The 287,567-nt window shown below is 44.3% G+C and overlaps 9 protein-coding genes and 3 long non-coding RNA genes across 22 annotated transcripts in view; 7 read left to right on the top strand and 5 right to left on the bottom strand.

The window, feature by feature from the left end:
- PRAG1 (PEAK1 related, kinase-activating pseudokinase 1) overlaps positions 1-40,281 on the top strand; it is a 139,137-nt gene extending 98,856 nt beyond the window's left edge. For all 8 annotated transcript variants that reach the window (XM_083419456.1, XM_083419458.1, XM_083419453.1 and 5 more), the window contains exons 3-6: positions 670-2,492; positions 19,081-19,238; positions 29,505-30,244; positions 38,842-40,281. In XM_083419456.1, the coding sequence (XP_083275582.1) occupies positions 670-2,492; positions 19,081-19,238; positions 29,505-30,244; positions 38,842-39,849 (3,729 nt within the window). In that variant the 3' untranslated portion in view covers positions 39,850-40,281. The remainder of the gene's footprint in view (positions 1-669; positions 2,493-19,080; positions 19,239-29,504; positions 30,245-38,841) is intronic.
- A 7,576-nt stretch (positions 40,282-47,857) lies between these two features.
- MBOAT4 (membrane bound ghrelin O-acyltransferase MBOAT4) lies at positions 47,858-53,076 on the bottom strand (the record flags this gene model as incomplete). The annotated part of the gene is made up of 3 exons (XM_083419109.1): positions 47,858-48,821; positions 50,339-50,563; positions 52,946-53,076. The coding sequence occupies 3 exons, from the start codon at positions 53,074-53,076 to the stop codon at positions 47,867-47,869; spliced, it is 1,311 nt and encodes a 436-aa protein (XP_083275235.1). The 3' UTR covers positions 47,858-47,866.
- A 3,152-nt stretch (positions 53,077-56,228) lies between these two features.
- DCTN6 (dynactin subunit 6) lies at positions 56,229-64,367 on the top strand. Its single transcript, XM_083420767.1, has 7 exons — positions 56,229-56,507; positions 57,559-57,623; positions 58,876-58,981; positions 60,369-60,457; positions 61,777-61,824; positions 62,941-63,083; positions 64,125-64,367. The coding sequence occupies exons 1-7, from the start codon at positions 56,464-56,466 to the stop codon at positions 64,221-64,223; spliced, it is 594 nt and encodes a 197-aa protein (XP_083276893.1). The 5' UTR covers positions 56,229-56,463; the 3' UTR covers positions 64,224-64,367.
- A 5,637-nt stretch (positions 64,368-70,004) lies between these two features.
- Positions 70,005-71,328, bottom strand: LOC310668227 (STING ER exit protein-like). The gene has a single exon (XM_083421250.1). It carries the CDS (start codon positions 71,185-71,187, stop codon positions 70,513-70,515), a length of 675 nt encoding a protein of 224 aa, XP_083277376.1. The 5' UTR covers positions 71,188-71,328; the 3' UTR covers positions 70,005-70,512.
- A 10,020-nt stretch (positions 71,329-81,348) lies between these two features.
- LOC310668066 lies at positions 81,349-81,798 on the bottom strand. Its single transcript, XR_014506596.1, has 2 exons — positions 81,646-81,798; positions 81,349-81,415 (listed from the first exon to the last, which is right to left on the bottom strand). It is a non-coding gene; the product is annotated as an uncharacterized lncRNA (long non-coding RNA).
- Positions 81,799-86,794: 4,996 nt separating this feature from the next.
- RBPMS (RNA binding protein, mRNA processing factor) lies at positions 86,795-161,643 on the top strand. The gene is made up of 9 exons (XM_083420674.1): positions 86,795-87,337; positions 122,072-122,149; positions 122,929-122,967; positions 123,515-123,577; positions 132,099-132,252; positions 137,784-137,914; positions 152,556-152,625; positions 157,883-157,990; positions 159,195-161,643. The coding sequence occupies exons 1-7, from the start codon at positions 87,083-87,085 to the stop codon at positions 152,616-152,618; spliced, it is 783 nt and encodes a 260-aa protein (XP_083276800.1). The 5' UTR covers positions 86,795-87,082; the 3' UTR covers positions 152,619-152,625; positions 157,883-157,990; positions 159,195-161,643.
- A 4,704-nt stretch (positions 161,644-166,347) lies between these two features.
- Positions 166,348-192,568, bottom strand: GTF2E2 (general transcription factor IIE subunit 2). Of its 3 annotated transcripts, none has more exons than XM_083420622.1 (8): positions 192,359-192,568; positions 189,934-190,100; positions 178,843-178,934; positions 177,374-177,481; positions 175,236-175,418; positions 173,354-173,447; positions 167,950-168,065; positions 166,348-166,874 (listed from the first exon to the last, which is right to left on the bottom strand). In XM_083420622.1, the coding sequence occupies exons 2-8, from the start codon at positions 190,094-190,096 to the stop codon at positions 166,758-166,760; spliced, it is 873 nt and encodes a 290-aa protein (XP_083276748.1). In that variant the 5' UTR covers positions 190,097-190,100; positions 192,359-192,568; the 3' UTR covers positions 166,348-166,757. The 3 variants fall into 3 exon arrangements, with proteins under 3 accessions (XP_083276748.1, XP_083276750.1, XP_083276749.1); XM_083420624.1 differs by lacking the exon at positions 192,359-192,568 and adding an exon at positions 191,733-191,855; XM_083420623.1 differs by lacking the exon at positions 192,359-192,568 and adding an exon at positions 191,525-191,691.
- On the top strand, positions 179,555-187,549 carry SMIM18 (small integral membrane protein 18). The gene is made up of 2 exons (XM_083420818.1): positions 179,555-180,321; positions 186,599-187,549. Exons 1-2 carry the CDS (start codon positions 180,162-180,164, stop codon positions 186,928-186,930), a joined length of 492 nt encoding a protein of 163 aa, XP_083276944.1. The 5' UTR covers positions 179,555-180,161; the 3' UTR covers positions 186,931-187,549.
- A 969-nt stretch (positions 192,569-193,537) lies between the features above and the next one.
- Positions 193,538-255,680, bottom strand: WRN (WRN RecQ like helicase). Its single transcript, XM_083419441.1, has 35 exons — positions 255,556-255,680; positions 254,622-254,718; positions 253,920-254,035; positions 253,307-253,452; positions 250,387-250,535; positions 247,869-248,018; positions 246,242-246,314; positions 245,107-245,221; positions 244,011-244,404; positions 242,487-242,567; positions 239,846-239,978; positions 239,413-239,488; positions 238,304-238,371; positions 236,270-236,378; positions 234,716-234,784; positions 234,454-234,536; positions 231,486-231,592; positions 229,639-229,826; positions 229,136-229,310; positions 227,510-227,691; positions 225,676-225,777; positions 225,284-225,376; positions 222,276-222,417; positions 217,024-217,194; positions 216,843-216,937; positions 214,962-215,034; positions 212,884-212,960; positions 209,940-210,012; positions 209,034-209,146; positions 208,308-208,422; positions 207,481-207,612; positions 202,415-202,577; positions 201,114-201,334; positions 196,430-196,570; positions 193,538-194,327 (listed from the first exon to the last, which is right to left on the bottom strand). Exons 2-35 carry the CDS (start codon positions 254,682-254,684, stop codon positions 194,208-194,210), a joined length of 4,308 nt encoding a protein of 1,435 aa, XP_083275567.1. The 5' UTR covers positions 254,685-254,718; positions 255,556-255,680; the 3' UTR covers positions 193,538-194,207.
- A 143-nt stretch (positions 255,681-255,823) lies between these two features.
- On the top strand, positions 255,824-264,170 carry PURG (purine rich element binding protein G). Of its 2 annotated transcripts, none has more exons than XM_083421219.1 (2): positions 255,824-256,170; positions 258,257-264,170. In XM_083421219.1, the coding sequence occupies exon 2, from the start codon at positions 258,270-258,272 to the stop codon at positions 259,281-259,283; it is 1,014 nt and encodes a 337-aa protein (XP_083277345.1). In that variant the 5' UTR covers positions 255,824-256,170; positions 258,257-258,269; the 3' UTR covers positions 259,284-264,170. The 2 variants fall into 2 exon arrangements, with proteins under 2 accessions (XP_083277345.1, XP_083277346.1); XM_083421220.1 differs by having other exon boundaries at positions 256,053-256,170; positions 258,384-264,170.
- Positions 264,171-266,918: 2,748 nt separating this feature from the next.
- On the top strand, positions 266,919-272,944 carry LOC310668205. Its single transcript, XR_014506659.1, has 2 exons — positions 266,919-270,728; positions 270,766-272,944. It is a non-coding gene; the product is annotated as an uncharacterized lncRNA (long non-coding RNA).
- A 3,114-nt stretch (positions 272,945-276,058) lies between these two features.
- On the top strand, positions 276,059-277,855 carry LOC310668204. The gene is made up of 2 exons (XR_014506658.1): positions 276,059-276,664; positions 276,709-277,855. It is a non-coding gene; the product is annotated as an uncharacterized lncRNA (long non-coding RNA).
- Positions 277,856-287,567: the final 9,712 nt, after the last annotated feature.

Raw genomic sequence — 287,567 nt, 5'->3', positions numbered from 1 at the left:
AGGCCTCGTTTGGTTTCATTTCTCCAAATGAATATTTTAGGCCAGGGGTGGGGGAAAGTTTTGAGTCCACCTTCTATCTTGCTCATCCTTTTGGGGGCTGCATGCAGGTGGGGAGTAGGAGCCAGAGGCAAAAGGTGGATAACACCAGAGGCAAAATGCTCTATTCCAGCCACACAAAAGTCAGAGGTTTACAACGCACACAGACACACATATATTTCCACCCAGCCAAACAATATATCCTAGTTCAAGGATACGTTCCAGCTGGGCAAGAGCCGTTGAGAAGTGTGCAGAGCAGGACTAGTGAGAGGTGCAACTTAGGGAGCAGAGCATGGACTTCCAAGAGTCCCATGGGCTAGAGAGGGGACACAATAAGCCCCTGAGCCTGAGGTTTTCCGCCCCTGAATTAGGCCTGCGTCAATTTACTTGTACCTGCTTGCACAGTAAAGTATGGAAAACCTGTGTATGGCTTGTTTGCTTCAAGATGAGGATAATTTTTAGATTTTAGAATACCTGGACAGAGGGCTTTGGCTTTCTGCTCTTCAGTGTTTAGTACTACAGCAGGACCACCCTAGTCAGTAGATCTAATTTGTTCTGTTAATAGATCTAATTTTATAAATCTCAAGTTAGAAATTACAGATATATGAAAAATATTTTTGTTTATCAATGCAGGTCAACAAGAGAATGCCACCCAGAAATGTTGCCTTGATGAAATCTGGAGAAGAACAAAGAGTGTGTATTGACAAATTCAGCAACAACATCATAAGGAAGCCTGTCATTCAGAATACTCCAAGTGATCGTACTTTGCACAGTCCTCCAGGGCCTCCTTTGGCCGGACCCTCGAATCTTGAAAGCAGTGCAGAGAGGAACGTCGCCTTCAGTAATGCGGCATTTCTGAATGATATGGGTGCACGGGAGAATGGAAATGAAGTGGCCAGCAAGGAGAAGTTATCCTTGCCATATCTGGGCCTCTGCCACAATTCGTCCTTTTTGAGTGACAGATGCGTTGGCTCTGCCGTGGACTCCGTGGGATACTCTCCCATCCACCAAAGAGAGGAAATATCACTTTCAGAAAGAGCTGGTATGTTCAATTCTTCTGATTTAGAAAGTGAAGGCGGGGAGTACTGCTCCATCACAGACTATTGCAAAGAGGCTCCTGTCCACCAGGGGTTTGACAATACCAAAACCAAAGAGGTGTGGCATGAAAAACCTATTTCAAAACTTCAGGCGCCAGAGGCTGTGACAAATGCAAGAACTGAGTCCGTAGAGGTCAGTTTCAGTGAAGGCGAAAGCAGAACCTTGAATTCAGACTTTCAAAGGGGGGAGAAGCATCCGCCACACAGTTACGTATACAACCACTTATGTTCCGAAACGGACACATTAGTATTTCCCTCAGATACTGGCCGTGGCCCCTGTGGTTCGCCCAAGGGAAATTATTGCTGTCCTTCGGTCAGAGAATCAGATCAGACCGTAGGCAGGCGTATAGAAAATGCAAGCGATTCCGCAGAGCAACAGCTTTCTTGTGAAGCGGCCTCTCAAAATGAGCCCATCTATGCTGAGAGCACGAAGAGGAAAAAGACGCAGCTAAATAATGCCAACACACATGCAAGGAGTGATGCCTTGGCTTATAGCCCCTGTAAAGATAAACAAGATGGCCTGTGGAGAGGCAAGGCTCTCCACTTGGACTGCGAAACAGAGTTCCAAGAATCTGTCACACAGGTACCAGCGACTATTACCATTGTGGCGGCCCACACAGAAGATGACAACCGGACTATTTTCCTTAGCAGTCCAGACTCAGCTGTGGGGGTCCAGTGGCCAAGTCCTAGCCCCACTTCTAATTCAGATGCTAGGAAAACGTCCCCTTTCTTCGAATACAGAGAAATGCCACAAGCAAGCAGCGAGATGAGCCCGGTGGAAAATGATCCAGGTCTTCCGTCCCAAACAACTAGCAGAAATGGGATAGGCGAGACTCCTGCTATTCCCCCAAAATTGTCCAAAGGGAGCCCGCCTAGAGGAGAGGGGCCTTTCACACAGTCTGTAAGTTCTTTTGTGGCAGAAACGTGTGATAGCGACGGCCATCGGGGTCTTGACATTCCGAAGAACGGCGCAGATAGCACAATCTTTGAGCCCGCACCGTCCATATGCCCTCATACGAACAAAATCTCTCCAGAGGAGTCGAACAAAGGTCCGGCGACCTTGAGCTCTGAGAGGAGGCAGAAATACTACAATCTATCCTGGAGCAGGCAGTGTAGGATAGAGGAAGAAGAGGAAGAAGAGCAGGGATTATTGAAAAGCACACCAGAGACAGAAACGGAGAACGGGGCAAGCAGTCCCTCAAGTATTTCTAATTGCCATCAGGGGGAGAAACGCTCTGTCCAGGAGAACAAGGTTGCCGGAATGAGCAAATCAGCATCTTTTGCCTTCGAGTTCCCTAAAGACAAGAATGGAATGGAGGAATTTGCACCACCACCTCCACCTCCAAAGAAACAATCCAGGTACAGAAAAAAAATGTTTTGTGTGCATGCTTGTTGGTAGCTGTCAGATGGCAAGGGTGGTTGCTCACGAGTAACCAGGCAGGACTCCGACCTGTCTTTTACAGGTTTTATTTAGGTGCAAAACTACCGTATTTTTCGCTCTGTAAGACGCACCAGACCATAAGACGCACCTAGTTTTTGGAGGAGGAAAACAAGGAAAAAATATTCTGAATCTCAGAAGCCAGAACAGCAAGCGGGATCGCTGCGCAGCGAAAGCAGCGATCCCTCTTGCTGTTCTGGCTTCTGGGATAGCGGCGCAGCCTGCATTCGCTCCATAAGACGCACACACATTTCCTCTTACTTTTTAGGAGGGAAAAAGTGAGTCTTATAGAGCAAAAAATACGGTATTTATAGTGCAGAACCCCAGAGTTCATGTCTGCTTTGATCGCTAGCAGAATCTGGGAGTGCTTGTTTCCTGGACCTCCCCCAACATAAAAGTCTCCTTACGCCCATCCTTTTCCTTCCCTCTTTGCGCTTTAGACTTCTGCACAGGGTGGGCAACGGAAGGGGCGTGCTTCCCTCCTGGCCGGATTGGCCAGAAGCGGTGCTGAGGCTCCCAGCAGCATCCTCTGGTCCTTTCACCTCTTCCCCATTGGAGGTGGGGCTTTCCTCATCACCAGAAAAAGAACTGCTTTGCAAGATTTTCGGAAGGTCCCTGTAACACAACTGCCCCTCTGTTTCCCGCCCCTGTTCTGATGACAGTTCCCTGACAGTAGCCAAAGATCAATAAGGTTGAGATAAGGGACTAAATGCAGGAGATAATTCTCTGTCCTTCCTCCTCCCCCCCCATAAATCCTGTCCTCTGGTGGAACTAATATAGATGTGTCCTTTAGCAGAAATTCCATATATACAAATGTTTAATATATATGCGATTTTGTATATATGGATTTGTCTAGCTGATGAAATATTCTTTAAATGGAAAAATTACATAAGTGAGCTTTGGTATCTCTACAGTTGTATCTTGGTTTTCGAACAGCTTAATTCTCGAATGTTTTAGCTCCTGAACGTCGCAAACCCGGAAGTGACTGTTCCGGTTTGCAAACTATTTTTGGAAGCCGAACATCCGATGGGGCTTCCGCGGCTTCTGATTGGCTGCAGGAGCTTCCTGCAGCCAATCAGAAGCCGCGCTTTGGTTTCTGAATGTTTTGGAAGATGAACAGACTTCCGGAACAGATTCCATTCAACTTCTAAGGTACGACTGTATGTGCTAAATTATCACTTGGGGGGGGGGGGTGTAGCAAAGTACTACCACCACAATTACTGATTAACACAGGGCTTATCTATATAACAGGCTTAAATCTGTTCCATTGTCACAGCCTAAGTACCCTGACAATCCTAGTTATGTAAGGGGCTGCCAAAAGAGAATTTCTGCCTGCTCAGTCTCCTGCCTTTTGTGGTGTAGCATGTACAATAGTTCCTTGTGGAAAGTTCAAACGAACTTCTTACTTCACATGTGCAGAACTCTTGATAAGAAGGCTATACGCTGTCTCCTAAAGAGTCTTTAACACAGCAAGAAAACCCAGGAGGTCAGTTTCTGTATTTTAATTTTTATGCCGTTGTAGGGAACAGTCTGAGTGCCCTTTCATGTTTCTGTGAATTCATGTTTGTGTGAAGTGAATTCCCACATGGTGTCGTCTAGCAGTTCCCAAACTACCCCCTGCCCAACTGATCAGTTGAAAATTGTTGAGGGTTTGGGAGACCACTTAATGATTTTTGCCTTTAAAGAAAAGTTCTTATTGAATACTTTGTTGTGTTACGAAATAAACAAATAAACAAGGGAAAGTACATACCGTATAGCGTCTCCACTTTCGATTCATAGGGTCTTTTTCACAGTTCATTAATATTCAGTATGGGCCACTAATGCCATAGACATCTTACAGCTAAGGGGAGAGAAGGGGAAAAGAAATGAGGGGGGGATATGGGGGTGTTGTTCTGTCGTTCTATTGCTTAGTGCTAGTGTGAGGATTTGTGTCAGCATCACATGAGTAGGTCCTTTATTTATATTATTTATATTTATATATTTATATTTATATTTATATTTATATTTATATTTATATTTATATTTATATTTATATTTATTGGCATTGCGGGGGGTTGGAGGATCCAGAGTTTGGTTGGTTGTATTCAGTTGGTTGCAGTGTGGCTTATTTGTATGGCATGGGGATGGGGGGGAACATTGTTGGGTTAGGTTAGCCATATTGCTTATTTTTTTTGACCTGTTGTAGTTCTCAAAAAGCACTGTGCTGGTGGGTGCTGGATAAGTTTAATCATATTTTTATTGCTGCTTTTATTTCTTCTATATTGTATTTCATAGAACTCAAATTGTAATGTAAGAAATAAAAGCAATAAAAATACAATTAAATATCAGTATGAATATTTAATGCCACGAATGTGCAGCACCACAGTTTGGGAGTCCTGGCGTTGTCCATTTTATCTGAGAGGGGGAAACGGAGGGTAACACCAATAAGCAGAAGAACAAGGACTTCACATGAGCTAGGAAATAGGAGGAAATAAGGAGATGCGAGTGGCGCTGTGGGTTAAACCACAGAGCCTAGGGCTTGCCGATCAGAAGGTCGGCGGTTCGAATCCCCGCAACGGAGTGAGCTCCCGTTGCTCAGTCCCTGCTCCTGCCAACCTAGCAGTTCGAAAGCACACAGTGCAAGTAGATAAATAGGTACCGCTCCGGCGGGAAGGTAAACGGCGTTTCTGTGCACTGCTCTGGTTCGCCAGAAGCGGCTTAGTCATGCTAGCCACATGACCCGGAAGCCGTACGCCGGCTCCCTCGGCCAATAAAGCGAGATGAGCGCCGCAACCCCAGAGTCGGCCACGACTGGACCTAATGGACCCTTTACCTCTAAGGAGATGCAGTAGCCCAACATAAAATAAAACGGAATCATAGAATAAAACTGGATTGCCCATGAGGAAGGGTTTCCCATACATACTAGGCCATAACCTTTCTTTATAGTAACCTGTCTCCTAGCACCTTTCCAATTTCCTCTACCAATTTTACCCAGACCATTGCAGCCCTTCTCTTAGGCACCATATGGAAAACTATTAAGAGCATTTTTCTGTCTTCGGTGGCTGATTCTCTGCAAATGTAGCATTTGAGTTAGGCCTCAGTTTTGTCTGGGCTCTGAAACTTTTTTTTTTTTTTTTTTTACTGTATTGCTGATAGACAAAACGGATGCTTCTAATGATTCAGCAATGAATCAGTAACTTCTCTGGAATTCTTTCCCTCCAACGAAAGCAAAAACACAGGGTGGGGGTAGGGTAGGGAAAGTAGATGTGTGTCAAAAAAAAAGCTTCACTTGCTCTGGAAAGATCTTCATTATATTTCTCTATGTGAATCTGTTTTAAACACTTGCCCTGCTGAGTTATTTTATCTCCAGCGGCAAAGAGGAAGTCATAACAAAAGGACTTTGACCAGTTGGAAGGTCAAAGATTGACTGTGGTTAAGGGGTTATGTTCTTAGGAGAGAGAAATGAGAACCACTGGAAACAATTCATTGGAGAAATATGGCTCTCTTGCACAGAGATTGTATGGGGCTTGTCCTTTGTTTTCCGTGGGGAATTCCTTTGGTCAGAGGCTCCATTCTCATGAGAGAGAATAATAGTAGAGTTCACATAGTGGAGTTCCCCTGTCCATCGGTACATACACCCAAGACAGACACTTTAATGTGTACAGATTTCTATCTGTATTTCAACTTCCCCTTGTGGGTTTGTAGGGATCAAGTATGTGGCCACCGTGACACATGCTGTGGTAAGATCTGGGCTGGGTTACTGCCATGCACTCTGCATGAGTTTGCTTTTGAATAGCGTCCAGAAAGTTCATCCAGTCCAGAATTAGGCTTCTAGCAAGGACTAGGCCTTTGCTCTTACGCCAAGAGAACTGCACCGGCTTCCCAGTTCGTTTACATGTTGAATGCTAGTGTTAAACTTTCATACTCTACGCTAGTGGAAGTCAAGAAAGTACCGTATTTTTCGCTCTATAATACGCACTTTTCCCCCTCCAAAAATTAAGGGGGAATGTGTGTGCGTCTTAATGGAGCGAATGCAGGCTCCATGACTTCAGCGATAGCAACGCGAAGCCTCCAAAGCGCAGTGGGAGCGCTCCCGCCGCGCTCCGGAGGCTTCGCGTTGCTTTCGTGACCCCTCTTGCTCTTCTGGCTTTGCTTCGCTGGAGAGGTGCTGCACAGGTTTCCCTCTGCGCAGCGCTGCTTCAGCGAAGCGGGGGGAGAAATGGAAGGGGCTCCGTTTCTCCGGCCACTTCGCTGAAGGTGCGCTGTTCAGAGAGGGAGAGAATTTTTTTCCCTTGTTCTCCCCCTCTAAAACAAGTTGCGTCCTATGGTCGGGTGCATCCTATAGAGGAAAAAATACAGTATATTGGGATCTGCTGGTAGATCTCTTGAGTGATTTACAGTAGGTTTTGCAGAGTTTCCGACTCCCAACTATTTAACAGTAACAGCAACAGAAAGGCTCTCTTTCCTCCTCTCCACCTGGATTGCTGGTATGAGGAAAGTTTAGAAGGAAACCAGGAGTGGGTTTTGTGTGATCTCGGCGCAGCCAGCCTTTCGGTAAAGTGGGGTGGCGCAAACTGCTTTGGTGTTAGATCTGCACTCCCCTGGGAGAGGTGGCGGATCCGTCTGCTGCTGTCTCCTCATCCACTGGCCTCCTCCTCCTCCACTTATGAGGAATGGCTAAGGGAGCTGGGCATGTTTAGCCTGGAGAATAGGAGGTTAAGGGGTGATATGATATCCATGTTCAAATATATAAAAGGATGTCACCTAGAGGAGGGAGAAAGGTTGTTTTCTGCTGCTCCAGAGAAGCGGACACAGAGCAATGGATCCAAACTACAAGAAAGAAGATTCCACCTAAACATTAGGAAGAACTTCCTGACAGTAAGAGCTGTTCGACAGTGGAATTTGCTGCCAAGGAGTGTGGTGGAGTCTCCTTCTTTGGAGGTCTTTAAGCAGAGGCTTGACAACCATATGTCAGGAGTGCTCTGATGGTGTTTCCTGCTTGGCAGGGGGGTGGACTCAATGGCCCTTGTGGTCTCTTCCAACTCTATGATTCTGTGATTCACTGCTGCAGATCTCCTTTTGGAGCATTGTGCTGTTACAACTATAGCTGCCAACCGTCCCTTATTTGGCGGGAAACTCCCTTATCCCAGCGCCGTATCCCACTGCTGTCCCTTATTGATGATGTCCCTTAAATTTCCCGGGTTTCATGCTCGTCCGGCTCGGGAGGGAAGCAGCGGCTCAGGGTCCTCCGCCGCGAGAGAGAGCTTGCGCTGGCGCCATCGTCCTGGCGCGAGGAGTTCCATCGGCCCTTCCCTGCCCAAGAGAGGGGGGGAGGGAGAGAGACTCTCGCCCGCGAGCCCGGAGGCAGCAACGGTGGTGGCAGCTGAGGAGGTGGCCTGAAGGAGGAGGAAATAGCAAAATCCCTTATTTTGGCTGCTGATCCCTTATTTTTGAGGCTGCTGGTCCCTTATTTTCAAATCTGTAAGTTGACAGCTATGGTTACAACTTCAGTGTGATTTTAAAAATGGAGACCTACAAGGAAGGAAGGGCTATAACAGGTGCGTGGCACAGTGCGGTGCTGGTGTCATGAGCAGGGAAGCACAAATACTGAAACAAGGGCCTCCCTGATCCATTATTCACAATGGTCTCTTGCCTCTCACATAATCCATTCCTTTTTTACCTTCTGAATTGGTTCGGAACAAGCCTTGATGCTAGGAGAGTTAGGAGCGTTGGTTTTTATCTGTAAATTCCCTTCGGATCCACCTGGACAAGACTAGTTTCTGTGAGAGGCTTGCTCCAAAACCGTCAAAATGAAAGATGTAGCCATTTTACCAGCCATCTACTCGTCCGCAACCGTTTGAGTCTAACTTGCATCTCAAATTGGGCTGTGATCTTCACACCCCTTAAAAACCTGGCTGTTTTTGGCTTTTTATTGAACCAGCTCAGTTCTCAGTGCTTCTGAGGAGACCAACAGCCCTAAGCCATGTATACTCAGGAGTAAGACCATCGATTTCAGTGGAATTTGCGCCTTGAAGTTCTAGTATAAAAGGAACTAAAAAAGAGGAGATCTCACAACCTTCAAGTCCTGTCCTACAAGGTCTGGACCTAGGACATTTCCCCCTCATTTTGGTCTTAGGGTAGAGCCTTGCTCCACATGATGATGATAATGGTGTTGTGTCACGTAAGGACTTAGGTTTCCAAATAATTCCCATTTCTGCTTTTCTATAGATTGTGGGGGGATGGACAGAAGAGGTTTTCTTGGTGGGGCAGAGCCACAGTGCCCAATTGCACTGTGGCAGCCCCATCACTTGTGCACTGACTCACTTCCACAGAAAGAAGAAACTACGGAAGGGTAGCCAATGTGGTACCTTGCAGGTATTGTTGGACTACAACTCCCATGATCCCTGACCCCATGATGCTAAGTGGGGCTGCTGGGAGTTACAGTCCAACAACATTTGGGGAGCTGCTTCTGTATCCAGTCACAAACCAAAACCCCTGCATGAGAGCTCCATTTTTATTTTTTAAGCTCCTAGGTTGCATCTTCTGTCTCCAAACTGAAATCCATGTACACTTGAATGAATAAATTAAATCTAAATTATACCCTGTATTTCTAGATATGACCGTTCTGAATTTCTAAACTGTTAGGTTGCGATAGAGGGGGAGAAGGGATGTTGTGAGAGAACCTTTGTCTCGATGAATGGTCCACGAGCAAGTAATCTCCGCAAAAGATAATCACCCATTTTGTGTTAAGCGGTGGAAAGGGAGGGTCCGCCTTTGTGCACTACCCTGAAATATGCCGCAGGCAACACTTAAAGAAGGAAAAGATTCACTGTGAGAGATGGAAAGTAATTGACCACCATTTAGTTATTTTTAGCACTTAAAGCCACGACCCCTTTGGAAAGGGAACTGTAGAACAACAATAAAAAATAATGATTGGCAATATGTACATCTTCAGCCTTTCCACCTTCCAGATCCAAATTCATACTCAGATTAGGTTTATAACTTAAATTAAGGAATATGGTTATAGATAAGTGTGCACTTAATTTGGGAGTAAGTCAGTAGGACCTCTAAATATATGTGTGCAGGTATAGGTTTGTTTGGGCTGCATACATTTATTTCCTTGTGTGTTGTAAGTCCTTTGCTTCTTTCAACTTCAAATGGCTTTTCAGATTATCTCTTCCCCACCAGTTTCCCTAAACTATGGGTCAGCCTTGAACTTGTGCTCTTCCCTCTTTAAAGAGGTTTCAGTCTTGCAGATTCAAGGTGATCCCAGCCTTTGTCCAGGTAAACATGGCATTTTATGGTGAGGGTGAGGCAGGGGAAACATCATATAAGCCCAAGTTCTCTTCCAGTCGGTCTCCTGCTCACAATTCTGAAGAGTGATCAGTAACTCCAGGGTAGCTCCCAAGATTCAATTCTCCCAAATTCATGGATGGGGAACCTCAGGCCCAGAGGCCAAATATAGCTGTCCAGGCCTTCCTGTGAGTCATCTGGAACTTAGCAGCCCTGCTTTGCACCCTCCTTAGATGACCATGGCTGTAATGTGACCTTGAACTCTGATAATGCCTCCTGCTTGCCTGAATTGAGGATGAAGAGGTGTGTGAGAGAGTGTGTGTATAGAAGCTAGCTGTCAAGGGTGTTTCCCACCCAAAGAAATGCACACGGCACATAGTTAACTCTATTGTCAAAGATAACACAGTAGCTTCTACAGCCCTGGATTCCTGTGCACACTAATCTAGCATCAAGGCATCTATTCCCGGATCCATGCTCTCTGGAGCAGTTGCAGCAACCAGGGACCTCTCCCCTCCACCAATTTATGTACCTTCCCCCGACGGGCTGCACACATGCAGCCAGAGACTACGCCTGCATAGAAACTTCCTCTGCTCTTCCCTTTTCAGTCCCCTCCTGGTTCTGGGAGACACTGGTGCAGGAGAGGGTGGGGAAGCACCTGGCCCTTCACTTGCCTGACCTACCTTTTCCTCTGACCCATCCTGTGCTCCATTCTCCAGCTCTGAAGCTTCTCTTGCCCCTGGCTGGTACAGTTCCCTGAAAATCACTGACCCCCTCTCCCGAATCAGACTCCAGCCTGCTTTCCCATCAGTGTCCTGTCAGTCCATCACACTAAGCCTACTGTACAAAGGTAAAATTCAGAGTTCTTTCAATAGAGGTCGTAGAATAGTGCACGTACATAACAGCTCCCTGTGTTGGGGATGTCTTGTCACATGTATATGTCTTTCATTTTTGCTTTGCTATCTGGTTTGCTTTGTTAATACCTAGCAAATTATGTGTAGAAGTGAAATTTATAAATTATTCAGTTCTCTTGGGGAAATCCCACAAGATAAAACCTTAGAAGGAAGGGGGGGGATCCCCACCCCAATGGAAAATGCCCTGTCATTAGCAACAGAAGTTGAGATTAAAGTAAAGGTAAAGGGACCCCTGACCATTAGGTCCAGTTGTGACCGACTCTGGGGTTGCGGCGCTCAACTCGCTTTATTGGCCGAGGGAGCCGGCATACAGCTTCCAGGTCATGTGGCTGGCATGACTAAGCCACTTCTGGCGAACCAGAGCAGCGCACGGAAATGCCGTTTACCTTCCCGCCGGATGGTACCTATTTATCTACTTGTACTTTGACGTGCTTTCGAACTGTTAGGTTGGCAGGAGCAGGGACCGAGCAACGGGAGCTCACCCCGTCGCGGGGATTCAAACTGCCAACCTTCTGATTGGCAAGTCCTAGGCTCTGTGGTTTAACCCACAGCGCCACCCACGTCCCCTAAGTTTAGATTAGGCCCCCTCAAAAAAAATACGGCTCTATAGTTTTGAAAAGGATCTTTGCTTTATTCGCATGTAGAAATCCCTTGGTCTAGAAATGTCCACATTTGTGTTAATTCATTGGCCTTGGTTAGCAGAGAAGCAGTGCCATATATACTTTGGAAAGCACAGGGATATAAGTGTGCCAGTTCCCCCACCTAGGTTCTGCAAAAGTGTCAAACCTGGCACCCCATCTCCTCCAAATTTTCCTGCACACCCTCAGGCGCTGTGTATTTGGCATTGCTTGTGACTGTAAACTATAACAGAAGAAGGAGAATTTTAGCACACTTTCCATATTTTCTGGGGAAATGTACTTCCTTCATTTGTTGATACTGAAATGTGGGGAGTGGAGGAGGTTTATGAATCCAAATGAGGGCTGCTGACCTACTTGAGAGTAAGCCTAATTGAATTCATTGGGACTTAGGAGTAGGCTGGTATAGAATTGCACCTTTGGAGCGTTTGGTAATGTACACTTGGCTCACCTCAGAGGTGCCAAGAACTCCACTTGTTTCAAGAACCACACTTGACTGGAACTTTTGTCTCAAGCTGTGCAAACAAAATGCATGTTGTTCCAGTCTTTTTATGAGCAAATGGTTTTTGGGATAGTGAAATACAGGAAGGGAAGGGAAGAAATCAGTTTCTACCTATCTTTTATTTAGGTTTCTGTACTTTAAATATGTTATACACTTGAACTGAATGTGACATCAGAGAACAGGATTTGATCATTTTTGAGGTGAAAGAGATTTTATAGTCAAGTCTATGACCGAGGCTGGAGTGTGCTGCTAGTTTCATTGCATTCTTCTGACTTTACAAGCTTGGTAATACAATATTTATTGGACTGGTTGTTACAAAAGTACAAGCTTTTTCATTTCACAAACCTCTTTTCCAGGTATAGAAAGGGAAATTTTGTCTATAAATGAAAAGGGATGCCAACTTCTTCATATGAATTGGTGTTAAGAGTAGGTTAGAGGTGTGCAGCCAAATTTTGGCTGGTAAATTTCAACACATATTAATCCTGCACAGTTGGAGGAGGACCATGGAAAACTATTTCTTCTCCCTCTTCACCTTGTCCTTGATGCCTGCTCTCTTGTGCACACACTGGCTTGGTTCACACATAACAATAAATCATGGTTTGTTAAACCATGACTTACTAGTGATACCCTGCCCAGCACCTTACCGCCAACAAACCTCAATCTGAAGACATGGCTTGCTGCCAGCTTACAAGCCTTTGTCAGTTTTAAGTATGGCTTGGTGTTACATGTGAACCCAGGACCCTTAATCATGGTTTGTTTCACCACCCTACCTCAAAAGCTCACCAAACCTCAAAGGCAAGAGGCATGAACAGTTGGAGAACGAACAGCACATAGAGCAACAACAAAAAACCAAGCTATGGCTTGTGTCATCATCTGTGCAACAACTCATAGTTAACTCATCGTTTGTTAAGCAAACCATGGCTTAAGGAAACCACGGTTAGGATGATGACTGAACCAGGCCACTGCGTCCATGTTGTAGAGCTTGGACAACCATTCAACCCCTGTCCAATCAACAAGGTTGTGTCAGTTATCTCCCTCATGAGCACACTCACATCTTTAAAAGGTAACTTGATAAATGGCTCAGTTAGTGATTGTATTAAGGTGTCAGAAGCACTCTTGATTTGCTGTTTTCTAGAGAGTAGTCCTGCTATTGGAATCACAGTAAGCATTTTGCCGCACTGCTAACTCCCTTGTGTTTCTGTAATGCTAACATGCAGAATATAATCTTGCACAAAATTTGAAATTTCTTATGCTGGTTGGCCTTCCCATGCTTGCTGCCACTTTGCTCTAAGCTAAAGCCTAGGAGCACAGAGTAGGCAGTGGAAATGCCACCTTGATGGCAAACACTAAAGAAGCTTTCACGGCTTTGCAAGACTCCTGGAAAGAAGTTCAGGTTGTTTAATTGTATCACAAATGGAAAAGAAGAGGTCAGTTTGAGAACTGTACATTAAAGCAAAACAATACCAGTAAAATTACACCGCTTGGTTTCCAGTACAAAAAATGGTGAGTCTTTCAGCAGCTCATTTCTTAGACAAGAAAAGGGAAGGGTAACACCCTGGGAAACTGGATAAGAATTCCTGTGATTCTTATTTGGGCAAGACACAGTTGGGAGTTTTGGACTTGGCTGGCAAATCCGCTCTGTTTATTAGCAAAAATCCCCATGAAGTATCATTATGTTTTGCTCGTTTTCAGTTCCAGTATGAAAAAAAAGAATAGATGATCCCTGTGTTTTCACCCCTTCTCTGCCCACCTGGTGAACACACTGATCCATCGTCTTGTTACCTCCAGTCTCACCCTTGAACTCCTGTAACCTTCTTTTCTCTGGCTGTCCTTTATCATCTCTCAGTCTTCTCACCTCTGTCCAAAACTCCCCCCTCCAAAAAAACCCATTGCTTATCATTGCACTGATCGGGTGGTGCACCTCCTTCAGTCCCTGCTTTAGCTTCCCGTCACCTTCTGTATCTGTCATGAATTCTGTTCTCACCTTTTGAGGACACTTTGGGCGGTATTTCCCTGTCCTACCCACTGAGACTCTCGTATTCGAGCAAAAAATGGTACAGGCTCAGCAGGAGTTCAAGAACAGGGCAGGAAGCTCAGATTCGGACAGAAGCAATGAAGATGTCCCAACAAGGTTTACATACCCTGCTCGCCAAGCTTTTAAAGACGAGGCATGGTGTGCTCACTTGCAAGCCTTGCTTGCCTTGCAGGATTGTGTGCTCCCCTGGGGTAGGTGGGCCTGCTCCTATGACGGTGGCTTCTGGTTTTAGGTGACAAGACTGCACCCTCCTGTTCAGTCGTTTCTGCCTTCCTCCTTCATCTGCTCAAAGCCCCCCTCAGGTCAGGGATGACAACCACCATCCCTGCTCCCCTCTCCAAAGCAACTGAAGTTGGGGCATAATCCCTCTCCCTCTGGCCCAGTTCCTCATCATTTAGTCTCATTCCCCAACCACCTATTCCTTTCTCCTCCTGCTGCATCAGAGACTGCCAGCCCAAACACAGATCCCAACAGCTCTGTGGGGCTCATGGCATGAATCTCAATTGCCACATTTTCTTAAAGTTATCCTCATTTGTAATTTAGCATTACAGATACTGTACCTCTCCTTCCTCCCTCCCCCCCCCCCTTCCCTACTTCCCCGACTTTCATCTCTGCTGTTGGAATTTCAGATGGAAAGCTCTCCTGAGCAGGGATTGCCTGTGTGTGTGTGTGTGTGTGTCCCTGAAAAGTGCCATGTATATTTATATGTTAGATCAGAAATAAACAATACTTTACGGAGAGTGCTGGAGGTTATTATCTGGTGTGGCAGTAATAGGCAAGGCCAAGAGCGGCTGTTCCCCAAGCAGCGATGATTTCTGTTTCTGTTTTATCCCCTATTCAGAAAGTGCATTTTGTATAAGGCACCAGGGCAGTGGGAATAAAGAGAGCTCTCCTCGCATATATGACTTCACAACAATCAGGGCTGTACTTCGCAAATGCAGCTAGCTAGCTTCTGAAAAGATCTCCAGTCCCGAAATTGCGCCACTGAATGCTTATGTTTCTCTGCCAGTGTTGATGTTAGGATGTCAAACCCTCCTGAACAAAAGTTCGATCTGGTTTTGCACCATTTACTGGGATGGTAAGTTAGTCTGATCTGGTTTTAAACCATTTGCTGGGGTGGTGTGATACCTATGCTTAGCGTGCTCCAACTATTTTTGTGTTGTTGTTTTTTTGCTTGAGTATTTTTTAAAAAATCGGTATCATGATTTTTAATAATTTTGCTAGTTGCTTTGTAGATCGTTAGATTGCAAAGTCACAATGCACATATTTTAATAAATAGATATTAGCATGGATAGATAACATGGATTTTGAAAGAGACAAGTTAGACGTACTTACCTGGAAGTAAGCCCTGTTGAGCTGGTTGGGAATGGCATCCAGGAAAAAGTTGCATTGGATTGATCCATTAATATATTCGTTTCTGAAAAACCAGGAACTAATAATTTCTTACAGAATTGATAATATGTTGTGTGTAGATTGTGTGTCAGAGACAGGGAGAAAGAAAAGCCCTAAATGACTCTTGGATATGGAAAAGGTTATTGGATAGGGAAAATGTGTGCCTTGTCATTTATGATTTATTTGGCATTCCTGCATTGCAGAGGGTTGGACTAGATATCCTTGGGGTACCTTCCAACTCTGAAATTCCCTGTTTCTATGATTCTAATCCTAACCCTTAAATGAAGCTTAAGATGTGCTTGATAATGAGGCCAATTTAGAGGAAAATAGGAAATTGTATTAAGGCACATTGCTTATAATATGAGGTGCAACTATAAAAGGAGGCTTCTGTAATGTTAATTCCTGCGGGGTCTTTTTGTATATTTTTCTTAAGCTCTGACTATGTTGGAGATAAGAATTAAAAATATGAAAGTTTAAATTATCTGTCTCTTGCCTGTTATATCAACATGAAGGGGCTGTTTCATTATAGAATTAAAAAAAGTGGCAAAATTTCTCTGTGTTTGTCTATTAGACATTTTTTGTTTTCTGTTGTCTGCTTTAAAGAAAAAACTATTTGCTTAAATATGGTTCCCTGCCTAACCAACAGCCAAGATAGCTAACAAAATCCAATATAAACAAATATAAAACCACAACAAGCTTGCTAAAAATATAAAAAAGCAAACAGCCAAGCAGAAAGAAAGCATCAGCAAAACACAACAGTATACGTAGTACTGAAGTCACTTGCGTTATCCTTCGAATGCCATCCAAAATAGCCAATTTGCTCAAAGACCAGTAATGATAGGTCAGTGGAGGGTGTTCCACAATTGTGGTGCCAAGACCCAGAAGGCTCTGTGTGTGTGTGTGTGTGTGTGTGTGTGTATGTGTGTGTGTATATATATATATATATATATATATATAATATTTATTAAAAGTTTCAGAATTACAGAAAAGAAGAAAAAATAGGAAACAGCACTACAGTGCATTAAAAAAAGAAACAAAAATGAAAAGAAAATACATAAAAACCAATACAGCAATACAACAACAAAAAAAGAAAAAAAGAAAGAAAACACAAATCCCATATTGCATATCTTTAACTTCCATTTGCTTGTTTCATTGACCTCCTCACACCTCCCTTTTTGTATTCTAGTTTAGTTAGTTATTTCAGCAATTTCTTTCCATCTTTCTCAATTTTTGTTGACTAATTTATCTTAACAATTAAACCAGAAGGCTCTGTATAATCCGCTCATCAGACATTGTAAGATGGAAGGCTGTGGAGCAGGGTCTCTGAAGCATCCTGAGTAGTCTGGCTCACCTTAATACCATTAGAACTGGGGTGACCCTCCGGATGTTTCTAGCCTGCACCCCCCATCATGCCTGATCATTGACCACACTGGCGGGGGGCCGATGGAAGTTGGATTCCTAACACCTGGAGGGACAAAGGTTCTCCATCTCTGCATTAGAATGAAACCTTCAGGTTTCTGCCATTCCAAAAAAAAAACCACACAAAAAACCCAGCAATCCACAAAACATGATTGGACATATGTATATACATATGCATGTGTATATATTGCATGAGGGGTTTTTTCCCAAGGAAACACATTGGGTCAGATAGAAATGAAATGTAAAAATTATACAGTCAGTTTAGTAATATATATTATTATAGGGATACCAGACAAGTTTAAGGCTGCATATCGGCTTGAAAGTTAAGTTTGACTGAAATGACAGGGAATCACAAAATTGTGCTTGGGGATTGGGGGGCTAAGCTGTTTTATAAAGAACATTAAATAACCGAAAAGAGATAATGCAGAAAAATAGCATTGTATTGTTGGCGTAATGGGGAAATGAAATTGTAAGTCGTGGTAAGAAAATAAGCCTTGTGAGCTTCTGTTGTGATCTTTAGCTACAGATAAAGACGTGTTGGGTCGGTAAGCATTTGTTTGTTCCTTTTTAATCAAAAAGACATTGTACCTTGGAAAGGAGCTTTCAGCGCAGTGCTTCGCTTGCTTTCTGCAGATATACTGTGTGTAGAAAACAAAAGCAAATCTATTGTTTTGCCTTCTGCATGCATGTAGAAACCCTCTGAGCTAGAAATGGAGGAATCCTTTGCAGATGGAAGATTAGCTCTGTAGATCAATTTGAGTCCTTTGGGGGAAAGGGCAGGATATAAAAATGGAATAAAATTAATAAAGGTTGCCTGTATAGAAACGTGCTACTGCGGCAATACAGTGCCGATAGTCAGGGATAAGGTAAATGCCTGGGAATGCTGGACAGACGTCACTAAGAACAGTGTCCCCAGCCATTGAGGCAGCCTGTTGAGCTTGCATTTGCGTCCTGTAGTTGCCTTTGAAGTGACAGCTTTTATTGACTTGTGGAAAGACTTATTTAGAAGGAAGAGCACCAGCGTGTCACCAGAAATTGTATCTTGGTATGCCTGCTCAGAAATGAACTGTTTTACTTCTCCCAAGCCACCAACAAGTTGACCAAGCAGGGTGCTGAGACCATTCTCTGATTTGCTTGGCCTTCTCTCTTTCTCTTACCTTGTGTTGTTCATGCATGCAGGTGCGGCTGAAGTGAGGTGGGTGGGTAGGGTGGCATGCTCCTGGCCTCCCAACAGCAACATCTCCACCAATAACTGGTAGCAGCAAGCAGTGTTAGAAATTAACCAGGTGTGTTTTGCTGCTGGCCTGGGTCCAGTGATGAGTATATGGAGATTTCTGGGCTCAAGTTTGCAACCACAGTTTAACAACCTCTGCCTTAAAGGTAAAGGTAACGGGACCCCTGACCATTAGGTCCAGTCGTGGCCGACTCTGGGGTTACGGCGCTCATCTCGCTTTATTGGCTTAGGTACAGATTCCGGGTCATGTGGCCAGCATGACCAAGCCGCTTCTGGCGAACCAGAGCAGCGCTCGGAAACGCTGTTTACCTTCCCGCTGGAGCGGTACCTATTTATCTACTTGCACTTTGACGTGCTTTTGAACTGCTAGGTGGGCAGGACCAGGGACTGAGCAACGGGAGCTCACCCCGTCATGGGGATTCGAACCGCCGACCTTCTGATCTGCAAGTCCTAGGTTCTGTGGTTTAGACCACAGCACCACCCGCGTCCCCACAGTTTAACACAGTTTGGCAACCACAGTTTAACAGGCTCTGCCTTAGTTCATAGTAAATACCATTTCCAGTTCCACTGTGTGTGTTTCTCCTTCTTGCATATTGGGACAAGTGAATTGCTGCAAGAGCAAGCCACAGTCAAGCAATGTAGTTGAGATCAAATAATTGTAGATTTGTAGGGTCATCTGACCCAACCCCCTGGTGAGTATACATTCCGTTTCAGCGATCGTAACCTAGGTTTAAGGTGACGTTTGGCGCCTAGCTTCTATATCTGAGTTCCTAACACTGGTGGTGAGGTGGCTGGAGGGTCTGCACTGTGTGAGCAAACCGGGGAGCCGATCCAGTGCTCCTGCCTGTGTCCACACAGCACTGATCTCTCTACCACCTCTCCCAGTAAGAGGTAGCAATGCCACTGCATGTATGCAAAAAACAAACAAAAGCAAACAAAAAAACCCTCAAAACAATATATACAACAAAAGAAATAAGAGAGGAACAAATCAAAACAGGATCACAGTCGTTATTGTGTAGACATAGCCACATTCTTCAAAATCTGATGCAACGTGACTCTTGTATAAATTGCTGTTTTCTCATTACGTATTTCCCACGTTTAATCTCTAGGCATTTTCTAAAAATGAACAGAAGCAATTCTGAGCTGGAGAAGCTGAGCAGTGATTCTACAGAAAACCTCAGTCCTGCTTTCCAGGGAATCCACGTCACTTTCACCGCTGGCTCCACGGACAGTTTGAATTTGGACACAAATGCATTCGGCAATGAAGGTAGCTAAAAGTTGTGTGGGGGTGTGGGGTTAATGTACGAAACACGTTCTGTAAATTGTGACATAGTGACCCAGTTTGCACATCACAGGAAACCATAGTTAATGGTCTACTGTAAATATGGAGGTGGCTCCTGCCTTGCTGCCCTAACTGGAGCAACAAGCTATAATCCCTGTCTTTGTGTTATATCTGACTGAGAGACTATGCTTTATTTCACTCAAACAAACCATGATTAATAATATAAGTGAGTTTGCAGCAAGCCACTAACTATGGTTTACTGTGCTGTGTGAATGTGGGCAATAAACAGGCCCTGTAAAGCTGCATTTAGAGTTTCACTTCCCCAGGGAAGCTTTACATGGTCTCTTCCTTTCACCCTTCAGGTGGGTGTAAGCAGTCCTTAGTATCCATGATACTTTGCTGTTTTGAATGCCCATTTATTCAGCTTTGTTGCTAATGTGCCAAACTATCCCAAAACCAAATGGAACCTTTGAATGAATGACAGGACAGCACAAGTCATTACTACAAAAGCAGTCGTAGAACTTGAAAATATGTGGGCTGAATGTAGCTTAAATTCAAGGTGTCTGGCATTTCTTATGATGAAGTATCAGAGCAGTTGGAGGACCATGCTTCCTGTGATGTCACCGAAATTAGGGGCAGGACTTGTGCCCTCTACAGGCAATGAGCTGCGCTGCAAGGGCTAGCCATGGTGGCCAGCTATCAATCATAGGATCAACAGGAAAGCCAGTAGCCATCCCTTGTGCTGTCTAAGTGCTGCATAGTAGTGAAGAAGACTACGTCCGTGTTGGGAAAGGGATAATAATAATAATAATAATAATAATAATAATAATAATGCACTGCATGTGAATTGTCTTAACTTTTCAAATATCTTGGGCTTGTCCTACAATAAGGTACTACAAAATAAAGAAAAAAATAGCAAGTAAAAAAATTCTCTGAGTCCTCACATAGCTTGCCATGTTGCTTAAATATTTACCCTGTTCCAGCTTCGCTGCTCTTTGGCAGCCAGTGCCCAGTTCTGTGACAGAGAGCCAGGTTGTCTTCAGAAACGCTATGCAATGTTAACTCCACCTTCCAATAACATTCCTTTACTCAGTTGGATAGCCTCATTCACAGCGGGGATATACAGGTTACATTGTGCTTAGCTTGCAGAGCTTAGGTAATTGTAATAAAAGTCACTTTGGCTTCCCACTTCGGTGCTAAGGTTGCCAGTACCAGAACTTGATGGGTTTTAAAATGAGGAATTAGGGACGCACAAGCATCCCACTCTTCGACCCAAACATGAATTGCCTCCCCCTTTCCATTCAAACCGCAAGACCCCTCAAGCGATTCGGGGTGGGTGGGTTGGATGATCGTAAAAACACCCAGGGAAGCCTGGTTCCCAACATGCTAGCAGAGAAAGGACTTCTCTTCCACAGCATTTATTTGCTGGCTGAAGAAGAGGGGGCTTCCCTTTCTCCATGGTGTCGGGAGTAGGCTAGAAATAAAACACCCAGTGTCAGCGAAGTTAACTCTTTATTCCAAGAAAGCAAAACAGCGCAGGCCTAGTGATCATAGCAACTCTTCTCAGTAGGTCTTGCCCCAGTGAGGATTGAAGGTTCTCACGATCTCTCCGCTCCCTAAGACTCCTCCTCTGCCAGGTCCTTCCCAAGCAAACTCGGGCTCCATCTAGTCTCTCCTTGCTCCACCCTCTTCATTCCTCTACATGTTCTGGGAGACCATGTAAACCCTTGTTACGGCTATCGGTGTGGTTGCTCGAGAGCGATCAGGCAAGATCCCTCACTGGTCTTTTCAAAAGCTTTATTATTGGTGCAAAAACCTTTACAATGCAGAGCGCCTCTATTCCATGTCTTGCTCACTCACTAGCAGAATCTGAGAGTGGGCAGCCCTTAAACTTTCCCCAGCAGAGTAGTATCTTGACCCCCAGCCGACGCCTCCCCTCTCTGCGCGAAAGCCAACTGCGCAAGGAAGGCTTGGGTAAAGGGGGACCTCCCTCCTCCCCGCTTTGCTCAGGCAAGGTGTCCTGGCACTGCCTCGCCTCCTCCGAGCCCTGCAACTCTTCCCCACTAGAGGCGTGGCTTCCTTCCTCCGCTGAGGAAGTCCTGCTCCCCAAGATTTTTGGAGGCTCTCAGTAATCCATCTGCCCTTCCCACTCTCGCCTCTGAGCCAATGGCAGTTCCCTGACAACCCTGTTACCTCTTCAGCTTCCGACACCTCCTCCTCCCAGTCTGCTCTCTCTCCTCCCTCTGACCACTCCTTGACATCCCACCACCAATCCCCTGGCTCTGAGCCTTCTTCCCTGGGGGGTTTCCTTGGTGGTGCCTCCCACCATTCCTCTGCACCCAGCCAGCCCCTGGCATTGGTTAGCATTGAGACACAGTGTGTTCTGTGGGTGGGGAAGAAATTGGATTCAGTTCACATTTCATGGCAAATCTCCCAAACTTGCACTGCAGCCAAGCCGCCGTCCTTCAAAACCCACACTTCTCTGAATTTCCTGATGAAATTCTCCAACTAGATAATGTATAGGGAAAACGTATTACGTTAGGAGAAATTGAGGTGTATTAGGCAAAATTGCACACTGAAATGCTGACATAAAAAGACTTAAAAAGAAAATTGGCAAAGAGGTGCCAAAACGTGGAGAGCTAAACTTAAGATTGGAAAAGTAAGAAATGGACAAATTTGCCCATCCCTACCCTGCAGAAGGGGGTTGGAAACAAGATAGCTTTGCCAGGAACCAACATGGCTAGCAACAGTGCTTCTTGGGCAAAGTGCCTTGCTTTCCGCTGCACGGCCTGGAAGACTCTGCTCCATGCAAAGCAGGAGAAATAAAGGCTCTCTGCCCAGAAAAGGAAGAAAGCTCTCGTTAGGCAGGGCATCTTGTTCCACCCTGTTCTACAAAGAAGGGGAGGCTTGAGAGGAACTGCGCTTCCTGCCCCGATTTTGCTTGTAGAAATCAGATAGGGTTGTTTGCCTGTTCATCCCTAGTATATTGGGAATATGTCTGGCAGGATTTGTGGGCAAGATGATAAGAGCTTGAGAACAAACCTTGTCATGCCTGGCATAAGCAAAGGCTTGTCAGGAACTGCTCTCCTGGTCACTTCTGCTTTTCAAAAGTCACTTATTTTAGTTTACAGATGGCTAATGTAGGCATAAGGGACGCGGGTGGCGCTGTGGGTGAGCCTAGGGCTTGCCAATCAGAAGGTCGGCAGTTTGAATCCCTGCAATGGGGTGAGCTCCCGTTGCTCGGTCTCTGCTCCTGCCAACCCAGCAGTTCGAAAGCACGTCAAAGTGCAAGTAGATAAGTAGGTACCACTCTGCCGGGAAGGTAAACGGCATTTCCGTGCGCTGCTCTGGTTCGCCAGAAGCAGTTTAGTCATGCTGGCCATATGACCCAGAAGCTGTCTGCGGACAAATGCCGACCCCGCTTACAGATATGAGAGATGAGCATGCAACCCCAGAGTCGTCCACAACTGGACCTAATGGTCAGGGGTACCTGTAAGGTAAAGGTAAAGGGACGCCTGACCATTAGGTCCAGTCGTGGCCGACTCTGGGGTTGCGGCGCTCATCTCGCTTTATTGGCCGAGGGAGCTGGCGTACAGCTTCCAGGTCATGTGGCCAGCATGACTAAGCTGCTTCTGGCGAACCAGAGCAGCGCACGAAAACGCTGTTTGCTTTCCCACCAGAGCGGTACCTATTTATCTACTTGTACTTTGATGTGCTTTCAAACTGCTAGGTTGGCAGGAGCAGGGACCACGCAATGGGAGCACACCCCATCACGGAGATTCAAACCGCCAACCTTCTGATCGACAAGTCCTAGGTTCTGTGGTTTAACCCACAGCGCCACCCGCATCCCAGGGGTACCTTTACCTTTACCTTTAATGTAGGCATATGCAACCAGATCACCTATTTTAAACATGTTGTGGCTTAATACCAGAGCCATGTGTGGTGCAGTGGGTGGAGTCTTGAAATGGGGAGACCTGGGACTCAGCTCTGAAACTTGCTGAATGACCTCCAGTGTCAGTCACTTTCCCTGAAGATAAACTAGACATGGTGATGATGGCAGGACTTAATCCAGCTCCAGCCTATTCCCTATAAAGGCAAGGAGGAGCAGAACCCCAACCCATCTTTTCCCACCCAAAATCTCTTTGTCTCCTGGCAGGAGTCACATCCAGACATGGACTTCCACAGAGGAGAAAAACAGCTTTTAAAAAGTGGTTTGGGGGTGAGGAGCAGGGAGGCAGGTGGGAGGGAGGGAGCCATTCAGTAAATTAGGCTTATAAGAAAGGATCTAATATTACTTGAGTATCAAAACCAGATAGTATAGCCCTGCTTGACAATGGCAGGGAGGAGGGAAACCCATAACTAAATGTGAATTTACATGGCACTGATAGATAAAATGCAGAAAATACAGAAAATGATGAAATGAAGTTTCAGGGAAGTTTTTAATATTTAACGCTGTATTGTTTTTAACACTTGATTGGGAGCCGCCCAGAGTGGCTGGGGAAACTCAGCCAGATGGGCAAGGTATAAATAATAAATTATTATTATTATTGGTGTTGTGTATTGAGTCAAAGGATTTTATATCTGTATTATTATTGTCTATATTTGCATTAGGGTAAAGTAACTGCCTTTTGGTTTCAGGGGGTACAGCTACTATTGGTTCATTTAAACTGCTGTATTTGGATCCTCTGTCTTATTGGTTTCCTCCAAAAGGCAGGACTGTGATTGCCTGATATTGTTCCCTCCAAAATGTATCCTTTCTAGCTAGTCCCCTGTCCCTATAAATGTAGCTTTCCCCTCCTCAGTCTTCAGTCTTGTTTGCTGTAATAAAGAAGTGTTACTAGAGAACTGTCTCCAGCAGATTATGTCAAGAGAGCTGAAATCACAAACCCCACGTCACAACAACTGGCGACGAGGATGGGATCCGGAATGCTGAGGAGCGGTTAAACGCAGCCCTGCCTCAGAGTCCGGATTGCAGCTAAGAACAAGACTCACTGGCCAGCTGAGAAGACGACCCTGCCACAGGACAATGGAGAGTCCAAGGGTATTGGAGCCCTTCCAGCCATCAGAGCCCCACACGTGGGAAGACTACGTCGAACGCTTCGAGTTCTTCGCAGTGGCTCAAGGGATCACCGATGCCAGCAAAAGAAGGGCCACATTCCTGAGCTACTGTGGGCCTGAGACCTTCAAGCTGGCCAAGGCATTGCTTGCTCCAGCGAAGCTAAGTGAGACATCTCTCAAAGATATTCTTGCCTGCCTAACAAGCCATTTGGCGCCTACTGAGACCAAGATGGCCCGGCGGATGGAGTTTCATGAGAGGCAGCAGCGTGCTGGGGAGTCTGTATCTGCATTTCTAGCTGAACTGCGGAAGCTCGCTCAGCACTGCGACTTCCAAAATCTGGAAGAGACTCTCCTGGATCGGTTTATCGGTGGTCTGAGCAGCAAGAAAGCCAGAAGACGCATCGTGGCTAAAGAAGAGGTTACCCTTGCTTCAGCCTTGAAGGAGGCCACCGCCACGGAGAATTATGAAAGAGAGGAGCTTGATGCCAGTCGCAAGGCCCCTAAGCCACAGATAGAAGTTGCGCATGCCATGGACGAGCTAGAGGCTACTCCGAGCCAGAGCCCAGTCCGTGGGGTCGAGTCAGTGCGTCAGGCCTGCACAGTGCACAAAGATCACCGAGGCAGGTGTCCAGGTTGTGGCGGAAACCATGAGCGGAAGAGTTGTCGTTTCCGGGAAGCTATGTGCCGGACGTGCGGAAAGACAGGTCACATCGCCAGGGTCTGTAGATCGGCGGCGTTGGGAGCGACAGGAACACCTAGACTGGAGCATAGCAGACCGCCCACAGCAACCCATTTTCTAAAGGACTGCCACTATGTAACGGAGATCAACGGGAGGGTCGTGCAGTTCCCAGCGCAAGGCAAGGCACACGTCAAGGTGAAGATTGAGGGTCAGCAGTGCGACATGGAGGTGGACTCCGGATCTGGATTCACTATCGTGTCGGACCAGACCGCGAGGACATTCTTCCCCAGGGGTAAGTTGCCCCCTCTGGAGCCCTTCCCGGCAACCTTGCAGTCATACTCAGCGGGCCGCATCCATGTTATGGGAATGTGTGCCGTGAGAGTTCAGTTCCGGGACAAACAGGCTGTACTCAAACTGGTGATTGCGAAGGGCAGTCGCCCCAGTCTCCTGGGCACTGACTGGTTCCCCGCCCTGGGACTGAGTATATCAGGGCTTAATTCAATCCAAACCTGCCCTGAGATGAGCGAGGCATTATGCAAAGAGTTTGCTGGTCTCTTTAATGGAAAACTGGGTTGTTATAAAGGGCCCCCAGTTGACTTCGAGTTGGACCCTGGGGTGGCCCCAATCCGACTCAAACCAAGGCGAGTGCCATTTGCACTGCAACCCAAGATCGAAGCAGAGCTGGATAAATTGGTCAAGCAGGGAGTTCTCTCACCCGTGGACTCTGCTAAGTGGGAGACTCCAATCGTCACGCCCCTTAAAGCAAATGGGGAAGTCAGGATCTGTGCAGATTACAAATGTACTATCAATAAGGCACTCAGGGGAAACTCATACCCCATTCCAGTCGTATCACATCTGTTGGCTAAACTGGCTGGGGGCAAGGTGTTTGCCAAAATTGACCTGGCACAAGCCTACCAACAGCTGCCAGTAACCCCACAATCAGCGGAAGCACAGACTATTGTCACACATAAAGGGGCGTTCAGAGTTAACAGATTACAATTTGGAGTTTGTGTGGCCCCAGGGATTTTTCAAGGGCTCATGGAACGCCTGTTAAGAGGTCTGCCGGGGGTCTTGCCATTTTTTGATGACGTTTTGATTGCTGGAAAAGACCCACAGGAACTGGTTGCGCGTGTCCGTGCAGTGTTGCTCAAGTTCAAGGAGGTGGGGTTGCAACTGAAAAAGGAAAAATGCAGTTTTGGGGTGCCAGCTGTGGATTTCTTGGGGTTTAAAATTGATGCATCAGGCATCCACCCCACAGATGCTAAGATTAAGGCCATCATCGAGGCACCACGACCACAGAACAAGACGGAGTTGCAGTCATTCCTGGGACTTATTAACTTTTATCATTCGTTCTTACCCCATAAAGCTTCGGTAGCTGAACCATTACATAGACTGTTGCAGAAAAAGAATGTGTGGCGATGGGGGCAGGGGCAGCAGAAGGCTTTTGACTCCTTGCGAAGAATGCTGAGTAGCGGGAGCGTCCTTGCTCATTATGATGAGTCAAAGCCGCTGGTCCTGGCATGTGATGCCTCTCAATACGGCCTGGGGGCGGTGCTGAGTCATAGGGAACTGGATGGGTCGGAAAAGCCCATCTCTTTCTATTCCCGTACGTTGTCGCCCACGGAGCGCAACTATGCTCAAATTGACAAAGAGGCGCTTGCAATTGTGGCAGGAATCAAAAAGTTCCATGATTATGTGTACGGTCGCCATTTCTCCATTGAAACGGACCACAAACCACTGTTAGGGTTGTTCAACCCGAACAAACAAACGCCACAAATTCTCTCCCCCAGAATGTTGCGTTGGTCTATATTCCTGAACGGGTTCCAGTACACCTTGACCCATGTGCCGGGGAAACGGTTGTGCCACGCTGATGCGCTGAGTCGATTGCCCCTTCCTGGCGGGAGCAATGAGGATCCCGCTCCAGCGGAGCACATAATGATGCTGGAAACACTTCCGGGGGCTCCTGTAACGGCTACTGATATAGCTGAGAAAACGAGGAAAGATGCTGTTCTCTCCCGTGTGCTCACTTGGGTGGGGAGGGGGTGGCCAGGTGGTCCGCATGAAGACAAATTCAGGCCTTATGCGACAAGGCAGCACGAGTTGTCCATGCATAAGGGTTGTCTCCTGTGGGGAGATAGGGTGATCATCCCAGCACCACTGAGAAACAGGGTGCTTGAGACGCTTCACATGGGACACCCGGGAATGGTCAGGATGAAGTCGCTAGCCCGATGTTATGTGTGGTGGCCTGGAATGGACCAGAACATAGAACAATGGGTACGAACATGTAAGGCATGCCAAGAGGTGCGGCCAGAAGTGGCCAGAGCACCAGTTCACTGGTGGGAGCAGTCCAGATCTCCCTGGAGCCGGCTGCACTTAGATTTTGCTGGGCCATTCCAGGGGAAGGTCTTTTTGGTTGTCGTCGATGCATATTCCAAATGGTTAGAAGTGGCGATGGTCCCTAGCATGGCATCAGCTGCCGTAATCAAGGTGTTGAGGCAGCTGTTTGCAACCCACGGGTTACCTGAGACCATTGTATCAGATAATGGGGCAGCTTTTGTATCCCAAGAATTCAGGGCATTCTTGGCTGATAACTTCATAAGAGGGGTCACATCCGCGCCCTTTCACCCATCCTCCAATGGGCAGGCTGAGCGCATGGTAAGAACAGCCAAAGAATCCATTGCGCGCTTAATGGAGGGTAACTGGTCAGCTCGCATCGCGCGAATGTTATTTTTGCAGCATGCGACGCCGTGTACTGCGACGGGCAAGTCGCCAGCTGAGCTGCTCTTGGGTAGAAGACTGGTAACGGTGCTGGATTATGTCCACCCGGATAAAATGCCAAACCATAATTCAAGAGCAACCCCCCAGGCTGAGACTGACACAACAAGGTATCTCGCCCCTGAAGATCTGGTCTGGGTGAGGAACTATTCACGAGGTTCGCGGTGGGTGGCTGGTGTGGTCACCCGGGCTAGTGGACCTGTGTCCTATTATGTAACCTTGGAAAATGGGCAAGTTTGGAAGAGACATATAGATCAGCTGAGGCGCCGGGCGCTCAGCAGGGAGGAGTCAGATAATTCATCCCTGGCTAACGACGCAGAGCTGCAAGGCCAGAGTGAAAATGGCCCAGAGGTGCAGTCACCAGGGGCTTCAGCAAATGAACCAGGGTCTGCTAGTCCTCATGATGACGAGGTACAGGTAGGGAACCCTGAGATGTCTGGGACTCCATCTGTTCCTGAGGAAACCCCTATAGCAGCCCCTCTACCACAGGTAACACCCAATCCAGAACCGGCAACGCCTGTTGTCAGGAGATCAAGTAGAAGTTGTAGGACCCCACAGTACCTGAGAGATTACGTCTGCTGTGCTCACTAGGGGGGGAGGGGTGTTGTGTATTGAGTCAAAGGATTTTATATCTGTATTATTATTGTCTATATTTGCATTAGGGTAAAGTAACTGCCTTTTGGTTTCAGGGGGTACAGCTACTATTGGTTCATTTAAACTGCTGTATTTGGATCCTCTGTCTTATTGGTTTCCTCCAAAAGGCAGGACTGTGATTGCCTGATATTGTTCCCTCCAAAATGTATCCTTTCTAGCTAGTCCCCTGTCCCTATAAATGTAGCTTTCCCCTCCTCAGTCTTCAGTCTTGTTTGCTGTAATAAAGAAGTGTTACTAGAGAACTGTCTCCAGCAGATTATGTCAAGAGAGCTGAAATCACAAACCCCACGTCACAACAATTATTATTATTATTATTATTATTAAGCAAGAGAAGTTTAGACATGCTAGGAGTAAACCCACTGAAATCAATGTGACTTAATTTAATCAACTAATTTAGTCCTCTTGATTTCCACAAGTCTACACTCGGCCTGCGTACACCCATATATTATAAACACTTAACTCCCTATGGCTTTTTTCTTAACACTTAAGATTAAAGCCTGTGCTTTTAAATTGGCTTTTAATTTTTCTTGCACGCACCTAACACCTTTCCTGGCAATAAATGCCACCTTTCTCAGAATTCTCTCTACGAACCATCATTTTTATTCATTGTGCCCTTTTTGGAACCTAGTCGCTTTGTGTTGCTAATGAAGGCAGAAGCTCGAACACTCAGCCGGATAATTTCATGCTGATTTCTGTATCGCCAGTCATACACACTACGGCAGCCCCCCATCCGCCTTGGGTCCTGTGCTGCCATGGGGAGGGAGATTCATCTACACAGTCTCCCCTCCTCATCACAGCACAGGACCCAGGAGGCTGGGATGCCGCCATACAGACACACATATCATGTCTCATAATTTTATCATGCTCTAGCGTGACTTTGACCCCATGTACAAAGGCCATTATTGTTTTGGCTGCTACAAATGATCCTAGGCTAATCTGGGTGCAAAGTTTCATTACCCTTTGCTGGCATGCTTACCTTTTTAGATGGAACTTGATCTAGGCCTCACATTGTAAAACATCTTTTTTTATCCGTGCTGGTAGGAGTCCCCGGCTTATGATTGCTTTATTGTCTGCATGTGTTTCAGGACAGTCGTGCAAAACGAGCCTTCGTTCACCCACCTGTACCGGGAAGCCAACCTTTACTTCAACTCATTTCCCCGCATGTCCCAGCAAAGACAGGCCGCACTGCAAACCCTTACAGCCGCCTCCTCTGCCGCAGAAGAAAACCGTCAGCAGAGCTGTTTCTTCGCCAGATGGTTTTTACTGGGGCCCGGCTTCCCCAGCTAGAGCTTCAGGTCCCGCAAGCCCCAAACTGAACTTCAGTCAGTCGGAAAGTAACGTCTGCATCCGCGAGGAGCCTCCGTTTGGCTCCACCTTGGGAATCAACCGCCAGACATTTTCTTCTTCTGAGTCACTGGAGAAAGCCTTCAGAGGGTCCCAGTCCCCATATCACTGTTCTGCTAAGAATGGCGGCGCCTGTTGTAGCCAGAGCAAAAACTTGCCACCTCGTTCCTCCTCCCAGAACAGCATGTCCACCACGGTTTCCTCAGGTTCTAGCTTTCAGCTCCACAACCTCCTCAGCAATATTGACAACAAAGAGGGGGTGTACGCCAAGCTAGGCGGGCTGTATGCGGAATCCTTGCGCCGCCTCGTTTCTAAGTGCGAGGACTGTTTCATGCGCGACCAGAAGAGCGAGTTGCATTTCAGCGAGAACAACTGGTCCCTCTTCAAATTGACGTGCAACAAGCCTTGCTGTGATTCAGGGGACGCCATATATTATTGTGCCACCTGCTCCAAGGATCCGTCAAGCACCTATGCGGTGAAGGTATGTCGTTGCAAAATGCTTATTTTGTCATGACTTGCTTTGTGCTTTTGTGCTTTTCTGGCAGTTCCCTTGCTACGAGAAGCCACGTTACAGGGAACCAGGCAGAAGGCCTTCTCGGTAGTAGCAACCGCCCTGTGGAACGCCCTCCCACCAGATGTCAAAGAGAAAAATAACTACCAAACGTGTAGAAGACATCTCAAGACAGCCCTGTTTAGGGAAGCTTTTAATGTTTAATAGGTTATTGTATTTTAGTGTTTTGTTGGAAACTGCCCAGAGTGGCTGGGGAAACCCAGCCAGATGAGCGGGGTATAAATAAATTATTATTATTATTATTATTATTATTATTATTATTATTATTATTATTTTCACTGGTCTCTGGCTGCCATGAACTCGAATGATCTGATGACCTTCACAAGGATGGGGGGACACACACACCTATATATACAGTGGTACCTCAGGTTGCCGATCAGAAAGTTGGCAGTTCGAATCCCCGCGACTGGGTGAGCTGCCGTTGCTTGTTCCCTGCTCCTGCCAACCTAGCAGTTCGAAAGCACATCAAAGTGCAAGTAGATAAATAGGTACCGCTCCAGCAGGAAGATAAACGGCGTTTCTGTGCGCTGCTCTGGTTCGCCAGAAGCGGCTTAGTCATGCTGGCCACATGACCCGGAAGCTTTACGCTGGCTCCCTTGGCCAATAAAGCAAGATGAGCGTTGCAACCCCAGAGTCGTCCGCGACTGGACCTAATGGTCAGGGGTCCCTTTACACTTATCTCGGGTTACAAATTCTTTGGGTTACAAACACTTCGGGTTACAAACTCCGCTAACCCAGAAGTAGTACCTCGGATTGAGAACTTTGCCCCAGGATGAGAACGGAAATCGTGCGGCGGCGGGAGGCCCCATTAGTGAAAGCGCGCCTCAGATTAACTACGGTTTCAGGTTAAGAATGGACCTCCAGAACGAATTAAGTTTGTAACCCAAGGTACCACTGGGTTCTTTCAGAATTTATCAGGTGTGTTGCCTGATAAGGAACCTTGAAATATGCTTGAATTTTGCTTTAGAGGGGAATCTGCTGTCAAACTGGTTCTATTGAGGAACACACGTACCAAGGATTTTGCTGGTCTGCTTAAAAATGTATATATTGCAGGGATTCGGACTAGATGATCCAATGGGGTCCTTCCAACTCTATAGTTCTGTGATCCTGTGATATTATTATTGTATTCTGCTGGAATTCATAGGATATTTTGTCTAAGACGGAACTGCCAGGAAATTTCTTTCACGCAAAAATTCAGTGGCAAATAGCACCTAGCAAAACCCCAGGGCAGGTGAATTGCCTAAAAATACCAGAGATCAAAGAACAGAGTCCAAAGCTTCTGGTCAGAAGAAGCAAACACTCGAGAGTCGAGCTCTGAGAGTTGCCCAATAAGAACCAGAGGGAGCACAGAGTTTACACACAATCCGTTGATTAGCCTGCCAGCAGCAATTCTCCTTTTTTCGCAAGCAGGACTGATGAGAGGCTGCAATAAAGCCAGTAGGGCACAGCTGGGCCTGGTTGCCGTGGCAACCCTCACAGCACAGGTATAACAGAGCAGGGCTGGGAGCAAGCCTTCATACCTAAATTTCCAGTTGATGTACTGCCAAGAGCGGGCAAGTCATATATCCCTGTAATCCAAAGGGTTCTAAATTGCTTAATGTTGCTTGCGGAAAAAAAGAGGCACAGGTCATGATTCCCAGGATTGTTTTTTCTCTCTCTTGCATGAAACCCCGGCAGAATGAACAGGCACTGCCACCTTTTCCCTGGCCTTCTTTTCTGTGCGTGGGGACAGAAGGATCTGCCAATTTCAGTTCCCTCGGTTTCTCATTTCCCCCAGTCTTAAATTAAGTTCTCCATGTTTCTACAGCAATCTGTAGTTTTGTTTGTTTGTTTTTAAATCCTCATGAAAATACGTCAGCTGGCATTTTAGTGGAAATTCCTCCTAATTTTTAATTTGCTCTTCTGGCTAGTATACAGTTTTGCAAGTCATTTTTTTTTCATAATGCAGTGGATTCTTCTTCTTTTTTAATAAAATCTTTAAATTAGTTTCCCAATATACCCCAATGAAAGCCAAATTATAACAATAACAATTACTTCCCAAATTATACAATTATCAAAATGCCAATCAACTTCCAATTAATACATTTTAGTTAAAGTGACTCCCTGCATGATGGTTTGGGTGCACTTCCGATCTTTCATCACTGCGTTCTGTGATCTTAATTAATGTCAGTTGCATTTCAGTTATAATAATAATCCCTTAGTCAACAGCTACATAATTAATAATTTCCGTTTGTGATGCTACAATATATAAATTCATAAAGCTTCAAGTGAGGAACTCAAACTATTATTCTGCCCTGCGTGTGAAAAGGAAAGCAGGGGGGAAAAATACATTTGGCACTAACTTGGCTGCAGGTTTTGTCAGGATGAGACATACAAGGCGCCATCCAACTGTCTTAGGGACTGCATTCTGGATTTGTGTAGGTTTTACTTCTTAACACACAAAAAGCACTTTCTAAAAGCAATAAAATATTTCTACAAAGCTCTAAAATGATAAAACTATATATTATAAAGTCTAGAAAACCACAGAACCCCATTTACAAATTGTTGTTGTTTAGTCATTTAGTTGTGTCCGACTCTTCCTGACCCCATGGACCAGAGCACACCAGGCACTCCTGTCTTCCACTGCCTCCCGCAGTTTGGTCAGACTCATGTTTGTAGCTTCGAGAACACTGTCCAACCATCTCGTCCTCTGTCGTCCCCTTCTCCTTGTGCCCTCCATCTTTCCCAACATCAGGGTCTTTTCCAGGGAGTCTTCTCTTCTCATGAGGTGGCCAAAGTATTGGAGCCTCAGCTTCACGATCTGTCCTTCCAGTGAGCACTCAGGGCTGATTTCCTTAAGAATGGATGCGTTTGATCTTCTTGCAGTCCATGGGACTCTCAAGAGTCTCCTCCAGCACCATAATTCAAAAGCATCAATTCTTCGGCGATCAGCCTTCTTTATGGTCCAGCTCTCACTTCCATACATCACTACTGAGAAAACCATAGCTTTAACTATACGGACCTTTGTTGGCAAGGTGCTGTCTCTGCTTTTTAAGGTTTGTCATCGCCTTTCTCCCAAGAAGCAGGTGTCTTTTAATTTCGTGGCTGCTGTCACCATCTGCAGTGATCATGGAGCCCAAGAAAGTAAAATCTCTCACTGCCTCCATTTCTTCCCCTTCTATTTGCCAGGAGGTGATGGGCCCAGTGGCCATGATCTTCGTTAAATTCCATTAGCAACACACACACACACACACACACACACACACTGTGTGGTAAAGCCTTCTTGAATAAAATTGTCTTGAGTGTGTGCCTAAGCATCATGACGTTATGCGCCTGTCTAATTTTGCCTTAGAGGCTCAGACCTTAAGAGGGCCTGAAACTGCATAATTTCTAGTCCCAACATCTTTTCCTCCACCCTGTGTGAATTGCGGGGCTCATTTTCAATGCATCACACGCAGGGGCGTCTGCGTTGATGCCCATTTCACAAAGGGGAAAAAAAGACCTTCCTTTCTGCCAATCGGCTTACTTCCCTCGGTTTGGGCTCCCAGTAGATGCGCGCTACAGAGGGAGCGTGATGGCGAGGGAAGAAGACAAACCTTGTTTTGTGTTCGTCGCAGACCACACGTGTGTGTCCCCGCATTACAAAATGAGCCTTTATTGTCTGACTCTGGCAGACAGTAGCATGCTAAAGCCGAGCCAAAGAACTGAGATACAAGCTCCGCCGCTGTGTGCGCAAGTTCTAAGTGGGGAAATGTAGCTAGGCAACTTTTTGGAATGCTTTCATTTTCGTCGCTGGAATATTTCTGACAGACAGTGGTTTCAGGGCTTTCGTGCCTTTCCCTTTTCTTTCCCTGTGAATGTGATATTGTTGCACTGACTGCAGACATGAAAGAAGCTACAGATCTGATTGTTGCCTCAAGTCAGGCTTCAACAGGCCTGTTTCAAAGTTTGAGCTAAGATGAGCTTCCTGTCATGCCTTAGAACCCTGGACCCTGCTAGTGCTTCGGCTCATATGCATGAAAAGTGGGGAAATGGAGCCAAAATATTCTCTTTTTAAAAAAAAAAATCTTCCTTTTATCTTCGACAGAAGACCAGGGACTTGAGAATATGGCTCTCTACCAAAGATGTAAAAAGAGGTGGGGGGAGCTCTATTTCAAGGTGCACAGTAGCAAGGGGAGGGATGTTTAACCCTTCTCCCACCCACTTGTTGTTTAGTTGTTTAGTCGTGTCTGACTCTTCGTGACCCCATGGACCAGAGCACGCCAGGCACTCCTGTCTTCCACTGCCTCCCACAGTGTGGTCAAACTCATGTTCGTAGCTTCGAGAACACTTTCCCACCATCTCGTCCTCTGTCTTCCCCTTCTCCTTGTGCCCTCCATCTTTCCCAACATCAGGGTCTTTTCCAGGGAGTCTTCTCTTCTCATGAGGTGGCCCAAAGTATTGGAGTCTCAGCTTCAGGGTCTGTCCTTCCAGTGAGCGCTCAGGGCTGATTTCCTTCAGAACCGATAGGTTTGATCTTCTTGCAGTCCGTGGGAGTCTCAAGAGTCTCCTCCAGCACCCTAGTTCAAAAGCATCACTCCAAATTTCACCCTCCTTTCCCTCTGGTCACCCCACCCAAAGCTTTTATAGATGCTCCGCAGAGACTCAGGTTTCCAAATCCCATTCTTCTGCCAAATGTCTAGTTTGGCACTCAAAATATATTCCTCTGTGGTGGCCCTATGAACACGCTTGTAATTCAGTCACGTGATCAGACTCTTCAGTCAGTTTGTTTGTTTGTTTGTTGCTTGATTATTACTTCTGCACAGTGCATTGGCAAAGGTAGGAAAGCGAGGCTGCCGTCCCTGCGCTCCTTTGGGCTGCTTCCATCCTATTACCGCCAACCGGATTCTACACAGTCTGATTGTACACAGCGGCGCAGCTCTGGAGAACAATAGCAGCAGGAAAATGTGCTCCATAGCCTAAAGGAGCCCATCAATGTCTCAGAGCAGGCAAGAGCATCTCACAACCAATAATGAATAATATTACCATGTGGAATACACTTAAAATGAATTTGCTGTCCAGAGATTTCATTAGACTCATTCCCAGCCACTGATGCTATTAGGATGCAAGAGAAACAACTTGGTCCCCAAACAAACAGAAAGCACTTTAAATCAATTGCTTTTATTATTTGGCGATCCTTCTGTACCTCTTCTGGACTCGATACCTTGTTTTATTTAAACAAATATTATTTTCTAAACATACTTAACCGAACAAATCTAAACAAATATTATTCTTTATCTAAACAAATAATATTTTCATGGAGGGTTCAACATGAATCATAGAATTGAAGGGACCAGGAATCTTTTTGCCCAGTGTGGGGCTTGAACCCACAACTTTGAGAGATTAAGAGTCTCATGCTTTACTGACGGAGCTATCCTGGCCCATCTGTGCTTCCAGCAGTGGCTCCTCCTTTAAATTCCTGGGAGTCCCTCTTAGTGAAGATCTTACTTGGAAGGTCAATACATCCCAGGTGGTTAGGAAGGCCCAACAGACTTCATTTCCTTAGGGTCTTGTGAAAGAACAATGTTAGACAGCAACTGATGATTTCCTTCTATCGGTCCACAATAGGAAGTGTTCTCTCATACTGTATTACGGTGTGGTACGCTGGTTTGACAGCCATGGACAGAAAGTCCCTACAGAGGATAAGACAGTACAGGATATCATGGGCTGTCCCCTGAGTCCGCTAGATGTTATCGCAGGAGACCGTTGCCTCAGAAGAGCGAGGAACATTCTTAGGGAAGACTCACACCCTAGCCAGCACCTTTTTAATCTCCTGTCCAGGAGATATAGAAGCATGATAAGCTGCACTGACAGGTTAAAGACCAGTTTCTACCCATGGGCCGTGAGGCCGCTGAATGGAAGACAGCAACATTGCAGCTGACGTTCAGGGTTGGTGGTCATATGACAGCACACAGAGTATAACAAGGACTGAGAGATTGTGGGAGGGGAGGGGGGCCCCGTTTAATCTCACTGTAAAGTGGTACAGTGACAATAAAGTACCGTATTTTTTGCTTTAGAAGACTCACTTTTTCCCTCCTAAAAAGTAAGGGGAAATGTGTGTGCGTCTTATGGAGCGAATGCAGGCTGCGCAGCTATCCCAGAAGCCAGAACAGCAAGAGGGATCGCTGGTTTCGCTACGCAGCAATCCCGCTTGCTGTTCTGGCTTTTGAGATTCGGAATATTTTTTTTCTTGTTTTCCTCCTCCAAAAACTAGGTGCGTCTTATGGAGCGAAAAATACGGTATTTCTCTTTCTATTTGGGCTGCCTCTGCTGGATACTTCCAAGTGAGAAGTAGGAAGGCCCCTCAATAATGTCTGGACTTGCTGCAGTGTGCCAGGCATGTTGCTGTGTGCCCATCACAACACAGATCCAGCTCAGGAGTATGCCAGCTGTATGCTGAATTGGCTCCACCTGGAGATCCTCCAACTCTGTGCTTTGAGGCTTTCGTTTTATTATTGTGTTGCAAACCGTACCAGTTTCGCTGGCGACGTTTTTGCAACCTGCCCTTGACCCATTTGGAGTGAAGGGCACAAAATAATTAAATTGAATAAATAAAGTTTTGGGAGGTTTTGGACCATGCTGCTTCGTTTTATTTAAACTTAAGAAAACAGGAGCAACGAAAAGTGGACCTGGGTTCTGCTTCTTATATGGCATAATAAATTGGTTGGTTTTAAAGGTGGCCCAGGATTTGATGCAAGACATTTGACTTTACCCCTTGGGAAGTGGAGGGGAGAGTAATTTTAGAAGAATTAAGGAAGCTGTATCAGCCAGCTTTTATTTTGGGTTTGGCTGTTTTCCATTGAGTTACAATGGTCCTCGTCCCCATCTTTGGTGTGCCTTAGCCATCCCCCATTACTAAGCTTTTAGCAACAGCCCCATGAAGGCAAAATTGAAATGACAACAGTGCAACGGTCTACAGGTGTAGATGCTCCCTCAGGTCTGATTACTCAATTGTAGACACCAAGATAAAGACTTCCTTTGGGGAGTTTCCCTAGTTGTTAAAGTTGTTTTTACCTTTATTATAGATCTGGGTGTTTTTGAACTTTTAAACTCACACGTTTCCAGAACCTCCATTGCTTCTTACTCTATCGCTACTAATCATCTTCATATGTTTTTTGTGCGCGTGTATGTTCTGCTTTACACGCAGAAGGTCCTGGGTTCGAGCCCCAGTGGAACCACTAAGTTGCTTAGGAGATGTGGGTGGCGCTGTGGGTTAAACCACAGAGCCTAGGGCTTGATGATCACAAGGTCGGCGGTTCGAATCCCTGCGATGGGGTGAGCTCACGTTGCTCAGTCCCTGCTCCTGCCAACCTAGCAGTTTGAAAGCACATCAAAGTGCAAGTAGATAAATAGGTACCGCTCCAGCGGGAAGGTAAACGGCATTTCTGTGTGCTGCTCTGGTTCGCCAGAAGCGGCTTAGTCATGCTGGCCACATGACCTGGAAGCTGTACGCTGGCTCCCTCGGCCAGCAAAACGAGATGAGTGCCGCAACCCCAGAGTCGGTCACGACTGGACCTAATGGTCAGGGGTCCCTTTACCTTTACCTTTTATGTTTTATTTTTAATTTTTATCCAAGTGTTGGCAGTGATAATTTTTTAAGAAAATTATATCAGTGGTGGTGAAGCAAGACTTTAGGATGGGGTAGCCAACATGGTGCTTTCTAGATGTTGTGGTTTATTTTTAAATGTTTGTATTTTGTTGTTGCAGTTGTTTGCTACCCTGGTCTCCTTTAGGGAGGAACGAAAGGATAATATTCATATTATTAGGTTGTATCCAATAGTCATCAAACTCAGAGTGGACAAATGGAAATTTCTGTCCGTGGCCCACAGTGAACTTCCTGCTTCCATTACCTGAAGTCAGTGCAAGGACTTGTACCTAGTGCAACACAACTTTTCCCCATCTCCTCTCCAGATTTGCCTGTTGTGCCTCTTCCAGGTCCATTTTGGAGGGTTAGGAGAACCCCACAATCTCCTTAACGCCACTTTGAATTCCACCCATGCACTGAGGAAACCTTAGTTGGATGCAAACCAATAATAATTGGCAATGGGCTCCTTTGGGAGGAAGAACAGAATTATTATTACAGTGGTACCTCAGGTTAAGTACTTAATTCATTCCAGAGGTCCATTCTTAACCTGAAACTGTTCTTAACCTGAAGCACCACTTTAGCTAATGGGGCCTCCCACTGCCGCTGCGCCGCCGGAGCCCGATTTCTGTTCTTAACCTGAAGCACTATTTCTGGGTTAGTGGAGTCTGTAACCTGAAGCATATGTAACCCAAGGTACCACTGTATTATTATTATTATCATCATCATCCTCACCAGCAGAATAACAGTAGTGGCCTGATCAGTACCTACTTACATGCAGACCCTGATGCTTTTGTGGGTTCACATTTCCCTGAATCAAGTTTTCCATTCCCTTACCTCCTTCCCTATCCCAAACGGAACTGACCTTCGACTTCGCTTCTGTCCCTTTCCCGCTTTCCATTCACAGATATGTAAAACTCAAGACACGAAAGCCGCAACGTCCTGCTGCAGCCCTTCCGTCCCGGTCCACTTCAACATCCAGCAGGACTGTGGGCATTTTGTTGCCACGGTGCCCTCCAGCATGCTGAAAAACGCTTCCGCGGACGGCCAGGGCCCCTCCCGCGCCGCCACCGAGCAAGACTGCGTGGTCGTCATCACCCGCGAGGTCCCGCACCAGACTGCCGCCGACTTCGTGAGGGGTTCCGGCCCTTTCCACAAAGCGAAGCCGGAGCTGTACGAGCGGCGGGTCTGTTTCCTTCTCCTGCAACTCTGCAACGGGCTGGAACACCTCAAGGAGTACAGCGTCATCCACAGAGACCTTTGCCTCGAGAACTTGCTGCTGGTCCACTGCAGACCTCCCCCCAGCTGCAGCAAAAGCAGAGAGGACAAACATCTGCCGCGGCTCATCATCAGCAACTTTTTGAAAGCCAAGCAGAAGCCAGGCGCCGCCGAGTCCAAAGCGAAAAAGAACCAGGCTCGCTTGGCCCCGGAGATCGTCTCCGCCTCCCAGTACAAAAAATTCGACGAGTTCCAAACCGGCATCCTCATCTACGAGCTTCTGCACCAGCCCAACCCCTTCGAAGTGAAAGCCCACCTCCGGGAGCAGGAGTACAGCCAGAACGACCTTCCCCCGTTGCCGCACCTCTCCATTTATTCTCGGGGGCTCCAGCAACTGGCTCACTTGCTGCTGGAAGCAGACCCCATCAAACGCATCCGCATCGTGGAGGCCAAGCAGATCTTGCAGTGCCTGCTGTGGGGTCCCCGGAAAGACTTGACGGATCAGGCCCTTAACCACGAGGAAGCGCTTCACAACTGGATCGACATGAAGCGGGCATTGCTCATGATGAAGTTTGCCGAGAGGGCGGTGGACGCTGAGCGGAGCGTCGAGCTGGAGGACTGGCTGTGCTGCCAGTATTTAGCCGGCGCAGATCCACCTTCTCTCTGCAGGTCGCTGAAACACCTTCAGCTCCTTTGATTCTCCGTAGTGTGTAAAAAGGGCGTCGTTCGTTCTAAGGGCAGTGGACTAAGCGCTTCCTTAAACAGAAAATGGCACACACCTCCCGTCCCCTCTGTGGAATGATAATTGCGTGAAACAGACCGTATTTCATACACAAACACAATGCAAAGATCAAAACCTATGTACATTTCAGGATAAATACCATTATGAGTGTTGTAAACAGACTGCTGGATTCCACCAGTGTATTGCTTCCTGGGTTACTCTTGGAGGTAAATTAAAAAAAATAAAAAGAAGAAGGTATGTGTATTTCCTAAATGGGAGGAGGGTTTCGTTCTTGTGAGATTTTGTTGTTGTTTTGCTTTCCTAGTGAATGTGCTCAATCTTGGGGCAGAGGCTTATTCGCTGTGAAATATCCTAATATATTTTCTATTAAAAAAAACCCCAGCAACATTCTGCGTGATTCCGGATGGCGGCCTAATTTTATACACAGGTTGTTCAGATACTGCAAAGAAGCCATTGGCGACAGAGAAAAGGAGTATGGCGTTTCGATGGCAGCAGTGCGGTGTGGATGCACACATGAGGAGCACCTATCCCATAATATTTGACTGCCTGGAAGTATTGTATGTCTCACCAAACCCATCCAGCTTTGCCTATTCAAGTCTTCCTGGCAGCCCTTCTCCAACAGAGGGATCACCAACCTCATAGATGTAGAAACAGGGAAGGAAGGTAACTTGAAGAAGAGAAATAAATTGAGCAAAAAGGAAGAGATTCTGGAGTCTGAAGTGTCCTCTCTCATTTTCAGGGAAGTGAGCATTTCCTGCATCTCTTCCTGCACCAATTAAAAACAAAAACAAAACCTTTCCTCTTCAACCCTCTCTGTGAGCTCATCCATACTGCCATGTAATGTGGAGAGGGGTGAGTTTACTTGTACCTTGGTTAGTTCTTAGTTGTCCATACGACTTTCCTCTTCAAATCACTGCCTTCCCACGCTTTCCCCTCCCTCAATCGGGATTTTCTCATAAAATATATACAGTGGTACCTCGGGTTAATTCGTTCCGGAGGTCTATTCTTAACCTGAAACTGTTCTTAACCTGAAGCACCACTTTAGCTAATGGGGCCTCCTGCTGCTGCCATGCCGCCGGAGCACGATTTCTGTTCTCATCCTGAAGCAAAGTTCTTAACCTGAGGTACTATTTCTGGGTTAGCGGAGCCTGTAACCTGAAGCGTATGTAACCCGAGGTACCACTGTACTTCAAAAGAGAAAATCCAGATTGAGGGAGGGGAAAGTGTGGGAAAGCATTGATTTGGAAGTGAGAGTCATTTGGGCAGCAAAGCATTAATGGAGATAAAGGAAGCTTAAAAGGTAAAGGGACCCCTGACCATTAGGTCCAGTCGTGGATGACTCTGGGGTTGCAGCGCTCATCTCGCTCTATAGGCCTAGGGAGCCGGCATGCAGCTTCCGGGTCATGTGGCCAGCATGACTAAGCCGCTTCTGGCGAACCAGAGCAGCGCACGGAAACGCCATTTATCTCCCCGCCGGAGTGGTACCTATTTATCTACTTGCACTTTGATGTGCTTTTGAACTGCTAGGTTGGCAGGAGCTGGGACCGAGCAACGGGAGCTCACCCCGTCGCGGGGATTCGAACCGCTGACCTTCTGATCGGCAAGTCCTAGGCTTAACCCACAGCGCTACCCACATCCAATCACTGAGTAGTCCAGATCAAAATCCTTGAGCGTAAAAGAATTTTGATACCTTTGCAATGAGCAGCAGCATACTCACACACTGAAATGGCTATCAGGAAAAGTGGGGGAGAAGCTGATAAGCTTTGGTGGTGTATAGGGTCCCCAGCAAGGTTTAGTGGCTCCAGCAGCTGTCTTGCTCCAGATGCACTACTCTCGTGTAATATTTACAGGAAACTCATAAGCAGGCATAGGCAAACTCTGGCCCTCCAGAAGTTTGGGACTACAATTCCCATCATCCCTGACCACTGGTCCTGTTAGCTAAGGGTGATGGGAATTGTAGTCCCAAACATCTGGAGGGCCGAGTTTGCCTATGCCTGCTCATAAGTGCTGCTTCATAAGGCAACTTGTCCTCTCATGGGGATTATTTTCCATTTTGGAAACTGCATGTATCTGATCATGGGCAAAAGGTCAGGCGAGTGTGTGTTTTCCCCACTGTGAGGATTGTGAACAGTGTGGCAGGTTTTACTTTCTAGGGTAAAGGCCTGCGATCTGGTAAACATCCGTCCCTTCAAGAAACCTGCATTGAGGCAATCAAGGAAGCATTAAAACCCTACCAGCCAAATGGTCTACAGAGGAAGGAGAGGAACAATTGAGAGTTTACATTGCAGGCTTTGTGCCATGCATAAGAACAGCAGCATCTGGTTTATTAGTCCTATCAGGACTGGTTTGGACACCTTCCCAATTTCCCATAGAATATGCATCCGGCAGCCAAAACAAGGTGGTTTTTTGATGGACTTAGCACTGGATCAGGCAAGATAAGTGGACTGGAGATTCGGATTTGCAGAGGAGACTTTTCACCCCGGCTGATCACTAGCCTTCCTGTTGGACTACATCCTGATATTCCCTTCCCCAGCAGGCTTGCTATGAGGTCCCATCACCATAATACTACTTCTCTGTAACTCTTCTGCCTAGAGGGTTGAAGTTGAGAAGCCCAGATAGTACTTCAGAGGCTAGATTTGGGTCATGGGTAACCATAACTGACCCCAGGTTATATTATAAATTATAATATAACCATCTTTCTATTTAATTAAATTAACGCAGAGGAATCGAGAGGTGCAATGAGCTGGGAGAACTGAGAACCTGAAATAAATAATACCTCTCAATAGAAATTCCTTACTGTTTTTCTAGTCTTCCTTCTGGGTGCTTAACAGCAGCTTGGCACTCAGAAATTAAACAGGTGCAGCTTTTATTGATGTAGAAATTGGGGGGGGGGGGAGTTTCAGCTCCAGAATTTCTTCATGTACCTGGGGTTACAGACGCTTCAGGTTACAGACTCTGCTAACCTAGAAATAGTACCTTGGGTTAAGAACTTTGCTTCAGGATGAGAACAGAAATTGTGTGGCGGCAGCAGGAAGCCCCATTAGCTAAAGTGGTACCTCAGGTTAAGAACAGTTTCAGGTTAAGAACGGACCTCCAGAATGAATTACGTTCTTAACCCAAGGTACTACCTTATCTACAGTGCGTTCAACAATGATTCGTGTTGGAGGAGGCAGAATGAAATTCATACTCAAGGTACGGTTTTTTTACCAACCAGTTTGGAGTGGGTGGAGGGGTGATCAATGGCTCTATGCAAGTCAGTTTGACAGTTACTTATTGACCCAGATCCTGTGCTTTTATGCTAGTGGCTCTGTGGGTTAAACCACAGAGCCTAGGACTTCTCGATCAGAAGATCGGCGGTTCGAATCCCAGCGAGGGGGTGAGCTGCCGGTCCCAGCTCCTGCCAACCTAGCAGTTCAAAAGCACGTCAAAGTGCAAGTAGATAAATAGGTACCGCACCGGTGGGAAAGTAAACAGTGTTTTCGTGCGCTGCTCTAGTTCGCCAGAAGCGGCTTAGTCATGCTGGCCACATGACCCGGAAGCTGTACGCCGGCTCCCTCAGCCAATAAAGCGAGATGAGCGCCGCAACCCCAGAGTCGGCCACGACCTAATGTACTAAGCAGGCAACGGTTTGTTCTGACATAGCACCAGAAATAGTGATGGGAAAAACTTCATCACACATTTATCAATGTTGGTCTGCTGTTAAACGCCCTAAGAACAAGTTTGTTTTACCCTCCCGAGCCAGGATCCTGCCCACAAAGGACCTGCAGAGCAATCAGGCCACATGCAACCAAGAGAGAACTGAAAGGCTTCCTTTTTGGCCACCAGCAACATATGGTGAGAACGGGTGAGCATTAATATGTAATAGACCCCTGCTAAGAAATCAATGGGCTTACAGTTTACTGAGCCTGGTGACAGCTGGGAGCCTGGCAGCCAATCAGTGTTTGCTGTTCTAACTTTGGACAAGAGGGAATTAGCAACAGGTGGGTCATATTGTTCTCAAAGGAAAATAGTTGGATCCAACACAAAAAGACGGAAATTGCGCTCACTCAGACCAGTTGGGCAAAGTTCGTGTAGTTGCACAACATCCTCCCTCAAGACCTTTGCCCTGTAGGCTAAAAGGCAAACTGAAATGGGCCAAATTGCCTGACTGCAGAAATGAGATTTGTGCGGTGACAGCACTTGACAGAGGCAAACCATACCAAGTATGAACTTCAAGGAACAGGTCCCACAACAGCTGATAGTTCGGATGTGCCCTGCCCACAGCTCACCTGCTTTTCCCCACTCCTCCTTCATCTACCCGTGAAGGGATGGGCGGATGGATGGTAGGAAACAACCCTTTCTGAGAGTTCATCATCCATCCATTGTAGAGACCCTGGCTAGCAGGTACATTTTCTGGCGGGCGACTTTGGGGCTGTTCCACAAATTGCACAGCCACGAATGCAGATTGGCCAACAAGTGTACACTGCTCCCTGACATGTGCTTGCTTGTATGATACATGTCTATACAGCAATCACCTTTTGTTGCATCTGTGCTTTGCATTTTTAGTTAAGACACCTAAAATGTGAAATGTGTGAAGAGGGCCTAGTAGGGAGGGAGGGAGGGTAGTGTTCTGAGGCCCTCCCTCCCTCACCCACCACTGGCTGCCTCCAAATCCTCTTGCCTCCTCCTCAATACACCTTCACTGGAGGCTTTTGAGCAGAGGTTGAATGTTCATCTGTTGTGGATGCTTTATTTGGGATTGCTGCCTAGCAGTGGGTTGGACTAGATAACTCTTGGGGTCCCTTCCAACTCTACGATTCTGTGACCTCTCTGCACAGAATGACAATTCCATAGAGAGCCAGATTTGGCCCTCTGACCTGTAGTTGCTAAGTCCAAATTTGGGCACCCTGGTGCTCCTGAACATCTCCCACTCATAGAATCATAGAGTTGGAAGAGACCACAAGGGCCATCGAGTCCAACCCCCTGCCAAGCAGGAAACACCACCAGAGCACTCCTGACATATGGTTGTCAAGCCTCTGCTTAAAGACCTCCAAAGAAGGAGACTCCACCACACTCCTTGGCAGCAAATTCCACTGTCAAACAGCTCTTACTGTCAGAAAGTTCTTCCTAATGTTTAGGTGGAATCTTCTTTCTTGTAGTTTGGATCCATTGCTCCGTGTCCGCTTCTCTGGAGCAGCAGAAAACAACCTTTCTCCCTCCTCTATGTGACATCCTTTTATATATTTGAACATGGCTATCATATCACCCCTTAACCCCTTAACCACTCAACTCAGCTGGCCATCATCTGGTTTACCTGTTGACTTAAGTCTGCAGAGCAGCCTTCCACAACTTGGTGTCCTTGATGTTCTTGGGACTATAACTCCCATCAATCCCAGGCAGTATGGCTAAGAGTGATGGGAGTCGTGATTCAAAACTATGCAGAGTTGGGGAAGGCTGCTATAGAACCTCTGTGAGGATGCTCTGCTATCCAGTCCCAACCAATCCACACATGGACCAGAGCTAAGCCAGCATTCTGATTGGCTTCAGAGAACCAGGACACTACCTGTGCCTTGGGACAAACCAGGTACAGTGGACGCTCGGGTTGTGAACATGATCCGTGCAGGATGCACGTTCACAACCCGCAGCGTTCGAAACCCGCGTCTGCACACGCATGGGTTGCGATTCGGCACTTCTGCGCATGCACAAAGCGTGATTTAGAGCTTCTGCACATGCGCAACCGCCGAAACCCAGAAGTAACCCGTTCTGGTACTTTCGGGTTTCGGCAGTCCGTAACCCGAAAAGACGTAACCTGAAGCAGCTGTAACCCAAGGTGTGATTGTAATCTGTAGTCTTAGATTTGACAATGTACCCATTGGTGAAAGATAGCCCTAGCATAACCAATAATAGGGCCTTCTCTGAATGTGCCCCTCTGGCCAGTTGCTTGTTGAGATTAAGGGTCCATCTAGGCTGGAATTCTTTTTCAGCAGTGGCTAGTCAGATGCCTCTGGAAGCTCACAAACAAGCCATGAAGAAACATACAGATAAACAAACCCACCATCCCATTGTTTGCTCCCCAGCAACTGGTACTCAAAGTTAAACTTCTCTGAATGTGAAATCTCTATTTTGCTATCATGGCTAATCAGAGCTGCCCTGCTTCATCAGATCAAGAGTCCCATCTAGGCTATAAGCACATTAGTGGCTTAAACTTTCCCTCTGCCGCATTTCACCCAATGCACGTGATGTGATTTGTTCTCCCACCCCTCACAAACTCCTATTCAATGAGCATGTGGCTGCCTGAACTGTACACATCTCAGCTTAACTGCGGCTTATGTTTTCAAATCGTATGGAAGCTGCTCTGACGGGAAATGCATCAAACAGGAGTATTCCTCAAGAAACTGCAGGATGCATAAAAAAATTTGTGGCTAATTGGCTTCAAACACCAGTGCGGGGAGAGCATTGGAGCTGGAATAAACTGCAATGTACCCACAGCCATAGATTGAGTTGGTAAAGTATTCTTTAACAAAGTGATCTGCTGTCATGTATAGACAGTGGGGGAGGTAGGAGGAACCCTACATAAATTGTAGATTTCTTGCTGCCTCCCATGCATCGTACTTGGCGCATTGCCACTTGCTCGGAGAGAAGGAACTCAAGCATGTAGCAGTAACATTGGGTTCTGCTGCCACCTGGTGACATTCTTAGAAGGTACAGCCAGCCTGGTTTCAAAGGAAGAATTCTTTGGCAGCTAGCCTGTGCCACAGCCCGGAGAGTTTGGGGCATATCTAGGGAGCAGCAAGAGGACTGGTGGGCTTTAACAAAGGCATAGAGGCATGCCTGTTCTTCTGCTCAATGTCACTGTCTGCTCAAAAGACCAGAGGCAAAACTGCACAAGGTACTGGGGACTGCCAGAAAGATGGGCTAGTACTGGAATAGGATGCCAAGCACAGTTACAGCACAAGGCAGTGTCTTTGTAGACTGCATTCATTTTGTAAGATCCAAAGCATGTGCTTCGTTGCAGAAGCGCCACGCTGAGTCCAATTATGTGGCAACCACAGGACTTGGGAGAGGAAGTAACAGCTGCTTTATCTCCAGCGATATTGGGGGATTTAAAGGCATGTTCCCTGCGGCAGATGCAATTCCTAAAACAGGCAAAAACACATACCCAAAAAAAGGCAATTGAAGACAAGGCTCGGTTGGTAGGGCATGAGACTCTTAATCTCAGGGTTGTGGGTTCAAGCCCCACGATGGGCAAAATATTCCTGCATTGCAGGGGGTTGGACTAGATGACTCTTGTGGTCCCTTCCAGCTCTGCAAATTCTCTGTCCTTAGGTGGGCCTGCTCAGGGAGAAGACAGATACAAGATTTTAAACCTGGTCAAGAGTGCTTGACTGCACTGTTGCTGCTTTGTAAACATAAATACTTTATTGTCAGGGAACCAGGCAGAGGGCCTTCTTGGTAGTGGCGCCCGCCCTGTGGAACGTCCTCCCACCAGATGTCAAAGAGGAAAACAACTACCAGACTTTTAGAAGACATCTGAAGGCAGCCCTGTTTAGGGAAGCTTTTAATGTTTAATAGACTATTGTATTTTAATATTCTGTTGGAAGCTGCCCAGAGTGGCTGGGGAAACCCAGCCAGATGGGCGAGGTATAAATAATAAATCATCATCATCATCTATGTTTTCTGAGTGGTTTTAACTGTTTTTGAAAAGGCATTGTGTGTTGTTGCTCTTTTTTGCAGGTAAGGGAAAAAGATTGACTGGGGGGGCGGGAATAAAAACAAGTGCAGGCTTTATTAAAAGGGGAGGGGAAAGACAACCATGATGGAAAGACTTCACCTAGTTTGTACGTACTGTATGTTAAGAATGCAAGTCACCTTACAAGGTGGACTTGAACCTTGGATGAAAAAGCTGCTGCATCTGTTTTTAAAATCCTGCTTGTCTACACACCTCCATCTAAGGATGCGAAATGAGCTAGTGAGGACTAGTGGGACTGCTCACTCATTTCTTTACTAACAGGAGGAGCACAGTGACAGAGACTAATGGAAAGAAGCTATTGTACGAAGACAACAGCCGCCAAAGCATAGAGACACTTCTCATCTCAACAGCAATCATAATGTACGCCACCACCAGTTGTGTATGACACCAGGTCACAGCTTGGTACAGCAGCCTCTGAAGCCGGGATCTTGCCGCTGAACCAAAAAAGCGATGGAAGCGGTAGTCTGCTTCCACCATAAGGGCCCAGCACAGAAACCCAAAGACCTGGCCAGGGCGGAGGCCATGCCACCAGGCTGAGAAGGCAAAGGTGGCCAGGAGAGGATGTGAACTGCTCTGCTGGAATATGAGCCGCCTCAGCCACTGGGCTGTGCTCTTGTTCCATGTTCGGGTGAAGCCAGCAATGGTGTTGGTTGTTTCTAGGGTCCAAATATCTGTGTCCATGACGACTCTGTCGGCAGCTGCTGAATATTGGTGGTGGCCAAGATCCAGCCCCAAACCGGCAGCAAGGAAGAGGGACTCGTCAAGCAGCCAGTGAGAGTAATAAGTGAACCTGAAGGACAGGGCTGAGGTCCACACGACGTAAACACAGTCAAAGTGGGTGCAGTCGATTAGGTCGTCCAGAGAGGAAATATATCCCCTCACGATATTGTTCAACAGGCCCAGAGTCAGAGCCCCCAGGCCTTTTTGAGTGGCAGCCCAGAGGAGACCTGCAGAAAAGGGAGCCTTGGAATACCTTACCCATGCCTGAAATCTGCGGAAAGAGCACAGAGGGCCTCCCAGCAGGGTTGGGAAACACAGCAGATAAGTACACAATGGCAGTGCCTGGAGCAGGTGCCAGCAAAAGGATCTCCTCTCTTCAGATGGCAAGCCCACCCTCACTTTGTTTTCATGGATATCCAAAGCCAGTGAGGTGACTTTCTGGGTCATCAGCATGAGGGCAGAAAGGGCAATGGGCAATCTGAAACAGAGCAAAAGGTTAGCTCAGTGACAGGTAAAAGGTAAAGAGACGCCTGACCATTAGGTCCAGTCGTGGCCGACGCTGGGTTGCAGCACTCATCTCGCTTTATTGGCCGAGGGAGCCAGTGTACAGCTTCCGGGTCATGTGGCCAGCATGACTAAGCTGCTTCTGGCGAACCAAAGCAGCGCATGGAAACACCGTTTACCTTCCCACCGGAGTGGTACCTATTTATCTACTTGCACTTTGATGTGCTTTCGAACTGCTAGTTTGGCAGGAGCAGGGACTGAGCAATGGGAGCTCACCCCGTTGCAGGGATTCGAACCGCCGACCTTCTGATCGGCAAGCCCTAGGCTCTGTGGTTTAACCTACAGCGCCAGCCACATAGCCCAGCTCAGTGACAGAAGAGCACACAATTTGCATTTAAGAGCCACCAAGTTTTAGGTCTCGGCAATTCTGTTAGAGAGCCTATGTCACATCCCATTTTAAGCATCCGGAAGAATGCCAGGAATTGTAGTTTTGGTGAGGGTGCTGAACATTTTTTGTTAGATATCTCAAACCGCCTCACAGAACTAAAATTCCCTGGATCCCATGGGCAACAGGAAATGGCTAATAAACCAGTCTGTCAGGTTTATATTTCCCCGCTTCAAAAGTAAATAGAGCTGCTTGTCTTTTAAGTCTTATGTACTTTTCATGGCTCATGATCTGACTTTTGCGCAGATCCTTTTAAGAGCAAAATTTGTATGTGTATTCTTGCTCACCTTGGGTCTCTTTTTGCAGGGAAGTCTGATCCGGGAAGTGAACAGAAGGGCTGGTGGCAACACATCACTTACTCAAAAGTCCAAATGTGCTCATGGAAATAAAAAGGTTGACTATCCCTCCTCAAAAAGAAGCTCACTGATTAGTGATAGTTTAGTTTGTCCTAATAAAGGTATTTTATTAGGGTGGCGCTGTGGGTTAAACCACAGAGCCTAGAACTTGCCGATCAGAAGGTTGGCAGTTCGAATCCCCACGATGGTGTGAGCTCCTGTTGTTCGATCCCAGCTCCTGCCAACCTAGCAGTTCAAAAGCACTTCAAAGTGCGAGTAGATAAATAGGTACCGCTCCGGCGGGAAGGTAAACGGCGTTTCCGTGTGCTGCTCTGGTTTGCCAGAAGCGGCTTAGTCATGCTGGCCACATGACCCGGAAGCTGTACGCCGGCTCCCTCGGCCAATAAAGCGAGATGAGTGCCGCAACCCAGAGTTGGCCACGACTGGACCTAATGGTCAGTTGTCCCTTTACCTTTACCTTTAATAAAGGTATTACACTACTGCTCCTGTTTATACTGGGTATAATTCCCATAAAGTTCAATGGCAATAAAATTAGTAAGAAAAACAGTTATACCACCCAGGAAAGGACACTTTGAATCCAATTTGTCTGTCTACTGTTTCTATGTGTACTGAAATAATGCAAAGTAAACTGCTCCGAGACTAACTCTGCCAACCAACCGATACACTAGACTAGAGTGAGCACATCTTTACCTGATACATGCAGCTTCTTGCAGGTAATATTCTTTGTAATGCAGCCCAAGATGGCACAGTGTTTGCCAGGTCATCTGAACGAAGAATGCCCATGTGTGGACCTGCTGTGGGCCAGCGGAATGGATTACGGCAAGAGAGGAGACGGCAGATATGAGCAGCAGCAGGGCATAGCACCCCATGGCAGCCCAGGCCAGGAGGAAGCCACCCACCAGGAGGAAAGTGTACCTAAAAATAAACAGACGTGTTTTCAAAGTCATGGTGGCAATTTTCAGGGTAAGAAGTTTCCCGCCTGGCAGGAAAGTGAACAGACGGGGAGACGGGAATGCCACGTAGAAGTATGGCAAGGCAGTGTTGGGAAGATCTGGGAATCTGTGCTCCCTGTGTAACATCTAGTTCCCAACCAACCACTTTGGTAACAAACAAAAGATCAGCCAGGTCATCACACTAGTTCAACCTGCATCGATACCCAAAGATGCCATTTGGTTCACTGTTAGAAATAAACATAAATTACTAGCACACATCCAATTCACATAGGACTGCCTCTTGTTGTTGTTTAGTCATTTAGTCATGTCTGACTCTTTGTGACCCCCTGGACCAGAGCACGCCAGGCACTCCTGTCTTCCACTGCCTCCCGCAGTTTGGTCAGATTCATGTTTGTAGCTTCGAGAACACTGTCCAACCATCTCGTCCTCTGTCGTCCCCTTCTCCTTGTGCCCTCCATCTTTCCCAACATCAGGGTCTTTTCCAGGAAGTCTTCTCTTCTCATGAGGTGGCCAAAGTATTGGAGCCTCAGCTTCACGATCTGTCCTTCCAGTGAGCACTCAGGGCTGATTTCCTTCAGAATGGATCGGTTTGATCTTCTTGCAGTCCATGGGACTCTCAAGAGTCTCCTCCAGCACTATAATTCCAAAGCATCGATTCTTCGGCGATCAGCCTTCTTTATGGTCCAGCTCTCACTTCCATACATCACTACTGGGGACTGCCTCTTAAGACAGTACAAAAGCTTCAACTGGTGTAGAATTCTGTGGCATGCTATTGGAAGAAAGATGGCGGGGAGCTCCAGTCGTAACTGATTTTCTTCCCAGCTAGTTGTTGCTTTTAAAGTGCTACACATTCCTATACAGGGCTTTTTTCCAGCTGGAACTTGCCATAACTCTGTTCCAGCACCTCTCAGGTGGGCGCCATTGCCATTATAAGAGAAAAAAGGAAGGCGTTCATGGTGAGTTCCAGCACCTCTTTTTCTAGAAAAATAACACTGTACCTATAAGATAGGAGAGTGGTGGTCCTTCAGATGTTGCTGGACTACAGCTCCCAACATCGACCTTTGGCCATGCTAATCGTGACTGATGGGAGTTGGAGTCCAACAACATCTGGAAGGCCATCCTCTGGTATATACACTACAGTGGTACCTCAGGTTCCATATGCTTCAGGTTCCATACGCTTCAGGTTACAGACTCGGCTAAACCAGAAATAGTACCTTGGGTTAAGAACTTTGCTTCAGGATGAGAACAGAAATCGTGCTCTGGTAGCGCAGCGGCAGCGGGAGGCCCCATTAGCTAAAGTGGTGCTTCAGGTTAAGAACAGTTTCAGGATAAGAACAGACCTCCGGAACGAATTAAGTACGTAACCAGAGGTACCACTGTAGCCTCCTGTCCACACAGATAAGGCCTCTTTTGTATGTTCCCTTTTCCTAAGGACAGAACCGTTCAGGCATGGAGAATTTATCTTCCCATTTTGGTACCCAGAGGTGGTTGCTAGGTACTTAAAAGACCTGGGAGACCAACAGATGACACAAATGTCTATAAAATTAGCATGTGATACTTTACAGGTATAGATGTTCCTGGGAAATTACAGTGGCAAATGGTTGGAGCTCACCTACACTGTTTTGCTATGTGCCCAGCTTCCTCGGATTTTATTTTTTTCAGAAAATTGTTTTATTTTTATAAGGGGAAAGGGGCAGGAAATGACATGAGGCTCAACCCCCCACTAACATCATGGCTGCTGGCGCTTTCTTTTGCATCTCATTTTCTGGAAAACAATTGGATTGGCCCTTTCCTTACCAATCCACTTTTCAAATCTCCTCCTTATCCACAGGTGAAAACTTTTTCTTTCTCAAGTGTTTCCTAGTTCCTGATACATTGAGCTTATTATTTTCTAGAAGCTGCTGTTTTTTGATTGGCTTTCTTTTTAAGTACTGTATTTTTCGCTCTATAAGACGCACCAGACCACAAGACGCACCTAGTTTTTGGAGGAGGAAAACAAGAAAAAAAATATTCTGAATCTCAGAAGCCAGAACAGCGAGAACGATCGCTGTGCAGTGAAAGCAGCAATCCCTCTTGCTGTTCTGGCTTTTGGGATTGCTGCACAGCCTGCATTCGCTCCAGAAGACGCACACACATTTCCCCTTACTTTTTAGGAGGGAAAAAGTCTTACAGAGCAAAAAATACGGTATATTTTATAAAAAGATTTCTTAGTTATTGTTTCTATTGTAGGCTTTTAAATTCTCGTTTTAGCCCTTGCTTTGTTTGCAGCTTATTAGTCACGAAAAATATAACATTTTTTTAAAAAAGTAATAATAGTAAAAAAAAAAAAGATAATGATACCTACCTTGCATTTATAGAAAGATTCCCAGAGGCGCAGAGATAATGGAACAAAATAGCAAATGGAAAAGCAGCTAACTGGTATAAAGCTGTGGCTTGAAAGAAAAACGGGGTTTCCCAGTTCATGAAGACCCTCATTCTCAAAATGCTATTTTGCTGGTTGTCTTCCAGTCCTTTCTCACCTAAATGAAGTGTCTCAATAAACATTGTTGTCTTTTTCCTATATTGGAGTAGGCTAATAATGGAAATCACCCAGATAATGAAGGTCAGCGTATCAGAGTTTATAACTATGGAGACGGGACATTCTGCCTAAAATATACCATTGAGGTATATTATTTGTGCAAATGCCATTTTCACTGAGCTACTGTGCCACAAAAGTCAGATTGTCACCCGATGAGGCCCTTTTGAATACTGATTATGAGGTGGAAGCAAAGATAAGAGCCTCATACCAAACTGATAACATCTCCATGACACACAAAATTGCCATACTTTCAAAGAATCAGAGACGCATAAATGGTTGTTCTTATGCTTCCCTTATAATATCCATCATAAACATTACACACAGTAAGCCAATATTAAAAATGGCAACTGTGGTAGGCATGAATGGAAAATTGTTTTGATACATTGGCTTGAAGTGGGTGTAAGGGTCAGTACAATAATTAGGTTTCCAAGCGCCCATATGCCTCACAGATGGTCCATGGCTAAAAGAAGGCATGCGGTGAATTTCACTAGAAATGAAAAAGTAGAAGGGAAATTGAACATCCCTTCCCTGTGTGCAGATCCAGGGGACTTGGTTTCAACACCACCTAGGGTCGCGCCACAGCCTCACCGAGAATTGGGCGACCCCCCGGACTTGGGTACGGGTCCCCGGCGGTCTGGCAGGGTTTCCAAGTGCTCAACTTATTTAAAGGACTATGTTGTTGGACATATAACACTGTTGGTCTAATGGAAGTACAGTGGTGCCCCGCAAGACGAATGCCTCACAAGACGAAAAACTCGCTAGACGAAAGAGTTTTCTGTTTTTTGAGTCGTTCCGCAAGACGAATTTCCCTATGGGCTTGCTTCGCAAGACGAAACGTCTTGCGAGTTTGTTTCCTTTTTCTTAAAGCCGCTAAGCCGCTAATAGCCGCTAAGCCGCTAATAGCCGTGCTTCGCAAGATGAAAAAACCGCAAGACTAAGAGACTCGCGGAACGGATTAATTTCGTCTTGCGAGGCACCACTGTATGTGAAATGTAACTGATATGTTTTGTGCCTAATTGAACCATTACGTGTAGTGCTGTATATAAGGAAACCATTACGATCGTAACTAACGCCTTATTTCGGTGGGGAGGGGTGTTATGTACTGAAGTTCTCACCCTGGGCCAGCAGGGGGATACTGTAAATAGTTATGCAAATAAGGGATTGAAAGTGACGTTCAGTGATTGAGCTCAGAGAGTGGCCGCATCTGGCTGTGCTCTGATGTCCATCGATCCCATCCTCGTCACCAGTGTTAAGTTGTGGGTGAACATATCAGACAACACAGCAATTCTTCAAACAGCTCGTTTATTCACAGGCCAGAACTGAACTGAAGGGTTCAGTCAACCTGCTTATATAGAGCTCCAGTACAACATAACTGTAACAATTTTCTAAAACTATCCAATCACTGAACGTCACTTTCGATCCCTTATTTGCATAACTATCTACAGTATCCCCCTGCTGGCCCAGGGTGAGAACTTCAGTACATAACAACAGTCCTGGTAAATATCACTCCCATCCATCCCCAGCCCACCCATAAGGCAGGCTGAGGCAGCCACCTTGGGTGGCAGAAGCCCAAGAGGCAGCACCCCCACAAGTGCCCTTGGTCACCCACCACTGGGGGAGAAGCAGCAAGATGGCACCAACATCTCAAGAGATCTTGTGCACTCCACAAAATCTTGTGAAACTCAGCGAGATCTCATGGTCACTGTTGCTGCCTCGTGGGCACTCCCCAGGGGGGGCAGCACCTTCCTGACGCACTTCGGGTGGCAAAACAGGATGTGCCACCCCTGTCCAGAGCCACCTGTTGGAAAATTCCCAATGGCACACTTAGATACATGTCATTTGGCCATAGTTGACTCAGGAATCAAACCCATGCTGCTCCCTTCATTCCACCACAACACTGGGGAGGCTTGTAGCAGTTATAAGTGTGGGTCAGAGTCCAACTAGGGCAGCTAAGGGTGAAATCTCCCCTTGGTCATGAAACCCATTGCATGTCCTCGAGCTGTCTCCTGCCTCAACTACCCCACACTGTTACTGTGAGGATAACCTTAATCTCAGGGTTGTGGGTTGGAACCCCGCACTGGGCAAGAGTCCTGCATTGCAGGGGGTTTGTTTGCACACAAGCCGATCCTCGTGATCCCTTCCAACTCCACAATTCTATGATTGTGCGTTTCTGAGCACAATTCACAGTGTTGATGCTGACCTTTAAAACCCTAAACAGCCTCTGCCCAGTATAGCTGAAGGAGCGTCTCCACCCCCATTGTTCATCCCGGATGCTGAGGTCCAGCTCTGAGGGCCTTCTGGCAGTTCCCTCACTGTGAGAAGTGAGGTTGCAGGGAACCAGGCAGAGGGCCTTCTCAGTGGTGGCTCCCGCCCTGTGGAACGCCCTCCCATCAGATGTCAAGGAAATAAACAACTATCTGACTTTTAGAAGACATCTGAAGGCAGCCCTGTTTCGAGAAGTTTTTATGTTTGATGTTTATTGTGTTTTTAATATTTTGTTGGGAGCCCCCAGAGCAGCTGGGGAGGCCCAGCCAGATGGGCAGCTAATAAGTACTATAAGTCAGTACTATAAGTGAAATATACTCGGAGTCGAGAGTGGATTTCATGCTCTTCATTTAGCTCATAGTGGTGAGGAGGAATGGAAGTTCGCCCGCAATAGTTGTTTTATATACATTATTTACACAATGGGCTGCACGTGATTGGCTAATTCCGGGATTCTCCTGTAGGCCAATCAGGTTGTGGATTCACTTCCACCTGGAGCTGGATTGGGTGGCTCCTGCAGACCAATCATACTGCATTGTTCTAGGACCAATCAGACTGCTGTATTTTGGATCCTATTCAACTCAGTACATAACAATAAGTAATATAAGTAATAAATTAAACTATAAGTAAGTAAAATAAGTAATATAAGTAATAAATTGTTGTTGTTGTTCCATGAACCATTGTGGGAGAAGCATGCTCACCACTTGAGCATGATATAAATGTACTGCACTAACACAAATGCTGGCTCCCAGGTTTGTCTGTTTACACGGAAAAAAATCAAGACACATAACATTGTGTGCCGGGTATTAAGAGGTTAATACACGCCGCCGCACGATATTGAGCGCATCAATGGTAACCCAGAACGAGGGGAGGAGTTACACGCTCCAGGGCGGGTTCTCATTGGCTACGTCGCTCCCATCCGGCCCGAGCGCAAAGCGCGGGGAATCGATTCCCGAGGGCCACGATCGACACTCCTTTCCTTCTCGTTGGTATCAGCGGGCTGCGTCGTCGCCGGCCGAGTAATGGATGAGAGGGCGGACAAGATGGCGGAGAAGGCGCAGAAGAGGTGAGCAGATTCGAGCTGGTCGGGTCTCTTTGGTGGTGGGCTTAGCGGCGGCCTGGTGGATGGCAGGTCTGCAATTTGGCTAAGAAGGTGGGCGGGAGCCCCGGTCTTCTTCCCAGTTCTCTTTTGCCCGGTGCAGAATTAAATTTAGCATTATTCTCGCCATTTGCCACGGCTGCCCGTTTAATAGTCTCTTTTTACCTTGTATGCATTTTTGCTCTGCCTAGAAATGTCTCGTAGCCGCTGCTGCCCGTTATGTTTCATGGCCTTTTGGCGCCACTATAGCCATTTTTCTCTCCACCGGATCCCCTACCAGTGAAGTGAGGATAAGACTCCACGCATCTGATATGAAAGATCAAGGAAAAAAAGGGCGTCCTAGCCTGATAATTTTCCAGCTTGGAACTTCTTTCTCCGTAGTTTTTATTCATTTGCTTTACCGCTTATTCAGGCTGCTGCTTTTTTATACCAGGGGGAGAGAATCTTTTTAATAAAAACAAAAACAACCGCACTCTCCTGTTGCTTTGCCTTGCAGAGAAAAGAAAATAGGACATGAAAGTTACACACGGGGTGCTGTCCTGTGCCCTTGCCTTAGAAGTCACCCCCACTGAGCTCAACTGGGTGTATTTTTAGTAGACATGTATAGGAATTCTATTGTTTAAAAATGCTTTCCTTCTTTGGTGGGGTGGAGCAGTCTCATTGTCTGTGTCCCAGACTTCAGGCTTGTGAAACATTTTGGTTTTTTTACTGGAACCCTGGTTAGGTTTCTTAATTTTTGTAGCCCCCTCCATACGATGGAACCCTGAGATGAACTGTCAAGCCTAAATTCTCTTAGCACCCCTTTCTTGAATTGCCCATCAAGGAAAATTTGGAGCCACTGTAAGTGACCCCGTTACATCTGGGTAACAGCACCCAGCTTTCCTAATCTGGAATTAAAAGCCACTGAGTGGGTCTCAGCTTGCTTGAAATATTCTGGATATATATTAATATACATGTGCTTTCAAGGGAGATGCAAAACACTGTTGTTGTTGTTGTTTGTTGGTGTTCTCTTTTCCAGTGTAAAGATTGCTCCTGGAGCTGTTGTCTGTGTCGAGAGTGAAATCAAGGGTGATGTGACAATTGGTAAGAGAAAGTAATTTGTGTGGTTACTGTAGTTTCCAGAATCTCCAATTTGAATTATTGTCAGACTAAAGATACTAGTCTACAAATAGTCTCTTAATTCTCACATATTACTTAATGATGCAAAACAGCATTGCCTTCAGTACAAGACAATCCCTTGATTGTGCAGGGGAAGATAATCCAAACAAGATCAATGTTTGTTTACAGTGTGGGTGGGGAACCTGCTGTGGAAATTGTTGCACTCCCAACCACCATCAGCCCCAACCAACATGGCCAAATTTGGGGGATGCTGGGAGTTGTAGTCAAATAATATGTGGAGGGCCACAGGTTTTCCACTCATAGTTTGCAACGATGAACAGTGAGTACAACCAGTGAGCCGATCAGAAGTACAGGTGTTCACGAGGGCAAGTAGTTTGTGATCTGAAATACACCTTCCATATTTATGTGGTGTTCTTGCTGAGAATGTAAAAAGCTTGTGGTTGTGATGGCCTGGGATTCAGATGCTGAACCTGAGGGATCCCAGCCTGCACAGGGTTCCCCACCTCCAGAACCAGCTGAGCCAGGGCTGGGGCATGAGCCTGAAGGGTCCTCACCTGTGCTGGATGCACCAGCTGAGTCTGCTCCGGCTCCTGAGGGGGTGGAGGACACATTGCCTGCAGGTGCTCCACTCTCAGCGCTGTCAGGGGAAGCTGAGGTTGCCTCTGGGTCTGGTAACCCTCCAGCTTCTCCTGAGCTGCAGAGAGGCAGAGGGAACTAAGTTCCCGCAGGAGGAGGGCTCACCTCCAGGCCAGGAGAGGCGAGTCACCTGAGGATCGGGGCCGCCCTGTGCCTTGGGGCAGATAAAAGCCAGCCAGCCTCAGTCCCAAGTTGCGGGAGCAACTTCGTTGGTTGTCAGTTCCTGCCTGAACCCTGTCCTGCTATCCTGCCAGAGCTCCTGACCTCACCCAACTACCTGCTCTGCATCCAGCTTCAACTTTTATGGACTGCCTCCATACTGCACCTTCGACCTCAGACTGGACTCAGACCTCGCCTCTCGGTTAGCCCACGGGACCAGCACAGTGGTGTTCCAATAGTCCCTTCCACTGTTTGAGAATATAGTTGGTGGTTGAGATTTCTTATTGGTTCCATGTACATCCATGGTAGCCATGTACTGAGGCAAATTGATACTGCTGCCCCAAACCCTCTGTTTTCATGAAGTAGTTGGAGAAATATCTAACCGCTATGCCAGGAGTAAACTTTTGAGTATTTCCTACAGGGCCTAGGACCGTGATTCACCCCAAAGCACGGATCATTGCAGAAGCTGGACCAATAGTAATCGGGGAAGGTAACCTCATAGAAGAGCAGGCAATTATCATAAATGGGTATGTATGATATGTTGAACTTTCTTGGGCCAAAATGGTGTACCTTGGGAAGGCCTTAGTGAATGCGGCCAAAAGTCAGCTTAATTTTTAAAATGTAAATGCAAGCATAATATTATGCACTCTACCCTACACTAATAATAAATTTTATTATTTATATGCCGCTCACCTGGCTGGGTTTTCCCAGCCACTCTGGGCAGCTTACGAAGCATACATATCATAGCTTTCTGTCCCCTGCAGCTTCTCTCAGTGGTGGACCACATGTTATGTGTGCAGAAGATCCCACCCTTATCACCTTGGTTGTGCCAGTGAAAAAGGTCTTGGCAACTCCTTGCTTGAGTTCTTGGAAAGCTGCTGTCAGACTGAGCAGATAGTACTGAGCTAAATAGACCATTGGTCTTATTCAACATAGGAAGCTGCCTTGTACTACCCAAAGCCACTAAAACTTAAATCTCCCAGGCCACCTTCCTTGCTCCTGTTTTCTTGGCCTCTTCCTAAACAGCCTCTTCTCATTGGCTCAGTTTTGCAGGGACGGTGTAAGGTCAGTGTTAAAATGGGAAGAAATGCAAAGCTGCTTCATGAATGCACTGTTGCAGAAGGGTAGTGAATCTCCATGTTGAATCCTTGTGTTTTATTTTATGTTCCACTGTGGAGGGGATATGCCACTAAAGAAAGCGTGTGTAAGAAATCTAAGATAAAGAACAAAGCTTCCTATAATCCTTGCATGCCTTCAGTAGTTCACTGTTGTACACATTTAATTTGATCACACAGTATTTTACGTGATTTTTAAATTCCCCTCACCCCACTACTTTGATATGCATTTTGTGGTGTTCTCTTAGTGCAGAGAAATTAAATGGGAAATAGTTTGATGTCCTGAATTCTCCAGTTGCACAGCACTACTGGTGCCTTCTTTAGCCCGACAGAGCATATTGCTCTACTGTGCCAACAGTCATCTGTCCTCATTGGCTCTGCAGTCTGAACAATCAGCTTTCTAACTCCTAGAAAAAAGGTGAATCCAAGGAACTTTCTATACTGAAGGACTTTTCCTCATCTGTATCCATTTTTCAAAGCTAAATGTTTTGGGAAGCTGTCCATAATTTAGTTTATCCACCAGATATATTTAAATTGCTATGTAGATGCAAAGGTGGATGTTTCGCCCAGCAACCTCCTTTCAAATTCACACCTGTTCTGGTATTCCAGAAGAAACAGACTTGCCTTTGGGGCATAGGGTAGAGTGGGGAATCAAAAGCAGCAGCCCAATGCCATTGCCAAAGTTTTAACTGTCCAAACCTTATAGCTACCAAAGATAAAGACAGTTCTCAATCTTTCAACAAAGACATGGTTTTTTTGTGATGTAGAAATGTTAATGCATGTTTCAATCCTTTTACAGCTATCCTGAAAACATTACCCCTGATACGGAGGAGGTGGGAGCCAAACCAATGATCATTGGCACCAACAACGTCTTTGAAGTTGGCTGTTGTATCCTTCAAAAGAGCAGTGTTTTTTAAAGTGAGAAAGTGAGTGTTTGCACAGGACAGTGCTACTTTAGCAATGAAAACACCAGTTCTGTGATGGAGTGATTTATTACTTACACGCACACACACGCGTGCGTGCGCGCACACACACACACCCTTTTCACAAGCAGAATTGTCTGAGTTTAATGACCTATCTCAGATTCCACAGGTGTTCTTAGTCACTTATATCTCTTTTGTTCCCAGTAACTTCCACCCATGGGCATTTTGTTCATGTTCAGGGCAAGAGCTTCCTGATAATGATGCGGTGTGGGTGTGTTTGTAGTAAACCTCAATGATATTTTAATACAAGAACTGCATGCATTTACTTCACTACACAAATGCGCTGCATGGGCTCGCTGTGCCTTTCATTTCACAGGGAACGTGTGGCAAAATAGATGTGTCTGCTCAACACGTTGCGGCATTCACAACAAACATGGTAAACACATGCTAGTTTCCCTAATGTGAAAAACAACAACCCTGCATTGTGAGCAGTGACCTCTCTCTTGGGACAAAAGGCCTCAAAGTTCTGTTTTGTTTTGTCTAAAGGGATCAACCATTGCAGCTGGTGTTCCAAACTCAAATGCGCAATCTTAAATAAATGCAATCCAAAGGACCAGGTAACGAAAGCAACCCTCCTACAAGGCAAGCAAAGCAATGCAAAACATCACATTTAATATCGTTACAATTTCCCTTGTTCTTTCCTTACCTGTAATATTCTCCACATTGGCTGTGTTTTAAACCTAGTTGACAGCCCTCTAGTACAACAAGCTGTGAGTTTTGTTTAATCTCCTGTCTATCTTCGCCTTCCTTTTCTGCCTAATTTTAACACAGCTTATAACCATTGAAGCCACGGAACAGTGGTAGGAGCACATTTGCTGTAACAAAAGGGTCGTTCACAATCATAACAGCTATGCTGTTGCTCACAAAGAACTTCCCACTGATCTTTTACTTGTTCTGCTGAGAGAATTCCACTCACTGTTCATTCCTTCTCTGTGGCAGTTTGTAAGAGCCTAGCAGAAGAACCTAGGACCACAGAGCTGGCTGCTCTGAGCATTGAGGAAAGCCTTTGAGCACACACTCAAAGGTCCATAGGCAGCTTTTGATTAAACTAAAGCCCCCTGGTCCAGGAGCTTTCAAATCACACTTTACTGAAGCAGGCCACTTGTCCTGAACGCCTTTTCAAAACATGGGGATTCTTCAGAGAGGATTGTATTAGGAGGAATCCAGCATAAGGGAGCATGCAAACTAAATATCTAAGTACTCTTCTTAACTGTGAACTTACAGATTCCCAGGCAATGAAAATAGGAGACAACAATGTAATTGAGTCCAAAGGTATGTATGTTGATTAAGTGGGAAATCGATAACGGGGGGGTTATTTTTTTGTTTCCGGTTTTTGCATTGTATTACATATTCTCTAGGGACGCGGGTGGCGCTGTGGGTAAAAGCCTCAGCGCCTAGGGCTTGCTGATCGAAAGGTCGGCGGTTCGAATCCCCGCGGCGGGGTGCGCTCCCGTTGCTCGGTCCCAGCGCCTGCCAACATAGCAGTTCGAAAGCACTCCCGGGTGCAAGTAGATAAATAGGGACCGCTTACTAGCGGGAAGGTAAACGGCGTTTCCGTGTGCGGCTCTGGCTCACCAGAGCAGCGGTGTCACGCTGACCACGTGACCCGGAAGTGTCTCCAGACAGCACTGGCCCCAGGCCTCTTGAGTGAGATGGGCGCACAACCCTAGAGTCTGTCAAGACTGGCCCGTACGGGCAGGGGTACCTTTACCTTTACCTTTACATATTCTCTATGCTTCTGAGGACCACTCCGACATCTGAAAATAGTGGAATGGTTTATGTGAAAAACCAGTTTTGATAAATATATTGCAAGTCCGTAGTAGCATGCTTAAAATTGCAGCCTTGCTTTAAAAAAAAAAGTTTGACCAAGACAGTAGTTTTGGAAACAGCACACACACGCTCCATTTGCAAACTTTCTTAATTCTGAGTTTCCCCATGTTCTCCTAGGGCAGTCATGGGTAACCAAAGGCCCTCTAGATGTTGCTGGATTAAAACTCCCATGAGCCCTAGCCGGCTTGGTCAGGGATGATGGGAGATGTAGTCCAGCGTCACCTGCAAGGTCACTGGGTCCTCATCCCTATGCTTGATGGTACAGACTGTGGCAATTTAAGACCAGAGTGTGGTTGCACATCCCTGGGTTGTTTACACTTGGAAATAAGCAGTGGAACTGGTGGTACTCAGAAGTGAGACTGCACATGATTGCAGCCAAAATCTGATATCAGCTGATACCTCAAACAAGTTGAGTTCTAGAAACAAGACAAAAAAATTGGGATGTTACAGAGGAGTAGCAGAGAGTAGACTTATGTTGATGATGCTGGGCCAAAGAACAGACCACTGATGAGACTTCATGACGTTGCTCATTCTAGATGGGTTTTTTTGTCTCTGCAGCATTTGTGGGTAGGAACGTGATCCTGACAAGTGGCTGCATCATTGGAGCCTGCTGCAATGTCAACACCTACGAAGTCATCCCTGAAAACACGGTCATCTATGGAGCTGACTGTCTTCGGCGAGTGCAGACTGAGCGGCCCCAGGTAGGTGCATGACAGGAGGTCAACCTTTGTGAATATGTCGCCAGTTGTTCCTCCCTTCCCAACAACATGACTTTGCCAACCCAGTCTGGTCTATCAGGACAGAGAGCCACTTGCTTCCTTTTCTTTCCCATCAACTCAGCACTCCCGTGTCTGCGGTGCGAAGGCCAGTGGCGGTGGAGCAACTGATTTGTCAATGAGAATGTCATACGAAACCTGGCACAAACCTAAGCACACTTTTTAATCCTCTCTGAGTGGGCCACTTGTAAGAGTCCATGATGCCTGGACCTTGATAAGCCACAGTTTGCACTCAGTTTCTAATTCTGCTTTTCTAGCTGATTGCAAACTGGCTTATCAAGGTCCAGGCATCATGGACTCTTACAAGTGGCCCACTCAGAGAGGATTAAAAAGCCTGTTGTCTTTCTCAGCTTGGCTGGGGAGTAGGAGAGACTCCCAGGATGGGGGCGGATAGGAAATAGAAATGAAGTTTCTGGTTAATTGATCATTTGCTTTCCCCTATGTTGTCTGTTGCCGCGGGACGCGAGTGGCGCTGTGGGTAAAACCTCAGCGCCTAGGACTTGCCGATCGCATGGTCGGCGGTTCAAATCCCCGTGGCGGGGTGCACTCCCGTCGTTCAGTCCCAGCGCCTGCCAACTTAGCAGTTCGAAAGCACCCCCGGGTGCAAGTAGATAAATAGGGACCGCTTACCAGCGGGAAGGTAAACGGCGCTCCATGTGCTGCGCTGGCTCGCCAGATGCAGCTTGTCACGCTGGCCACGTGACCCGGAAGTGTCTGCGGACAGCGCTGGCTCCCGGCCTCTAGAGTGAGATGAGCGCACAACCCTAGAGTCTGTCGAGACTGGCCCGTACGGGCAGGGGTACCTTTACCTTACCTTATGTTGTCTTTAAGGAAGCTTTGGTTCTTTATCCCATGAATTATTTTCCCTGGTAGAGCAGAACACAAGCAAATGAATTCAGACTGTCAGTATTATCACCTATCTGGTGCTCCCCCCCCCCCATTTTTTCACACTGCTGTTCTTTCTAGCCACAAACATTGCAGCTGGACTTCCTAATGAAAATCCTGCCAAACTATCACCATCTTAAAAAAGCCATGAAACCAACTTCTACACCTGTGAAGAGCTGAAGACACCCTTTTCCCAGCATGCTTACCAGAACTGCAAGTGCTTTCAGGACTCTTGTGTCCACAAGAACTAACTCACTTAACTTACATGCTCGTTCATTCCATTGTGCAACATAATGTTATTTATTAAAATGTTGAAAAATGAAATGTTGCGTGTGATGTATTCCCCCAGTGGGTTGTCTTCTTCTTAGCCGATAAAAACTTGCGTTTCAGTGGAGGAGTGAAATTGTTTTAGCATTACAGGAGGTATAATTTTCAGTGGAATTGGGGCATGTTAAATGCCATAGGCACAATTCAGGCAAAGCGATGCACTTTTAAAAAGTTCCACTGCAGTCAGTGGGAGATGCTTAATGCTCACGCTGAAACTTACAAATTCATAACTACCTGCTCAGAGGTGGGGAACCTGCGACCACTCTTCAGATGTTGCTGGATTTCAACTCCCAACATCCCTAACTATTGGGCAGTCTGACTGCGGCTGATGGTAACTGGAGTTCAACAATGTCTGGAGGGAAGCCACAGGTTCCTCACTCCTGGCCTGGATTGCACCTCAAGTGTATTAGAGCGCCTCATCATTTCTCTTTGATGTGTCTCTCTTCAGACAAAAATGGTGCAAGAGTGAGACCCTAAGTGCTGTTCTGGCAGGAACTAATGGGAGTTGGGAATCCAGAACATCTGAAGAACACCAGATTGGCAAAGGCTGCCCTGAGTAATCCAGCTGTGACTGGTTATCGCCTCCCCTTGGCTTTATAATACACTCTCACACTCCATCCACAGAGCCATTTGTGTGCACTCTAGACAGTGTGAGAGAGTATCTGTACCTTACTGAGCAATCCTATACCTAAGTGTGAAATTCTAAACACCCTTACGAGTGGGACTTTCTTTTGACTAACCTGTGCAGGTGTGCTCTGTGACCCAAATCAGCTTAAGTCATAGCCCCCAATAAATCTGTTATATTTTCCCCCAGTTGCTCATAACGTGCAATCCAGGGAAAGTTAAGCATCCTTAAAACCTGTAACGGAGCTAAGCCCACTGATTTCAACTGTACTTAAGTATTCTTACATTTATCTGGATTGTACCTTTCCTTTGGTTTTTTCCCTAGGGTGAGAGTTGTCCAATACAGCAGTGCCTAATTTCTGTATTCACTGGAGGTTTTTAAACAGATGTTGGATGGCCACCTGTCAGGGATTATTTATCTGTGATTCCTGCATTGCAGGGGGTTGGACTAGATGACCCTCTGGGATCCCTTCCAACTTTACAATTCTCTGGGGCTATTCTATTAGTCCAGAGGCCATCAGCGTAACACAAACTAATAATTCCAGAAGTTGCCAGGTTCTGCCATAATTAGGGTGCCAGGAAGCAAGATGGGTTTTCCAGTTATAGAAAACATGCATGCAGGCATATATGAGGCCTGGCAAAACAACGAAAACACTGCAGTATTCCTGAGCTGTTTCTCCCTCCGGAATGGAAGCTCCTCATGGAGAACCATTTGCTGAAGATCTCAGTGAGTAGATAGACTCTCAGGCTGAAAATGCTTTGTAAACAAAAATATTCTGCGACTGATGGTAACTTCATTAGCATCCTCTAAACATAGCTGTCCCAATCTGTGCAAAGGCCTGCTTCCAATGGTGGGTGCAAGTGCTTGTTCCATCTCCATGGAATTCCCTAGATGTGCTTTTTGGCAGTTCTGTGATACGATACACGACTGCATCTAGGGCTGCTAGCAGTTGCATGCACAGAGAGCTGGACTGGGAACCAAGATCTCAAGAACACCTAAAGTGTGTGAACTTCTGCCATCCTCATGCTGACCCTAAGGCTCATTAAATAGAGTTGCAAATTGAGAACATGTTTCTCTGTATACACAAGGGACTGAAGCCTTGACTTCCCTTACTATTTTCTAATCCAAATCTCTCTTGCCCCTGTGATTAATTCTCCCTTAGAAACAACCTTGACATGCCTCCACAAACGTTAGGACTTTTTAACATACAAAATATCCACTCTGCCCTTGGGGAGTTCCAAAAGTGTATATTATTCTTACGCAAGGGTGATTGCTGGAGAGTGTGACCTAGTGGGTAGACTTGATGGATTTGGGATGAAGAGTTCCGTAACACACACTGGGGGACATTGAGCGAGGCAAGTTTCTGTCTCGGCCTAGTGTTGCTGTGAGGATAACCGAAGGAGATGACCTTCAGTGAAGATGTGATCAATCATGCCATGTGTGCTGTAACCTGAGTTCCATGAATGGAAAACAATGTTTCAGGATAAATGTCTGCCATGGAGCTGGTGCAAGAGGACATCATTTTGGTTCCCCAAAGAAACCATCCAGCGATCCAGCATAAAAAAGCAAAATACTAGCTCATTCTTCTTTCGACTTAAACAAAAGCTTATACTGCTTCCTGGATAGCTCAGTTGGTTAGAGCATGGTGCTGATAACGCCAAGGTTGCAGGTTCGATCCCTGGTGGGATCAGCTGCCCTTTGATCCCTGCCCAAAGCAGGGCTTGCTGCCCCAGGCCTTGGTGTGAATGTGATTCAGCAGTACTCTTACCTGTGATGCAGAAGGCTGTTGGTGGAGCAATACAATCTGAAACACACATGCCCATTGTGTGCTTGTATGTACAGAACAAGTTGTGTGGTTCTTTGTGTCCTGGTCACTTTCTTTGAGGACATAGCCAAATATATCTAACCAAAACAGCAGTAGCTAGCCATTCCCTCCTCCTTGTTGTTTCCATATCTTTCTCATAACACACACGCCTGCTAATCGTGAGGATTTCTTAAGGAGATGTTAAAGCTTGATGCTTCAAAGATACCAGATGAATGCAAAGCAACATCTCCCTCCCCCCCACATTCCAATGGTGAAAAGTCATTAGAGGAAAGGCTAATGAGTTAACATTGCTGTGATAAGGGAGTTGGAATAGCTTGACCTCCAAGAGGCCCCAGAGTTGAGGGGGAAATGGGTAAATATTCTAAACAATGCTGAGGAAAGCACAGGAAACTGGACTGCCAGGGAGTAGGCCCGTCAAACCAAACAGTACAAATGGTCCAGAGGAACTAAAAGTCTCTCATGTTATTCTAATTCTGCCTGACTCAGTCTAAAATGCTTTTGTGTGTCTGCATCAAGCCCAGGGCATTTACATCAGTGGTGCAGTATATGGTGAAGAGAGAAGGGAACACTTTGTGTACGTGTGTGTGTGCATGTGAGAGAAAATGTGTAGAAAATGGGCACAGAGTTGCTGAACCACAGCTCCCATAATCCATGGCCATTGCCCACGCTTTCTAGGTCTGACAGGAGTTCAGCAAAATCTGGAAGGCCAAAGGTTTTCAGAAATGAGGCACACTGTGTATTCTACTCGTTTGTCCCCAGCATTGAACAAACTTCCTCTATACATGGAGTGTCCATTCAGCTCTCATGGCAAATATCCACTGAGATACCTATCCTCCCATTTATTTGTCTATTCCAGTTTTGAAGCTCTCTAAGTGTCTTATCACCAGCAGGCGGGAACATGGGATGGCTCTCCAAGATCACTTGATTCAAGTTCAAAGCACACACTTTCCCTCAAAGAATTCTGGATATGATAGTTTAATTTCCAGCAAACCTAACAGAATTCCTTTTGAGGGAAAGAATGTGCATCGTGTGTGCTTTAAATCATCTATACCAGGGGTCAGTAAACTAAGGTCTGGGGGTTGAATGCCGCCCCCCCAGGCTCGTAAATCTGGCCCACAGACCCTGCCACCGCTTGGTCAGTCCCCATCCGCTGCGGATGCCTTGTTGCGCAGGGACTGACTTCTGCGACACTGGCACGGCTTCTGGGTGGGCGGCGACACTGGCGCAGCTTCGGATTGGCTGCAGGAAGTTCTTGCAGCCAATCTGAAGCCTCGCCACCTGCGTGCTGAGGTAAACCCGACACAGCCATGGACAGAGAGGCTGGCGGGCGGGAGGTGGGTTTGGGCGCACTGGAGCAGCTCGAGGGCAAGCTGTGTGCCACCTGCCCAGCGCTCCGCATGCGCGGCCTGCCCACTGACCTGGCCTCGGGCGACAGGCCGCAGTGCATGGTGCACACTGCCTGGGAGCTCTGTGGGGACAGGCCGATGGAGCGGCTGCCTCTTGTCAACAATGCCGGTGAGTGGATGCTGCCAAGACACACTCCTGAGCGCCTGCAGAGTGCGTTCCTCCTCCAGGTCCAGAGGCAGCTGTGGGACCGGCTTGCAGGGTATTTATATTTTTCAAAATATAGTCCGGCCCCCCGCAAGGTCTGAGGGACAGTGGACCAGCTCCCTGATGAAAAAGTTTGCTGACCCCTGATCTATACACAGCTTAGTATCCTGGCTTGGATGGCCAGCAGTTTCCTCTTCTGTCCAGCAGTTTAAGAAGGAGAGACCGACAGTAGGCCTGATTTGACCTCAAACACTCCATGATTATTGCTCTGTAGCACCGGGTGCAAGAACTCCCAAAAGCTGCCTAGTTTTCTTTTGTAAAGGAAAGCAATCCCGTAAGTAGAACTCCTAGATGTCCTAAATCAGGCTGACTCAAAGTGGGGGGAACTCACCAGACAGCACAGGGATAAAAAGCCTAATTGGCAGGCAGACGAGCCGTCCATGTGATGCGAAACACACCAGAGCTCTGGCAGCCGGCTGGTAAAAGTCAAGATAACTGATGGGGGAACAGCAAGTAATATCAGCAAATAGACAGCTGGACACAGCTACAGACCAGTGGCAACACCCCAGAGATGTTTCTTTGAAGGGGAACCAAAATATTTAGGCAGCCGCTGAGCTTGTGTATACACAATACTCTTTTAAGGTGGTATGGTGGTAGATCCAGGGTTGCCTGCCTTGTAGTCCCCCCCCCCCCCCCATGGCTGCCGTTCAGACCTACAGAATCTGCTTGACCAGGTAGAATGTGGAAGAGAAAACCTGAGGCTGCAATCTCAGAGTTCAGGGATTGCTCACCTTTTAGGCCTGTGGGTTTATGGGGTTTTTAAGAGAGTGCTGTGTGGATGCAACCACCTCTGGTCATTTATGGCTCCTTCCCCTCCCAAGAGACAGAAAAAACTGCAGCACAGAGATTTCCTTTTTTCCAAGGGATCTGTGTAAAATCCAGTTGTATTAATCTCAGCCTTGGAAAGCACACAGAAGTGAAAGGAGAAATGGGAAAGAACATCACTCTTCCAACTTCTTCCTTTAGCTCTATGTACTATTAAAGGGGAAGGGACGCGGGTGGCGCTGTGGGTTAAACCACAGAGCCTAGACCTTGCCGATCAGAAGGTCGGCAGTTCGAATCTCCGCAACGGAGGTGAGCTCCGGTTGCTCGGTCCCTGCTCCTGCCAACCTAGCAGTTCGAAAGCACGTCAAAGTGCAAGTAGATAAATAGGTACCGCTCCGGCGGGAAGGTAAACGGCGTTTCCGTGCACTGCTCTGGTTTGCCAGAAGTGGCTTGGTCATGCTGGCCACATGACCCGGAAGCTGTATGCTGGCTCCCTCGGCCAATAAAGCGAGATGAGCGCCGCAACCCCAGAGTCGGACACGACTGGACCTAATGGGCAGGGGTCCCTTTACCTTTACATTAAAGGGGGGGGGGGGAAGGTAGCCAGTCTCATCATTTCGGGGGGGGGGGGGACTCAGAAGCTTCATGGTGCATCGATAGACTTGAGATGTCAATATGCATTGGCTCATACACAGATTTTACACTGGGTTTACTTCCAAAGCAAATGTGGGGCGCACGTGTAACAAAGAAATTTAACTTCTTGCCAAAGCCGATGGGGATAGGCTGGAAATGACACACCACATAAAAATAACTTAGTAAAGATCTATTTTTCTGTACATTTTGCTTCTAACTCCATCAATACAAACTTGACATATTGCCAGTAATGCGGTAATTTCTATATACACCTGAAGATACAAAAACAAAAACGTAACTCAGCACAACAGAGGCAGACTAATGCCTCTTTCCTCATCCTTGGGAGAAGGTTGCTTTGCTTTTGCTAGGAAATTAAGGCTGCGGTGCTTCCTAGAAGTGCAAATAATAATAATAATAATAATAATAATAATAATAATAATAATAATAATTCTGGAAAATGTTTCAGAAGGCACATGGTGCAAACAACCCTCCCCAGAGTTAAAGGCAACATCCCTAAGAGGATTTGAATAATAAGGACACAGGTGTGGGGTCCATAATTTTTGTTGGGGGGGGCAGAACCTCAGATTTGTATTAATTTACAATACATTGGCTACGCCCATGGTGGTGTGTCCCCCCACCCTTTCCCCCCTAGGAAACGATGCATCCCTCTCTCTGGACGTTTCTTATTTGAACTGCTTGTCGATCAGAGTGCCTTTCCCTTTGGCCTTCTTGCTTCCCAGCTCGGCCTCTTCATGCAGCATCCGCCTCTTGCAAGCGCCCTCCCTGCGCAGCTGCTTCTGGATCACGCGCGCGTTCTGCGCGTACGACTCGGCCACTTCCTTGCCTTGGATCTCCTCCTCCTCCTCGTCGACGGTGGAGACGGTGACCGAGCCGCACTTGCCCATGTCCTTGGTCCGACGGGTCACCATCACTTTCTCGGGAGGAGGCGGCTGCTGCTGCAGCTGCTTCTGGGCCCAGCCCTGCCCAAACTGGACGAGGGCGCCGTCGACCACGAAGGTGGCGGGCGCGCCGTCGGGCTGGTGGCGGTAGAAGAGGAGCAGCCCGCACCGCGCGCACTTCTTCCGGCACTGCCGCTCGACGCCGCCACCTTCCCGGCGGAGATAGGCGCCCTCGGGCTCGTCCTCGGTGTTGCAGAGCTTGTAGACGTGCTTGGCGGCGTCGATCACGCGCGCGCGGTCCCGGGGCCTCAGGGGCAGCTTCTCCAGCGCGCAGTGCAGCACCAGCACCATTTGCCCGCACAGGCAGTAATAGACGTGCAGGGGCTTCTCGCCCTCGCCGTACTCCTCGCGGTCGCGCGTATCCGAGCAAGCCAAGGAGCGGGACACCACTTTGGGCATGGCGGAAAGAGGGGCAAGCCGGCCAGGAAGGAAGGAAGGAAGAAGCCCCTCCTTCTCGGATATATACGGAGAAATGCAAAATGCCGCCGCGCTTTGCACTTCCGACGGAGCTGCCCGGATGCGCCGCTTGTAGCAACGCGCGCGCTGGCGCAGAGCGAGGAGGCGCTTCGCGCAGCGGTTTAGCAAACAGCTGGATGGAGCGCCTCCCTCTCCTTTAAAGGGGGTGGGTCCATGCTGTTTTCAGTTAATTTAACTTCACATATTTAACCAAGTAATCATTAAATTTAATCCAATCTTCCTGATACTCATTAAATTTAATATGTTAAGTTAAATTACGGTAACTGAAAACAGCTTGCAGATACTTAATTGGCTTAGGATTTTATTTAAGTGACGAATTAATATGTTTAATTTCATAATGTGAAGATCTAAGGATGTTAATGTTTAAGTTAAATTTTATAAGAACTGTGATTTGGAAAACCGTTAAAAGGATATGCGATGAAATTCAACCAAGGGGAAGCGAGGAAGTCACTTAATAATAATAATAATAAATTTTATTTATATCCCGCCTTCCCCAGCCGAAGCCGGGCTCAGAGCGGCTAACAACAGTAAAACGATAAAACATTCTAAAATCATTTCATTATAAAATTAATTCCAATCAAATTAATGGCAACCATTGGGCTAGAGTTCTATGAGGATTACCGAAGGAGGGGGTCAGACTGTGCCTTGGCCAAAGGCCTGGTGGAACAGCTCCGTCTTGCAGGCCCTGTGGAAAGATGTCCAGTCCCGCAGGGCCCTAGTCTCTTGTGACAGTGCGTTCCACCAGATCGGAGCTACAGCTGAAAAAGCCCTGTCTCTGGTTGAGGCCAGCCTAACCTCTCTGTGGCCCGGGACCTCCAAGATGTTTTTGTTTGAAGACCGTTAAGTTCCTCTATGGGACATACTAGGAGAGGCGGTCCCGTAGGTACGAGGGTCCTAGGCCGTATAGGACTTTGAATGTTAAAACCAGCACCTTAAACTTGATCCTGTACTCCACCGGGAGCCAGTGCAGCTTGGTATAGCACCGGGTGAATGTGATCTCGCAGCGAAAACCCCGTAAGGAGTCTCACCGCGGCATTCTGCACCTGCTGGAGTTTCTGGGTGGTTTTGTCAGTCCCCTGTTATGTTTATGGTGTATAACTTTTATGTAAAATAATGAAAAATTATAATAAAAAATAGATATTGGTAGAAAGTGATATTGTTAATGGCCATCTGATTGTGCCAAGCTCTGCCTCCATTTTATAACTGGCTCCACCATTTTGTAACGGATGAGCCTCAGTAATTTTCAGCCATCTCGAGGAAGCTCCTGTGCTAAAGGAATACACACTCTGCAAATATAGCCAGGCTTAATAGGAGTTCCTATTAATATAACTAGGTTTAATAGGAGTATTCTCAAACAGAGAATACTCAGCTTCTCACTTATATATCATTCCCAGGATATATATAATGTTAGGTTGTAAATGGGCCTGAAAATCCAGAGGTTACGCTGAAACTGGTCCCCAAAGGCCTGTGGTGGAGTGGCTACTGTCTGCTGGAGCAGAGGAAGCAAATGCTTCAGTCAACAGAAGTGAATATGCTTGCTTATGCCTGCCAATTTGTGAAATTGTGGATTAAGGCAACACTGGGCTTAAATCCAGGGAGCGTGAGGACAGCCAAGAGAGCAGGGCCATTCAAAAGGAGAAGGGTTGCTGCTGAACAAGATGCCTGTAGAGACAAAAGTCCCAGGGGCCAGAGTAAAATGACACCTCGAGCCTCAACGCAGCTTCTGCTAGTTGGAGCACTTTTTAAGGGTGTCCCTTCGGCCTTAAACGGAGGAGTCCCCAGGGCCCCTCACTTTTGAGAAAGGAATTTGTTCAGCAGAAGCGTCAAAACTCCTCAGGAATCCTCAAACAATAGAGGGACTGTTCTCCGACCACAGAGGAAGAGAAACCTGTTTATCTATTTTTGTTAGAGAGCATCAGGGGATTTTTGAGGCACTGTTTCTGATGCGTCATATAAGATACAGGTTAATAACATTGGAAAAACCATCTTGATCTGGTGTTCTGTTGCAGAGCCCCAGTGCTCTTTCCCTGCCCACATAAAATTTAAAAAACAAAGTGAAAAAAGGTAGTAAGTAACTGCAGTGTTTCACAGCATTGTTGGAGAAAGCTTGCTCACTATTTTGTCACATTTTGATTTGTCTTAACGCTGTTAGTTTTGGCTTTTTCTCCTTATGGAATGGCAAAACTTCCTCTGTGTGTGTTTGTGTGCACGCTTTATTAAGTGAAATATGGATTGTACAAAGACATATTTTCTCACGTCAAGTCCAAATGCACTGCTAATCTTCAGTTCTATATAAATGGGGAGACATTGTCTACATTCCCCATACTAGCTATAGTTTAATAAAGTTCTATCATGTCCACAAATTCTAGCATTTTTTCCTACTCTAAACAATTCCAAAGACTTGAACTAACTAACTAACTAGCTAACTAAAATCCCACCTTCTACGCTGATAGAACCCAAGGTGGCTTACAGATAAAAAGAAGAACCGCTAAAAACATAGAAAAAGCAACTATTAAAATACAATGAAACATTGATAGGATGAATATTCTTTTGCGGGATGTCCTAACCATGTCATAATTTCAGATGATTGTTGCTAAACTTCTTCTAGCTACATGATTATTATTTTTTTAAAGATGTGGTGAGCTGAAACTGGATACTTCTATCATAATTGTTATTATCACTCTGGTCAGTGACCGAAAACGATTCATTCATTCATAATTATTATTATTTCATTGCAATACAGTAAGATCACAACTTGCACTCATTTAACTTGTGTGCATTCAGCTTTTTTTACACACAAGGCAAATAAATAAATAAATAAATGGGCAGCGTTCTGGGAAAAATGACTTTCACAACCCCATGCACCATTGAACCCAATGTGTTTTGCCTATAGGCGATATTTGCTTTAGGCGCGATCCCTGGAACATAAACCACCACCCCCACGTAAGTTGCAAGCTTACTGTATATCAAGGCTCACTAGTTAACTGGACTTAAGCACTCAAGTCAGAAAATGGAGCTTTTGCTTGGCAATAGTAATAGGAAAACAACAATATTTGCTTTTGCAAAACAACTTCATTTGCTTTTGCAGTGACAAAACAACATCAGTCTTATATGGAACCCAGCGCAGTGAAGGGTTACAAGGATAACTGAGAATTTTTCTTTATTTTATTATTGCATTTGTATTTATGCCTTGATGAGTACCATATGTAATTTGATAGTGTATTTATTTACCTGGTTTCATGCTTAGAGTCATTGTGGTGTACTGTTAAGAGTGGGTGGAACTAGATACAATGGTGACTATAGCCAGAATGAAATGTGTGAGGAGTTTGCAGGATTGCATCTTTGCATGTTCAGACCCAGAAACCTCCCGACTAAATAAATTCACACTTGACTCAAATTTTGGTTTTGGTTTTTCACATAATTTAAACCACAACTTTATTGATTACAGGAAGTGAATGTTTGCATAGGTTCTGGTTCGACTAGCTCCCTGCCATGCAGGTAGCGCTGACCCAGGGTTCCAGCATAGGTCAGCCAAGGGTGAACACCTGGATAAGCAGAAAGCTGGGAATGGGCTAACTCCGCCACCCAAGTGTCCCCCTGGACTCAGGCACGGGCACAACCCCCTCTCAGGGGTTGACCAAACCATCGAGTCCCTGGATTCCTTTAATGGAATATCCTTCACATAGGGATGGCGAGAGCGTTCTCCCATCCCTATCACCTGAACCAGAGCCTATCCGCAACAAGTTGTGACGATTTGCTACGCGGCAGGTGAAACCCAAATGGCACCAGCCAATCAGCCAAGTGGGGAAAATTCCTGCCGTGCCCCTGTCCCAACGACAGACGACACACGACGGCATAGCAAGGTCAAGCGCAAAGCCCTAAAAGTAGGGAGAGGTGGGCGGGTGTTCCGAATGCATGCGCCGAAAGAGGAAGCTCTGGGTCACGTGCAGGGGCATAAATAGGTCCCTCGAACCATTTGGACTGCATCCCATTGGCCAGATTGCACCCAGCTTCGAGGGACCTACCAATCCGGTGTTGTGGCTGACCAACTGTACCCACCCACAACACAGGGTGTCGGTTTCCAGCTCTCACCACAATACGTGCCCTCTTTAAGGGAGGACCCGATTTATCACCCTCCTTTCTCTCTCTCTGCTTCCCCCTCCCTCCAAATCTCTCTGCGTTCTTTTGGACGTGTGTTCCCCCCCCCCCTTCAATTACCGAATTGCTTGCAGAGGGCCCAAAGTGATTCCTTGTACAGTAAGCCAATATAGGTGTCTGAAAATATAATAAACTTCAGATTCTGCCAGGCTCCATTGGGCGTAGTAGCCAGGATTTATTGAGGGGGGGGGCAGGCTTTCTGTTAGGGAGGGTCAGAACTGAGTTATCTGCGATGCAATTGGTCAGTTACATAAGCATTTTTATTTACCGTATTTTTCGCTCTATAAGACGCACCAGACCACAAGACGCACCTAGTTTTTGGAGGAGGAAAACAAGAAAAAACATATTCTGAATCTCAGAAGCCAGAACAGCAAGAGGGATCGTTGCGCAGTGAAAGCAGCAATCCCTCTTGCTGTTCTGGCTTCTGGGATAGCTGCGCAGCCTGCATTCGCTCCATAAGACACACACACATTTCCCCTTACTTTTTAGGAGGGAAAAAGTGAGTCTTATAGAGCAAAAAATACAGTATTTACTTGATTTATGGGGGAGGGGAAGCTGCACCCTCTGGCTATGCCCATCCATTATGACTGGCAAATTCTGCCAGGTTCAGCCCATATCTGTCTTGGTTCTGTTCTGGCTCCACCCCTAAACCAGCGTTTTACCCCCAGGGTTCAGAAACTGAGCAAACCCTCAAGTTTCCCCCCTGTTCTTTGCCGTTTTACTCTTCAGATTCCAATACTCCAAGTTCTCACCCCAAGGTCTCTGTGCCTCAGAACTGCTTTGATTAACTGCTCAATTTCTCAATTGTTTATCTTCTATACATACCAGCGGGAGGCCCATTCTCCACTGGAAAGAGAACAGTACTACAGTAGCTAGAATAACAAGAGGGGGGGGGGAATTGCTGTCGGGCCACTGGCCGTTCTCTCAAGGAAATGGACTGTTCTGCCAAATTAATGTTTTTCTACACAGTGTTGCGGTGGGGGGTGGGGTGCAATAGTTTAGGTTTCTGTATGTCACAATCCAAGTTCCTATGCACACACACACACACACACACACACAGTCACAATACAATGAAAAACAACTGTCCAAGGTTTGGGGGTGGGGAGGGCGTGACACACACAGAACAAGTAATTTGGCCACCCATTTGATTATACTTGCTTCCTGGCTTTTGTGTGGTTGGATTAATGCAGACTCTCAAGCATTTAGAACAGGGGTCAGCAACCGTTTTCAGCCGTGGGCCGGTCCACCGTCCCTCAGAGCATGTGGTGGGCGAGACTATATTTTGGAAAAAAATATGAAAAAATTCTTATGCCCCACAAATAACCCAGAGGTGCGTTTTAAATAAAAGCACACTTTCTACTCATGTAAAAACACCAGGCAGGCCCCACAAATAACCCAGAGATGCGTTTTCAATAAAAGGACACATTCTACTCATGTAAAAACAGGCTGATTCCCGGATTGTCCGCAGGCCGGATTTAGAAGGCGATTGGGCCACATCCGGCCTTCGGGCCTTAGTTTGCCTACCGCTGGTTTAGAAGATGGATGTCGAGACATTCTTGGGCACTTAAAGTAAAGGTAAAGGGACCCCTGACCATTAGGTCCAGTCGTGACCGACTCCGGGGTTGCGGCGCTCATCTCGCTTTACTGGCCGAGGGAGCCGGCGTACAGCTTCCGGGACATGTGGCCAGTATGACTAAGCCACTTCTGGCGAACCAGAGCAGTGCATGGAAACATCGTTTACCTTCCCGCTGGAGTGGTACCTATTTATCTACTTGCACTTTGACGTGCTTCCGAACTGCTAGGTTGGCAGGAGCAGGGACCGAGCAATGGGAGCTCACCCGTCACGGGGATTTGAACCGCCGACCTTCTGATCAGCAAGTCCTAGGCTCTGTGGTTTAACCCACAGCGCCACCCGCGTTATGAAACCCCTATTTTCCAATGCAGGACCACAGCCTTGGGAAATGCGTGCATCCCTGACACAGACATGTTCATCTTGCGGGCCTTTTCCTTCCAAACACTGGTTGCTGCAAACCACGGGAGTGGGGGGAGTGCTCTTGTGCTCATGTTCTGCTTACTGGTTTCCCACAGTCATGTGGTTGGCTACTGTGAGAACAAGATGCTGGACCAAATGGGACGTTGGCCTGATCCTGCAGGCTATTATTATGTTCCTCTCCCATGCTGAATTAGTTTCCTCTTCAAACATCTGTACTGCCCTGATTTGGAATACAGTGGTACCTCGGGTTACATACGCTTCAGGTTACAGACTCCGCTAACCCAGAAATACAGTGGTACCTCGGGTTACATACGCTTCAGGTTACATACACTTCAGGTTATAGACTCCACTAACCCAGAAATAGTACCTCAGGTTAAGAACTTTGCTTCAGGATGAGAACAGAAATCTAGCAGCGATGGTGCGGCGGCAGCAGGAGGCCCCATTAGCTAAAGTGGTGCTTCAGGTTAAGAACGGACCTCCGGAACGAATTAAGTACTTAACCCGAGGTACCACTGTACATGTTATAGAAGTTATGTATTTCTATACACTCAAACCTTGGCTCCCAAACACCTCCGTTTTTTAACGTTTCGGCTTCTGAACACTGAAAACCCGGAACTAAATGCTCTGGTTTCTGAAAGTTTTTCAGAAGCTGAACATCCAACGCGGCTTCCACCTGAGTGCAGGAAGCTCCTGCGACCAATCAGAAGCTGTGCCTCAGTTGTTTAACATTTCGGAAGCTGAATGGGCTTCCGGAATGGATTATGTTCGACAACCAAGGTTTGACTGTACCACTTCTAAGTAAGTGTGTACTCTCCCAGGCTAAGTTGTGAGTAAACCCTAGGGGGAAATCTGTACCCGTCGCCTTGTGGGACATCTTCAGAAGAAGAAAAGGCCAAGGGGTAAAACCTACACAAATCTGGAGCTGAGTCCTCAAGACCAGAGGTTTTCAACCTTTTTGAGTCCACGGCTCCCATAACCAACTACATTCTTTCTGCGGCACCCCTGTGGGGCTCAGGAGCCCAGTTATGTCACCCCTTGCCTGCAGAGCAGGCAGCCTCTTACCCCTTTTTTGGACACCCTTCCTTGTGGAGTGTTCCCTCAGCCTCCTCTCCCCTCTCCTTGGCAGTCCTTTGGTCAGCAGCTTCCATCCCTGGTCTCTGCGCTGCCCACCCTGCCCCCAAAAGAGGTGCTTCCCAGAGGGACCATTCGTCTGCGGAGCTTGTAGCCAGGGCTGCTGCAATGAACAGCTGTGTGAGCCTTTGGGAGGCAGAGACATGAGAGGGCATCAGAGGAGGGAGGGAAGGAAAGAGGTACAGAGGCCAGTGTTGCCCACAGGCCGCGGCACTCCTGACTATGGGCACCCCAGGGTCTTGACATCTGAGCAGTCCAGGACCTCCATACACACTGCCCAGACTTGCGCCCTGGAGAGGTCACTTTGTTCCTGCTAATGCAGCAAAAACAATGCAGGAGGCAGCGGTTACGAGTTACTGGTCTCTACAGCCACAGCAGGCACTGTGATTCTTTAGCAGTTTGACTTCACCTCCGGAGTCACACTCCGTTTTCTTTTGAGACGGACAGATGGCAACAGCAGCAATCCCAGAGCAACTGTTAGCTGGAGCAGGAATGGTTTCTAGCAAAGTGTGGGGAACTTCCAGGATAACTTGCTTATACTCTAAGGTGCTACTGGAAGGAATTTTTTTTTTTATTTTGCTTATACAGAATTTTATCTTATTATTGAAATCTATATACCTCTTGATTGAAATAAAACCTCTAAACAGTTTACAATAACTATTAAAAAATGTAATTTTTTAAAAAACAATTCAAAATATTCTAAAATAATTAAAATTAAGCATAAAAGAAGTCATCAACATCTACCTGTCTAGATAGGCTTGCCTTCACAGAAATGTGTTAAGCAGACGACGAGAAGAGTGCAGAGATGTCTGCATGACGTTAATAGGCAGGAAACTCCAAAGTATAGGTGCTGCCATACTAAAAGGTTGATTTCTCACAATTGTGGAACAAGTGTTTTGTGGCACCTGCTACACTGCCAATTCTGCATATCAAAGCAGTTGAGTGGGCATGTATTGAGGAAGGCAATCACACAATTATATGTTAATTCTCCCTTATTAAAATTAATAAACAAAAGCAACAAAATGCAAATAAAAAGTGATGGGAACATCATTTTTAGGTTTTGCTAGCAGGCGATAGGTATATTTATAGTGACATGGATGCTGGCCAATCTGTGCTGCTCAGAGCCACCATTAGTTACAAACTTGCAGAATTAATTTTGTGCAATCTGATCCTGGAGGGGAAAAATGCCTGTATGGACTCAACAAACAGAAATCCCATGCAGACCAGTTCCACTGCTCTGCAAATGTTACATCTTATGTAGGATAGGCTCTCTGGAGCGCTTCAACAGTATAATCATACTGAACAGAAGTTTGGCCTGCTTGATGTTTAACTCCACATCCCCTCCCTCCTTCATCCTAAGTCTGAATATTTATTAAAACCAACAAACCGTGGTGTCCAATGGGACAGATACGGCAGAAGGCAAGGAGACCAGAATAGGGAGAACCAGAGGCGGAATCATGCCCTAAGTGGCTGTAACTCATAAGGCAGGCAGGCAGGCAGGGACTGTCTAGGGCAGGCTGAGGTTGGTGGGGCTGTGCCCCATTTGCACCAGCCCCCACTGCTAAAAAGAAAACCCTTACAAACTTAGAAGCCTTTCTAGCTTCTCCATCACAGCTTGTCTGAATGCACTTGCTAGACAGCTAAAGTAGCAAGAAACCTGAAATTAGACTGCTTGTTCAAGAGCCCATCCATCATCACCAACTCATAGACACATAAGAAGACTGAAGATCCCCTTTCAAGTGATAATCCTTCGCAAAAAAAACACAAAAAATCCACCTTACTGTAACACAGAGACATTGCCAGAAGAGGCTGACTCACAGAATTTGTTGTTGTTGTTGCTGCTGCTGCTGCTGTTATATTTTTTAATATCCCACCTTTTCCCCAGACTGGGACTCACAAGGCAGCTTACAGATAAAAATACAAAAACACAGATAAAAGTAGTGAAAGCTAAAAACATAGAAAAGATGATAATTTAAAATGATTTTTTTTTTTTAATGTTTGCTAGTTTTAATTCTACAGTGGTACCTCAGGTTAAGTACTTAATTCGTTCTGGAGGTCTGTACTTAACCTGAAACTGTTATTAACTTGAAGCACCACTTTAGCTAATGGGGCCTCCTGCTGCCGCCGCACCGCCTGAGCACGATTTCTGTTCTCATCCTGAAGCAAAGTTCTTAACCTGAGGCACTATTTCTGGGTTAGCGGAGTCTGTAACCTGAAGCGTATGTAACCTGAAGCGTATGTAACCTGAGGTACTACTGTATTAGCATTAAAACTATGTATCTTCTAATTCTATTAAAAATACAGGCAGCAGCAACAACAAAAATATCACAGCACCAGCCCTTTCCTTAAAAACAGTCAGTTCCTAAAGACCTAAAGAATCAGTCTAACTTTCCCAAGAAGAGAGTTCCAAAGTCCATTTTCATATGTCTTGGGAGGCCAGCTACAGTTATACCAACTGAGTAGCATTAACATCTCAAAAGGCTCTTGTTTCTCCCACAGCCACATCATTGGAGTCCACAACCAGAGATCCTGCAAGGCTCACTTTCTGCTTGCTGTTTTGCTTCTGGCCCATATCACTGCATTTCAGCCCCCAACTCAGGTTCTTTCCTTCTGACAATCTCTGAGTTCAGGGAGGTGCCCCACCCATCTGGCACAGAGCTCCCTTTCCTTTGTTCTCTTAATGTCCCATCACCCAGGTGATCACCTCATTGGGCTTATGTTTTAACATTTGCTGGAACCAGGGGTTTGAAGGCTCTAAACTCCCTCTTCCCAGAAACTCATAAAAATAATAAGTCCTGCCATGCTGTCAACTTTTATGGAATTTTCTTTTAAAATATCTGTGGTTTCACATATTTTCTAAGTTCCAACCTTAATACAGTGGTACCTCGGGTTACATACGCTTCAGGTTACAGACTCCGCTAACCCAGAAATAGTGCTTCAGGTTAAGAACTTTGCTTCAGGATAAGAACAGAAATTGGGCTCCGGCGGCGCGGCAGCAGCAGCAGGAGGCCCCATTAGCTAAAGTGGTCTTCAGGTTAAGAACAGTTTCAGGTTAAGAACGGACCTCCGGAACAAATTAAGTACTTAACCTGAGGTACCACTGTAATAGTATGTTGCTCTCTGTACAGGTGTGATTTCGGGGAGACCTGGACGGTGAACCTACTCCAGCAGCTATCTGGGAGAGAGAAGGAAAGTAGATTGCAAGGAGATTTATTCTGACAGAGCCTGGGAAGGATCCCAGCTCTTTTAAGGTAAATACCATAACTTACTGGACAAGTGTTTGGCAATTATATAAATACTGGCAAAAGTCAAGCAAAGCTAAAAAGAGACGCTGCCTTACAACTGCTAAGGAAAACTCCAGCCGTTTTCTTGTTCTTGACTGCCATATATGGGCTATTCCATGGCATTTCTGTAATGCTTTGCAGTGTGGCACATCTCATCCCTGAAGAGAAATTTGTGTGCAGGTTGACAGGGGTTTCTCCTAAAGAAAGGTGGAATCAAATGCCTCCCCCCCCCCCTTCTTGCTGTCTGGCACCTTGTCCTTTATGCACGGTGCTCCAAGGATAGCCAGAAAAATAGGAACAGCAGGCCCATAAAGCCATCAAGCACAAACTGATAGACAGATGACTCCATCATTCTTAGTGTTTCAGGGGACAGGGAGCAAACAAATCACCGCCCACTTCCACCTTATTCTGGAAAAAAATCACTGTCCCTGTGTGTTGTGCACTGACAGTGTTCTTGAGGTAAAAGGCTATTCCCAATACGTAATCTCAATGTTCAAAGATTGCTGCCCTCTTCTGATTATGAACAAATTGGTTCTTTGTCTCTCTCTCTCTCTACATCTTCACTTGGTTTTGGGGGGTTTGATGAGTCACTGTTTTTGTTGATTTGGAAATATTTTGTTTTTTTATGATGTTGGCATTTTTCGGCGGCTTAATGTATCTTTGTGGCTTTGGTTCTGTTGCATGTACAAGTTAATTGATGTGAGCTGTTTTGAAATTGTTTTCTCCAGGGGGGAAAAAGTGGGACCTAAGTTTAAAAAAATAAAGAAAAACAAACCAGCATATTCAGGGAAAGATGGGTGGTGGTGGCGGTGGGCAAGCTGTCTTTCAGCAAAATTCATCTGCCAGAAGTGGCCTAAGCGACAAATACATTATTAAGTTCTCTAAAGAAACCCAGGGTTCACTGGAACACAGATTGGAAACCACACCGTATAGGACAGAGGTGGAAAACATGTGGCACTAGGTTGCATGAGGCTTTCGGCCTAATGTCAAAAGCCTTTTTGCAGGCTGTTTAGTTAAGACCTCTGGCAATCTGTCCCACCCCTGGCTGTCTGATGGGCAGTGGTGTAGCGTGGGTTGTCAGCACCCGGGGCAAGGAAAGTAATTTGCGCCCCCCCCCCCCCGCTGCACTGTTCCTCCCCCAGATAGTCCCTCGCTCTCTCTCCGCACCGCACCGCACCGCACGCCTGGCACCCTCCCCTTGACAGTGGGCTGCGACCCGGCGGCTCGGATCGGATTGCGCCCGGCCCCCCCTGCACCCCCCACGCTACGCCACTGCTGATGGGTAAGGGCAGGGGAGGGGTTGCAGAAGGAGAGAGAAAAGAGGGTGGCAGGAAGCAAAAGGTTATGCCCTCCTTTCACTGTGGCCATTGGCAGAGTAAAAGCTGCACATCCTGGGTCTAAGGTACCAAATATTCCTAATTGATAGTACAGTGGTACCTTGGGTTACATGCGCTTCAGGTTACATACGCTTCAGGTTACAGAGTCCGCTAATCCAGAAATATTACCTCAGGTTAAGAACTTCAAGATGAGAACAGAAATCGTGCTCCGGCAGTACGGCAGCAGCAGGAGGCCCCATTAGCTAAAGTGGTGCTTCAGGTTAAGAACAATTTCAGGTTAAGAACGGACCTCTGGAACGAATTAAGTACAGTGGTACCTCAGGTTAAGAACTTAATTCGTTCTGGAGGTCTGTTCTTAACCTGAAACTGTTCTTAACCTGAAGCACCACTTTAGCTAATGGAGCCTCCTGCTGCCACCGCGCCACTATTTATGTCCTCATCCTGAAGCAAAGTTCTTAACCCGAGGTACTATTTCTGGGTTAGCAGAGTCTGTAACCTGAAGCGTATGTAACCTGAAGCGTATGTAACCCGAGGTACCACTGTACTTAACTTGAGGTACCACTGTAGTAGAAAATGAAGCATAGGTGATAGGTACTGTGTTACCTCTAGTACCCAAGAGCCACTCATTTGTAAAAAGAGACATGATGTTGTCTTCTTACTTGGTCAGCCTCGTAATGCCTAGCAGAAACAGTCTGTGGTGTGTTATTTACTTAGTGTGTCTCCCTGTTCCTGCTATCTTACATTACCACAACTAGGAACCCCCCCCCCCTCTGAAACAGAGTCTAAACACCAAGCTGGATGTGACGCAAAAGTTCCGTGACTGGAATGCCCACATTGTTTTTCCTTTCTGAAAAGTCTGCCATGAAGGACCCTTATCTGAAATATGTACAAAGCACAGGACGGCAGGCCTGTAAGATTCCCCTCCTCTGCATAATTTCCTTGCATCTCTCCCCACCCCCAAACCCTATGCAGTGCTAGTTTGCCCTTACTGAAAAAACTTGTGTTGCCCATATTTATTTTTCAAATAAGGGAAAAAAGAACAGCTTTGGGTTTCAGTGGGAAAACAGTATGGAAGGAAAGGTTAAGAACGCTCCTCATTGCATAAGCCCAGGTCTGGATTGTGCCCTTCCCCTCGGCTGCGTTTTGCAAAAGAAAAAAAAAATTCGGAAATTCCTTTTACAGAGCTCTCATATATCACTTCTAGTTTGACCCTAAAATATATTATTTTAGCACTCTTTTGGGTCCGTAATGTCAAAATATTGTGGGGCATGTATGTGTGTTTGAAATTAACATAGATATTCTAGTGATTTTCTGGGATGTGGTTCTTTTAACTACTGTCATAAAAATAAAAGTCAAAGTCAAAGAATATGAAGACGCAGCCTCCTTCACACACTGAATCAACAGATTGAAACGGCTTCAAAGGAGCCACTTGTGTGCTGCGCTGTACTGTCAGCAGTGAGCTGTGCCTTTAGAAATGTTAGAACCATTATAAACCCTTTCTGATCTTCAGACTTATTTTTAGTGACATGAGGCAGGTATCATGTTGATCAGCCTCAGCGTGAAGCCTTCCTAGATCTAATGACTTTTGGATTTGATGCAAACTGGTGGGCTGATTTATTTATCTGTGCTTGTAGAAATGATGATGATAATTAATAGGGAAAATCATCTGCGTAAGAAGAACATGCTGGATCCAGGCCAATGGCCCATCGAGTCCAGCATCCTGTTCTCACAGTGGCCACCCAGATGCCCGCCGGAAATGTACAAGCAGGATCAAGGCACAAGAGCCCTCGCCCCTCTGGCAGTTTCCAGGGACTGATTGTTGTTGTTGTTTAGTCGTTTAGTCCTGTCGGACTCTTCGTGACCCCCTGGACCAGAGCACGCCAGGCACTCCTGTCTTCCACTGCCTCCCGCAGTTTGGTCAAACTCAAGCTGGTAGCTTCGAGAACACTGTCCAACCATCTCGTCCTCTGTCGTCCCCTTCTCCTTGTGCCCTCCATCTTTCCCAACATCAGGGTCTTTTCCAGGGAGTCTTCTCTTCTCATGAGGTGGCCAAAGTATTGGAGCCTCAGCTTCACAACCTGTCCTTCCAGTGAGCACTCAGGGCTGGTTTCCTTAAGAATGGATAGGTTTGTTCTTCTGGCAGTCCATGGGATTCTCAAGAGTCTCCTCCAGCACCATAATTCAAAAGCATCAATTCTTCGGCGATCAGCCTTCTTTATGGTCCAGCTTTCACTTCCATACATCACTACTGGGAAAACCATAGCTTTTACTATATGTGGCTGGTAGCCATCAATAGCTTTTTTTCTCCATGAATTCATGTAATACTCTTAAAAGTCATCCATCACTGCCTCCTGTGGGAGAAACGTCCATAGTTTTAACGATGTGCTGTGTGAGGTACTTTATTTTATCTGTCCCAAATCTTCCAAAATTCACCTTCCACAAGTTTCAGTGTTTTGAGAGAGGGTGAAAACCATTTTCTATCCACTTTCTCCGTCACATGCATGATTTTATAAACTTCTATCATGTCACCTCTCACTTGCTTTTTCTATAAACCAGTAAGTCCCAAAGGCTGCCGCCTTTTCTCATGGGGAGGGGGGTTTTGTTCCACCCCACCGATCATTTTGGCTGCCCTTTTCTGAACCTTTCCCAAGTGTAAGGTAAAGGTAAAGGGACCCCTGACCATTAGGTCCAGTCGTGACCGACTCTGGGGTTGCGGCGCTCATCTCGCTTTACTGGCCAAGGGAGCCAATGTACAGCTTCCGGGACATGTGGTCAGCATGACTAAGCCACTTCTGGCGAACCAGAGCAGCGCACAGAAACGCCATTTACCTTCCCGCCGGAGCGGTACCTATTTATCTACTTGCCCTTTGATGTGCTTTCAAACTGCTAGGTTGGCAGGAGCTGGGACCGAGCAACGGGAGCTCACCCTGTCGTGGGGATTCAAACTGCTGACCTTCTGATCAGCAAGTCCTATGCTCTGTGGTTTAACCCACAGCGCCACCCGCGTCCCTTTCGCAAGTGTACAAATACCCTTTTCGAGGTGAGGCAACCAGAACTGTATTCAGGTACAGTGGTACCTCGGGTTACAGATGCTTCAGGTTACGTGATTTCGGGTTGCGCACTGCACCAAACCCAGAAGTACCGGAACGGGTTACTTCTGGGTTTTGGTGCTCACGCATGCGCAGAAAGGCCAAACCACGACCCGCATGTGTGCAGACGCCGCGCTGAGGGTTGCGAACGTGCCTCCTGCACGGATCACAATCGCAACTTGAGGTTCCACTGTATCCCAACTGTGGCCCCATTTTAGGGGGTGGTTTGAAGGGATCTTGACCCCAAGGCGTTGGCTCCTTCCAACTGTCTGACTTCACCCCCAAAGGCGCAGGCTCTTCCATTGTCGCCAGAGACAAAAGGACGCCAACAACCTGGTTTCGAGACCCCACTAGATTCCTGCGTGGCAGGGGGCTGGACTAGATGCCCCTGGTGGGTCCCCCTTCAAGTCTACAGCGAAGCAAGTTCACCCCACGACGACTTGTCATTTGCCATTGGGTTGGGGAGTCATCAGCCCGCCAAGCTCCTCCTTCCCCAAGCCTCGACGCCTTGCTTTCTGACCCGCCTCTCTTCACGTGCTGGGGCCGGAGGGTTGCTGAGGGGGCTTCCTCTCCCTCGCGATTAGTCGACACCCCCCAACACCCCCCTCCTCCGCCGCTCCCTCCCACGACGTCCCTGGGAGTGGGCGCCAGGCGCGCGAGCCACCTTCCCCGCCAACCAGAGCCAGGCGCGCAGGCGAGGAGCTCGCGGCTCTTCCCCTCACGACTTCCTTCCACGGAAAAGAAGCCGCCACCGCGCGCCGCCGCCTCTTTCCCGCCCCTCACGCGGCTCGCTCGGGGTCTCTCTCGCCGCCGGGGAAGCCCTGCATGCTGTTGAAGCAGCAGCTGCCGCTGCTGGTGGCCAGGGCGAGAGCCCCGCTGCTTCTTCGCCTCGCCTCGGCGCGCTCGCCTGCCCAGCAGCACCTCAGCCCAGACGCGTCGCGGACGGGAGAGGCGAGGCAAGGAGGAGGAGGCGGCGGCGGCGGCGGGCCAGGGCGCTCCGGACCGGCGGAGGGAACCATGAACAGCGCCAAAGGCGAGCAGGAGCACAGCCCCGCCGAGCCGAACCTGCAGGAGGAAGAGGTACTACCTGCCGGAGGGGAGGCGGGCGGGCCAAAGGCGCTGCCTCCCGGGCTTTCGCTTCGGAGCGCAGGGGCGGCGTGCGTCATGGGCTTGACCGGGGAGCCCTGGAAAAAGTTTTGGGGGGAAGGGGGGGGAGCGCTTCCAAGCAGGGCAGCCGTAGAGCTTTTCGGACACCCCCCATCCCTGCCACCCAGCCACCAGCCCGTCCCTTAAAACGCGTTGACACCGAAGCTGTCCGCTCCGTCCGCTTTGGGGGCTTGGAGAGGTTGCGCAACGCTTGGAAAACGAAAGGCGCGCCGAAGGTTCTCCGAAGCAACTAAGTTTGACCTTAGTTTGAACGGTGAAAGTGGGATGGTTAGTGGTGGGGAAACGTGGGAGGCGAACACTGTGTTTTCTCCTTTTCTCTCTTGTGGTCGTGCGCTTACTCCCTGTAACCTAGTTGCCCCCCCGCCTCCCCACATTAAAAGCAAAGTACTCCTTTTTTTAAAAAAAAAAGCAAGGCAGGCGCTCTGATTAATAGATAACGTATCGAGCGCATTCTTTCCCGATGAGTTAAGATGCAGAGAACTTGCACTTGGGCAAATCTTAATTCAGAGCCACCTTGGGGAAAGGTCGTAGTCAAAAAAAGCAAAGCGTGGCAAAACATGCAAATTAAGTTGGAGATGCGGTATGGCAATATCGGTAAATGGTTTAACTCAATAATAAAGCAGTGCGAGTGATTTCCATCGTTCGAGGTCGTTGTGCTGTATTGTGTTGCCCATTTATGGTTCAGCCGCATACGCTTACTCAGAAGCAAGCCCATACTGTTCAGTGGAAAACGCTCCTAGGTAGGGTTGTATATCTCATAGGATTGTATATCTCATAACATAAGTAATTTCCTTGAAATACTTGTGAGTTCTTGTAAGTTTGAGGTACTAAGCCATGCTTTATGTCTTAACCACCACATTCCACTTATACTCAATTTGTGTGATTTGAATATTACAACCTTATAATGGATAGGTAGCCTGTGAATTTATAACGCCTACAGCATTTCTGTTCACAGTCTTTTTTTGCAGGGTGATAAACAGTCAAAACTCAGTGTAGTAGGACCTTAGGCATTTTGTTGGAGGAAACTTTGCTTTTCCTTGAAGTAGACTAGTCCACAAAACCTTAGTGCTGGGATGATATTGTTAGTCTTTAAGGTGCCATAAGACTCTTCGGTGCTGTTGTTGTTTTGCTACACAGCTCTGAAATATGGTTTCAGAGATGGTTACTCTTGAGCAGGGGTCAGCAAACTTTTTCATCAGGGGTCCACTCTCCCTCAAACCTTGTGGAGGACCAGACTATATTTTTTTCGGGGGGGGGGAGAATTAATTCCTATGCCCCACAAATAACCCAGAGATGCATTTTAAATAAAAGGACACATTCTACTAAGGTAAAAACACGCTGATTCCTGGACTGTCCGTGGGCCAGATTTAGAAGGCGATTGGGCCAGATCCCACCCATGCTCTTGAGGCTGGGAACCTGTTTGGGAAAAAATTAAGGCAGTAAACTACCCGGATTAACACTTCAAGCCTATTATGAAGTGCTGCTGATTCATGGATCTTAGAAGGATGAATGGTGGTTGCATGGAACAAAACACTTTTTCTTAAAAGAAAAGCATTTCCTTGTATCATGTATTCATTCTGCCTATCTGTGGGAATTACCGTATATTTATAGGAAAAGGAATGTGTAGGTTTCTTCATCTATTACAATATATAGGCTTCTAAGCATCAGTTCAGTTTGTTATAACGTGATAACTTGCCTATATAGGTAAGAATGAAAATTCTAATCTTTGCATTGTTTTTCAGGTTGCTGCCAAGTACTAAACAGATAGTGCTTGCGATCTGCAACATAAACCGCTATGAAATATGTATATGTATGAACATTAATTACTATACTGATTAATTAATTTTAGGGATGGTTTGGACAAACTTTGAAAATTTTGTATTAGTAGAAGTTCCCTTTTGGGAACTCCTACAATGTGCTTAAACTCGGCATAAGCTTGCCTTGTATAGCAGCCGTGATGTTTGTTCATGGGGTTGGTGGTTGAGACTCTTCATTGCCTATCCCCTTAGTTGAAGGAAGAATTTTTAATGATTTAATAATCTTGTTAGCGGCAAAATCTGGTGGTGGCTCGGAAAACATTTATGGTGCAACCTGTTGTCCTGTGATGATGTGCAACAAGGTATTGTAACAACGCATTCATACACGGCTTTGATGCTGTGTCTGTCCTTTTGGCTTCTGGCAGTGGCGTAGTGTGGGGGGTGCAGGGGGGGGTCGGCCGCACCAGGCGCAACATCTGGGGGGGCACGCTCGCACTCGCAGCTCTCTGCCCTTACCTGGCTCACTCACTCTCTCTCACTGCAGTGCTGGCTGTGCGAATCCGATCTGAGCCGCTGGGTCGCCGCCCACTGTGGAGGGGAGGGTGCCAGGCATGCGGTGCGGTGCGGAGAGAGAGCGAGGGACTATCTGGGGGAGGGACAGTGCAGCGGGGGGGGGGGGGGGCGCAAATTACTTGCCTTGCCCCGGGTGCTGACAACCCATGCTACGCCACTGGCTTCTGGTGTCAGCCTTGGAACGTCCTTGGCTCCTGAAGTCCCAATGGAGAGCATTTTCAGTGGGTTTTGGGGGAAAGAAGTTATTGGTGCTGCACTACCTAAGTATTTTCCTGGTCCCTATCATTTCAACATTGGCAGCAAATAAGTAATGAATGGGAAGCTAAGGATGGAAGGAGAACATGGGAGTCCACAGGCACTTCTGTTGCTTCACCTTCCACCTGTCTGCCATTTGTTTGGTGGTATTACTGGTAGTTTTCTAAGGACCTTCTAATAGTGTTGGGCATGGGCAGAGGATTACATTAACTTCTGACCCCATTCCAACCTTACAGTTTATGGTTCGTTTATATAAACATGACTTAAATCTTGGCAGCCTCACATCTCTTAGAGATCTGTGCTCCCATAGATAAACCATTTGGAGGTGACATCAGTGCCTCTTTACAGCAGAAGCCTCAAACAAAGAACAAGTCCCTATCTCAAAGAGCTTTCAGCCTAAAGTTTGATGGCAACTGTGCAGCAGGTTAGCAGTGCATCTGAAACAGATAACTGTTCAGTGTACTGTATCAGTGGATTTTATACTTCTGTGTTTTAAATTCACTTGTACTTAACTTTGTATGTAGAGAAATAGCATTCTGATTTCGGACTGTGGTAAATGGGCAGTGCGGGAAAAGGAAGTCGGTGAAAGCGAAAATTGGACGTAGCGCTGATGAAGGACCATATTTCCATTAATTATCTCAATCCTTCACTTGTACACACCAGCTTGTTTCATTCATATGTTTGCATTCTTCCATTATCCCACTGTTTCTGCGCAATAAGGTGCACACATTTTATTGATATATATTTTATGCAGGGTTTAATTAGTTTATTTCCTTGGGCTAGGGAAATGTAAAAGTCTGTGAGGTGGATTGCTGCTTCAAACTGAATACAGGGAATGGAAGTGGAGGACCAAAGTACATGTTACATGGGAGGTCTGTGATTGGATATCCCAATATATTTTTCTTTACATTGGTACCTTGGGTTACATACGCTTCAGGTTACATACGCTTCAGGTTACGGACCCCGCTAACCCAGAAATAGTACCTCAGCTTAAGAACTTTGCTACAGGATGAGAACAGAAACCGTGCTCCGGCGGTGCGGCGGCAGCAGGCGGCCCCGTTAGCTAAAGTGGTGCTTCAGGTTAAGAACAGACCTCTGGAACAAATTAAGTACTTAACCCGAGGTACCACTGTACTTCAAAACTTCCAGGGTGCGTGTGTTCCTAGTGTGATCCGGGAAATGGTACTGATAGTGTTTAACCCTTCCCTAGTACCATTTTGTCAATGTAAACCCCATCGCTCAAACTATTAGCCAAATTGTGGGGGAAGACCTCTTGTCACTGCCCCCCCATAGGGTAATAGCATCTCTGTGTGGTTAAATTGAAGAGTTAAACACACCTTCCCTAGTGGTTCCCAACCTTTTTGGGGGGCTATGCCCCACCTAAGTATCTCTAAAATCCTGACCCCCCCCCCAGTGACATATAATTCTTATTACTCAAAAAGTGAACTCCTATTCACCTGGAGGAAGCCTAAAAGGCCATTAATTTGGTCTACACAAGCTTCCAAATCCCCCCCAAAAAAATATCAAATTGCACCCCTGTGGGGCATGTGCCCCACTTTGGGAACCATGGCCCTGGAGCTATTGCCCTGATCAAATGAAGAACCCTCCTCAATAAGGAGCGGCTGCTTTGAAGTAAACGAAAAGTATAGCAAATCTTCCTCATCTCTTCTACTTTGGCTCTGAGGTGCATTTTTTTTTTTAATCAAGGACAGCTCAGTAAGTTCATGGCTAAGATGTGAGTCCAGGTTTCCAACTCCAGATCCTACCTCTCTTTGCTGAGCCAAATGTCCCTCATAACCTCCAGCATCACTTAACAAACTGAGGAACCTTCAGGGCTGTTGTTGGTGTTATGCACTGAAGTTCTCACCCTGGGCCAGCAGGGGGATCCTGTAGATAGTTTTCACTCAGGTCCGCATATGCAAATAAGGATTTGAAAGTGATGTTCAATGATTGGATAGTTACAGAAAGTTGTTATTGTTGCCATGTAGTTGAGCTCTATATAAGCAGGTTGGCTGAACCCTTCAGCCCTCTGTTCTGTGCTGGCCTGTGAATAAACAAGAGCTGTCTGAATAATCGCTGTGTCGTCTGATATGTTCACCCACAACTTAACAGTTGGCACCTGTCTTGTTCATGTCTTGCAGTTCGGCTGATAAACTGTGTGTAGAGTTGCCAGAACAGACGTGCAGTCAGAACAGTGCATGTTGAGGAGAGAATAGGGGATTGGCGCCATAAGAACCTTTCATCAAAACTTACGATTTAAAATAGAGCAGAAGGCTGAGACCTGTAGTTATTCTAGCAGCTGAAAAAGAGACTAGTCATTTCTAATAACTGTTCTAAGAAAGGGAGAAATTGCCTGAAATGATGTTTTCTAACCACTGTGTAAGGGACGCGGGTGGCGCTGTGGGTTAAACCACAGAGCCTAGGACTTGCTGATCAAAAGGTCGGCGGTTCGAATCCCCGCGACGGGGTGAGCTCCCGTTGCTCAGTCCCTGCTCCTGCCAACCTAGCAGTTCAAAAGCACGTCAAAGTGCAAGTAGATAAATAGGTACCGCTCCGGCGGGAAGGTAAACGGCGTTTCCGTGCACTGCTCTGGCTCGCCAGAAGCGGCTTAGTCATGCTGGCCACATGACCTGGAAGCTATACGCCGCCTCCCTTGGCCAATAAAGCGAGATGAGCGTCGCAATCCCAGAGTCGGCCACGACTGGACCTAATGGTCAGGGGTCCCTTTACCTTTACCCTTTTAACCACTGTGTAGTATATAGTTGGTGCCTGAAAATCACTGTTAAGGACTGTTTCTCAGTGCAAACGGAATTCCCTTCTGATGGAAGGACCAGGTCTTGTTGTGATGATATCTAGGCATGCTGAGTCAATACAATAGTAATTTACCACCTAGGATGGTCTTTTTGTTTATTGAAAACAAGTTACCATCTGAATTACTGGTATAAGTTTTTACTGCTCTGCGGTTGTCTGCCAGATGGTAAGGCTCTCTGCATGTTGAGTTTGTTGTTGCTGGATGTAGAGCAAAAATGACAGTAGCATTCCCCTGAGCTGGGTGGCAAACATTCAAGTATATTCTTCTTCAGGTATTGCTAATCTTCCGTATCTTTTCTTGGTGGCATATCAGTTTTTGTTATTTCCAAGTTCTGTTGCCATTTGAAGTGACTTTACCTTTCTGAGTTGCAATTTAGAAGATTTTTGTGTGTCAGTGCCTGTGCTTAAGCCCCCCCTCCCCCCAGATATCAGTCTCGGTGTGTCTGAAGTTGTAATTTTAGCAAGTGTAGATATGAGTGTCATAGGACAGATCTTTACTATACATTGTAAGCGCATCCAGCACACATTTTGTAGCTTGTTAAGAGTGCTTAGAATTGTAGATCTGTGGGGGGGGGGGACGACTACAGTTCCCAGGATTCTTGGAGGGGGGGGGAGTCATGTGCCTTAAATGTGCATTTGATGTGCTTTAAAAATATTGTGTGTTCATCTTAGTATTTACTATATTGTGTGTAAATCTTATTATTTATATTGGGTTTTTTAAATAATATTTATTGCTTTTTGAACAATTTAAACACTACAAAACAAGAAGAAAAAGAAAAAACAACAACAAAAAAGGAACAATACAATACAAATACACTAACACATTAAACTAACAATACACTACACTAACACATTAAACTAACAAAACCAAACAAAAACAATTTAAACAATTTAAAACAAACAAACAATTTCAATATATTATCTTTCATTCACTTATTTCACCGACTTCTGTCAAATGTTTCAGCAATTCCTTTCCATCTTCCTCTGTTATCTGTCCTATAATTATCTTAACACATTCTAACCTTATTTTACCTTTAAAATTCTATTAATCTATTTATACTTAAATCCTTATAACATTTCTACTAAAGCCATATAACTTCATTCCAACAATCTTTTAACATTCATTAATTTTGCAATATTTTTGTAAATAATCTTTAAACTTTTTCCAGTCTTCTTCCACCGACTCTTCTCCCTGGTCTCGGATTCTGCCAGTCATTGTTTTATATTGTTTTACAAACAGTGGTAGTTTTCAGTATTTGATTTGGCTTTGAAAAACTCTGCTATGGAGCTAGTTTACACATAGGCGTGAGCAATCTAATTGAATCCAAATTGTGAATGCAGTTGTACCTTGATACTCGAACAGCTTGGGTCCCGAACAAATCGGCTTCCGAACGCTACAAACCCGGAAGTGATGTTCCAATTTGCGAACATTTTTCGGAAGCTGAATGTCCGACACGGCTTCTACGGCTTATGGCTCCTGCAGCCAATCGGAAGCTGTGCCTTGGTTTCTAAATGGTTTTGGGAGTCAAATGGATTCCCAGAATGGATTAAGTTTGAGAACCAAGGTACCGCTGTAATGTATAATTGCACAGTGCGGTAAGGAACCTAGCTATGGAGACCCATATTATGCATATCTTTTTGGCTGGATCAGAAAGCTTTGGCATGAAGTGGGTGCACATTTCAGACAGCTAGTCTAGGTCAATGTAGGATTTGCATCCAGGACCTTCACATTCTCTGTAGGTGTTGTTGACTTTTTTTTCCAAAGTAGGCAATGCACTTTTTAAAAAAAGTCAACAAGACCTACAGAGTTCCAGATGTGGATTTCATAGCAAGCTAAAATGGTGATGATAATGCAATCATCCTATCTCTGCTGTGTTAATTAACACCTGTGCATGGGACGTGAAACCGTTGTCTTGAATCAAGCTTAAACAAAAAGAATCAAACCTCTTGATAAGTTCTGGATGATGTGTGTTTATCACCATTTAATGCTGTTGTTGGTCACATTTATCTTCTGTATTTATCTTCTGTATTTACAGTATATTACATAGAATTATTGCAAGCTGTAACCATTTGATCTCTCTGTTTTTCTGTTTATACCTCTGTAATATATTCATGTATGTATACACTCTCTTCCCTGGGCCATAAGAGGATTCTCTTTCATGCATCGGATGAAATGAACTCTGTTCATTAGAGCTTGTTCTCAGACTCTTCCTCCCCTTTTAGATGCTTTTTTCTTCTTTTCAGCTCATTGCTCAACAACAGTATCTTCGTGTACATACATTTCATATTTATTTAACTGCTGTAGTTATTAAAAAATATTTACAGTCTTCCATTCATCTATTCACATACCAGATGGGATACAAAACATAAATTAAAAAACACACAACAATAAAAACCCACCTTTCAAAATACACAAAAGCAGTTAAAAGCAACAGGTCAGGCTGAACAGCCATTAAAATGCCTGGGCAAATAATTGAGTTTAAACCTGGTGCTAGAATGATGTCAGCACTAATTGCACCTGTGAGTGAAAGGCATTCCACATTCCCGGTGCCACCACCAAAAAGGCTGTATTCCTCACCATGGGCTCACCCGCAGCAGTCAAATGCAGAGAAAAGCCTTTTAAGACACCATAGTTACAGGCAGCTTAGCATAAGGGAAAGGTGTTCCTTTGGGTATTTTCATCCCAAGCCTTTTCCGGCTTTAGTTGCATGTTCCAGCACTTTAAATTAGATTTGGAAGAGAATAGAATCAGTGGGATAAGATTCCACCCAGCTACACCATTTGAACAGTTCCAGGTGGTCTTCAGTGGCAGCCCCATGTACAGGTTACTAGAATGTGGGTCACTGTGAACAAACTGTTCACTGTCAAGGAGCAACTGCAGCTGGCAAAGCAGCCGGCTCTGGGAAAAAGCACTCTGTGCCACTGAGGCCACCTGTGTTAATGGTGACAATGCTGGATCCAGGAATACCTGCACACGGTGTACCTTTTCCTTTAAGGTGAGTACAACCCTATCTGGAAAAAGCTGCCTGCCTGATTCCACAGGCATGAGAACCACTTACTCCTTCTCATGATTCATTGTCAGTTTATTGGCTTTCATCCAGCCCATCACCAAATACAAACCCTAGTTCAGAAACCGCATAGCTTCACTTGACTAAGGTGACAGATGGAAATGGAGTTAGGTTCCATCTGCATCATTAGTGGTCTTGTTCAAGGCTCCAGAAGCCTTGCTTCTGGCAAGGGACACATTTCCCCCCTTTCCTACTCTCCTGAAATCTTCCACAACTGCGCTGCTTGGTGCTAAACAGCTCAGGATTGGTGCTGGCTCACAGCCCCTGAATCCGAACGCTTTATTTTTGAACAGTAGGGCAGGAGTTCCCAAACTGTGGTCTGAAAGATCACTGCTTCACAAGGTGGCTTGCAGCATGTCTGTGAAGAAGCATTTGACTTCTGTGGATTTCAAACTGCAGTACAATAAAATACATACAATGTAAGACGCGGGTGGCGCTGTGGGTAAAAGCCTCAGCGCCTAGGGCTTGCCGATCGAAAGGTCGGCGGTTCGAATCCCCGCGGCGGGGGGTGCGCTCCCGTTGTTCGGTCCCAGCGCCTGCCAACCTAGCAGTTCGAAAGCACTCCCGGGTGCAAGTAGATAAATAGGGACCGCTTACTAGCGGGAAGGTAAACGGCGTTTCCGTGTGCGGCTCTGGCTCACCAGAGCAGCGATGTCACGCTGGCCACGTGACCCAGAAGTGTCTCTGGACAGCGCTGGCCCCCGGCCTCTTGAGTGAGATGGGCGCACAACCCTAGAGTCTGTCAAGACTGGCCCGTACGGGCAGGGGTACCTTTACCTTTACCTAAGAAATCAAGGAAGCAATAAAAATATGATTGAAAGTCACACAACTTCTAGCACAGCACATTACAATTGCTGCAGCAGGCTCAAGAGTCATCAAGAGGTCTGCTAAGACCATCAGCAATTTTCAGTAGCAGGAGAAGTATAGTATGGGGACGAGAGGAGGGGTTTTTATTTTGGTGCACACCATTCCCCTGACTCTTAATGTTCAACTTCTAGGATACTATTCTAGCAGGAGTAAGGGGCCTTTTTGACTCCATAGGCCAAATTCTCATCACGGTCTGCCTTGTGGGCCAAATTTGACAGGTGTGTGTGTGGAGGGACGATCCTGCTTAGTGTTGGGTTTGGTTGTGTGAGAGAACTCTCACATTCACCTGGACCAAGCAAATTCACCTTCCCTTCACATCAGCTGAGGCCCTGTGTACCTGAAGGAGTGTCTCCACCCATATTGTTCAGCCCAGACACGGAGGTCCAGTTCCGAGGGTCTTCTGGCGGTTTTCTCACTGTGAGAAATTTAAGTTACAGAGAACCAGGCAAAGGGCCTTCTTGGTAGTTGTGCCCGCCCTGCGGAACACATTCCCGTCAAATGCCACCATTCCCTATAACAGTGCCTATCAACTTGGAAACAAAATGGAACATCTCCGAAACCAGATAATGTCTTCTACTCCATTGACAGCTCTGCTGTTGAATGCTAGATAGGTGATATTTTAAATAAAAAAACCCAGTCATCTCAGAATCTTACCTGCTCTGGCTTTGGGGCATTGAAATGAGATGTTATAATTCATTGGAATGACTGCTGGGTTTGAGAGTTAAGAGTCGATAATAATAATAATAATAATAACAATAATAATATGCAAAGCAGGGGGATGGGTTGAGTTATGTTCTGTTACAAAGATGAAGGGAGCAGGCAACATTATATCAACGTACTGGTCATCTGTTTAACTGAGGTATATGTTTGTGTTTTGGTGCCTGTACAATTTTGAAACTATATGTATATAAATCAGTTCATTTCTTCAATGGTGGTTATGCGGTAAACGTGACCTGCATGATTCCTGTATTCTCGAAGCTGAGAATTATGTATGGAAATTCATCCATCTGAGTTTGAACTCTAAAAACAACAACCACCTCTTATAACTTCAGCACAGGCCTGTAAAATTGCTGCAGGCCTCTGGCAAGTTACAAGCCTCTCTGAATGGGAGAAAGTTTGATGTCAGACAAGTATCAGTCCTCCGTACCCTTCAGTTAGCATGTCAAAAATTGCCAACATAGATCGGGCGTGGGCAATTTGGGGAAGTGTTTTCTTTTTTTCAAAGCCTAGAAATATTGTATGCTGCTTCTTTTTTTGCAGTGTTGCACCAATCTGAAATATGTTCCAGATATGGATTATAGGGCACAAGGATAGTAAAAAGGAGGGAAAATTGCATTCCTACTCTACTAGATATAATTGTTCATTTAAGCATGGTTGTTGGCATTGTGGATTTTAGTGTTCTTTCCCTCGCCGTATGGAGGTCAGTAGTGTTGTTATTTTTTCTAAGACCTTTTTGGCTGCGATAAATATTGGTTGAACCCACTTTTTGATAAGGAAAATTGCATGGAGTTAAGACTTTCAGACCCAAAATGCTTCACTTTAGTGATGTTTTCATGATTTTGTATGTGTCTGTTGGGAAGCAAGCCCCACTGAGTTCAGTGGACTTTTACTCCTGAGGAAGTCGCAATATGACAAACTACAGAACGGCTTGTCTGAGCTGTGCAGGGAACAGAAGAAAGGCATTTTCATGATGGCACCATGGTTAAGGTGGGCTGCTGTGACATGTGAATGAGGCAGCTTAATATGTACATTTGAATTGACTATGAGGGGTGTCATTGTACCTCCACGTAAAGTGATGTAACTGCCTTGGGTTTCAGGTCTTGGATACTCTTACAGAAGACAGGGTGGAAAATTGACGCAGCTGTCTCGTGAGATATGCTCCTCAAGGCACATTGAAATGAATGGGAGCAGCTCAAAATCTAGCAAGAATGCTATTAGCTGCAAGATACAGCTTGGTGTGTATGTGCAGTGCTGAAAGCTCCAACTTAAAAAGACCCAACTGCTTTATTTTTTATTACATAATAGAGCTATAATTTTAAAATATGGTTCTTAATGACTTTTTGGTTTTGGCAGAGCTACAGATCTGAATGTTCAAAGCTAGGAAGTAATAGAAGCATGTCAGTGACTTAAAACTCCGTAAGAATCTTCCGCTTGTGGAACCAATAAATCATAAAGAAACGTGTGTTTTATTGCAATGGTAATGTGTTAATCCTGTGACTGGATTTTTAATGACAGATCTAGGTTTGCCATGCGTCCAGAATTTCCTGGACATAGTTGGGATTTGGCCATAAGAAACAATGTCTGGATTTTCACTTTTTGAAATATGGCAACCCTAGAGAAATTGGTGAATTCTAGGTCTTTAAGAGATAATTTCTGTGTAGTTGGGAAACTGTACGCTTTCATTTTTGTGTAACTCTATACCCAGCTAAGGGTGGCGCTGTGGGTTAAACCACAGAGCCTAGGGCTTGCCAATCAGAAGGTTGGCAGTTCGAATCCCTGCAATGGGGTGAGCTCCCGTTGCTCTGTCCCTGCTCCTGCCAACCTAGCAGTTTTAAAGCACGTCAGAGTGCAAGTAGATAAATAGGTACTGCTCCGGCGGGAAGGTAAACGGCGTCTCCGTGCGCTGCTCTGGTTCGCCAGAAAAGGCTTGGTCATGCTGGCCACATGACCTGGAAGCTGTACGCCGGCTCCCTGGGCCAATAAAGCGAGATGAGTGCCGCAACCCCAGAGTCGGCCACGACCTTTTATACCCAGCTAACTATTGGGAAAAACATATTTATTATTTTTGTAATTATTTGCCTTAAAATTACCTTGATGGGCCATGCACTTTACATTTAAACCTTATGGAGTGCTATGGAAACACGATTCCACATGTGTGCTTTTCTTCTACATCCATGTTCCAAGGAGTTGATGCTTTTCTTGGTCAAACCTGTAGATGGAAGGAGTTCATATAATGGAAGGCCCATATAAGATCAGCGTACACAGTTGGGTCTGATGAGCATTTACTGTTCCCAACCCAAATCCTGCTGAAAGCCATCTAATTCAGATTTTATTTTTATCCTGACTTGTTTTTAAGAGGTGGTTTAATTAATGTTTGATTTTATATCAGTGTTTATATTTGATGTTAGCCGCCCTGAGACCAGTCTTGGTCGGGGAGGGCAGGATACAAATAAAAGTTTAAAATAATAATTATTATTATTATTCAGCTCATTAAAAAAATGAACTGGCTTGGTTGGTAGTAATCTGGGCTCTAGAGGGCATTAGATTACTTCTGTAGTTGGTATGTATTGCTGTTGAATGATAGGCTAATGCTGCAGGTTAACAAATTCCAGAGATAAGACGTAAGCTTTCCCTCTGAACCCAAAGAAATCTGAAAGTTTGCTTTGCACTTGCCATGTGTATTGAAGCTTTCATTTACTTTGGATGGTTGTAGAGGAAACAGTCATTGGCCAGGAATTCCAAATCAGAAACATTTAATGGTTTACACAGGGTGACATTTTCAAGCTGCAGAACAGCAAATAATAATAATAATAATAATAATAATAATAATAATAATAATACTAAGTTATTTATACCCCACCCATCTGGCTGGGTTTCCCCAGCCACTCTGGGCAGCTTCCAACAAAATATTAAAATACAATAGTCTATTAAACATTAAAAGCTTCTCTTAATGGGGCTGCCTTCAGGTGTCTTCAGATAGTACTTTAGCAAGTAGTTGTATCTTTTTTTGCCATTCAATAGTATTCAGAGTTACAAAACAGAGTAAAAGAAAACTTCATTGTTGAAATAATCTAATCTAAATCAGTTTCATTCTACCCAGTCTCTTTGGTAGACAAAAACCAGTTAAAAGATCCATAACTACTTCAGTGGTAGTGCTGTATATGAAATAGACTCCGACAGGATGTTCCTAATGGAAGGTGACCAGTAGCAGATCTGTCAGACCTCCTCATCCTTTTTCTGCTCTCAAACGAGGCTGTTTCGCCATTGAGCATTTAACTTTTGGGTTAGTGATATGGTCAGACTCATGCTGGTAGCCTCGCAAACACTATCCAACCATCTCGTCCTCTGTCGTCCCCTTCTCCTTGTGCCCTCCATCTTTCCCAACATCAGGGTCTTTTCCAGGGAGTCTTCTCTTCTCATGAGGTGGCCAAAGTCTTGGAGCCTCAGCTTCAGGATCTGTCCTTCCAGTGAGCACTCAGGGCTGATTTCCAGCTTGAGCACAGAGGTGCTTATTTCTGGACAGACATGTGTCTTGGTTTCTGGCTGTTGTTAATGCAGCCACTCAAGACTTCACTGCTAGACCAGAACTGGAAAAACCCAAGATTATCATCCTGGGATTTAGCTCCTGACATGCAATGCCCTTCCAGTGCCTTTCTTTTGGTTTAAATGATCATAGATAAATAGGATGGCAGGTGGGGAAGGCTATAAACCTATACCACATTGCAGAGTGGCCCCATTGAACTCATTGGGACTGACTGACTGTTAAGTAGACATGCATAAAGGTAAAGGGACCCCTGTCTATTAGGTCCAGTCGTGACCGACTCTGGGGTTGCGGTGCTCATCTCGCTTTATTGGCTGAGGGGGCCAGCATACAGCTTCTGGGTCATGTGGCCAGCATGACTAAGCGCTTCTGGCGAACCAGAGCAGCGCACAGAAACGCCGTTTACATTCCTGCCGGAGCGGTACCTATTTATCTACTTGCACTTTGACGTGCTTTTGAACTGCTAGGTTGGCAGGAGCAGGGACCGAGCAACGGGAGCTCACCCTGTTGTGGGGATTCGAACCGCCGACCTTCTGATCGGCAAGTCCTAGGCTCTGTGGTTTAACCCACAGCGCCACCCGCGGAGTGTTACCGACTGGCTAAACCAGGTGAGGGTAATCGATGGGTCTCAACCCCTCAATGTGCTAGGGACTTCCCCTGTGTGTGAAGACAGTCTCCAGTGGATTGAGGGGACGAGACAAATAGTGGGTCAGATGGTCAAGAAGACGGTTTCAGCACGTGCTGTATAGGGATCCAATAATTACTTAACAAACAATTAAGAAAAATGTATTTTGAAGCTCATACCAATAAAATTGTTCCATAAAATTCAACTTCAGAGTAGCCTAATCATATCAATACATGTCAGAATATCCATATCATTAAAACAAAAAGATACCTCCTTTGAATTCTATAAATTGAAATTAATATGTTGGAAATGGAAACTGATTTTTGACCTTCTTTTCCTGTCCCTTTCCCCCCGGTCCTTGAATAAGCTAAGAATACATTTCCCCACTCACCCACCCCCTCCTTTAAATTTTTCCAAACCCTACAAAGGCAGGAACTGGGAATAATTGTTTTTAAAACTTGGATGATTGTTTGGGTACCAGACATCTGTAGCCTTGGTGACTATATGGTAGAGACCCAGAAACGAGGCTTGTGATGATGACATTATGTTGGAGGGCCTGTTAAGGTCCTTGGCTGAAAGTTTTTGTTTGCTTCAAGTGGGCTTGTGGGATTCCAGCAACCATAAACAGAGCCTGATAATCTAAACCAAGAATGGGGGCGGGGGGGGGAGGTACAAACCCTCCATTAATGGAGTTCGTTTTTATGTGGACTTGTTCCAAGAGAGACAGAATGTACCCTACTTGAAAAAAGCAGTGACACACAGAGAGCTATTTGCCTCTTCTGTTTTGGTATGTTGTATGTTGTTTAGCTGTTGTGGTAAAATCGCATTTTCCTCAGGGAGAAGGAAGACTGCAGTCTTAAATTATTGCAAACCCATGTTGGTTGCCAACATTTCCTTTTAAAATTTTGGAGACTTTTATCTTTCACTCGCTTCAACCCCAAGCATACGTTTTCTGTCATGTTCTTGACGTAATACTTCTTCCTACTTGTGTTTATAAGTTTGTTTTAGTGGCGTGTCTACAGGACCGCTGTTTGTGCGTCCCACGTGGTTACTGCCTTTGCCATGCTTGCTTGGAAAGCTCTGGTGCCAGGTAAGGAAGAAAAAAAAATGGGAGAGGAGAGGTAAAGGTGATGTAGGATGAGTGAAAGAAAACATAGTTAGGCGTGGTTTCATTTGAAGATAAGAACTTGTGTCATTCACTTTAGAGGGGGAAAAACCAGGTACAGTTACTATTGATGAAGTGACAAGCAGTATTTTTCGCTCCATGACACACTTTTTTCCTTCTAAAAAGTAAGGGGAAATATGAGTGCGTCTTATGGAGTGAATGGCACTGCGCAGAGAGGGAGAACTGTGCAGCGCCCCTTCAGCGACGCACCTGTCCTGCGAAGCCGCAGGAGGAACAGAGGGGACTCCTTCTGTTCCTCCTCCCGCTTCGCAGCGATGTGCCTGTCCTGCGAAGGAGAGGCGCTGCGCAGAGAGGGAGAACTGCGCGGCGCCCCTTCAGCGATGCACCTGTTCTGGCTTCTGCCTTAGCCGTGCGCAGCCTCTTCCAGGCAGGGCGAGCCTTCATCCTGCTGCCTTGAAGAGGCTTGGTGCAGTTATCCCAGAAGCCAGAACAGCCACACGGTATCCCAGAAGCCAGAAACCTCTTGCTGTTCTGGCTTCTGGGATTCAAAATAATTTTTTCTTGTTTTCCTCCTCCCAAAACTAGGTGCGCCTTATGGTCTGGTGTGTCTTATGGAGCAAAAAATATGGTAAATTCCGTTTCTAAAGTTCTGTGTTCTGCAAACGCTGCTCCAATGTGACATGGTGTCTATTTTTAGGCTGTAGCCATGGAAGTCCCCAGAGATCCACAAATACTTTCACTAGAGTGCTGGCGTTTAATTCTGGCGTCCAGAACCCAAAGCCTCTAGTGTACTGTGGCACAGAAGCAGGAACACATTAAGAGAGCCCCTCTTTCAAAATGGCGCCAGGCTTCTTTCTTCTGCAGGAACACGGTGTCACTGCCATGGGTTGGAGGGGAGTGGTAGCTGCCCCCCCCCCACAAACTATTTGCCCCCTTTCCCATATAAAACTGCCCTGCTGGGCTGTAGATACAAAAAAGGATCATGTTTCCTTCTATGGATAAGGAAGCAAGAGCCCAAATTAGTGGCACCTTGCAGTCACCCTTTTAACCTACTAATAAAAAATTAAGAAAACTCTGTTGAGCATGTGTATGAGGAAGAGTTCTGTTTATGGGTGGGCCCTGAGTTATTTTTTTAATAAAAAGCATTCAGTGAATTGCGATCTCTCTCTCACACACACACACAATGGGTCTGAATATTTTAAGTTTAGTAGTTTTGTTAGGGAACGTTGAGTAAGCGAGGCCTCTTAACCATATCTTCCACCTTGTGTTGCAAGTCTTCTAAAAGTGATGAACTCGCAAATCCTTGACAAGAATGTGTACAGCAAACTGAGAACAGGTATTCTCTTGGGTTTCTGAAAACTGCAGAGTAGCTAGGGAGAAGGGAGTTTTCGTTGGGTCAATCAGGTGTCAAATGTTTGCCAAGGACACTAGTGTATTTGCTTATTTTTGACTTGGAATGTGCTGAGGAAAGCTCTGATAGCAAGGAGACTGGGTGCTTGCAGCCGCAGAACCCTCCAGAAGCCTGAGGTGTAAATCTGACCATGTTCCAATGCAACTATGATTAATGCTTGCACATTCATCGTGTGGTGATAGCAATATCAGGTGATAAGTTTCATGTGTAAATCAGCTATTGCAGAACTTTTGTATTGCCTCAGACCAGAATGCTCTTCTGTGGAGTCAGTTCACACATAGGACTAATCAGTGAGGGAACTTGTATGTTTTATTTTGGATTGTTTTATTTGACGTTTTAATGTGTTGCGAACCACTCTGAGGCTTTTTCTTTAACAAATAATAATAAAAATAAAAATGGTGCCTAGACATTCCGTTGTGGAGACTGTAAGCTAGGCTTAAGGTACCATTAGGTTATTACCTTATATACAGTGGTACTTCGGGTTAAGAACTTAATTCGTTCCGAAGGTCCGTTCTTAACCTGAAACTGTTCTTAACCTGAAGACCACTTTAGCTAATGGAGCTTCCTGCTGCCGCTGCACCGCTGCTGCACGATTTATGTTCTCATCCTGAAGCAAAGTTCTTAACCTGAGGTAATATTTCTGGGTTAGCAGAGTCTGTAACCTGAAGCGTATGTAACCTGAAGCGTATGTAACCCGAGGTACCACTGTATCTGAGTTTCTAACACCTGCCAAAGGGACCTCAGCTTCTGGGAACTGGCTCCAATGATTCACGTTGATCTAGCACCCTTGAGAAAATGGTATTTCCCGGCAGTTCTTTGTAGCCTAGTGAACTGGTGACCAGAAGCAGAGGAAGGAGAAGAGAGAGAAAGCGATTGACCCTTTCTTCCTCCTTTATGCCCATGCTAGTGGAACACCAACCAGGTCAATGGAGGGGATTGAGGGGTGGTTGTGAGGTATGGTTTTATGGGCTGCCTGGGTGAGAGAAGGCTTGGTAGATAACTGTTCTGTTGCTTGGATTAAAATCTGAACCCGGAAAGTACAGTGGTACCTCTGGTTGCGAATGGGATCCGTTCCGGAGCCCCGTTCACAACTTGAGCAGAACGCAACCAGCGTCTGAGTGTGTGCAGGTCGCGATTCACCACTTCTGCTGATGCACGTGACGTCATTCTGAGCGTCTGTGCATGCGCAAGCGGCAAAAAATGTTTCAAGGAAAATAGAATAGGCAATAACTGTTTTCTGCTCTCCACGTCTGTGGGTTTCTTGCTAACCTTGAGTCGTATGCATCTGGGACCCAGTTAGTGCTGCCCCATTTTGTTTACAAATGTTCTTGTCTCTAGGGCCATCTGCCTCTGACCCTACATAAGAGTTCCTTTCCATCATGAAAATGTTGCTTCCTTTTCTGTTGAGTGACTGGAATCTGGAGTCCTGTGTTTCTTCTGTCTCCTTCCTGCCGTGACCCCATAGATACTGCATTTCTTGTGAGATGGCAATTGGAGATTTGGGCTCAGGCTGCATTAAAAAAAGAAAAGAGCAGAAAAACCTGACTGTATGCAAACAAAATGGGTGGGATTCAACAGAAGAATTTCCCCTTGTGTGATGGGACCTGTTCTCCACCTGCTCCTTTCCCTGCCCCCCCCCAAAAAAAATTGGATTGGGGATCAGGAGAACCCCTTCTGGCGAGCTGAAATGTTTGTGCTGACATAACACGAGGTTGAATTCTTCCCAGTGTTTTCAAAACAAGATGCCAACTCATTTCAAACTAGAATTCTTTTTTTAAAAAAAATGGAAAGTTCTTTGTTTAGTTTAAAATAAGCTTTGAATTTTGCTGTTCAAGAAGCTATCCATATATATCTTGCACTTTCAACAACCCTTTTACACGAAGGGTGCTCTTTTTAAGAGTTTGAAGCACCTTGTTTTGGAAAAAAAAATGCATATGCACCGTTTTTTTCTTCACTGTTTTCGCATTTGGCGTAATGCCCTCCTGTGACGAGACATCGGTTTATCTGCCTGACATGCGGGAGAGCAAAATAAAGCTAGCACTGAGGCCAAATATACCCTGCAGAGTACCAGATTTTTTGCTCTATAAGACGCACCAGACCACAAGACGCACCTAGTTTTTGGAGGAGGAAAACAAGAAAAAAAATATTCTGAATCTCAGAAGCCAGAACAGCAAGAGGGACTGCTGCGCAGTGAAAGCAGCAATCTCTCTTGCTGTTCTGGCTTCTGGGATAGCTGCGCAGCCTGCATTCGCTCCATAAGACACACACACATTTCCCCTTACTTTTTAGGAGGGAAAAAGTGAGTCTTATAGAGCAAAAAATACGGTTTATGGAGTAGGACGGTGTATGTTTTTTGTGATTGTAAGTTGTTTCTGTTTTTAACATTGTGTTTTAAGTGCTGCGACCTGCCCTGGGATCTTAGGGTGAAGGATGGCAAATTATTATTATTATTATTATTATTATTATTAATGTATTTGCATTATCAGTGCACATATGCGCATCCTACATATGGAGTCACACATGTGTCCCACTTTCCAAACACAATGTGATCCCAGGAAACTGTTCATTAAGCAAACATTTGCATAACGAGTTGATGATCTCCATTATTTCCTATGGGAACATTGCTATTCCGCGATCTCTTAACCTCCCTCCATGGTTTCTTCCTAAAATGGATGCAGCATCTCTTTGGAAAAAGCAGAAGCATAGGTAATAGACTTGTGGCGCTTTGGTCCATGTTCTCTCTCCTGCTGAATCCCTGCAAAGGTCTGCACCAGTGTGGGAAAGGAGAAACTGGCTTCCAGGCTAGAGGCTGTGGTTTTTGGGTTTACAGTGGTGCCTCGGGTTAAGTACTTAATTCGTTCCAGAGGTCCGTACTTAACCTGAAACTGTTCTTAACCTGAAGCACCACTTTAGCTAATGGGGCCTCCTGCTGCCGCCGTGCCGCCGGAGCACAATTTCTGTTCTCATCCTGAAGCAAAGTTCTTAATCTGAAGCACTATTTCTAGGTTAGCAGAGTCTGTAACCTGAAGCGTATGTAACCTGAAGCATATGTAACCCAAGGTACCAATGTACTTCTGGTTTACTAGAATCTGAGTTGGAGAAAAAGTTATCCTTAAAACGCTTGTTTATCTCTTTATTATCTTCTAAAATGCTTATTGGTTCACGATCACTGTGCTGTATTACCTCTTTTTAATATATAGAACAACACTTCTTGGCCACCGTTCATCTGTTCATGGCTAGCAAGAGCTCCTTGCACGTCTCTGATTCCCATTGTTGTGTTTCTGTATCTTGAAGGCTTCAGAAAATACAGACAGGCTCGCTTCAGCCTGTGGCTCCGCCAGAATAAGCATTGAGACCTTTATTAAACGAGGAGTTATATAGTTCATTCGTATTCCCTTTTGTGCAATACTCCTGATCTCAGGAACTAAAAATAGAACTTTTCTTTCAATATAGAAGCCAAATAAGAAGATCCTTGGGGGAAGAAAAAAGTAGAATGCCCTCGCCCATCTCATGCCCCAGCTCACCATTGACTTGACGAAAAGAGCAATAATGTTTTATGGTTTGAAAGTTGGCTGACCTGAGATTGAACTTTTAAGAAAACAAGAATAATTGCTAAGGAGATGACAGTTTTCTTTGAGGCTTGTTTTCAGCTCACTTCTCAGAGCACTTACGTTCGGTACCTGTGATCTCACGGTCAAACGTGCTCCTCTATCTCTCTCCCCATTATTAATTGTTATTATTTAAATGTGGTTATTGAGTTTCATAATAAAGTATACATTTGTAGGGCTTTTCGCCTTGACACTTGGAAATTTTAATCGAAAACCATGACAGTGTTTTGCAGTTTGGAAATAGGGTACAGATGTTCTAGAGCCGAGCTGCGTGGTCAGCAGAATCGTGTGGTTCATCGCTTCAGACTGCAGGCAGCACACAGTTTATATGTCTGAACGACTTCTGCCTCTAAACACATCTTCCTGCTCACGGGGAACTAGTATGTCAGGCAGAAGGCTCAGCTTAAGAGCCCTCCTGTTATATTCACTCTATATTTATCCAGCACCCCTCACCCAGAGGCTTCTCAGAGCAGCAATAGATATTTCAGAATATACTGGGCGGAGCTATTGCTACAAGGTCTCTGAGCCCCGTTTCATCACTGGACCCTTCCGCTGGGCTTCCATTAAGGTAAAGGTAAAGGGTCCCCTGACCATTAGGTCCAGTCGTGACCGACTCTGGGGTTGCGGTGCTCATCTTGCTTTATTGGCCAAGGGAGCCAGTGTACAGGTTCCGAGTCATGTGGCCAGCATGGCTAAGCCACTTCTGGCAAACCAGAGCAGTGCATGGAAATGCCGTTTGCCTTCCCGCCGGAATGGTACCTATTTATCTACTTGCACTTTGACGTGCTTTCGAACTGCTAGGTGGGCAGGAGCAGGGACTGAGCAACGGGAGCTCACCCCGTCGCGGGTATTCGAACCGCCGACCTTCTGATCAGCAAGTCCTAGGCTCTGTGGTTTAACCCACAGCACCACCCGCGTCCCTATCATCTAGTCCTAGCTTACACCAATTTCTTCTTACAGACTTGCCACTAGGACTCTGACTCAAATACCTGTGTTTCTTGTTGCCTTCTTATGTGCTCAGAGTGTGAAGGCTCCATCTGCATCCTTTTTCACCTCTGACCTTTCTTTGGACACTGTTTTCTCAGGCTGTAGCCTCTTACCTCTGTTCCCTTGAACTCCTCACTCTGAGCATGGGGTGGAATGCATATTGATGATTCCCCTCCTGCTACTCATTCCTCTTTCTGATTCCTCCTCAAGCCCTTGCCTCAGCGGTTCTGTTTTATCTCTGCACCCTGTGAGGAGAGGCGTGACTTCCACCCTGACCTGATTTATTTCTCTCATGGCTTCCTGCAAAGACTTAACACATTCACAGCAGCAGCAGAGCTGCTTCCTCCTAACACCTTCCTGCGAACAGTCTAGGGGCCAAACTGCATATGACATTAAATGGGTCAGTTGTGTGACTCTATTTTAAACACTATAAATAGCAGCCACTGGAGGGCCTAACCAAGACCATGTGTGTAGGGGAGAAACCTGTCAGGAAGTTCCCAATCATCCCAGTGGCACTTTTCCTTTCAGGGCTAATAGCAACTTGGGTGTGTATTTGATATTTCCCCCCTCCCATGGCACTACGGCCTGGGAATAAAGACTTAATCCCACTCTCGTCACACACTCGGTTCCGATCAGGCTCTCCATAGTCTGCTCATGGTTTTTAAAAGATTTGTCAGGCAATTGCAACTGATGTAGTTTAGCCGCAGGTCTCTCTGTGCAGAGTTCTTATAATATAAAGGAGAGCATGTCTAAAGAGGTGCAGTGGGACGCGGGTGGCGCTGTGGGTTAAACCACAGAGCCTAGGACTTGCCGATCAGAAGGTTGGCAGTTCGAATCCCCGCGACGGGGTGAGCTCCCGTTGCTCTGTCCCTGCTCCTGCCAACCTAGCAGTTCAAAAGCACGTCAAAGTGCAAGTAGATAAATAGGTACCACTCTGGCGGGAAGGTAAACGGCGTTTCCGTGCACTGCTCTGGCTTGCCAGAAGCGGCTTAATCATGCTGGCCACATGACCCGGAAGCTGTACGCCGGCTCCCTCGGCCAATAAAGCGAGATGAGCGCCGCAACCCCAGAGTCGGTCACGACTGGACCTAATGGTCAGGGGTCCCTTTCCCTTTACCTAAAGGGGTGCAGGGAAGAGCTGCAAGAAAAGAGAACACAGTTGTAAAAAGAGGACATGTTATAGTAGTCCAGTATGGATTTTTCCAGAGCATAAATAATGCTGGGGAGGTCAGGAGTAGCCGGGTCCTCCAGGTGTTCCTGGATCTGCAACAGCGTGATCAATGGCCAAAGGTGGTGGATATTGTAGTCCAGCACTCATCTGGAGGGCACCTCACTTGGTGGAAGGATGTTTGTGCCACTGATGCCCATTTGGTATCCCTTTCAGATGGGACGCGGGTGGCGCTGTGGGTTAAAGCCTCAGTGCCTAGGGCTTGCCGATCGAAAGGTCGGTGGTTTGAATCCCCGCAGCAGGGTGCGCTCCCGCTGTTCAGTCCCAGCGCCTGCCAACCTAGCAGTTCGAAAGCACCCCTGGGTGCAAGTAGATAAATAGGGACCGCTTACTAGCGGGAAGGTAAACGGCGTTTCCGTGTGCGGCTCTGGCTCGCCAGAGAAGCGATGTCACGCTGGCCACGTGACCCGGAAGTGTCTCCGGACAGCGCTGGCCCTTGGCCTCTTAAGTGAGATGGGCGCACAACCCTAGAGTCTGTCAAGACTGGCCCGTACGGGCAGGGGTACCTTTACCTTTACCTTTTAAGCCCTTTCAGAACAGGTTGAACACCACCATTCCAGTCCACTAAATCATCTCCCAGCACTTTATCTGCCTTGTCTGGATTTGCTTTTGCATTCCATTCCTTATTGGGTCCATTTCTGATTCAGATTCGCCGCATTCACAGCCTCACTTGGCTCAATGGACACTTTTCTTTCTTACATCTACATGTCACCCTTTCGTCCAAGGTGCTCAAGGTGGTGTATATTCCTCTTCTCTTCTGCCTTTTGTTCCTGCAGGAGATAACTAGAACATGTACCACTCTGGTGAGACAGGGCACAGGCAGGTAAGGTCTCAGCCGATGAACCAGATGGAGCTGGTCGACAGCCACCCTGGACAGAGAGTTGACCTGTGCCTCCACGGACAGCTGTGAGTCCAAAATGACTCCAAGGCTGTGCAGCTGGTCCTTTAGGGCGGGCATCCCCAACCTACGGCCCTCCAGATGTTTTGGCCTACAACTCCCATGATCCCTAGCTAACAGGACCAGTGGTCAGGGATTATGGGAATTGTAGTCCAAAACATCTGGATGGCTGAAGGTTGGGGATGCCTGCTTTAGGGTCACAGTGTTGCACATTTGTATGATAGTCCTGGCTCACATTATAGGGTTGTTGTAAGTTGTCTACTCTGGCCCATCCCACCCAAACACATTCTGTAGAGCTTTAAATGGGCAGAGTGAGACCTCTGGCTTAACCTCCACTCCCTTTCTTCTGCAGATGTTTTTGTCTGTGTTTCAAGCACCTGGTCAGAGCAACCATTGGAGTTGCTGTGTTCCTGAGGTACCCAACACAGTGCCCTTGGGGTTTTGTTGGAACGCAGCTCCCATCAGCCCCTGCCTTCATGGCTGGTGGTCAAGAATGAAGTTTTAGTCTACAAATATATGTCAGTTGCCCCTGCCATATGGCTTGAGCATGTTTGCAGAGGGGCAAGCAGTCTCTTAAAAATGGCTTGTCAATAGTCACTTGTTCAGTTTATCTGTGATGTGAGTGTTAGCACATTTCCTGCAGGCAATTGGGAAAAGATATGTATGCATAGGCAGCCAGGCTACGAAATATTTTTGTGGTCTTTTCTTTATAAGACAGTCCTGCAAGCATTCATTAAACGGAAGGGAGGGTTAATGTTTTGCTTGCACACTGATTTCAGGTGTGCCAAACTGTGTCTAGTATGCCGAGTCTATAGTAGGCTTTTCCCTCTATTTTTATATGGAAAGTTGGCTGCTTTTCAGTTTGGGAAGTTCGCAACGCAAAGCTTTCTGTCAAATACTGTGCAGAGGCCATTAAGGGAATTGTTTGCAAACAAAACTTTTCATGTCCATAGAGCACCAGTGGAAATAGAAGCCACATCTAAATATTGCAAATAAACAGAGGCCCCAGGCATTGCATGTCACAGTGTCGGATATCTGATGTGGATTTGGAATGCAGGTTAAAATGACTTGGCCCTGTGCTCATAACCCTTGGAAACTCAACATCTCAGATTAGTGCTGATATACAGATGCTCTGGCATCGGCTCCTTTCTCCATTTATGGGGATTTTGACATCTTGTCCTAAAGTTCTGGTCCCTGGCCAAAGAAATTATAAGAGATTACATGGCTCCAGCTTCTCTTAGTCCCAGGAATCTCTATGCTAGGGGTTTGTTTCCACTGTCCCCTGGTGAACTTTAATGGAGATCTCTGCAACCAGCTCATTCCGGCAGTGTGCGGTACAGATTCTGCCATGTGCTAGTGCAAGTTTTCTTGTGCCCTTTTCCCTTTTTTGCTCATCAGTTTATTGTTCTAGCCAAAGGCCATGACAAACTTAGTACCCTCTTGCTTGTGTGAACAAAGATTTCAGAAAGCAATCTCTTGAGTTTAGACTACCTGGAGGTGCCATGGGATCTGCAGACACTAGATTGGTGACCCTACCTTACTGCATGACATATATGGCTGCCTCAGTTACATATCTCTGACTTAAGGGTGAAAATGTCTGTTGGTGATGAGAGAGCCCATTTACTAGTACAGTGGTACCTTGGCTGTCAAACTTAATCCGTTCCAGGAGTCTGTTCAACTCGTGGAACCGTTCGAAAACCAAGGTGAGGCTTCCGATAGGCTGCAGGAGCTTTCTGTACTCAATGGGAAGCTGCGTCGGACATTCGGCTTCTGAAAAATGTTCGCAAACCGGAACACTTACTTCTGGGGTTGTGGCATTCAGGAGCCGATTATTCAGGAGCCAACCAATTGTTCGTTCGACAACCAAGGTACCACTGTACTGGGGCTTGTGCATGTGGAAAGTTATCATATACAGTGTTACCCCGCAAGACGAATGCCTCGCAAGACGGAAAACCTACTAGACGAAAGGGTTTTCTGTTTTTCGATGCGCTTCGCAGGACGAATTTCCCTATGGGCTTGCTTCGCAAGACGAAAATGTCTTGCGAGTCTTGAGATTTTTTTTCGCTCCCCACCCCCTTTTTCTAAGCTGCTAAACCGCTAATAGCCTTTTAGCAGCTAATCCGCTAATCCCTTAAGCCTTTAATAGCCGCTAATAGCCGCTAATAGCTGCTAAACCGCTAATAGTGCTAATCCGCTAAGCCGCTAATAGGGTTGCTTCGCAAGACGAAAAAACCGCTAGACGAAGAGACTCGCAGAATGAATTAATTTCATCTTGCGAGGCACCACTGTAATTGGAACTAGCTACTTGCTGGCTTTCATTTGGCTCTTGTGTGGACTTCAGCAGAACACAACCTCTTAAGATGTTTGACTCCATTGCGATAAGGGTATATCAGATACCTTTGAAGAGTACCAAACTAAGAGGAAGCCATTGAGCCTTTTGCTCATGTAGGGTTATTTAGACTTGCTGACAGCTGTTAATTATTGACAATGGTTTAGAGATTAGCTGCCTTGTTTTGAATTGGAGTAAATCATTGAACTGAAGAGAATCTCTTAATAAACCTCCAAAACCAATGTTATTTACTAACATTAACTTACTCTGCCAAGTTGTATGTGTTCTTCGTTTTAATTTTATTATTCGGTATAATACATTACATTTGGTGGAGTCAAAAAGTTGAATAAGTGGAATATGAGGCCGCTTGATGCTGTAGTGAACAAGATCCTAAGCAACATCTGAACTCATACTTTATACAAAATAGGCCAGACAAAAGGCAAATTCTTGGTTTCTCAGTGAAAATCTGTTGGAAAACAAGAACTCTCGTCTTTTTATTTAAAAATAATAATAACAAAAAAGTCATTGCAAACAGCCAAAGGCATTTGAAGTCTTTGTTTCTGTCTCTGTTGTACTTCTGGCAGATGTCTAAGGACAAGGGAACATTATACTTTGCTTTCTAGAAAATAACACATGTCTGGAAAAGCTAGATTTAGGGGGCAGCTTTGCCCTTGGCCAGAATACCTCATTAATACCAGAAAGAATAATAAGAGATGAGGGAGGGTAGAGGGTGAAGAACAAAAAAATGCACTTGTAGGGAAAAAATGTATTATTTTTAGAAGGCTTTGAAATTCCTTGTGTGCTCCTTCACAAAATTGAGGAATCCTGATAGGCTCAAGCACTGGAACGTTGCTGTGTTTAACACTCAGGAATGAGTTGGGGAAAGAGGGGGAACAGTTCATGTGGTGGGTCTCAGTTGCTGGACTGCCTCTGGCTGCAGTTTGAAATGTGTGTTTTTGGGATAGCAAAGATAGGCTAATTCAAGTGAGGGACACTTTAGGATGTAGAAGGAGACTTCTCAACTATGTGTCTTGATTCAGTCTGTAGTGTGGGAGAAATGGATTTTGCAGAACCATACCTGTGGCTGGGCGATATCTGGTTTTCAACATCATGATATATCGCCAGCTAAACATTACGGTATACGGCTATATAAAGGTGGAGCTATATAGAGGCATTGGCTGGCTTCATGGTTTTTACCGCATTGTGATTTTTGAATAGCACACCCCTAGGCATCATGATTCACAGTATATTGCCAGGTCAGAAATTATGAAACTGATAGATATCATGATATGGACTTTGAACTGGTTTTGGATGATATATCACATAGCCCTATCTGTGATGTGCTCCTTCACACGATGGGTAATTAACTTACGGACATGAGAACCACAGTCTGAGATGGGCTTAAAAAGTTAAAGGTAAAGGTACCCCTGGGGTTGCGTGCACATCTCACTCTATAGGCTGAGGGAGCTGGCGTTTGTCCGCAGACAGCTTCTGGGTCATGTGGCCAGCATGACTAAGCCGTTTCTGGCGAACCAGAGCAGCACATGGAAACGGCATTTACCTTCCCGCCGGAGTGGTACCTATTTATCTACTTGCACTTTGATGTGCTTTCAAACTGCTAGGTGGGCAGGAGCAGGGACTGAGCAACGGGAGCTCACCCCATCGCAGGGATTCGAACCGTCGGCCTTCTGATCGGCAAGCCCTAGGCTCTGTGGTTTAGACCACAGCGCCACCAGTGTCCCTTGAGATGGGCTTAGTGGTGGGTAATTTTAAGGCAAATTCATGGAGGAAAGGTCTGTCAATGAAAATTATCCTTCACGATAACTAATGGAGCCTCAGTGTAGGGAGACGGCATAGTCCTGAAGACCAGGTTCTGGGAGCCAATAATGGAGGGCCCTAATTTGAAACTTTGTGAAAGCACGTGGGTGGCTGTTGTTCGCGATGGAATGTCCAATGACATGGTTCCTTGACTTGAGCCAGCAGGGCTGGATCCTTACTGCATATAAGAATGCTTACACAAGTATAGCTGCGTGGGAGTGTATCCCTACCCCCTTGACTAAAAGGCTATTAATTGCTGATCTCATCTCTCTTTGGTGTTCTTCCATTGAACACGCCGCTAGACTTTTGCTTCTAAAGAGCAATAGAGCTTGAATTTCACCTTTGCACTGTATAATTTATTTACAGAGAAGAGAACTTGGGTCACTTACTATTTGGACCATGATTACATCAAGCCAGAAGAGACCCTTTGTTGCTCAGTTTTAAGTGCTCTGTATATTCGCTGACTGAAACTGTAGGCTCAAGTTAAATGTAAATACCCTGCTTAAGTAGCACAGAAAAGAGAGAAGACAAAGGCACCCAAATGAAAACAAAAGTCCTCACCTTCTGTCAGGAGCCTCCCCTCTTTTGAGCAAACCTGTTTTGGTCTGTTGTTTGCATATTACCCTGATGAAGGAATTGCATAAGGCAGGAGATGGGGGACTGTCTTTTCTTGCTGATGATCAAACAAGGTGTTAAAGGGGGGGAGGACTGAATGTACAAATACTTACCAAACCTATCTTCACAGAGGTAAAAGTGGAAACAGTATTGTTATAGATTGGGGGGACCCCCCTAAATCATATAAATTAGGCATGATTTTTGATTATTTGGGATGTGAAGGGAGAAATAAAAGCTGCAGAAGAATTCCTGAGCTAGCCAAAAAGACCTGGCCAAGCTCGGGCCATTAAGAAACAATACAGGGCCATTGGCATTGCAAGAGAACTGTCCTCCCCCTTTGCCTTGAGGTTGAGGTTTGGGAAGGTTGCCAGGGTAACTGGATGTGAGGTGACAGGAAAAGAGAAGGTTTTTTTAGCAAGGTGTTCTGGGAAGAAGAAGTGGGGAAAAGAAGGACTGAGATCCATCTTTGGCAGGCTGGCTGAAGGCTGACTGGGAGAGATGCCTTGGACTCTGTGGCTGCAGCGCTGAGGGGCACCATCCCCTCTTGGAATGCTGTAAGATCTGGACTCCCTTCATGCAGACTTAAGGTGTAAATAGGCGAACAAACCTTATTTCTTAAAGCTACAACAGTCTCTGCCATGTCTCAATTCTGCAAAGGAACACAGACCCTGGGTGAGTGCCTGGAACCCCCTGGACACTTGCTACCACTCGTCGGAGAGAGGGGGAGGCACCCAACATTTGTAACAGTATACACACCACAAGCAGCATTCGCTCTATCGAACTGCCTTCAGACGTCTGGGATGACAAAATCCTTTGCCTCTAGCCATCAAAGTGCCTTTCTGTGAGGTCTCTTTTATGTCCTAGTGAATCCTCAATGATTATCTTTATAGTTGGCAAAAGGCAGAGTCTCAGGACAGCTGGTGATGTCTGTTTGGAGAGGTATGTGTATGTTGGAGAGAGAGAGGGATGTTGGGGTCAAAGTCTATATTATCCTGGTCAGAGGGACAAGGGTGGTGCTGTGGTCTAAACCACTGAGCCTCTTGGGCTTGCCGATTGGAAGGTTGGCGGTTCGAATCAGCGCGATGGGATGAGCTCCCTTTGCTCGGTCCCAGTTTCTGCCAACCTAGCAGTTCGAAAGCATACCAGTGCAAGTAGATAAGTAGGAGCCGCTGTGGCAGGTGTCTCATTGCACCAGAAGCGGTTTAGTTATGCTGGCCACATGACCTGGAAAGCTGTCTGTGGACAAACGCCAGCTCCCTTGGCCTGAAAGCCAAGATGAGCAACACACCCCATAGTCACCTTTGACTGGACTTAACTGTCCAGGGGTCCTTTACTTTTATGTTATCCTGGTCAGTAAACTTTCTCTGGCCAACTTTTGATTGGTTGGGGTAGACGGTAGAGTCTCTTTCTGTCCCGGAACATATTAGAAAAAGAGTAGCTGTTAACCTCTCCTCCTCTTCCTACTATGAGATGTGAAAAAAATAGAGTGGAAGGCTATGGAGTGGGCACTCATTTCATATTTGCTGAATCAAAAGCAACACATTGCTTTGGGGCAAACTGGTACTGATTTCCTCACGAAGCTGAAGCAAATACATATCTCTTAATGGGAAACAGTACCAGCCAGGCCGAAACATTCTGCCTAATGTGCCGATCAGTGCCTTCCTAATCCTTCAGGACCTCTGGCACGCTTCAGAAAATTAATGTTTGGTTTGGTGAAGCATAGGGGTGGACAAACAACAGTTGGGCACTTTTATCTTACATAGTCAGATATGAGCAGCTCTTTATGAGTCTGGAATAAACTTGCATTTCTAACTTAAGGGCGATCATACAGTAGATTCCAAACACTGGTTGCAACCCGTGGAAATTATAACACCAGGAAACAGGCTGGGAGTACTTTTTGATGACAGAGCCCTAAACAGAGGACTAGTTTGACAGCCGGTTTTTTTCTTAAACAACAGCAGGTCCTTTGTGCAAGTGATAGGGTAGAAACACTACAAAACACTGTGACTTGGCATAGGAAGCTTTCATTATTTATCTATAAAAACGTATGAGAGCCTTGCAAAGAAAAGTAGAACTCAAGGTGATTTGCAGCCAGTGCTATTTTTCTAGGAGGTGCTGGAGCTCACCACGAGCCAGTGTGGTGTAGTGGTTAAGAGCGATGGGCTCGTAATCTGGTGAACCGGGTTTGATTCCCCGCTCCTCCACATGCAGCTGCTGGGTGACCTTGGACTAGTCACACTTCTCTGAAGTCTCTCAGCCCCACTCACCTCACAGAGTGTTTGTTGTGGGGGAGGAAGGGAAAGGAGATTGTTAGCCACTTTGAGACTCCTTAGGGTAGTGATAAAGCGGGATATCAAATCCAAACTCTTCTTCTCCTTCTCCCTTGTTCTCTTAGAATGGCACCAACCTGAGAGGTGCCGGAGCTAAGCTCTGGTGAGGTCCCGCTGAAAAAAAGCCCAGTGTGTAGCCAAAAAAGGAACATCGTATTAAATTCTAGTTTAAAATGCTTTCTTGATATTTCCAAAGCCAGAAGAAATGTAGTAACTCCAATGCAAGTAAGTCCAAAAGAACTTAACAAGGTTAGATGAGGTAGGGAGAGAGACAAAGAAATGAAAATGCAGGACCTCAGGGGTGTATGGGAATCTGTTCATTAGGGCCAGACATGAATGAAGAGATTATGGCTCAGCTGTGCCTGAAAAACGTATTTTGAAAGGAGCAGCTTATGCATTAACAAGCTTATGGACCTGAAGTTACTTATAGAATCATAGAATCATAGAGTTGGAAGAGACCACAAGGGTCATCGAGTCCAACCCCCTGCCAAGCAGGAAACACCATCAGAGCACTCCTGACATATGGTTGTCAAGCCTCTGCTTAAAGACCTCCAAAGAAGGAGACTCCACCACACTCCTTGGCAGCAAATTCCACTGTCGAACAGCTCTTACTGTCAGGAAGTTCTTCCTAATGTTTAGGTGGAATCTTCTTTCTTGTAGTTTGTATCCATTGCTCCGTGTCCGCTTCTCTGGAGCAGCAGAAAACAACCTTTCTCCCTCCTCTATGTGACATCCTTTTATATATTTGAACATGGCTATCATATCACCCCTTAACCTCCTCTTCTCCAGGCTAAACATGCCCAGCTCCCTTAGCCGATCCTCATAAGGCATTGTTTCCAGGCCTTTGACCATTTTGGTTGCCCTCCTCTGTACACGTTCTAGTTTGTCAGTGTCCTTCTTGAACTGTGGTGCCCAGAACTGGACACAGTACTCCAGGTGAGGTCTGACCAGAGCAGAATACAGTGGCACTATAACTTCCCTTGATCTAGATGCTATACTCCTATTGATGCAGCCCAGAATTGCATTGGCTTTTTTAGCTGCCGCGTCACACTGTTGGCTCATGTTAAGTTTGTGGTCAACCAAGACTCCTAGATCCTTTTCACATGTACTGCTCTCAAGCCAGGTGTCACCCATCTTGTATTTGTGCCTCTCATTTTTTTTGCCCAAGTGCAATACCTTACATTTCTCCCTGTTAAAATTCATCTTGTTTGTTTTGGCCCAGTTCTCTAATCTGTCAAGGTCGTTTTGAAGTGTGATCCTGTCTTCTGGGGTGTTAGCCACCCCTCCCAGTTTGGTGTCATCTGCAAATTTGATCAGGATGCCCTTGAGTCCATCATCCAAGTCGTTGATAAAGATGTTGAATAAGACCGGGCCCAAGACAGAACCCTGTGGCACCCCACTAGTCACTCTTCTCCAGGATGAAGAGGAACCATTGATGAGCACCCTTTGGGTCCGGTCAGTCAGCCAGTTAGATGTTTGAAGCCTGATAGAATAGGTAGATTTTCACCAGGCCTCTGAGCGCTAAGAAGGATAACCTGGCAAGCCTCCCTGGAGAGGACATGAAGCAGTTCTTGGCACCACAAATAAGAGTCCTGTCTCAGGAGCCCATAAACTGACATCATAAAGAGCTGTATGCAGAACAGGGTCTCCCAGATGTGCTTTGGCTAAAGGGAGGTTTCTGTGGGAGATGTTCTCAAAGATACTCTTGAGCTAAGGCCGTTTCTGAAACAGAGTACATGATTGCAGCATACATTTTCTTCTAGCAAAGCATTATGAAGTAACTTTGCATGCGGATATAGACATTGGTAGTTTACCATTTACTATGGGTATAAATTTTCCGGATTTGCAGACATCTGCGTTACTTCATATGCATCTACAAGGAAGCCAACACTTGGCGATAGTTTTTAAGTCATCTGCCTAAAGCTGGGTGGGGGGTTAATGCTGCTTTAATGGGTAAACATTTATTTATTTCTGGCTAAATAATTGTTGAGAGAAGCTTGAAGTCATGACTTCAGCAAAATATGGCTGTGATCCACCAGCACTCTCTTTCCAGTGCAGAAGAAACAGCTTTAGTATCAGTGTTGGGCTTTTTTTTTTTAATGTTGCAGGATGTGCAGGAGTTATTATTTGAAATTAACAAACAGGGCTGGGGAAATGAAACATTGCCACCTGATTACTTTGAAGCCATTTTCATGTTTGTGTTTATAAGGAAGGCTTCAATTGGGAGCCGATTGAAACTACAGTGGTGCCTCGCAAGACGAAAAGAATCCGTTCCGTGAGTCTCTTCGTCTAGCGGTTTTTTCGTCTTGCGAAGCAAGCCCATTAGCGGATTAGCGCGATTAGCGGTTTAGCGGCTATTAAAGGCTTAAGGGATTAGCGGATTAGCTGCTAAAAGGCTATTAGCAGCTTAGTGCCTTAGAAAAAGGGGGTGGGGAGCGAAAAAAAACCCCAGGAATCGCAAGACATTTTCGTCTTGCGAAGCAAGCCCATAGCAAATTCGTCCTGCGAAGCACCTCCAAAACGGAAAACCCTTTCGTGTAGCGGGTTTTCCGTCTTGCGAGGCATTCGTCTTGCGGGGCACCACTGTAAATCCTTCAAAGACAGAGGTCCTATGGCTAGGTCGGGATGGCATGGGGATGAAGGACCAATTCCCTTCTCTTGCGGGGGCCCAATTAGTGCCATTGCCTTCCGTTAAGAGTTTGGGTGTAATCTTTGACGCCTCCCTTTCCATGGAGGCGCAAGTTACAGCAACAGCCAAGGCGACATTTTTCCACCTTCGCCGCATCAAGCAGTTGGTCCCTTACCTTTCCCGCCCCGACCTGGCCACAGTGATCCATGCGACGGTCACCTCCAGGCTTGACTACTGTAATTCGCTCTACACGGGGCTGCCCTTGAAGCTGTCCCAGAAACTCCAGCTGGTGCAGAATGCTGCAGCGAGGCTCCTCACGGGGTCTCTGCCATGGGAGCATATTCACCCAGTGCTTTTCAAGCTGCACTGGCTCCCGGTGGAGTACAGGGTCGGATTTAAGGTGCTGCTTTTGACCTTTAAAGCCCTTCACAACCTAGGACCCTCGTACCTACAGGACCACCTCTCCCGGTATGCCCCACGGAGAGTCTCAAGGTCCATAAATAACAACACCCTAGTGGTCCCAGGCCCTAAGGAAGTTAGATTAGCTTCAACCAGAGCCAGGGCCTTTTCAACTCTGGCTCCGGCCTGGTGGAACGCTCTGCCTCATGAGACCAGGGCCCTGCAGGATCTGATTTCTTTCCACAGGGCTTGTAAGACAGAGTTGTTCCGCCTGGCCTTTGGCTTGGAGCCAATTTGATTTCCTCCCTCCCTCTCTTTCTTTTTTTCTTTTCCTTCTCCTGCGATGAGGCTACATTTTAATATTTTAATGTTTCATTATTTTAATGTTGTATTTTAATTTTGTTTTTAAGTTGTAATCATTCAACTTGTTTTTATTACTGCTTGTAAGCCGCTCTGAGCTCGGCCTTGGCTGGGGAGGGCAGGGTATAAATAAATATTATTATTATTATTATTATTATTATTATTATTATTATTAGACCTTCCAGGTTACCTGCAGTAAGTAAGAATCCCTTGTGCTCAGAGATGAAAAGCTTTTGTAAATTCCTGTTGATTTCTCATATACAGTGGTACCTCGCAAGACGAATGCCTCGGAAGACGAAAAACTCGCAAGACGAAAGAGTTTTTCGTTTTCTGAGTTGCTTCGCAAGACGAATTTCCCTATGGGCTTGCTTCGCAAGACGAAACGTCTTGCGCCTTTTTTTTAAAACCGCCAATGCATTCCTATGGGAAACCGTCAATACACAGTGGTGCTTCGCAAGACGAAAAAATTCACAAGACGAAAAAACGCGCAGAACGAATTAATTTCGTCTTGCGAGGCACCACTGTACAGCTAACAAGATATGTTTGGGCAGGTAGGCCAGTAATTTTTGTGAACAGACTTTAAAGGTTGAAGAAACTACTATTTGGAACTTCTTCATTTTTTGAAAAAAACGAAGGTTAAGTTGCCTTAATATTCTTGACGTGTGCCCTTTTCGCTTTTGTTTTTGTTAAAGGTACGAACGCTATTTGTCAGCGGCCTGCCTCTGGACATCAAGCCCCGGGAGCTCTATTTGTTGTTCAGACCATTCAAGGTACCCTGCTATTAAACTTGGAACTGAAGTGCCAGTGTCCTTATTTACGTAAATACTTGTGGTTCGTTTACTGTTTGTCATAAATGGTAAATGGGCGCAATAATATGTAATTGCCTCTTCTGGAGTAGCAGACAGAAATTCAGACGGTGCTCCTCAGTATCTGGATTTTGAAAAAGGTTGGGATGCAGTCTATCATGATATCTTATTTCAAATAAAAACTTGGCTACAATGACTTTCCCATGAAGTGAAAGTTGGCCAAGAGCCCATGAGTAGAGTAATTATAAATAGCATACTGGTGTGATCAGGATTTAAAGTTGTGAATGCTAACCTCTAATGATGATAGGGAGCAGGTCTTCCAGGACTTACAGCCAAGATGGTCTCTCAAAAGGGCTTACTTCTAAGTAAGTGTGCAAAGGTTTTCAGGCTTGCTATTTTTGTTTAATTCTTCCCTCTCAAACAAGAACAGTAGGCAACATGTATTTCTAGCAAGAATAAGCACCCTTAAACCATGCTGTTAAGCCCACCTTTAGGAGTTGGGATAGAGAAGGAGAGTTCAGCTCCTACTGTTAATAAGACTTCTGCCTTGGAGCCAAATGAAATACCTTGCATCTTTCCCACAAACCTTCCTCTTAAAGTTTGCTGTTTCTAAGTATAGCCAAATAACAAGTCACTCAGGGAAAAATGTACTGTATCCTGTTTTTATATATTCACATTTATTTATCTAGCATTGATCTTAAATTTTATCTTGGCCAGACTGTAATTTTTATTTCTTCCTGCAGGGTTATGAAGGCTCCCTTATTAAACTCACATCTAAGCAGGTAAGCCTAATACACAGTGAAATCGTTAACGTAAATGTCAGCAGCGTATGGTTAACGTGACAAATTCTAAACCAAGGAGATGGTATGAAATTTTGGCACAAAGTTTCAAGCACCATAAATCTCCTGATTGTATTCAGTCTAGATTCACCTTGGCTGTCTTGTGGGCTATTATTTGGGTTTATGTGGAGTTCAGCAAAGATTTTCAAAAGCATCGTACAGTAACGTTATAGAACTGCCAACAGGTTGAAGATAATAAAGTGTCTGCCTTTTAACCGAAGGAAAACTAAACCTTAATGTGTTCATTTCCTTTTTAACACAAAATAGCCATAAAAAACAGGCAATTATACCTTGTACTTCCAAGGTCACCACTTAAAACTGATAATCACCAATGTTCTGTTTGATTAATCTTTTAATTCAGTGGATTACAGTAGCTGCAGCAGTATGTAACTTTTTTATCACTGAAGTGTGAATATCCCTATCCCTGGGTTCTTTATTCATCCTTCAACAATAATTCCCCACCCCCAACCTTCGATTTTCTCTTTTTCAGCCCGTGGGCTTCGTTAGTTTCGACAGTCGCTCAGAAGCAGAAGCTGCTAAGAATGCTTTGAATGTGAGTATTGGTGCCATATGAAAAGCTTCTGGGTTGTGTTACAGCAGAGCTGCAGTGGCCGCAGAACAGTGTGGTGGAAGGTCTCCTGGCCGTATAGCACTTGAGACTGCAGATGGTGATCCTTAAATGCTCACTCATGTGAAGAACAGAGCATAGGAATTTAAGAGACAGGGGCGACAACGAACAAAACACGAGGCAAAGCTGTGCAGAGTATTGTTACGAAGCAGTTCCCGACATAATAAAATTGCACCACGTTTTAAAACTGCAATCGTCCAAAATTAACAGTGGCCGCAACTATAGTGCAGGCAATCCTTAAACCCAGAGCAAGCTTAACCCAAGACCTCCAAATACTGGGAGGAAACAATGTGATAGAAGCCCATCAAGGATGTGGGCATCTGTACCACGGTTGTTAGAATGTTTGAACTTAGCTGAGATGGCAGAGTTGGCTGTAGCTGGCGAATTGCCTGTAGCTGGAAATAGACAATCCTTGCCATTGATGCCACCTGGGTTTTCAGCAGCACCCTGACTACATATCTGCTCTTCCAGGGAGACTGCTGCTCCACCCAGGACAGGCTGAATGCCTGGTTCCCATAACTGAGAACCACCCACCAACAGGACCAAAGCTGTCTTAGTGCTGAAACCAGGCCTTAACCAGAAAGGTTCAAGAGAATGAGGAAGTGCTGTACATACAGGGGCCACCTCAGTTTTCAGAGGCCTCATTGCGTTGTGTGGAATGAAGCAAGCAGGCTGCAAGTGTGAGCCACAGTTGAGAAGGCATGCAACATCACCTCAGACACTACGTTGCCAAAAACAGGAGGGAGCAGTCTGCCTGAGTGTTTGTGTTTTACTTTCACCTGTGTAGATGGGGAGAAATAGAATATTGCATTAGTTGTTGTTGTTGTTGTTTAGTCGTTTAGTCGTGTCTGACTCTTCGTGACCCCATTGACCAGAGCACGCCAGGCACTCCTGTCTTCCACTGCCTTCCGCAGTTTGGTCAAACTCATGCTGGTAGCTTCGAGAACACTGTCCAACCATCTCATCCTCTGTCGTCCCCTTCTCCTTGTGCCCTCCATCTTTACCAACATCAGGGTCTTTTCTAGGGAGTTTTCTCTTCTCATGAGGTGGCCAAAGTATTGGAGCCTCAGCTTCACGATTGCATTAGTACTTAATAGCTTAATCCCCAGTGAGAGGGATTTTGCAAGAAAGTAAAAAGTTTCCTGCATTTTGTGCTACCATCCTCCATCCATCATAGTAAAGGGGAATTTTCCTATTATTAGTCATGGATTATACAGGGCAGAAAATAGCCCTTCTATGCTAGGGTTGAGGAGCAGGAATATTATGCTATTGTGTGATTTTTCTGAACACCTTAGTCTTCCGTCCGGTGGCATTAGGTGCAGCAGATGTTCCCTTTTGTGTTCTGCCAGTGAGATTGCTCAGATATTGGAGTGCAAACAAAGTTCAGCCAAGTTTAATGTACCTTTAAAATGTGTTGGAAAGACACAGGGTTTTTTTTTAAGTTCTCAGTACAGGAGGATGGAAATTAGTTCAGAAGAGGACTAACATAGCTGAAGAACCCAGTTTGCTATATCTGTAGTGAGGAGTTATCTCTCTTTATAGGAGATTTGACTGGATATCTTACACTCACACCTTAAGTACAGAATCCTAATAAACAATTTTGGGGTTCTCTTTACCAGTCCATATGCAAAATGCTAAAGCATACCTCTAATCCCTGCTGGCAGTGCTTTCCCCCCTAAAAAAATAGGTGCCGGTATTCACCATGAAGTTATCACAGTAAGTGTCACACTTTTTAACAACAACAAAAAAAAGGTGTACCCTTGAGTACCCCCTGAAAAAGAAACACTGCCTGGAGGTATTTTGCCAGAAATTTACAGTCTTTTGACTGAACATGCAGTCCTGTAGAGTAAATTCTTCACCTGAGTAAGCAGGCAGGGATACGTCGATCTTGATTTCAGATGCCTCTGAATTAGTCTGTCTGTCCGCAGGTTTGCATAACTAAAGGTGCGTGTCTCCTTCGTGCATTGAACAGAAACAAATAGCGTGCAAAAGTAACACAAACTTTACAGTCTGCATACGACATGCAAACTAAGTAAACTTCCATGCGTTTCCTTTTATTTTATTGCGTAATTCTACAGGTAACATCAGTTAAACAAATGCAACAAATAAAAATATGACCTATCAGGAAAAAGCTAGCCTAAACAAGCACAAAAATAACAGAGGGCCTGACAAACCTCACCAAGCAGAGTTCCACAATTTAGGTGTGGACACAGAGCAAGTTCCTTTCTCTTGATGCTTTTTTTCTGGGGGTACTCAAGGATACAGAGTGCCAGCACCTTTTTTTCTAGAACACCTCCAAGTTGGTGGCTATCACTGCCTCTCATGAGGGCAAAGGACTAGGACAGGGGTCAACAAACTTTTTCAGCAGGGGCCCGGTCCACAGTCCCTCAGACCTTGTGGGGGGCCAGGCTACATTTTGAAGAAAAAATGAACAAATTCCTATGCCCCACAAATAACCCAGAGATGCATTTTCAATAAAAGGACACATTCTATTCATGTAAAAACACCAGGCAGGCCCCACAAATACCCCAGAGATGCATTTTAAATAAAAGGACACATTCTACTCATGTGAAAACATGCTGATTCCCGGACCGTCCATGGGCCGGATTTAGAAGGTGATTGGGCCGGATCCGGCCCCCGGGCCTTAGTTTGCCTACCCATGGACTAGGAGGATGGGATGCCAATGCTAGTATAAATAAATACATTCAGTAGAAGATGGGGGATGTCTTTGCTACGTGACTGACTTCAGACACATTGATTTTAGTAAATCTTATACATGACTAAGCTTTCTGCGGCTCAGGGTCACTAAATGAGAAGCGCAAATGGCTTTAGGTTTGTGAAACTGCTCCAAGTTATTCTTTTAAACGTTCCTGCGTAGGCTAGCTTGTAGGAATTTTGCCTGATAATGGAGTTGAAACAATGCAGCTCATTGATCTTGTCAACATCAGGTTATGGATGAACGCAGACAGATGTCTAAAATGTAGCTGCCCTGTGCTGGAGGGGGGGGGGGACCCATCCATGCCGGATGTGTCAGATGTGAAGATAATCTCTTGGTGTCGTTGCTGTCAAGTGATGACAACTCATATGTGAGTTTTCTCTACACATTGGCAATCCTTTAAGTTGTACCCGGTACTCAGGAAAGCAGTAATAAAGACGTGTGTCTCCTAGCATATGAGGAATGAGTTTCCCTCAAAACTGATCGCCCCCAGCAACACCTTGTTACTGGCGAGAAGAATTCCTGAAGAGTAGAATGCCTTCGCTCTGACACTGATTTTTGTTCATTTTAAAGTACTGTTTCTTTGTCTTGTGTGGGGTGGGAGGGGAGTTAGCTGCCGAGAAATATAGTTATGTTCTATGTGTACAGAGTTAACCTCATTATTGATGACCCTCAAGAGCAAAAATATCTTGAGTGCAGGGAACAATTTTTCAGGCTAGGATAAAAAGCATGCAGCAAGTACTCTGGTTCCCTAGTCTGTTTTCCTGTCTTCATTTTTTATGTACAATGTCTTCTTGGCTCTGCTAATCTCCGGGGATAAGAGTGAAGCAGAGCAGGATACAGACCGCCTTATATGGTGCTGATACTAAAGATGTTTTAGGAATGTGACTTGCTCTAAAGCCTATGGCCCCAGTTTTTGCTGCCAAACAAATTAGGTCATTTAAACTTCTGAGGTTTTAAAAGGACGTTGGAACTTTAATTTGGAACAAGAAACTGATGTTTTTTTGTTGAATGGCTCAGACTCCCAGGGAGTCTAGGTTTGTAATTTTTTGTCAGGCTTCTTGACTCTTACTTGCTGGTTTCTGGGTGCAATCTTTTCCCCCCTGGTTTAAAGTGAACAGGTAAACTTTTAAGGCAGGGGTCAGCAAACTTTTGCAGCAGGGGGCCGGTCCACTGTCCCTCAGACCTTGTGGGGGGCTGGACTGTATTTTTTTGGGGGGGGGGAATGAACGAATTCCTATGCCCCACAAATAACCCAGAGATGCATTTTAAATAAAAGGACACATTCTACGCATGTAAAAACACACTGATTCCCAGACTGTCTGCGGGCCGGATTTAGAAGGCGATTGGGCAGGATCCAGCCCCCGGGCCTTAGTTTGCCCACCCATGTTTTAAGGCCTCCTAAAAAACATATACTGTATTTTTCGCTCTATAAGACGCACCAGACCACAAGACGCACCTAGTTTTTGGAGAAGGAAAACAAGAAAAAAAATATTCTGCATCTCAGAAGCCAGAACAGCAAGAGGGATCGCTGCGCAGTGAAAGCAGCAATCCCTCTTGCTGTTCTGGCTCCTGGGATAGCTGCGCAGCCTGCATTCGCTCCATAAGACGCACACACATTTCCCCTTACTTTTTAGGAGGGGAAAAGTGAGTCTTATAGAGCAGAAAATACGGTACGTACTTCAGTTTGCATTAAAATAATACTGGTCCTAGAATACAACACATGTGAGCCTCACAGCTTCACTGGGCATGAACAATGCATCTTGAGGTAAGGTGAAGTTGTACTGTGAAAAGTTAATGTTCCATCACAGTTGGCTCAGGCATCTTTGTCCATGACGGAAGACTTGCCACATTCAGCCAAATCAAGAAGCAACCACGCTTTCCCTTCGACTGTACCATTTCACGCTGTTACGTATGAATACTTCCTGGTGGTGGTGGTGAGCTCTCTAGAAAACCAGCACATCTCTCTGGGCTGACAGCCACTGGATTGAGAGGTGAGGCAGTGATGCCCACTTTACCAGCCTAGTTTGGGATCTGTTGCCCCTGGACTCCTCCCTCCCAGGTCTCCATTGGTGACCATTCCATGTGTTAATGTATGTAATTTGATTGTACTTGTTGCCATCTTCTTTCTGTGGCATCTGCCACCTTGAACCTTTCCAGAAGCAGGACCCAGGGTCCTCCTTAAAGAACGCACAGTAGGACCATCCAAACTGCCGCATGGGACACATTTCAAGCCCACGTTTCTGTTGTAAACGTCTGGAACTCTGTCTGTAAGACAGGAATTCTATCTGTGGGGAGGCAGTTCCAGGTGGAAAGTGGTGTTGCCTTCTCTCATTCGCAATTTCTGCCCTCCTGTTGTTGCTTTTCAGTACTTTTAAAGGCTGAAGCTGATGTTAATCTGTATTGTAGAATTAATTAGCTAGTGCCCCGGGTGAAGTCTCCAGGGGGGCGCCATTGAGGCTCCCGGCATATGTGTGTTTGCATTCAAATGCACATGGGTGTTTGTGCGCCAAACTGGGTCTTTGACCCAGGTGAAATAAAGCCTAGTTTTGCCCCTTGCTGAATGCCAAGAGAGAGTTGAGCAATATGTTGCTAGATGTTGCTTCATTATAGCTAATTAAAGGGTACCAACAGGGTAGTCTTTTTAATGGGTGGTGGGTTATTGGGTTTTAGACCTAACATGAAATCTCATTTAGCAGTACACATGCAAGGAGGAGCTCTGTCCTTGGACTTACATCCCATGGTCCTCACGCATTGTCTGCTAGTAGGCAGCCATAATCTCAGAAATGAGTCACTGTCCATACAGGCCCAGCATTGCTTACTCCTGACTGGGAGCATCTATCTGTGGTAGAGGTCTTGGAGATGCCCAGGAATAGACCTGCAAACTTGGCATGCAAAGCATTGTTTTAGCACGGAGATATGGCCCCTCCCTATGTTGCCCTCTTTGGGGCAATACTTTGGAAGCATCTCTTGCTGGGGCAGTCAGCTCTGCAAATCTATTTTTGTAGGGCTAGTTCTCTTTCAGGCGGGGAAACCTGTATCTGACCTGTATGCCTGCAAGTGGGGAAATCACATGATTGAATTCTGTACGCTATAAAAAAAAATGTCTTTGGTGGGAGTTGGGTTTGGGGTTGTATTTTAAATTACACTAAGCATCTGCCTCACTGTTGTAGTTATGATTTATTCATCAGGGACCCTTCACTATCTATTACTACAAAGGGCAGATTGGGTTCAGAGGTTTGCAGAATCTAGGGTACAGATACATTGGATTTCCATACTGAGCTTTGGTGGCTGAACTGTTCCTGCCTTTTTTCCTCCGTTCAGCATAATGGAACACCAAAGCTTACAGCTGCTTGTTTTTCCCCACAACCTTAATGGACTCTTTACTTTTGTCTGTAGCTTATTTCAAGAATTTGCAAGCCCAGCTAACATAATTGTGCGTGCTTTTAATTAAAAATGAGAGTGAAGATGTTAAGCTTTATTTATTGCCTCATCCCACAAGTTTTCTCTCAATATTTAATTTCCCAGAGTCCGTCTCCCTAAAGATTCACATTTTCATAGGCCTTGTTTATCTTCTCCCACTTCTCTTGTTGTTAATTGAATTCATGACATCAGTCTTATCCACCCACATCAAGTTGCAGTGTTCTGTTGGCAATGTTGTAGTGATGCATAGAAAAATGAGGTCCAAACAGTAGTGTCCTGTTTCTAGGACCAAGAAAAATAAAATTCGGGAAGCATAGGGTGTATCATTTCCTACTGAGTCTTATGTTTGGGGCAGTCATACAGAGAACAGCTTGCAGCTCTTGATTCCATCCCGGACAGCACAACATATGGAGGTATACTTATTATTTTTTTTGTCAACGCACTAAACAAGCTATTAGTTCATCTCCAGCTTTAATAAACATTCAGAGCTTAAGAGTTTAATTGGACTTGCCATGGAATGTTCACATGAGTCTCCATGCATGTGTGCATATGCAGATGTGTTTTCCACATGGGAAATTTAAGAAGTGGCATCTTAGAACTCAAAAGTGCATTGCTGAAAGAGGTTTAACACTTATGTAAATTTCCTAGAACCTAGTTTTGTGAGGTGGACTGCAAATTCCAGGTTACCTAATGGGAGGAAGCCTTAACACAGTTAAAGCCATGATTGAAGTTTGGCTAGGATTATAAGCATCTGAGCTGTGAGCAAAGAACTCCCTAGTTCAAATCATACTGATCACGAACGCTTGTTTTTGACACCTGCAGTGCAGGCAACTCCCCGTTTACACAGGGGTTGCGTTCTGAGGCACTGTGCATGTTGGTGGGACATACATAAGCATGCTCTGTTCTGCCCTGCACCCTTCCAGAGCAAAAAATGGTGCATGCATCAATGGACATGAGCGCCATTGGGGAGTTGCCTGTATAGGATAGCAATGCTTATAGGATATTGGACAGACTTATGAAATTATTATTGAATTATTGTTGTCATCCCCCGCTCAGAGTGGCTGAGGAAACTCAGCCAGATGAATGGGGTATAAATATTATCCTGTTGAAACCTACTTCCTCAAAAGACTAGAAGTGTCTTTCCCCAATATTTTATTGAAAGGCTCCATAGGAAAATATTGTACACCTTCATTATGGATCTTTATATATTTTCCTGGTGGGTAACATAAATGATTGTCTCTCTGCATTTGTATACCTTTTTTAGACAGGGAGAAAAGTTGGTATTGATTTCTGACAGGGTAACACGTCTTAATGGATTTGTAATGGATTCGTTTCCTAGGCCATCTACGCCCGTAAATTTCTCGTGAATCAGTTTGTCACAATCCTCCTTGGAATTGTGGTGGTTAAACTGAAGAAATGCTTCCTTTTAACCGAATCATTTTTGCTGGTGAAGTTTCTCTTTCGGAGCCTTTTGAATGCATCCTCCCACCCCATTCTGTCGTATGCCTATTTAAGGCAGTGGCTTTGGGTTTGCATTTCTCAGGAGGATGTTATGCAGACTTGGCACCATGTTTGAGGGTGCCCTGGGCAAAGTGCCCTGGTACACACACATCCCAGTAAAACTTATCAGGTGGTGGGCCAGGAACATTTTGTTCTTTTTTTATATAAAAAGCTTCTTTTACTAGGGCAGACTGTGACGTGACGGGCTGGCTGAAGCTGCCCACCTTTTCCACTTTCCCGGAATACTTCTGGGTCCTGCTATGTCATGCCTGGTGCTGATCTCAGCCCTGATGCCACGCTCCTCTTTCTGGATTTATTTGCTTTGTGTGATGCTGCTTCTATTGTATTCTCATGCCGTATGCAGTCTTGTCTGTTACTTTTCAAAAATTTTTGCCTATAATATTTTACTCAAACATTTTCACAATAAGCTTCAAATCAAATACCGTATTTTTCCATGTATAAGACTAGGTTTCCCCCCTAAAAAATAATGTCCAAAATTTGGGGGCGTCTTATGCATGGGGGCCATCTCTCCCTATTTTCTTAAATCTGAGTCCCCCAAAATAAGGGGCGTATTATACATGGGGGTGTCTTATAGATCGAAAAATACGGCAATTACATTGTTTCATAAGCTGACTTTCTTCCCTCCGCTGTACATTGTTTTTACTCACACCTTTTCCACCGCATTATGCCTTTTATCTATTACAAAAGGTTTCTCTATTACAGTTACGTCTTGTCTGTTACTTTCACTGCAACCGTGATATCGCTGCAGGAAGAACTAACTCTCGTTCTTTCTCTTCCCGCAAAAAGGGAATCCGCTTTGACCCAGAAATTCCCCAGACGCTCCGGCTAGAGTTCGCCAAGGCCAACACGAAGATGGCCAAGAGCAAATTAGTGGGGACACCAAATCCAAGCACTCCTGCCACCCCCAACACTTTACCTCAGTTCATTACCAGGGAGCCATGTAAGTATGTGAGTGTGTGTCTCTGTGCTTCCCCATAAAAGAGCAAGCAGTGGTATGTGCCTTGGATAGGAATGCTTGACTTGTCAGCAAATTCCTATATGACCTGTCCTGATCGCCACCTCCTGGACTAATGTGTGGATTGGAGCATAGTAGTTCTTTGGATTTTGCAGTTTTCAACTGTGGTGAAACAGAAAGTGCCTGTGCTGCCCACCTCTGGTATTGGAATCAACTTTGAGTGAGATCTTGCCCAAAATTGGTGCCAGTTCTGGCAGCAGGGCAGGCAGGGTACTCTTGGGAACTTCCGCCACCTGAGGCAGCGGCCTCACCCTGCCTAATGGCTGTGCTGGCCCTGCACTTCTCTGAATTTTCAGCATGTTTATCTACAATATTTAGGGAGCATTTTTTAGGGTGCTGTGTCAACAGTCTCTGTCTTAGAATGTTGGTTGCACCAAGCAGCTATAAAGTGGAGACAGGGGAAATTTCAAGCAAAGCAAAAGGAGTGTGCAGGTGTGTGAGTTTTGAGCCCTTTCCCCCCAAAGAATGCTCCCCCTCCCCTTGTCCCAAGTTGCTTTCCCCCTAGCCAGACCCGAAGGCTGTAAATCAGGACTCCATAGGGATGTTCTGGAAGGTGGAACGTTTTTGAACTTCCAAAACACTTTTGATAAAAGTGCCTTGCCATGGACTCCTGAAGACATCTGGCAGTCATGGAATAAGAGAGAAGGTCCACATAAGGCAGAGTCACTGAGGGTAGAATTTTATGTACTGTTGTCTTAGTGGAGGGGGGTGGGATAAGCAGTGAGATTCCCCCCCCCCCCCAGCATGTGAACTGGCACTATTTAACTTGTTCATGAACGATCTGGAGTCGGGGCAGCAGTGAAGTTGGCAGATGGACACCAAATTATTGGACATCTGGCAAAGCCTGAGTGTGGCTTAAAATTAGGCGAATGAGTAACCAAATGGCAAATAAGAATTTAGTGAAAGTAATAAGTGGTGCATATTGCAGAAAAACAAAAAACAAAGCAACTTTTCTGTCTAAAACCTATTGTTTCTACTTTTCCACTTCAACCGGCAGCAGAGTTGCACACAGTGCAGGCCAGTGTCATTCCCGTTTTCCACAAAATGGCCCCAGGAGAATGGAATACTGTTGTTCCCATTGAGCCATTTTGCGTCAAAAGGTTTGGGCTATTCTGCTGTTTCTCCTTATTTACACATGAGTCATTTCCTGAATATCTTGGGAGCACTCCATCTATTCAGAAACATCTGAGGTGGCCCCGATTTGCTGCTGCTCTGATAGGTAGGGGTTGCCAAATTTGCTATTAGATAAACTCACGGTGCGTATCACATGTGTCATCACATTTGCGCCTTGGCTTGCTCTTTGCTGGAATACGACTGTCACGGCTACGTGACAGACCTGATGTCTTCATTTCCGAGAGTGCAAGGTAAAACTGCCTGAGAGAGAAAAGCAACATAAATGTGTAACATAATTTTGTATTTTATTTTCTCTGTACGTTTACTAGAATCATGAAAAAGTAGCTTGAATAAGCATAGGAAACGGAACACATCTGGGATTCCCAATTTTGGAAAAGACTGGTGCAGTTCATATGTCACATTAAACTGTAGTTTACAGCAAACCATGGTTTCATGTGAACGAGCATTATGTGAACGACCCAAAGCAAACTGGTTACTGCTTGTGGTATGTTTCAAGGAAGTAAACTATGAGCCCAGGCTTGTACGACGTGTCTTCCAGACAGGCTTGTTTCGTGCCCTGTGTGGAGCATGCACGGGGAAGCTGCTTGGTTACAGGGGTCAGCAGACTTTTTCAGCAGGGGGCCGGTCCACTGTCCCTCAGACCTTGTGGGGGGCCGGACTATATTTTGAAAAAATAATAATGAACGAATTCCTATGCCCCACAAATAACCCAGAGATGCATTTTAAATAAAAGGACACATTCTACCCACATAAAAACACGCTGATTCCCGAACTGTCCGTGGCCTGGATTTAGAAGGCAATTGGGCCGGATCCGGCCCCTGGGCCTTAGTTTGCCTACCTGTGCATTAAACCTTGGTTTGTTTTAGGCTATGGTTTGATGTGATATGCAGTTCACCCCTGTATATCTCAAAGATTGAGCAAATGCTCATCACTGTAACACTTTGGCTCATGTTGTGTATGCTTGGAGGCTTGTTCATTTTTGGCCCCAGTATTGTTCCCGGTTCAACAGAGGTTTGCAGTACATTTTAATACTTGAAGAACCTGCAAAATCAGTTTTACTGGAGACAATGGTAGGATGAAGAAAAACAACAACAGCATCACACATGTTGACACCACTACCAATAATGATTGTCTTCAACTCTCTAGAATAGTTGTCAGTCTCCCAGTGTATTCATGTGGTGTGACATTATTACACCGGATATGTCATATTCCTCATAAAGGGGTGATTTTGTAGCTGAGCCAATGCGACTTTTTGTTGTTTGGCCTGGCTCAAGCCTTTGTTTCCCATTATACATTTCACACGTTGGGAAATGGCCCCTGGGACGCCCAACGATGATAGCATTCCATCTGAACACGTGACACTTCATAGTCCCTGACCCCAAGGAGCTTGCAAGCGAAATGTCAACAGAGAGAAGAGAACAGGGAGAGGACGAAATGCCAGAGGCGCAAAGGGAGCTGAAGGGTATGTGTGGCTGCAAGTGCCCTTTCTGCAACTTCCAGCAGAGCAGCTTCCGAAAAGAGGGGCCCAGGTTACATGGCAGCGTCTCTTAGTGTTGCATTCTTGCTAAACTCCTCTTGGCTCACATATTTCGGGGAAGGTTCTGGAGCTCTTGCGTGTATTTATAGGCTTGTTGCTCTCTGCTCGAGAATGACCACAAAGCTTAGGAATGAATGGCAGAAGGGAACGTTGTTAGCATTAGCCCTTGCCAACTTTTCACTGTTTATCTTGCTTTTAAAACCAACAGGACAAACACTTAATCTCTGCTGTAATTAAAGTGCATCCCTGTCAGCTCCCACTGGGGCTTTGCTTGGATGTTCTCTGCCGTGGTGTCTTGCGGGTGGAAGAAGAGGATTTCTTTAAATCTGAGGGTAGTGCGGATGGCTCAAGACTCCTTCAGTGAGATTCCAACCTTCCCTGATGCATTGCCCACCTCCTCTCATGCCTGGAAGGAAGCTCAGGGGCACTTGGGCAAAGCAAATCGTGATAGGAGGAGAAGTAACAGGTTGATAGTTGCCAACTCTACCCTTGAGTAGTCAAAACAGCTGAGGAGGGGAGCAGTCCTAGCAGAGGAACACATCCTCTTCTTCTGTCCCTGAGTGGGTGTGAGGGGACAATAAGCCACCCACTTCTCCCTGACTGTTGTGGCACCAGCAGTTGGTTAGGTGGCTTTGTTTGGTGGTGGGAGGGGGGCAAAAAAAGAGAGGTTGAGTTGATGCTGGGCTTGTAACAAAGACCAGTTCCACTGTATTGGAAGAAATGGATCAAGCCTCTTCTAACCTCAGAAATAATAATTATTATTTATTAAATTTCCATGCCACCCATAATAACATGCACATACCCCGGGCCATGGGGGACGCGGGTGGCGCTGTGGGTTAAACCACAGAGCCTAGGACTTGCTGATCAGAACGTCGGTGGTTCGAATCCCGCGACGGGGTGAGCTCCTGTTGCTCGGTCCCCGCTCCTGCCAACATAGCAGTTCGAAAGCACGCCAAAGTGCAAGTAGATAAATAGGTACCGCTGTGGTGGGAAGGTAAACGGCGTTTCTGTGCGCTGCTCTGGTTCGCCAGAAGCGGCTTAGTCATGCTGGCCACATGACCTGGAAGCTGTACGCCGGCTCCCTCGGCTAATAAAACGAGATGAGCGCTGCAACCCCAGAGTCGGTCATGACTGGACCTAATGGTCAGAGGTCCCTTTACCTTTTTACCCCAGGCCATAGATTGTTTAATTAGACAAAGGCCCGGGAGAAGAGAAATGTATTTGCCTGGTGCCTAAAGGTGTATAATGAAGGCACCAGGTGAGCCTCCCTGGGGAGAGCATTCCACAAACGGGGAGCCACTGCAGAAAAGGCCCTACCTCGTGTTGCCGCCCTCCAAACCTCTCATGGAGGAGGCACACATAAATCATTCTGAAATGAAGCCGATTAAGGTTGAGATGCATCTTTCCTCACTACCCACTAGATTAAGTAAAGTGGTAGCTTGTTCACAAGCTCTCAGAGAAGACAGGGAGCTGCACTCATGCAGGCCAGCATGGCATGCGGATTCTGCTGTTATGGAAACGTTTGGTTCTTGGATGTTTCATATACAGAATGGTGAAGTCTAAGCTGGCAACCGGGAAAGAGGTATTTGGCGCCTGGTGGTTGGCTCAGTGGATATTTCAGCTCTGGCATGGTGGTGCTTATGAAAAATTCAAGTTCGGTGCAAGGCATTGTTAGGGAAAAGACTGAAAAAAAAAAACTGCCTGTATGATAATTGCTATTTTAGTAGGATTGCATTTGAAGTGTGTACTTTTCAGGTGACCTATCCCAAAAGGTGATCTGGAAAAGGCACAGGAAACTGCAACCCAAACAGTCAGTGGATAATTGCACCTTTCTTTTTGCAAAGCAAGGATGGAGCTGAAATTCTGAGTAGTTATCCTGGCTGCCCTAGATTCGTCTAAACTCTTCAGGGACAGGTGACTAGTGGAGATAGGGGGAAGCACTGGGTAGGAGGCCTTCATGAGTGGGGGCAAAGGAAAGAGAAGGAATGTGCTGTAACTTAAATAAGGTACCTGAACCACTGATATGTTGTTGTACTGCTGTGGAAGGGTAGAAGAAAACCTTCATTATCATATAGACTCTTGATTTTGTTCTGTGCAGAATGGCATTCTCTGTGCCCCCTCTCCCTCCCATTCTTAAGATGACTGGATTGTTTTTAATTGGGGAGACAAATGTAGTGGGGTAGCTGAGACTAACCTCTGAGTTAGGAAGTCCTGAGTTCAAATCTTGACTATGATTGGCAGGCCAAGAACAACCTTGGCTTCACATTGTGGTTTGAAGCAAGCTATGATCCCTGGTTTAGATGTAACAGGCTACTGTGGTTTGTTGCCTAGGCTCACACCAGGGGAAGAGCGAAGCGGGAGCCACCAAGGCAACCACGGTAAACAGTTAACTACGGCTTACTATGATGTGTATCTAGATCAGGATGCAAAGTGCCACAGCCATAAGAGTTCATTCGCCCAGAGTCTGTATTCTTTCATCAGAATACTTTTGAGTGGCTCACTTTCCGCCTCTTAACAACAGCTGTAGACTGCCTTGCATTTCTTTCTCCAGCCGACAAAGCTCCCAGTTTACTTTCGGACAATAACCCTTTTCCTTAACGTAAGTTGCAAACTTTGGCGCCCTAACTCAGAGCAGAATTTTTGTACCTGCTCTTCTGATTCCATTTCCTAAGGAGAAGGCAGAGGGAGTCGGAGGGACCTCCTTGAGCTCTGCTTGTGTTTGCCGTTTTGTTTCCTGCATTTGCTGTTTTTATAACCATGAACTCTCCTTATTCTTCTCTTGCAGATGAGCTCACAGTGCCTGCACTTTACCCCAGTAGCCCTGAAGTGTGGGCGCCGTACCCTCTCTACCCAGCGGATTTAGCACCTGCTCTGCCCCCGCCTGCTTTCACCTACCCTGCTTCACTGCATGCCCAGGTAATTTATACCAATCAGTCACACCTTCACCCACGTTATACCACCTGATCCTCTCCAGTGCACCCCGTACGACTAACACCTGTCTGGCTAACAGGCACCCCAGAGAGATATTAATGACCACATCTCGATCAAGCTGACGCATTCTCCTTGGGACTACTGGGGAACGGACTTAGGAAAAATTGACAGCACCCCACTGCCTGATAGAACCGTGAACACCTTTCTCCTCTCGAGTAATTTCACTTCCGTTCACACGAGGCAGCGAGAAATACCTGCCGTGTCTTTGCACACATATATACCCCCTTGTATATATGGACTCTGCTTCCCAGCCTTGCCTTTGCCACAGTTTTGCTTCAAAGTTCCAAGGCTAAATTGTCTTTACAATGGATAAGGGGAAGGTGTGCAAGAGTGTGTTTATGTACACGTGTGTTTCTAAAGCCAGAGAGAAGGGAGGTAGACGGAACAAAAGTCTGTCAGAGGACATGCACATGGCCTCTTAAGTCACATGGGGGAATTTGCATTGTGAGCAGTTACCGTATTTTTTGCTCTATAAGACTCACTTTTTCCCTCCTAAAAAGTAAGGGGAAATGTGTGTGCGTCTTATGGAGCGAATGCAGGCTGCACAGCTATGCCAGAAGCCAGAACAGCAAGAGGGATTGCTGCTTTCACTGCACAGCGATCCCTCTCGCTGTTCTGGCTTCTGAGATTCAGAATATTTTTTTTCTTGTATTCCTCCTCCAAAAGCTAGGTGTGTCTTGTGGTCTGGTGCGTCTTATAGAGCGAAAAATACGGTACTTCATACACGTTCTGAGCTGTAGCAAAACGAAGTTACCGAGCAAAAACTTAACTGCGATGTGCGTATGACCACTTGTAATCCAGTTGCCTGAATTGTTGTCCGTTCGCAGCGAGTCAGAGAAAATCCTGAATTGTTGCTGGGACATGATGTTGGGCTACAGAAGAGCTAATGAAGCAGCACTTAACCCAGATAATATGAGATGCTGACAATAGGCCTGTTGAGCTGGGAAGGAGCGTTCAGGCTGTTTTTCGATGCGGGTCACACTCCGTCAGGAAAAGCAGGTTTACAGCTTATTCCCTTTGATCCTGCTTTTGTTACTTGATACTCAGAGGTCACTGGCAGCAAGGAGTGCCTTTTTTCCAGCTCCATGTTGGCTAGCTGTTCTCTTTTCTAGTGGCTAAAGAAATAAGTCATGGGGCGTTCTTGCAGGCTTGGATATTGCAGTGTGCTCTATGGGGGCAACCTTTTGATAAATGTCTGAAAGTTACAGCTGCAGAAAATAGGCTCTTGTCCAGGAGTGGAGATTATTACACCCGTTAAAGAGCTGCATTGGTTCTCGGTATCTGGCCCATTTCAGAGTGCCGGTACTGACCTTCTAATGCCTTAAAGAGCCTGGATTTTCAGAGGTTTGCACAGCCTGCGTATCTTAAGACATGATGGGGAAACATACAGATGTGCAACTGAGATACTGCTTTGTGAACCTAGTTAGTGGAGGCGTGGGCGATGGCAGTGAGATTTAGAATCTGCCTTGGGAGGCCTGCACGGCTGACACCGCCCTTTCCCAGCTTTTAGGAAACATGTTAAGGTCTTCCTGTTTGGGTGGCCCTTTTTGGTTCTCTGGAGTTGGAGGAAGAAGTTGCTTTTGTTTCTCTGCCGTTCTGCTTGGTTGGTTTCAGGCTCTGTTGTTGCTATGTGGTGTTCTGTGTTCACTGAAGTGATGATTTCATTGCCACTTCAAGAGGCCGACAGGGCTGATTAAGCAGAGTATACATTTTTAAATATATCTCTGTGCCAAGAGCTTTGAATTTTATTGCATGGTTTCACCCAGTCAGAAACCTAGGAAGGAAAACCCCCTTGCCTCTTGGCAAGCTAGTCTTTGTAACATTCTTTTGAGGGATCTTATGTGCACTTTGTTAAATTCCCACCTGGTGAATGGCTTTCCAGCTATTGGGGGGCAGCTCATAACTCCCACTCCCCCCTTTTTGGCAAATGCTGAAATAAACATGTTCAGAAGTAAACTGAAAATTCTGAAGAAGTGTGCATGCACACGAAAGCTTATACCCAGAACAAACTTAGTTGGTCTCTAAGGTGCTACTGGACAATTTTTTAATTTATTTCGACTGCGTCAGACCAACACTGCTACCTACCTGACTGTGGGATAATGTATTAGCACAAGGATCAGACATATTTTAGAGTCGGTACAGTGGTACCTCGCAAGACGAATGCCTCGCAAGACGAAAAACTCGCAAGACGAAAGAGTTTTTTGTTTTTTGAGTTGCTTCGCAAGACGAATTTCCCTATGGGCTTGCTTCGCAAGATGAAAACGTCTTGCGCCTTTTTCTTAAAACCGTCAATGCATTTCCTATGGGAAACCGTGCTTCGCAAGACGAAAAATTCACAAGACGAAAAAACTCACAGAACGAATTAATTTCGTCTTGCCAGGCACCACTGTATATGGGTCAATTGAACATTTGTCGGTAAGGAGATCCATTTTCTTGCCTGTAACTCAGTACTACCTTGGTTCTTGAATGGAATCCATTCTGGAAGTCCATTCAACTTCTGAAAACATTCGAAAACCAAGGCATGGCTTCTGATTGGCTGCAGGAGCTTCCTGCACTCAATCGGAGGCTGCAGAAGCAACGTCGAACGTTCGGGTTCCAAAGAACGTTCACAAACTGGCACAATCACTTCCGGGTTTGTGGCATTTGGGAGCCAAAATGTTCGAGTCGCAAGGCGGTCGACAACCAAGGTACGACTGTAGTTTTAAATTCTAGTAGGAGGATGTTAGGACAGTTTAGTGAGGACCGAACACAACATAACCACTAGGTTAAGTTGGGTGGGTGGGTGGGCAGGGAGCAGGTTTTTACATAGAGATCAAATACGGTTCTAAAACAGAGAACTTTAGGAAACCTCAAGTAAATATCTCATCCTTCAAGTCCAGGCTAGGTGTTGTGTTTATTCCAGCCTATGATCAAGTCCTAGTGTTTACAGCTTGATGAGAGTTCTTACCTTCTTTTGTTCCCGGATTCATGGACCTTGGTAAATTCTGTGGCTACATGGACCATAGTTAAGATAGCCTGACCTCACTCTGTATGGTGAAGCATGATAATACCATCTGATGCTTCTTTAATCCAGGCCATATCTCTTCTTAAAGTCCATCACTGGTAATCGGCCTGAATGCACCCAGTGCTATATAGCATTGTTGAAACTAAAGTGACCTGACTTGGGAGGCCAGCGCAAGCTGCTCAGTGCTCTTGGAAAAGAAGTATGCAGTGTGCATTATTAAAAGACAGGAATAAAGGTTTGGCCAGGCTAGCTGATGCCAAGGAACCACATGATTGATTGACTGATGTTGCAATGTGCATAATTTCTGGCCATACCTGTAAAGATTACAAGGAGATAATACAACTTTAAATCTTTCGAATGGAATGCCTTCTGGCAGTTTTTTTTGTCTCCCATGAATATTGTCTGTGGCTAAACCAGTTCATCCTACACGAGTGCAAAAGGGCAGGTCCCTACCCAGATAGTTTACAATCTGTAATTTGTCATGAGGAAACCACAGAGGAAGGGGAGGAAAGTGGAGGCAGGACTTAACAAGGGGAAGAATGTGTCTAATTCCAATGGCGAAGCCTTGGGCTTAGTTACAGTGGCATGTGAGGACCAGGGCTTTTCCGAAGCTTTCTCCGGAACAGTAGTCCTGAACTAGGGCATTTAGGCAAGGGCTTAGCTTTGAAGGCACATGAAGCGATTGCTAATCAGTTGTGTGTGCGTGGTTAAAAAAAGAATCTTACAGCAGTAGTCAAACCTATTTGAAGTTAGGCACCATCATTCTGCTTTGCTTGTTTCTCCTAGAACAGGGGTGGTCAACTCCCAAGAGACTGCGATCTACTCACAGAATTAGGAACTGGCAGTGATCTACCCCCTTTTTGGGGGTTCAGGTCAAAGTTGTTGAGCCTTTTTTAGCCTTTTTTATCACGATCGACCTGTTGGACATCCCTGTCATAGAACACTACATTTTCTTACCTTAATTGAAAATCTAGTGGAAGACAAGATGCTTGAAAATGTCCCTTTCCTAAAATTTCCCCACTCTGAAGCCTGAGTCTCTCTTCTTGGTTAAAAGTAGCAAGCACCCTTTTTATTTTTTGAGAGGCACTTTCGTTGCTGGAGAGGCAGCCACCTAGGAGGCCACTGGGTTCTCTGAGTGGTCCTTGGCCCATCGTCTGTGGCTAAACCAGTTCATCCTATAAGAGTGCAAAAGGGCAGGTCCCGAACCTGCAAGATACACACCAAGAAGCAGATATCTTATTCTTTTCTGGCACATTAGATAGGTCAGGTTCTCGTGTCAGCTGGCTGGGCTGGAAGTCACAGGGCAAGTCTCGCAACCCTCTTTTTCAGGGATGGCCCCAGCTTTGCAGAGGCGGGGATGGTGTGTATTCTCCTCTGCAATTTTCCAGCCGGGTTGTGCTAACGTAATACACAAAACTGAACATGAAGACGGGAGTATGATGGCATTGTGGAGCAAATAAAACCTTTGCCCAAGCCACAGCCTTCCTCCTCTTAAAAGGGAATAAAAGTTGCAGCCTGAAAACTTGGGGAAAGAATAAATGAGAACGCAACCAGAGCTTGAGGAAAACAGTTTCTGACATGGAGGGAAAGGGGAAATAAGCTTCAAATGGAACACTATCTTTTATTCACGACCTGCAGTGGGGCGGACTGCGAGCGCAGGACTGAAAATAACCCCCCCAAGCTCCACACCTCTCTGGCAAAGTGGGAGGCAAGAATGCCAAGTAATGTATGTTCTGTCACAAGGACTTTTTCTGCTCGCTGAACCTTGCTGCCTGGGACTGCTAATGGCCCCTGAGAGCTGGCGCACTCTAGTTAAAAATTAACAAACAAAGGGAGGGAAAAGTAATTAAATATGGATGGCGGTAATCGCTGAGGAGCATGTCTGGCCCGAACGGCTGCACGCTTGAGCGCTCCCGTGCAGCTCGCCACATCCTGCAAGTTTAGAAGAACCCTGCGGTGAGCTTCCCGGGAAGATTTGCCCATTAAATGTTCGGGGAGGGGCGGCTGCGCTAGGAGGGGATGGGCGAGAGCGCAAGACTTTCAGGCGGACACAATGGGAGACCTGTGGCACAAGTTTGAGGAGTGATGGAATGGCGGCCAGGGAGGAATTTAAAAGGGCAGGTCCTTCTTGGCATCGTCTTTCCTCAAAACAAAAGGCTTTCCGTAAGGTGTTGCAGATCCCTTGCATTGCGTTGTAAGGGCTGCAGAGTCAACATGCATTGCAAAGCTGGGTGTGTGAGTGTTTATTGTGGATCGCCTTGCTGCAAACGTCTTGTCTTTATCAGGTTTGGTTTGTTCTTCCTCCTCCTGGAAGTATTCCATTACTGAAGGATTTGTCTCTTCTCAAGCCCACCACTTTCCAATCTCTCTTATTACTCTTTCCCTTCTGCCTTCTCCATTCCACACTTTATTTTTTTACATGCGTGAACTTCCTTTACCCCACACCATCCCTAAATGCACAACTGTTGAGCTGCTCCAGGCAGCAAAACAAACTAATCCATAACTTGCACTTTCTAAGAGCTCTGAACATTCAGGTGACAAGGCATGCGGTTTGTAGTGCTTCTGATTTCCACACGCCAGGCCATATTAGGGTACTTTGAACTGTGATCTCTCTCCACCACAGGCTCACACTGACGACAAAGATTCTAGCTGGGTGGTTTTCTGCCTGTGCTGAGAATGGGAGCTTGGGATTGCTTGGGAAGAGAACACTTCTGACTTCCTGGGTAGACAGCAGTTTTAGCACCTAATGCACTTTCCCCAACACTTGAGATTTTTGCAGGTAGCTGCGTGTCATTTACATTTTACCTTTACCCTGTAGCAATGGCGAGGCTTAGCATCACAGCTGTCAGTCTTCCACCCAAGGTGGGCTGTTAATGCATCAAGTACAAGACGTATTGACAGCCTGTGCTGCCTTAGTGCTGAGACCTGGCCTGGATATGAAATTGAATCCACAGTGAAGTCCAAATCAGAAAGATGTAATCCTGTCATTTGCATGTTGCTGGTAGATCTAAATGTACGTATTGTGGAGTTGCTGAGATTTCTTCATAGATGTAAAACTGAAATTAAGGATAAAGGTAAAGGGACCCCTTTTTAACTGAGCCGGGGGCGGGAAGAACACTGGCAGGAGTTGAAGAGAATCCAGTTCAGAACAAAACTCCCCCCTCCTTGGATGAAGATGATAAAATTGAAGAACATTTAAATGGGGGACATGTTAAACTAGGCACTGTGAGTGCAGGGGCACAGGACAGTAATTCAGAGAGGTCGACACAGCACAAGTTAAAATAGTAAAGGTAAAGGGACCCCTGACCATTAGGTCCAGTCGTGGCCAACTCTGGGGTTGCGGCGCTCATCTCGCTTTATTGGCCGAGGGAGCCGGCGTACAGCTTCCGGGTCATGTGGCCAGCATGACTAAGCTGCTTCTGGCGAACCAGAGCAGTGCACAGAAATGCCGTTTACCTTCCCACCAGAGTGGCACCTATTTATCTACTTTCACTTTGACGTGCTTTTGAACTGCTAGGTTAGCAGGTAAACTGGAATAGTACTATTCAAAGTACATTTCACACTGGATATGTTCCTGCTTTGTTTTCTTCCTGCTTTTAGCCCTACCTACCACATTTCTCATGATGTCATTTCAGTTGCCATTTCATACATTGTCATCACATGTGGATATTTGCTGTTCTGTCCAAAATGACTCCCTGAGCGTCATGCAATTCATAAATTGTAGTCTTGGAAGGGACCGCAAGGATCATCAAAGTTTCCATTCAAGAGCAATTGGGCTGCGATAGATGGCTTGTAGGTGTTAGATTGGGCAGGCCATGTGCTGTTGTTAGTCCAAGTGCCAGAAAGGTATTTTGTGCTGGCCTCCTGGCACTGCAAGCCACTATGTCTTGATCTGCTTTAGCACTTTGAAAGCACGTTTGGTGTAAGATGGAAGCAACAAACTCAAAGAAGAGGTGCTTTCTATTGAGAAATTTGGGCACAGCAATGGCTGCGTTGGTTGTGCCGATCCTTCCAATGTGCCTGGATTAGCAGTGGTTGGTATCCTGAATGTTGCAGGCACTGGCAGCCCACAACCAGAGCACCAGATAACCCCCAAAACCCATGTGGTCCTCTGCCGTAGAATCTGTTGACAAACCAAGTGATGCCACAGCTAGTTATTACTGTGGTGAGTGGTGGGATATGAACAAGAATAGTCCACTACAAACTAGGCTGTACCATCGATGGGTGGGTGGAATCGAGAGGGGAGTAAGGGCAAGCTTGCACAGCGCCATGTGGGTCTTTCTTGCAAGACAGGCCTTTTGGGCAATAATAGTTGAGCAAATCTATAGGCAACTCGCCATTTGCACAGGGATTGCATTTGAGATCATCCCATGCATTGGCAGACTGTGCCCACCCACCCCTTTCTGCCCCATTTTTGGGCCGCTTCCAGGTCCACAGTGATGACCATGCGTCAATCAGATGCGTGTAAAAAGGTTGCTGCCTGTTTCCTTGTTGTTTGGGCAGCCCAGGACGTTTCCGAGCACAATTCAAAGTATTGGTGTTGACCTTTAAAGCTCTAAACGGCCTCAGCCCAGTAAACCTGAAGGAGCGTCTCCACCCCTATCATTCTGCCCGGACACTGAGGTCCAGCGCCGAGGGCCTTCTGGCGGTTCCCTCATTGCGAGAAGCAAAGCTACAGGGAACCAGGCAGAGGGCCTTCTCGGTAGTAGCGCCCGCCCTGTGGAACGCCCTCCCATCGGATGTCAAAGAGATAAACAACTACCTGACATTCAGAAGACATCTTAAGGCAACCCTGTTCAGGGAAGTTTTTAATGTGTGACATCTTAGTGTATTTTTGGTCTTTGTGGAAGCCACCCAGAGTGGCTAGGGAAAGCCAGCCAGATAGGCGGGGTACAAATAATAAATTATTATTATTATTACCCACACTTGTGCCCTGGGGGGGTTACTTTGGGGCTGCTAACACAACAAAAGCAATGTGGAAGGCAACAGTTACAAGTTCCCGGTCTTAGGAGCCACAGCAGGCTCTCAGATTCTCCAGCGGTTTAACTTCCTTCCTGGAGGCGCCCCCCGTTATCTTCCATTACAGAAGAATGTGAACAGCTAACGTTGAGAGGTGGACGTCAGAAAACAGAAATAAAATCCAAAATGGCCTTGATAGAATGGTAAACTGCCATTTTTTATGTGTGGGGAGTTCAATCCTCCTCAGTTTGCGCTTGCAAAAGGTTTTCCCGTGTACCCAAATGCTGCAAGAAGCAGGACTGAACTCCCTGCAAATCAACCAGTGTGTGAGGAATTCAGTCCTGCTTGGTCGTTGTCTGCCGTTTTACCCAACTCTTGTGGGCCAACACTGACAGATGGATGGTACCACTCACACACCACACCCATCCCCTGTTGTCATTATGATGTCAGATGATTGACTGGTGAGTGGTTCTGCCCTCTTGTCAAAGTTTGCCCAAGGGGAAAGTGATGGAGAGATAAAGCCGAAAGCGATGAGAGGTAATAGTTCAATTTGACTGTGCCCTAGTCAAATCTTATCTGGACTCTGCTGCATCCAGTTCTGGGCACCAAACATGGAGACAAACTGGAATTATTTCAAAGGGAGCAGTGAATATGGCTGGTGGGAAAGCAATCCTGTGCAGAAAGATTGAAGGAGAGAAGCCTTGAGGAGAGATGTCAGAGCACTCTTCAAAAATACTTGAATGGCTCTTACATACAGAAGAAAGACTCATTCAAGACTAGATTTGATGTTGCTTAACTTACAAGGGATGGGACGCGGGTGGCGCTGTGGGTTAAACCACAGAGCCTAGGACTTGCCGATCAGAAGGTCGGCGGTTCGAATCCCCGCGACAGGTGAGCTCCTGTTGCTCAGTCCCTGCTCCTGCCAACCTAGCAGTTTGAAAGCACGTCAAAGTGCAAGTAGATAAATAGGTACCACTCCAGTGGGAAGGTAAACGGCGTTTCTGTGCACTGCTCTGGTTCTCCAGAAGCGGCTTGGTCATGCTGGCCACATGACCCGGAAGCTGTACGCCGGCCCCCTCGGCCAATAAAGCGAGATGAGCGCCGCAACCCCAGAGTCGGTCACGACTGGACCTAATGGTCAGGGGTCCCCTTTACCTTTACCTAACTTACAAGGGTGTAAATTTGGCTTGAATATTAGGAGAAACTTGCTGATGGTAAGAGCAGCTAAAAATCGAAACTTCTTAGAAGTCAGGGGGGCAGGACTCTTCCTTGCCTGAGGTTTTAAAACAAGCTGGATGGCAATTGGCTGGGGATGCTTCCCCCCAGTTGTACTGCAGGGTTGGAGTAGGATTCAAATGGTGCTGTTTAAGGACAGATGAGCATTCAAATCCACACTTGTTCCATATCTTCTGTCTCCTTTCCTCCCCACTCTCCCTGCTTCTCAAGTACTGGGTTTGCAATATTTTTAATCAGGCAGATTAATCTATTTTTAAAACTTTTGATCAAGTAACAAGGTTCCCTGATTAACTAGGCAAACATAAGTGTATTTAATTTTTTTTAAAAACCACACACCATTTTAGGAAAGTTCTTCACCGTTTTCTTGAACACACGAGGAGATGCCTCCTTGATTAATTAAGGATGGTGCTCGCTGCTTCATCTAAAAGCACGCATTGCCCCTCAAAACTATTTTTATCCCTTCGCTCACATGGGCACGTTTAATTCTCATTGGATTCCTTTAAGTTGTTGACAAGTCCTGTCAGATGTACAGATCGTACAGTATTGACTGCCCCAACAGACCTAGAGGCAGAAAACTCTGTAAGTAAAGGCCTCCTCATAATGTTTTTCCCTCCCTTTGCATTTCTTCAGTGAAACTGAGTTGGAAAAGGGTCAGCTGGTGGTTCAGGACACTATAGCAGTTTCTGCCAGGACTGCTTTGCACGCTGCACCATTAAGCATAGCCTTTAAGACTTCTGAAGCATGAACGAGACAAGCAAATGTTTTGAAAAGACTTGTGTGTCACGCAGGGCTGGCTTGCTTCCCTGTCAAATCTGCATGTGGGTCTGTTCCTGCGTGTAGTGGGGAATAGCCCCAAGGAATTATGGGAGTTACAACCTCTTGGTCAGAGACTTCAGGGATACGGTTTACGTCAAGGTGTAAAGAAGCCCTTTCCCCGCCATTTCACTTGCGTACATGACCTCCCACGCCAACACCACCGTTCAGTTAAATAGGTGGCTGTTCTTCTAAACTAGGCTGCCGCTTGCCTTGTCTTACCAAGCAGAAAAATCATGGAACTTACTCATGGTAGTTACAAAGGTGTGAGAGAGGGGGGTGTAGGTGCTGGTGGAGGAACTACATTGTGTTCTTTCTCTGAATTGTAGCTGCCAGAGAAAGACGCATGTTGGGTGGGAGCAGAACAGAAGGGGCACCATGTTCAGAACTATTTCCCTAGGCATGTTTGCATGGCACTGTCATTACAATTTTTAGGGCACAGGTGAATCCCTCTTTGCCATGTGAATTTCTGACAGCATTTAAGATCCTTGTGGACTTTCACTATTTTTGTGTTGCAGCGGCAACTAGGGCCGCTCCATTTGCTTGCTACATTGCACTGTTGTTGCAGTGAAGTAATGCTTTTGTCCCAGAAGTCTTTTGTTTGTTTGCTTGCTTGTTTGAAATGAGAGACAGAGATAGTTTAAATGTTCACTTGTCTTTCACCACTGCATTTGTACATGACCCGTATCTTTAAGAAAAGGATCATCTGCACAAGTCTTATGTTGCAATCCTACACACTCCTGAGATTGAATTCCAGTGTTGAAGCCAGTGAGACATGCCTCTGAATAGAAGGCGCACCTAAGATTTCACCATGGGTGTGTTTGGAATTAGGCACCCAAACCATAGTATGGCTTTGAATTCATTAATAATAATATTTTATTTTTATTTATTTTTATTTATACCCTGCCCATCTGGCTGGGTTGCCTCAACCACTCTGGGTGGATTCCAACACATATAAAAACATAAGAAAATGCCAAACATCAATGCTAGCAATCTAATCCAGTATAAAAAGTCACAATAACTTTAAACAGCTTATATCAAACAAAGCAACATTCAACAATCCACCAGAATCTAATAGTAAAACCGTAAAGTTAAACATCAGCACATAATAATCAGTTTACACTTATCAACCACAATAGAGAATTGCCAATCTATAATCAATAAAAATAACAGCAAATTGCAATGCATAAAATGCCACAAAAGATACAAAAAGGGTAAAATTGTGACAAGGACACACAACTTATAAAACTATTTTTTTAAAAAATACACCTGAACTCCTCTCCTCAGCTGCTGCTGCTGTTCTCAAACTCATGGTCTGGGAAAGGCTTCCAGGGCTGGCGTGTGGGGCAGGGCAGATGGAAACTCCATTGCCTGGTGAAGAATTCATTAATGTCTGCAGTTTCAGAGCAAGGTGAAGCCGGTGGAGGGGTATGACTGCAAGAGCTCCCTCTTGTGGTGAATTGAATTCTGCCCCAATTGATTCTGCGGCCATAGTGATGAAGGTTTGGGATTATAGCGCTCTTTCCCAAACCAACTGAACTTGGCTCTTTGGAACTTGCTGTATGTTCCCCCCACATTTCTAATTGCTACGTGATAAAAGATAATCTTAGCAGCAGTCTCTGGCTTTGCTTTGCCCCTGCCCTCTTGCCTGACTTACTCATTTGCGCACTGAACTCAGAAGAGGCCAGCTGCTCTAAATGGGAGAGCAGGCTTTGTGCAGCTTGGAAAAAGATGGTGCAAGGAGGTAATTGGGCTTGTCATCTAGGTATTGACTTGTAGGGCAGGAGCTCTTTCTTGGTCCTGTTTAGGTGTCTTGTAGGGTTTGCTTAAGGGACGCAGGCGGCGCTGTGGGTTAAACCACAGAGCCTAGGACTTGCCGATCAGAAGGTTGGCGGTTCAAATCCCCGTGACGGGTGAGCTCCCGTTGCTCGGTCCCTGCTCCTGCCAACCTAGCAGTTCGAAAGCATGTCAAAGTGCAAGTAGATAAATAGGTACCGCTCTGGCGGGAAAGTAAACGGCGTTTCTGTGCGCTGCTCTGGTTCGCCAGAAGCGGCTTAGTCATGCTGGCCACATGACCCGGAAGCTGTACGCCGGCTCCCTGGGCCAATAAAGCGGGATGAGCGCCGCAACCCCAGTCGTCCACAACTGGACCTAATGGTCAGGGGTCCCTTTACCTTTACTAGGGTTTGCTTCCGGTAAGGCACCCCCTTTCCCAGAGTCCTTATGAGTCTTCTTCCCCCACCAACCTTCTTGTCTGGTAGTTGAGAATCTTCAGAGTATACTATTGAAAAGTTAGTGGTAGTCAGACTGGATGTTTAAGTATATGTAACTGCTTTCATTCCCCCCACCCAAACAAATATGACACATGAGAATTAATAAGGGTCTTGCTAGACCACTTCCTTTTGTAGCAATTGCAATACACTGTGCTAGATGCTGTTTGGTTTTAATTTTATTTCTATTGCTTCTTATATTTTGTATCTTGCTGCATTACCATTTGAATTCCATAGCTTCCCAAGTGTAATAAAATAAGAGAGAAGTGGTAAAATACAACGAAAAACCAGTGTGAATTAATGTGATAGTTGATGTGCCATCTCCTGTCTTCAGCCACAAATCCACAGACTTGTCGTGGACCACCTGAACGATGCTTGTGGACTGGTGGTCCGTGGGCCAGTTTGGCAGCCCTTCCACTATATGATCTCGGTGAAACTTTCAGTAGATGGACTCATACAAATAAAAATGAACGTGCCTGTTTTGTTTAAAAGAAGGAGGCAAGGCATATTGCATGCCCACAAATTTTATAATGAACATTTGTTTTCTTAAAAATTCTTGCTTCTGGAAATGTTTGTGCGTACACATGCGATAGAGAATATATATATATCACACTCTGAAATTAGCATAGCCCTACTGACACCACCAGCACAACTTGAAGGCTCTGATTCATTTTGGCTGTTTTCTCACTTAATGCAACACTTGCATCTGTTTTGATGGGATGGCTGGTGTCAATTGCCAGGAAATGTCTAAATTTATAAGTATTGTTGGGGTCTGGATGGGCTGGGTATAGCATCTGAAGAATGTTTGGTCTAGTTCAGCTCTCAAATCCACTCCGATTTCCCGATAGTGACCCAGGGACTAGAGGTGTTTTGCTGAAAAACCTGACAACTTTCCACGGGTGGTGTGGCTCGGGAATAGAGTTGGTGTTGTCTTTTTTCAGTTTATACTAATTTTGTATCTCTCTTTTGGGGTTTTGTATATAAAATGTAGAAAAAAATTCTCCTATAATAATTTTAAGCTATTTTGCTGTATGAGTGGAACTGTGGGTGCCTGTTGTGCCCTATCTTGATTTGAAAACTTGATTAGGAACTCTCCTGCGGCACTTGGGGACCTGTGATCTTTGTCTCCATTCTAGAAAATATTGAGAGGGGCATGTTCTTGCATGTGCCCAGTGATCTTCCATCTGGTCCCACTAGAACAGACTTCCTCAACCTGGTGTCTTCCAGTTGTTGCTGGACTCCAACTCCCACCAGCCTCAGCCAGCATGGCCAATGGTCAGGAATGATGGGAGTTTTTGCCCAACAACATTAGAGGGCACCAGGTTGTGGAGAAGCTGTTCAAGAGGCACAGTACGAAAGTGGGTCATGTCAGGACAGACACCTGCCATTTCCCTTGAGCTTCTAATGGTATTGGGTTGCTCTTTATTGCATCTGTTCAGTTTTAAAGCTACAATAGTGTGTGTGTGTGTGTGTGTGTGTGTGTGTTTATTTTTATTATAAGAGATAAAAAGGAAACACACACGCACACACACACAAAGTAACAGTGCCAAAAGGAAACAGTGGAGACATCAAAACTTTAGCCGGGGAAACAAAGCCAGATGGGTGGGGTATTTATAATAATATAATATAATATAATATAATATAATATAATATAATATAATATAATAATATAAATGATGATGTCGTCCTCAGGACACTGGGACACGATCGAATAACACCAAAAATTGCAGACAAAATAAATGCTTAAAAAAGGATAAAAGATAAAAAACTTTACATAATTACAAGGGTGAAAAAAAATTACAGAACAGCCGTGTTCAATGCTTCTTCCGTCTCCAGATTTACGATGTCCCCTGATGCTCTAGAGACAGGTGTAAAACTTACAGAATCCATGTAATCTGTATGAACAGGTACCTTTCTAATCTCGCATTATCATAGTGGAGAGTCCAGTGGTTAATAAAACAATTCCATCTCTCTACTAGCTCATCTGCTCCTTCGTCCTTCCCTCCTCCTTAGTAGGTCTGTCAGTTTATCCATAAGGCCAGCGTGATACATTTTGTTAACATTCTGTTGTTGTTATGGTATTCTGTTGTTAATCTTCCTGCTTTGCATAGCTGCCTTGGGGCATCTGCAAGAAGGTGGGGTGTAAATTTCAAATTGAGATGAAAGAACGCGTTGCTTGAGATTCAAAGGTGAGTCCTGCGTCCGAGGAGGCTGAGGGCCGCTCTTATAAATGCCTTCCAAGTCTTGTCTCTCACTTTTGTTTTGATTTTTTCTCTCTCTCCAGATGCGCTGGCTCCCTCCCTCAGAGGCTACTTCTCAGGGCTGGAAGTCCCGTCAGTTCTGCTGAATACTGTGTAAGTGGATGAGAAAGACCTTGTGCAAATGCTCCAGATTAGCACAAGAGGGAGCCCGAGCGCTGTGTTGTTTTTGTTTTCTTCACTTCCTCGGTCTCATATGGATTGGTGGGAGGCTTGTGGCTACTTCCATTCTCTGCTTGTCATGCAGCCTTGGGCCTGAAATTGCTCCTTCTGTACTGCTTGCAGGTAGTCTCTCTCCGTGTCGCCACCCCCCTACTCCCTGCAATCCCCTTTCTGGGAATAAATATTCAACCTTTTTAGAACGAAAGAGAGCTGGTTCATGCTGTTGACCAAACTCTTTTATCGTTTCCCTTTCTCCCACAAACACATTGAAAAGAGTATAGGTTGTTAGTTAGCCCAAGGCCTGGTTGAAGAGGAACATTTTTGCCTGGCTCCTAAAGGTGTATAATAAAGGTGCCAGCCGAACCTCCCTGGGAAAAGCATCCTGCAGGGAGCCACTGCAGAGAAGGCCCCGTTCTTGTGTCACCACCCTCCAGACCACTTAAGGAGGAGGCGCATGAAGAAGGGCCACAGAAGATGCTATCAGGGGCTGCGTAGGTTCACATGGAAGAGGCTGTCCTTGACATATTGTGGTCCTGAGCCATTTAAGGTGTTCTACGTCAAATACAGCAATTTGAATCAATGTTCCCCTTGCCTTGGGTGGCAGCGATTAGTGTCTGCATAGTCACACATCACCCCCTCTACCATTTCTTTCCGGGGCATAAATAATACCTTAAGTGTAGATGAAGAAGAGTTTGGATTTGATACCCCGCTTTATCACTACCCAAAGGAGTCTCAAAGAGGCTAACATTCTCCTTTCCCTTCCTCCCCCACAACAAACACTCTGTGAGGTGAGTGGGGCTGAGAGACTTCAGAGAAGTGTGACTAGCCCAAGGTCACCCAGCAGCTGCATCTGGAGGAGCGGGGAAGCGAACCCAGTTCACCAGATTACGAGTCTGCCGCTCTTATCCCCACCACACTGCATTTATTTGTTACTTTCCTCCTGCAATATGTGGGAGGGATCCTCAAGAGTCTGGGACTGACCCCAGAGTCTGATTGGCTAGCTGAGTTCACGGGGAAAAAACACTGCATGGGGTTTGTGTCCAAAACACAAAAAACTCCTTTGACCCTCTGAAGATAAAAGCAACCAACATGTAGCCTCTCTGTCTCCTCCTGCTTTTTTGTAAAGCAGCAGAGAGCAATAGACCAATAATCTTCCCTCCCTGTTTTTCGTCCCATTTCAGCCAAAGAAAACAAATCTGTTCTTAAAAATTAATGAAAGCTTCACTGGCTGCACATCAAAGTTGGAGAGCTATAAATCAGTGGGGTTATTAAAGGACATGAGGTTTGAGGGTGAAAGATGCATGCGGAGCTGCATGCTGCAAATAGGTTGGGATGACTTAAAAACTGAACCAGCAAGGACAGAAGGTAGTGAGGCTGAACTGATGGGAGAGAACTGCAAAATTTGTTCCCTTACAGAATGCTGGTTCCAGAATCTCAGGAAGCACTTCATACCCCAAAGTTCTGGTTGCTGTAGAACAGTGTTCTTCAAACCTTCTATTGGCAGAGAACACTTTCCGCATCAGCTGCGTCTCGCTGTGTGTTGCAGAGGACTCTGGGGCATGTCCTAAGTACACCGTCCATTCAGCCAGAGTACTAGCTGTATACCTATTGGGCTTCATTGTCACACATTCTCAGCAGAATATGCATGAGATCTCTCCCAACACACTCGTTATCTGTTCATTCAAGGGAATATGTGCAGCGAAGGGCAAGCAGTTTTGTTGTTGTTGTTGTTGTTTAGTTGTTCAGTCGTGTCCCGACTCTTCGTGACCCCCTAGACCAGAGCACGCCAGGCACTCCTGTCTTCCACTGCCTCCCGCAGTTTGGTCAAACTCATGCTGGTAGCTTCGAGAACACTGTCCAGCCATCTCATCCTCTGTCGTCCACTTCTCCTTGTGCCCGCCATCTTTCCCAGCATCAGGGTCTTTTCCAGGGAGTCTTCTCTTCTCATGAGGTGGCCAAAGTATTGGAGCCTCAGCTTCACCATCTGTCCTTCCAGTGAGCACTCAGGGCTGATTTCCTTCAGAATGGATAGGTTTGATCTTCTTGCAGTCCATGGGACTCTCAAGAGTCTCCTCCAGCACCATAATTCAAAAGCATCAATTCTTCGGCGATCAGCCTTCTTTATGGTCCAGCTCTCACTTCCATAGATCACTACTGGGAAAACCATAGCTTTTACTATACGAACCTTAGGGCAAGCAGTATGTGATGCCAATAAAGGTTTGCTGATGATGGCAAGCAGTGTTCAGTGAAACTCAACTTATATTCTGATTTATTAGCTCAAGAAATACATACCCAACTGCCACCCCAGAAAGTTTTGAAATTGTTCAGCATCACAGGACAATAGGTGCCTGCTTTAACATAGATACCAACTATTGTGCTGTGATGCTGAATAACTTCAAAATTTCGTCTCATATCCGCACTCACAAATCCATTTAATCTTCTGACGTCTGAAAACACAAACCTCATTGTGTGTGGTTAGAAGTACAATGTGCTGCCGTTTTCCTTTAAGAATAAACTCAGCAAACGGCCTTTCCCTAATATAGTGATTTTATCTTCCAAAGCCCAAATTTATCTAGGATTATTGGATTGTGGTGGTTGTTTTTTTCCCCCTAGAGAGAGGGAGCCAATGAGTTGTTTTCATACCAGCGTATCAGAGTGAGCAAGAGATGCATGCAAAAATGAGGCTTGAGTCCTTGTGGATTGTTCTCCCCCTTCCAGATGCACGCAGAGCCATATTTGGGAACAGTTCCCTCAGCGGCAAGCTGGCTGCTGCAATAGGAAAGCCTCAGTAAAGAAAGAAAGAGTTCACCTCCAATGATTTTGCATGTTACATGAACAATAGAAGACAAAAGGGCTCTATTTTAAGAAGTGCTGAGACTGATGTAACAAGCCAAGCACCTGCCTCTCTAAGCATTATTTACATGCTTCAGCAAGTATACATGATGCACTTGGCCATAGGAATTTGCTCCCTTGCATGTAGCATTAGTACACCAGAGACGCAGGTGTCCTCAGCGGCTGGTAAGGCTTCACCTGATAAGGCAGATGCAGCCATTCCCGGAGGACAGCTGGACCACAGTTGTCTGTTATTGGAAACCTCAAAGTTGGATTACTGCAGTGCTCTTGGGGGCGGGAGGCTACCCTTGAGGCTGCAGTTTCAGTTAGGCTGCTTATGGGAGCAAACCTACTCCCAGCTGCCAATCCTGCTACTGAACCAAGTTCAAGATCGAGACTACCTTTTCTCTTGCATACCAAGTAGGAGACTGTGTTCTGCAGGGGAGTTTTTCCTCAAAGTCCCCCAGATATCAGAAACTTTCTGCACAGTAACTGAAAGGAAGGCTTTCAGTGGGGCTGCCCTTGTTTTGTGACAGGAGCACACTTAACCTGTACTTTACAGAAACAGTAGAAGACTTTGTTTTGTTTTGACAAGCTTATCCATTCAGATGAAAAGGCCTCCGCTTTAGATTTAAAAACCATGTAAAATGGACATCTGCCTTTAGCTGTTGTTTTTGTACTGTTGTTAAAACGATTTTTAGCCGTGTTTTACAGCATGTTTGTAAATTGCCTTTAGACAAATGCAGGAGGAGACTGGCAAATAAATAAATCACCATAATCTCACCCAAAAGGCATTCAGTGGAAAGAGTAGCCATTGAGCAGCCTATCCTTCGGTTAATTTATTGGCTATACTAGCCAAATATAATGACCGTCTCTTGATGTGCAGAGGTAGACGTCTAAAATCCAGATACTGAGGGAAGAAAGGAGGAATAGCCATGGTGTGTTGCTTGTGACCTTCTCAGAAGCATCGAGCTACCCTTTTTATTTAAAACAATGTTTTGGGTGTTGGAGCTGGGGTGCTGGTCAGATTGGGTGAAGGGAGGCTTCTCATGGCCTTTGAAAAACAGGTCAAGCTTGACTTCAGCAAAAATGGGGCACGTTAAGAAAACATAGTTAATAAAGCTACTGTGCAACTGGGAACACCAGATGGAGGAAGGATTCGATGGGAGTCCAGCTTAGTTGTGGCTTTGGCTGCATAGGAGCACTCTAACCCTGTCCCTAAGCTAGAATCATAGAATCATAGAGTTGGAAGTGACCAGAAGGGCCATCGAGTCCAACCCCCTGCCAAGCAGGAAACACCATCAGAGCACTCCTGACATATGGTTGTCAAGCCTCTGCTGGACTGTTGTTATTGTGTCATTTGCAAAAGTGGGGCTTTTCAAGCTAGAAAACAATTGAACACTGATGAGGTTGTCATAGAAAAGAAAAAGACGAGGAAAAAGAAGCAAAGGGACAAATGTGGTATTGTTGGTGTACAGTCAGCATTGTTTGAAAGTCGCTGTCAAGAGTAAAGGCTCAGTAGGTTTTCACCCTGAAATTATAATTCCTCAAGAACATAGACAGTGGATCCAGGGCAAACCGCTGCTTATATTCTTGATGTCTAATTAGTTCGGCTACAGCTGTTGTGGTTTAGCAGATTTGTATGTTGCGGTCGTGCTGAGAACTCTCTCCAATCTCCAACACTATTATAAATGGATTTTCCTAGATAGAGGCAATCTTCAGATTTCACTATTAAACACAGAAGCTAAGGTGTCCAATCTCTGTCATTTGTCCAGTCATTGTATTCACTGGGGGAAAAGGCCCTATGTATTTGATATAATTATATCTAAGGGCCTATGCAGTGCTGTTTTTCTAGAAAAAGAGGTGCTGGAACTCACTCATTCTCTTAGAATGGCAATGGTGCCCACCTGAGAGGTGCCAGAACTGATTTCTGGTGAGTTCCCCCTGAAAAAAAAAGCACTGGCTATGCATTGTGTATTTTTCTTTATTGTAAATCGCTTGGAGAGCTTTGGGTGTCAAGCTGCTATTAAGTTTAATAAATTAACAAAAAAACAATCCTATAATGTACCAACTTTTTTCAATAAGGAAATATTCATATTAAGAATCTTTGTAGCCATTATGGGGAATAATACCAACTGTCCCACCGATGAATTCAATGCTAAAGTTTTAAGATGATGATTGTGGCAGTATTTCTGGTAACGTAACTCTTTGTGTGTTGTACATCTACTCTCTTGCAATTTGAAGACATGATTTCATATCTCCCTTTAACATCTTTAGAGATGGTCCTTGTCATATTACCCATTTCATTCTAAAGAAGCATGAATGTTTCTGACAGCGCATGTACCTTTCTGTTGTGCAGGTACCAGGTGTGTGATGGCGGCTACAATCTGTCTTGTGGGTATTAATGCGTTCTTCCTAAGTCGCTACTGGGTATCTTACCTCCATCTTCAAATTTGCAGTGTGGTGGGTAAGTGAAGACCTGGTTGCGAAAATATGCTTTAATTTGATGAGCCAGACAGTTTAAGCAGTGCAGCCAAAAGCCTTAGACCCTCCATTTTCATCTTGGATCATCTTGACTTTGAGCCAAGAGACTCTGCTGAATAAATGCTGTTTATATGCATCTTCCCTGGTGTATAACCAAGCTGGCAGTGCTAGCTGGAAATAACCTTGCACTGAAAAACCACCAGTTGGCTGCTGCTGGGTGATCAGTATATAGCAGGGGTTGGCAACCTAAGGCCCGCGGGCCACAAGTGGCCCGCTCGGTCGGCTCCCATGCGCTGCACTAAACCAGCACGGAGCAGAGTGGGGACCGCCTTCTGCGATGCTGGCTAGCTTCCCATTGGCTGCAGGAAGCTCCTGCAGCCAATGGGAAGCTGCGCACACCTCCGCCGTACCAGAAGGAATGCCGGAAATAGCGTTTGCGCATGAATGCATGCACGCACACTCCGGCCCACCGTAGCGTCTGCGGGACCGTGAACCGGCCCAAGCCACAAAAACTTTGCCGGCCCCTGATATATAGCATAGCTTCAGAAGGCAAAGCTTTTGTTCATACAAGAGCTCTGTTTTGCGTTTGGCCGCACTGAAGCTTTCTTTGAGATAGCAGCTTGCTAATTCAATTGGCTTGAGCTCAGCAGTAACACTTGGTGTTGCTTTTCCTTTTGGAATCGGTCAGAAGCATGTCTCTCTCGCTGCCATGGAGTGAGAAATGCATACACAGGAAGAGGCACCCCCAGAGCCCATGCATACAGTGAAATCAGTGTGCAAATCCAAGCAGAGGGTCTTACGACACAAGAAAGTTAAAGAATTCCTGTACATAATTTAATCCACCCTCACCTTCTTTCTATTCTGTTTTGCCCTGTGTTCACACATTATTCTTTGAGTGCTAAAGGTTCTGTTCTGCTCTTAAGAGAAGGTCTCGAGCAGAACTGGCAATTTCTCCACTAGCAGATTCCATAGAGGGGAGGGGTATCCTACTTGTCAGCACTGCATCTGTTTCAGCAAGGTGCTACCTATGTTCTTATTGAGGGGCCCTGTGCCTTGTGCCTGAAACCCCCTGGCCTAGAGATCTAGGTGTCCATATGTACGTGAACACCCACAGACTCTTCCACTTTCTCATCGTTCCAAGATTGTGATTGCCTTTTTCTAACTGATGCATCTTGCCTTTCTTACAGGCTTGAAAAAACCTCACACAAGGTTGGATTCCTTCAAGACTTTGCCACAGCCTCTATCACACATCTGCTCTTTTAGAAGTAAAGTAAAAAATACTGAGTAATAATAATGTTTTCCTCTTTTATGCTGTATAAAATTGTAAGGAAGAGTGCGGATTCTAAAAAGCGTGGCTGAACATCTGGTTTGAAAAAGTTATTTTCAAACAAAGCAACAAAGAGAACCAAGTATTTTTATACTAAGCATTTTAAGTAGAAAGATCTTACGCTGGGTTGGATCACTGATTACGTTCTTGACTTTTTGAATGCGTGTAATTGAAATTTCTCTTTCCCTGTCCTTTTAAGCTGCATGTTCAAGGCATGTTTTTAAATCTTGTTCAGATTTTTAAAAAGCGTATTGTTAAATTGTATAGACTCTTTGGCTATCCTGACGGGGAGCCTGAGAGGATGTGTGTTGAACATATGAAGTATTCCTGTGGTACGTGCTTCTCCCAGTTGTGCCAAATTATATCAAGCAAGACAATCAGATATGCAAATGTCTTTGTAACTTTGGGATATATTACCGTGTGCTGAACAGTATACTGGCAGTTCTGACAGCTGGTTTATGCTGTATTTTATCTGTGGTCACATATTTTGATATAAAACTATATGGAGGAGATGTGCTTTTTTTCTATGGCTTTCTACTGTGCACTAAGACCATTTTCATAATTACAACAGCTAGAAAAAGTGCAGTCATCACAATAAAATGACTGCAGCTACTTCTGCATACTGTATTCATTCAGACACATAGTTCCCAACATGCCGTTGTGTAACCAGTAGGATTCCTCGGTAAAAGAGAAAAGGAAAAGCATCTAGTTGGGCTATGGGAACCAGTCTTGAATGGCAGAGCCACGGAGGAAATGTCTTCTGTAAGACATTCCTAGCATTCCTAGTCTACTTGTTTTAAAAGAAATAAGGGTACATTTGCATGCCTTTGCTCCATGTACAGGAAGGATTGGTTCTGCTAAGGTGGTGGTGGTTGTTAGCCGGTAATGCTGCTGTCTGTGAAGTTGACTGAAACACTGAGCAGTAAAGCTCAAGTTCATTTCATGCCATTATCCCATATGCATGCAGAAAACCAAAGGCCTTCTCTGTCACTGGATCCAGATCTAAGGCTCTTCTTCTGTACAGATTTTCTAGGAAGTGCCAAACTTGGATACAACAGTTGACCTTCCAATGGCGCCACTAACATCCTCCATGTGTCTGCAAGGCTGCCAGGTTGTGTGAAACTCACATAAAAAGAGCCAACTCAGCGCCATTGTTCTATTAGTTTGATGTCTGCCCTCTGTCTATACGCAGACATTTCTGGTATAGAGGAATTCAGCAGCCCCTGTGTACCTACTTTTGTATAAGGTGTTGCTCCACCAGTGCCAAGATGAATGCCAGGATCCCTTGAGGTATTGGGAGAGAGTACCAGCTTGATTTTGCATGCGAACGTCTCTCTTACTGAACAACTACTTGGATTGCTTGTGCCGTCAACTGGGGCGTGGACACAATGGATTTGATTAGTCATCTACCTTCTCAAGCCTGATTCATGCCACCATTTTCAGGTGTGATATGTGGGTTGAGTGAATACAGCTTGTACGCTGTCCTCTGACCTGCTAATGAAGTTGGTTACATGACTTAGGCACCATTGGACAACCTGCCTGTAAATCAGTCAATCAGGATATCTGTCTATAGTGATGTAACAAAAACAGTTGCTTCACAAAAGGCAGAGAAGTAAAAAAAATAAAAATTAGAATTGACCTTGTCGTCAAAAGATGATTATGTGAGCCAGTCCCTCTGAGTACCATGATGATGTGGAGAGAAGGCCAGGGCCCTGGATCATTTATTGGTGTAGAAGACAAAACTTCCAACAGACCAGCTTCCTTCTTTCCTGAATGATATGCTCCACATGCCAGATTCTTGCTTCCTATCCTCCTTTGCAATCTAGTCATGATACAGCTATATGGTTACTTCCATAACAATACTGGTAGTTCTGACTAAACAAGGAAACTGTTTTAATACGGTTAAATCTTTCCAAATGGGCTTCCCCGAGTATTGTTAAATCTCCTGAGAACAAATGACTTCATTGTCTTAAAGAGAATGCGGTATTTTGCAGGGAATACAAGTGACAAATGTCAAGCAGTCGGAGGCTTTAAAATTGCAGGGGAAAGGGGGGTAGGTAAAAACCTATTCTTAAAACTAAATGGAAGACTTGAGTACAGAATTAAAATGTGACAGCGGGTGGCTGAATAACAGAATTGTGTTGGACTTTGTCAGCAAAAAACTTGATTTTTCCATATCTCCTCCTATTGGCAATAGCAGAAACAGAAGATGCTTCCAATTTATGGTTTTGTTTTTTTTAAAATAATGTTGTTAAAGGTACTTTTCTATTGTAATTTTCTAAAAATAAAGAAACAATGATTATAACTTATGCCTAAATAACAGTGGCCTCTGTTACAGTGTCTCCTTATCTGATTACCTGTTTGAGGAAATACAAGTTGCCTATGAGAATAAATTGCTTTCTAGGTGTGTTGATCCTGCTAGTGATCTCTGTGTGAGGTCAGGGTGTGTAACCTCTCATAGTATCAAGGAAACAGGATTTAAAACATCTCTGGCCTGGATCATGCAGGCATGTGCAATGCATTGCCATCCTTTCGCTTGGTAGTTCCCACATTCTGCAGTGTTGAGTAAACTGTTTTAAAAACTAATTATTTGAGCAGACACCAGGTAAGAAGAAACCTAATTCTCAGGTCTGTGGTGATTAGTCTGTGATGGCTCATTTATACTTGCAAGTTATCATGCAAAGCATTGCACGTGCCAAAGGGAGAGATGTCCCTGTGTCAAGAATAATTCCAGTTCAGTTGTAATAATAATCATTTAAAAAATTATCATCTATACTTCACCCATCTGGCTGGGTTGCCCAGGCCACTCTGGGTGGCTTCCAAGCCACATAAATACATAACAACTTCCTGACACAGGGCTGCCTTCAGATGTCTTCTAAAAGTTGTCTTGAGCCCTCTGCCTGAAATAATCTCTTGCCCGGCTTCAAAGCTTGAGGAATATATCTGTATTTGAAGCAAGCTTAGAATCCTGGATAATAAACAATTCTTGTCTCACCTCAGGTTCTTCTTGGGGTAACTGCGTATGTTAAACACTGTCCATCTTGGGCATGCAAAAGTAGCTGGAAATCCAGTTAGCATGAGCAGAGATTGGGGAATGGACCAAGATACAGGGTAACTACTTTTCAGACTCCTGCCATGAAAAAACAGTATGTTTATTATTCATTCAGATAGGTCTGATTAAGTCACTAAGGCTTGTATTGTTAAGATCTTTTATAAAGGAGCTCTTTAAATCAATGGAACGAACTGAAGACACAACTATAGGTTATTGGTTGGTCTTGCCACTATTCCAAACTCTTTATCCATATTTATATACGTTGAGGGCCAGTTTTTTTGTTGCATAAGAATTAATCATCTGCTTCAATATTTCTTGGCAACAGTGAGGTATAAGGCTTGTGTGCTACAGAAACCAGGGCTATACAACCTGCTGTGAGAGCTCAATCCAAGCAAATATTCAGCTGTTTTATCTCCCCATCCCCATATGCTCCCTGGTCACACATGTTGTAAACTAAGGCTGCAATCCTGTATTTACTTACCTATGTCTACTCAGAGGTATTTGGGTGATCCTTTTAAGGCTTGCTGGTCATGGCAAGGGCTATTTGGTGAAGCCAAGTAAAGGCAAATGGGACTCGGGCCCACTGAAAGTTCCCACTAAGAATGAAGGAGCCAAGATCGTGAGAACAGCATCCTTAGAATGCCACGCTGTTAAAACACCTGCCCATCCACAAATGGAGAAAACATTATTTCCAGCAAAAATGTCAGGACTGCATTGCATGTTAATAAATTGGTGAAATGTTCACCACAAACAAGGGGGAAGTGAGCATGGCTCATAGTACAGGGGGAAATGAATAACTTAAATGGAAAATCCTACTGATAACTGGCGCTCATGGAAACAAATGAGTGCAGAATAGGCATCTAATAGATATGTGAAGCCACACAAAACCTGCTAAATAAGCAGGAATCGTCACAGGGCAGTATCCTAAGATCCGAAAACACCCAAACAGGGCTCTATGAACCACCACTTTGGATGAAATGAGCTGCAATGCACATGTGCAATGCATGAGTCTCCATTATTAATCTCCATGTACAGTTACAGTGTTCTGTGCCATGAGATACCAAAACTGGCATCACATTTGTCACCAGCACTTCATCTTAGCCAGTGATACTTGTGTGTTGTCATAAATTTCTCTCTATAAGCAGTTAAGTGCCTGTTTCATTTTTACTTCATATTTTGCTTTTATGCTTTTTTATTGCCTTTTAAACTGAATAATGCCCTCGATAGTGGAGTTCTCCATCTTGTGTCGGAGTCAATATGCCTCTTGGATACCAATTACTGGGAATTGCAGGTGGGGAGGATGTTGTTGCACTCAGGCCCTGTTTACGGGTTTCCTATAGTCATCTGGCAACTGAGAACAGAATGCTAAACTCTTATTTCCTTTAATATATATATATACTATATATATTAGTAAGTTATCTCCCCTATGCAGAAAAATCGCTCACCTCTACAATTTCCTTTCACCCCCTTTCATTCATGGTGGGCACCAGCATGATCTTATCAACTCAATGCTCTCAACAGCTTTCTGCCTAGGTATCATTGTCAAACTATACTGCAGAATCATCAATAGGAAGCAGTGCCTGAATCTCTCATGAACAAGTCTGATTTTACATCTCTCAACCGTGAGACTTAATGGAGGCCACATTTAGTTTGGTGGGTCACAAATACAGGAAGCCAGCCTAGTGGAACTTGGAACAAGTCAATAGTGGTGCTGTGCTGGCATAGCTGAAGTCAACCACCTCATCTCCCACCTCCCAACACACCTGTTTCACTCCCTTGATGTGTTGCAGATGTTACATAAGCTCCCCTCCTAAAGCAGTTTAAGAGGCTGGGAGCTAGCTGAGGAATGAGCATTCCTTACACATACGCCACTTCTCTCAGGAGTGAATTTTCTCTTCCCATCTTAATAATAGTTACTGTTAATGAAATTTCCAATTTCTAGCTTCTGAAACCAAGAGGTAACCTGTTGTACCAGGCACTGCTAATAGTAGAAAGAAGAATTCTAACTTGACTGAAGGCATCCGTTGGTGAAAAACACCTATTTTTAATCAAGCCAAGGATATGCCTGCTGCTAGTCTCTAGGCAACAGCACACCAAGGAATCCGATCCAGCATATTAGCAGCTACCTCCGTGTGAGCCATGCAGCTGTAAGTAATTGGATGTCACTGCCATCACTATCTCCATGGTTATCCCTAACCTCGAATCCCTTTCCATCAGCAGGCAGCAAGAGCTTGCCACTCCCCTGTGTCATACCACCATCTGCCTGCACTTATAGAAAGTGACAGGGAAAGCCAAATGGGCATTCTTTACACAATTTGTCTAAGCTCACTTGCCTTTTTCTCCTCCGTTCTCTAAAAGCCTGGAAGGATTGCGATGAATTATAGATCAAATGCATTACAAACTACTTCATGTCAGTTCTCTCAGGCAACCATGCAAAATCCTGCTGCTACTTCCTTTTTATTCTGTTTTCCCTTTCCCCCCTCTTCCCTTGCCTATAGTGATAAATATCAGGGGAGGAAATAAAATTACCCTTCTGTTACACCAATTTGTAGAGCAGCATCAAACAGATCTGTATTTGTATTGCCGACCCAATAAACTTCCAAAATTACACTCTCAATTTGTGATGCCCAAGCTTTTAAGGGTGGCTAGGGACAGACAGCAAGTTGAATCTATGATTGGTTGTTGACCTCTAGGCCCAGTTTTTAACATTCAAAGCTAAATGGATTGGGTCCTTTGTACCTCGAAGAATACATGCCTGATACAAGCCTCTCCTTTACCGTAAGTTCATTTGAAGAGGCATTACTGCACGTGACAATTCCTTATCTAAGGTCAGAACTGGCAGTGGCACCATCCTCAATCTCAACTGCAAACACCACTGCAAGAACAGACAGGCTTTGCCTCACTGTCTTGCAGGTTTTCTAGATTGGGACACACACACTTTATTCATTTTAATTATGTAAATTAGGGCAGAGGTTTAAGAAAAATACTCTTACCTTCATTTATTTCTGTTTCCCACACAGCCAACAGGCAGAACAGGCAAGATATTCCTGATCACTCCATAACTGCTGTAGGTCAGATGATTAGGTAGAGAAGAGACCAAGCTCTTCTGAGAAATAATTCAGTTTTAAACTGCAAATAATACAGAGCTAAGGAACAGACTTTCATTAAATTAGTATATTGGTTGTCAAAACAGGAGGATGCCTGCTCTCTGAAGAGTGTAAAAAATTGCTAGAGAAGGCAAGAATACCTGATTCCTCACCTTCCATACACACAGTTTTTATTTGAGTCCTGAGGTGGATCAATTATTTTTTTAGAAAAAGAAAAAGAATGCCACCTTGTCCCATTCTTTTTGCAGTACAGTTAAGATGGAAGGAGGAGGCTGGAGCTTAAGCCATGAAGCTCTCCAGGTGATTTTGGCCCAGTCAGTCTCTTAACCTAACCTACCTTGCAGGGTTGTTATGTGGATATAATGTGGATAAGGAGAACCATAATTAATCACCCTGAGCTCCTTGGAGGAAATGTAAGATATAAATGTAGGAAACAAATAAAAATACGTAAAAACCTATTATTAGCATGGATATACCAGGAAAAGCTGAAGACAAAATGATTTTGGGGATTGGTTTTGCCTGGTATATGAGATGCAGCTTTCCAACACAGGCTGAATTGTAGAAATGACTCAACCCAGTAAACTGCTTACCCTCCATAATCTGAGTGGAGCTGCTAGCCCTGGTGACCAATTGAAACTCTGTACTAAAAATTAATGGAGGTTTCCAGGGTCTTTGTGAAATAATAAGTAAGGAGAATGACCCATGTAAAAAATACGTTGTGAACGTGGAGGACCATTTTAAATTGTATCCTAACAATTCCACCCCCACTCATTTTTATTTCCGCAAGACAGAAAGCATCAGCTTTTATTGTAGTTCAATTAACAGGCAAGGAAATATACCCCAAAATAAATGCCTTGTCTTTCTAGTATTTTATTATAAACATGTTTCCTTGAGAGAGAAAACAAACACTCCATTTTATCTCTAAGTCAACCCCAATGAATAAAAGAAAATACCCACAGAACCCCCCAAAAATTATTCAAAGAAGACTTAAATGGTGAATACGAACCTTGGCACTACATGCTGAATATATTTAACTCCAATACCAGAGGTCTATTGACAGTGAACAGCTCTGATCCAAGTTCATATTAGCCAATAAGATAAATATAGATGAACAGTTCATCCTTTATCTCAAGAGCTGGTTCTTCTCGGCTGCTGCAGGACTGGGAGGGGGTAGAACCACTTAACATTATACACAGGACACTCGTCCCTCAGAGCTACTGAGCATCTGCATCAAAGCTCACAACTGTTCCTTCCAGAAGGTCCTCTACTTGCCCGGAACCACATCAGAGTAATCCTTCAAAACTCCAGCCAAATGGTCATTGTGAGTCTTGAACCTCCGTTTCTTCTGAGATGCAGGCTTCTTTCTCCTTTGAATTGGAGCCTAAAAGGAAAAATAAGGAATAATCATAATCCTGTTAAAACATTTTCTGCAAACAGCCTTGCAGGATCAGACCAAAGGCCTATCTAACCCAGCATCCTCTCTTGCAGGCAGTGGCCAGATGGCGACCTCTAAGAAGCTCACAAACAGGGGATGACAGTAATACTTATCTCTGATGGATGCCCTGGCTTCTGATAACCAGAAATGCAATATCACTGAACGTGACATTTTCTTTTTACCTATCATGGCTAATGGAAGTTGAAATATCAATTCTCCATGAATTTGATTGCCTGAGAAACACACCAACACTAAACCATGACAGTGCAGGGTGTGGGGAACTTCTGGACTGCAGACCAATCGTGGCCCTCCAGGCTACCCCCTATTTGGCTGTGGAGGCCATTTTGGGGGAGTCACACCCACACCACCCCTGATGTCATACATCAGCTAGTGGGCGGATGGGACCGCACCTTCAAATTCCCTGCACTTCTTCAGACCTCCATGATTTGAAGGAAAAGTGCGAAGGGGAGGGGATGCATGAAGGTGTGCTGATGGGTGGTACAAGTGTGTGCTTTGCTCAAGGTTTCTGAACACACTCCCTTCATTATTTCTCTTTTAAACCTCCATGTATGTACATGGTAACATAGTCATAATAAATGATTTTGAACAAAATGACTACTCTGTACATGGATGAAAGAAATGCTACATTTTGACCCGGGTATAGTGAAATAGGGAACAGTCTTTAAAAGTTCCCAGCACTAATCTTATAATCAAGCCTAACCCTAATGTCATGGCACCATGCAAAAAGAATGAATTTTACTGAGTCCATAAAGGGATCAAATTGCTGTAACCATTTGCCAGATCTCAGGCAAGCATTCCTAATGGTAGGAGAAGGGCAAAGAGGCCTGGGGAGAAGAAGAGGAAGACAACTACCTCATTTATTAGTTGCAAGACAAATACTGATTGTTGTCCTGTAACCTGATTATTTTAAGGGTAACAAAGCATTAATTCTGTCCAGATTAAGTTCTCCTTAACTGACTCAACACTAGAGCGAAGCATGGAAAAATGGCAATTTTCTTACTATTTTCTTTGGTCCAGCCTCCTGCATGGAAGAAATTCCCTGGCGTTTCAGGTACTCTTCTATCTTCTCTTCATCCATGGAATCCACAGGAACACTCCTCCACAGTTTCTGAAATTCTAAAATGCCAAAATAAGAATACTTAATTAGACACGGCACTGGATAAACAAACAGGAAATATTTCTCAATGCATTCACAGTGCAAAACTTGCAGAGTTTTAAGCAGTAGGAAAAACTGCTTTCCCAGATTGTCAATGACACGGCAGACAAACCATAAGGTTTTAAATTACAGTAGTGAATTGAAAGGTCAAAGATGAACACTCCTGGAAGCTGGTTAGAGGGTCACTTCAGCACAACTGCTTTCAGAAAAGTCTCCCAACCTTTTCAGGATTTCTTTTTCCTTATAAGAAATGCATATGCACTTATGCTTAGTGAGTATCAGTTCAGTACACTCTAATGATTGGTACCATACGTTTTTCTTTAATGTATGTGGCCTTCAAACTAGACAGCTGCTGCACCAGCATTTCCTCCCACTGACTTCCCAGTAACTTCAAGTGAAAGATAACTGATGTGAAGTCATTGCATTTGGTGCCTCCACATCTCCCACAATGAGGTGGAGTGGAGACAGAACGCATTGTTCTCATGTGTTTTCCTTCCGTAGGTACAGCTGGGGAGAGATGGGTTGGCAGCAGACACACATTTCCTATAACAAGTAGTTTGAGCCCAAAGGAAATGATTAACAAATCAAAAGATACATCATGCTTCTATCCAAGTCTCATTAGTGTTGTTGTTTTTTTAGCACACTTTTAAAACCAAAAAGCTATCTTGGCCTATGGGTCACAGAAAATGAAGAAGAGGCCCAAAGCTTCAAAGAGCAGCAATGGTCTGATAACCTGCATGCAACCTGCCTCCATATATCGTTTTAAGTGCTTTCCTGGAATGCCTTTATCAAGGCTGTGACTGGTACAATTCCACTTCCCTTCATTCCATGGTAATTAACTTCGATAGTGCCTGTCAACAGACCCAGTGCACAACCCATCAATAAAACCCTAAAACACGAGTCAGAAACCATTTCAGGTATTCCCACATATACCAAGCATTCATGTTTTTGATGTGATGCTAACCAAGGAAATCCTCTGTGACCTTTCCTCCTTTGGATTTAATATGAAAGTAATGGAACTGGTTGGAGATTAACAAATTTAGGGTTAATTGAGAAAAGGCAGCAGTGCAGCCGGGGGGCGGGGGCGGGGCGGGTCTTCCAGGGCAATTACCCAGGGCGCATTGAGGGGTGCTGCTGACACTGCCCTCCTCGAGCAAGCCCTGCGCCGGTGTCACTGGTGGCTGGTGTCACTTCAGTGGTGAGGGCTGGCAGGCGCAGCAGGCTCCTTTGCCTTCCGTGCCCGGCCCCTGGTGAGGGCACACGTGTCTGACCCGGAGTATTACTGCTTAAGGTTTCTGTTGATCTTGGTTCAGCTGTACAACCTGTACTTGATGGGGCTACACTCCCCCTTAGTGATCAAGTTAGTAGCTAAGGGGAGCAGCCACAAGCTCAGCAGCTCTGCCTGGTGAATCAGCCAATCAGTATGTGAATGTTTGTGTAACTGAGGGGAACGCGAGACATGTGAACGGAGTGTGCAAGTAGTTTACAGAGTGTATTAAACTGAATAAGGAAAAGGTAGAAGAGAAAGTATTTGAAATGAATACATTTTCAAGTTTTTGCAGTTCTTCACTTGTTTTTTATTATTTTGATCAGCAATCTTGGGCTGATAGGAGTGTGGTAGGTTTTGCACACCCAAACAATTTGTAAACACAAAGACGGGCATTATGTGGGATGAGATGGATGACCTCATGAGCTGGCATAATAAAAATGAAATTCAACAATGCACTGTACAAGGTCTCACAAGCTGCTAAGACAGTAAATGCAATTCTTGTGTTTGCTGAGACATTTGTAATATAGGAAGTGAAATACTGGTATTTTTGGCATTGAAAAAGAAACAGGGAACAAGCCTACCAGAATACAGAACTCTTACAACTCAGAAATGCAGCACTGTTGAAAACACTTGAATAACTTTGCCTTAAAAAAAAGAAGCACTTCCATAAAACATATGAACTTGATCTGGGAGAGGACAGATCACAGATCATAACATGGAATAATGAATTAAAAACCTTTGGGACACTTCTGCAAAAATCTAACCTTCCTCCTGCAGCCGCCTAGCAATTCTGAGAATTCAAGCAAAATCTGTCCCAGATGCACTGAGTGCAACCATATCTTCTGCAAACAGAATACCTTCACATTTGAGAAAACTCAATTAAGTGCTTATACACATTAATATGTAATGCATTAAGCCTCAATCTAAACCCAATTATACACAAGCAGAACAAAGAAATAGAAGCCCACCTACCACCAGCACAGAGGGGAAAAGTCCTATGTACAGTGGCATTAACCTATTCACCCATGACATTGGACTGAGATTAATCCAACAACAACAACAAACACTCCTCCAGGTCCACTGGACACTGGCATGCCTTAAACGCATGGGCATTACACCCATGGATGACCCGCTGGAGAAGTAAGCAGCCCGCCTAACCCACCAACTATGGAGCTACCCAATAATCAAACCCTTCTGGGAATGGAATTAATTTGGTACTGGACAAATTCCTGACAAAAGGAGGTACCAACATCCTATTTGGCTACATACCTGGGGATTATTGAAAATACAGAAAAGATGGTTCCACTAAGTCACACAGGCAGCAAAATGCATAACCCTCTGAAAATACTGAAAAGGATGGATAACACCAAAAATGGAAAACTGAATACAAGACCTCCTCTCCTACGGCTAGCTGCCTGTGAGAAAATGCTGCTCTATAAACTACATAAAGTCTAGTTTCCAAGAGAATTGGGAGCACAGCTTTGGAACCTTTCACAGAAAAGTACTCACAACCTGAAGAAGTGGGAGCACAACATAGGAATGGAAACTTCTCTAACTGAACAACTGTTAATCTGGGACCCCAAACATCACTGACATTTATTGGCCCATATCCTTATCTGAAAATGTAAACCTGAACATCATATGTAACACACCAAACAATGAACATCAGAAATGGAAATGCTGTAACTGAAAAAGCACAAGAGCAGAGGGAGGAACAGAGGAGAACTGGGGGTAGAGGGGGCAGGGATAAGGGACTGTTCTGCTTTATTGTAGTAACATGAAAACCCTAATAATAACAGAAATAATAAAAAAGGAATTCTGAGAAAGCCCTGCATTCCCTAAAAAAGGCAGGAAGATGCATGCAGATCTAGAGAAAAGTCCCAGCTCTTCAGAAAATGCTTATTAGCCCTGATTTTCTGATTCCCAGAACCACATGCCCTCCTATCTATAAGGAGAGAATAGCTCACTACAAACAGTTATCATTCACATGTGGCATTATATCAAGGAAGCTCTAGTATTTTAGAATTGGGTATGCCAACTTGATATATGTTTTGTAATGGTCTAAAACAGTGGTTCCCAATTGGTGGTCCATGAACGGCAAGGGGTCTGTGTAACCCACCCAAGCAGGTTCGCAACACCACTCACATAACAAAAACTACTATACAGATATAAATATTTTCAAAAGTAGGGGGTTCATGGCTTGGCTTTTGAAAAACAGGGGGTCCACAGTACTGAGCTAATTGGGAACCACTGTTCTAAAATAAAGCCTGTAATATGTTATCCTATGATAGCCGTTGCTGACTATTCATATCTGAAAGAAAGAAGTAAGTATCTTTTTAGCAGAGTTCAAGCTTTAAAAAATCAGATAAATGATAAAATCACAGGTCACAAAACACACTGTTAATGTACCATGACAGATTCCAAAATAAAAGTTATACACAATTATTTCCATAACAGAGCAAGCAAACTACAAATGTGAGATTATGCTGCCATCTACAGATCAAATTATGAAGACTCTAACCTTTCACAAACATTTTACACTGCTATGCATTCATCCTATCAAGTGATATTAAATTAAACATTAAGCTAATAATTACAATTACAATAAACATAAAGCCTTAAAAATCAACCATGTTTCAAATTACTGACACCCCATATTGCAAAGGAATTGGGATTAAATAGACTGAATATCAGGTAGAAGTGCAACACCAACTATATTTAGATAATTCATAAATAAAATATGATAATAGTGATGACAGCGCAGCACATAATGGACAAAAATGACATCATCATCAAACAGTACATAAAAATAGTACATTACTACATATGCCAAATGGCTTCTATGCTTTCTCTAAAGCATTCAGAAAAAAGAACAATCCCACTTTATTAATAGCTTAGCCATATTTAAAATTATTTTCTCTCATATTCTTCTAAAATAATTTTTTGAAGGAGACAAAGAGGCTTTATGAAAAGCCTACCAACCACTCCTATATTTAGGGAACAGTCTTATCATCTGCATATTCCCAGCGGTTATCTGAAAACTTGCCCCTCTCCCAGGAGGTCCAATTTGGCCTTGCAAGGCCATTTCCCCCAATCCACACACACACCAGGTGGCATCACTGGTGATGTCCGCTGATGGACAGGAGGACAGGGTTTAATGACACTGGTTGCGCAATCCTGTTCCCATATTCCTCCCTTAAGATTGCCTTAACAAAAAATCCCAACCACTTTTAGCTTTCCTCATAGAAGGTGCTTGAATCTCTTGATTATGGTTGTTGTTTTTCTGGGATATAGAGTTTTTAAGAAATGGCTCATACTTGCCTCCTCTCAATTCATTATTTCCTATGAATAAACTAACAAGTTTACATGTACGAGCTGAATCTCTGCCTGCATGTTTGCCATTCATAAGAGGACAGGGGGACTATGTGGCTGTATGCAAGGGAGCCTAAAAGGCCCTAGAGCAGTGTTTCCCAACCTTGGGTCTCCAGCTGTTTTTGGACTACAACTCCCATCATCCCTAGCTAGCAGGATCAGTGGTCAGGGGTGATGGGAATTGTAGTCCAGAAACAGCTGGAGACCCAAGGTTGGGAAACCCTGCCCTAGACCATGATACCTGCTTTCAAGGGTCTCCAACATCCAGCACACTGCTAAGATGAGTGTGCTCAGTATTTTAGGCTCTGGAATTTAAATATTAGATGTATTAGCATTCAGGTTCAAGTTGTACAACATCAGATGAAGTGAGACACGCGAGTGACATTTTAACATTTGACACCATGAGTGTGGCATCAGGTTTGGTGAACTCCAGCTCTCATCAGCCCCAGACAACACGGCCACTTGTCCGTGATAATGAAAGTTGTAGTCTAGCAACATCCGCTTGACCAAAGTCTCACAGCCCAGTAATAAACTATTCTAAACCCATATCTAGAATATGCTTTCCCTAGACATACATATATTTATAGCTGTAATTAGAAAACCAACCTTCATCCACTGTAAACTGACAGCTCTTATCATTGTAGAAAAGAATTTTCTTCTTATCAGGACGTGTAACAAAGATGATCTGGTCCCCTAAAGCCTCAAATGTAAACACAGAAACATAAGTGTACTTAAGCACTGATAATTCCAGTACTTTTGAGATCCTCAACAACTGAATCTGTTAAGAGATATGGGTGGATGCTCAACACTGGAACTCATTTAGAATAAATATGAGACGGATGCTTGCATTAATTTTGCCTATGACATAAACAATTAACAAAATTTGCAAGCATTTTGTGAATGGGCAAAACATCTTGTAACTCACATAACAACAGATACAAATTATTTATCCCCACAGTGTTCACTTTTATAAACAAGGGGAAGGTGAATAATCCTAAATTCTAATGGTTTGTTGACTTATAGTTGTAGAAGGCAAGAGGAAGAACACTCTAATTCTAGTCACTAATTCAATGAATTATGAGGGGGAGTTAGCCCATCTCTATCATATATATTAATAAACACAGCCTACCTATACATATATTCTGAAAAGCCGTTGGAAGCCAGCTTTTCACTCTGAATGTCACTGCTAGGTAAAAATCTAGCAGCAATGATCACATGAGCACACATAACTGCAGGCAGCTCTCAAAACACCTGTCATTAGGGTAAGAGCTGTTTGAAGGTATGCTCCCTCCATGAGAGGTCCAGAGGGTGGAAACACAAGAACTGGCCTTTTCTGCGGTGGCTCCCCATTTGTGGAATGCTCTCCCCAAGAAGGCTCACTTGGCACCTTCATTGCATATCTTCAGGAGCCAGGAGAAAATATTTCTCAATGAACAGGCCTCTGGCAGATCTATGAACAGGCCTCTGGCCTTTTAAATGTGTTGGGGGAGAAAGTTATTGGTTTGTTTGTTTTTTTATGTATTTTGTGTTCTCATGTTGTATTTTTATGCTGCAAACCACCCTGTGATCTTTGGAGATAGGGTGGTATACAAATTTATTAATAATTAAATGTGTTAATATTAATGGAATTTTCAGAAAAAGTGATTTATTAGGTGGTCCTCTAGGTGTTGTGTTGTAAGATGTTCGGAGTCTTTAAGATGGCAGATGGTCTAAATCAGTGATCTAAACAAATACCAAAATCTTTTGCTGTGATTCAGTTACTTAATGTAGTTTTGTGAATAAAAGAGTATGTATTAAGCTTTTGGCTTAGCATTAAAAGTACTAAAATGGTTCTTAAAAAGGAAGTCCAGAATTCAAAAGCATTCTCAACCACAAGTTGAACTGATGAGGACCCTAAGGAACTCACTCTCTGTCAGCATCAGTTCCTCATTTGTAAAACTGGTATATTTAGGTTGGAATCCTATACAGGCTTACCTGGGAGTAAGTCTCATTGAACTCCCCCCCCCCCCCCAATCAATACTGCAAAGGCCCTTTTATACTGATTTGCTACCATGAGTAAGACAATGGCTATGATTCAGAGGGTTGACCCCTGATTTTTATTTTTATTTTAAATTCTACCAGAAGCTGTCTACATTGAATTGCCAAACTGTTCTTTGAACTCTGCAGTTCAAAAAGAAGGGTGGATGTTTTGCACCAGTTCGTTTAAAAAGAAAAAATGGTGCTGTGTACACTACTTTCTTCCAACTTCTCCTTTAAGCAGTGTTTGTAAGAACTTAGGGGAGCTGAAAGAACTTGCGGGGGGGGGGGGGGGATTGTCAAGGCAGCTTCTGAGCATCTCTCAGGAAAAAAATAGATCCTTGCCCAGATAGTGCACACAAGTTGTTCTGAACTGCAGCATATTATTGAAAAAGTAAAAGCAATTAACAAGTTTGCTTTTGCAGAATAAGAAAAACAAATTCCTAACATGAAACTAGGGAGTGTTGCTTACCTTTATGGCTTTCTGTGCATTAGGCAGTCCTTCTTCAATATCTTCTAGAAGTATTCCTCCTAGCCCTCGCTGGTCATGTTTATCCAAGAGCCGAAGCAGGGCCTTTTTGTCTTTCAAATTGTACTTAGGCTTGAAAGCATATTTTCCATCTATAACATCTATTTTGGGGTTGTTGACAAGGGCCTGTAACATAAATACATGTTTTCAGCTTTTTGCAGAAGATGCCATGTATTTGCTTTGTATACACTTTGTTAAAACAGTACAGTGGTGCCCCGCAAGATGAATGCCTCGCAAGACGGAAAACCCGCAAGACGAAAGGGTTTTCCGTCTTCAGAGGCGCTTCGCAAGATGAATTTCCCTATGGGCTTGCTTCGCAAGACGAAAATTGACGAAAATTTTTGAGGTTTTTTTCCGCTCCAAAACCCCTTTTTCTGAAGCGCTAAGCTGCTAAAAGCCTTTTAGCAGCAAAACCGCTAATCCCTTAAGCCTTAAAAAGCCGTTTTTAGCCATTAAACTGCCAATAGCGCTAAAAGCGCTACTCCGCTAATGGGCTTGCTTCGCAAGACGAAAAAACCGCAAGACGAAAAGACTCGCGGAACGGATTCTTTTCGTCTTGCGAGGCACCACTGTAATTCCTAAATTATGTACCAGGAAATATTGCCTACCACAAGAAAACTGCATATTAAAGAGCCACAATAAATTAAAGGCCCAAAGTAGGAACTTCATGTTGCATGCCTGTATTACTCACCTGATCAGCCTCTTTCCACCCAATGATTATGTAAATTGCATGATGTCTTGGCATCACGAGCAACTGGAATATTCAGTCACTGTCGGTGCAGAGATCAAGCAGAATTATGTGCCTGCCCAGGAGGCTGCCCGGTGTGTCTCTGAATGAGCCATCACTCTGGCCTTGCCTCTTTCCAGGACTTCTTGAAGGAAAGTTATTCTGCAGTATCTCTGCTTCTCAGCATGGGTGTTGTGCAATATGAATTTGAGGTGGGTAGGACGGTGTCTGCTTGTAAACTCTAAAATATACTAGGAAAACACTCTCACCACTACCCCAATGAAATTGGCTCGGGGGGGGGGTTAGGAGAACCCCCAGAACAGCTCGTGGGGGGGATGACACACACACATTGTTTCATATGTCAAGCTGAAATGGTTGAGTCTCTCAGAAAACTGCATCTTGGTAACTCACTCACGGGTAGGGATGGCTGAAGTGCTCATAAGCCTGGGGATGAAGGTGCTTGGCGATTGTCCCAGGAGACATTGACCTCTTTTGCCCGACTGTGGGAGCTCCCCTCCAAGCACCAGCTATTTTCCCTGCCCAAAGCAAGGCCCACTCTGGCCAAGTCAAGTTGCTACTGAATAGTACTGATGGTGACCTGCAGACCCTGGTTCACTCAGAATGTCCCTGCTGGAAGAAGAGCATGAAGCTGAACAGCTTGCAAACTCTGTTGGAACCAATAGGGCAAGGCAGGTGTTTCAGAATAGGTGGGTGGAGGTGTGTTATATGGCAACAAGCCACAGTTTTATTTTGCTAGTACATGTCTAGTCATGGATTCTATGAACACTGGGGGCTTCAGGGTGCTCTTTTCCCCAAGAACAGATTATGTTTAGACTTTGCTAAACATTTAATTACTGTTTAAAAGTGATGGCATCTTGTACAGCCAAAGGGAAATATTATTAGAGTATGTGAAAGTAAAATATGCCTGCAATTGTAACATTTGAGAATCCACATTTAAATAAATGCAGATCTTTTAAGCTTTTATTACTATAAAGCACTCAACATTAAAACTATTCCACAATTAGCATACACACAATATGAACTGGAAATTTATGTTAACGAATGTATATGCTTTGAAGAGTGCCACACCTTTTTTAACGTGATGCATTCACATTAGATAGCATTTAGATATCAGGTTTTTAGGGGAAATGTAATATTAAACATTACAGAAAATATATTCACAATAACTTGAACCAGTATTTACCAAATAGTAATTTAACAACTTGCTAAGTTTGTCTCTTTTGATAGCTCATTAAAGCTCTGTATGACAGCTGAACAATATGAGTTAACATTTGATAAAAATGCTTATTTGAACTGGCCTTATCTCAGAAGTCTGAATAGTTGCTTTTGTTACCTCACTCATTAACCATTGTTTCTGCTTCAGTCCAATATCTAGGTGCTGTGTTTCATCCAATATTTCTTCCAAAGTTAATGGGTGTGTATCACCACGCTGGTGCCGCGTCTAGGGAAAGAAATAATAACTACTTTGAGTTGCTATTAATTTTTTTAAGTAAAACATTAAGAGTACATAAACTATGTGCTGAAGTTGGGTAGCAACGAAATGCAATTTCGTTTAGTTAAAGAACTGAGACACTATTCACAGATTCAGCTCCATTAATTTACCTCTCTGTATTTATTCTTATCCTGCATGTGTTACAATCAAATCCATTAATTTTTTTAAATATCGACATATAAATGCTCAGAATGCTGTGTACCAACAAATAGGCCAGTGTTGTATCACAAATGTGTTACAACAGCGTTTCAGCAACACTGCATTGCTATTACAGGAATTCAGCTGCTAGGTTTTGGATCTTTATTGATAGCCCTTCTAAAATTTGAAATGGTACCTATGCTCATAGGAAAGGAAACCAGCATCTAGGCAACAGGTGGGTGAAATCTCAAGATCAAGGGCACATTGATCTACAGCTTGGCTCTTACCCCAACCAGCCTGTACCAAGTAGCTCTCCTGCTTTGCAACATGGGCAGGGCTGTCAAAACTGAGTTTGGTTAACTCTTATCCAAACGCACATTGGATAAGAGTTAACCACCCATTTTTTTATTGTATGAACTAAGGTATATATATTAATTCAGATGAATAATGTCCTTACTGTAACTACAGTGAAAATTAACTTGTACAAAATTATTATTCCAAGCCAGGTGTTAGCCACAATTATACTTTTTATACTTTTTAGCTCATTGCTGCAAACAATGAAATCACAAGAGTTTATATTTTAATGTCTGTGGTTACATAAAAATATAGTTACTTCTTGGTTAGTCACAGATATGTCGTGTACTGCTATGCAAATGAAGAAAAGACTAAATCCTTACTTCAGTGTCTCACATTTCCCTTATGCCTACTTATTCCCTATTAAAACTAGCACTTTTAACCGGGGGTTTAAATAGTCTGTGAGAGGCCTATAAACAAAATTGCACCTCTTAATTTCTATAGTCATTTCCGCACAGGAAACAAGGTTTCCAGGATACCAACTGTCAGAGGAAATCAATCAGCTTGTGGTTGTTGTGTGCTGCTAGGTATGGTCATATTTGTGCTTAAATCAGAAGCCTTCAAGGCAGAGTTTAGCTGATACCCTACTCCCATTTCCCACTCTTAAGGATTAAGCAGGAAATGATAGACCTCAGTTGGCAGGCAGAATAGTATCCTCCCCAAAAGCAGCAGAGCTATGCCTGAAAGATATATGCCATTTTTTTGCATCTAGCCATTTTCCTTGTCATATACATTTAATATTGCTGCTGAGATTAAAGAAATTATACTAGAAGGTGCACACTTTATTGTTCTAAATATCTGGAAACAAATGATTATACCTTCATATAATTCACTATTTTTGCAAGGACTCCAAACTTGTAGCCAGATCCACCAGAAAGGGCTTTCAAGTTAAAAGATCCATTGCTGTGATCTGCAAAGGAAAAACATGTTCTCATTTAGGCTAAATATACCCTTCTGTTACCATAACCACAAAGAAAAAGCTACGAGCAAGACCTAGCAGTTCTCATATGCATTACAGTATTTTCAGAAACAGCACTTATTACATGTTTGGAGAAAAAAAGATTTTCAAAGCACAGTTCATTATCATAGGAGTAATCTTTATCAATAAACTGTTTGTGACATTTTTAAAGCGGAGTATCTCTTTACAAATTGTGTTACACTGGGAGTTTTGCAAAACTTGGCAGCCTTGGTGTTAACGATATTTACAGATTACCAGCAATGAGCCTCAAGCCTTCCACACAGCATGAATGAGGTTCCCTGCACATGAAGCTCTGCAGAAGACATACTCCCATGGAGTGATCCCACAATGATAAAAAGCACGTAAATAAAGCAGTAACAGAGGTAGGGCCAAATGGTTATTTATCAGACACTTCAGTGGCATGGTGACTGCATGTGAAGGGGACTGGAGACAATAAATGCTTCAAGCAACTAGTAAATTATTACAGTGGTACCACGGATTATTTTCAGATATATTTTGTGGAAAACAAAAACCTAAATTTCTAATTTTCCAGAGGTTATTCTGTTTTTGGCTTATTTCTTTTTTGTTGTTAATAATAATCTCTGGTATTTTGCTAGCTGCCTTAAGATGCTAGAAAAACAGCCTACAATATTTTAAAGAAAGACAGAATAACAAATTTGGACACATTTTGAAGAATTCAAAACACATTGTAATTCTCATAACTATCACCTGGTCTTCCCTGTCTATTTCAGCTATAGAAACGGGTCAGAAAGCAACAAAAGAAAAAAGGTAAATATTACGGATACAATTCACAAACTACTGCTGTAGTTTCAAATATTTCAATGCCTTTTACCATAAATGGTTGACAAAGCAGAAAAGACAAAATGTGTGTCTGTGTGTGTGTGTACATAATAATATAGGAAAATTTAGATCAGGCAGTAATTCTCTTCTATTAAGATTCTGACTAGTTATGGATGGTTCGCACCAGCTTGGTATGTCATTAAAAGAGCAAAGAAACCTGAAGGCATTAACACAATAAGTGCCTTGCTCGGATCAAAGCAAAAGCACAAAAGGCCACATTATTTATAAATATATTTAATGGTTAAAGGAGCTTCTGGGGGAAAGGCAAGGCAGGGGAAGAAGATCTAGACAGATACCCTCTACATTTCAGATTTATGAATGATTTCCTCCTCGAGTAGGGGTCTGATGCAAATGAGCATAAAGGAAGTTGTCAGCTGCATTCTGCTTCAGCCAATAGCAGCAGAGCTCCATTTTAGCTGTACCCGAGGCTGTATTAAACAGCAGATCAGCACTGTTCCAGCATCCTTTCTAAAAAGAGGTAGGTTTATACCTTTTTTAAACTGTTGTACAATTGTTATCTGAAGGCAAAACAGATTTTTAAAAATAAATCAAAGCATGCAAGACCCCTATCTACAATTTTTTTTTAAAAAATACAAACTGTTTACTTTCTCTTGCATCTAAAGCTGGATTATGCGCTGCTTAAATGCAGAGACGCTTCTCTTGTGCTAATAGAGAATCTTACCATCTGTGCATTCATGAAGAATTGATGACCATCCATCTTACAGAGAGAGCCCAACACACCCAGTAATATTCTGTGATCAAAATCCCTTTGAGGCGACGTGTGACCTACTAATTAATCTAATTTTGCCTGGTCAAAGCTACTGTTAAATAAATATGAAATAAGGCTGTGCTAGTAAGATTCTTTTGTCCTCAAATTTAAACTATCGCTAAACTGCACACAAAAAATGCTATTAACCAAACCCACTAAGCTGGAATCTTAGACTAGCCTTAACCCTTAGCACTTAGCTATTGTACCTCTTCCGAGATGGATCACTGACATATTCAATGGGATTCTGCCAGTTCAAGTGTGAAGTGATTATTGTTTTGGGCTGAAATCCTATATCCTCTAATTTGGGAGTAAGCCCCACTGAAACCAGAGGGGCTTCAGAGTAAACATGAGCTGTTAAGTTTTATGTTGTACTGGTTCATTTAACATAACAATTCCATGCATGTCTATTCAGATGTAAGCCTCACTGAGTTCAATGGGTCTTACTCTCAGATAAGTGGGTATAAGACTGCAGAGAAGATCGTCCTTAAAAACATGTTCTCGTATGTTTCCATATGGAACTTCTTTAACATGACCTAGAGAACCTACTTTGCAAGTCATGTCTTTTACTGCTTTCCATATGGCTAAGTAAAAATAAGTCAAGCAGAAAGTACATACAAATAATCATGAAATATTTAACTGTCATTTGATTGTGTGGGCACACAATGAAGTGCATACATACATATATATATATATTTACCTTACTGTAAAACCAAACATTTTGTTTCAAAATTTTAAACTCAAGGTAGTAAAAGAAAGAACCCTTCCAAAGCATAATTGTCAGCATGCAAATACAAATGCCCATTCTTAAAACAATCAGTATTGGACAGTAATACATTTACTGATTTACTAAGCACCATCATGTCTTTATACCACATTCTATCAGGGCTAATCCTCCTGGCACAAGTAATATTTAAAAATAAAAGGCAGTCACTCCCTTGATAGCCATGTCTGAAGCTCTCTTAAATAGTTACATTTATATTTCACCCTTCCCCTAAATATTATTGAAATGTGTTGTTTTTAAATCTTTGTACAAACTTATAACAACATAATACCACTAGTAGCAATCATTAATCGGATTACAATCAGTTTTTTAAACCACTGTACTCTGCTTTTTCAACTAAAATGAAACACAGCCTCATACATTAATCACACACCCCAAAAATACGTCAGGTTGTTGATATTTAGGCCAAATAGATATATAGGATTCCTTTCATAGTAAAGCAATCAGTAGGCAACAATACCTTTATGACCTATGGACTCATCAGGCTTTTCTAATAATTTAGGCCGTGCACTTTGCTCATAATTTTATATACTTCCCAAGCTCTGTTGCCTCTATTTACAGCAGTAAAATGTTGGATCCTATGTAGCTATGTGTCAGTTGTGGCTAAACAGGAACCTTCAAAACATGGCCCAATCTCTTATCACTGCACTACCACCATTGGGCACAAGCACCTGCTAGAGGCACCGTGGGCAATTAGGTGTTTTGTTTTCTTTCCTGTATCTTGCGTTATTTGGCAGGATCAAAGTACAATAGGAATCCAAATGCTCTTTTTATTGTGGGTGTTTTGCTTCCTCTTCTCCCCTGCTCTTGATAATTTGGAGCACATTGTAGGTCCTGCTTCAAAATTAAACTGATCAAATTAAGCTCATGGCAGTTCTTTCCAGGAAATTCAATAAATCCCAACACTCTTAGCTTTTCATGTTCATATTTTCAACACACAGCTGGGCAGTCTATATACCAGTGGAGAGCTGGAAAGGAAAGCTGTTCTCACTAGTTAAGACTCTTGCCTATGTCTATGTAGTGTGTTACCAAAAGGGCTTTGTCTTTTTGTCTCCACTAAAACTGCCTTTGGAAGAAATGACAGAAGCTCTCCATAGCCAAGTCTAGCCATCTTTCTGTGACAAGTTTTACCAGCTGCCAGGGTTCGAAATTAGCAGGGTGCCAGGAGCATTTTGTGCCTAAAGATTCTCTATTTGTGAGCACCTCGAAAAGTCTGGGTGCCGTTTTTCGTGCCTGGCTGACACTCAAGGATCATTGAAATGTATGTGCTTTGAAACCGCAAAGTATTTGATAAGGATAGACAATAAGTTAAGGAGTTTAACAATAAAGAGTAGAATATTTTGAAAACTGAAGTATGGTACCAATATTTTTATTCTAAACACCAATCTAAGCATGTATTAACAGTTTATGCTAAAAATGTGATCTTAACAATGTGTCACTTGCGTGAATTGCGTATTAGTTCATGCTTATCAAAATAATAAATAAAAAGTGTTGCCACCCCACCCCCTCAGTGACAGCTAGACGTTCTGTGTTGGAGCCCACAACCCATGTCCCAAAAGCCTTTTGGCTCCTAGCTTTTCTATCCAAGTTTGTAACACTGCCTGCTGCTCAATGATGCCATGTGAGGTCTAGCCACCTCTAAAACAGAAGAGCCTAGCTGTGGCTCTTACTTCCAAGACTGTTCTTCCATCATGCACTAACAAGCAGGCTCTTTTCTCTATGTTGATTTTTCTGATGGGGCAATTTTCCCAAATCCCCCCCTGCAAGGCAGAAAAATCCAGCAGATGGATGACTAGACTGGTGGGTGAACTGTAGTCTAGAACTGCTTACATCGAAGACACAAAGCCAGTATCGGTGCTCTCCCATTCTACAACAGGGATGGGGAATGGAGAACATTAGGTCCCCCCCCCCCAACAAGATGATCAAGCTCCTCAAGCTTTGGGTGTGTAGCTCAAAGCTGTAGTCCAAAGCTCTCTTGCATTTACTACTGAGGCTTCATGTGAGTGGGGAGTGGGGCTGTCATGCAGCTGAAGAAACTGTTGGCCAATACATTTCAATATTACTTTTCTGATCAATGTTGAGCAGAAGGAGCGTAGAGGCTTGGGATCCATGACATTCCCTGCCTGTTGGGTGCACAGATAATAAAGCAGAGCTAGAACAGTTTTGGGAGTAGTCCTAATATTGAGATGACGACCCTATGGCCTCTAGTAGGTCTTCTCTTTTGGCGATAGTAGCTGTGGGTTGTGTGTGGAGGATGTCTCACAGCCAAAGGGGTGTGAGTGGGGGCTTGCCAGCTCCATCCAATTCCCCACCCCCATTTTGAGCTCTCTCACTGGGTTGTGGTGGTGTATGCTTGCAGGTGAGGAGTCCAACGGGAGCTTGCTTTCCACAAGCAGACAGGATTTCTCTCTCTCTCTCTCGATCTGACTGGGGAAGCCTCTCCTCAACCAAGTCAATCCAGAATTCTGTCTTCCAAGGCCCAGAGATGGAGACTTTCCCTGTGCCAATTACTATCTTTCTCTAGAGATCTCAAGAGAAAACTAAGATCTCATTTTTTAAAAGTTGTACTTCACATTGAGAGCCACTGGTTTAACTCTTATCTCATTAGCTCCTACAATTAGACCATAAAGAGTTCAACAATCTAAGCAAATAAAGAGAGAGGCACCATTATAAATGTGAGAGTACCAAACAAATAGCACACAATGCAAAGTTATTTGGACCTTATTGTGTTAATCAAACTCATTTAAAAATAGAACTGTGATTAATAGCACTAGCCTACATTTTACTCTTTAGGTAAAAACATGGGCTAGAAAAGGATTCTAGCATTTGTTTTGACCTCGAAAGTATGACTGTCATGGCAATTACAATTTTTGTTAAACTTCCAATAAATGTTATACATTCACAAAAGCAAGGTCTTCATTGATGCTCAGAGCCCTTTAAACAGCAATATATCCTTCTGATTTTGATGTCTGGCTGTTATTTGTACCAAAAGCTGCCATTTCAGAGAATTATATGAAGTGACCAACATTAATCTGTACTACTTGGATTACTATGACCCAGAAGACATATGGGCCTTGTTCAAATGATCAGATCTTAGCTTATTTGGCTGAAATATGTGCTAGCCTTTCGCCTGCACATGCTGCTCCTTCCTTTTCCTCTGTGCAGTGCACTGTAATTAAACCCAGAAGTCTCTCATTGACCATAGTTCTAAACGAAGAAACTGTTGTTTTGGAGTTTTTGAACAAGGCATGGTAAGAAATTGATTTAACACCTTAGTTTGTTCTGAACCTGGGAAACAGAGAGCTAAAATCAACAATGCCTAAATGCAACCAGAATGGACATCTTGTGTACAATACAGCCCCAAATCTTCTCCAAAGGTCTGAGATACTATTAGTGCAGATTTGGAAGGGTATGCGGGAAGCAGAAGGGAGTAAAGGGCATTTCCATTGTATGAGTAGACATTAATCTAGACACAAATCTTGGTGACCTTTAAAAAGTTCTCTAAAGCTGCAAACCTATGCTAATTTACTTGGGATGAAGCCCCATTGAACTTAGTGGGACTTACTTCTGCATAGAAATACACTGTGATGTGAATTATGACCAAAGAATTATATTCTAAACACTAGAACTTAATTCAAACAAAATGACTAAGTTTGGCATGCCAGTCAGCCAAGCAGTCAAATATGGCCAGATATTCCATGAAGTCAAGATTGTCATTGGCTGTGTTAGCATGTAATGCTAACTCATGATTTGTTTAAGCCACTGTATGTCCAACAAACCACAAACTGTCTCACAGATGGGCAAACATGGCTTGTTTCTCCAATGATTGGTTTGTTTTCCAACTGTTTTTGTCTCATGCCTCTATAGCTTACAGGGGTCAGCAAACTTTTTCAGCAGGGGGCCGGTCCACTGTCCATCAGACCTGGGGGGGGGGGAGGAGACTGTATTTTGAAAAAAATAATGTATTCCTATGCCCCACAAATAACCCAGAGAAGCATTTTAAATAATAGCACACATTCTACTCATATAAAAACATGCTGATTCCCAGACAGTCTGCGGGCTGGATTTAGAAGGCGATTGGGCCGGAACTGGCCCCGGGGCCTTAGTTTGCCAACCCATGGCTTAGTGAGAGGGGTGGTCATAGAAACTATGGCTAAGCAAGAATGCAGACATATCCAAGCAAAGTTAGTAAGCCAGCTTGTTAGCCAACAATAAACTGTGATTTTACATCACACTTTGTTGTGAGAAAACAAACCATAGTCAGTCTGCTGATCTAGGTTTGGACATTCAAACAAACCACACTTTGGCTAAATGAACCATGGTTTAGCATTATATATAAACTAGCCATTGTACAGCTGGCAATTTACCAATTTATTTCATCATGGTGTCATTCATTAGCAAGATCAAGAGTGAAGTCTGCTTGCTCCCTAGCCCTATAGCAGTCACAGAGAAAGCTTCTACTGCTGCTTATCCACAGGCAACTACAATAGTAGCAAAGGTCCTAGGACTGCCTAGGACTTCATCTTGTTTACTGAAGGAACCAAAGAATTTATGGCCTGCACAAGTGCTTTTAAAAACTATTTTTTTGTTTTTTAATAGTTGCTGTTACTTGGCTTATCTTTCTGTTTTACTTTACTTTTTTTAAAAAACAACAACAACTGTAGGCTGACCATGTTTCAGGATGAAACTGAGAGAACTGATCAGTAAATTGTTCACATTTATACAAACTTTACCCAACATTAAAAATGATAGCAATTACCATTTTGTAAGTTAATTGGGTTGGGGGGGGGGGGAGGTTAACTTGTTTTTACAATTTGCAAAATGTCAAACCTATTTTTTGTTCTAATAAAGTTGATTTCAAAATACATGACCATTATTTGACAGTATCTGTCCAGTCAAATGTCTAGTCCTACGCATGACTGATGCAGTCTTGCAATGCAGTAAGAAACATAAAGTAAGCACTATGATCCAAAACTTTGCTTTATTTGAAATAAAACTGAATTAATGTACCTGCAGGTCAACACCGTTATATAAAACTATAGCAAGAAACATGAACAAATAATTAGCCAATTAAACAACACAACCTTTCTCAAACTATTTACATAGAAAGAAACAGTTCTATTTTGTTGGTGACAGGAAAAAGCATAAAAATTTAACAACAAAGGAAAATCACCAACTTTCCTGTTTGTATATTTCAACACACAGAGCTGGTGCAGAGACGGAAGTTGGAAGACTCTCTCAACATGGCAACATTCAACAATAGCCGTTGGAATGAAACTACATCCCTCTACCAATATCTTGGTTTTCAAGTGCAGAAGATTTATCCTTTCCATGACAACTGGAACACTGCCTGCTTTGTCATTTTGGTCATATTTATATTTACTGTAATATGTTTGGTGGTGCTAGCTTTCTTATATGAGCTGCTTGACTGCTGCTGCTGTGTGAAAAACAAAACTATGAAAGACTTGGAGAATGAACCAAACCCTGTTAGATCTATGATGGACAGCTTCAGGAAACGTGAAACAGAAGTGGTGTAGCAATGGACTGTTTTGCTAGCACCTGCAGCAAAACCTATGTTCAATATTATAATAAAGCTGCTTGCAACTTTTGACCAAGCAAGTCAGATTCTGCTTAGCCTTAAATATCATTAGCACCATTTTTTGTTCACTGGTGGATAGAAACTTGAAGAGTTCACAAAATGCTTAATACTGCGATGATCAATCACAGTGTTATGTGAAAATGGATTTTATGTAAAAGTGGTTTCTTTGTTGGTTTTACAATGAAAACCTGTTGACTAGATTGGAGTAAAATTTTGTTCATCTGACCAATTATGTCTACTGCTTAATTTATTTATTTTAAAAATAAATATTATTGTCATTCAATATTTCTTTCCCAAGGCAGGCAACAAGTAATAACATATAAAAAGACAAAGTAAAGTGTATAAAAACAGCAGAGTAAAAATAGCACTAAGACTGATTCTATTTTTAAAGTATTTGTCATAGTCTGAAAGCTTATCAAACCCAAAGAAGTATAGCAACACAGAACCATTTTAGAATTCTGCACATCTGAAGGTATTAGATGAGCAAACAACATTTTTTTAATCATTTATGTAGAACATTTCAAATATTTAAAGTTATTCACATATTCATTATGGTATAAGCATTCCATCAGAGAATGAGTATAGGAGTGGCTAACATTTGGGAGTCCAGATGGTGCTGTCCTACAACTCCTGTCATCCCTGACCATTGGCCTTGTTGGCTGGGGCTGATGGGAGTTGAGAGCACAACAACAACTGGAGAACTGCTGGTTAGCTGTCCCTGGTGCAGAGAGAGAAAATTATGTTAGCAGGGAGGTCAAAAGAAAATGAAATGCATGAAGTACTGACAGTAAAAAATTTTAGCTGTATGTAAAATAATTGTAGAGAACATTCAACAAGTCGTTCTTACATTGGTAAATTAATTACGACCTGTAACTTACCAACTCAATGACATTTATCAACTACTGCAGTTAATTACTGCTGTTGGCATTTTTTGTATTCCATCTCCGCTGACCTTACTGCTAACATGTTTTTCTTTAGACACCACAATATATATAAAATATTCTGGCAATCCAGGGTAACATTCCATGCATCTGATGAAAGCATTATGCCATGAAAGCTAGCCTTATGCCAATACATGAGTTTGAAAGCATACCAGCGCGACTAGTGACCATATTGCATATTTGTCAACCCTGCATCTACACAGTAGGGCTGACAACTTGGTTAAAAAACATGAAAAACCCAACAGTATGTGCTGTGTTTTCTTTTATATTTGGAACAGTCAGGCAAGGAAGGAACTCTGTTAATATGAAAACAGCATTGTTTCCTGCTCTTGACTTTGAGAGGATTTAAGCCTTACAAGAAAAGCAAGGCTGGCACCAAATCTAAGTAGCCCTATGTTGGGTTCCCACTTCCACCAAAATCTGTACAACACACAGTAGAACTTGATGCCATGATATCATTACACCATGAGGTCTCATTGCTGCCATCAAATTATGCAGAGCACGGGAACACAGCATGGTGATGACAGGACAAGCAATTCTTGGCAGCAGGCTCACGTAACATTTAGTTCTGCAATCTGGTTTAATGAGGTGGGGGGAGGAAACGACTGAACTGATTCTGCCATGGGGTGAGTGGTACAGCAGTCTTTTTCTAACCACAAGCAAGTCTCAGTGAATTCTAAGCAATACTCAACACTGCAAGTTACAACTGCTTAGCTGGCTGATAGGACTCTACATCAACAGCAGCACCAACTTTGCAATTCTTAGTATTGGCCCTGAAAGTGTATGATCATTGACTTGGGGAAGGAAGTCTGGAGGAAAGAAAGAATGGCAATCATGCAACAGGAGCTGGCCGAATGATGAGGCTTGCTTTATTAGAGCATAGTGTTACTCTATTCCTTTGTCCAGCTGCTAGTGCCCAGCAAGTCTCCTTACCTTACCGCTCCTAACTTGCCTGCATGGGCTCCTATCACCAGCTGCAAAAAAACCTGCCACTCAAACAGAAATCTCAATATAAGCCAGGGTTAATTCCATCTCTCACATTTCTAGGCTATGATATAACATAAAGGCCCAGAAATGGGATACTGGAATCTTAAATGATGATTTAATTTTTTCTTTTAAGAGTAGGAATACAAAGTAGCCTCACTCATGTAACTGGAAACTGTATTAAAAAAACTATAAACACTAACAAAATACTATCACGAGAGCTAGAATCACTTTAGCAACACAGCTCTGCTGCATGAAAGTTCAGATAATATTACTTCTCTCTTGAAGGAGCACCACAAACCAAGAAAAACAGTCCCTCAGCTCCATTTCTGTTATGTCAATTATTATTAGTAGTAGTATTTTTTTAGAAAAGGTTTATAGTCCAACTTCTCCATCCCCAAGTCATTAACTGATCTAAATTGTTCCCGACCCCCACCACAAAACTGCCATTAGAAGAAACATACAAGGTGCCCTGGTTTGCACATTATCTATTTATTTATTAAATTTATATCCTATTCTTTCTTCCAAAGAAGCCCAGAGCAGCAAAAAACAAGTGATAAAACATCTTAAAAACATTAAGCCACAATTAAACTATGGTTTAATGTAAAAGAACAGTGAGCTTGTGAGTGCTACTAAAACTGCAGGCATTTCACTCCTTCCTTACTCCTGCCAGGAAACAAACCATAGTCTGGCTTGTCCAAACCTAGGCTTATGGTTTGTTTTTCTCCATGAATTGAGAAACCAATGGAAACCAAAGTTTATTCCTGGCTTGTCACTTGTGGTTTGCTTGGAGAGAAATCAGCCACAAACCTGGGTGTGGCAGCAGCAGTGAGGCATAAAACATGCAAGATTTCAGTTGCATATACCAGCACAATGCACATTCACATTTATTTCAGCTGTGGTTCATTGTGACACGTTAATCAGATCGTTATGTATACATAAAGCTCAATGTGCTGGAAGGATAGGACATAAGAAGAAAGGTTTCTCCTTAAACTCCAAAAGCAGAACCCACGAACCTGCATTCTGTTTTGAGCTTGATGATCCACCCTGCTCTACCTTTGTCTTCTTCTTCTTAGAAGATGAGGAATCAGAAGAGGGTGCTGGACGTTTTTCTACAGCCGGAGTACATAGCGCTCGCTTTTTGAAAAGTTCTCGTTCTCTTAGCAAGCTTGGATCCATAATTCTGTCAAAAAAAGTGAAATACTAGTGAGAATGTGTTGTATTTATACAGAGCTTTACATCATACATAATAGTTGCGTTCAGACACGGTCAGCCACTAACATGGGAAGAGTTGTCTTCACCATGGGTTGAACAAGATCTAGCTAGTCAGTCCCACTCTATTTCCCTCAGAGGACATCAGTGGGAACTGTAGTAGGCAGAGGCTGAAGGGCTCTGGAAGACTAAGAATGAGGGCAGAAAATGCCCCCTGAATAATCATAGTACCATGGGATTGCCACATTATTTCTGTTCCTAATACACTTGAATTTGATTTTTATTGTTGGAATATTTTGTATGCCACTTTGAAAGTTTCTATGAGTTATAAAGCAGGATAGAAGTACTGTAAATAAAGAAAACTAAATTATAGTTTAACACTACAGGGAAGCGTCTGGGTGAACTTCCAGCCTGTGTGCTCACTTCTCCCTCCAAAAGCATTAGCTCCTATTTTCAACTAATCTTGGTTTACTTATTATGTGTGAACACAGATAAATTGTGGTTGTGTTAAGCATGTTTTAGGAACAAAGCTTTATGATCCCGGCTCAGTCTCCTAAACCATATGAAACCCTAACAATAGTTCTTGGTTCAGGTATAGCATGTAATCACAATTACTTGAAAATGGAAGCCAAATCTTCTTATGTTTTCCTCACGAACCACAGGAAGGTGAATACTCAGCTCAAAGTGGCTGCTCAAAGCACTATTTCACTACTTCTTGGCTTAAATCCATGCCGTAAAGCTCATAAGCGTTATCTTCAAACAGCAGATGTAAGGCTGAAGAAAGCATCTTGCCCAAGACCATCTAGTAGGTTTTCAGCAGAGGCAGTATGTGAATTGTGGATTTCCTGTATCCCATATTTAGCCACTATAATAAACTAACTTTCCTGGTCGCGAGGGTTCCACAGTTTTAGGTAACTGGCAAGTGTGTGCTCATAAGTACAAAACTTTGTATTGACTATGTCTTGCTCAGCCCTGAAGGAGCACTTCAAGACTAGGAGCCTCCCAAGACTGCTAATTCCAAGGCAACATCCTGTTTTCTTCTATGTTCAAAAGGGAAATGGACAGCTGAAGAGTTGTAAGTCAGCTTTCCCCTCATCCCAAGCTGAGTTACCAGGTAAAATATTCAGAGCAGCATCTCTGGCGGGAGTCCAGTTACACTTGCGAAATACAGAGGACTTCACCAGAAAGTTAAGGTGAGCAAGTGAAACACGCTGGAATATTTGCATAGGCAGCGGTTGCCTCCGAAACTGAGGTAATGGCCTTGAACCATTATTCTCTCAGCCTGAGACCTCTTGCAATGTGAGGCAATAGCACCGCCTAAGTTACAGGGTATTAAGCATTACCCAGCCAGCTCCTATTTCTGCGAAGAGTTTTGAAAACGTATGGGTCACACACCTACTCTACGGAGTGCCTATGGAACTCCTGGCGGTGTTTATCTTTGAGGAACCCTGGAAATCGTGCGGAAATCGTCAGGGAGCCCCTGCGCGCGACCACAGAGCAAGGTTTCTGAGGGTTCCCTGAGGAAGGGAACCACAGTCCTGTGGCGCGGCTGACGGTGCCTCTGGAGCAGAAATTTCCCTCAAAAGCGGGGGCCACTTTTCACTTTTTCTCAGCTTCCGCACGGCAACCGTATGTCGGGTTCGACTACCCAGGCTTTCCTCAAAGGGACTCCAAGGGGGACATGGCAGTTTGAAGAAGCCGCTCCGAGCTTCCTCAGTTAAGAGGTCAGCCGCTCTGCGCGCGCCCCTTCCTCACAACCGCCCCTCAGTTCAAAAACCACAGTGTTAGTGTTGTCGTCGTCGTTGTTGCTTCAACTGTTGTGAGGAGGGGGGCGCGCCCCTCTTAACTGAGGAAGCTCGGAGCGGCTTCTTCAAACTGCCAGCTCCTCACAGCCGAGTCCCTTTGGGGGAAGCCTGGGTAGTCGAACCCGGACATACGGTTGCCGTGCGGAAGCTGAGGAAAAAGTGCCCCCCCCCCCCAGTTTTTGAGGGAAATTTCTCTCGCGGTCGCCTCATGCCCGGAATATTCCCGCTTCCACAAGGGGGTTGGAAGGAAAGGGGGTTGCCCTGCTGACTCCGCCCGGGGAGGTGGACTGCCGGGCTGCCCCCTCACCTTCTTCCCGAGCCCGCCCCCCACGAGGCAAACCCAGAGTCGCCGTAGCAGCCGCCAATCCCATCCCGGGGGTGCCGCTGAGCGCGCGCGCCCCCGCGCGCCAAACCACTCACTCACCTCGCGCACGAGACTACCCCAACGGCGGGAGTGGGGTGGGCGGGAGACGGGTAGAGTGTTTGGTGGGGGGGGGGGGTGGAGCGGGTTTGGGAAACCAACTTGAGCCCTGCGGCTCGTGCTGCTTCCCTATTGGCTCAGCTTCCTAGCGCGCAGGTCTTCCGCCGACATTTCCCATCCTGCTCGCTAGGCGCGACGTGACGTCACCGCAGCTGTGCCTCTCTCTTTTTTTAATATGAACCCGGAAGTACATGCCTACGTTGCTCAGGCAACGGGGAGGATTGTTTGAAAGGCACATGCGCGGAGCAAAAGTGTTCCTCTACCCCCCCCCCCCCACTCCTACTACTGGGTGATGAAGTAGAGAATGCGTATTGGTTGGCATGCAAGGTGGGGGGTGGGATTAAGGCGGGTCTTGGGGGGGTGAAACTTAATTTTTGCAGCGATCTTAACAGTACTTTTGGGGGGCGTGAGGAATTCAAATCTGCTATCATTTTTGTGTTTGGAGAACGTCTGGCTTCGGAAGGCTGCGTCTGATGAAGCACATAAACTGGAGGAGGACCTTTTGGTAGCTCCTAAATTTTGGAACTTCCTCCCCAAAGAAAGACCCCTTTATTACCTGGAGACCCTTTTATTTTCACTTAGGCGTCAGATGAAAAGAAATTCTGTTTCTGTAGGCTCTTAAGATTTAAATACTTCAAATACATTAAGTATCCATGAATTCTGGAGAATAATGAGATAAAAAGTCAAATTTGGTGTGTGTGCATAGAGGAAGGGGTGGTGGGTTTTGGTCCTTAAGGAGTAAGGGTTAAATTATTTTAGGTGGCAATTCATTAGAAAATACCTATACAGTGGTACCTCAGGTTAAGTACTTAATTCGTTCCGGAGGTTCGTTTTTAACCTGAAACTGTTCTTAACCTGAGGTACCACTTTAGCTAATGGGGCCTCCTGCTGCCGCTGCGGCGCCGGAGCACGATTTCTGTTCTTAACCTGAAGCAAAGTTCTTAACCTGAAGCACTATTTCTGGGTTAGTGGAGTCTGTAATCTGAAGCGTATGTAACCTGAAGCATATGTAACCCGAGGTACCACTGTAATTCTTCAGCATGGATTTTAAAAATATTTTTTAAACTTCTGTCTACTTCTCGCCATCAACCTTCACAACTGGACAAAACAGAATAACTTGTAAATGAAAAACAAGTTTTATTTATAAGAAAGTGCCAAAAATAGTGGACATTATAGAAAATAATATATTAACAATTTAACAATATTCTTAATGGTTAAGTAATCTGACAACCACTTAGTTATGCACCACAATATCCTGCTGTTGGGTTACATTTTTTGCCTTCCTTAAAGAAATGGTCACAAAAATAAAAAATGTGGGGTTGCCCATTTTATGCAGGAATAATCCTACTGATATTGCTAACAGGGCAACTAGAGAAGACAGGTGCTACATTCACTGTTCCCAGGCTTCAACTGTTCTTCGAAGTGTACTCTGTTCTTTCCCCCAAAGTTACGGAAACTTTTCAGTATGCCAATATTCAGTGGTACACAGAGGTGCAAGCCTTGCAACACTGTATAATCTGATTTAATCCACTGCTGTTTTCTTCTTCACCTCAAGGTTCAGAACCTGGTAAGCTCAGCATATGAACTAACTCAATAATTGGGGCTAATTTTAAGGCCATCCAGTCATAGGTTTGTGTGGTAAAAAATGAACAGAGTTTTTCCTCTAAGTGTTCTGTATTTTGAAAAAGAGGTGTTCATAAATGCCTCACTGAGTCAGACTGAATGAAGAAAAGTGAATGAAGTATAAAATTTTGGTCCAGTTTTTATATCTAGTTTTATGATATCTCCATGTTCAACCAAAGAGCCCTTTGCTTCCTCCAGCCTTAGATTTCTTGGGAGTTTTACGAGGAACAGTTTCTCCTGAAGTCCCAATCCATCCTGGTAACTTCCTCTTTGAAGGCTGAGACAATGTCTAGAAAAGAAAAGAAGAAATCAAACACATTTCCCCTCACTATTGCATACCGCTATTTACACATACTGTCAGCTGCCTGTGTTCCTACCAGCCTGCCTGTTGAAGTGGATATAAAGAGACATTACTCCACACTTCTATCAGGTTCCTTGGAGTGTCCCACAACTTTTGGTTTTGCACTTTAACCTCTGTTACCTTGGCAGGCAGCCCTTCGCTAGGGGCTGTTGACATTTCAGTCTCCTATCTTACTTTCCAGTTCCGAAAACATGTCAAAGAGCTTCAAGGACAAATGCTGGATTAACATCCCAATGCTAAATCAAAACAGACATAGCAAAATATTCTGGCTGGCCATGTCATTTGTGCGTCTCTGAGGTCAGATAAGGAGATGGAATGCAGCCAATGAGAGTCACAAAATGCAGGCACACAAAAATCATGCCTAATGCTTTCGATCTAAAACGGGTTGGCAAAGTTTTTGTGGCTTGGGCCGGTTCACGGTCCTGCAGACGCCACGGTGGGCCGGAGTGTGTGCACGCGCACATACACATGCACGCATGTGCAAACGTTATTTCCGGCGCTCTTTCCGGCGCAGAGGAGGCGTGCCCAGCTTCCCATTGGCTGCAGGAGCTTCCTGCAGCCAATGGGAAGCTGGCCAGCGTCACAGAAGGCGGTCCTCACTCTGCTCCGTGCCAGTTTAGCGTGGCGCACGGGAGCCAACCAAGCAGGCGGCGGGGGTCCATGGGCTGGTTAAACGACCCCCAAGGGCTGCTTGTGGCCCATAGGCCTTAGGTTGCTGACCCCTGATCTAAAAGGTTAAATGCAAATAATATTGGGACAGTTAGAACAAAATCTATATATTTAATATCTAATTTTCAATCAAATGTCACAATTTTTACATCACTACTTTCTCCAGAAACCCAATCAAATCTATGCATGATTAAGGGCTACCTCTCCCCATGTGCATTGACCCTGCAATCAACATCTGAGGCCCTTCTTTGTGTGCGTCCTCTGTGAGAGGTCTGGAGGGTGGCAACACAAGAACAGGCCTTTTCTGCAGTGGCTCCATATTTGTGGAATGCTCTCCCCAGGGAGGCTTGCCTGGTGCCTTCATTACATATCTTTAGGCACCAGGCGTAAACATTTCTCTTCCACCAGGTGTTCAGCTGATTAACATTCTATGGCTTTTTAAATGTGTTTGGGGGAGAGGGGTTATTGGTTTGTTTTTGTTTTATTATTTATTCTGTATTGGCATTTTGTATTTTTCTGTTGTGAACTGCCCTGGGATCTTTGGGTGAAGGGTGATATACAAATTTAATTAATTAATAAAGACGACGATGATTTCAGCTATGGTTTGGGATTCTGCATTTGTTTGGGTTCCTCACTTCCACCTTTGTGTGAGAGGGAATGGTGGAACTTTGAATTCCGAGCTCCTGAGGGCAGGGGAAAGCCAGGAATTTGGCTAAAAGAGAATTTGGGAAATACAGTGGTGCCTCGCAAGACAAAAAGAATCCGTTCCGTGAGTCTCTTCGTCTAGCGGTTTTTTCATCTTGCGAAGCAAGCCCATTAGCGGATTAGCGCTATTAGCGGCTATTAAAGGCTTAAGGGATTAGCAGATTAGCTGCTAAAAGGCTATTAGCAGCTTAGTGCCTTAGAAAAAGGGGGTGGGGAGCGGGGAAAAAAACCCCAGGAATCACAAGACATTTTCGTCTTGCGAAGCAAGCCCATAGCAAATTCGTCCTGCGAAGCACCTCCAAAACGGAAAACCCTTTCGTCTAGCGGGTTTTCCGTCTTGCGATGCATTCGTCTTGCGGGGCACCACTGTACGGCCTTCCTAGATTGCTGTAGGCTATACCCACAAACCCATTCAACAGGGTGGGAGACAAGATGCTAAGCTTTAGGGGCTACACAGGGAAGGAGGAGAGGTGACAAGCAATTCCTTGTGCGGTTTTAATAAACCAGGTCTCTACAGGACACTGAGATTTTTGTTACTCTTTTGGTTCTGTAATTTATTTAAAGGTGTTCCCTCACCTGGGTAAGAACATGTGGTGCAGAAGTAAATTCTTACCACAGTAGTTACAAATGTAAATATGATATGTTGACCACATTACCTGTGACTGGGAATCAGTAAATAGATCTTCTTCCTCAGCATTGAGTGAAGTCTGATTCCATGAGGCCAATCTGATAGCGCTTTGATGGCTCTGGACATTTGGTTTAGCGCCAAGAATTTGCTCTTCATTATTGCTTTTTGCCTTTGAAAGAAAAAGGAAACCATGACGAACATTCCATTGGCTACCGAACGAAAACACCGAAATAGAAAATGATTTAACATGAAAATCAGTCACAGTATAATGTTGTGCACATAACACTTCCTACGGTTCATTTGGTAATTTGTTCAGAGTTTACTGAAAGATTGGATATTGCTTTTAAGGAGCAAAAACCTGCATCGCCTGTGCTTCATCTTATCATTAAACAATGAGCCCCACGTACACTGTAATGCTTTCCACTTTCTTCAACTATGCTAAAACAATTAGTTGCCGAAAAGAAAGCCGACAACCAAATCCTGTGGGAAAGCTGTTCTACGCAAGGAAAATATATTCATGGATGGAACACAAGAATCAAAGGGGAAACCAAAAGAGAGAGAAAAGAAAATACAAAAATAAAATTAAATCAACCCGGGGCGATGTGTGTGCGCGCGCACTGTACCCCAGTTGGATTCCAAAACAGTTAACAGACACATAAAGAATAGTAGGATTTTATTACATGGGGGTTTTTTATGGGTACTTAGGTTTCCTGGAATTCTATCCCATACAAAATTATAATGTCAGAGGTGATTACCCAAAACGAAGAATCTGTAAGTTCCTTGAAAAAAACCAAGAAGTGTATCAATACACTGCTATAATTTAATTGTTGTTAAAATGTACTAGATAAAAAGTGCAAAATAGCTTCTCATCAAAAAGAAGAGGAAATCCTTGAAACTGATCATTCCAGTCCCTTTGCGTCATAATTTTGACCCAAATTGGTTCCTCAGTGCAATGCATTCACCATCTCAATCCTATTTTCACATTTCCTTTTTTTAAATTTTAATCATTTTTATTAAGTTTTACAACAAATATAAAGCGACAAAAATAAAAAATAAACCACAGCACAACAAAAATGAAAAAATACAATGACACACAAATACAAAACAGCAAAAAATATGGAAGAACAAAAACAAATAATAAAAACATTTTTTATCCTCATTATATTCTTGGCATTAACTTATTTCTGTGACCTCCCCAGACCTCCCTTCCCTGTATTCCAGATCATATATTCTGTCAGCAAATTCCTTCCCTCTGTCTTTCACATTTCCAACCTTATTTCCAAAGCAACTTCTCTATCCCATTCGGCAGCTCTGCTTTGCACTGATTTTACCATCAACCTCCATGTCCTCCCATCATAGAATCATCAAACTGGGAAGGACTCTGAGAATCATCTAGTCTGGAATGCAGGAATATGCTGCTGTCCCATACGGGAATTGAACCTGCAACCTTGGTGTTATCAGCACCACGCTCTAACCAACTGAACTATCCAAGCTCATGCAACCCTGACTTGCATGCATGAACCCTCCTGTCCCACCCCATGGTACAAAGTACCCTTTTCGTCTGGAGTTCTCCCTTGCTCCCACTAGGTGCCGCTGTGGAGCCATGCTTCTAAAAGAAAACAGTATTATTACATTTTCCTTTCCAAGAGCTCAGGTGGCAATTAGTCTGTCCCCCCCCCCCTTTACTTCAGACCCTTGTGAAGCAGTGGATACCCTGAAGAAGTGCAGTGGTACCTCAGGTTAAGAACTTAATTTGTTCTGGAGGTCCGTTCTTAACTTGAAACTGTTAACCTGAGGTACTATGTTGTAGGCTAGCCTTCTCATTTACGAAAAACTGGTGAACATGAGTACTTCGAAGCAGATGCAAATTAGGGCAGAAAAAGGTGAGCTTCAACGTAAACCATAATGAGGTTCTACCCACCCCCACTTTCAACTTCTGTTGTCTTTCCTCTTTTCCTAAAATGCATTGGCCAACGTGATAGACACAGTTCATACTGTGTGTATTATCAGAGCTGTGGGAAAATAGAGTTGGTACAGTCATATACTTGAATGAAACCGCAAACTATTTGATATATATAACAATACAGTGGTACCTCAGGTTAAGTACTTAATTCGTTCCGGAGGTCCGTACTTAACCTGAAACTGTACTTAACCTGAAGCACCACTTTAGATAATGGAGCCTCCTGCTGCTGCCACGCCGCCGGAGCACGATTTCTGTTCTCATCCTGAAGCAAAGTTCTTAACCTGAAGCACTATTTCTGGGTTAGTGGAGTCTGTAACCTGAAGCGTCTGTAACCCGAAGCCTTTGTAACCCAAGGTGCCACTGTACTTGGAAGTTAGTGATGGGCTTGGGTGAGGGCTAACCAAGTGAACCACCAGAGTTGCTGGTGAACAAGTCTGGCAATCCAGAGCAGGCAGTGCTCCCCTTTAAGAACCCGGTAGCGGCAGGGCCACCACACAGCTTGAGGGCATCAGTAGCTCTCAATGCCTCGTACTAGCTCAATCACAGGCAAACTTGGTTCTCCAGATTTTTTCGGACTACAACTCCCATCATCCCTGACCACTGGTCCTGTTAGCTAGGGATGATGGGAGTTGTAGTCGCAAAACATCTGGAGGGCCGAGTTTGCCTATGCCTGTACTAGCTTCAGCTCAGGGTGGCCTCTGTGCTCCTTCTTGGAGTGAGATGACCTAGCCAGTGACATAGTGTCAGCTGCCGACATCCCAGGGCGCCCGCCGGAAAGGGGGCACACATGTGCAGTGGACGGGGTGGCATGTGTCCCAGGTGTTGGGGTGCCAGCCCAGCCAATGCCACCAGAGTGGCCCCACCCCCACCAGAGCAATGTGCTGAGCTGCCTGCCCACCTGTGCAAGGGGCAGCCTGGCCGGACAATACAGTCCTTGGCGGGCAGAGGAGCACTGGATCGAACCATCACCTGCGTGGAGGCACCTAGTTCGTGCCCCTTCAAAAACTGGGCGCCCAGCGCCACAGCCCCCCTAACGCCCCCCCCCCATGCTATGCCCCTGGACCTGGCCACAAGTGCTCATCTTCTAGTTACATCATGTACACGGGACTGTCTGTATAAAGTGTCCAGAAACTACTTTTCCTCCAAGATGCAGGAGCCAGACAACTGGGATTGACTGCTGTGAACATATTACCCAATAACTAAGGGAGCTTCAAGGAGCTGGTTTGGCTTTCAAAGCTGTACATGGCCACTAATCCCATCACCTCCTGGCAAATAGAAGGGGAAGAAATGGAAGCAGTGAGAGGTTATACTTTCTTGGGCTCCATGATCACTGCAGACGGTGACAGCAGCCACGAAATTAAAAGACGCCTGCTGCTTGTGAGAAAAGCAATGACAAACCTAGACAACATCTTAAAAAGCAGAGACATCACCTTGCCAACAAAGGTGAGTTAAAGCTATGGTTTTCCCAGTAGTGATGTATGGAAGTGAGAGCTGGACCATAAAGAAGGCTGATCGCCGAAGAATTGATGCTTTTGAATTATGGTGCTGGAGGAGACTCTTGAGAGTCCCATGGACCAAACCTCTCCATTCTGAAGGAAATCAGCCCTGAGTGCTCACTGGAAGGACAGATCCTGAAGCTGAGGCTCCAATACTTTGGCCACCTCATGAGAAGAGAAGACTCCCTGGAAAAGACCCTGATGTTGGGAAAGATGGAGGGCACAAGGAGAAGCAGACGACAGAGGACGAGATGGTGGGACAGTGTTCTCGAAGCTACCAGCATGAGTTTGACCAACCTGCGGGAGGCAGCGGAAGACAGGAGCGCATGGCGTGCTCTGGTCCATGGGGTCACGAAGAGTCGGACACGACTAAACAACAACAACAAGCATGTTGACCAGACCCAGGCCCGTGCTTATGCTTTCTCCCTCCTTACTACAAGTTTGCGGGGGGGGGGGAGGTCTTGCTAAGCCATGGTTTGGCTTACTGTGTCCTGCAAAGGCCACTGTGACTGACACAGGCACAGAGTTGTGCTCGGCACTGGGGGGTGGGGCCTGACGTAACCCATGCAGTGTGTGTAACAACACATGCATTGCGCATTGCGTGCATGACTGTTACATTGAGAGAGGCCAGCCAGGCCTCCTCTCATTGTGATATTCACCCGCAAGGCCGTATTGGTCCATGCAGCATCAGGAAATGCCACATGGCCCAGGGCGACTTCCTGCCAGGCTGCAAAGCGTCAGGAGTTGCCCCGCAGCCAGGGGCAACATCCCACCAGGCCATGCAGCATCCCATATTGCTGCAAAAATATGGGGAAACAGAACTGAAATTAACAGATTTGTCCATTGCTAGGCAATGAAACAACTGCAAGTGCAGTTGAATGCAAAGGGACAATGGATATAAATCAAAAGACCACTGACGCCAAACCACTTTTTGTTTCTTTCTTGCATAATTACCGTATTTTTCGCTCTATAAGACCATAAGACGCACCTAGTTTTTGGAGGAGGAAAACAAGAAAAAAAAAATTCTGAATCCCAGAAGCCAGAACAGCAAGAGGGATCGCTGCGCAGCGAAAGCAGCGATCCCTCTTGCTCTTCTGGCTTCTGTGATAGCTGCGCAGCCTGCATTCGCTCCATAAGATGCACACACATTTCCCCTTAATTTTTAGGAGGGAAAAAGTGAGTCTTACAGAGCAAAAAATACGGTAGTTTGACAGTGTCTTTCTCTCTTTCTTTGTATAACTTTGTTTACAAACCTTTGTTTTAATCCATGTAATTTTCTCCCCATCCTTCTGTGAGGCTGCTGTCATCTGTAGACATGAAGGTTCTCCTGTTGCTCCTTGCTTTTCTGAATCGTCCTGCTGTCCCAGCTGCCGACTTCTGTACCCTTTCTTCAGCAGTGCAATGGTCATTCTTATAAGATACAGTTCAATATCTGCAGGGACTAGCGTTCTAATGGCTTTCATTTGTGTTACATCTTAGAAAGGGGGAAAACATCAATGCAATAATTATTATTTGGTAAGAGAAAAAAACCCACTGTGAAGAACTGCTCAAATTTCCACAAAATCATATTTAGGTTTGCATACAAAGCCTGCCATACTCAGAAAAGATCTGTTGGATAGGATGCAATGAATGAGTCCCATCAGCAGGTTTCAACTACAGTGGTGCCCCGCAAGACGAATGCCTCGCAAGACGGAAAACCCGCTAGATGAAAGGGTTTTCCGTTTTTCGATGTGCTTCACAGCACGAATTTCCCTACGGGCTTGCTTTGCAAGACGAAAATGTCTTGCAAGTCTTGAGATTTTTTTTCGCTCCCCACCCCCTTTTTCCAAGCCGCTAAACCGCTAATAGCCTTTTAGCAGCTAATCCGCTAATCCCTTAAGCCTTTAATAGCCGCTAATAGCGCTAATCTGCTAAGCCGCTAATCGAGTTGCTTCGCAAGACGAAAAAACCGCTAGACGAAGAGACTCGCAGAACGAATTAATTTCGTCTTGCGAGGCACCACTGTATTGAGTCCCATTCCTCCCATGAAAATTAATGGACGTGACTAACTTAGGTCCACCAATGTCAATGGTAAAATTTAGTTGGATACAACCAAAAAAAAAAAACCTCTATATACAGTGCAGGCAAATTACTTTTTTTTTTTTAAGGTCCAGGGAAAGTTGAACTTTGGATAAAACAATATAGAATAATGGGGATTTCCAATCATTTTTGCACATGCCAACCCCAATTCTGAAAAGCCAGAACCTCATAAATATAGGTTATCTTAATAAGCGTTCACAAATTCATCTCAGAAACACCAATGAAAACAAAAGCTATTATCTTCTCTACATCTTTGCAAAGTTGTGCAGATGGGACCATTTTCTTTTTTCCAGTTTAAACTCTACGTGTTTTGATAAAACACTGGCAGTTTCACTATGAGGTGCCCTATTCATATCACAATTAATTAGGCTTATCTTTGCCCAGGAATGGGCCATGGTACTGAAGCTCTCATGTTTTGTCCATATCTCAAGAATATCATTTATTAGAGGCTGCAGTGCTTGGCTGAACTTTTCACCTGAGTTGATGGGAGGGTTCTGGATGACTTTCGTGATCATCTCTTGTATCTCAGGAGTGAGACCGGCACGTTGTAAATTGACTGGGTAGCCAGCTTTCAAGGCTTGGGATAGATGTGTGCCAACCACAGTAAGAGGCAAAGACCGCTGGTCACTTATACTCTCCTGAGGAAACAAGAAAGACAGCAATCAGAAGAGCTACATGAAGCCTGGTCATCAAAACTTTATAGCTGAAAATACATTTCCCCAGAAAGAGAAATAGTTATTTAGCAACAGAAATAGTTCTTTGGCAATTTCTGGTTTGCTTCGCTATACTTTGCTTGGGATTAGGAAAGGGAAGATAACTTGACACAGGGTTGCCATCTTAGCACCCTAAATATAGTGGTGCCTCGCAAGACGAAAAGAATCCGTTCCGCGAGTCTCTTCGTCTTGCGGTTTTTTTCGTCTTGCGAAGCAAGCCCATTAGCGGATTAGCGCTATTAGTGGCTATTAGCGGCTATTAAAGGCTTAAGGGATTAGCGGATTAGCTGCTAAAAGGCTATTAGCGGCTATTAAAGGCTTAAGGGATTAGCGGATTAGCTGCTAAAAGGCTATTAGCGGCTATTAAAGGCTTAAGGGATTAGCGGATTAGCTGCTAAAAGGCTATTAGCGGCTTAGATCAGCTGATAAGCGGCTTAGATCAGCTGTTCAGCGGCTTAGCGAACAGCTGTTAAGCGGCTTAGGGGCTTGGGAAAAAGGCTGGGAGGGGGGAAAAACCCCCAGGAATCGCAAGACATTTTCGTCTTGCAAAGCAAGCCCATAGCAAATTCGTCCTGCGAAGCACCTCCAAAACGGAAAACCCTTTCGTCTAGCGGGTTTTCCGTCTTGCGAAGCATTCGTCTTGCGGGGCACCACTGTAGCCTGTTAATAATATCTGGCCACAGAGAAAGTGTATGAGACTCTTGGGGGCTATAAAATGCAATGGCGATTTTAACCACTACTGAATATATCAGGCCAATGACCCACCAAGCCAAACACACCACACCCAGATATATACAGTGGACGCTCGGGTTGCGAACGTGATCTGTGCGGGAGGCACGTTCGCAACCCGCAGCGCCGCGTCTGCGCATGCATGGGTTGCGATTCGGTGCTTCTGTGCATGCGCAAAGTGCAATTTTGTGCTTTTGCGCATGCGTGAATGTCAAAACCCGGAAGTAACCTGTTCCGGTACTTCAGGGTTCGGCATAGTGCACAACCCAAAAACGCGCAACCCGAAGCATCTGTAACCCGAGGTATGACTGTATTGTGGTCTCTCCATATAGATATGTTTTGTGCTTGTGTTTTTACAGATTGAGGCAGGATGTGACAAACCCCAGGTTTGCTTAGCTACCAGTGATGGCTGCAGATTACAAGTTGCTTGCACCTAATAATGCTGGAATATTTTTTTTTTTTAAAAAAAAAGGCTGAATGTTGAAGTTAATTGTGTAATTCTAGAGCAGTGATGGCCAAACTTGGCCCTCCAGCTGTTTGGGGACTACAATTCCCATCATCCCTGACCAGAGGTCCTGTTAGCTAGGGATGATGGGAGTTGTTGTCCCAAAACAACTGGAGGGCCAAGTTTGGCCATCACTGTTCTAGAGGGTAGATGCCTGTTGAAAAATTATTTGGGCTATAAGTGAAACTATACACTTGTAATAGCACTATTGAATATATTTAGATTCAGGTTCAAAAAAACAACACTACTTTTCAGTACTGAACATCCTAAGCAGCCGCTTAAGCACCAACTATCTACACTTTGACAATTATATTCTTCCCATAAAGAGGACGGCTGTATGTTATGTTTGCTGACTTTCTCCCAGACAGGAGACACCAGGGTGCACCCTGTAATCAATGGTTATTTGATACAAGGCATCAAATTACCTAGTACTAATTGTATTATTGCTCCTTGTTAATTAGTCCTTGGGCATTTTAAATTGGTTGGCTATCTAACAAGGAACACTCCTGGGAGGAGGGAGTTGAGCAGGCAGCAAGCCCCCAGCATCATTGCACAGCAGCACTCTGTGACAAATAAGTGTAACAAAATAAGGTATAGGACTAAGTAGGGGGAAGGTCATGCTCAATGACACTTTTCGGCAGTGGTGAAAAATGCATCCCATATCGATTTATATGCTGTTGGTGGATTATTGTCATTGTCTTGTTGGGCTGTGTATGTGATAAAGGGGAGCCATACTGGGGTAAAGGCGTCTTCTTCTGTTTGTCCCCGTGTCAGTTTCAGTTTATTGGTTAATTTTTCTAGTAGGGCTGTTTCCCATACCATTTGGTACCATTGGTCCATGCTTACTCCTGACAGGTCTCTCCAGTGTCTGGCTATGGTGTTTCTGGCTGCTGAAAGTAGGTGGGTTATGAGTTCTTTGTGGTGTAAATGGGCACTGTTGTCTTGGAAGATGTTTAGTAGGGCCAATTCTGGGGTGATGTCTAATACTTGCTTAGTTATTTTACATATTTCTCGTGTGGCTGTTCACCCACCCACCCCACTCACTCACGAAAACAAAGATCACCACAGCCAACCACAAACAAACAACCACACCCTAACCGCAACCTCTCTCACCACCAAAGGAACACAAGTGAACAGCACAGAACCTGCACAAGCAACACTGACACCAAACCCTACATACATTAAACATAATAGAAACATTGCCACCCGACCCCCACCCATCTCCCCCCCCCTCCACCCCTTTTTTCTCTCCCCCTAATGTCTCAACAAATGAAACGGATTTGTAAAAATGTTACATGGAAAAAAATACGAGAGACATTACACATACTACTGTAAAACAAGAAAATCTTTAATAAAAAAAATAATGCATCCCACTAGCTGCACTTTTTTGGGGGGGGGCAAGAGAGGTTACTCTGAAAAGAAGAAAATATGCTCTTCCCTTTAAAATGAGAACAATGCTGATCCTAGAAGAAATGTTCTAACTTATGCTCAGCAATGCTTCCACATAACCAAATCTGTACAGCCACACGGCATTATGTCGCCGCCTTTGTGGCCTGATTGCCAATTGGCTGGGATTGCACGTGTAAAGGAAGAAGGCAGCAAAATACCAGTAGAGAAGAAAACAGCAACAACAGAGCAGCAAAGAAATGACAAAAAGAGAGTGGAGAATATAACATTATTTAGTGGGACTAGGGGAAGAATTGCTTCCCTCCCCTTCAAAAACAAAGCAGATAAACATTTGGTGTGGCTTTAACAGAATATAGGTTTCAAACCCTTTTAAGAAACAGCAGTGAACAGTAAACACGACAAGAGTAGCACTCTACCAAATGTATTTTGACACCCCTTAGAGGCAATTTTAGTTAAGTAGCATAGAAATTGTTGAATAACATGAGCTTTCATAGGCCACGCTCAACTTTGTAGACTGTATTAGTGGGCCCCAAATCAGAAAAGCTTATGCCACAATAAACATGTTAGCCTTCTTTAAGTCTACTTTATTGTTTCTGCTACAACCATTGAACAAGACTTGCCAAACATTAAATGGTGCACTTCGGCCATACAACCTAGGGTTTGTTATGGCTCTGTGCCTTTAAGTTGAGTAAAGCATTAATTGGTGAAGCTTTTCCTAATATGGAGTTTTAGTGTGAAGAAGTGCTTCACTAGTTAATTTCTGCCTGTTAAAGGTAAAGGGTCCCCTGACCATTAGGTCCAGTCGTGACCGACTCTGGGGTTGCGGCGCTCATCTCGCTTTATTGGCCGAGGGAGCCAGCATACATCTTCCGGGTCATGTGGCCAGCATGACTAAGCCGCTTCTGGCGAACCAGAGCAGCGCACAGAAACGCCGTTTACCTTCCCACTGGAGCAGTACCTATTTATCTACTTGCACTTTGACGTGCTTTCGAACTGCTAGGTTGGCAGGAGCAGGGACCGAGCAATGGGAGCTCACCCCGTCGTGGGGATTTGAACCGCTGACCTTCTGATTGGCAAGTCCTAGACTCTGTGGTTTAACCTACAGTGCCACCCGCGTTCCGCTTCTGCCTGTTAGGAAGTGATGAAAGGCACAGATATTTTGCCTACATAAAAAAAATGTGGCAATTCTAGGACTATCCTATTATAAGCCTGGTTTTTTAGAAAGTTACATTCCACTGACTTTGGTGGGACAACCCCTCTCTCCATGTGTGGGAGCCAATTCCCTATATTTAGATCCTATGCAGCTGTGGTAAAGGTAAAGGTAAAGGTACCCCTGCCCGTACGGGCCAGTCTTGACAGACTCTAGGGTTGTGCGCCCATCTCACTCAAGAGGCCGGGGGCCAGCGCTGTCCGGAGACACTTCCAGGTCACGTGGCCAGCGTGACACGGAAACGCCGTTTACCTTCCCACTAGTAAGCGGTCCCTATTTATCTACTTGCACCCGGGAGTGCTTTTGAACTGCTAGGTTGGCAGGCGCTGGGACTGAACAACGGGAGCGCACCCCGCCGCAAGCCCTAGGCGCTGAGGCTTTTACCCACAGCGCCACCCGCGTCCCTGTGGTACATGTGCACTTATCACAACCAAGTTGGTGGGGCAGGTTGCACGGGTCTCCCTCATACAGCTGGCACCCTATCCAGTTCCAGTTTAAGGGCATGCATATAGAGGCCTTATACATCCAGATGAGCAGTGCTTAGAATTAAAACCTTGTTGAATCCTAACATTCTGCCACTCTGTTCCAAATACAGTGGTACCTCAGGTTACATAAGCTTCAGGTTGCAGCTTCCACTAACCTGGAAGTAGTACCTCGGGTTAAGAACTTTACCTCAGGATGAGAACAGAAATCGTGCTCTGGAAGCACGGCAGCAGCTGGAGGCCCCATGAGCTAAAGTGGTGCTTCAGGTTAAGACAATTTACGGTTAAGAACGGACCTCCGGAACAAATTAAGTACGTAACCAGAGGTACCACTGAAAGTGTTCTCCCCAAGCCACAGAGCTCACTTGTGGCTTGCACTATGCAGCAGCAACAGCCAGTCTTACACCTTTCAATTTCACAAAATTAACCGAAATAGATCATAATCCTTCTAAAGCAGAGCAGCTATGAAACACAGCTGGAGGTTCAAGAGCTTACCAATGACATGCTCTTTTCCTGAAACAATGTGTAAGTTGTGCATTCCGATTCTGTTAGAGTGCTGCATCCGCCATCCTTCTGAAGATCTTTTTCTGGCTGATCTCTGGATCCAGAACTCTTGAAGACATCAATCTATACAACAATAAGCAAGCTTTTATTATTTAAAAAAATCCCAAAACCTCAAGGAAAACCACTAACTAAGCAAATGATGCGGATGGCTGTCGGAAAGCTAACTATACTTTTCCAGATTAGACAATGTTTTACAGATAACCCAAAACAGTGACTAGGATTCAAAGAATTTTATGAAGCTATCTTCCACGTTACACTCTGCATTGGCTATATTCACATTTAAATAATAATAATCACGAAAAAGGTACTTTTAGTGTCACTTTTGAGACTCCTTGAGCTAAGCAGTTCTATAATCCTGCAATGCTGATGGCTACCTATATGCCTCTGCAATGCCTGCATAAACTTGTTCCACATTCTATACTCATCTGGGACAGGACAAAAGGGAGAAAATACTACTTTGAGAAGCAGAGACTAGTGCCATGATGACTTTCAGGGCCCCAGAGGCCACAGCAGCAGCACCAACTCCCACCAATCGCTTGATTGTGTGGTGATGAGAGTCCAATGTCAGCCAGCCGTGGAAGGCGCAAATCCATTAATTGCAATGGGCCTAACCTTGCCCTAGAAATCTGCATGGCAGAGACATCAGTGGGTTTCTGCTGACAAGTAAAAACAATCCTTTTTAAAGCCCTTTTGAACCCTAAGGAAATAAATGCAGGGAGGGAAACCAGATACAGTACATTAATTCAATTACATCTGACCTGTAAATCATTTGCCTGGCAGAACTCCTTGATTGTGATCAGGAGAGGAGCGAGGATGGTAGATTTTGCTTCGGAAACGCCATCAACTCTCTTAATGTTTTCCACAGTTGTAGGCCTGAAGGAAATATTGGAGACGTTCTGTAATTTAACGCCATGAGCATCGATACATAAGGTGTATGCAGGTTAAGTCTGGATTTTAACAAATAAAACCCTACAAGCTACTACCATCACTGCTAATAATTTAGCCTCTGTAAGAGACCTTGAAAAATTCCTGAAGACTGCTTTCCTCAAGAGAGTAAGAACATGTAAGAAGGTGCCAGGTTTTAAAAGAGGTAACGAAATCTTCTAGACCAGTGCCATTTCTAAGTCATGAACAATCTTCTGTGTTGATTTGCACATGTATGTTCATGATTTGATGGCTCTGGAACACTTTACAACTCTCAGCTGAATGTGTAAATACTTTATTTGCATATTACATAAAGATTATCTTAAGTGTGGCTGGTGTGGTTTGTGCACACATTCCCTGCTCCTTGTGTCCTAGCCTATTATGGTCTCTGGTCAAATAGATTCTGCTGGTTTTTGTAGCGCCTCAGCTCCGACTACTGTAAAGTGGGCAATGACAGCCCATCATATGATCCTCCCTGGAAAAGACTCGTCTTGCTGGCATAAATTATTAAGTCGTCAGACAAGGTTTATCTTCTTATTCAAACCAAAATAAAGGCTTACCTTATCACGCTCATATCAACCAGCACTTTATTTGTTGCTAGTACGGCTGGAGGAATGTCCTTCTCATTCGCCAGTTTCTGACGGGCTGTCACTAGCTTGCCATATAGCATTGTCTATTAAAGGCAAAAGACAACATGTGAAGGCTGTACTGTGATGCCTATGAGGGTCTCAGAGGACGAATGGGGTTGTGTATGTCCTGAGTGAGTAAACCCAAAAGGTATGTGACTCTGAAGATAAACATGAAGATGAAGATAGGTAAAGTAAAGGTAAAGGGACCCCTGACCATTAGGTCCAGTCGTGACCAACTCTGGGGTTGTGGCACTCATCTCACTCTATAGGCCGAGGGAGCTGGCGTACAGCTTCCGGGTCATGTGGCCAGCATGACTAAGCCGTTTCTGGTGAACCAGAGCAGCGCACGGAAACACTGTTTACCTTCCCGCTGGAGCGGTACCTATTTATCTACTTGCACTTTGATGTGCTTTCGAACTGCTAGGTTGGCAGGAGCTGGGACCAAGCAACGGGAGCTCACCCCGTTATGGGGATTCGAACCGCCAACCTTCTGATTGGCAAGTCCTAGGCTCTGTGGTTTAGCCCACAGCGCCACCCGCGTCCCTAGCCGTGTAATACATAAACATTAATAGAAAAGGCAACACTACAATGGGAAGGGCATTCTGGTCTCATTCTCCACCCCTAAAAGCTTGTGGAAAAAGCTGCATCTTGACCCAGCGTCAAAATGTACAGAATGCTGAAGACAGATGCACATCAGACGAGAAGAGATCTTCACTCCAGGAAACTTCGTCATTATCTGCATTATCATAAAACTAATCCACTAAGATTTCTTTAATCAGGTGACAGCCCCAGTAAACATACCATCAAATAAGGAATCACTTCAGTTGACATACTCACCTGCAATTCCTTCTCTCTTAGAGATGCAGTAGATTCTGAAGGGGTCAGAAGCCGTGGCAACTGCGCTGTGGCACTATCAAAAGAAAAGAGGCAAGTGTTCTAACTTCAATTCAGCCCGTTTATCCAGCAACTGACATAAAAATCCCTGCACCTTTTCCTTGAAATATCCAGGAAATATCCTTGGAGATAGGCGATATATTGATACAGTGGTGCCTCGCAAGACGAAATAATTCGTTCCGCGAGTTTTTTCGTTGTGCAAGTTTTTTCATCTTGCGAAGCACCACTGCATTTAAACACTAACAACGGCGGGGAGGGGTGGGGAGAAGCAGGGCAGCTGCCGCAGCCGGTACCTCAGACTCACCCGCGCGTTGTGGCCACTGCGCGACGCGGCTGCTGGAGGGCGGCGGGGCTCAGGAGCGCGACTCCGGCTGCAACGCTGGCTGCTGGCGGCAACGGCTCTCTGAGGGGAGCGCGCAAGGGGGGTGGGCAGCGGCGCGAGGCAGCGGGAAGGTCGGCCGTCAGCCGGAAGGTGGGAGGGAGCCGGAGGAGCCGTCAGCCGGAAGGTGGGAGGGAGCCGGAGGAGCGGGGAAGCGAGCGTGCGCGTGTGCAGTGACCGTCGCCATGACAGGAGAGGCAGGGCCGTTTTGTCTAGCGAAGCAAGCCCTTAGGAAAATCCGTCTTGCGAAGCACCTCAGAAAACGAAAAACCCTTTCGTCTAGCGAGTTTTTCGTCTTCCGAGGCATTCGTCTTGCGGGGTACCACTGTATATTGCCCCAAACTGGTTTGAAGTCCATATGATGATCTCAGTTTCATAACTTCTGATGTGGCAATATACTGCGAATCAGGGTGTATGTGTGTGTGTTCGTGTGTGTGTGTTATGCAAAAATCACAATGTGGGGGAAACCGTGAAGCCAGCTAATGCTTCTCTCAATTCCTGCAGCTCCTGTTAACTCTTCCAGCTCAGCTCCCCCCCCCCCCCGATGCAGGGGGCAGAGAATCGCAAGAGCAGGCGCTGTCAAAAATCACGATGCAGGAAAAACCGTGAAGCCAGCCAATGCCTTTGTACAGCTCCATCCTTATTTCACACATCATGATATATCAATCTGTTGCTATGTTTAGCTGGTGATATATCGTGATGTTGAAAACCAGATATTGCCCAGCCTTACTTGGAAGGCTTTACCAATGAGTGAATCCAGAACCCACTGTACTGTGTCATCCATGGATGACAAAGCTCCAGGACAGCTGCCACTAGCAGCAAAGGGAGGGGGTGTTTGTGAAACATATGGACAGGAGCAGGAATGTCCATAATAAGCCTGACTTTGGTGTCAGTTCAGGCCTGCATGCCTATCCGTGTCCAGGGCAGCTGTGTACCAGCTCCATCTGGTACGTAGGCTGAGACCCTATCTGCCTGCAGACTGTCTCGCCAGAGTGGTGCATGCTCTGGTTATATCTCGCTTGGACTACTGAAATGCGCTCTACGTGGGGCTACCTTTGAAGGTGACCTGGAAACTACAACTAATCCAAAATGCAGCAGCCAGACTGGTGACTGGGAGCAGCCGCCGAGACCATATAACACCGGTCTTGAAAGACCTACATTGGCTCCCAGTACGTTTTCGAGCACAATTCAAAGTGTTGGTGCTGACCTTTAAACCCCTAAACGGCCTCGGTCCAGTATACCTGAAGGAGCGTCTCCACCCCCATCGTTCTACCCGGACACTGAGGTCCAGCACCGAGGGCCTTCTGGCAGTTCCCTCACTGCGAGAAGCCAAGTTACAGGGAACCAGGCAGAGGGCCTTCTCGGTAGTGGCGCCCTCCCTGTGGAACACCCTCCCACCAGATGTCAAAGAGAACAACAACTACCAGACTTTTAGAAGACATCTGAAGGCAGCCCTGTTTAGGGAAGCTTTTAATGTTTGATGTACCACAGTATTTTAATATTCTTTTGGAAGCCGCCCAGAGTGGCTGGGGAAACCCAGCCAGATGGGCGGGGTATAAATAATAAATTATTATTATTATTATTATTATTATTATTATTATTATTATTATCTATGTATTTCATGGTTATGCAGCTATTTCCCCACCCAGCAGTCTACATGCAAGCGCAGGCAAAAGGGAGGTCGCCGGATGAATTGCAGTGGATTGCATGTTTCTGATTCCCAATCATTTAACAAGAGCAACAACCAAAAGGCTCCCCGACCCCCACCCCCAAAATAGTCTGTTAGAATCCCTGTTCCATAGGAACTCAGATATGGTTAAAAAACCGTATCTTATATATGCAGATAATCCCAGTTCATGTGGTACAGTATGCAATTGGCCTCTTTAACCTTATTTTGCACCTGGCTGCAGTTGGTGGATTTTGTAGTTCACACACACACACACACACACAATCTCTCACTAAGCTAAAGCGTGCCCACACTTACATTAAAACAACTATTGCACAAAAGGCTGTATTTTCATTAGAACTGAAGATTTGATCAAGTTTTAGTCATTTAATCAGTGATGATGACTGCCTGCAGACCTGCATGTTGATGAGTTTTTAGGCCAAGTTGGTTCTGTTAGGCTGCTGTAACAGGAACTAGAAAAATATTGATTTTCCATCTAACGATGAGTGGGTTTTTGCTTATTCAACTGCATGTTGTTTTACACACCCCTCAGTCTTTCGCCAATGCATCTGTATTGTGCTTTGGCTATTGTGGTAATTTAGTCATCAATTAATCATTTAAAGGGCGGATGATTAAAGAACCAAAAACTCTTGAAATGATCGACATTACTCATTGTAACAACAAAGAAAAGCGCTTTTGTAACTGTATTGTCCCACTTACAGCGGCTGACCCAAGCAACATTCTCTAAAGAGACCATAGGAAGACTAGATGGGAAAAGGAGATCTAAAAAGATATGGCGAATGGGGGATGGGTAGAAGGTAGATAATCTTTGGAAGTATTACCTTTTAGCCGAGGATGAACTTTCTCTAGGATGAACTTTACTCGCTTCTCGATACGAAAACTTTTCATGCAAAGACATCTTCAGGAATACAAAATCCCAAAGCAGAAAATGAATACAAACGCAAAAATTTACTTTGAATAAATATTTATAGTAAAACACTCAAAATAATATCAGTAATTTGATAATGTGTTAACGGAATGCATCTCGTTTCAGAAAAACATTTTAGATTCCACTCCTGTAAACTCTCATGGAGATCAGAAGACAGGAGAATATAAAATGTATCCTGAGATGATTACTTGACTTCACCTGCCTAAGGTCTATTATGTATATATCTTATGTATTTATTTCAGTTGTGATTGATACACTTTTATTAAAGTCTTGGTATCTTACTTTATTCTATTATAGTCTACGGACTAACGGAATAAACATTATTCATTCAATCAATAAATCTTTTAATTTTACAGTATCCAAGAAATCTTTAAAACAATATAGAATTCTAAGGCTTCATTTCCAAGTCCCTTTTGAAACACCTTTCATGAGAGAAGGAATGCAGACAGAGATCTCATTTGTGCATATTGCTAAGGGAAACCAAGATTTGGTGCAAACATTCAGACAGGCGACAGCAGCTTAGCATGTCCTTCGAACCCATTTCTCTCTAACACAAACCACAAGCTGAAAAATCAAAGGACAAACCTTGGTGGTAGCTCATGGCTTATCTGAAAGAGTTAAACCACACACCCAGATTCAGACAACATGCTAAGCGAAACCATATAGTTACCTAAGCTGTGTTTTGGAAGTGAGAATGGAATGTGTTATGGAAGTGAGAGCTGGACCATAAAGAAGGCTGATCGCCGAAGAATTGATGCTTTTGAATTATGGTGCTGGAGGAGACTCTTGAGAGTCCCATGGACTGCAAGAAAATCAAACCTATCCATTCTTAAAGAAATCAGCCCTGAGTGCTCACTGGAAGGACAGATCCTGAAGCTGAGGCTCCAATACTTTGGCCACCTCATGAGAAGAGAAAACTCCCTGGAAAAGACCCTGATGTTGGGAAAGATGGAGGGCACAAGGAGAAGCGGACGACGGAGGACGAGATGGTGGGACAGTGTTCTCAAAGCTACCAGCATGAGTTTGACCAAACTGCGGGAGGCAGTGGAAGACAGGAGTGCCTGGCGTGCTTTGGTCCAGGGGGTCACGAAGAGTCGGACACGACTAAACAACAAGAACAAGCATGTTGTCCAGACCCAGGCCCGTGCTTAAGCTTTCTCCCTCCTAACTACAAGTTTGCGGGGGGGGGGGGGAGGGAGGTCTTGCTAAGCCATGGTTTGGTTTACCGTGTCCTCAAAGGCCACTGTGACTGACACAGGCACAGAGTTGTGCCCGGCACTGGGGGGGTGGGGCCTGACGTAACCCATGCAGTGTGTGTGACAACACATGCATTGCGCATTGCGTGCATGACTGTTACATTGAGAGAGGCCAGCCAGGCCTCCTCTCATTGTGACATTCACCCGCAAGGCCCTATTGGTCCATGCAGCATCAGGAAATGCCACATGGCCCAGGGCGACTTCCTGCCAGGCTGCAAAGCAACTCAACAACAACAACAAAGCTGTGTTTTGTCTGCCAGAGAACCATGCTTCGTAGAGCTGCTGCACTAACTTGAGAAGTCATCATAGAATATGCCCAACTTTTCATGGGGCTCCATATCAGTAGGAAAAATTAACCGTGGTATGCAAGCTCACTTTTAGCCAAGCCTGCATCCATCGCTGTGCAATCATCACGTGCACCGCAACTCCAGAGCAAGGAAATATGTGCCCAGGAACTGGGCAGCTAGGCTTGATCCTGCCAACCTATCATATATAGCAGGTGTGCTGAACCAGTAGTTCTCCAAATGCTGTTGGGACTCCAGCTCTCATTAGCCACAGCCAAGATAGTCAATAATCAGGAATGATGGGAGTTGCATTCCATTAACAACTGGAAGGCAACAATTTGGCCATGCCTGACAGATAGCCTGACCAGATCACTGCCTTTGACTAGAAGGCAAGAAGCGATGCAAAAGTGCTGGTTTTTTACCATACAGACCTGCTTTTCAGTTGTCAACTGAGGTGACGTTCTATAGGAGGAATTACTGGTGTTTGAAGAGGTCGGCTGATAGCTGGAAAGAGAAAGGAAATTATCTCACCTTACTGATAGCAAAAACCATTCCAACAGCAAGATGCACAGCCAAGTCTTCAAAAATTACCGTATTTTTTGCTCTATAAGACTCACTTTTTCCCTCCTAAAAAGTAAGGGGAAATGTGTGTGTGTCTTGTGGACCGAATGCAGGCTGCACAGCTATCGCTGAAGCCAGAACAGCAAGAGGGATTGCTGCTTTCACTGCGCAGCGATCCCTCTTGCTGTTCTGGCTTCTGAGATTCAGAATATTTTTTTTCTTGTTTTCCTCCTCCAAAAACTAGGTGCGTCTTGTGGTCTGGTGCATCTTATAGAGCGAAACATACGGTACTTTTGCAGAATGCAAAGTCACAAATGTTAAGGATTTCAAAGTGCAGCTTCTATTTACTTTCAGGCCAATCTCTAAGGCAGTGGAGTTCAACTCTCTGAAAACTGAGGCACTCCTGTAATATATCACCATATCCTGTGAAACCTAACCACTTTTCCCTGTCTGCCACAAACCTGCCATATTTCCCCCCCCAACGCTTTGGTCTAATAGTAAGGTTAATCCTTACATTCTAGAAGACAATTGCAATACCTTTCCCCTGCCATACAAACCTGAACAAAACAAATAGTGACACATGGCCTTATTTTGTCAAACAGAGGACTCAATTTGAACAATCAGCACAGAAAGGTTTAAACTGGGAGATGGCAACCTTAAATCGTGGTCACATTTGAAAACCGGAGAAACCATCGTGGGTACCACACACAACATACCACACACAACATAAGCCACTACCCTGATGCAACAGAAAACTCCATTCAAGCTCAACTTTTTTATTGGGGGGGGGGGCTGCCAATAAAGGCCTCTGCGGATATGTGTGTGCCCATGAGAGTTATGCTGGCACCCGCTAGCTTAGGGCCATGAGACTGCACAAGGCCGCACTAGCATTTGTCCTTTTTCTACACCAGTACCAACAATAGAGGGACGCAGGTGGCACTGTGGGTTAAACTACAGAGCCTAGGACTTGCCGATCAGAAGGTCGGTGGTTCGAATCCCCATAACGGGGTGAGCTCCCGTTGTTCGGTCCCAGCTCCTGCCAACCTAGCAGTTCGAAAGCACATCAAAGTGCAAGTAGATAAATAGGTACCGCTCCAGCGGGAAGGTAAAAGGTGTTTCCGTGTGCTGCTCTGGTTCTCCAGAAGCAGCTTAGTCATGCTAGCCACATGACCTAGAAGCTGTATGCTGGCTCCCTCGGCCAATAAAGCAAGATGAGCGCCGCAACCCCAGAGTCGTCCACAACTGGACCTAATGGTCAGGGGTCCCTATTTCCTTTACCAACAATAGAGTTCCATTTTGGTTTTGGTTTTCAAAATCATTTTTATTAATTTTCCAATAAAAACATCCAATTAAGATATCCAATCATAATATTCCAATTAAAATAAAACAAAATACTAAAATAAAATATTTTTATTTATTATAATAGAGTTCCATTTTGAAGCTCCCAGGTGAAAGCTGGGTGGGTCTATCCCTTTCTGTGTGAGACAAAGGTTAAGATCTACCTTTGAGAGAGAACTTTGTATTCTCTCTCTCTCTCTCTCTCTTTCTTTCTTTCTATTTTCATTCAGATTAATTTTTTTATTGTATTATGAAAAAGCTTCCATTTTTTAAATGAAAAAACTAAAAAACAAAACAATGTTCCACTTCAACAGGTGAGCTTTCAAAATGATCCAGACCTAATGTTTGGCAGCTTGGAAGCACTTACACAAATAAGCATTGTTACCTTCAGTACTTAGGCAGGCCATGGTTACCTGAAAAGAGACTTCCTTAAGCTCAGTTCCTCATTAGGCTGAAGCAGAAGCTTCTGTCCTGACTCCTTTCTTGCTTTACAGAGCCAGTCTTTACCCTGAGACAGACAAAACAAACTATGGCTCAATACGGGGCTGCCAAAACAATCAATTAATAGAGCACCTTCTGTAGTTGCAAACTTACCGTCTGCGTCAGCTTGCACGTGGTTGTAAATTTGCGTTGGCCAGAAACCTCTTTAAGAAAGCCCTCTAAGATCAGTTGCCGGCCTAGTGACTTCCACCAGTTCTCTGGCCAGTCCTTCCCACTTCCGAAGAGAGGATGACTTCGGTATTGTTCTGGGAGGCGTTCAGAATACTGAAATTATAAAAGGAAGAAGCCAGAAATACAACTAAAATCTGAAGAACCGTTTCAGATGTTCCCTGGACTTCCCGTTCCTGCAGAGGACCACTACTTCAGAAGTACCGTATTTTTTGCTCTATAAGACTCACTTTTTCCCTCCTAAAAAGTAAGGGAAATGTGTGTGCGTCTTATGGAGCGAATGCAGGCTGCGCAGCTATCCCAAAAGCCAGAAGAGCAAGAGGGGTCGCTGATTTCGCTGCGCAGCGATCCTTCTTGCTGTTCTGGTTTCTGAGATTCAGAATATTTTTTTCTTGTTTTCCTCTTCCAAAAACTAGGCGAGTCTTATAGAGCGAAAAATACGGTACTTCACATCGTTCTCAGGTAGAAGATGCTCACATAAATGGCTGGGCGATATCTGGTTTTCAACACTGAGCTATGTCACCAGCTAAACATAGCGATATACCAATATATCGCAATGTCTGAAATAAGGATAGAGCATTGGATGGCTTCATGGTTTTTCCTGTATCGTGATTTTTGCCAGCACCTGCTCTTGTGGTTTGCTGCCCCTGCAGGAGGCAGAAGCTGAGCCAGCAGAGTTAACAAGGGCTGCAGGAAATGAGAGAAGTGTTGGCTTGCTTCAGAGTTTTCCCTGCATTGTGATTTTTGCATAATGTGTGCGTGCACACACCTTGATTTGCAATATATTGCCAGGTCAAAAATTATGCACTCCAAACAGGTTTTGGACAATAAAGACAGCTCTTTTCAGCATGGCTGCATTGTGCAGGAGGAAACCATTCTACTGGGATTGTATTGGGGTGGGAAAAACACATAGTAACACCTTATCAGACTGTATGTGACTGCAAGCTTATTTCCATCCACACATATCATTTTTTTATTGAAAAACAGGTGATTCAGTATAGGATTACTATGTCTGCTTCTGGACTGTTGCTATCTTGCGGATGGGGTTCAATCGCATGCCAACAAATTCAGATTGTGCAATTTAAGTGGATTTAATGTTCTTGTTGAACAGAGCAACTTTTGAAAAATGAACTTTTTGCAGTAAGGAAAGTAAAGGAATAAGAAAATGCACTGGAAAGTGCAGGATAACAATTGCTTAACACCTTGCTGTATAACCTCCCTGTAAACATATCAGAATCAATGATCAATAAGCAGCGGGTGCTGCATAGCCTCCTGTTGTGCAAATGAATCAGGATGAATGTTCAACAAATACAAGTATATAGATTTCTTCTGAAAAACCTAAGTCACACTTTTCAGTAAAGCACTTTCGCTGGAGATTATCTCATGGTGTTTGGGAGGCCGATACAAATGCAAAACCGGCATGAAATTAGACATGCTTCCCCACACCTCCTCACTTTTGGAGCATGAAATCTCACCCACACTGCAAACCTAATTATAGGAATACAGTGTTGTTGCATTGACATTGGTGCTCAATGCTGTTTAGCACAGGGTCTGACTTATTTTCAGCCTTGGTTAGGAGATAGCAAGAGGGATTCTTTTTAAGTGCCAGCTCAAGTCTGTCGTGTTTGTTTAGTGCACTTTTATCTGGTTTTTAGTTGCTGTTTTTTTCTATTAAGCTGTTCCCCATGACCTTATTTCGTATTTTAATCTTTACCATGTTTTAAACTAACTTTTTTGTGAGACCCTGGAAGGGTCAACCATAGAGCCCTTAAATAAACAATCAATCTTGAGATTAAAATGCAAGAAAAAAATATTGCTGAGGTCTAACAAGCATCAAAATAACATCAGCCGCTATATTTTAAAGTTCCGTACTTTTCTTTGTTTTAACAGGGGTAGTATAAGATTTCATTCAAGGCAACTTCTTAATTTGAAGATTCCCGGGAGGACTTGTTCACCACGGAAGACTGACTCAAATTTCAAACAACAGGTGAAATCTGATCTCTCTTGTGACCCACCTGAAACCTGTTTAGGGCACACCTGTGCACATTGTTACCAAAAGAGTCTACTAGGCTGAACAAAACTGAGGATAACACAACTCTTCATAAACTATGGGTGAATGTTGTATAAGGTAAACAATGAATATTCATAAGGCGTGATTGGTAGAAGATATTTCCAACCGTAAACACTTTTAAACCCAAAAAGCTGCTGAATTAAGCTTTACAACCAGAACAAAACCTGATTAGAATTAACATTCAGCTTTCACAACAAGCTCTGAAAATAAGCAAGAACAATTAGAGAACACAGACACCTGTCGCAAGAAGTCAATAAAAGAAGCCCCTTAGTGCAAGTGATGGGAAATTTTCTGATGCACTCTAAACTCAGTGTACAAATGTTAACTGTGTATAATCTTTTGAGGGGCCCCTCCTAAGGCATTCTCTGGTTTGCTGCTGAACTTTCAGCAGTCCACAGAAAACCAAAACAGCAGCCTACAGAGGGAAAGTCTGGCCTTCCAGATTGAGTAGGTGGCAGAAGGAGAGACAGTTAAGCACTGGAAACTGCAAGGGGCGAGAATGTTGCTGCGCATGCAGTGGCGTAGCGTGGGGGGTGCAGGGGGGGCCGGGCGCACCGGGCGCAACATCTGGGGGGGGGGGGGCGCGCTCGCACTCGCAGCTCTCTGCCCCTACCTGGCTCACTCACTCTCTCTCACTGCAGTGCTGGCTGTGCGAATCCGATCCGAGCCGCCGGGTCGCCGGCCACTGTGGAGGGGAGGGTGCCAGGCGTGCGGTGCGGTGCGGAGAGAGAGCGAGGGACTATCTGGGGGAGGGACAGTGCAGTGGGGGGAGGCGCAAATTACTTGCCTTGCCCCGGATTAGGGGGCGCAAATTACTTGCCTTGCCCCGGGTGCTGAAAACCCACGCTACGCCACTGTGCGCATGGGTTCTGCTTCCAAGCTTCCCACAGGTAACTCGTTGGCCACTGGAAGAACAAGATGCTGGACTATATGGACCACTGGCCTGGCTCTTAACTCTCGTGTAAAGATAAAGCCAACTGGAAGCACAACTCCCCCCACCTCGGCCACATAAAATGTACCCAGGATCCAAGGCACCCTTGCAGTCATTTGTAATTGGGGTCCAAACCCCCACTCTCAGCAATGAAATGCTTTTTAGAAAAAACACACAGTTAAAATCCACTCCAGTCCTCTTGAACTGGTGTAACCAAGTAAAAACAGAATTTATAATACAGGCAAAATGCTAATGTTTTCCCAGCCCTATTTTGAAAAACTGTGGGGATAGAATGGAGCCCATACAGCAGGGATGTCCAACCGGTCGACCGTGATTGACAGGTCGACCCCCGGGTGATAGCAGTCGGTCACGGGCTCATTTTTGTCCACGGTGGAAAAATAACTGTAGCCCCCTCGCTCTGTCCTTCATTCACGCAGGATAGGTAAAACAGAAGATGGAGTTATCGCTGCTTGTTTGATTTGCTGCTAAGTGATTTATGACCTGCCGCCTCCCTAAAACAGCTTAGGCGTACCCCCCCCTAAAAAAAGCTCAACAACTTTGAACTCTTCCCACAACCCCAAAATGGGTAGACCACTGCCAATTTTTTATTCTGGGAGTAGATCGCAGTCTCTTGGGAGTTTGACATCCCTGCCATATAGTTTAGGCAACTAACAGTTTTACTTTCTCATCCATTTCAATACAGTGGTACCTCTAGATACGAACGGGATCCGTTCTGGAGCCCCGTTCGCATCCAGAAGAAAACGTAACTAGTGACGGCACGTCTGCGCGTGTGCGCGTTGCTTTTTGCCGCTTCTGCGCATGCGCGTGACGTCATTTTGAGCATCTGCGCATGCAGCAAAACCCAGAAATAACGCGCTCCGTTACTTCCGGGTTGCTGCGGAGCGCAACTCGAACACACTCAACATGAAGAATATTCAACCAGAGGTATGACTGTAGCAGTATTTCGAAACCCTGATAGATTGGTAAGTCAAACGAGCAGACTCTAAAAAGTGTTGAGAAGTGCTGAATAACAGTTTAACAGACTTTTTCAAACAGCTCCTGGGACCTAGAGTAACTATATTATCCCTCCTATGGTAATATTTCCCCTAAAACATACCAAACCTGCCTATATTGACATGTTATTATTGGTTTGGGGTTTTTTAGTGTATTTTTGGTCTCTGTGGAAGCCGCCCAGAGTGGCTGGGGAAACCCAGCCAGATGGGCGGGGTACAAATAATAAATTATTATTATTATTATTATTATTATTATTATTATTATTATTATTATTATTATTTGCCTGCAGGGTGTATTTTCCCCCGCAGAAGGGATTTAACATCCTGAACTGCAGCCTGAACTACTAGTTCAGTCCAGGAAAAGCTTTACCACTTCATTCTGCTGCTAAATAAACTGGCCCTTATTATACTGAAGTCACAGGTGGGCAAGCTGAGGCAGAAAGAGCGGCTTGCTTTTAGGCACCTACAGCTGAGATTTGAACCGGGGAATTCTTGGCCCCAGCTCACGCTCTAACCACTGCACAAAAGCAGCTCTCCTACATGAAACACGGTCCCCAGAAAAGCACACATAAGGGATTGTTGAGCGCTTTCCAAATGCATCACCTTTAAAGTGAGAAATTGCCAAATTTTCCTGTCTATAAGATGCCCCCTATTTTTGGGGACTCTGATTTTAAAAAATGGGGGAAGATCTATCCGTGTTTAAGACGCCCCCAAATTTTGGACATTGTTTTTTAAGGGAAAAAAACCCTAGTCTTATACATGGAAAAATACGGTAAGTCTTTCCTCCCAAAGTGCTGCACATCAGCCAGTTAAGATTCAGACCTTTCTTCCTACACATTTCTATCAAGGAATGTGTTTCTAATAGATTTGTTTCTAACTCCTGTTTAAAAACAAAAGGTTTAAAAACAAAAGGTTTGAAGGGATATCTGGATGTAATAAGTAAACAATTAGAAGTCTACACACTGTCTCTTAAAAACAAATTCATAGCCTTTCAGTTTCTGTACAAAGGACAGAGCTTCCTTTTCTTCAAGTTTGGGACGGTCTTCAATGAGAACCGGAAGGCACAGGAAAAACAACTCTCCCTCCTTCCCTCCTACACATACAGACAGCCAAGAGAATTAAAGAGCTGTTAACAAACCACCCCATAAGTTGTAACACTCACAGATCCTCTGAGAAACAGGACTGGGACTCCCATGCCAAACCTCTCGTTTAAGGCACATACTGCAGACATCAACTGGTATGCTTGCCGGCCAAAATCCTGCAAACTGTCTTCTGTATTGACCACAGGAGTACGTTGAATGTTCCTAAAAGTACAGGAACAAAAATAAGGTTTGTGTAATATGGATAAAACAACAACAGAGGTCAAAAAGTGTGTGTCCCATGAGAGCACACACGGGAGCAAATTCTGGTGGGGAACCTGTGGCCCTCCAGATGTTACTGGCCTGCAACTCCCATCAGTACAGCCAGGACGGCCAATGGTGAGGCATGATGGGAACTGTAGTCCAGCAATATTGGGCCAGTCACCGGTTAACCACCCTTGCCAGTGTGGTGTAGTGGTTAAGAGCGGTAGACTCGTAATCTGGGGAACCGGGTTCGCTTCCCTGCTCCTCCACCTGCAGCTGCTGGGTGACCTTGGGCTAGTCACACTTCTTTGAAGTCTCTCAGCCCCACTCACCTCACAGAGTGTTTGTTGTGGGGGAGGAAGGGAAAGGAGAATGTTAGCCGCTTTGAGACTCCTTAAAGGGAGTGTAAGGCGGGATATCAAATCCAAACTCCTCTTCTTCTTCTTGCTCTAGGCCAGGCGTCCTCAAACTCAGCCCACCAGATGTTTTGGGACTACAACTCCCATCATCCCTAGTTAACAGGACCGGTGGTCAGGGATGATGGGAATTGTCGTCTCAGAACATCTGGAGGGCCAAGTTTGAGAAAGCCTGCTCTAGGCAGTGTTTCTCAAACTTGGGTGCCCAGCTCTTGCTGGACTACCACTCCCATCATCCCTGGTTTGCCCTAGCTTTCCCCAATCTCCCATGTCTCTGCTAACTGGCACGCAACGAAATGGATGCAGCACCTCTGTACATAAAGCTGTGTTCCTGGAATGTAAGCCCCCACCCATCATAATGCCGATCAACTCATAGGAATGATCAGCATCACATCCTGCAGGCCACGAGTGCTCAGGTCTGTGGCTCAGGTGTGAACCAACAGGGTTTGAAAAGAGGAATCGCTACAGCAAGGGAGATGTGAGAAGAGGCATTGTCATCATAGCTCCAAAAGGAACCTCTATCCCCTCTCCACAGCTCGCCTTAGACCACACGGTCAGGCAAACTTCAGATTCTGCTGCAGAACAGGGGTGGGTGGTGGTAAAGTCCATAGATTGCTAGGGATGGGGAAAGTACTTGCCAAAATGGGGCATGCAAGAACCGGATCTTTTATGAGAAAAGGTACGATACAGAATATCATAAGGTCGGGCAATCTGTTGCCATGATGCAAATCCTTAGAGCGTTTGCATTGTGTCTTAAAATATAATATTCCTACCGTTCAAGCTACATGACCGAGCAAATAAAGCAAAACAAGGAGGTTCAGCTCTCTGTGTAGCGTCTCCACCATTATACAATTTTATTTCTACAGTCATAGCTCGGGTTGCGAATGCTGCAGGTTGCACGTTTTCGGGTTACGGACCACGCTGAACCCGGAAGTACTGGAACGGGTTACTTCCGGGTTTCGGCACTCGCACAGAACCACTAAATCGCACTTTGTGCATGCGCAGAAGCACGGCAGACGCGGCGCAACAGGTTGTGAACGCTGCGGGTTGCGAATGTGCCTCTGGTATGGATCACGTTCGCAACCCGAGGTTCCACTGTAAATACGGATGGCGGGGGAGGGTGGGGAAAGAACAGCAATTAAAATGCAGGCATGAAGTAAGGCAGGGGAGGCCAACCTTTTATTACTGGCAGTTAGGTCAGGTTGTGGCCGACTCTGGGGTTGCGGCGATCATCTCGCTTTATTGGCTGAGGGAGCCGGCGTACAGCTTCTGGGTCATGTGGCCAGCATGACTAAGCCGCTTCTGGCGAGCCAGAGCAGCACACGGAAACGCCATTTACCTTCCTGCCGGAGTGGTACCTATTTATCTACTTGCACTTTGACGTGCTTTCAAACTGCTAGGTTGGCAGGAGCAGGGACCGAGCAACGGGAGCTCACCCCGTCGTGGGGATTCAAACTGCCGACCTTCTGATCGGCTAGTCCTAGGCTCTGTGGTTTAACCCGCAGCGCCACCCGCGTCCCAACCTTTATTGTACATCAGCCATAAATCAAGTCCGAAGTATGAGCTTGTGATGCTTGGGTGTGCACAAGAGTACAGTACACAGCTCCTTCTCCTCAGATCTCTGGCTGCAGTTGTGCCTCTAGTCTAAGGCCATGCTGCAGAAGGCCAGGGTGTGTGGGGGGGGGACAGATAAGCAGCAGTATAAGCCTGTCTTTGTGTCATATTACCAGGCCTGCAGGGCCACATGACTTATGTCCAGATGTGGCCTTTGCCAGAGCAGGCTGGTCAACCATGAAGTATGGAAGAGGCCCTGGTTAGGTCAAGGAATTTAGGATAAGATTTAATATTTGACTTCACAACTTGAGCTCAGTGCCCACAGTCGTTCTCCAACATAAATTCAAAGAATAACTTTTCATTTTTATTTCTTGGCTTTTTAAGGATGGATTTTAAATTTGAAACTAAAGAAGAGAAGAAGAAGAGTTTGGATTTGATATCCCGCCTTTCACTCCCCTTCAGGAGTCTCAAAGCGGCTAACGTTCTCCTTTCCCTTCCTCCCCCATAACAAACACTCTGTGAGGTGAGTGAGGCTGAGAGACTTCAGAGAAGTGTGACTGGCCCAAGGTCACCCAGCAGCTGCATGTGGAGGAGCGGGGAATCGAACCCGGTTCCCCAGATTACGAGACTACTGCTCTTAACCACTACACCACACTGGCTCTCATAATCAGCCATAATCCTGCGAGTCAGCTTTTGATTGGGAATCACAGGATGGCATCTTGTACCGTTTACCCTAAAAGTAACAACATTTGAAGAAAACTTCATTAACAGAGAGCCATTAGAGACTTATTGCTGCTTGTCATATAAGCTGTGGGAAGACAGTTCCAAACCTTTAATCTTTTGGGAGGAACATTTACCTGGATCTGCAATTATCGCAACATTTTTCTGTTCCCATGATACCCGATGAGGCCTTTCGGAGTTGTTTGTCTTCGAAATGTGACAAAATGATTCTACCCAAGAGAACATTGGGAATTAAATAAAAGAACAAGAATTTACATGTTAAATTCATTGAAGAAAACAATGAGCAGAAATCACCATCATTAATTAGTTCACCTGGGAGCTAATTTATCTTGCTTGAATCGTCCCGAGACGGGCATATATTTTTTTTTCAAAGTATGAGCTTCAAGGTGCAAATACAAAAATGTACCAGAATGCAAGCGGCACTTTTCAGAACTTTGAAAGATTTTCATTGAGCTGTGCTGACAGCTCCTGACTGTTACTTGCTAAAAGATACAAGTATAACACGTACTTTCTTCGGCAGCTATTCGAGCCGAGGTATTTCTCAATCTTTGCCATCATCTTCAGTTTGTACAGGCGAAATTTATCATTACGTATCTCACTGAGTAGGTGTCTTCAAAAGAAAGTGGGAGAGAGAAGTAGAAAATTAGAGATGAAACGTTCATTATCTCCCTGTCACCTTCCAAGAAAATATAAAATTTGCACAAACATCCCACACACATACTTTTCATGCAATATAAATCGGTCATAGCTATAAACGGAGCAAGAAATGAAGAGCGAGGAAATGCACACTGAAATTTCATATAGTCATCATCCATATATTGCCATGCTGTCACGATTTCTCTAGTTATATGCAGATACAGTGGTACCTCGGGTTACATACGCTTCAGGTTACATACGCTTCAGGTTACAGGCTCCGCTAACCCAGAAATAGTGCTTCAGGTTAAGAACTTTGCTTCAGGATGAGAACAGAAATCGTGCTCCGGCAGCAGCTGGAGGCCCCATTAGCTAAAGTGGTGCTTCAGGTTAAGAACAGTTTCAGGTTAAGAACGGACCTCCAGAACGAATTAAGTACTTAACCCGAGGTACCACTGTATTCTGTCTATATAAAACAGACTGACACCACAGACAGAAACTGCAGTCTGACTGGGCAAAGTAACATTAAAAACAATGAGGTCACAATTTTATAACACATCTCAAGCATATAAAGTGTTTCACATACACTGGGTGGGATTCAACTATGTGTTGTGTGTGTGGAACTAGGCCCACTTGCCCAACAGAACTCCCCTGTCTCCTCCTCCCATACACTCCCTAAATATGCTCTGGGGGTTGGGGGGTGAATCCCAGAACAGGTTTAGGGGACATGTGAGGGATGAAGGGGGTGGGGGGGAATCAGCAGACCTCATTCCTCGTGTGCATATCCCACTTAATGCTACACTGAATTCCACCAACTACCTCAGTGGTCATGTTCTGACATCACACTAAACCAGAGTTTAGAGTAACAAGAACAAGATGCAGTGAGCCTTGGGCTCTTGCATGCTCCATGTTCTTCTGTGCCCATCAGAAGGAGTTCAGAAGCTTTTGCTTGAAAGTTAGCTAGCACGGTTGGCCCTGTGGTCTAAACCACTGAGCCTCTTGGGCTTGCCGATCAGGAGGTCGGCAGTTCGAATCCCCGCGACGGGGTGAGCTCCCGTTGCTCGGTTCCAGCTCCTGCCAACCTAGCAGTTTGAAAGCACGCCAAAAAAGTGCAAGTAGATAAATAGGTACCGCTTCAGCGGGAAGGTAAACGGCGTTTCTGTGCGCTGCTCTGGTTTCGCCAGAAGCGGCTTAGTCATGCTGGCCACATGACCCGGAAGCTGTCTGTGGACAAACGCCGGCTCCCTTGGCCTGTAAAGTGAGATGAGCGCCACAACCCCAGTCGTCTGCGACTGGACTTAACTGTCAGAGATCCTTTTTTGTTGTTGTTATATTTATATATTGTTTCACACTCTCAGAGGCATCCCAAAAAGATTTACAATAAAAGATTGTTTGGACCAACAGTAGCTTTTGTGTTGCCCAAACCCAACAGACCATGGTTGATCTTAACTATGGTTTGTTTGAAAAAGGTTACATTCAAACATTGGATTATGAAACTGGCATGTTAAGACAAACCATGGGTAAACATTAATAACAGTTTAAGACTGGGCTGGCAAGTTAAAATGTGGTTCTCTGAAATCAGAAGCAAAAGCTTCCAAACTCCTCCTTGTAAGTACATGAGGAGAGAGGAAAGCATGATCCCCAAACCCACTCTGGATCACTTTTACCATGCTACTGTGCCTATATGGTGGGCCAGTAGCATTGGTTACCTGTTGAAACTCATGTCAGCTGGCGTCCATAATACATAGCAAGAGGCAGGAAGCCCATCACGACCAGCCCTTCCAATTTCCTGGTAGTACGATTCCATTTCCTTTGGCGCTCCATAATGAATAATTGTCCGGATGTCTGCTTTATTGATGCCCATTCCAAAAGCTACAGTCGCTACTATACACTGAAAAATAACCACCATATCAGTTTTTAACTCCACTTTAAAATTGATGCATGGAAAAAAATTCAATGTGCTTACAACAGTTTAACGTGTCCAGCTACACAAAGTATACTATGGCTATGTCTCCAGTTGCAAAGCACTCATTAAAGGCAATGAAATCAAAGTCGCCAGAATGGAGCTATATTGGGCACAGCCCAGTAAAAGGTACTACCTGAAGGTCCAGTTTAAAGCAATAGAACAAGCCATGCAGCCAAATCCTATGAACATACAGTGGTACCTCGGGTTACATACACTTCGGGTTACATACACTTCAGGTTACACACTCTGCTAACCTAGAAATAGTGCTTCAGGTTAGGAACTTTGCTTCAGGATAAGAACAGAAATCGGGCTCCAGTGGCACGGCGGCAGCAGGAGGCCCCATTAGCTAAAGTGGTACCTTAGGTTAAGAACAGTTTCAGGTTAAGTATGGACCTCCGGAACGAATTAGGTACTTAACCCAAGGTACCACTGTATAGTCAGAGGCAGGGGCTTACGAAGTGGGGGGTGGGCCGCTCTGGGTGCCACTCTGGGTGGGTGTGTGTGTGTGTGTGTGTGAGAGAGAGAGAGAGAGAGAGAGAGAGAGAGAGAGAAGATGGACCCTGCCTCTCCTCAGCAGTCGCGGGTGCACACAGTCAGTGTGGGCGCCGCTCACACAGCGACCGTACGGGCCACCGCACACGAGCGGCAGCCCATATGGCCGCCTCGTGTGAGTGGCACCAATACTGAGGCCATCTTGTCAACACCCCCCCCCCTCCCGAGTGGCACCCAGGGCGGCCTCCGTAGGGATGTCGTGTGTGCGTCACCGGGCAGGGCGTCCCGCCCCAGGTCCCAGAAAGGGTTCCTCCGCCACTGGTCAGAGGTATTGCTGAATTCAATGGTATTTACTCCCAGGTTAAGTGTGCATGGAATCACAACCTTATTTGCAACCAGTTTAAATTTTATTAATGTCACTGGGACACAGTCAGAGCTAACTTATGCTGGATTGTGGCTGCTGAGCTTGGAAGGAAAGTGGGAGGTGGGATTTGGGACATATTTAGCGACTAGGATGCTTCCTCCTAATTTCCCCCTGTACAGTGGTACCTCGCAAGACAAATGCCTCGCAAGACGAAAAACTCGCAAGATGAAAGAGTTTTTTGTTTTTTGAGTTGTTTCGCAAGACGAATTTCCCTATGGGCTTGCTTTGCAAGACGAAAACGTCTTGCGCCTTTTTCTTAAAACCGTCAATGCATTCCTATGGGAAACCGTCAATGCATTTCCTATGGGAAACCGTGCTTCGCAAGACGAAAAATTCACAAGACGAAAAAAACTCGCAGAACAAATTAATTTCGTCTTGCGAGGCACCACTGTATATCCCACAAAATACAACCACAGAGCTTCTTATGGCAAGCAAACAGCATGTCCTTCATACCTGAATTTCATCTCTCATGAATTTGTGGTGGATGTCTCGCCTTGCTCCGACTCCCATGCCAGCATGGTATGTTCCACAAACAATGTTTAATTTTGTCAGCTCTGCAGCTACCTGTTCAGTTGTCTTCCTTGATGGGCAGTAAACAATAACAGGGCCTTCAAACTCATAACTAAATCTAAGAATTTAAAGAAGGAAAAAGCAACTGTGTGTGACATAGATCTTTAGGATAGCCAAGGAACGAACAAAGAAAATACGTTAGCCTTGTGACAAATCTTTCTTGTAGATTTTCTCCTTGAATACTGGCTCTATTAATCTAATAATAAACTTGGGAAAAAATACTGATCTACTGTTGTGAACTTTCAACACAGTTGAAAGTGTTATTGGAGTAGAAGAGCCTTTATTAAAAAATAAATAAATTTAAATAAATATTTAGAAACGTTTCTTTCCAGCGGCAACCTTGGAACACAAAATTTGCGGGCGAAGGAAGGACAAAGCACACTAACTTGTCTTTTTTAACAAGGAACTGCTGTATGTCCGCGATGATATTTCCAGTTTTCCGCACTACTTCTAAGTATAAATTAGGCCGGTCAAAGCTGGTACATGTGACCTGGGGAGTCTTAAGGTTCAGACAGTTTATGATGTCCTCTCTGACAGAAGGGCTTGCTGTTGCAGTTAACGCAACAATGGGAACCTGAAAAGAAAAAAGAAGCAGAAATCTGGATAAAAAGAAATCAAAGCATTAAACTCTTTTTATACCATAATCCAAAATTTAAGGAATAAAGAATAAGCGGGCACTCTGTGATTTGATTTACTCTAATTGGTGTGGCAAGTGTAAATATATGCAGGAATAAAGCACATTGTTTTCAGTAGGGTCAGATTAAGTTTCCCAGAAGAATTCTAGGAGGAATCTAGGAAATATCCATCATCACCTTCTCCTTCAATGTCAACATTTGCAGTTACAGTGAACATTCACACAGGTTATCATGATCCATATTCTGGCCTTCCTCCCACCACTTCCCTTCCTCCCCCCCAAAGGTTGTGAGGCAACCTTGTGCATGTAATGCTCTCCAGACTGGGAGTGAGCTGCAGGATCATACACTCCCCTTTCCGCAGACCATTAATTTTTTCTTATAGCCCCAAAGCTCAATAGCACAATTCAGCCATCTTGCCAAAGCAGGGTTAATTATCATAGAATCATAGAGTTGGAAGAGACCGCAAGGGCCATCGAGTCCAACCCCCTGCCAAGCAGGAAACACCATCAGAGCACTCCTGACATATGGTTGTCAAGCCTCTGCTTAAAGACCTCCAAAGAAGGAGACTCCACCACACTCCTTGGCAGCAAATTCCACTGTCGAACAGCTCTTACTGTCAGGAAATTCTTCCTAATGTTTAGGTGGAATCTTCTTTCTTGTAGTTTGGATCCATTGCTCCGTGTCCGCTTCTCTGGAGCAGCAGAAAACAACCTTTCTCCCTCCTCTATGTGACATCCTTTTATATATTTGAACATGGCTATCATATCACCCCTTAACCTCCTCTTCTCCAGGCTAAACATGCCCAGCTCCCTTAGCCGTTCCTCATAAGGCATCGTTTCCAGGCCTTTGACCATTTTGGTTGCCCTCCTCTGGACACGTTCCAGTGTTAGCCACCCCTCCCAGTTTGGTGTCATCTGCAAATTTGATCAGGATGCCCTTGAGTCCATCATCCAAGTCGTTGATTATGATTTAGTCTGTTGTCTGTTTTGGCAAACCAAAACAAACCAGGCAAACCAGGCAGCCAGCACACCAGAATCAGAAGCCAAGGTTTGCAACCAGTTTGCATGTGCCTATTACAGTACAGCATGATGTACAGATTGGAAAAAGGGGATTGTGGCTGTTACTGCTCTTCCATTTTTATAGCGCTTCGGCCTCTGGGAGTGTCGAGTAGTTGGAAAACAAGAGCAGGTGACCACAGCTAATATACCTGGAAGTTCAAACCATCTTTAGCATAATTTATGGTTGGCATGATTCTGAATTGAGCCTATGCTAATATAAACATTAATGTGTAATCACAGAGGGAAGAGTATGTGGCGCAGGCATAGGCAGCCTCGGCCCTCCAGATGTTTTTGGCCTACAACTCCCATGATCCCTAGCTAATAGGACCAGTGGTCAGGGATGATAAGCATTGTAGTCCCAAAACATCTGGAGGGCCGAGGTTGCCTATGCCTGATGTAGCAAGTTGCCCATCTGAAACGGAAACACAAGGAATAATCAACAACTATACACAGCGCACAGAGATCAAACATTTGTTTTAAAGTTCATCTATGTTCAAAAAAATTAAATCAGGAAATTTTCTTGCAATGACTATACTGTACCTTAGGAAGATGTTTCTTCAACAACCCCAAAGACCTGAAAGAATTCCTGAAGTCATGTCCCCATTCAGAAATACAGTGAGCTTCATCAACAGCTATCAGGGTGATGCCTAAGATGAGTTAAGACAGGCCTGATCAGGTGGTTACAGAGCACTTACGACAGTATAGATTTCAGAGCGAGCCAATTGGTATACAGTGGTGCCCCGCAAGATGAATGCCTCGCAAGACGGAAAACCCGCTAGACGAAAGGGTTTTCCGTTTTGGAGATGCTTCGCAGGACAAATTTCTCTATGGGCTTGCTTCGCAAGACGAAAATGTCTTGCGATTCTTGCGATTTTTTTTCGCTCCCCACCCCCTTTTTCTAAGGCACTAAGCTGCTAATAGCCTTTTAGCAGCTAATCCGCTAATCCCTTAAGCCTTTAATAGCCGCTAAACCGCTAATAGCGCTAATCCGCTAATAGGGTTGCTTCGCAAGACGAAAAAACCGCTAGACGAAGAGACTCGCGGAACAGATTCTTTTCGTCTTGCGAGGCACCACTGTATACACTTTGCAAATTTAACCACTTATGCAATACTTTGAATTAGCAGATGTCAGAATCCAGAGTGACCCAGACCTCTGGGTGTACCTCATCTGAGGAAGAGGCCTAGGATGCTGCAGTAAGCCCTGACACACCTAAAGCACCCATTAAAGCAGCCCAACTAATCCAGTCTTACAGACACCTCTTCAGACACCAGTCTTACAGCAAACCTCTACATGCACCGTGGATCAAATTCTTTCCTGGACCTCTACAGTGGCACCTCTGGTTACGAACTTAATTCGTAGGTCCGTTCTTAACCTGAAACCGTTCTTAACCTGAGGTACCACTTTAGCTAATGGGGCCTCCCACTGCTGCCGCACTGCCGGCACGTGGTTTCTGTTCTCATCCTGGGGCAAAGTTCTTAACCCAAGGCACTACTTCCAGGTTAGCAGTGTCTGTAACCCGAGGTGTTTGTAACTCGAGGTACCACTGTATAGCTAAGACAAAGGTGGACCCAGTGGAAGACAATGAACCAGTAAAGAAGTGCTGCAAGGAGGCTTCCAGATCCGGTGTCTACTCAGAAGAAAGCTGCACTTGTAGCCCAGCTGATGTTCAGAAAGGCATGGATCTGGTTGAATTAGTATAATAAAACCTCTGTGTCTGCCTTTAAACTCCTGCCTAGATTTCGGTTTGTCTACAGTAGTGCAACTGGGTTGCTAATGAGCAAACTTGAATGCTGATCAGACGACCCAGTTAACATTCATGCCAGAAATTATTCTAGTAAGCTTTAATGCTGATTGGAACCTCAAATTAACCTGTGTCATTGAACTCCAACTACTCCCAACAGTTTAGCCACCTCTTTACTAAAGTTAAAAAAAAGAAGCAGCTATCACTTGGCAGAAATAAAACTCTACAACCTAATTGCAAACTTATGTTGGTATTTCGCAGAAGAGAAAGGGAAAAAGAAAAATGTGCTCTCCACTGAACCTTCCCAATGCTCTCATAAGTCAAGGTCTACAAAAAGTTATCTTATCCTCGCACTCCTACATCCTTTCCCATACTAAGTTTCTGGCAATTCTCAGAAGCGAAGAAGTACAGAGCACAGACAAGAGGGACTTCAATTAACAGAAACCTTGGCTGACTGGATCAGAGCCAATGTAAACATTGGGGAGCCCAGGTGGACAACCAAGAACATGCCAGAAGTCATTGCTCTGATAAGAGCTTACTCTTTTTATCTGACCCTGAGGCAGGAATGCCAGCAGGGGCATCGCAAATTCCATACAGTAGCTGGCCTTGAAGTTAACTATGCAAAGCTGCAATTGACCAAGTCTCAACACTAGCTGGAAAGACCAAATATCCTTATCAGCTAAGGCCTTGCTCTCTTCCCAATGTATTTTGGAGTACTTACAATCAACAACTTAGCCCAAATGAGAAGAAGAAAAATTGACCCTCCTTTTAGGACTTGAAGAAAGGGAATAAAGCTTTCATAGTAATGGTTCTCCCAAATATCTTTTTTTCTATTCCAGACTTTGCCTATAGACAATCCTTCCTTTTCTCTGTGGCAATGGCAGAAATATTTGGTAGATTTCTGTCACTGGAATAAGAAAGTACGGCTGGAGGTGGGGGCGGGTGGCAGCGAGTGTTGTTGTTGTTGAGTCGTTTAGTCGTGTCTGACTCTTCGTGACCCCCTGGACCAGAGCATGCCAGGCACTCCTGTCTTCCACTGCCTCCCTCAGTTTAGTCAAACTCATGCTGGTAGCTTCAAGAACACTATCCAACCATCTCATCCTCTGTCGTCCCCTTCTCCTTGTGCCCTCCATCTCTCCCAACATCAGGGTCTTTTCCAGGGACTCTTCTCTTCTCATGAGGTGGCCAAAGTATTGGAGCCTCAGCTTCACGATCTGTCCTTCCAGTGAGCACTCAGGGCTGATTTCCTTCAGAATGGAGAGGTTTGATCTTCTTGCAGTCCATGGGACTCTCAAGAGTCTCCTCCAGCACCATAATTCAAAAGCATCAATTCTTCGGTGATCAGCCTTCTTTACAGTCCAGCTCTCACTTCCATACATCACTACTGGGAAAACCAGAGCTTTAACTATACAGACCTTTGCTGGCAAGGTGATGTCTCTGCTATTTAAGATGCTGTCTAGGTTTGTCTGCTTTTGAATTATGAATAATGGTACCTATGGTTACGTACTTAATTTGTTCCGGAGTCCGTTCTTAACCTGAAGCTCCACTTTAGCTAATGGGTTCTCCCACTGCTGCTGCGCTGCCGCGCGATTTCTGTTCTCATCCTGAAGCAAAGTTCTTAACCCGAGGTACTATTTCTGGGTTAGCGGAGTCTGTAACCTAAAGCGTCTGTAACCTGAGGTACCACTGTAGATAAAACTCCTAGCAATTCCAAGAGCAGCAATCCCTTCTGAATTTTTTTAGCACGATCAACTATTCCCTCTTACCAATTGTTCTGTCAAGTTCCTCAAGCCATAGCAAGTTCCCCGAACAGAACTCTGGGGTAATGTAGACAACTCTATAGTGGCCCCTAGCAAAAAGAGAGAAAAACAGCAGTGAGCTCAAGTTCAGCCTTCGTATGTTTGAAATTGCTCTTTCATGTTTACTGTACCTTGTAAAGTTCTTTAAAAGCAACTTTAGTACTCTACCTAAGAAGAGGCACTTTATTTGCCTAACCACCCTAAAAAAAGGAGAAAAGGCAAGGCTTACGCTTTGATTTCCCCTCTGACATTCTTTGACTGTGCTGATCCAAGAAGGCAAGCTTGAATTCCTGACATCCTACAAGAAAACACCACAGTTTTATTATGATTTAGATTGTAATACCCATTGGTGATAAACAGTAAAAATCTGGCTGCACAGTGGCTGTTCTCTAAGTAGGGCTTTCACTAATTCGCCATAAAAAATAAGATACATTTTACGTTTTCACTTCCCATCTATCACTTTGCCTTCTAGAGTAGTATTACAGTGGTACCTCGGGTTAAGAACTTAATTTGTTCTGGAAGTGTGTTGTGGCGATCACACAGGGTCCCCGGATGTTTGATGGTATATTGATCCCTGTGCCACCACTGTGATTGCTTCCCCGCTGCCACCATCCCATTTCTCTTCAGGTAAGCATGGAGTCCAGACAGTTGTTAACATCAAACCAAATAAACAAGTTTATTTTATAAGCATTAACAAGTGTATGGTTTCAGATAATTTTTCTTGTCAGTTTCTTAATCTTAGTTTCTTTGCCGGCCTATACCTTCCTAATAACTTCTAACTGATTATCCCAACTGTCTATCTGACTCCTCTTAACAGATTCTCTCACTCTCTCACATCAAACTATCCCAACCCACAGACTTATCCTCCCTCCCTCTTCTCTAACACCGGACTGACTCCTCAACAACTCCAACTCTAACTCCTCCCCTTGGGTTCCCACTTGCGAAATCACTTCACACTCATTTAACCCTTTCCTTATGACCCAGCATGATGTCACCTAACCCAGGAGGGCAAACACCACATCCGTTCTTAACCTGAAACTGTTCTTAACCTGAGGTACCACTTTAGCTAATGGGGCCTCCTGCTGCCGCCACGCAATTTCTGTTCTCATCCTGAGGTAAAGTTCTTAACCCGAGGTACTATTTGTGGGTTAGCGGAGTCTGTAACTTGAAGTGTCTGTAACCCAAGGTACCACTGTATATGTAGAGGAACAATTGAACTTCCAATGTCGCATCCGAAAAGGGATTTTGGTGCAGTGGGGTGGGAGATAAAACTGGCGCATTTCCTCATGCACATTTCCAGTTCAACACTACATTAAGGATATGCTTCTCGGGGACATCCGATGCATGGTTGTGACATCGTATGTCTTAGAAAATGAAATTCTCTGCTACAGAAATATAAAACCTTCTAGTTCATTTCTTTTTATTAAAGAAGCTTTAAAAAAAAAATAGACCCAGGAACATCTCTTTTGCAATGAAGGAAAGAAAACAAAGACGACAGCACCTCTAAGAGAGAAAAGGTGCTACATTTGTTTTACGCTACACTTTTTTGATAGGTTTGGACATTTTTTGGATTACAGTTAAAAAAACCAGAGACAAACATATCCTCAAAGTTTGATGCGGCTGGGAAAAGACAACAGGTCTTCCAATTTATTGGTTTAAAATATGTTTTAGGCCACCTTTTAGGGCTGCTTTCATCACAAGGCTGCTTTCATCATATAGGCACAGGAATCACAATATATAAAATGAAGACAAGCCCATTTCTTCACGGCAGGCCTAGACTTACTCAAGTTGTAGTACTTGGTCTTCCATCAAAGAAATAAGGGGAGAGATTACTATTCCAATTCCTCTTGTATAAACTGGTGGAAACTGAAAGCACAAACTTTTTCCATATCCTGAAATAATATATATTGAATGAACACTTCTTGAATGATAAGGGAATCTCATTGGAAAACAACATTTCCTTTCCTCAACCTCCCTAGTTTGTTATCAGTCTTTATAGAGAAACAGATGTATATGATGATATTAGCTTATTAGTGGGTTTATCCTCATGTCTATGTCAGTACTAATAAGGACCTTCTACAACACTTCAAATTAAATTTTTACAGATGTAGAGAAAATCACAGCAAGGCTAAAACTGGCACAGAATTTAATGAACCAGCTCCAGTCCTATTTGTTCCAGCGACCTCTAGATCAGAAAAATAGAATAAGATGTACATGCGGCTGCACATCTGGTGCACAATGTGGCAGCAAGAATGCCGATAGGAACAAAGCGGTCTGAGCATATTAACACCAATTCTGGCACTATGTTGCCTAGTTAGCTAATAACTTAGTACAGTGGTGCCCCGCAAGACGAATGCCTCGCAAGACGGAAAACCCGCTAGACGAAAGGGTTTTCCGTTTTCAGAGGTGCTTCGCAGGACGAATTTCTCTATGGGCTTGCTTCGCAAGACGAAAATGTCTTGCGATTCTTGAGGTTTTTTTCCGCTCCCCACCCCCTTTTTCTAAGGCGCTAAGCTGCTAATAGCCTTTTAGCAGCTAATCCGCCAATACCTTAAGCCTTTAATAGCCGCTAATAGCCGCCAATAGCCGCTAATAGGGTTGCTTCGCAAGATGAAAAAACAGCTAGACGAAGAGACTCGCGGAACGGATTTATTTCGTCTTGCGAGGCACCACTGTATTGTCTAAATCAGAGCTTTCCAAACTTTTCATGTTGGTGACACACCTATTAGACATGCAGCATTTCGCAACACAGTACCGTATTTTTCGCTCTATAGGACGCACCCGACCATAGGACGCACCTTGTTTTAGAGGGGGAGAACAAGGGGAAAAAATCCTCCCCCTCTCTGCTCAGCGCCCCTTCAGCGAAGCGGGAGAAACAGAGCTCCTTCCATTTCTCCTCCCGCTTTGCTGAAGGGGCGCTGCACAGCTCTCCCTCTCTGTTGAAGCCAGGAGAGTCTTGCTCTCCCGGCTTCAGCAAAAGGAACCCGAAGCCTTCGGAGCGCAGCGCGAGTTCCCGCTGCGCTCCGGAGGCTTCAGGCGGCTATCCCGGAAGCCTGGAGAGCGAGAGGGGTTGGTGCGCACCGACCCCTCTCGCTCTCCAGGCTTCAGCGAAAGCAACGCGAAGCCTCCGGAGCACGGAGGGAGCGCTCCCTCTGCGCTTCGGAGGCTTCGCGTTGCTATCGCTGAAGCCAAGGAGCCTGCATTCGCTCCATAGGATGCACACACATTTCCCCTTACTTTTTGGAGGGGAAAAAGTGCGTCCTATAGAGCAAAAAATATGGTAATTCAGTTTTACTAGCAAACTGGAGGTTAAACTAAACCCTTTCCAGCCCCGGGAGGAGCACAGGCAGCGTTCACATGACACACCTACACAGTGCAGCCGACACACTAACGTGTCGCAACACACAGTTTGGAAAGCTCTGGTCTAAATACTGGAAGTATGATAGTATCCTAAAGGGGGGTGTGTGTGAAAATGGGGAGGCTGTAGAAAGAAGGGGAAATTGACCCGAAACAGGTACTTTGAACTTCCACCATGCCATACCAAAAGCTTCCTGACCTTTCAAAGATGGAGCAGTGAGGAACAGGTGTAGGAGAGACCATCAAAGTTCATGAGCTTCCTTAAAGTTGCAGTTCTTAAGACTCCAAACCATTGCATACAAAAAGCTTACAGACACCCAACCCAAAGATATCCTTAGCATTTTATCCCCCCAATGGGGCAACAACCGCTCATATCACTACACCCTAACACTCTCAGCAAGTCATCTTCATGGGTTTATCCCTCATACGACAACCTGTGGAAAAAATATATGCAGCTCACCAGTTGCCATGACAACAAGGTTGTCTCGTCTGTCTTGCAAAACCGAAGAGATCACTTTCCACTGGACCCTTGAAGTTAAGGAAAAACATGACACAAAAGGTTCAACTCTCATTTGAGTCTTATTCAGCAACTTAGCAGTCACTCTCTCATGTGCAACATAAAGGTAAAGGGACCCCTGACCATTAGGTCCAGTCGTAGCCGACTCTGGGGTCGCGGCACTCATCTCGCTTTATTGGCCGAGGGAGCCGGCGTACAGCTTCCGGGTCATGTGACCAGCATGACTAAGCCGCTTCTGGCGAACCAGAGCAGCGCACAGAAACGCCGTTTACCTTCCCGCCAGAGCGGTACCTACTTATCTACTTGCACTTTGGTGTGCTTTCGAACTGCTAGGTTGGCAGGAGCAGGGACCGAGCAACGGGAGCTCACCCCGTCGTGGGGATTCGAACCGCCGACCTTCTGATCGGCAAGCCCTAGGCTCTGTGGTTTAACCCACAGCGCCACCCGCTTCCCCATGTACAACATCCAGGTTTCTTTTTACAGAAAGCTGAGTCTTCTATGCTCTATTGACTGAGCTATTCCAGCTAAGGAATTCAGAATAGAGCAGAGGTGCAAGAATTGTGCTCCTTGGTGTCTCCCTTCCTCTGCCTTCTATCACGAAAACATCCAGCCAGCCATGTCACCTTTGCAACAAGTCAATTCCTCATTGTCCCTGCCTGCCTATGCATGCAGCTAGTCCAGATGTCCACCTCCAAATGAGCCCATTGGTTCCTGTTCCACTGACCAAGCCACTATCATCTCATTTGCACCATGAGTGTGCCCTAGAAGACACCTAACACAACACTCCCCTGGCCCTGTGGGGGGATTGATAACTTGCCCACTGTTTTCAGGGAGCCCACTCCACCAGCACTGATCTCATCATTGCAGAGCCCACCATATGTTCCAAGCAACACAGCTTAAAGACCATGTGGTCGCAACCCACAAGGTGAGCTCTATTCAGCAGTATAGCTGGGGCAAGGGACCTGTCCCAGGGATATATGTTTATGTGGTAAATACAAAGCACAGATCCCTTCCTATTGTTGTGTATAAGAAAGGAAAACAACAAAACTTACGGTTTAAAATTTGCATGTCCAAAATACATCTTTAGGCAAGCAATTTGTTTATCGTTGGGTCTAGGCAAGTAGGAATCTTTGAAAACACAGAAAACACAAGATTCAGAGCTAAAGAATATAGAAAATCTAGTGAAGTCATGAGAAGCAGTTCTTGTAGCTAGTTCTCCATTTTAACTTGTTATAGGGACTGGGGTCAAACTAACTATTGTAGGCATCCTCAGTGAGAATTCTGGTTTCCTCGCCACCCCTAAACGGCAAATTCCCCATGCTTTATTATAAATTGCTCTTGAAACTTGGAGGTTTGCCTAAGCTTCTATTTGGAGAAATACAAGTTGAGCTCTATTCAGTGCAGAACTAGATAGGTGGTTCTTTGGATATGTTTTAACAAACTTTTAAAGTGTTTTTTTTAAAAAAAAAAAAAAAAACTATTTACCCCAACTTTCCTCCTCTTCCTCAATGCCTTCATCTTCATCATTATCATCTACAGTGAGTTCATTTTGCCTCTTGGACTTATCCAGGGTCGAATCAGTGAAATCTTTATTCTGCTTGTCTATTTCTTCTAAGGACTGGAGAAGAGATTGGACAGGTTAACACACTCTTGGATCAAAAGATGCAAATAAATCAGAGGTAGCTATCATGCTGGAGTGAAGTTACATTTGATCGCACCTGTTTGGTTTGTTCTTTAATTTAGTTAATGAGCTCATAAACCCTATCAATAGAATGACTGTAGGCTGTAAAAATAACATTCCATTACAAAGAAACTTGGCTGGTGGGAAAAGTTGCAATTAGTTCTATCACTTTATCTGCCTGTCAAGAAAAAGCTCCAGCTCCTTGATTTCTTCATATCAGGTTGCTGTTAAGGCACAGGAGAAAAGGCAGCATTTCATTTCGCTAAACTGCACCAGTATTTAAAAGTCTATTCTTGCTTGTCAAACATTTTCTCAATGGCTCCAGTCAAATAGTAAAGGTAAAGGTACCCCTGCCCGTACGGGCCAGTCTTGACAGACTCTAGGGTTGTGCGCCCATCTCACTCAAGAGGCCGGGGGCCAGCGCTGTCCGGAGACACTTCCGGGTCACGTGGCCAGCGTGACATCGCTGCTCCGGCGAGCCAGAGCCGCACACGGAACGCCGTTTACCTTCCCGCTGGTAAGCGGTCCCTATTTATCTACTTGCCCCGGGGGTGCTTTCGAACTGCTAGGTTGGCAGGAGGAGGGACCGAGCAACGGGAGCTCACCCCGCCGCGGGGATTCGAACCGCCGACCTTTCGATCGGCAAACCCTAGGCGCTGAGTCAAATATACTATACCAAATACAAACTTCTTCAGTAGAGGAAATTCCTGGCAAAGCATATGACCAAGAGCTAGCGCTCTCTCTCTCTCTCTCTCTCTATTTACAAAACCTCTCTCTCAAAAACAACTTATTTATTCCAAAAAGCAACACATTTACAAAAACATGCTCGTACACGGAAAAAAACAGACATCTGGAAGAAAAGTAAATTATTATTTTTAAACGTCAGCAGCCATTGTTTTGTAACAGGCGCCGTGAGAAAATGGAAGAGGCTCAAGCCTCATCCCTGGGATTTCTAACTTTTCCCAGCCAAATTCAACACAATTATCTCTGTTATACCATGAACGGACAAGCAACCCAAATACATGATAGGGATGCTTAACAACCCATTCCAACCCTTGCTTCCTTATCTCAATATAACCAAGCTTCAGAGCGTCTCTCTATGGCGGGTATTTAAATAAACAATTGAAAATTAAAATCTAACTAGCCAGAAAGAAACTAATTGGCTCAGGGAGGATCGGGAGAACCCCTAGACACTCCGGTAATTGATACTCAGCAAAATCGAGCCTTGACTGGGATCCAATGATCCCAAGAATGCAAGGTGAGGCAGCCAGTAGCCAGAAAGTTAAAGCCCGGCAATGCAATTCCCACCCCATCCACACACAAAAACTAATGTAGAAGAACCCTCTAGAAAAAAATACACAATTTTTATCCATCAGCAACAGGACCAGGGTGGGGTTGGACCTTTACCTTATACAGTGGTGCCTCGCAAGACGAAAAGAATCCGTTCCGCGAGTCTCTTCGTCTTGCGGTTTTTTTCGTCTTGCGAAGCAAGCCCATTAGCGGCTTAGCGGCTTAGCGCTATTAGCGGTTTAGCGGCTATTAGCGGCTATTAAAGGCTTAAGGGATTAGCGGATTAGCTGCTAAAAGGCTATTAGCATCTTAGCGGGCTTAGTGGATCAGCTGATAAGCGGCTTAGCGATCAGCTGTTAAGCGGCTTAGCGATCGGCTGTTAAGCGGCTTAGCGATCGGCTGTTAAGCAGCTTAGCGATCAGCTGTTAAGCGGCTTAGCTGCTTGGGGAAAAGGGGGAGGAGGGGAAAAAACCCTGCAGGAACTCGCAAGACATTTTCGTCTTGGGAAGCAAGCCCATAGCAAATTTGTTTTGCGAAGCACCTCCAAAACGGAAAACCCTTTCGTCTAGCGGGTTTTCCGTCTTGCGAGGCATTCGTCTTGCAGGGCACCACTGTAGTTTTCCATGAATTTTACTGTTCATAGACAGTATTTTACTGTTTGTGTAAACCCTGAATTACCATAATCTCTCTGGGAGGGGGCAGCACAAGCAACTGAGACCTTGTTGTGTAAGTGGTTCCCCATACAGGGACCTCTGACACACTCCCAGCGCCGGTTCCCCAAAACATGCTACGTTCTCACTTTCATGTAGGCAACCATAGCTGCTTTTCTGCCTCTCTAATCAGAATGCCAATGCCTCCGTGGGCCTTTATTAAAAGCAGCAAAAATGTGCACACAGTAAAATACTGTTCCCAGCCAGTGAGTTTTCCGGTTTGCAAACGTTCACTGGAACCCGAACGTCCGAAGAGGCTTCCACAGCTTCCTGTAGCCAATCGGAAGCTGTACCTTGCTTTCTGAACGTTTTGGAAGTTGAACAGACTTCAGTAACAGATTCCGTTCGACTTCCGAGGTACCACTGTACTTATACCTGGCATTTAACAGAAACATTATCAAATGTTTTCTGAAACCACTTTAAAAACTGATAAGTAAACACCTACTTTAAGCATCTCCATTTCAAGTTCATCATCATTTTCAATGGTGTAAAGAGAATCCTCTTCATCCTCTGGAGGGCTTGATTCCTAAAAGGAACATTTCAAAGTGAGTGCAGTTTCTATTTTGCTGTTGCTTCTCTCTGTGAGCAAACATGACAGCGGCTGATGATTGTGCCTTTCCCCCTATTGATAGGGCAACTGAGGTGGGGGGGGGCAAGGAACCTGTCCGTACCATTTTATAATTAATAATAATAATAATAAATAATAATAATTTATTATTTGTACCCCACCCATCTGGCTGGGTTCCCCAGCCACTCTGGGCAGTTTCCACAAAGACCAAAAATACACTAAGATGTCACACATTAAAAACTTCCCTGAACAGAGCTGCCTTCAGATGTCTTCTGAATGTCAGGTAGTTGTTTATCTCTTTGACATCTGATGGGAGGGCGTTCCACAGGGCGGGAGCCACTACCGAGAAGGCCCTCTGCCTGGTTCCCTGTAGCTTTGCTTCTCGCAATGAGGGAACTGCAAGAAGGCCCTCGGCGCTGGATCTCAGCATCCAGGCAGAACAACAGGGGTGGAGACACTCCTTCAGGTATACTGGGCCGAGGCTTTAAAGGTCAACACCAACACTTTGAATTGTGCTCGGAAACGTACTGGGAGTCAATGTAGGTCTTATGTGGTCTCGGCGGCCGCCCCCAATCACCAGTCTAGCTGCCACATTCTGGATTAGTTGTAGTTTCTGGGTCACCTTCAAAGGTAGCCCCACGTAGAGCGCATTGCAGTAGTCCAAGCGGGAGATAACGGCACTGGCTTTCCAGCTAACCTCCACCAGTAAGGTAAAGGTAAAGGGACCCCTGACCATTAGGTCCAGTCGTGACCGACTCTGAGTTATTTTGTAGTTCTGTCTCTTTTTCTGTTCATTTAGACGTGACGGCCATTATGCCATCCCTCAAAGCAGCCACTTTGTGTTATGCCACGACCCATAGTAATCATGTGTGGCTCACGCTCACAGCACTTTCTCTCCAAAATGCTGGAGACCCTTGTAACACAAGAAGGGTTATGCAAAGGCCTTATTATTGAGTTAGGAAAGGGGTTTAAAAGTCCAATATTTTGTCACAGGAGAAAACAGGTTTCCCAGATTTCTAGAAGCAGACTCTGCCCACCTCTCGTACAATACTGCTTCAGTTGTCGCAGCCTTACTGAAATCTGGGAGAAATATCTGGTTGTTAATAGATTAAACATTACAGTGGAACCTCGGTGGTCGAATGTAATCTGTTCTGGAAGACCGTTCGACAACCGAGGCGCAATTGCGGTCGGCAAAGTCCATTGAAAAAATGGAGAAACGCAACTCAGAAGCCGTTGGACTTCCAAAAATTGTTCAAAAACAGAAGCATTCACTTCCGGGTTGTCGACGTTCGGGCTCTGAATTGTTTGGCTTCTGAAGTGTTCGACAACCAAGGTTCCACTGTACTACTTTGGATAATGGTCTATTATCCAGATAATATTATCCTATCCAGATAGACTCACCTTAGACATACAAGCCATTTCACTCAGCAACTCCTCCTCAGCCTGACGCTCCAACATTTGAAGTTCATATTCAGTTATATCTAGCGACATTAAGCATTCTTGCACCACAGCTTTAGGTCCACTGTCTGAAGCATCATCTTCGTGTTTTTTCTTATTAATTTCTGATTCACCTTCCATCAGGGCTTCCTTTTGGACTAGTTTGTGACCCACACGATTGATCGACTCAGACGTGACCTTGGAAGTCAAGGCTGACATTTCAGTTTTTTCTTCATTACCGCAGATCATTTCTGAATCTGTAGTATCTCCCAGCTCCATCTGGAAGGTAGGCTCAACAAGCAGCTCTCTTCTGAAAGCCTTGAAGTTTTCTGACATGGCAGCCAAAGTTTCTGCAGCTCTATTTAAAAATGTCAAAATGGCAGAGCAAGCTTCAAAATGGGCTTGATGGATTTATCCACAGTGTTAAAGCAAACTTGGATGTATTCTTGGTCTGATCTAAATCCACTCCCCTTTCTTAGTAGGATCCAGAAAACCATACGTACAATCCAGTTATCTATTGCCCACATTTTAACCCTTAAAAACATATTCCAAAGCACCTTTCAATCAAAAAAACAAAGGTTATTCAATTACATTTAAAAAATAGATCTTAAAAGACACAGTTAAAACCAAGAAGGAAAAGGGATCACTAAAAATAACCAACAAGCTAAAGGAGAATGGAAATTTAGCTCAGACTAAGTCAGACAAAATTAAGATGTTTTCACAGTTCAGAAGAGGCGGGGGTACAACTCTTATAATCTGGGTACCACAATTAAAAAACACTTGTCCTGCAATCCAGGCAAGCTCACCTTAAAAGGCAACAACACATGAAATATTTCTTGATGCTCTATAAAATACATTCGGGGGGTCTCCTGACATTCTTAAAAATATTCTTTAAGGAGTAAATGGAAATGCAGTAAGAAATAAGGCCCAAAAAGCTACGGTGCAAGTACAGACGTCCTGGTGCAAGTAAAGAAGGCCCGTCTATGGTTTTGTCTCATTAATGTTCTGAGAAAGAACACAATACCATTAATTTGAACTGATAAAGCAAACAACACCTAACCTTTGGAGGTTTGTAGATTGTCCAAAAGTGCCAGGAAGATTATTTGCTAAATCCACCATCTCCTCTAATAAAGATGCGAATTCCTTCTTCATTTCACTTGCCAATAGGGCCCCATCTGTTTGTTTGTTTGTTTTTAGGGGAGGAAAGGTCAATGTGAACATTATTTTTGCCAACCACTATGTGCTCTTTTCCAGTTACCTGGCTTTGAAACAACAACAACAACAACAACGTAAAATTCACTGTTTTAATAGCGATTTACTTCTCTTAAAATTTCAGGCCTGCTCGCAAAATAAGGGATATTGCAATGATTACTTTTAAATGGGCTTCCACTGGGCTTTTTCAGAGAGGCACAGAATTCTCCTAACATGTTTCATATGCATGCTTAAATCTTTCTGGTCATTCTTAAATCACCACATCCTTGCTATGAAGTGAGTCTACCACCTAAGTCCTAATTATTGATAAATAATAATAATGCAGTGTTAACCTTTATGTTGAGTTACTACAATGTTGCCTACATGTAGCCGCTTCCAAAGAATGCTCAGAAACGGCAACTCATCCAACATGCAGTTGCGGGTCCATTACTTGCCAGCCTGTTTCATGGACCCAATTCAATGTGTTGGTGCTGACCTTTAAAGCCCTAAACAGCCTCGGTCCAGTATATCTGAAGGAGCGTTTCCACCCCCATCGTTCTACCCGGACACTGAGGTCCAGCACTGAGGGCCTTCTGGCGGTTCCCTCATTGCGAGAAGCCAAGTTACAGGGAACCAGGAAGAGGGCCTTCTCGGTGGTGGCACCCGCCCTGTGGAACGCCCTCCCACCAGATGTCAAAGAGAACAACTACTACCAGACTTTTAGAAGACATCTGAAGGCAGCCCTCTTTAGGGAAGCTTTTAGTGTTTGATGTATTGCAGTATTTTAATATTTTTTTGGAAGCCGCCCAGAGTGGCTGGGGAAGCCCAGCCAGATGGGTGGGGTATAAATAAATTATTATTATTATTATTATTATTATTATTATTATTATTATTATTAACTGTGTCTATCACGTTGTCCAATGCATTTTAGGAAAAGAGGAAAGACAACAGAAGTTGAAAGTGGGGATGGGTAGAAGCTCATTATGGTTTACGTTGAAGCTCACCTTTTTCTGCCCTAATTTGCATCTGCTTAGAAGTACTCATGTTCACCAGTTTTTCGTAAATGAGAAGGCTAGCCTACAAAATAAGAGCAAAGAGAACTTTTTAATGCAAAAGGTAATGCTTAACATTTTTTCTCAGTCCATATAATTTAAAACTACCTATCTCTCTCTCAAAAAAAATTTTTTGATTAGCATCTTAACAGTGAACATTCTTTTAATACTGCGCAACAACTATTTTATTTGTTTAAAAAAAGTATGTTCCAACTCATAACAAGAATTTTCAAGGATGCATACCATTTAAAATAACAATAATGAACAATTTAAAAAATTATAAAACCATAAAACAACAGGGAAACAGCTTAATACAGTTTAAATAAAAAGTGGGGGCGGGGGGGGGGGATCTCAGCGGACAGCAAAAAGGTAACTAGTCATTAAAAGCCCATGGAAATAAGATCTTGGCCTGGCACTTAGAATTCATTAGTCTAAGCATTAGGCAAGGAGCCCTGGGGAGATCAATTCAAAGTCAAGGCACCACCATGGAGAAAACCCCTCCCACAGATGCCACCTGCCTGATCTCTGACAACAGGGATACTGAGAGAATGATGGCCTTAACTGGCAGGCAGCTTCATGCAAAATTAACGATGCGTGGTTAATACAGAATTCTATGAAGTTAATTATGACCAGAAGCTTCCAGATTGGATCAGAAGCCATTTCTGTTTCCTTTTGGCAGCCCAGTCCTATGTAGCTGGGATGTCCTCCAAGAAATACGCTCTCTACCTTCTGTGTAGCTTAAGGTAAAGGTAAAGGTACCCCTGCCCGTACGGGCCAGTCTTGCCAGACTCTAGGGTTGTGCGCTCATCTCACTCAAGAGGCCGGGAGCCAGCGCTGTCCGGAGACACTTCCGGGTCACGTGGCCAGCGTGACAAAGCTGCAGCTGGCGAGCCAGAGCCGCACACAGAAACGCCGTTTACCTTCCCGCTAGTAAGCGGTTCCTATTTATCTACTTGCACCTGGGAGTGCTTTCGAACTGCTAGGTTGGCAGGCGCTGGGACCGAACAACGGGAGCGCACCCCGCCGCGGGGATTCGAACCGCCGACCTTTCGATCGGCAAGCCCTAGGTGCTGAGGCTTTTACCCACAGCGCCACCCGCGTCCCCTCTGTGTAGTTTAACACTTCTTTTAATCAGAGAATTGAGGGAGCCTGTAACATTGGCGAAAACCACTGATTCTCACCCATATCAGTGGCTTCTACTTTTTAAAAGCAAAATGTTATGGTGCCAACAAATATCAAGGAACAACACTCAGCTCCATATCCCCCATGTGACTTTGCAATTCTGGGATATGGTTTATAGAAGACAGGAGAGGCTGCTGCTCTCTACATAAGATCACTTCAGCACTAGCAAGGGAAAGTGTCTTTGGTAGGATCAAACAGGAAACTATGCCTGGCAGTAGAGTTCTGGGTTAATTCACGGGACGCTGAGAAAGTAAGAGGGTAGGGGCTGTGTACTCAGACACAAGGCTCATCCACATCTTGGCATATTAAGCCGATCATCCAAACCAGGCCATAGTAAGCTTGCAAATTGCATACTGCCAGACGTCACCTAGAAAAATATAAGCTTCTTAGTACATACATAAGCATCGGTGGCGGCATACAGCTTTTGCTCCTCTGTAAGGGGAAACTGCTTCCAGTTACCACAGCGGACCAATTTGTCTTTCAAAAGCTGTTTGTGGAACAGATGCTTCAGAAGGTTGTTCAGGCTCCATATCTCCTTACATTTGAGCTAAACAAAATAAATTGCAAACGTTAAGCGCGAGCTGTTTTTGAGGCTACATCAGATAATAAGCGCACAGTGATATATTTCAGATAGAGATGGAATAAATCTAAATCGCAGCTTTAAAATGCGTTCGGAGAACACGCTAATTTTTAAAGCAGAGGTTAAGTGGAGCAATAAGCTGTGAAAGAATTTCAGGATACGAAACCTTAAATCAGCTACCTTTAACATGAGCCACGTTGCAATTAAGTGTGTGTATGGGAAATCCATCCAGAAGACAAAATGTTTATCAAGGAGTTAGTGATTCTAACATGGTTACCCTTCCTGTCTCTGTTCCTTCCCCCTCCCTCACAGCTGTTAAGGTTTTGATGGTGTGAGAACAGTTTCTGATGTCCTCCCGCAGCTGTTAAGCTTTTGATGGTGTGAGAATAGTTTTTGATGTCCTAATCAGTGGTGAGGTGGTGAAGCCCCACGTACGCCTTAATCAGTCTGGGAGGACAGTGCTGGGAACCTTCTGTGATGTTGGAAATTGTTATTGGAAAGTGGGGCATTGGGAGGAGAAAGCTATAACATCTGATGGCTTGGCCAGAGTTTTTCAGAAGTTTGTGCACGGACTGATTGGCTACAGGGCCGTGCAAACTGAGGCTACCTGGGGGAGTCACTTCGCCACATCTTGAGGGCTTCCAAGTTGCAGATAAAAGTGCAATATGTATATATTGCTTGTTGTTTAGGAATAAAACCTTCTTCTCACTCGTGTTTTGAACTGGTTCTGAATCTCTTTTAAAAGAACCACCTTGCATTTGGCAAGACAGTGTGCCACAATGAATAGATGTATCAGCTGAATAATAATAATACTTTTTATTTATACCCCGCCCTCCCCAGCCAAGGCCGGGCTCAGGGCGGCTAACAAGCAATAATAAAAACAAGTTGAATGAATACAACTTAAAAACAAGATTAAAATACAACAATTAAAATACAGAAACATTAAAATATTAAAATGCAGCCTCATCACAGGAGGAGAAAGGAAAAAGAAAAAAGAAAGAGGGGGAGGGAATCAAATTGGCTCCAAGCCAAAGGCCAGGCGGAACAGCTCTGTCTTACAGGCCCTGCGGAAAGAAATCAGATCCTGCAGGGCCCTGGTCTCATGAGGCAGAGCGTTCCACCAGGTCGGAGCCAGTGTTGAGAAGGCCCTGGCTCTGGTTGAAGCTAATCTAACTTCCTTAGGGCCCGGGACCACTAGGGTGTTGCTATTTATGGACCTTGAGGCTCTCCGTGGGGCACACCGGGAGAGGCGGTCCCATAGGTACGAAGCTCCTAGGCTGTGAAGGGCTTTAAAGGTCAAAACCAGCACCTTAAATCTGACCCTGTACTCCACCGGGAGCCAGTGCAGCTGGAAAAGCACTGGGTGAATATGCTCCCAAGGCAGAGACCCCGTGAGGAGCCTCGCTGCAGCATTCTGCACCCGCTGGAGTTTCTGGGACAGCTTCAAGGGCAGCCCCGTGTAGAGCGAATTACAGTAGTCAAGCCTGGAGGTGACCGTTGCATGGATCACTGTGGCCAGGTCGGGGCGGGAAAGGTAAGAGTAAAGAGTAAAGTTCTGTAACATTAGCTGAAAAAATTCATCACATAAGGCTCGGTGTGCCATAACTCAGTGATAGAGCCTCTGCCTTGCATGCCAAAGGCCCAATCCCTGGCATCTCTAGATAGGGCTGGGAGAAACCTCTGCTGGAAGCCCTGGAGAACTACTGTGGGTCAGTGTAGACAATACTAAGCTAAATGAGCAATTGGTCTGACTCAGTATAAGGCATATGTTTCTGTGTTTTGTGTCATTGGAGCAGGGAGTTCCAGAAACCCAACACATTACATGAGAATTCAATGAACCCTGGCTAAACAATACTCAAGTGACAAGCAAGAAGGCTCATCCCAGATTTATGGAAAGTGATATTTCTAGCTACTGAGACGGTCCATTCTCAAGTCTCTCTAAATTCCTATAGATTCATAGTCTGGGAAATGAATTCTTTGCACTAGGCTGATCTGAGGCCAGCACCCATAGTAGTTCCTCAATATTATTATTATTTTAAAAATCACAAAGCTTCATATAATGCAGAATGGAAATACAGTCCAATAAGCAAAAGCGAAGGAGAAGGAAGTATTTGGCACAATATGAACATTGATCCTAAAAGGATCTCATTATGGGATATCCATTTTCATTTTACCGTGTTTTACATTTAAAATTTAAGATATCACTAGCTGCAGGAGATTCATCCAGCAATGTTAGTCTAAATACACAGCACAGGGTTTCTTGCCTACATAGCTGATTTTCTATAACTTCTCTGCTGAGTATCCACTCTAATAACAAAGAGTCAGTTATTATTACCTTTTCATTAGCAAGGTCACCCAGGTCCACAAGGCTCTCCAACTTGATTTCAAAATCACGCATCAGCTTCCATTTATCCCCTTCGATACCAACCCCAACTTTTTTAATAGTGTTACTTTCAAGCAATTTTTTTAGTGCCAAAGGAAAGTCTGAAAAGATCAAGAATGCACATTTTTAAAATAACCACTTAAGGAATTTATATATCCTATCTATTTAATGTAACCGTAGGCTTCTCACAATGCTTTTTTTTAAAAAAAGAAAGAAGTAAATTATATGTTATTCTGGTCTCTATCACAGCTGCACCACCGCAGCTATACATTAAATTACCTACCCACCCCCCCAAAAAAAGATATTTTCAGCTAGAATTGCTGAATAAACAACAGAATATTTCATTACATATTTTTTTTACCCCACCCTTCCTCCCAAGAGAATTCTGACCATATTCACAAGCTGATCTAGAGATACAGCTCATAAATTCAAAAGAACTTAGGTTCAGCCCAGAAACAGAAAGTAGACATGAATATTAGCTACAGAGTTGAAGTACTGTGTATGCATTGATACATACCGTACTTTTCGCTCCAGTGGACACAGTTTTTCCCCTCCAAAAACTGAGGGGAAATGTGTGTGGGTCCTATGGAGCGAATGCAGGCTTGTGTCATAGCCGCGCGCAACCCCTGCGGCAGGGAGAGGCTGCACGGGGCTATGGCTTCTTAAGCCCTGCGCAACCTCTCCTGGCAGGGAGGGAATGTGCGGGGCTAAAGAGGAAGCCAAAGCAGCCAGCGGGATCCATCCCGCTCACTGCCTTGGCTTGTTCCATAGCCGCGCGCAACCCCTCCGGCAGGGAGAGGCTGCCCGGGGATATGGCTAAAGAGGAAGCCAAAGCAGCCAGTGGGATCCATCCCGCTCACTGCCTTGGCTTGTGCCATAGCTGTGCGCAGCCTGTAAGCTGCTCTTTGGGGCTGGGGGGGGGGGGAAGATTTTTTTTATTAATTTCCCCGTCTAAAAACTAGGTGCACCCTATGGTCTGGTGCGCCCTATGGTGCGAAAAATACGGTAATGGATAGCACTGAATCTGAAGCACTGAGCTTCGGTTCACAGGCTCAGTGGAAGCAAAAGAAACGAGCATGAAGAAACCAGTGTCACCTCCCCAAACTTCCTGACCTAAGTGAGGAGAAGTAACACCAGCAGCTGAGGAATTGGTGTCCCCAAAAATCCCTTGCTAGGAACAGAAAACTGCAGCCAAAACAAATTTTTCCAGTTCAGGAACAGCCACACAGTTTTTGGTCCCACCAGCACCCCACATTTAAAGCACTACGATACCACTTTATACATTCATGGCGTCACCCAAAGAAACATGGGAAATATAGTTTGTCAAGAGTGCAGAGAGGAGTTAAAAAGGTAAAGGGACCCCTGACTGTTAAGTCCAGTCATGGACGACTCTGGGGTTGCGGCGCTCATCTCGCTTTATTGGCCAAGGGAGCCGGCATACAGCTTCCGGGTCATGTGGCCAGCATGACCAAGCCGCCTCTGGCGAACCAGAGCAGCGCACGGAAATGCCGTTTACCTTCCCACCAGAGTGGTACCTATTTATCTACTTGCACTTTGAGGTGCTTTTGAATTGCTAGGTGGGCAGGAGCAGGGACCGAGCAACGGGAGCTCACCCTGTCGTGGGGATTCAAACTGCCGACCTTCTGATCGGCAAGTCCTAGGCTCTGTGGTTTAACCCACAGCGCCACCCGCGTCCCTCAGAGAGGAGTTAGAATACCCCTATTTCCCTCAGAGAGCTACAATTCCCAGCCGTCCCTGGGAAGAAGGATTTTTTTTTAAAGCACTGTCAACAAGTAGCTGCTATAATATTTTCTTTCTGCCACCACTTTGGGCCTGGAAGGCCCTGGGAACCAAGAAAAGCAGTATCAGGAAATTTGAGCATGTCTTTCCTACACAGCAGAAAAATACTGAATGCCCGTTTCCAGATATTGCTTCTTTTTGATCTGGGAAATAAAAGTAGTGGAACTGTACAGGCAGAGATATGCTGTGAAATGATAAATTCCAACTGTACTTCCTTCTGCACTAAGAATCCTACTCTCTCCTCCCTCAACAGAATGAAGCAATTTAAATTGTGCTAAACTGACACCTGTGAACTTTCCAGTTTACACATCAATAAAAACAATATTTTGGCTGAAAAGAAATCTGATCAGATTTGCTACAACGGAAAAGATTATCACACTCGGCAACATGGAGATCAGGATCCCTTCAGGTAGACATCACACTTGACATAGTGAGAACTTCTCTCCCTCCACAACTGCAAAATACTCAGCATGAGTCTGTACTATACATTCTGCAGTAGAACCGCATGGTACAGTTATATCAAGTTATATATTTGACCGGTATTCCACTGTGGGAAGGATTACAGAACCTCCCTGAACACTGAAATCCACCAAGATGGTTCTCACATTGCATAAGTTAAGCAAGTCCAGCTTTTCTTGGTTACAGAGTTTGGACAGCCAGGGTACAAATCGTCCTACTATTGTGAGAGCAGGCCTTTTGCTGCTTTACAAAATACCGTATTTTTTGCTCTATAAGACACACTTTTTCCCTCCTAAAAGTAAGGGGAAATGTGTGTGCGTCTTATGGAGTGAGTGCAGGCTGTGCAGCTATCCCAGAAGCCAGAACAGCAAGACGGATCGTTGCACAGCGAAAGCAGTGATCCCTCTTGCTGTTCTGGCTTCTGGGATTCAAAATATTTTTTTCCTTGTTTTCCTCCTTCAGAAACTATGTGCGTCTTATGGTCTGGTGTGTCTTATAGAGCAAAAAATACGGTAAATTGTGTTCAACAAAGCAAACAAACTGAGCTACAGCTTAGATGAAAGGACAACTTAACAAGTACAATTTGTTGAGAGATTAACTACACAGTACTGACTTGACATAGAAGAGATGTGAAACAAATAGCACTTTTGTTCAGATCCGCAGAGTTGGACTAAAGCAACTTTGCCCTCCTTCCCTTTAGTGTAGCATGGCGGCCATTCAATGTCAAATCCTAATGCAGCTCCATAGGATAAGGTTGTACTAAAAGATAAAAGGTATTAACAGGATTAGTACAGTGCTATCCTGTGCAGGATTATTCAGGAGCAAGCCTTTCTAAACCTAGAGGGCATAGATTTGCACAGGTAATATTTGTTAGTGTCTTTTCTTCCTTCAAGAAATACTGCATGACTATTTTATCAGTTCTGCAAGGATCCTTAGTACTAACTTGACATGCAAGACTGTATAAATCTTTGCAAGGGGGGTTGTCCTTCATTTTTTTAATTGATTGATTCATTGTGTGTGTGTGTGAGAGAGAGAGAGAGAGGGGGGGGGATATTGAGGACATCATACCTCTTTCAATTAATGGCCCTTATTCCTAGATTTTGGAGGTGGTTCCCACATTTGGATCAGATTTGTCTATAACAGCCTAATGAACATATTTTTTTTTCAGCTTACAAAAATGAGATGCCATAGGGTTAGCAGTTTAAATTAAACTTTCAGTCTCTTACGCAATATCCTCTGAGAGTAAGGAACAATCGTTTGCATTATAGCTGTAAACAACGGAACCATGGAATTCTAAGAAGGGAAGGTTGTCTTCCAGGGCACTCCGATGGACTGGATTACTCTGGTTCATAAAAATGCAAAAGAGAGCTTGCTGTAAAGGATGTTTAAGAAATGGTTTTTCAGATCAATCATACTGGCACAGGTCACAGTGCGCTTGCCTTCCTGTCCAGGTTACAGAAGCATCCCAACAATTTATGTTGATAGGTAATTAGAGAAGTTAATGCAACCAATGCATACCAAGAAAATGCTTTGACCCACGCATATATAAAACATATACATCTTCCAACACAGAGATTATTTGCTATGTCACCACATGCCATGTCATCAACTCAATCTCCACTACTGCAAACCTTAAGGATAGTTACTGATGACTGTTCCTTTGGAATACTTTTCAGGTCAGGCAATCACAACACCCAGTCCTCATGAGCAATGGTATCAAGCTAACATCAACACTATTTGGGACATAATAAATCTAAGAAATGCAGTAGTTTTACATTTTTCCGTGAAACGGAAAAATTCTATGTGATTTGCTAATTAGAAACTGCACACAGAAGTACAATCAGTGCTGCATTTCAGGGTCTGCCACTTTTTACTGCTGTTTTTGTTCTTGTCCTCTTGTGTGAATCAAGCATATTCCCATTCCTTACCTTTTTGTCCCCTTTGGCCTGTTCAGTCATCCACTGAGGTAGTTTATTTGATGAAGAATCCATATTCCTATCAAATTTGTTTGGATTTGTATGTTAACTGGAATAGAAGAAATAACAAGCATGCAACTTGGCTCAGTCTAATATGAAATGATTGGTGTGGCATAGGTCAATCCATTCCAATCAGTTATTTGGGGGAAAGTCAGAATATAAGTTTTCCACATAAGTAAATAATATAAAGAAAAGATATTGCTTAACCGTAAAATATTCAAAGGGGGAAACTGTTAAATTGCAATCATAGTCCCATTTATGTGGGAGTAAGTCTCCACCCCCATCGTTCTGCCCGGACACTGAGATCCAGCGCCGAGGGCCTTCTGGCGGTTCCCTCGCTGACAGAAGTGAGGTTACAGGGAACCAGGCACAGGGCCTTCTCGGTAGTGGTGCCTGCCCTGTGGAACGCCCTCCCAGATGTCAAAGCAATAAACAACTATTTTACTTTTAAAAGACAACTGAAGGCAGCCCTCTTTAGGGAAGTTTTTAATATCTGATGCTGTACTGTTTTTAATATTCAGTTGGAAGCCGCCCAGAGTGGCTGGGGAAACCCAGCCAGATGGGCGGGGTATAAATAATAAATTATCATTATCATTATCATTATCATTATTATTATTATTATACAGTCAGAAGACAGCCCTGTTTAGGGAAGCTTTTAATGTTTGCTGCATTACTGTATTTTAGTATTTTGTTGAAAGCCGCCCAGAGTGCCTGGGGAAGCCCAGTAAAATTGGGGGGGGGGGGTAACTGAAGTAACTATGCGAGTATGGAACTAGTGCAAAGGGCTCAGAAGTTACACAATCAATTTCTGCATGTACATACAACCTTATTCAACCCAGTCGTAGACATTGCTAGTCCGAAGAAGGCTCGGCGTTGGACAACTCACCTGATCTAAGCCTTCCCTGGGATCCTCACCCTCATCCTAGCAACCTTTCCCGCCAGACCCGCTAAATAGCCGTCACGAGCCGCCGACGCTACTGTCGCAACAGAATGACGTCGCTTACCGCGCCTCTCCAGCCCATCCCTTCGCCCTCCCTCCCTTTTCCGCAGCTGTCAACTCTAGAAGGTGAAATGAGGTGAGACGCATGCGCGTAGCGCTTTCCGCGCCCGCCGGCCTCTGACGCCCGCGCGGCATTCTGGGGCTTGTAGTTTGCGGTTCTGTGAGGGGAGGCGGGAGAGGAGGCTGGTAGGCTTTGGCGACGGGAAACGAACCCCCGGGCCCCTCTCCCCGCTCGTCGCCCTGCTCCTTCCGTCCACTGGCGCGGAGAGCGGGCTCCGTCCCGGCTTCCCGGCGGAGGAAACGGACCTGAGGCGGCGGCGGCGGGAGGCGGGAGGTGAGCCGGACGGGCGGTAGGACCTGCCCGGCCGGGGATGCTCCTCTCCGGCTCCCTGCGGGCGGCAGCGCGGGGAAGGCGAGCGCTGCGGGGGCCAGCGGCGGCTGACTGGCTAGCTGGCGAGCGAGGAAGGAAGGAAGGAGGCGAGGAGCGGCTGAAGAGATGGAGTAAGTATCCCCTCGCCTGCCTCCCTCCTCGCCCGCCTCGCCTGCGTGTCATGGCGGCGGGTGATCCTTCCCTCCCCATCCCCCCCCCCAACAGCACGGAGAGCGCCGTGTCTGTCGGCCTGAGGAGATGAGGGGGTGTCCGTGGGAATAGTCACCTGCTGTGTCAGGTGGAGGGGTGGGGGTTGCTCCCGCAGGTAGAAAAAGCGGGGTTGGCTTTGACCCTGGGAGGCTGTTGCCGAGGGCGGCGCGGGGGGGGGGGGAGACAGCGGAGCAGTTAGAGAGGCTTGTGGTGGCGGGAAGGCCCGTAATCGGGAAGGGTGGCAATTTATTTTGCCTTTATTCCAGGGGTTTCCCCTTCCCCTTATCTTACATCCCCAACAAAGGGCATGCATGCTACCTTGTGCCTTGAACGGCGGCGGCAGCAGCAGCACATGCAGAAATTTCAGAAGAGGGGCGCTGGTATAGGGTTACCTTTTCTTTCATTCTTTGCTGGCCCTGATCCTGTATCCTAGAATCATAGAGCTGGAAGGGACGACGAGGATCATCTAGTTCCGCCATCCTGCGATGCAGGAATATTTTGCCCAACGTGGGGCTCGAACCCACCACCCTGAAATTCTTGACCCTGAGATTCAGAGCCTCGTGTTGTGCCAACTGAGCTTTCCCAGTCCTGACATGCTGAAATTCAGCAAATGAAGGCTTTTCTATCATTAATAATAATAATAATAATAATAATTATTTATTATTTATACCCCGCCCATCTGGGTGGGCTTCCCCGCCACTCTGGGCGGCTTCCAGCAGAATATTAAAATACTGTAATACATCAAACATTAAAAGCTTCCCTAAACAGGGCTGCCTTCAGATGTCTTCTAAAAGTCTGGTAGTTGTTGTTCTCTTTGACATCTGGTGGGAGGGCGTTCCACAGGGAGGGCGCCACTACCGAGAAGGCCCTCTGCCTGGTTCCCGGTAACTTGGCTTCTCGCAGTGAGAGAACCGCCAGAAGCCCTCGGTGCTGGACCTCAGTGTCCGGGTAGAACGATGGGGGTGGAGACGCTCCTTCAGGTATACTGGACCGAGGTCGCTTAGGGCTTTAAAGGTCAGCACCAACACTTTGAATTGTGCTCGGAAACGTACTGGGAGCCAATGTAGGTCTTTCAAGACCGTAGTTATATGGTCTTGGCGGCCGCTCCCAGTCGCCAGTCTGGCTGCCGCATTCTGAATTAGTTGTAGTTTCTGGGTCACCTTCAAAGGTAGCCCCACGTAGAGCGCATTGCAGTAGTCCAAGCGGAAGATAATTAGAGCATGCACCAGTCTGGCGAGGCAGTCCGCAGGCAAATAGGGTCTCAGCCTGCATACCAGATGGAGCTGGTAAACAGCTGCCCTGGACACAGATTTCACCTGTTCCTCCATGGACAGCTGTGAGTCCAAAATGACTCCCAGGCTTCACACCTGGTCCTTCAGGGGCACATTTACCCCATTCAGGACCAGGGAATCCTCCACATTATTATTATTACATGTCCCATTTGGCTGTGTTTCCCCCAGCCACTCTGGACGGCTTACAAAGCATGTAAAAAGCATAGTAAAGTGTCAATCATTAAAAACTCCCCAATACAGGGCTGCTATCAGATGTCTTCTAAATAATAGTCCCTTCGCCAGGAAAAGCTGGCGAAAGTTTCTATACGCCGGGAAGCTATTTAAGGCACAAGCAGGGCCAGTGAAGGTGGGCAGGGGGATGGCAGCCCTACATCACCGCTTTTCTCTTTTAAGATTTATGCTCTCTCTAAAATTATTAATAACCTTCAGAAATTTTGCATGTGAAGCTTTTACCACAATGTATCCCTGTCAGGAAAGGCTCCAAATCCCTCCCTGCCCCTTGTAACATCCATAGCTCTTATGGGTTGAACGGGATCTGTTTCTCTCTCTCGCTCCCACAGTACTGTGGGTTGGAATAAAAGGCAAGAGGAGTGTTAGTGGAGCAACTTTCTAGAGAAATTAATTATGTACAGAGAGGCTATTGCCGGGAAAGCAGAATAGGCATGCTGGATGTCTATGGTGTTATGCATCTTTGTCATATATTTGTTGTTTTCAGTTGATTGGTAAAGATGGAGAGAGGCAGAGGAGGAGGAGGAGGAAGGAGTGTGGGGGGCTCTGGCCTACACAGGAGCATTTACTCCCAGTCCCAGCAGCAGTATCATTATCCTGCCTCCTCTTCTCAGGCGGGCTGCATGGAGATCCAGGAGCTGGCCTCCAAAAGAGTGGACATCCAAAAAAAGAGGTTTTATTTGGATGTGAAACAGAGTTCCCGAGGCCGCTTTCTGAAGATAGCAGAAGTCTGGATAGGAAGAGGCAGGCAGGACAATATCAGGAAAAGCAAGCTGACTCTCTCCTTGTCAGTAGCTTCTGAGCTAAAGGATTGTCTGGGAGATTTCATAGAGCACTATGCCCATTTGGGCCTAAAAGGCAGCCAGAGTCATCGGAATGATCACGGTAATGGCAAAGAACAAGATTCAAGAAGACGGCAACACCATCACCCACCATCACCTCCAGCATCAGTTGGCTCAGAAGAGCATCTTCACAGCGTCTTAAAAACTGAGTATATTGAAAGGGACAATAGGAAGTATTACCTAGACCTGAAGGAGAACCAACGTGGACGTTTCTTACGGATTAGACAAACCTTGATTAGAGGACCAGGCATGATAGGATATTTTGGTCACAGTTTGGGACAGGAACAAACTATTGTCCTTCCAGCACAGGGGATGATTGAGTTCAGGGATGCTTTGGTCCAGCTCATTGAAGAGTATGGTGAAGGAGACATAGAAGAAAGGAGGAGCGGAGGTGATGAGCCTCCTGAACTCCCAGAAGGGACCTCCTTCAGGGTAGACAACAAGAGGTTCTACTTTGATGTGGGGTCTAACAGGTACGGTATTTTTTTGAAGGTAAGTGAAGTGAGGCCTCCCTACCGTAACACCATCACTGTCCCATACAAAGCATGGACAAGATTTGGGGAAAACTTTATCAAGTATGAAGAGGAGATGAGGAGAATTTACAATGGCCATAAAGAGAAAAGAATGGATACAAGAGGGGACAGTGGTGAAGAACAAGAGGGTCTTGATTAGAATGTATTTCAACTGGCCAAGAAACAAAATAGAAAATTGGCTACAGATACTGATACGTAGTTGTTGGAAGAAGATGCCTTTCTTTTTGTAAGTTCTTCCCTGTTGTTAGATAACACCAATATATAAAATATTACAAGGGTTTGGTTGTCATATTAAATTATACCCAGTAATATCTCTGTGATTTCTATCAGAATAGTTGAGAATAATTAACCACCCAATGATTCTGAAAATTCCAATAATTTCGTGGTCTTCAAAGACTACTTGTGTATAATAGTGCTAAATCTCTTATTACGACCTTTAGAAGAATCTGTATCAGGTTTGTGTTGCAGTGTAACATGATACAAGTAAGGCAGATCTAATTAATGTCTTCTAATACTAACCATAGAGCATTTATGACCAAAACTGATCTTTAAATTTTAAATACTTGTATTGGGAAAGGTATCTTTGAATAACTATCTGCTGGTCACTTTATGGTAAAAATCTTGGAAGCGTGGGGGAGGGGGGGATCAAACCTCTATAGTGTATTGGCCAGTAATTTCATGGTTACCTAATTTTATGATAACCTATTAATTTTAAGTGTCCCAACAATATAAATCCATGTTTGATTGTTTGAGGGTAATGTTTATCATGAATCATCCATTTGTATGGACTGCTTACATCATGTGAGGAGAGTTTTATTTAAATAATGTTGCAACATTTCAAAAGCTATTTTTGTATTTGTGGTGTTAAGGGGCTCCAGCAAGTTGCTGTGATGTGGGAATTTAGTAGGTGGTTACAGTTGGAATTAAAATTCAAAATAAGGAGGTTAAATATGTGATGTGGAAAAGTAGTAGAATAATGTTGTTTTTATCTTTATACTTTATGAAAATGCTTTGAGAGATTTTGGTGCATCACTTAACTGGTACAAAACAGATCTCTGGTTTCACACTGGTGCAGTTGAAGCATTCAATAACAGCTATCAGCACTTCCCTTAAATCTTACATTTCAAATCTATATTATTATTGCAGGCCACAATCTGCACTTCTTCTTTTGTTAAATCATTAACCCATGATCCTCCAGCTTAATGCTGTAGAGTTACATCTTGATCTGTAGAGCGATATCTAGAGACAAGAGTTCCAATCATGAGAAGATTTTTTTTTAAAATAGCAAGATGATGAATGGAGAATTCTGTGTTGATTATTGATAAAGAAAAGAAAAAAGTGAACTTGCACCAAAATCACCAAAGGAACTTTAGAAATGTGTGTTACAGTTGTGACAGAGAAGGGGAAAAAGATGTTTGGACTTTAATTTCACTGTTTTAGGTGAGTTTCCCAATATATAAAAAGTGGACCTATTCAGTGTTTGGTCTAGTTTCAGAAATAACAATTAATGAGTAATGTAAAACCTAAAACTAAGATTTCCAATTTGGTTATTTTAATTAGTAGTGGCCTACTGGGCCATGATATCATTGAAAGGTTATACATTCATCTTAGTATAAAAGTATACTAAGAGATGTTATGGGGGTAGAAATTAGACATCTGAATGAAAGAGTTCTATGTACTGTTTGTGATGTTTTAAAATTATAGTGAGTTGTCTAAGCCTAAATTACCATATTGCTGATTTGGTGCTGCACGTCCCAATGCCTATAGTAATGGTAGTATTGTTGGATTCCAAAATACAGGATCCATGAATGTAGAAACTCCTGATGCTCACATTCTCACAACTCTGGTCTCACTATGAGGAACTTCCCCTTGCCCCTCAGTATGCAACATGTTTAATTCTTATATCAGTCAATACGTTTTTATTGGAATTTTATGGCAACTTTACCCTATCCTGTTAAATATGGTTCACTGAAATATCCTGCATTCTTCATATAAACTTTTAATTGATAAAAGTATACAAATTGTCTAACTGGTTGTCAAAAAAAGGCATTTTCCCTGTTTTTAAAAAGGAAATAGCTGTGAAGTGGTATCTTTACGCTTCAGTCAGAATTTATATTTGTTTATACATTGGCATGTGCAATTTTTCATCATTGTATCTAAATCCTGTTTTCTGGATTTTGCCATGGATTCTGTACTCAACCCCACTCCAAATTTCTGTATCCCCATTCCACTAAACAAGACTCAGTTTTCATCTGTTTACAGGTGCAGGTTGTTGTCTTCTTCAGATCAACTATGCCCTTAATTAAATGCAGTGCTTTTTTTTCTTGGGGGACACAGGAGGACTCATAACCCTAAACATTTTGTGAATCTTCGTACTTTCGTCCATTTACTGTATTTATTTTTCCCCATTTAAACTATAAAATGGTGATTTTCTTGAGTCAAAACGAGAGTACCCCTAAACATTTTTTAAGGGAAAAAAGCACTGATTAAATGCGCATGTGAGCATCTGAGACTGACTACACATGAGCTGTAAAGTGGCCATCTACTATATACAGTTATACAGTGATTTTGGCTTATCCATTGGAAGCAACTGCTTCTTTCATATTGTCATATCCAAGGGTTATATAGTCAATTTACAAAGTTCAGAGCTTAAATGGTAATTTGGGAAATAGATTCATTTTACACCTGGCAGTACATCCCCATCTTTGGAGAGTGGCAATAACATGTAGTGATTGCAGAAGGGTCTGTTATAATGTAAAGAACTATTCTTTGCACCCCAAAAATGCCATGTCCCTTAAACTTGAGAAAAACACAAGCTTATTTGCACTAAAAAGCGTGGCCAAAAACAAATCTAGGAGGGCCGGGTGGATAAAATCAATTTGTACCTCTTGAATTATCTGTTCTCATGAGAGAATTTTACAGTAAAGCCCTGACCTCTCTTTTAAAACTATGGTCCAGACAGAAAGTCTGTCAGTTTTGTGATTTTGATAATAATGCACTTTATATTTTATAAATAATAGAAGCACATTTCTGCTACAGGTCTGGTACAGTGTGTTTCAATATTATACTCTAAAACAGTATAAAAATGGCTTTCTGCATATATGTCTGTCAGTGATCTATTTTATGGATTAGATCAAATTACACTGGCATGATTGAATAGAGCAGGCACCACTTTGAAATTAATTTCAAAATATTAGTGGCCTGTTTTTTTCAGAAATATTGAGTACATTTCTCACTGGATTTGAATAATCAACATTTCTGAAACTCAGATACTTCAATAGATTTTTAAGTAACTTATTACTGCAGCTGCTGCAGATGTGGGTTAAATAACTTTTTCCTATCTGTAGTTTTGCAGTGTTGTCACATAATTCCTCTTCCTTCCATCAAGAGTCCTTTTTGGGGACTAAATTTTATGTGGTTTACACCAGGTTGGTAGTAAGTGACGTGTGCTGGCTATATCTCATATAATGTAGCCGCTCTTTTGCTCAAGTAAAAACCTAGAAAGTTGTTATCACAAAACAGTTGTACAAGTGAGTTCCGCAGGACAGTTAAAATGACTGTACTTTGCACCAATTCTATGAAAATATATAGCACATTACACTAACATGCAAAGCAAGTAAGTTTGATGAAAAAAATTGCAGAAAAACCATCCTTATTCCTATACTTAAAAGAGTGGGATAAAAGATATCTAACGTGTCAAAACCAGACAGATTTAAAAACTAGAAAAAAAGATGGAGATACTATTTCATATTGACATCATTATTTTTTCTTAAGCATCTGCTGTTCTAAGGACCAGTTTCTCACTGTCCATTTCTCTCACACATGAGTAGTGTTACTGTTGTAGTAGTTTAAAAGTATCAGGTAGACTACGGTAATTCTCCAATCGTATTCCAAGGAAAACTTCTTAACGTTTTCAATTTAGTTAAATTTGCAATTAATATGTTATGGGCAGTGTTATTTTTCTAGAAAAAAATGGTGCCGGAACTCACCATGAACGCTTCCCTTGTTCTCTTATAATGGCAATGAAGCCCACCTAAGAGGTGCCAGAACTGAGTTCCGGCTGAAAAAAAGCCCTGTTTAAGGGGACCACATCGTTAAAATATGAGAATCACATGCTATGTGTTTGCACACAAATTATAGCACATTCCATCTTCCATTCATCAGCAGCACGCCCTTCCACGTCAAAACGAACAAAGTCTCTTCTTTAACATTGCTAAACCTAGGTTTAGATTTCTGTGAACAGGCTGATGATAGTAGCACCTTACCCATCCTTATCTAGATGCCAGCCCAAACTCACAAGAGGAAAAGTAGCATATATGTTCAGATAATAAACCAACAAGGCTAGGTTATTTTGGACATAACAAAACCTTTTCTCCCCGAGCAAACACAACAACATGAATCACTCTTGACTATATCTGTGGAATACTTGTTTACAGCACATTTCCCCACATAAGTGTATACCCTAGAGCAGTTTGTAAGCTCTTGCATAAAGGGGAAAAAGGACAGTGTGAATCGGTTCTAAGATTTAGGGCGGTACCCAGTGTTGCACAAGCAGAATTTCCCCTATCCTCCCTATTGCACCCCCTCAGGTCCCACTTCAGATCTGCTCCAAAGCCTCTCCCAACCCTTGGAAGCGGATTTGGTGAATATCTGGGGGTCTGCCAGGTATGAGAGAAAAGGAAATTCTGTTCAGCTAGTGGTCAGACACAATTGGAATATCACCCTTAATATATCTAATAAGATATTTGCAGCGATTATATCTTTACCATATGCATGTTGGCTGATATCCAATGTTAATCAAACTCAAAGTAAACCTATTGATTTCAGTTGGTCTGGTCTCAGAATGATGGTTGAGTATCGCCCATCATTATATATTAAGCCTTTGACCCTGAAATCTCTGTATCTGAATTTCTGAATTTAAAAATACGATCTAAAAATCAACTTTTGTACAAACAGAAATTTCAGGTAAATGTTTAGCTCACCAAACTGTTTAATTTATGAGTTACCCCATATTTTCAAAAGAAAACATTTTTTTTAAAAAAAACACAGGGAGGCAGGCCTCTCAGTAGAGTTGAAAGAAAAATAGCAGCAAAAATGCTTCTTAAAATATAAGATGAGGTTGTAAAGTGCAGAGTGAAGGTGTAATATTGGATGCTATAGTGTAGCCTTCCTCAACCTGATGCCCTCTAGGTGTTTTGGGGCTACAGCTTCTGTCATCCTTGACCACTGGCATAGCTGCTTAGAACTGATGGGAGCTGTAGAGCGAAGCCTTAGGGAGGAACACCATAGTGTTTCATGTAATAGTTGAACTGCAAGTCTCAAAATAGTGCTGATATTTAAGAACGATCCAAAATACTATATCCACATGGGGCAACATCAGTGATATACACCCATTAGCACAATGGAAAGCTGCTTATGCAGTAGGACTTTTGGTTTTTCTTCTCCCCTCTCCATCCACAGCCTGCCCCCTAAATCTGTTCCAGAGGATCCCTCAACCATATGGAACAAGTTTTAGGGGCACACAGAGGGGCTAATGGAGGAAGAGAGGGGGGGACCCACTACATGAGTGGATGCCTGTTCTCACCCATGATATTTTATTGGGATGCAGATTGGTAGGAGCTTTTAACGTTATATGCTTGTTAGTGAAATTTTCTGCATTTTTAAATTGTTTAAAAACTCCATAGGGAAGAGAACCAGCAAGGTTCAGGAGGGACTGATGATCATTTATTGATAACCATGTTAATTGAAGCTATAGCAATTTGTGGAGTAGCAATATATTTAGTTTATTATTTAGCTCTTGCTGTAAATTAGCTGCAATTTGATTAAATTAAGCTCTTTATAATCGCAACATACTGGTTCAAATTCATTTGTATGTGCATGTAAAACATTTCCATCATCATCTTTGTTGCAATGTCCAAACTGAGATTTGCTTCTTCCATTTCATTGTTTTCAGAATCACTTTTATTTCCTAAATACATTTTGTAACAGTAAAGAACCGGAGTAAATATTTCATTTGGTTGAAGTGGAATGAAAACATGTGACATGCCATACCTAGGTATTTTCTGTTTTTTAAGCTAGAAAAATGCCCGCCTGATATTGTGCTAGCTGAAGAATCTCTAAGCAACTTTTTGCTGTTACAAATAAGCTTGGCTCAGATGTCACGTTTCCAATCGCCCAAACCAAAAGAGAGTCATATTGTTGGTGTACGACTCCTTTCATCCCTGAGCAACAATGGTTTATAGCAGGGATAGTTAACATTTGCCCCTGTAGATGTTGGACTACAACTGTCATCACCCTCAGCTATTGTCCATGCTGCCTGGGGCTGATGGAAGTTGGAGTCCAACAACTTCTGGGGGGCCACAGGTTAGCCATCTCTGCTTTACACTCTATCCTCCCTTTTCATGATCAGTTTGAGGAGTAAAATTCTGGTTTTCAGCTGGAGGTTTTATCATTAATTGTGGGTTTGTGCATAGTATAGCTCTGTGGTTTGGATGCTCCAGCATGATGTAGCTTGCCCAAACCAGGTAGTTGTTTCTCTTTGTACTCTTGACTTAACTAGTGAGATAAGAGAGTGCATGAGCAGAGGACTTATTCCCAGTCATCCAAAACATAATTTAGAACAGACCTATTACAGCTGAACATTTCCTGAGAATTATATACAAACTAATTCAAGCTAGCTTAACAATTTTGGAATTTCCACTGACATATAGTATGGTAATCGTCAAGTGGTTCAGTAAAGTTTGATGACATGGTAACAGACATTTTTTAGTGAATGTCCGCAAGTCATCATTTGAATCTGCATGTAAAGGAAGTGCAGGAGATTTTCTTAATACTGTACGTATATGAAAGTTGCAATCCTTTCACTGTTTTTGAAATTATTTCATTACCACCATTGAGGATTTTTATGTGAGTGGGTTTTTGCTGTGGTTTTGCAAAGCAAGGTTAATTTTGAGAGCAATCCTACATGTAGGTTTTTACGCTAACGCTACTTCCAGGGCCACTTTGAATTTTAAGTCTGTAGATCTGATAGATTCATTTATTTTATTTCTTATACTTTCAATGATTTGCTTAAACACAAATAAAGAATAGCTATTGAGATAGCATTCATATGTTTCAAATGTAACATGATTGATAGCAATCAAAATCTCACTGCAGCCATAACTTTACTGATCTGACCATATTGAGATCAGGAGTGTGCTGTCGCATTGTGTACTCCCTCCTTGCATGAATCGTCCCGTCTTTTCATAGATTACCTTAACCATGTTGTCATTTCAATCTGCATTGCTGCTAGTCATTCTGTAGGATGAAGCCTACATTGTGCTAACTAAGGTTTGCAAGAGCACTTCAAACCCTGGTTTCACAAAGCACCACTTTGGTTAACACATCATGGAGAGGGAGGAACTTGCCTAGGACAAGGACAACAGGACAGGTCTTTATTTAGTGCCATTTCTGCAGTACATGTTATCTGTGATTCTGGATTCCTTGATTTAGAAAGCAAGAGCAGAATATGGAGTTAAGATACTGCTCTGCCAGATGTGAGGGGGGGCGGTTTACTGTTCTATTATTGTAACACTTGAAAATTTAATAAATGTACTTGAGATATTTAAAATGGTAAATTCATACTAACTTACAATTGCAAGATAACTGAAGCTTCACTGGGAAGCAAAAATACTAACCCTTAATTAGTTTTCTGCCCATCTTTCCCTCTGCTTCAAAAGTTTAAAAAACTGTAGAGCTGTGAAGTGAATGCAGGTTTCTGCTTCCTCAGTTTTTCCCATGTGCTCATTAGAGCAGGCAGGGTTCTGGGTCAGAATAAATCTATCAATACTATAATGTACTAATGTTTTTTGTGGCAGCAATGAAGCCTCTGGCACTAATTTGCTGAGCTGTGCTGATGTTGCAGAGGCTGAGCAGCGATCATATTGCAAACTGAGCAGCAGAGGAGGCCTAAGAAAGAGGGAGCTTTGAGTCAGGGTTGCTGAAGAAAGGGAGGGAATGATAAAGAGGAGGCTGGGTAAAGGAGAAGGCAGGCATATTGAGACAGGCTATTTTAAGGAAAAATGATAAGCAGCAGCGAATAGGAGAGAAGATGTCAGCAAGGTGCCACATTGAGAACCCTTTAGAGCGGATGTCTGCAGGACAAAAGAAAAGGGATTGTTGGAGTTCTGCACAGGGAGTAGGGAAGGAAGAGGGAAGGATCTTATAAGCACAGGGGAAGCAATGGCTTTATGAAAAGAGAAATGGAAGCCAGAATGGAGCACAGGAACATAAGGAAGTAGAGATTTTCTACAGGAAAAGTCTGATGAATGATTGACCACAGCTGTGGCCTTGGGTCTCTAATTTAGAGCTAGATTGATGGAAATAATCTACATTAAAAGATGCTTGAGCTTTGGTTGTTCACTCAGTATTATGTATTCAAAGCGTTAAGATACTTCTACAACACATAGCTGAAGTTTAATATACACATCAGTGCACACTGATTACTAGGAAAGAAATCTGAAAACAGCTCATTTTCACCTCCCTTAAAATTAGCACATGACAGGGGCAAACTTTTTAGCACAGAGCAATCAGCTGTGGAATAAGGAATGAAAAGGATTTCCAGTGACAACTTGTTTGCAAAAATGAAGGTGGTCACCAGCCTTTCATGTAGAAATATATGAACTGTACAACTATCATTTGGCAGAATTTTTACTAAGCATGGTTGTCTCTATTTTACATAAGCATTTATTATAGAATGTGTGTGGAAAAGCTGTATACATGCATATGTATGTGTACTGTTAAATAATGTCATTGCTGGACATAGCAAAATTCTTAAACAGTATCTATTCTCAATGGTGACAGATGAATTCTTGGATTTAGCCAAATAAGCATTTCAGTATTTTCAAATGCTCCCGTTCACAGTCTGTATGTTCTTCTCTGCCAACTAAAGCCCTGTGCTAACCCTGAGTATGTTGTTGTGAGGGTGGGGGGGAGTGACCACCTTTAACATACATTCACACATCAACAAGCTTTCAAATATTTGAAATGAATTTAGCTGAGTAACAAACTACCTGAAAAATGCTAAGAAAGATTAAATATAACTACTGCTGATCTATCAGTTATAAATAGATACCTATGGATACATGTGCTCGAGTTGTTCTTTATTACTACAAATAGGTATGAGGCACCTGAACGTAGATGCCCTATTCCAGTATAAAAAGCAGCCAGACAAAGCAGTGAAATATCAATGAATGTTATCTTTAGTTTTACACTTTCACACATCCAGTATATGCCCATTATACAGGCTCTGATTCTTTAATTCTATATTTGCTGTTTTCTCCTTGCTTATGTCTTGATTTCTTTTTTTCTGTTTCTTTCTGCAGTGCTGGAAAAGGTTGCTGATATCATTAATCTAGCACTGAGCCAAATGCAATAAAATATTTTGAATTCAATTGGGCTCTTAGGTTAAAATGCCATTAATATTCACATATGTGTCAGGGCTTCCCCAATGTTCATTTCCTTGGGCCATTTCAGAGAACCCCCATGTTTTAGGACTGCTGGCTGTGGTCTAGAAAGTATAGTTCACCTATTCGTAGGTAAGTGGCGTTTAGGCAATCCACCGTTTTCCCAATTTTTCAGAAATCGTCTGAGAAGGACCACCCCCAGTTTCATATTTACCAGGACTGGCAACAATCAGATGCAAAAATGAACCAGCATAGAATAAGGTAGCAATTCCCACATAAGATAGTCAGGAAGTAGGTTTTATCTGCATAGGGCTATAATAACAACTAGCTTTTATAACAGAAGAAACCCAAAATATGCTTGGACTTAAATATAAAATTTGAAGTTTATTTTGTTTTTGTTTCAGTCAAGTGTGTGTGTGTGTGTGTGTGTGTTTAGTCAAGAATTTTCATATTTCAAACTAGATTTTTTAACTCTAGATTTGCATATCTTATGCTCACATGAATGATAAGCAAATGGTAATCTTCTAATAAAAAAATAGTGTTGGCCTATCCCTATTGTCTTTTCATGGCAGCACTTTGTGTTTGAAGAGCACCTTGATATTGGAGAAATTCTGTGATGAGTTGTTAGGCAATTAGTAAAGAATAATAATGTATCATGCAGGTAATGGGGCAATGTCATTACACATTTTAAAATATTAAGCTTTTATGCTATAATAGAAAACATTATCTACCTAATGATTTGTGACTGAGTCCAGCTATCCTACCAAGATATTCTAACAAGCTTAATATATAGCCGCCAAATTTCCCTTCAAGTGGTGACTAGCTAATCTCATTTCTAAATATTTAATCTTTCCCAATTTATTTATTTTTAATCCTACTTCAAGTTGTGTGTTTTCTTTTCCCACAAGATAATAGAACAAATAGCTCTCCTTATCAAGATCTTGCAGGACATTGTCATTTTTATATAGTGAAGTATAAGTAGGTGGAGGGACTTTCTGTCCCGTCCCCCCATATACTATCAGAAGCAAACATTTTGCCATTTATTTTGACCAAATACATAATCCTAATTGTAGAATTATACAGTTCCAGAGTGGTTGCTTCATTAGTCTACAATCACTCCTAGCCCTACTTACCTGAAAGTAAGCTCCACTTAGGAGTAGACATATTTAGGATAGCACTGCAGCACAACCAACAGACATGTGACACCTTGAAAGGCTAACCAATTTGTTGTAGCAAAACATAGCTTACATTTTTTAAAATAAGCAGCTCCAAATGGTTTAGCCTTGGGGCTAAACCCCTGATTATCTGGGTTGTCCTTTTCTATATGTTCCCCAGGTTTATGGTATTGATTTTAAGGTGAGGCAAAATGAACTGTACAATATTCCTAATGTGGCTTTACCATGGAGTTGTATGAAAGTATTGCAATACCAGCAATTTTATTTTCATTCCTTTTCCTAATCCCTGAAATTTAATTTGTTTTTTTTCACAATCACACAGTCTCTTCCCCAATTAGGTACTGCCAGTTCAGACCTTTCAAGTATGTCTGTGGACAGAATATTTTTGACCCTAGTGAGTATTGCCTTAGAATTACTTTCATTGAACCCAATCTGCTTGACCTTCATCAGTATTGGAGAACCCAATTTGCTTGACCTTCATCCTTTTAAGCCCCAGAGATAGACAAAAATGGAACAGTCTCCCCTCTGGTTTTCCACTGAACTGGCTGGCTAAGGAGCAGGGTGCTATTTGCATATAAACTTTAAATTTTAAAGGAAAACAGGCTAGTTAGAGCAACAACTGCCAAAGTTAGCACTTTGTACTTTTCTGAAGTACCAAAACTACAATCCTGTTGTATGGAGAATTATGGCCCTCTCCACTGTTAGAGAGATTTTCGAAGAGATGTAGTGAGCCAATGGTGCACATTCAGGCTATACTACTACTAGTTCACATATGCACCTTCATTATTTAAATTACTTTTGACTGGCAGCTGAACATGTAAATTAACAACATTGAAAAGCACTGCTAAAGTGATGGGAAGAGATACAAAACTTTCATCTAAGATGTTATATGCCAGATGACCCATTCACACATCATCTTATGAGCAAACCTCCCATTAACGGGATGACCATACACCGGCAAGATATGTATTTCTGCATTAATAATCACCAGAAGTTCAGATAGCTAAAAGTGTTAGTTTCTGCATTTTTAAAATGCAGAGCTGGGTATTGTTACGTTTCACCCAAAAGTTGAGGAGGTTCCTTTTTTAGGATGCAGTTTTCTCGTTTTTAAAGGCTTATGTAGGTGCATTAAATTTATCTTCCTGAGTTGGTTTATTGAATGTTCAGGGTTGGGCATTTTATAGTCAAGATGTTACATACTATACATTTCACTCTTTGATCTGAATATACCTTGATTTGTGTAATATAACTGAGATGTGTAATAGGCATACTGTCACAAAAACAATAAATTTAGCATCCCAGGCAATGCTAGAAAGGTTCTCAAGGATGCCCCGCTCACCTGGACTACAAGGGCAGGGCTGATCCATTCTGCATGTTTCCAGCACACCAAGAAAATAGTTCCTAGTGGACTTCAATGTGCTGGAACCGGTAGCAGCTCTCCTTTTTCTTATCCTGTCTCTGTTGTACCATGCTGGAGTGGGATGCCGTTTTCAGCGTCCCAAAAGATGTGACGATAAGACCGTGGAGCTTCAAGCTAACAGCATGATATATTTAGAATATTTCATTGCCAGCGCTTGGCTCCCTGCTGCCTTCAAATAGCTTCATGATTTTTTTCTGTGCATTTTAGAGTCTCACGCCTTTGTGGCATGGGAGACAGAAAATGTATGAATGAAAATAACATCAAGTTCACTAACAATGCATTCCTAACCTAAGGCTGCAATCCTTACCCCGGTTACCAGGCAGTAAGACCCACTGAATTCAGTAGGACTTATGTCTGGGTACACATGGTTAGTAATCCATTAGTGTTCTTTCTTTTTCTTTTTTGCTCTTGATGTGTAGAGAGAGATTATGTAAGTATAGCCGTGAGTCGTTTCTTTATAAAGCAAACTCGCATGTGGAAGCATGGATGAAGACAAGCTTTGCCTCATGCTAATGTTTGGCAGGCTCTTCAGGGACACCTCAGATAGACTTCTGGTTTCAGGTAGCAGACACTTCAGAAATACTTGTTCTGGAAGACACGTAAGAAGCATTGGTACTTTTGCTTTTCAAATTGTCTTCTGCCGATTAAGTCTATGGACTTGTATTATAATGTAAAGCTATTATACAATGTAAGTTGTTTGTACATAGTTGCAGCCTGGACAATAGCACTGCATATTTCTTTAAACATAGCAAATTGTAATGTGGAGCACATTTGCCATGGCATGTGCAGCACCTGTGCTCTCCGCTCTTACTTTACTCTCTTAAGTAATGTGACAGTATAATTAGGTTTGGGATACTAACCCAAACCATGATCAAAGCTAGCACTTTAAGTACTTGTAGTCACTTTTCTTCTTACTATATGGAGCACTGCACTTTTATAAATACTAGTAGCACTGAGTTTCAAACTTTTTTTGCCCCCATATTTGTGTAGTCTTTACAGGGTGTATGTTTAACAAAGGGTAATGGCTGTATGAAAATAGATTTTCATGAATGTGGCCACTGCCTGGTGCCTAACTTTTATTTTATTTTATGTTTTAAAAAATTATAAACTGCTGAAAAGGGGGGTGAGATCCAGACTATATGTTGTATCTGTAAATGGAACCGTCCCAAATTGCTGACATCTAGACAAATCTGATTTAAAAAGCCAACCCAAAAAATGTGCATATGTACACCCAAAGGAGCAAAGGCTTTCAAAAACATCAAAACTTTTAAAATACCGTAAGTAAGAACAGCACAAGAGCTTGTGTTTTAAACTTTGCATTATATTGACAGAGTATGAAGTAATTAATGTGGTTTTAAATGTAGAGTTCTGTAGACATAACGTTTGGTAATGGACGTTTTTAGCATGGGGAATTACCTTGGATAGGCAAGAGTCACTCACAGCTATAGTTCACTGTGTGCATAAGCATTGCTTAAGCAGTTAGGAAAAAATTATGTACTGTTTCTGTAAATTAGTTTGACTTATACTGTATTGTATTTTCGACCGTAAAACAATTTCCCCCCCAGCAAGGTAGAACTACAGTGCATTAGAAGAAACTGTCACTAGTTATGCTATTGCATTTGTGGAATGCTCTTAGCTTACAGAAAGTTTACTAAGGTTGGGTGGAAGTTTCTACACAATCATTAAATTTCTGTTGGTTACAAATAAAAACATCAGGATCTTTGTTCTACTTACCGGTATAGAAGAAACTGACCTAAAGAAATAATAATGCATTGTCTAATTTATATCCTTACCATCAACAAACGTGCTAGCTCTACATTATATGAAACCCTTAAATGTGCTGTTCCAGGTTTACTTCATGTTGCTAAATACCTTAAGAACTTGGAAATAAATTAACTTTTAAGGCCTGGGCAGCTTACAAAAAATTGAACCATTTTGTGCAAATATTTTTTTCTTCTGAATACAACTGTTTTCTAGATATCACTCAATAAATGCTAGGGAGATTCTTTCTAAAGAGCCCAAAATATTCATACTCTTTAATGTTCTCATGTGCCCTCATTCAGCTGGCACAATGCAATTACTGAAGCTAGCCTCTGAGGATTAGAAACTATACACAAACAGTTGTTAAGTGCACTATTTATGGTGGCGTCCAGATGTTGAGACTGCATGTACAGTTCCCGTTACTCTCTCCTCATGAAGAACCAGAAATGCAGCCCTAATAAAATGATTAGTGTCAGCAGAACCCATTGTTTGTTCAAGGATGAGGAAGGTTCAAACACAAGGCATATTGATTAGGAACACACAGAGCTTCATTGGGACCTTAGTTTTAAAGTGCCCTGTGATGTGTTACCAGTCTTGACTAATAAATTAATTGAATTTTGCACAGTCCACTTTCATATCAGTAATGATCCTGAATGAGTTTTAGGAACCCACGTGATTTTATTACGATATAGTGACTATTATCAGTCATGTTGATTCCGCCACATCAGTGATATCTGTCTCATCAACTCTAAAAATGTAATGATTTATTCCAAATTCAGAGCATTATATTATAAGAATGTCACTCTTTACACTGACCTAACCTAAATATATTTAACTAGAATAGTCAGTATATTTAGTCCCTTTGCTAGTTGTGATTAAAATTATGTGAAAGAGCTTCTATAGTCAAATGGAAAATTGTGTAAAATGTACTAAAAATCTAGCAATGTCCCCTTTTCTAAGCTAATATACAATAAAATATTACAATATGATCCACAGATAGCTGAAGCATTAGATATAAAGGGTCGGATTCAAAGAACCATGCATGGTATTGCTCCCCTACCCCCTGGTCCTGCCAGCCTGCTACAGCTCCCTTACAAAGCTATTCCCAGAGTTGGGGGGCCTGTGCAGAGCTGCGCTCAATATTGTGCCTGGGGTTGCATCTAGAAAGGTGCATGTATGGACCTCTTTGGATCCCATCCATCGTAGTTTTAATCCAGACAAATTTGCCAGGCTAGTTTTGTGGATCGTGTCTACAGTAGGCTAAACGGTTTGCAAGGTATATATATATATTTACTTATACAGATTTAGGGGAAAAGAAACTATAAAATTGGTGGTCCCCTTCAACTAGACATCTATTTTCCCAATGTTCTTTTCTTAGCCTGAAGATAAAATGTTCATGTAAAAATATTTCTAAGGAATAATGAGCTGCTTTTTAAAAAAAGATAAAAACATTGTAACGGCACACAGGCAGTGTTTTAACCTTAGTCAATGGTGGGTTTGTTTTTCTTTTCAACAGCATGTGTAGTCATTTTAATTATCATTTTAGTATTCCTCCATAAGTGTAACGGTAATTTTGCAGCTGCACCTATAATCAGAATATGGCATTACAACAGTCAAGTTACTCAAAATCATGTGCATAGCAGGTAGCGGTTTACTCTGTGTGTGTATTCTTCCCCAATGGTACTATTCTTCAGTAGGATATTCTTAACCAAAAGGTGTGTTAAAGTCATGGCATGAAAAATTGTAAATGTAAACGAGTACATGTAATGCTAATTTAAAAGAATTTTCTTAAATTTATGTGATGCTTAATATTTCCTTAGAAAATTTGTTTTAAAGGTAGATCACTGTTCTGAAGGATGTTGGTCCTAATGGAATAAAAATAATGGAAATAAAATGCATGTGTTACAATTGTAGACATGGTAAAGAATTAAATGTGAACTTACTGTACGATACCGACTCTGTTTTCAAACAATCTGTTTTGCTGTTCTATTGTTAACATATATTTAAAAAGCAAATGTACTGTAACTTAGCACTTTTTTTCCTATGTGCCCTGTTCTCACTATACTAGAGGTACAAAATGGCATAGGTGTGGAACATGTAATCATGCCTGCATGTATATTTCAGGGTTTTTGCTTTTCTTGATGTACAAGACTGGTCTCTGCAGACATCATCTTAAGTGCAAAACCCTCTCTATCTATTGACTTAAACTGTTACCTTACACAGTTCCAGAAATGTTTTTAAAGCAACTTAAGTTCAGGGTCTCTTTACATGATCTCTTTTCTAAAAGATAAGCGTTGGCCATTAAAGAGTAGACCTTGGGGATAATTCGTTTGAGCTCCTAAACACCTAGCTGAGGATGTAATCACATATGCCTTTAACAGGATGACATTTAAAGTTTTTGAATGTGGCATCCCCACACTTGCCATCAAGCAAGTACAGATTTGAAAGGGATGTACTGTATACTGCAAAACCCAGAGAGAGATCATGCCAACAAGAAATGGCCAGAAATGACCACTTTGCTTGTATGTCTATATGCATGGAGTGGGGAGCAAAGAAAAGAAAAGTGGAATTAAGGGCATATGCAAATCTATCCTGAGACAGCACCACATATAGGTGTCACAGTAAATTTGCTTAATTTCATTACAAGCATTGCAGAACATCAGAAAATGAGGAAGAATGTACTCTTGTGAAGAGACATCTCAAGCAGGACACAGTAACAGGCTAACAATTAAATTCCGTATTTTGCCATCGCTTCTTGTTTGGGTGAAAGAATTAAGACTCGGGGTCCTGTTCACTTGAGGTACTTACAAAAATGAAAAGGGAGGCATTCAAGTACATGGATATATTGAATACGAGCCACTGCTTATTGAAGGAGGGTATATTTTCCCAGAGCAAAGTGTTGAGTACGGACAGGTAAAGGGTCTTAGTGAGAGATGCTTGAAGAGGAAGGAATACAAATTATTTTGGTTGTGCTGCAATCAAAACAAGCCTTAGGATAGATAAACACACACACACACACATGCACTGAATGACACATTTCAGAGCAAGGCTGAATATTCTCTCACATTTAAAGAAAATCTGTGTGGCTCTAGTAAGCTAGCATGACAGAGAAAAATGGTTCTAACACAGCCTTTTTCTGATATGCTGATTTTTCTGTACAGGAGTTTGTAATATGGAGAAGCTTTAAGTCTTGTGGTCCCTTGTCTTCTGAAGTAGCACAGTCCTGGCAGGACTATACTGCATGCATTTTCTGAACATGTGGGGGAACTCTAAGCTAGTCAGCACATGACGATACACAGCTTGAATGTGTGATCCACTTCCATTGAAGGATTACGTAGGATGAGAGAGCTCCGATTACCTATTCAAATCCATATATATATATGGTCATCATTTTAATCAGTGTGATAAACATCAATGCATGAACTTCTTCAAGTAATTAAAAAGCTCTGTTTTTTAACTAGGCTGGGATTGAGAAGTCACTGAATTTTTGCTGAGAGATGTCAGTAAACCAGGATCAGATGTGAAGCGGGAAAGTAAGGCTTATCTGTAGATCAGTATGTGCTGTAAAGCATCAAGCTCAAAACTAAGCAGCCAGGAGCCAGAAAACAAAGATCACAAACAAATGTACATGAATACTATGGGGCTCTCTTCAGAGGAAGAGGGATTCAAAAAGGCAAGGTAAGATTGACATAGTAATCAAGTTGCTTTAAATCTTACAGAGGTGATGAGTGAAATAGTAGTCAAGTTGCTTTAAATCTTACAGAGGAGATAGGCTTCAAAATCCATGTTAAAGGGAAGACAGGAGGAAGGGTGTTTAGGTGGTGGCAGGGTTTTAGTAGTGAAAAACAGGCATATCAGATGAGATATAAATGGCCATAATGGATGGCAGAGATATGTACAAAACCAATGGCAGGCACAGAGTTAAAAAAAAATGTCCAAGATCAGAAGACAGGTGTTCCTGGGATCAAAGGGAGGAGGGAGATGCATGGAGTCAAAACTTTGTATGGAGAAAATGGAACTAGGAGGCTTAGTGATGATAGTCAATGAGGTAGAATCATTATGGCTTGTTACATTCCAAGGCCACTGCTATGTGCAGAGAGAAGATTTGTAAAAAGGGAGTATTCTAAAGATTTCCACCCTGTTAGCAGTTTTTAGCTCTGTCAGGGTACAGGGCTAAAAGCTTGGTAGCACCCAAATATTAAACTCTCCCGTGGTCTGCTGTAAGTTTATTCATAGACTGATTACTGCTTCCAGGCATTTCTCTAATTATTCTATAGCATTTCTTCACATTGGACTGTTAAAGGTAAACACACAAGATGAAGTGAAGCTTAGATTAAAAATGAGTACCTAGAGCTCTTAAGTTTAAACTACTTAATAGTTTATCTCACTTTGAATTTTTTAAAAAGTTGAATCATTTGCCCCTGATTCCACTACCCGTACAATGCTTCATTAGTTTGGTTTTTGAGGCCATGTAAATACCCGACCCTGAAATTCAGACTAAGTAAGCCTATCAGCAAACTCCGTGTTACACTCAAGATTTGCTTCTAAAAATCTTCAGCATACTCTAGTATTAACGGGGTGTTCAGATGTGACTTGTCATGTACTGTACTCAAAGGTTCATTGATCAGTGACTGTATTGTACTGTATGAATAATCATAAATTGCCTTGTATTGTTTATAATAAGACTGTACTAAGTACCACACAGATTTCCATGTTCCAAGTTTGTCAGCAATGCATGTGGGCAGTTAGGTCCTGAAACTATGTGGTGCTAACTCTTCCATATCTAATGGTGCTTTTGTGGATGCTAACTGCTGACATGCTGGGGAGAGAAAAAGCTTGAAGTTGAAAAGTGTCTCATCCGTTCGTAAAAGTAAAAAACAACCATGATTTAAACTTGAATTGTTTCACAGTACCATTGACAATCCGGTGTTTTATATGTGTGTACTTTTTATTGGGTTTTCAGATGATTCTTCAAAAAGCAGCTCTCTCATTTCTCCTATAAATGGATTTGTATTTGACCCAGGCAATAGCCTTTTCATGTTGACTGCTTATCCCTGCATCTCTGTTTGAATCCGGTGAATATTCAGCCTGCTTATGTATTTTCAGGGGGGGGGGGGCAGGGGAAGTCACATGAGATGTTCTTATTCACACAGTCATTCCAGAAGAGTAAGACAGTTTCTTCTTAAAAAACACTTATACTGAGGCCGGATCATATATATTCTAGAACACTAACCTTTGGGTCTGATCATCCTGCTTATTATGAACCATAAAGCTGTTTCATACATTATAGTCAAATATGACTGAATAAACGCTTAAAAGGAAGCTGAAACCAATCATGGCTCTTTGCCTAGTGTACCTGTATAACATGTTTATTTGCTGCAATCACGTGTAACATTTTTAGATGTACATACGAAGTGTACATCTTAAAATGTGCCTGCAAGTAGAAGCGGAATGATGATAGAAGTGAATCAAACCAAAGTTTTCAGAGGTTGAGAGTTTAATGAATAATAAAATCATGTCTCTAGAGGTCTAATGAAGGCAAAAATGGAGCAAAGCTTAATTTTCACATCAAACGACGTGTTTTAATGCTGCTCTGTATCCATTTATGTGAAAAGCTGCACATACCTGTCGTGGTGTTCAAACATCTATGAAGGGGGGAGCATAATTCGGTTTCCCACATGATCTTATTTCAAACAAGAATGGGAATTGCCTGATGACATGAATTGGCCTGTTGGTGATCGTTATATAGGCTCTACAATTTATAGAATCCTGGCAAATCAAAATACTGTAGTTCTGTTCTTTTAAAGTTCACCTACACTTTGAAGAGATGGGAATATTCCTTGTACTTACTACTTTTTAAATAAAATGAATAGAATTGCTCAAATACTCAAATCTCAAATACTATAAAGGAGATTGCAACACATTAAAAACCAAACAACTCTTACGGCTCTGGAATAAAATTCCAATTTTTACCCACTCCGGATTCCAAGTTTAAATGACCATCAATTGGACATACTATTTGTACAACTAACTCTGTTTCCAAGTGTAATTAAGGGGGGTGGGGTAGGCAGCACAAAGCATTGTGAATGTGGATTCAGCAAAGAGGCAGAGAAGTAATATCCCTAGAGTGTGTGAGGGGGAAAGAGGAGGTAATGTCCAAACCCTGGTGCAAATATAATAGCATCAAGTTAACTTCAGAAATACTTAAAACACCTCTAAAAGTACAGTAGCATATGCCACCCATAATGTAGACTAAATTCTGCACTGTACCATTTCAGACAGGAGGTAAAAGGTAAGTTGCTTCTTTTTTTTTAATGCTACCTCGTGTAAAAAAAAACCTCCCTGGTAACTTGTCTCACCAAGGAGAGAGGCATGCTGTATGCTACATGTAGGAAGTTACCTTTGTAAAAAAAATTACATTTTTTATTTACTCATACAGGGGAGCATTCAAAGATACATTTCTCCCCACCTGTTGTCTTCAACTGGTACCGTCCAGAAATAAAGCACCACATTCTGCATCATATGTAAAAAAAAAAACATATTCCTTACTCTATGAAAGATGATGTCCAGTTATACATGTCTCCTTATGAGGTGCCTGGATAGGTACCCAAAGGAAGAAAACTCATCACTTAAAAAAAAAAAAAAAGCCAAAGTGTTTCATGCCTCCGTTGCCACTGCTCTCCCTTGCAAACATCTTTGTCATACCGGATTTCCTAAATTTTTTGCTAGAATAATTTTTTAAAAAATACTGAGCTGCTTTTTGGAGGAATATTCATATATAGATATATATATATTTGTCAGTTTGACAAGTCTATTTGCCCCATTATCAACTGAATTTACATGTTGTTTGCCACTGTTTGTTCTGTCTTACAATAAATTGCTTACTTGTGTAGTCTTACACATTTATTCTGTTTTTAAGCTAATATTGAATATATCAGCTTCACTGAAATTTGTAGAAGTGTACATATCCCTGATATTGCTATATATTTAGCTCAAATGCTTGCACAAACGTGTATCTTATCTATGAGAAGAGAGGATCTCACAGCCTAAAAGCCTGCTTCTTTGTATCCATTTGATTATTCCAAAGAGCTGCCAGAATGTTTTATTTTAGCGATAATACCCCAGTAAACTGGAAGCACCACTCCTCAGAAGCTTAGTGGCTTATGAAGAAAAAAGTGCAGTTGGTCTTCTAAACTAGTGATTTTTAACTGAGTAGGAAAAAGAAGAAGAAGAAGAGTTTGGGTTTGATATCCTGCTTTATCACTACCATAAGGAGTCTCAAAGCGGCTAACATTCTCCTTTCCCTTCCTCCTCCACAACAAACACTCTGTAAGGTGAGTGGGGCTGAGAGACTTCAGAGAAATGTGACTGGCCCAGGGTCACCCAGCAGCTGCATGTGGAGGAGCAGAGACGCGAACCCGGTTCACCAGATTACGAGTCTACCGCTCTTAACCACTACACCACACTGGCTCTCAGGAAATCATAAGTACAGTGGTACCTTGGTTTGCATACGTCTTGGTTTGCGTACGTTTTGGATTACAAACACGTCAAACCCGGAAGTGTGTGTCCCGATTTGCAACCTTTTTTTGGGATTACAACCCAATTTGGGGGGATTACAACCCAATTTTTTTCGGAGGCCCCATTGGTGAAAGCACTCCTTGGGTTACAACTTGTTTTGGTTTACAAATGGACCTCCGGAACAGATTATGGTTGTAAACCAAGGTACCACTGTACAGTCACATTAGAAACCTGCTATTCACGGTGCAAAACCATACTGGTAAATGTCATGTAAGTCAACAGTGCTGAACTGCAGCAGAAGATGGAAGTAACTGGCCCTAAGGGGTTATAGACTCATAATTGTTCATTGTTTGTCATACCAAATTGTTAACAATTGTTAATTGTCGATGAGCAAAAAAATCTCCAAGACTGATCTTCTAGTATTAATGAAGGGCTTCATGCAACCTTCATAGGTTTGAGTTAACCCGTAGGCCATCTGTAGCCTTTGAGTTGTGATGTCAAATGCTCCAGCTCCTATGGAAGGAGGGGTAACAGGCCTAATTCAGACATTACTACTGCAGCATGGGAACGGCTTTCATGTGGGGTGATCCCAAGTTACACTGGTTGGCTATGGAAAAAGATTCATATTGGTTGGGAAAGTTAGTGGTTCCTTCTCATATTAATGTCACAGCAGCCTCCTGGGAGAAGTAGACAGAAATTGCATTCACCCATTATTACATAGATCAGTCCTTATTTCTCCTCAACTCCCCTTCCCCCAAACCATTTTTCTCATATCTGAGCTTCATTTCCAGTTTTGAAGCCTGACTAGGAAACAAGGACAAGCCAGGAGGAGGCTGCTGAGAGGAATGGCAGAAAGCCATGGAAACATTTGGCACTTAGTCTGCTCCTCCATCACTTGAAATGCATACACCCTCCTGCCATTTTACCTAAAACCTAAAGGAAATTCTGCTTGTTCTCCTGCCTAATATAAGCTGCATAGAAATTATATTTGGAATACTTTCAAACACACAGTCTCTGAACTGCAATCCAGCTAGAACTTTACCAAACAATATTGTTGATCATGTAACAAAAGAGATGGACGGACTAGTATCTGGGCTGATATAAAAAGCGCACCCAAACACAGACTGACACATCACAGCTTGACCCAGTGATGGGGGAAACTGGCCCACCTCCATGCTTTGAATGTGTGCATAACATTTTGTACAGTCATGACGGACCACATGATCTGAGCCGACTTGCATACACTACTATGCACATGTTTGGTTAACACGTAGAGCCTAAGCATTCAGAGAAAATGATGCCTTCTATTGTATTCATAATCCCTAGCATTACAGAAGGGAGATAAAAGCAGTACAGGTATACAGAAAGCATCTACATTCGATAACTAACAGACTTAATCTGATTTCAGAAAATAACTAGTCTGTTTTCAACATCAAGAAAGAAACATTTATCCTGATTCTGGCTTCTACTGCTTTTTTGTTTCTTCCCCTTTTGGCCTCATTCTATCAAGCATCTACTGCAACCACTTGATACGCCAGGGAAAGGGAGCTGAAATGTTCTTAGAAACAAAAAAACTCCCAAGTACAGAATCCAAATTCTGCTACAGAAATAAACTGCAAATTAAATGGATACGGTAAGACTGTCAGCATCGCCCTTGAGCCAGTGTGACTAACTGGACTCATCCACTTCAGCCCCGACTGGGCTAGGCGAGCTGGGTAGCACTTCCAGAGACCACCTTCAGCACAGGAACAGGTCAAAGTGCTGTGGACTCACAGCTTAGAGTTGTGAGCACCGGATTCACTCCAACAAGACAGTCGTCGTACAGCAGAGTCTAGCAGAGTATATAAACAACTCGGAGAGCAGCTCTGTAGAATATTCTCTTTATTCTATAACTACAACTATTATACAGTACAACTATATACAGAGCTAAATAGGTCTAAGCATAAAGAATGCTGAACCTCACTGAGTGCCTGCAGCTGCTCTTAGCAGCAACCTTATCTAAACACACAATCTCTAACACTCAGTCTCTCTCTCCCTGACTGACTGACTGACCAACTCACTCACTGACCAACTCTTTGATGTGGTGCTGGAGCAGAATATGTAGAGAGCAGAACATGCCTCCTCCTCTCTGCAGAATCAGCAGATTCCTCAGGAGATTCTTGGATATGGGAGGGGTGAAATCTCAAATACAAGGTCAGTATGCTTTCCGAACCCACCATTACATACCCAAAAATAATATGAAGGCTTTCTTTAAAGAACGACTGACATCGAAAGGACATTAAAAGCTGTGGACCAATATATGGTCAAAACTATATACAAAAATACTACTTACAGGTGGGTTTTCTTTGGTTCTTTGAATCCGTTCTGCATCTTCATTTGCAACTAACTACAGTCAGAGGAGAACCATGTCTGCTGGAGACTGTTTTGGGCGTTCCTCACTGGAGAGGACTCTGTATACACCATATGTCAAATGCACACACACATGAAAAATAATGCTGGAAACTGTAGTCGTCCCCCCAAGATCTTTAACAAAACTACAATTCCCAGAAAAGATGATGTGTTCTTAGCAGTTGGTGAGCTTCAGAGCAAGACTTGTACCTCAAGTCTCTGGCTTCAAAATGCCAGAGAGGATGCTCAGGAACAATTGTGTCGGCCTCCCATTTCACCTTGCCATTCAATAGTGAGACCAGAGCTTTGCTGGGGTCATCAGCTTTTCCACTGCCAAGTCCCCTAAGGCATTTAAAAACACATCAAGTTCCATCAGTCTCTGATGGTGAACCACCCAAACGGGGGCCCCACCCTTACAGGGGGGGAAGTGTCCCTGTTGGTCCAAACTTGACCAGGTACTGGTCTGACCTAACAAGGGAATGCGTTGCACTCTCTCATATCACCTGGAGCAAATATTACATCAAGGGTATGCCATGCTGGGGTGCTGGACCAATGACCATCTGAGAATGACCTATAGTTGTCATAGAGACCATGAAGTCTCAAGCTGGCCTGACATCAGCCTCCCCATGGATATTTAAGTCACCCAGAATTCTCGTTAAAGGGTCCTCCAACAATACCACAGAGACCACCATGGCCAGCCAGATCAGAGAGCCTGCCAGGCAACAGGACAGTTGGTAGACCAGCAGCAACCCCATTCTCTCTGACCAGGTGCAGACCCTCTAAGCCCATCCCAAGATCAAGAGACTTCCTGGTCAAGGAGATGGTGCTCTTATAGGCAATAGCAGCACCCCTACCTCAGCCTCCCAGTCTAGTCTGGTGCAGCACAGCTGGGTAAGAACATGCCCGCCCAGCTCACTCACCCAAGTATTGGTAATCATCTTATCCACAATCAAGTTATGGGTGAACATTGTTTTTTTTACAGACTGATCTGGCATTCAGCAACAGTACCACCAGACCAGAGGGCTTAGTAGATATGCTACCAGTGACATCCAGTCAAGTGAGAGGACTAGAACAAGGAACAGAGGCCAAATACCTAGGTCTCTGCCCCAGATGGTAGTCAGCCCTGGCTTCCAGCTGTGCCTTCCCCTGCCTACCACCACTGGAATTGGGGCAGCATCTCAACCACTCCCTGCTACCTGCCCACCCAGGAGCATTCGTGCACCACCATTCATACCATAAGCAGATGGGTTTGCCTTGTGACAGTCTTTAAACCTCTTTTGTTGACCACCAGCATTATGCTTTCCATTTTTAAGTTCTCAGTAAATAATAATAATACAGTGGCACCTCAGGTTAAGTACTTAATTCGTTCCAGAAGTCCGTACTTAACCTGAAACTGTTCTTAACCTAAAGCACCACTTTAGCTAATGGGGCCTCCTGCTGCTGCCGTGCTGCTGGAAAACGATTTCTGTTCTCATTCTTAACCTGAAGCAGTATTTATGGGTTAGCGGAGTCTGTAACCTGAAGTGTATGTAAACCGAGGTACCACTGTAGTGCTTTTTCAAAAAGCAGTGCTTTAAAAAAAAAAAAAAATTGTTTTGACTCAAGAAAACCACCATTTTATAGTTCAAACCAGGGAAAATAAATACAGTAAATGGACAAAAGTACAAAGATTCACAAAATGTTTAGCACCGGCTATAAGCAGCACAGGACACGGGTGGTGCTGTGGGTTAAACCCAGAGCCTAGGACTTGCCGATCAGAAGGTTGGCGGTTCGAATCCCCACGATGGGGTGAGCTCCCGTTGCTCGGTCCTTGCTCCTGCCCACCTAGCAGTTCGAAAGCACCTCAAAGTGCAAGTAGATAAATAGGTACCACTCCAGCGGGAAGCTAAACGGCATTTCCGTGCGCTGCTCGGGTTCACCAGAAGCGGCTTAGTCATGCTGGCCACATGACCCGGAAGCTGTACGCCGGCTCCCTCAGCCAATAAAGCGAGATGAGCGCCGCAACCCCAGAGTCGGCCACGACTGGACCTAACGGTCAGGGGTCCCTTTACCTTTTCATAAGCAGCACAGACACTTTTACCTGTAACCAGATATTTCATAGGTCAAGCTATTGTGGCACAAAATACGCAAACACCTGCTGGCTGAGGCAACAGGGTAGAAAAGGGCCAAGCTGCTGCAAAGTCAGCTCCTCACTGTTTTACTGTGCTCTGCTCTCAGGAGGGAAAGGGCAGCAGGGCTTTTACATTAAGGCAGGTCCTGGAGCACACTCTCCACCCCAGCTGCTTTCAATTAAACAGCACAATAACCCTTCTCTTGAAGTTTAATCTTCTGATGTCAGGTGACTTGCAGGAGGTAAAAAGTGGCTGCTGAGTGTGGGCCAGTTCCAGCAGAAGGAAAAGGAGGAATGGCAAGTAAAGTTATTTGAATATACCTGTATACAGCTAGCTAAAAAGACAGAAACAATTAGGAATAGAACAAGCCAAAAGTTTCTTAAGGAATGGGAGTGTTATAAAAACTATCTAGAAAAACATTGTTCTCAAATTAAACCTTTATTACGCTTTGATTAATTTTTGCAAAAGACAAAACAGCTATTATAACCAAGAAAGTTAATACCAAGAAAGTGGAAACAATTAAAGAAGGCAGGTGAGGAAAGGAAAAATTGACCCAAATTGAAGTAGTAGACGGAAGTCAAATAAAATTTTAGAATTTTTAAGGTTTGATAATTAAACACAACAAATATGGATTACGGGTGGTGGGAAATATATTAAGTGGTTATGCAATTTTGTTTTCTCTTACGTACTTGCTTATTCTTAGGCTAAGCCTGAATTATGGATGGAAAATATTTATGGATGTATGCAAACAAAATGTAATATAAATTTAATTAAATAAAAAGAGCAGAAACTATGGAAACACTTGGCAACTGGTGGCTCCCTTTCATAACTCTTTGGATGTTTTTTCCAACCTCAGAACAAAATTTTACAAATGCTGGTAATAAATCACTCCTTCAAAGTTAGCTCCCAACATTATGCCATATTTTGCTGTAGCCAAGACGTTTGCAGATACAGGCTGCCTCAGTTCTCAAAAGCTCCTAATCAAAGTATGTGCCATAACTTCTATTTCTCTACAGCCCATATAGTTGTGAAATAATTCTAAGTTTCCAGGGTATAAGAGCAATAAAAATTCAGCTATCAAATGTAGGGCAGTGGACCAGATCCTGTCCGAAGCAGAGGCAAAGCATGTGAAGCAAGGTCAATAGCAGCAAGTAAGGAAACAAACACATCACCCCCCCCCCCCAAAATAGTACAGTGGTACCTCAGGTTACATATGCTACAGGTTACATACGCTTCAGGTTACAGACTCCGCTAACCCAGAAATAGTGCTTCAGGATAAGAACAGAAATCATGCTCTGGCGGTGCGGTAGCAGTGGGAGGCCCCATTAGCTAAAGTGGTGCTTCAGGTTAAGAACAGTTTCAGGTTAAGTACGGACCTCCGGAACAAATTAAGTACTTAACCCGAGGTACCACTGTAATAGAATAACAATTTATTTTAAAAAGTTAGTATGCCTTTTATAAGAATCAGCAGTGGGCCCAGGGGATATGGCCTTTCCATCAAAATTTTCTACCAATTTTACTGCTTGTATGTGTGGACCCACATAAAATGAATTACAGTGGTACCTTGGGTTACATACGCTTCAGGTTACAGACTCCGCTAATCCAGAAATAGTGCTTTAGGTTAAGAACTTCGCTTCAGGATAAGAACAGAAATCGTGCTCCGACGGCGTGGCAGCAGCGGGAGGCCCCATTAGCTAAAGTGGTGCTTCAGGTTAAGAACAGTTTCAGGTTAAGTACGGACCTCCAGAACGAATTAAGTACTTAACCCGAGGTACCACTGTACCACAATCCTTTAAAAAAAAATTATTGTTAAAATAGTTCATCATTAATACACATATATTACAGATATACAAGCATACAAACATACATTTCATACAATCCTTAAAAGTATTCAAACATACTTGCACTCAATCCCACAAATAATTCCTTTTCCCATCACCATCCACCACCCCTCACCCCACCTTTGTGGGGTACCACAATCCATTGGAGGTGGGGTGGGGAATGAGCAATTTGGACCAATGTTGTATAAGCAGCTCCCCAAGCAGGAATCCCCATGTGGACACACTTCCAGCATTGCTTTCCCAACACATGTTATGCTCTCCCTTTTGTTCATGTGCGTTACATATCTGGGGTGTCAGAGTTTGGGTGTGCAAGGGCACCCGCCCTGGCAAGTGTTGGTGAAAGTTACAAATTAATAAATGGTAGAATTTGGATAATATTTTGAGTATTGAAGGGAAGATGGCATGCCAGGGCCTCACCTGGGATAGAAGTTGTGAAGAATGACAAAAAGTCATTAACCTATGGTCGCCTGATTTTTTTCAATGAATCGGGGGACATTAATTTTTTTTTTTTTATAAAGCTGAATAGCAGCAGGGAGTCAGTAGTGGGGATGGATGGTGAGGCAAAAGACCCCGGGCCCAAGCACACATGCATACAGTGGTACCTCAGGTTACATATGCTTCAGGTTACAGACTCCGCTAACCCAGAAATAGTGCTTCAGGTTAAGAACTTTGCTTCAGGATGAGAACAGAAATCGTGCTCTGGCGGCCCGGCAGCAGCAGGAGGCCCCATTAGCTAAAGTGGTGCTTCAGGTTAAGAACAGTTTCA

This window comes from Podarcis tiliguerta, assembly GCF_965153285.1.
Source record: "Podarcis tiliguerta genome assembly, chromosome: 17".
Lineage (NCBI taxonomy): Eukaryota > Metazoa > Chordata > Lepidosauria > Squamata > Lacertidae > Podarcis > Podarcis tiliguerta.
Note: the sequence above shows the minus strand (reverse complement) of the source record. Positions and strands in the feature narration are given on the sequence as shown.

Excerpts from the sequence above, each read along its gene's own strand:
- LOC310668227 (XM_083421250.1), bottom strand. The coding sequence starts at position 71,187 with ATGCCCAAAGTGGTGTCCCGCTCCTTGGCTTGCTCGGATACGCGCGAC.
- WRN (XM_083419441.1), bottom strand. The coding sequence starts at position 254,684 with ATGGATTCTTCATCAAATAAACTACCTCAGTGGATGACTGAACAGGCC. Across the intron at positions 254,036-254,621 it reads AGGCCAAAGGGGACAAAAAG|AGTAATCCAGTCCATCGGAG; the intron begins GTAAGGAATGGG and ends TTTATGAACCAG. Across the intron at positions 201,335-202,414 it reads GAACCCTCCCATCAACTCAG|ATGTAACACAAATGAAAGCC; the intron begins GTGAAAAGTTCA and ends CCCCTTTCTAAG.
- SMIM18 (XM_083420818.1), top strand. The coding sequence starts at position 180,162 with ATGATTTCCTCCTCGAGTAGGGGTCTGATGCAAATGAGCATAAAGGAA. Across the intron at positions 180,322-186,598 it reads AGCATCCTTTCTAAAAAGAG|AGCTGGTGCAGAGACGGAAG; the intron begins GTAGGTTTATAC and ends TTCAACACACAG.
- GTF2E2 (XM_083420622.1), bottom strand. The coding sequence starts at position 190,096 with ATGGATCCAAGCTTGCTAAGAGAACGAGAACTTTTCAAAAAGCGAGCG. Across the intron at positions 178,935-189,933 it reads AAGCTCAAAACAGAATGCAG|ATCACAGCAATGGATCTTTT; the intron begins GTTCGTGGGTTC and ends TTTCCTTTGCAG. Across the intron at positions 177,482-178,842 it reads AAATAGTGAATTATATGAAG|ACGCGGCACCAGCGTGGTGA; the intron begins GTATAATCATTT and ends TTCTTTCCCTAG.
- RBPMS (XM_083420674.1), top strand. The coding sequence starts at position 87,083 with ATGCTGTTGAAGCAGCAGCTGCCGCTGCTGGTGGCCAGGGCGAGAGCC. Across the intron at positions 87,338-122,071 it reads CGAACCTGCAGGAGGAAGAG|GTACGAACGCTATTTGTCAG; the intron begins GTACTACCTGCC and ends TTTTTGTTAAAG. Across the intron at positions 132,253-137,783 it reads GTTCATTACCAGGGAGCCAT|ATGAGCTCACAGTGCCTGCA; the intron begins GTAAGTATGTGA and ends CTTCTCTTGCAG.
- DCTN6 (XM_083420767.1), top strand. The coding sequence starts at position 56,464 with ATGGATGAGAGGGCGGACAAGATGGCGGAGAAGGCGCAGAAGAG. Across the intron at positions 57,624-58,875 it reads CAAGGGTGATGTGACAATTG|GGCCTAGGACCGTGATTCAC; the intron begins GTAAGAGAAAGT and ends TATTTCCTACAG. Across the intron at positions 61,825-62,940 it reads CAATGTAATTGAGTCCAAAG|CATTTGTGGGTAGGAACGTG; the intron begins GTATGTATGTTG and ends TTGTCTCTGCAG.
- PURG (XM_083421219.1), top strand. The coding sequence starts at position 258,270 with ATGGAGAGAGGCAGAGGAGGAGGAGGAGGAAGGAGTGTGGGGGGCTCT.